The sequence below is a fragment of the Brachionichthys hirsutus genome, chromosome 7 (genome assembly GCF_040956055.1).
Source record: "Brachionichthys hirsutus isolate HB-005 chromosome 7, CSIRO-AGI_Bhir_v1, whole genome shotgun sequence".
NCBI classification, from domain to species: domain Eukaryota; kingdom Metazoa; phylum Chordata; class Actinopteri; order Lophiiformes; family Brachionichthyidae; genus Brachionichthys; species Brachionichthys hirsutus.
In genome coordinates, this window is record NC_090903.1 from 9,116,071 (window position 1) to 9,340,049 (window position 223,979).

Consider the following 223,979-nt stretch of genomic DNA (forward strand, 5'->3'; position numbering starts at 1 on the left):
CAGCGGCAAGATTTGGCCAACGCCCGATGCCATTCCTGACGCAGCCCTCAGCATTTATCCGGGCTTGAGACTGGCACAAGGGAGAAACTGCCAATGCTTAGCTCCTGCTAACCGCACTACCACGAGGCAGCATTTGGGAGGAGCTAATATATCAATCAATTTCTCTTTCAGTTTTCTTTTGTTTATATCCGTGCTTCCATTGAACACTTCAGTCTCATTGATTTGACAAAAGAGGCAGATGGAGCCCCTCGGCGGTCAACAAACTCGTCTCTCTCTGAGAGAACGTGGCGCTCCTGACAAACTTTACATGGGCGAACAAGCCAAACCGATTCTAAATGGATGTGCCCTCTCCTCTTTCACAGTGTAAAGAACTCTTAATGGCGCTCCGTTAGAGGCATCAAGATGAACACGTTACCATCGATGGACCGGCACATCCAGCAGACCAATGACAGGCTGCTGTGCATCAAACAGGTACGTAGAAAGAACCCAAGCGGCCATTTATGCTCCTTCTGTGTCAGGAACACATCTCTATCCGTCTCCAACACGGAGCACGGATGGAGCCAACACACCTTCCTTCAGTGCCCTATCTCCATTCTCCTCCTTATATGGGCGTCAGTTGTTGTGGCCATTAGCTCGAGTCACACTGGGTTAGTGCTGCACTGAGAGTGAGAGGGAGGCACGTCTGCCAGCGAATACGAGAAGGGACTTCAAAGAGGCTAGCGACGCACGCTTGTTGCGGCTTTGCTGAAATGCTTCCTCGACTGCGTTCGGCTTTCAGGAGACTGATGCAGATGGAAAGACGGAGACAGGCATAACCCAGGGCGACCGCCTCTGCTGTGATTAATAGTCTGCAAGAAGGAACTGGCTGGCTGGCTGGCTGGCTGGCTGGCTGGCAGGCTGTGCGCTTATTTGTTTGTGCCATGTGGGTGTGATCCTTTGTAGCACCCGACATCCATCCGACCGTGCGTTGCAGTGAATCTGCATACGATGCAATACCACAGCTCTCTGGACCCCTGAGAAACGGCTCTTTTTGCACGCCGTGATGCGCCTGTCAGAAACATCGAGATTTTTTTTTTCCTACTCCTTACTGTCAGTTTGTGGAATTTGAATTACCGGTAGCAAAATACGGCACAATTGGCGCTCGCATAACCTCCTCAATGACGTGGTCAGGCGTCACCGATAAGCCCTTATATTGCCTGATTTAAAAATCCAAATTTAACAAATCCACTTATTGTTGCTGGGTTTGTGTACTCCTCGGCTGTAATAGAAGACACATTACGCCACACTTCAAAGGCAGGGAGTTAGGCCACAGGCTCCCGGCTCATGGCGGCACGGTGTTGTTTGGGTTTGAGGCTCCGCTGGCAGGAAGCCAGCCGAGCTGCAGTTTTTCATGCAGCCAGGTAGGCGCTGAACAGCCCGATCCTCGACTGACCCAAAAAATCGGGTCCGTCTGTCAGACGAACCGGCTCCTCCTCCCAAAACTCAGCAGAGCAACTCCTCTCGGCTGCCCCCCCCCCCTTCACACGCCAGAGTCAGGGTTGTCAGGCAGAAATTGGCAGCAAGGGCTGAATCAAAAAAAAAAAAAAAAGCTGTGAGTTCAGATTTGGGCAGACAGCCCCTGCTGGGTTAGCTCTGATTCCTCTCATGCTGGAGGCTGATATGCCTCCCATCAAGCAGCAATAATGCCAGATTATATCACTCATCTAGAGCAGGCTCCTCTCCCCCCTTCTCACTCAACAAGAGTATCTCTCACTTTCTCTCTCTCGCCTTGCTTTCTTTATATTATCAATCAACCCCCCCGTGAGACTCCACAACCAGGTCTATAATCTCTACATCAAAAAAGACGAGTCACTCAACGGCCCCCTCTTCCAGCTCATGATATCATTGGATGCTCCCGGAGATTTTCTCTGCAGGCGGGTTACCAGGCTTGACATAGACCTCGCTCCTACCGAAGAGCCCCCTTCGTTTGCTCAATGGCAAAAAGCTGCCCTTTCAAAAATGCTCACCTCCACTGGCCCCTAAAGACAATAGTTCTAGAGCACACAAAACAAAGCCTTCAGCTCCAGATGAGAATGAGAAACACTCTCAAGGGGGGGCTCAATCGCACCGACCGAACGAGCTGCAGCTCGGTGCCATTTCAGAGCCATTAACCTCCTGAGCCATGAAGAAAAGGAGCCCAATTTTAAAACCGCTCATTGTGTCCCGCCAGCCCGAGTAGCCTTCAGACACTGGGAAGAAAAGAGCCGATTGTTTCAGGCCTCAGTGGACACGCGGGAGAGACAGACAAGAGACGGAGAGAGATTAGACAACGCACCAATGGCGCATGTTGAATCTGCACACACGGCTGCCAGGAGCAAAGTTGCTTCTGGTGCAGAGGCTCCGCTACGATTCGAAACCCGGCGGTGAAAGAGGGAAAACAGAGAGCGGAGGAGGATTGCAGAGACAGATTTGGTTGCTGTGTGGGTCACAGGGACGAGGGGCCGGGCGTTGTCAAGAGAGATTAACTGGAAACGCTGGCATCATTGCTGCTATGGGTGTGATCTCCCCACAAAGCGGCGGAGCCTTGAGTGGGTGAATATTGGAAGGAGGCAAGGTCCTCACCGGGTTCTGCTGCAACACGAGACACTCGTTCAAGGGCGGAATGGGGGGAGAGCGGAAGGCTGCTAAACTGCATCTGAAAAAATACAAACGCTCATTAATTCCCATCGTTACTAACGGCCATCTTCTTCCTCCGTGTTTGCACAGCACTTACAAAACCCGGCCAACTTCCACTCGGCGGCCACGGAGCTGCTGGACTGGTGCGGGGATCCCCGAGCCTTCCAGCGACCTTTCGAGCAAAGCCTGATGGGATGTCTGACGGTACGCCACACTTAATTATGGTTTGTCGTCTGGGTGTTCTGGCACTTTATAGCAAACACGAGAATTCATTTTTAGATGAGTTTCTATTTTTTATTTGCAAACATATTCTCTAATCTTAACCACCGAATTATATCTGGATCGGATCCAGAATGGAGTCAGTACATTTTAACATTGAAACCTCCCATTTACGGATTCAAACATCAGTTAAAAATACACATCAAGTCTGATTAACTTTTACTTTTCATGGTTGTATAAAGATGCCAAGAACAATTTAGAACCTTTTGATGACCCAGATCGCCATGTGGACGGCATCAGGTTTGTAGCTTGCATTTACACAGAGCAGCTTCTCTAGCAGAGGTTCAAATCCTCATCACACACTTCTCTCCCAACTCAACAAAAAACAAACCTTGAGGAGAACTGCAGGAAACCCCTCACCTCTGGTTTAACTTCACCAGCTCCCCTTCCTTGATCTGGTCACAGGGCCCCAGGTGTGTGTGTGTGTGTGTGTATGTGTGTGAAAGAGATCGCCGCATGTGCAGACACTTGAAATCCTTTATTGCTCAGATCAGTTTCTGAAACACTGAAGGAGCAGTGTTCCCAGCTGGAACGACGATTGCGTGAGCAAACAGATAAATGCTCATTAATGTGTAAATCACAATAAAGCCTCTTACAAGCTGATAAAGAGCCACACAATGGAGCCCACCAGTGGGATCCCTCTCAGCGGGGCGGGGGGGGGGGGGGTTCCATCAGCTAAATTGTTTCATCAGGCTAAAAAAAGAAAGAAACGTCTTCTTATCTGGGGAATTATAGCATGCAACAAGTCGGAGCATTCTGTCAGGGGGTTTTCCTTCATGGCGTTACCGTTTTATTTTCCACGTTTTGAGTGATTAATTGAACTTTAAATATAGCTATTGATCATTTCTGTTCATATCCGCTGATGTTTGACATTGATGAGTGAAACGGAATGTTATCCTTGAGCGTCGAACAGCCTCTTATACATATCGAAGTCATCCTCAGATCTGTGGTGAAATTTTCTCTCCAGAGCCAACAAAACAAAAAAACTAACTGATGTGATCTATGAGCGCTGACGTTATCTGCATGTTTTCTTCTTACTTGGTTTAAACTGCATCTTCGGTGCATCTCTAGACCCTTGTAGTCGATCTAGTTCCACAGGTTGTTTTTTGTTTGTTTGTTTGACATGTTGGATTACCAGGAACATTCTTTCACATACAACATTAAAAATGTTGTATGTGAAAGAATGTTGTATGTGAATGCTATGCTATGCATCCTTCTGAGTGGCGGTGTCTCGTTCAAAGAATCCATCCGACCTGTTGAGCAGAAACTGCAGACGCTGATTTCCACAACGGAAACAGAAACTCAAACTGAACACGAGAATCATTTGGATGGAATTGGACTTCTCGAACTGGTTCCTACTGACCATGTTCAGACTGTATGAAGCAAGCGTTCTCAGATAAAGTTACTCACCTCTGTCAACTCAAGCAGGTTATGATTTCCCTCTCATCTGCTTGCTGTCTGTTGGTTTGTCACAAAAACTTTGAACAGGTTTCCATGAAACCTGGAGGGAGGATGAGTCGTGGAAGATTTGTACAACATTGCCTTTAATTTCTCTGGGAATAATGATGGATCTAGTCTGGAATAGATTATGCCGTGTTTAACTCTGGAAAGGCGTATCCATGTTCCAAAAAAACAAAACACGGTTTAGTGGAACTCTGTGTGTGTATATCACATCCCTTATTCGAAACAATCCAACAGACCTTATTTATCGACCTGATTCCTGTCGTTTTTTTTTATTATATTTGGCGCTCCAGCAACTATTTTCCAGTGACTACAGCACTTTATGCTTTCATGTTGCTCCTCTAAGAGCTGACCTGAGCTGCCCTTGTTAACAGTGATGTGTGTTTAAGGTCAGAGGTAGCAGATGGATAGTCATCTGTTAGCAGATAAAAGCAAAGAGCCCCCCCCCCTCTCATAATGATCTCAGTCCTGTTTAACATCACCCAGCTTCCCTCTTTAAAAGGATGTTAGAGTCCAAGAGGCTCCTGCTTCGTGTCCCATAAATGTTCTGCCTCTTTTGAAGCCGTTCACGTAAAGGATTATTTGAATGCCGGTGGGAGAAGAGAGGATTTCCAATTATTTTTCTCCACGGGGCTGTTTACATGTTTAGTTCAAATATGTCTGACGGATTGCAGAAGAACCGCCAGCCTGAATGTTATGAAGTATTGTCAAAGGTTACAGCAAGAGCTGAGCTGGAGCACAAAAAAGTTGCACTGCACTGGAATCGTGTCGAAGAAAATTGCATGTTTATCGATCCAAAAACGGATGAGGGTGATTATAACAGAGGCTCAGAAGATGACATAAAGAATAAAGGGGTTAAATGCCTTCGCTCAGTATCTCACGATATCTCACAAGAACAGAAATTCACCCAGTTTGTGTGTCATTGATGAAGTAGTGCAACTGTAGTAATAATAAAACTCAGGCAGGCCGAAGGACAGCAGCTTCAGTCCCGCTCTGTTGCTCCTCCTCCAGGTGGTGAGCCGTGTCGCAGCCCAGCAGGGGTTTGACTTGGACCTGGGCTACAGGTTGCTTGCTGTGTGTGCTGCCAACAGAGACAAATTCACTCCCAAATCTGCAGGTAAGACCTAAAAAAAAAAACCCTGCATGTGCTGCACGCATGCATCGAACTTACTGCTGCTGACGTACAGTTATTCAACTTGTTGATTGCTTGTGGTGTGATTTCTTTATATTGTATGTGCGTTATATATGAACTAAATGTGTCTATATTTATAGGTTTTGTATTGTTTCTTTTTTCTTTTCTTCTTGCTTTTATGGCCACAATTTTAGACCCACAAAGTCTTAAATTGTGTTGAATTATTGTGTTCTAAGCACCGAGAGATCTACCTATAAAGCATCCTTGTTGGGAGGACACAGACAATCTCGCAAATCATGCTAGCAGGCCTTACTTCCTGCGGTTGTTAAAAGTGACACCGGACCCAAATTAGGAAATATTTGATTCCTACAGATCGACATCAATCACAGGCCTGGCTCAAAACAAAGGCATTTTAATGTCAGATATTTTCAAACCGCATCAAACATTAATGCGTTATCGAGATCGGGTGTAATCTACGGCCGACTCATTAGTCTCTCTGCCTGCACGCAGCATGTTACATGCAAAACGAGAGCTAGTGCTAATGCTATCAGGCATTTAATGCCGCGGATCCATACCTGCCCTCCCAGCCCCCCGCAGGTCAATAGGAATGACCTTTTATTGCATTATATTTTTTAAAGTGGAATGTGCAGAGATGTATGGATTAGTCCAGTTTGTCAGAAAACATTGTTCTGCAGTTAAACGAGTGGGAGTAGTGAGAATGTTATACTCTATTTGGAGTTGATTGATTTTCCTTGGGGGGAGTTAAATAGTGTCACAATTTTTTCAATAACACTGAAACTATTGACAAGATTCAGAAATCATATCCAAAGAATTCCTTGTGCTCGATTATACGGTCAGGAATAGTTTCTAACTGCATGATCCAATAGTGCGTACATTTCCTGCAGCTCAGTGTCCTCTTTCAGTTGTGGTTTTGTGAGGTGGAGTCTAAGTGGCCAGGCAGACGTCCGTGTACAATATTGATCGCTGTGTTTCCTCTCACTGTGTTCCTGTGCTGGGGTAATAGGGTTGTTGTCCAGGCATGGCTCGGACTGACTGGCTGTCAGGGGCCCGACTGACAGTCAGAATCTTCCTCAGGCTTGCTGATGGTTCTGGGATCTAATAGAAGACGGCACTGGTTTTCAGTAAGATCTGTTTATGCTTAGCGGACAAATGGGAAGTGTAGATGTAATTGTGGCAAAGTCGGGAGATATGATGTGAGCAGGGAGGCAGGCTGTCGGAGTGGAAGGAAGACGTGGCTCATGGCAGACTTTACTTACGGAGCGTCCGTCTCACTTCCCTCGCAAGGATATCTGTGAGGAAGCAGGCGGGAGAGAAGCAAAGGAGATCTGATGAAAATGCATAAACAAAGATGCTTTTGCAGCCATGTCATCATCTATATGGTCTTGTTTGTGTGTGTGTGGGCGCGTGTGTGTCTGTGCATGCATATGAGTTTCTGTTTAATTGTGCAGGCCCAGCACAATCTCAGACAGCCTGCATGGCGACAGAGGGCCACAGATCTGACACCTGAGAGCCTATACTGAGGGCTAAGGAGTCTGCGATCACTTTGATGCCGTCTTTCAGAGCTTCACTTAAAAAGGACATTGATAAAGCAATTATTACTCCTTGCTTTTTCAGCGCTTTTATAACTTGAGTCGTTGGATGAAGCATTATCTCTTAAAAGGCATTTATTGTTCATGCAGAGGTTGTACGTTTGTGGAATTAAAAGATAGCCGACGTGGAAGATCAGGAAGACACTTTACTGAGTTGCAGTTGAGCATTACCTTCCAGGCATTACTGTTGGGAGTGATTTTCCAAAAATACCCACATTTGGACCCTTCTTGATTTAAAAAAAATAAATAATACAAATGGCTGGGCTGTGACGCCTGTCGGGTGAAGCAGAGGGATTTCCAGCAGCAGTCGGCTGCTGCTTAAGAGCTGTCCGGACGTTTTGACAGTGCAATGTGGATTAGTGTGCTGCCATAATCTGGAATGAGCCATTGAAGAGATTTACTGCTGCTGTTTGGTGGGCTAACATGAGCACAGAGCCAGAACAGATATGCTCATTTGACCTAATTACTGTACGACTTTCACAGCTATTATTTGCTGCATCTGGTTTATAGAGAAGCAATTTTCAGGTTTAGACTTTTTTTTTTTGTCTCCGATGGACCCTGCTGCTTTTTTTAAAATCCTTTAACAGCTGTAGTCCAATTTTCAATCTTCTTACAGTTGTATTTTTTTGATATTTTCCTCTGCTGCATGCAGATGTCCAAATCGGAGGTTCATCGCATTTACATAATAGGCTTGCTGCTGCCTGAAACACACAACCTCAATATACTCTGGGACGTCAAACATCAAATCAGATTAACCACATAATCTATGAAGGATTGTGTCACTTCTCTCCTCAGTGAATCGGTTTATTCTCTGACTTTATGGAGTGTAAGATCTATAATAATCACAGAAAAATAATCACGATGATGGTTTATCCCATGTATACGTCAACCTTCATGCATCTTCATTTTGACAATGCCGCTCCTCTTAAGTGTTGAGTGAATCGCGAGGTGTGCGTTGTGTTCTCAGCGTGACTTGACATGCAGTGGTTTAAAGGTAATTCTTGGAATGATCGCTATGTTCTTTGGAGGAAAAAAAAAAAAAGAAAATCTTGAAATGTATAAGTCAGATGCAGGTTGTTGCTTGTTTTACCTCCGTCTAACAAAAAAAAAAAAAGCGATTCAATAATCTCTGATGTATCAGATGTCAGCAGAATTCCGACGGTGGCGGTAGAGGATGGATACGACTGTGTCAGGTGATTGTCTTTAGTGGAAGTGTGCAAAATTCTCTTCCCTTCCTTTCCCTGCTGAATGAATGCTTGAAAAACGACGAGGAGAACTTCTCGTTCTTCTGGAGGCTTGGCCATTTCCCCTCCGTCCGCTCACATCTGGCATTAAAAGTGCAAACAGTTCCATCAGAGCTGGAGAACTGTTGGAAAACAGATGCACTGCTGTGTCAACAGTGACACAAAGGTTCCAGGGTGTGGCTGCATCTCACTCCGTGCCCTGTGAAACACACACACACACATTTTAAATATTAAAACTTGGAAATTTGGTTTTGGTTCGCACATAAAGCAGAGCTTTCACATAATTGAGCAGTTTTACTTCCAGTGTGACGCTGAAAGCAGAAGAACTGTGAGTGTTGAAAACAGCAAACACATGATTAATGCAGGAGACATTATTTTTCCATTATTCTAACACCATATAGCTCTTGAAAAATTTAAAAAACAGTTTTATCAATAATTTTTCCCTTCATTTTTCCCTTTCGAGGTATTTAAGAGATTTTGAAAGTCAACATGGGCCCTAAAAGCATGCACAGATACCCTGACGTGCACGCACAGCCCGACACGTCTTCCTGTTTGCTGTCACTTGATCGATTTTTCTCACCCTCTTCTTTCAATCTTTCAGCTGGGAGCCGGACTAGATGGAGGTACGGGCATCCGTTGTTACTGACCCAATCAACCTTACAAACTTTTACGTTTAATTACCGCTGAGTAAAAGCAGAGCGCTGAATTATTAACAGGAAACGGAGTTTATTTTTAGCAGGCAGGCCTTCTCTGGCACGCTCCTGTGGTTTGCCTGAGATGATGAAACACCTTTGCAAGCCCAAACTACCTTCTATACGTCACCATTAGGTTTGATCAGGAACTATTTATGAGAGTAGCGACATGTGCTGCCTCTGGCGCATTGGATCGTCTTGCACTTAATTGCTTTGGTTTACACAGTGGTGAATAAATTCATTCTGGTAATGTCCCAACTGAGCTGTCAGTGCAGTGTTGAGCAAATTATTTAAATCCTCCCATTGTTCAGAGCTGACTGATTGTCACCCACACCTCAGGACTCATCCCCCCCCCCCCCCCATCATCCTTCAAGGGCTGTTGACACACCCTTTTTAAGTCATGTTATTCTCCAACAATGGCTTCATTGTTTGCGTTTGAATTCGGCCTGTGATATTTGTGAAAGTGTTGATGGTCGAGTGTGAACGCTGCCCAAAAGCCGCAGGAAAGACAACCCATCAGGAGGCCAGTGGGCTGTCCCGCTTGTTCGACGACTCCGCACGTCTCGACATTTTGATAAGGAGAGAGAGAGAAATCACAGATTGAGTCTTTCCTCCGCATTGCTTTTTTTTATTTTTTGGAGAGGGAAGACGAACGGACATCCGCTGCCAGACAGACGCAAACCCGTCGGCATCCCTTTCAATTTTCAATTATCACAAGATTCTCGTAAACTTCGAACCTGGCGACACCCTGAGACCGAAGCCTTCACTTTATGGATGTTAACGACTCCTGAGGAGTCTTATTGCCCTGGTGGTTTCGGTCCTTTCTTTGTTTTCTCCTCCGACAGGAGTAGAAGTTTCTGGACGCTCTACCAGTCATTTAGAACTGAAGAAGCTTCTTGGATGAGACGTGAAACGTCTTCAACTAAACGTAACACTAGTGTTCACACTAGAAGCAAGTCCAGTTGATTCTTTTTGTGCGCTTACTGACCAGGCCAGCTACGAGAAGGTGAACTCAGATTCATCCTCAACCTGCTGCTCAGTTCAGCAGCACTTTATTCTCTGTTTCTTGTCTGTTGGATTTGCAGCCAGACTGAGAACCACAGGCAGGATGTCCAGAGCTTCTCCCCTCTCCGCTAAGGCAACGTACGGCTTTGTCTGCGTTTTCAATAGCTTGATCACATCTCGTTCTTTCTTTCGTCCTCCCTTACTTCCTCTGTCATGCCTTGGCTTTCATCCAGGCTGGAAAGTGTATCAAGCTTGTCACATCTATGGAGATTCTCAGTCTGAGCTTTCGGGGACTTTCTTTTTTTTTCTCTTTAGTACCCCTCTCCCTGACAAACACCAGTTGCAGTACCAGAGTATGAATTTGTGCATGTGTGTTTCGCTCACTTTCCGAGTGTGTGAGCAGCTGAGAGAAACAGGGTAATGGCATGCAAGGCAGAGTGGGCTGAGCACATCCAGTAAGAGCTCCTCATGACAGAGGTGAGAAACACGAGAATATCTTGTCCCCTCTGTCTCTGCTCCTGTTTGTCTGCATCGGATCTGGCTGTCTTTATCTCTTCCATACATCCTCCCTCCTCCTCAGCTGTCTCCCATGCCCCCCCCCCCATCTCGAGACTGCGTTGGAGCCGGTAGCAGGTACAGCAGGAGCCCATTAGTGCAAGGCCTCGCTCTGATTGGATAAGAAGAGAAGCCGGGAGACTGCCTTTGAATAATTGATGTGCATTGTGCAGATGCTGGACAGCGGAAAAAAGACAGATCAGAGAGCAAGAGAGGAAAAAGGAGTGTGGGCAAAAGAAAAAAAGAGAACGACAGGAGAGGGGAGAGGAAGCAGGAAAGAACGATTGAGCCGAGTAAGACACAGGCAGGAGGCTGGAACGAAGCACGAGCTTTGAGAGTTGCCGCTGGCCTCTGCAGGAAAAGGAACATTTGTGGCACTTGAGTCTTTTCTCTGCATTATGAGGGGAATGAAATGAGATGTGGAGGGACTTTGCTTGGTTTTGGGTAAGTGTGTGTGTGTGTGTGTGTGTGTGTGTGATATCTGCCATCCACGTGTGCATCTTGGCATAAAACGTCTCTATTATTTAGGAGCGTGTGCATTCATGAGGCGCAATGAGCAGCTGATTTCAATCTTAAAAATCATGCTGTTCATTGATTAACAATTAATTTGCATACCGGTAAATTAAAGCAGAATTAGTTTGCTTTTTCTTCCAAGCACTCGCCGGTGGACAGCCTAAATGCAGACTTGCTCTTCTCAGATCCGCCTCAGTCGGTCGGGCCTGCTGGTTTGGAATGTTTCGGCCAGGAGTGATCGGGGCTTCTCTCTCATCTGAAGCGCTGGCTGCTCACGCCAGACGGGATCAGCACCAATCAGCTGACATGGGGTTACTCTGGGTGTGTGTTCGCCGAGCACAAACTTGCATTTATTGGTCTTCTGGGCCCCCCCGGGACAGGATTTAAAGGACTCGCAGTAGTGGCTGTAAGACATACTCATGCTGCTGTGAGGAGTGTGTGTGTGTCAGTGTCGGAAGATGACCCACTTTTCCACTATGGATTTTTTTTATTTTAGTTTTTAACCTGTGCTGGGAGCCAGAGCCTGTCTGCCCGTCCTCTCAATAGGGAGGAGGAGGAAGAGGAGGAGGAGGGGGAGGACAATATATTTCACAAGCCTCCACCGCAGCGTTGCTTCACATGCATTTACTCTAACAGGCGACCCTCCCCTGAACTCTGGAGAGAAAAATCACAAGACAACTTCCTGAGATGCTGCGGAGCTGCAGCACTTCCTGTTAGCTTTAGCACATTGCTGCTGTCTGCATCCTCGCAGACACATGGAGACCACCCACCCCTCATTGCCCCCCACCTTCCTTCTCTCTGGCTTTGAACCTTTGCTAGTATCGCTTACTCCTCGCAGCAACTTCAGGACTTCCCATCGGGCTGTTTAGTGACTCATTCCTGACATTTGACTTTGAGCTGGCGCAGCCTCTGTTTGGTTTCCCTGCAGCCTGTTTTTCCTTTTCCTGTGAATCATTGCTGAACAGTCCCTCCGCTTCCCGCTGAATGAGGGAATGCATAGCGTTAGAATTGTCTTCTTCTCAGTCAAATAGATCGGGTCAATCATGCGTTCATCCGTCCAGCAGCGCTCTTCTTCTAGCTACCTGCGCCGATTTACCTGTGCAGGCGCCACAGCTGGAACCGCTTCTCCTTTTAATCACTGTGTTGTGAAACAGTCGTCACAGGAACCCTCAGAACTCCTGATTGAGTTTTTCTTTCTAATGATTTCATTGGAGGGGCAACAGCGTGCGATGAAAGACGCGTGGTGGAAGTGTGTGTTTGTAATTCGGTGTGTGACACTTGCCAGATCTCCTCCAGCGTCGTTGCGGCGCGCCGATAACAGCCGTTCGTTGACTTCTCGCTGTCCGCTGGCTTTCCCTGCTATCCGCGTGAGCCGTGTTCTCAAAGCCCAGACGGCGTGTTTGTTTACGCCCCAGCACACGGCTTCCTTGTTTACCTTTAAGCTTCCTGTTTTATATGTGCCCAACGTACCTGTGTACCGGTCTGCACTCTCCTGTTTACATGCAACCGTGCGTGTCGTTGTGACTTAGAAGCGCGCATTTGTAGGATCGTTGGGAGTGTCGTGACAGTGTTCTCACACAAAGGTCGTGACCTCCAGACTTAGTCTTTAAAGCAGGGCGAGCTGGCCCAAGCAGATGCACCAGCCACCCGATGTTATGAACCCAGTGAGGATGTGGGTCGAACCCGGAGGTCGGCGTCGTAACCCCTTAAGAAAGTGACAACTTGTGTTCAGCAGTAAATATTTGCGTATTGATAGATTCTTGAATACTTAATGAATAAGCAGGTCCCATTTTAAGGGTTTTCAATTTGTTTCAGTTTGTCATGATGCACATTAGACCGGTTTTGTACTGTATATATAAACGTATAGAGGAGAACTTTAAGTCATTTTATTGACACTGCTTGTTATTGATCAGTATTAATATTTCACAGATTCACTTACAATTTTAGAAAGGTTACCCCAAAGCGAGGGTTATTTTTTTATTGCTTATGCAACAGAGGGATTATTTTAGGCATGCTTCGGAATAGAGTGCTCCTTTCTCTATAAACATTTAGTCAAATGTGAGCTCTACGTCTGCATCACCCGTGGGCTGATATTTTGTGCCTCAGTCAGATCTCTCCGTCTTATACTGCATTATGTTTGGTATTCTTGCTGATTCTTATAACTCTGCCCCGTTTAAAAATGTGTAATTTGAACCCCACAGAAACCAACACCTGCAGGAGATGTCAGAGTGACTCAGGTAGACCTACCCTCCCTTCTGGGCTGCAGCATCTCTTTGGCTTGTGACCCACACACATCCCGGGGAGATGGGGATCCGCCCACTCCCTCCATCTCCACCTGTCCTCTGTCTAGCATCCTTCCATCCATCCCCCCCTTCCCCTCCGTCCTCATGCCTGGTTTACTGCCAGAGGTCGCGGATGAAATTGTTTCAAACCAGCCAGATAAGACAACCAAGCAACAGTTAATGGAAACTCAATAGAACGTGATAAACAATCACACCTTTTAAGTTAGAGGCTGTTTCCGAATTGTAATATTGTAATACGTGTGAAGAGTTACCCTGAAGGCCTGCTTCGGGTGGTGTTTGTGACACAGAGCTGTCTCTGCCGGGCAGGTTTGAGTCCTTCTGCCTCTAAACGGCTGAGACGTTTCTCTCTGAAGAAGTTGGCTGAACAGACAGGGAGCAGGACGGGAGGGGGGGGGCATCATCGACTGCTTAAATGGCTTTCATTACACGTTTTTGCAAGAAGCATGACTCTTTTTTTCCTTTGTTTTATTTGGCAGGATTACATTACCTCTCCATAAGTGTCTTTTGCACACAATACTTGTTACCACACAGCATAGGCCTACTCCCCAGTGTTTTACAGATATCTATTGTAAATTGCTCCTTTTTCTTGTTTTTTGTTTTTGCCATCCCACACATCGTCTCAGAAGGCTTCTATGTCTCGTGCTGCAGTGTTCATGCTCAGAAAGTGTCATTTTCCATGCAGTAATTCCTCCTTTGTCTGTGTTGTTATCAAAACCACAGCAGGGCTGCATGCACGTTGTATGTCTCTTATCAGAGCCTGTTCTGACCTGTGTTGTTGATCAGAGCTTTGGTCGTGTCGGGACCAGAGGTAAAGATGTGCAGTCTTAGCGGGGACTTGCAGTATATACAGTAGGCTGAATAAGCCTTGCACAGCTGGCGCAATGCTCTCCATTCCCGTCCTATCTTCTCTACTCTACATGCAAAATGAAAACCCATTTTGTTCTGTGATTCACACCTGGTAACTGTCAAGCACACTGGCACTCCCCTGCTGCTGGCTCCAGCATCCCCATTGAGGATTAACTGCAAAGAGCAGCAGCTAATAGAGAGGCGAGTCTCAGCCACCTACCCGGCGATGCGCCGGCTGCGTGCATCTGTCAGATCCGAGGCTTCGGGCGTTCAACAATGTGACGTCGCCATCATGCAGTAGACTTAATTATTCCGGCGTCCGTGAATAAGTATCCAAGATTCTGATAGTTAGAAATTAGTTGCCATTTCAATGTCGGCATGATATGCTGACAGGCTTTTACTACACAGTCGCACAGACACACAATTAAGAGTTTATAGTAATTAACATTGAGGTTTCCTAATAGAATAGGACTCTTACACACACGCTGTCATTAGTTAATGGGCCTGGGCAGCCAGCGGGGCTGGGGGTAAGGGTAGAATGAGCTAGGCTTCTGCTGTCTTTCACACATCCAGCATTCCCTACATGCTCAGAGAGGAAGGCCTGAACACAACACGGGGCTCCGCGTCAGACACGTCAGTCGCTAAGGACGACTGTGCCGTTTTTTAAACGGGTGTTTGTCTTCTGAAGGCATTCTTAAGCCGTCTGGAATTAATTTTGACACGTCTGCATACAGTTTTAAAGCATGGATTTTGAGATTAGCCTGGATAAACTCAATTACCAGGATATACAGCGGCTGAAGGGGTTACCTAAGTAAACCATTCAATATTTAAACAGATGTAGACACAATTGCTGTAATTATATTTATTACATGTAACCAACCAACTCCTCCCTGCCTGCACCAACAAGCAGGCTTTTTTTTTGTTTTTTTTTTACACCGTTTGAAAACATGGTTAATATTAGACCAACAATGAATTCAAGCCCTCAGTGCATGAGGAAGGTGCATTCGAGCGCTAAACCAATGCTGCGTGCTGTGGCTACAAGCTTTCTGCTTCCCGAACCAACCGTAAACTGTCATGTCAACACGTTATCAAATGGCACTGACGCGCTGCAAAGCTGCCACTTGATCCGCTATGCATCAGTGTTCAGGGAAAGCTTGGCTGAGCTCACCGTTTAACATTCAAACTGCATGCAGAGGCATTAAAAAAAACATCCCTCATTTAACTCCCATCTGTGCGAGGACAGAACGATCCGCATGCCCCGCCCCTAAACTGAGCAATCCTTTTGATCTAAGCTGTTTCTGTATCTGCTCATCGTGATTCATTATTTCACGATGCTGGAGAAGAAGAGTTTTTGTTCCCGCTGATTCAACTTAACCGCCTGTCTGTATCAGCTGATTCTATGTTACCTGCGTACCTTTAATAACCACTCGGGTCATTCTCCACGACGGTGGAAGCTATTGATGTGGAGCTCGTGTTTAGCGAATGAGATCCGAACGAAAAGCTCTTTTTAAATCAGCGGCCTTGGTGCGTCGCCACCAGGCAGATGTTAGAGGCCTTTGTAGAAAGGGTGTGATTTAATTACACGGCTTCAGTTTGAATGAAATGTGCATAGAGGGAGAGATGAAAGGAGACTTTGCCTTTCCGTTTTCACGCTGCTTGTTGACTCTGATCTCGTTCGCCATTAGAGAAATTAACAAAGTAGCGCAAATCCATTGATCTCATTAGAACTTAAAGTTATCTCGAGAAAGATGTTAAAGAGCCGACTGGGAGGAAAAGTGTGCACGTTTGCGAGAGCGTGAACTGGGACTAGGGTAGTTGTGGGTCTGTGCTGCGTTTGGCAGGCGCCTTAAAGGCCGTGAGGTGAAAACAAGGTCATGTACACGACACGGCGCTCCCTAAAATAGGCATGTTGGCCCCTCTCTCCGGTATGAAGGGCCCCTGGCCTTGGCCGTGTGCGAGATGTGCTCGCTGTCGTAGCTAATACTGATATGATGAGCCACCGCTTCCCTGTTTCTTCCTCTCACTCTCTCTTTCACTCCTCCTGTTGTCTTTGAAGCTGAGCTTAAGGCCTAAATGGTGGGTTTCCAGTTGAAGAGACGGTCGCTCAGTGCGGAGGTGGTGATTTAGTGGGGGGGGGGGGGGGGGGTAAACTCTCTCTAATGGCAGGGTGGAATAATTCCTCTTTAACTAGGAGGCTTGGCTTTCTCCACCCTCCAGAAGAAATTGTTACCACTCCTCTGCTTTGTCTTCATTACTTTCTTCTCTCTCTCTCTCTCGCTCTCCTATCCTTTATCTGCTTGTCTTCATGAATAGTCTTTTGTCAGATCAGACACGGCAACGCCGCTATTAGCTCGAGTCATTTAAGTTTGCTGTCTTAATGAACATCTTAAAGGCTCGGGCATCGTAGATTGCAATTGAACAAGATTTCAGTTTCAAAATCGCACAAATGTCTTCACTTTTCTGTTATTGTTTTCATGTTTTTGTGTTGGCCTTTTGGATCTCGTCACGTCGCAAGACTGCGTAAACCTCAGGGCAGCGTATTCAAAAATCCCAAGCCTGAAAGCCGGTGTATCTAGGTCGACGAAAGCTAAAAATAACACGTTCAACTTTTTAAGTTGGTGCCCGACACAGCCGTCTGTCTTTTGTTTGTTCGTCAAGACAACTTTTCACAATCGAGAGCCAGTGTGTCAAATTGTACCACACGGCACCGGTTGAGTCAAGAAAGTCTGATTTGATTGACAATGGGAGAAGTAAAAATAAAATCAATTCACCGAAAACAAAGCAAAACAAAACCTCTTGTCTTCCTGAAGGCGAAAGGGTGTCTGTGTGTTGTGATTAGTCCTTAGATATTTGAGAAGATGTGGAAGAATTAAGTGGTAGTGATGGCTGAAGGAATGGAGATGAAGCAGCTTCCTGCTTCCCACATAGATCACACACGTAATCTCGCTCACTCTGTCTCTGTCTGCCTCACGCTCCATTTCAGCCCCTCCATCTCTGCCAGTGTGCTGTACAACAATTGTTAGGTGATATTTTACTCTGTAAGTAGAGATGGTGGTTATAAAAATAATCAATGTGCGTTACTGACTTATGCTGCCCCCTGCAGGCTCTAAGAATAGCCTCATGCTATATGGAAAATGCATTAAGATCAATGACAGATCATCCAGGAATAATCATAGTCATTTGAGGATGAAATAAAATAGTAAAGTTGAAAACAAGTTCCAATTGTGTATAACGCACAAAAAAATAAACATGAGTGTTCATGCAGGCAAACTTATGCATGCTTGTTGAGGCCTAACTAACATCCATGTGTGTGTGTGTGTGTGTGTGTGTGTGTGCGCGCGCGTTTCCCTTGCAGCCCTACTGTCGTCGTGGTGCGAGGAGCTGGGGCGTCTCCTCCTGCTGCGTCACCAGAAGAACAGGCAGAACGAACCACAGGGGAAAGTCCCCATGCAGCCCAGCATGAACAGCATGAAGCCTGGCCTCACGCACAGGTCAGTGGGGGGGGGGGGGGGGTCTGCAACGCATCTCCTGTTGGATGGAGAAATGTGCTCCTTATCTGAGATGCACCGTAGATGTTCAATCAGGTGTGGTTTTTGTACTTGGCAGTAAAATGAAACAACGGCACAGCGTGGTATAAAACAATGGCAGGTTAATTACAAATACTAGGTTTAACTACTAACAAATTGCTTATAGGATCTGACTTTTTTTCATGTATATATTTATAACATTTTAGCTTAGCAGTTTTTTCTTTTATTTTAAGGACTTGGTCTTGTTCGTGCTAGTATTTTTTAGCTATCATTGGCTGGAATCCTGGAGTTACAGGAAAACAAAAGTGTCAATCTTGCCGCTTCCTTTGCTTCAGGTAAAGATGAGCTTATTGCGCTTCCTAGATTTATCGTGAGAGTTAACACACTAACGATATATAACAAATGCCATTAGTTTTCATAGACAGATGTTTTGGAAGTTAACTCTTTTATCTATTTATTTTTTGCCCATAACTGTTAATCTTTTAATGGCTACATATTTAAAAAAAAAGCATCAGGAGCCATGACCGGAGGCACAATGTATTTAAGTTGTCTGTTTATCCATCCGTCCTGTTGTTATCATCATGAACTCAGTCCATCAGGGAATTTCTGCCTGAACTCTGCCATGAACTGATTAAGAATATAGTCACTGGACTCATGCGTGTCATCATAGCATTTCAGTGCCACTAAGGATGGCGCTGCATTTGATTAAAGTCACTAAATAGTTTTCAGTGAGTGTCAGAGGTAGCACGCTCAACCAGCCCAGACAACTCGACCACCACAAAGCAGCTTCTTAACTCAAAAACAAAAACTTTCCCAATCGCGATTCGTTTGATCGGATCCAGATTGTTGCACTCTCGCTAAACTAAATTATGCTTAATGGCTTGATTATTTCTAAGAAACTGCGTGCAGCATCGGAGCTGATCTTCATTAAGGTATTATCCCGAATTTAGCGGTTATGACACGCATGCCAACACAATCTGGAGTGGAGCTGAGGCGATGCCACAGGGAAGGTACGGCCTTTGGAGAACGCTGTGTTCTCATGCTTCTCTCTCTCTCTCTAAGAAAGCCTGTAGTTTTCTTCGTCCTCTGCGGAGGATCTTGGGGATAATGCTGTGCCTTTATGAGGAAATATTCAAGACGCCGTCCATTCCAAGTGCTAACCTCTGAGTGAAAGCAGTCTGCGCTCCAAAAGCAGCAGTGCCTTCCCACTCCGCTGGCCCGTTGCCTCTCCCCATAAGTCAGCGTGTTTCATTTGTGTAACCCACTCGTATTTTATAGCTGATATTTATTTTACCTCTGAATACTTAACATTCCAGCTGCTCTCTACTGATCCCGGCTTTCCAACAAACTCCAGTCGTGGTTGGCTCGGGTCTCGTCTGTGGTGCCGTGTGTCTGCGCAGCGTATCGGCTCGTTCGGAGCTGTTTTGCTCGTCTTGCTGTGGAGCCATCAGTCCTTATCCTGGCTGAAAATGTGTTTTGAAATTGGACGCCAAGTTTCAGATTGACTCACATTCTGGCGAGAAGAATCCCCTGATTATTCATGCGTTTGGACAGATTTTGCAACCCTGTTTGCGTTCCTTTGGCTCTTTTCTTGGCCACTTGAAACTTCCACTGACATTAGGCCCGTGTTTTTGTTTTGATCTCCTTTCCAGTGATGGATCCTTTCCATATGACTCTGTCCCCTGGCAACAAAACACCAACCAGCCCCCTGGGTCATTGTCTGTGGTTACAACGGTGTGGGGCGTAACCAACACATCACAGAGTCAGGTATGTCAGTGCATGATCAGTGCCTGTCACTATACAAGTTCTGACACATCGTCAGTGCTCGGACGTACAATGATTTTATTTTCATTGCGGTGAATCCAGGTGCTAGGAAACCCAATGGCAAACAGCAATATGAATCCTGGAGGTAACCCGATGGGATCGGGTATGTCTGCCAGCCAGGCGGGGATCAACTCGCCCCAGTTCAACGCTCAGCAGCAGCAGTTTCCGAGCAAAGGAGGCTCCAACCAACAGTACATACAGCAGGGCATGTACGGCAGGCCTGGTTACCCTGGAGGTCCGGGGGGATACAGCGGGAGGTAGGAGGACATGACCGACTCGCTTTTTCTGAAAATAAGCTATTAATAATTACCATAATAATTGAAACACGTACTTTGTGTTCGGACAGCTATTCTGGAGGCCCAAATGCTCCTCCAGGTGGCATGGGAATGAATTCCCACACACGTCCTCCCGGGGACTTCACTCAGCCAGCCGCCGCCGCGGCAGCAGCAGCTGTTGCTGCAGCAGCTGCGACGGCCACGGCCACGGCGACGGCCACGGTGGCGGCGCTGCAGGAAACCCAGAATAAAGATATGAACCAATATGGGCAGGTAAAGTGCCCACCTGCAGTGGTGCAAATCACAAATATCCACTAAGACCTTTTTATCCAACCACTGGAGATCCAAAACTACCATCATAAAAAGCAAATGGTTCCATGTTTGCCTCCAGATGTGTTCATCATTCCAAATGGGCGCCGCTCAGGCATACAACAGTCAGTTCATGAACCAGCCAGGCCCCCGAGGCCCGCCTGGAAGCATGAATCCAGCCAACATGGGATCAGCCATGAACAGCCCGAATATAAGTGGTCCTCCTCTGGGCATGAACCCGGCTCGAAACCCTGGAATGGGGCCTTTCGGAGCGCACGGCCAACGGATGCCCCAGCAAGGGTATCCTGGAGGACCTCGACAAGGCATGCCCATTCAAGGCATGAAGAGGCCATATCCAGGAGAGGTGAGAGGAAAGGTGATGAAACGAGGTAAACGGACACGGGTTCCGTCTTCCTGCATGTTTAAATCAGCACCACAGCAAAGAGAAACCAAAGAGCTGCGATTCTGATGCTGCGTTCGTTTGGGATGAGAGGAGCTCGTTCTTTCCCATTGTTTATAGCATCCAGTCCCTGTGCAGGACACACAGCTCACTGTCTTTTGTCAAAATGTTTTTCTCCCAGGCGAGTTATGCGGGTCAGCAGTTTGGGCCGAACAGTCAATTCCCACCGCAGCATGGCCAGTACTCTGCTTCAAACACCCCAAGACCGCTGCCGTCTCCTAACTACCCCGGCCAGAGGATGCCGGCACAGCAGGGCCAAGGGCCGTACCCACACGGCATGCCCATGAGCCAATACTACAAGGTCTGCTGCTACTTTATCGCAATGCAACGGAGACAGACGAGCAGTAATAATCACAAACACATTTGGGAGCAGTCGTCATGGAGATGTGCCTGTTGCTATCAGGAACCACTTCACGCTATAGTTCCTCTTTATTTGTCTTACAGCAAGAGCCCTTTAACGGTCAGAGCACCAACTTCTCTGGAGGTGGCTACGCTTACGGCCAAGGCAACGGGGTACGCTCTCAGCGAGACCTTCGTCACGATGTGACCTGTGTCCTCCAGGTGTATTCATCGTTGTTCTTTCCTTCCTTTTAAAGCCCCCGAGACCAGGCAACTACCCCCACTCCCCCGTGCCTGGAAACCCCACGCCTCCTATGACCCCGGGAAGTGGCATTCCTCCCTACCTGTCGCCAAGCCAGGATGGGAAGCCCCCATTTCCATCTGACATGAAACCAAATATGACAGCGCTGCCAGCACCTCCTTGTGAGTATCCCAGAAACAAAGTGCTCCATGTGAAGCTTGGCGTTCACCTGACTCACCGCGGGACATTCAGTGTTGGACATTCATTCCCTTCCAGCTAACTCCAGTGAGGAGCTGCGGCTCACATTCCCAGTCAGGGATGGAGTGGTGCTGGAGCCGTTCCGCCTGGAGCACAACCTGGCCGTCAGTAACCACGTCTTCCACTTACGACCCTCCGTCCACCAGACCCTCATGTGGAGGTAGGACCGCTCCAGACGAATCTGTTTTAATTGTATTTATATACGTGCACATTGTTCCCATTATTGCGCAGGCTGCTTTGCAGTCACAATGTGTTTTTCCCTGCTATGGCGAGCTTTCTGTAAGTGATTTAAGTATTTTTTCTAAGGCTGCTTTGTCGAGATGCAGCAGTAATTATCATTCTTTTAATTTTATACACTTTTTTTTCATGTTCCTGTGATCCTATGGACATGCATTGTTCTGACGGGGCGGTTAAAGTTTCCGAGTGTTGCTTTTAAAGTTGTTGGCTCTCACTTGACATTGTGTTGGAGGAATGTAACATGATACGCAGACGCTCTCCTTCGTCCTCTTCCTGGATCAGGTCAGACCTTGAGCTGCAGTTTAAGTGCTACCACCATGAAGACAGGCAGATGAACACCAACTGGCCCGCCTCCGTCCAGGTCAGCGTCAATGCCACCCCCCTCACCATCGAAAGAGGGGACAACAAAACGTCCCACAAGCCCCTGCACCTGAAGCATGTATGCCAGCCTGGAAGAAACACCATCCAGATCACAGTCACCGCCTGCTGCTGTGTGAGTAGAGGAGAAAGAGACGCTTGGCTGATTTGTTCCGTGCACGTACGTGTGTTTGTTGGACTTTCTGTTTTGAGCTTCTGTTAATTTGATGTCTTTGCATTTGTCCTGCAGTCCCACCTGTTTGTGCTGCAGCTGGTCCACAGGCCGTCTGTGCGATCTGTCCTCCAGGGGCTCCTGAAGAAAAGACTCCTTCCTGCAGAACACTGCATCACCAAGAGTAGGCCTCATTTTGTGTAGCCGTGACGCTAATATGCACAAGTGCATAATTACACAAGCCTACACCTGTTTCTCCTCGGGCCACCGCAAGAGTTCATGAGTAAATCCTTCCCTTTATTTCAGTCAAGAGGAACTTCAGCAGCGTGGCCGCCTCTGCAGGCAACACCATTAACGGCGAGGACGGCGTGGAGCAGACGGCCATTAAAGTGTCTCTGAAATGTCCCATTACCTTCCGGCGCATCCAGCTACCTGCGCGGGGGCACGACTGCAAGCACGTCCAGGTTTGTTTGGACATGACGTGTTGGTTAATCCGGAATGCTGATGAAAGATTGCGTCTAGTGGGAGGAGATTATTCTAACCGGGGTGTTGATGTCCACAGTGTTTTGATCTGGAGTCCTACTTGCAGCTAAACTGCGAGAGGGGGACATGGAGGTGTCCAGTGTGCAAGTAAGTGAGAGGGTTTTCTTTTTAAAGGAATACCTCTAATGTGTTACATTATATAGTAATGTTCCTTTCTCTTTTCAGTAAAACAGCTTTATTAGAAGGTCTGGAGGTGGATCAGTACATGTGGGGAATCCTTAATGCCATCCAAAAGTAAGTTTTATATATATATATATATGATAATTTGACACTTAACCTTCAGTTAATTTAAAGAAATGTAATGACACGCGTTCTGTTCTCTCCGTAAACAGTTCTGATTTTGAGGAGGTCACTATAGACCCGACGTGCGGCTGGAGACCTGTCCCCATTAAGTCTGAGCTACATATTAAAGAGGACCCTGACGGACCCCTTGCCAAGAGATTTAAGACCATGAGCCCCAGTCAAATGACCATGCCCAATGTGATGGAGATGATCGCCCAACTAGGGCCTGGAGCCGGACCTGGACTCGGGCCTGGCCACGGCCACGCACCAGGACCCGGCCCATATCGGCCACACCCTGCTCAACATGCGAGTGGCAACGGGGGCGATTACCCGGCTCTAGGTAATAAATAATAGGATAGTCATATCCTCTATTGTGTCTCCATTTTGAAGAAGTAGGTGTTTGTTAAACGAGTGAGTGAGACCGAACTGCAGGCGACCGCTTAACAAAACGTGTGCTCTTTCTCCTCAAGGCAACAGTTACCACAGCCACGGGAACTTTGACTTCCCCCACGGGAACCCATCCGGCGGTGGAGTGGGGGGAGGCGGGGGTCCCCCTATGAATGAATTCATCCACGCTCCCCAGCTCTCACACCCTCCAGATGGACCTGGTGGTCTCCTTCCCCAGGACAAGCCTCTTAACCATGGCATGAATGATGCAGTAAGTACAGCAGGGTCAACTTCTGGAGCCACTTGATTTCCATACCAATAAATAACAGTAAATAGGGAACAGAAAGTAGTTCAACTTTATATTTAGTTATATCTCTTATTCGCTGATGCTTACTTATTTTTTTGTCCCGTAGGATTAGTTTGTAGTTTTAAAAGGAAACCCCCCAGACAGTGCCCGGCTGAAATCAGACACTTGCTATCCGAGCAGGCTGCAGCCTTTGCCTCTAGCTAGCATGTGTGCTAGCTAGCATGTTGCAGCTGTACGTGTCTGCTGATCACAGCTTCCATTTAGAAGGCCTGTTCCATACGATTCATGCTGGAACTCATTCCGCTTTCCGTCTCTGTTTTTCCCCACGCACCTTTCCTCAACAATCTCCCTCCATCGCTCTCCCTCTTTGTCATCTTCCTCCTTTTCTGGGTTTCTGTCTTTCTCTGGCATCTGCAGATTTCTTATCCCGATCAGTCCCATAACTCCATGCAGCAGATCTTGCATGCGTCTCCCCACCCCGGCAGCCAAACAGGGCCGCCCTTGCACCACAGCGGCCAATCATCGCAGCCGCCTCGCCAGTCACAGCCACCGCCGCCGCCGCAGCTTCAGCAGCCCGCGCAGAACAGTCACCCCCACAGCGATCTGACCTTTAACCCCTCCTCAGACGGTCCGATGGGTCAGGGAGCCCCGGATATGCCTGAACCCTCCCTTGATGTAAGTGCGCCAGCTTTTGGGCGACCTGTTACCGGCTAACATTCTCTGCTGCAGCTGCTCCAGCTCTTTGCTGTGTTTGCTTTCGAGCAGCACCTGCATCCTGTGTGGGGGGCCGACTCTCGGGCAGTATTTAGTTGTCCACCATCAGAAAAATATTCTTCTGTGTTATTTAGCCTCACCGCTCATCCCCATCCTCTTCCTCTTCCTGCCTTTCATCCACAGCTACTTCCAGAGTTGGCCAACCCAGACGAGTTACTGTCATACCTTGATCCTCCCGACCTTCCCGCCAACAGCAACGACGACCTTCTCTCCCTCTTTGAGAACAACTAGCCCTCACAAACGCCTCCTTCGTCCAAAGGAGACCTGATGTGCTCGATCGTCCGTCCACAGTCACCTCACCGAATTTCTAGCGACACTTCAAGCAGTTTCCTCTGCTCATGCACGCACACATAGGAGAGCGTTTGAGGAGAGGCACCTGTTGGAGGACTCCCAAGGGGGGGGGAGGCAGGAATGCTGCTCGGCCCCGGAGTCCCGTTATCTTCCCAGTGAAAAGATTCCATACGCCAGTTCCTCCGCCTGACTCGAAACACACTATTTACAGCCATGTTGGCAGGCACTAAAGTGATATACATATATGATGTGACTATTCAACTGAAAACTGTGCAGCTATAACCATCATGTGTCGACAACACAGACAGAAAAAGCATTGGAGCTTTGTTTTTTCTGATTATCATTTTTCTTATGTGAAAGAAAGGGCCTAGTTTTCCTGTTTAAAATGTGTTCTTCCCAAACGTTTGGCACATGCCCTGCTCTTCACCCTCCACTCCAGAATTCTGTGTGCATGTGCCTGTGTGCGTGTGTGTGTGTGTGTGTGCGTGTGCAAGGTGAATAACTGGAACTCATCAGCTACGCTGTCCTCCGGTGTGAGCAGAGGATGTGAGCGCACACTTTGTGCTCTGGTGAGTGTTGGTGCGTTTGTTTACACGTCTTCCTCTGTGAGTGCATGTGAGAAACGGTGCGGAGGAAACGTTGGAATGGAAGGAAGAAACAAACTCGATGGAAAAGAGTGAGAAAATCCTCTTCTGGCGCTGACCCTGCACTTCTTTCCCAGCCAGTCTGCAGTCGATCTCTTGTATTTATTTGAATGTTTCGCTCTTCCACGTTGATTCAGCGCCGCTGTGTTCAGAAGTGCACGTGTGCCAATGGCTTCTGTCGTCTTTGTCCAGCCTAAACGTGCTTGAGCAAAACTTTTTCTCTCATTTTCTATTTATTATTTCATTTCAAATTCTGCATTTTTGTTGTCATTTGTTTTTTTGGGGTTGTTTCCTTTTTTCTTTTTTTTTATACGTTTTTTTTTTTTGTCCCATGTTGAAATGATTCAGACACACATCACCAAAGCTGTCCTGGGCTTTTTCTTAAAGGGGTGTGGATTTCGTGTTGTCGTTAGAGGAGGGTTTCAACATCCTGCAAAATGTCCGCAGAAGTTTTTCAATCCCCTTGTTTTGTAGCAACGTCTGTGTGGTCGTACCGATCGTTCCTTTTGTCGTTTTGTTACTGTTGAGCTGCAACATTTTGGGGGAAACGTCCTGCATGATCCAACAGTGTTTCTGGAGCTGTTGTATATACCCTTTGTGAATATTTTGTGACTGTACAGTGCTGTATGCATCCATTACTGTCAGCTACATGGTACTGTCATGACTGAACACAGGCACACGCAGAATCCCTTCAACCTGTCCAATACTGTAATGAATTGATCCAAATGCACGCTCGCTGACCTTCTATTGAGTACCTGTGTATTGTGTGCAGTTTTTCCATTACTCAGTGACAATGCATCAGTGGAGGGGGATATTAATGTTTCCAAAAACTAGGTTTAATGTCTGTGACCTCATCACAAAGCTCTAAAGTGAGAATGTGCAAAGTCCTGTTGATTGTTTTGAGGCCTAATTATGAGCTTTTTACTAACAATAGTTTGCAAAAACGTGTGAACGTAATTTGTGCATCACCATCGCATTTTATATTGTTTCGACTCCTAAGTTATGATTCTTGTCCCGTGTCTTTATAACAGATATAATTTGGTTTCGACAGTTTTGTGCAGTACAGTAAATCGCAGATAATTCATTTAAAATGTACCGTGTGGCTGGAAAAAACAGTCGCCGCGTCGACATTTGCAATCATCGGAAAAATTGGAAAAAGGCTTTCCTGATCCTCGAAACCGATGACATCACCTGCACATAACACAGTTGATGGATCAGATGTTGTTCGTGACCGTCTGTATGTTAGTTAAGGACAAGGCACTGCCACACGGGGGGTGTTTTTATTCCCTGCACAGTGTAACCAAGTGTATCACAAAAATGTGTTTAGTAATTTGAGCGACACAAATTTTACTGTTTTATTGCAAAAGTTGGGGAATGAGTTTAGGATTTAAAAAAATAATAATTGAATGCAATTAATATTGTGAAGTTAAATTTGGAGGAGATCCGCTCTGGTTTGAATCATAAAGAGAGGCTGTGGCAGAGGAATGAGGGCGGGGTCGGGAATGTAAGGAAAATATGTATATAATGTAAATGACAAATAGAGACACGTTAACAGAAATGTATTCATTTTCCTCAGGAGGAGTGTTCATAGTGTATGTAGAATTTGTAAAGCTTCCATCCTCCTGTCAGACATTGAATTGGCAAAATGAGTCTGTGTTTGCTTGTGTCTGTGCAGACCTCTCTAACCACGTCTGTTCATTTGTGTAAGATACTTTATGTGGCCCTTCGCCGGGGTTTTCAAGAAAAAACAATACATTTTTCCTTTGTGTAATATTAAACTTCTGCGTATTTCTCTATTACCTGTGTACTTTATAAAGGTGCTAAAAAAATTATTCAAAAGCATTTTGAGGTATAATTGGGACTTAAGGGTTGTTTCCAAAATTACAGTTTGTAAAAGATTTTGTCAAATTTATCATTTTTATGCAATTTGGCAAATGATGCTATAAAAGGTACAATCTGAAGTGATTGGCACAATAAGTGGCAGTTGTCTCTTTGGTTTTGTACATTCTATGTACAATCATTTCATATTCTAAACTGGTCAGAAAACACATTGTGATTTTTAGTCTTGCAAAATCTGTATGTAGTTAGATGGCGTGACATCCCAATATTTATCTAATAAATATGTATTCAGATGAAACACAAGTCATGGCCTCTGCATCTTTTGGCATTCAAAGTTCAACCAGCCTTTAATCAATTATTAAAAGTCTGCAGCAAAAAGAGTTCCTTATACCATCAACCGTAATGAAATATGCATCGAATTTGAAATGACAGTTAAAAAGTGATTACACTTGTTCGTAATTTATTTTTAATAAACTGCAGGACCACAGACCAGCCGGTGGCCATCATGACCCGTGCTAACTCTCATGTTGAGTATTGATCATAAATGATAAACGGTCTGAACACATGACTGGACTTGACTGAGGTCCAGGTTTGATACGTTGCCATGCAAAGATGGGACTTGTACCGTACCAGATCCATATTACGGTGTCTAAAGGGTTAGGGTTGCACAGCTTTTAAGATCCAACCAGGAAGCAACACTTAATGATATTTCTTTCTTCATTGCTGACACCCTGGAAATGTTTAGTCACAACTGTATGTGAAAGCATTTATATTTTTCAAGACCTTTGAATAAATTAAAAGTAGAGAGGATCGGTAAAAGTGATTCCATTTCAAGGTCTGAGTCACAAACCCCTCGAATCGTTCATGAATCTTGTGTGTGCCAGTCGTGCATGTATGATGAACATGTTTTTTAATGTTTAAAGCTTCCATTATAGCGCTTTAAAAAACTAAAACTAAAAACAAAACATTTTTCTCAGCTTGCGTGAGCACAAAGTCCATTCATTCATTTTCTTCTGCTGATCAAGGTCCAGGTCACTCTCTCCCCGGCCACACAAAAATCCAATGTTTTCAAATCAGATTTGAGTCACTTTCATTTGTGAACCAGCGTCGGATAAATAATTTATTAGTGGCCATACGACATGAATGAGAGCAGTCAGTTTTCATCTAGCTGTTTTTGCACTTGTACAGAATTCTGTTGTCTCCGGCAAATGCAAAAACACGTCAACACATGCATGCCTGCATGTTCTGCAGGATATATTATTTTATTATTTCTGTTTTGTTTTGATTGAGGACCCTCTTGAAAACGAGATGGTTTCATCTCAAGGGGTTTTATCCTTTCAAGTAAATAAATAAATATGCATCATGCACTTCTGACTGTAAACTGTCGAAACACCCGAATTTAATCTGAGCAAAGCTTGAATATTGCGTAAATCACCAAGCACCTCAGAAACGCACATTTGAAGTGAACCTAAATAAAGATGTTGTAGTTCCTAACTCTCCCATGGGGTGTCGCTGTCTGACCCTGGGGTTGTGTGTGACGTCATTCGTAAACACCAGCTGACAGCAGCAGAGGAGCTATGCTGCAAATACAAAAACGTGTACGGTACAGCCGGCCCGTCGTGGCCGCTGCGAGGCTCTTCTCCTCCGCTGCTCCCGGGAACCCGGTCGTGTTTCTGGACGTGGAGGCCGACGGAGAGCCTCTCGGGAGAGTCGTCATCCAGGTAGCTAGCTAGCTAGCTAGCTTACCTAGCCTCCCCAGTGCAGCACGCAGAGACGCTCGTTCAGGGATCTCAATGTGATTTGTTATTCTCTTTTCTGCCTCGTGTTGCAGTTAAACGCGGATGTTGTACCAAAGACTGCAGGTATGTTAAATGACCTTATGAAGAGCAGAGTAATATCCGTTTTATGAAGTATTAAAGTAGTTGTTGTTGTTTTCTCCAGAGAACTTCCGCGCCCTTTGCACCGGGGAGCTCGGCTTCGGCTACAAGGGATCTGTGTTCCACCGGGTCGTTCCCGAGTTCATGTGTCAGGTAAAGAGTCACAACTCAAGAAAGCGCTTCCCCTTTCAGAAAACAAGCCGACATGAAGGGCAGAGCCTTTTCAACGCGATCAACTTTTAATGCCTTTAAAAGTTAACGGGCAGAGAGGGTCGTGCCAGTCCATGAGGAGGAGGATTACTGCTGTAATGTGTGATTTATTCCCGTGTTTTCTGTTACAGGGAGGAGATTTCACCAACCACAACGGCACCGGAGGGAAATCTATATATGGGGCGAAATTCGGAGATGAAAATTTCCGGTTAAAACACACTGGTCCAGGTACGTCTACTCAGTTTTCTCCTTCATTTGTCTGAGACTGCTTCATCTCGTACAACACAAAAGGTCTTTTATCCATCCGTGATGCTTGACATCACTTCTTACGGGATTTCTGCTCCGATCTCGGGGCTGCTGCGATGTTTTAAATCCAAAAGCAGTTGATTAATGAGGACTTATTGAAGGCTACACTTATTTGATTGCGTTTGACTCTTCTACAAGAAAATGGACGGATGACTGGATATTTTGTTTCCCTACATTATGACATTAATCCTCTCTGATCATGCGACTGTGCTGTATTTGGACGTGCTGCCTGTCCACTAGATGGCAGTGTCTAATTTCACTCGGCACGTCCAATCTGAATTTCGCAGTCCTTAAGGTGATGACCTACTTTTTAGTGAGACAACATGCACGAATCAAAATAGCTGCTTCCCTGAATAAACCTCGTCCACGCACTGATTGTTTAGCTTGTGTTGCAATCGTACTTCAGAAAAGATAAAGAGCTTTTTGTTTGCTCGGTGGTGAACGATCTCTGAATCTTTTGCCTTTTGCCACTATGATCGCTGCAGGAACACTTTCAATGGCGAATTCAGGATCGAACACCAACGGCTCACAGTTCTTCATCTGCCTGACTAAAACCGAATGGTAAATACTTCTATGGAACCTTTGAAACCGATACCGCAGCTGTGTTACGGGAGCAACTTCTCCTCTCTTTCGACAGGCTGGATGGGAAGCACGTGGTGTTTGGGCAGGTGATGGAAGGGATGGGCGTGGTCACCAAGATGGAGTCCTTCGGACTACATGACGGCGGCGTCATCAGGAAACTAGTTATCACGGACTGTGGAGAGGCCAAATGAAGCCGAAAACCACACGGAGGCTTACAATGATGAACATCCTCTATTCATTGTCATTCGCTTCTTTAAACTCATGGAATCTTCACTGTAATTATGTTCAGAGACGCACACATTTCTCATTTAATTCTCAAAATCAAGTATCAGATGTTCATATTGTGTGTTTTCTGATATTTAAATATTTTTAAACGGCAAGAGCGGGAGTCGACTAAAACAGTTTTGTCTTGTTCGCTACAGATGGCGTAACGTCTTCCGTCTACTTTCTGTCCACATCCTAAATTATCCTCGATGTAAACTGTTGTTGTTGTGCAATTAGTCTCTATTTACTAGTAAATAAATGCCCATTTCAGCGCTTACTAGCTCGGGTCTTTGGTGCAGGACGTTTGCTCTCATGTGCCGCCGGCCTCGCTGGTCTTGAAGCTTCCTGGAGAGGATCCAGCAGCTTTTTTTAGACTTCAGCTCTGCAGCACAACTGATTTCCTGTCCATCAGAGCAGGATGTGACTTCCGCCTCCAGTTGAGCTGCAAAGAGGCGAATGCAGTTGACAGAGAGGACTGCAGGCTCTCTGCCCTCATTTGGACACAGTGAAAGCAGATTACTTGATCTGCTGGAGCCATTATGAACCTCAGAATGTCTTCATCTCGCATGTGGGCTGCTCTTCCTTTCTCAGCCTCTTTATTTGAAATGCAAGCGTGTCTGGAGGAGAGGGAGACAGAAAGGGAGGCCAGGACATGTCTGAAAGCCAGAGACTGGGTGGTGCTGCTTATTGCGCTAATACTTCATGAAAGTAAATAATGAAGCGATGTGAAAAAGCAGCTTTCTGCCCCTAAATGAAACCACATGTGAGCTGACCTTCCACCATTTGTTTGAATTCTCAAATTACATTGTTGCTATAGAGACTTTTCTGCTCTCGCTCTGTTTGAGCTGGAGATGTTGTAACAAACTTGATATAATTTGGGTCCCCACCCTCTGGTGTAGATTTAGTTATTTGGAATGCGCACTCGGTGCATGGAAACTTGGCTTGAGAGATGGCTGTGCTGCAGCCAAGGCTTGATAGAGATGAAAAACAATGTCGTCTTTACAGCGGGTCCAAGTTCTACATGTGCCATACGTGCATCCATGTTAACGGAGGAGTGTGTGTGTGTGAAGACGGCGCTCATAAAATAATGTGAGCTTTTGGTTGAGCATTAACACACACAGAACACAAACATGACTAATTTAATATAACTTTTATTCAGCAAACTCTCGACAGCACTAAAGCACAACAAAGTTTTCCCAGCTAACAAATAAGGCACATTTTGGAATGCCGTTTCACGGATGTGAAAAACAGACCTGTGGTCTCCTCTCAGAACCATGACTGTCCTTGTTTCCTCCTCTAACCCATGTCTGTGTTCTGTCCTATTCAAATAGTACATTATTGCAATACTGCATTACAAATACCTCAAGTGATACAGACAGTAAAGAATACAAACATCTTTCCAAATCGACCGCGCAAGTGTTAACACATCAGTCGGTAAATACGCTATTATTCGTAGGCTACACTATCTGTAAATAAAATACTTTGTGGCTAATAAAAATCACTTTCTTATGATGGTAAAAACACTAAATATTGTAGCAAACTACCTTATATTTAAATAAGTAATACATTGCACAATAATAATAATTTTCTCAAAATAAAACGCATGCACATGCAAACTCTAAAACAGTTCTTTGTCGCACACGCTTCCAAAGTATTCACTCTTTAAGCGACTAATAACACCGCAGCAATTTAAAATAGTTTCTTGTCATTGCTGCTTTAAGCAAACTACATCTCACAGCTTTAACGTGCTTGTACAGTGGTGAGTATCCGTCACTAGGAAGAGAACAAAAGATTTCTGCATATTAACACATTATACCTTTAGAATAGCGTTTACAAAATGAACGCATGCGATTGTATGGATTTAAACGGCAGCTCTTAATTAGTTAAAAGTAGCGCATGAATAACTTCACGGGTTATTCTAAACACTGATAACGTCATTAAACAAAACACATACAATGGCTTATACTTGAGAAATGGTATTAATTATGTACCAGCTTCTTTTCTTTCTTAATAATATTCTATGTAGACATCAATATTTCCTTCTTAGTGTAACTGTTGCATATTCTATACAAAAAAAGTGTTGTAAAAAAAATCTTTCCATAAATATTTCTGCAGGATAACCCCCTCAGATTATTGTGAAACAAACAAAACAAAAACTCCCAGCGTTGTTTATATTTCAGCAATAGGCCCTTCTTCACACACACAAAGCTTCAACATTGCATAACACTTAAAAAGAGCTACGATCCTCGAAAATGATGGCCATCAAATATATACAGAAAACCGTCTATCTCTGACAGGGACATAACTCGTGAGTTTTTGCAGATTGCTTTAAAAAAAAAAAAAATTCAACATCCATTAAGTGTTGCAAAATACAAATACATACATTTATAGAAAAGAACAAATTTGAACTGAAAAGATACTAGAAAAGTCAAGTATATGCAATTCAAGACGGCGCGTCTCAAGTGAATCAATTGCTTCCATTGGCTCTTGATTTACAACGGCCTCCTCTTCATATGTCACCGGGTGGAATCAAACTCTCGAGCGTCATTTCTCATTTCCAGAACTCGGCGAATCACAGCAAGGTTGTTACCTGTTCATGGGGTTAGTGAATAAGGCATCATTGGTATCGCTTCCTCTCACCACAGCTGTGTGGCGTGGGCCGCTCGTAAGCACACTACTGACCACACTGAGGGTTGGTGTCGTCACACGGAGAAAGGCGGGCGAGAGAAACGGCTCAAACAGACGCTTTCATTCAGATGAGGAGTTTAACTTCAGCTTCAGTCCTGAGCCCAAATCATTCTGTTAACACAGTTGTGTGTGTCGTCAGTAACCGCCATGATGTCACGACTGCGTCATCACGGTTATCTCATTTTATTTATTATTAAAAAATAAAATACAAATAGGACGTGGATAGAAGTCTGATTCAATATGTTGCATTGTGGGAAATGAAGGCTCCAGAGTGTTTGATCTTCTACTACTTTAGTGTCTTTTACAAGCCTCCCAACTTAATTATAACAAGAAACCGCCGTCGCGTCTCCTTTAACGTGTCGGATGGAATTTAGCTGAATTTCCCCAAAACTGGTCGGTACCACCATCATCATCATCATCGTCGTCCACTACCAACTCCCCCACTGAGGCGAGGCCATGTCTATTTCCTTGACTATACCCACTGTTCCTTGGATAAACATAACTACAATAGATAAAAAAAAAAACAAAGAGTGAGGTCCACAGTTTGGTGCTCGACTGTTCTGTTGTGAGGACCGACTGAGAAATAACATCTTCTGTTGATATTCCATGACAACAGACCACAGTAAGATTGTTATTGCCTGCTGGAAATGCTGTTTCAGCCTGTGCCTCCAACACAGCAAAGCCATTGAAGCAGACACCCACCATGCCATTTCAGGCTGCTAATGGGGGGGACTAGATCATTTTCTTGCCCTTCGTCACATCTCGCACCCGGCTTAACTCGTACAATGCATCGTTTTCCATAAGCCTCCAAGTCCTGATAAATCAGAATGCCTTAAATCTTTTTAAGGCACATTCAGTATGTTGTGGTGTAAAATATAGTCAACCATTTAAAAAAGAAAATCAGGCTAGAAATAATGTAAAATACGTCACAATTCCTATAACAAGGAGCCTTGTACTGTAGGAATCTACAAATCAGATTACATTAGTTTCCTGGGTCGTGTCTTGGGTCTACACAGCGACACATGTAAACCGGATTGTATTAGTAGGCACTTGTAATGTTCATAAACATTAAGAGAGGTGGAAACTTCATCTTCACTTTCAATATGTCCTTGAATCGTCAGCACGACCGCATCACCGATCAATCCTTCCGTAGTAGATCTTACTGTTTTCTCAACCAACTTGAAAATCATTTCCCAAAACTTCGTCTCCCTCCAGACACTCTTCACACAACAATCAGCGATTGAACATCGCACTAAATTCTGCAAGCCCTTGGAAAGGTTTCCCTTTAGCTCTGCTAAGGCTGTCAGGCATCCCTTGGCACTGAATGTGACTCTCTGATAAAACAATAATCAGCATTTGTGTTTTACTAATTTGGTGTTAATCAGGCATTGCAAGTGAACGGGCACAATCGTGTTACGCGGCTAATCGATTTCAAGCAATATGCTTCAAATTGCTTTTGAATCGTCAACGTTAAAAATGTGCATTTACCTGGAAACAACTCGAGATGGCGAATGAAAATCTGATGTTAACGATGTGCTGGATCTAAACGAGGAAGTGACACAACTGAACCGACAGTAGTTTCTAAAGACACGATAATGTGATGTTCAATCACACAAAAAATGTCTTCAATTATGTCCTATATATAAAACTCAAATTGCACAAGAGAAGAAAAGAAAATAAATAGGTCAATGTAAGCTAGGGATGTATGGCACATTGTCCCTCAGTTCATTCACAGTAAAATAAAAACAAAAGGATGTGCTGCTGAGCCCTCGTGTACTTTATACCATCAGGAGAGGTCCAGGCTAAATGCCCATCACATTACCGCACCCCTCACCGGAAGGAAGGCTGATCTCTGGAAACACAAAGCCAGCAAACCCCGAGGCGAGGTCATCGATTGAGACCCATACCGTCAGTGACACCAGCGAAACAAGCATCTGCTGCTCACGCGGCAATGATCACCTATTTTCTAACATCGTTTTGGATCACGTGATTATCTTAAATTTGTTCCACTCACTCCTGGATGCAATCGGGACTTTCTCACAAGTATAATGGCGTGATTCTGTGTTGCGTGGGTGGCCGACAGCAGCGACGGGAAGAAGAGAGAGTGGGGTCGAGTTTTTGGACACTAGAAGGCTTCTGAGAGAAGGCGGGGCAGAATGCTGTGTCGTCTGCAGGACGGGGAACAGAACATTTACAGCCTTTGTTGAGGATGAGAAGTAGAACTTGGGACATGAGACACTCGATCCTTATTGCACTCGGCGACAGTAGTAGCCCAGGACTTTACACTTTTCGCAGAGGTGCTGCGGGTGCTCCTTGCTCTGGTCGGACACGTCCAGGCCGTCCGGCTTCTCCAAGGGCCGCTGAGGACACAGACGGAGGAACAACAATCAGATTAAACACTGAAGGAGACAAAATAAGCAGCAGACACAAAGCCTTTTTGGCACCGGGGGCGGGGGGGTATGCCAAGTGAGCCACATTGGAAATGTAGGGAATTTGCTTGCTTCTGCATAGCTTTGCCACAGGACACCAAGAAGGGTGAGTTTTCTCACCCATGAACATTGAACAAAATTAATTTTTCTGAAAAGTACTAGGGGGGGGGGGGGGGGGCACAGCATACCACCTGAGGGCAGTTCACCTGAAAGTCAAAAACAGTCTTTCTGTAATGCTATTTTTATCCATGTGGATTGTTTCGGAGTGAGGTGCCAAGTTTTAAGCTGTCTTCCTTAAAAAAATGGCGCCTTTGTGCAGACATTCAGGATAATAAATATGCATTGCTGGAAACAGGAACTGGTGTATTCCCCTTCTCCTTTATTCGACTCCCTCACCGCATGGATGGAAATGTCCCGATGAGTCTGGTCACAACACGGCCCGTCTGCTAGCTTTGGTAACAGCGGTGTCATTTCTTAATTCATTAAATGTATTTCTACTATTTTAAATGTATGCATAGTAAATGTAGGATGAGATGTTTCAGTTTTGCCTCTCTGGCTTCAGAGTGTTGACAGAGTGCAGCACGATCAGTCGAGGAACCGGCACGGCCTTGAGCAACAATCGCAATTTCATTTCAGGAAGTGGAATTGGAAGAATGTGAAGCAGCATAAATATTAATTAAAAGATGAAGTGTTGGGCATAAATATATCACTAGTTGGAGAAAACAGAGCTTCGTAGGCAATCCAATAAACAGGCTGTGAGGAAAACGTTCAATATCAGCTCATCAGCACATTACCTCCACTGTTTTTGGTCAATATGGCTTCATTATTTTGGGGGGCATTATTCCACGCGAAAGGAATTTCTGTAACCGTTAGCCCGAATGACCTTAGAGAATGAAGAATGTAGAAATATTTGCTGTAAGGTTTGATGAACTACAGTAAACAATCCAGAACTTTTAACACTGGACATTTAATACCAAATATACAAATACAAATGCTGGAGGTTTAACTTTTATTTTACTTTAATGAGTGTGTCTGGAATATCCTAAGACAATATGCAAACCAGAGTCTGGACTTTATCAACTTCACTTCCCCCATTTTGCTGTCAGAATGCGACTGACACATTGGAGTTAAGTACCTGTTTGTGCGGATAGACGTTGATGTGGCATTTAATACATTCTTGCCCCATGTTGGCCCAGGAGTTACCACTCATCCACTTCCTCTTACATTTGGGGCACTTGTACTCTCCAAAGCATCTCTTCTTGCCCTGGTAGGGGGTCAACCCTTCACCTTTGGGTCTGGCCTGTAAAGAGCAAAGCGAGGCGAATGAAATATCTGCGCATACATGTGAGAAAACCATTACATTTACATTCTTTAGCAGAACAATAAACCTTTAAAGAGTGCAGAAAGTTTGGTTTCACACAACGCGAGGCCGTGCAGACTTCAGAATGACATTTTTAAGAGAGCCTTGTGCATTTAGCTCACCCGTAATGAATGACGAGCTTTGGCAGCAGGGTGTGTCCGTGCTAGTCATTCTGATAGATCCAACTGCATCATACAGGACACTCCCAGACACAGTTCTGGCACAATATGTGATTGAGTAATTGACATTTAATTCCATTACAGCTGTGTTGAATTACACCTTGGGTTTCTCGTGAGGCGGATGGTTACGAACGCTCGGTCATCCATAAAAAAAGCAAGAACCTGAAGGCAATATTTCTAGGAGGGGCTGGTCCTATGACTTTATATTGGCAACATCACTCAGGCCCCTATAATGGCATTGGAAGAGGGGGACTCCCTTTTTCCTGAAACACATGTCACACACAAATGTAGTGCTGATGTCATTGCGTCTTCAACTGTCCATCATCTCGACAAAAAGGAGTCTAAATGCGCACCGTTACGGAGGTTTGTCGGGGCCTGTCATTCCCAATTTGAAAGTCCTTTGTGTAAATGGAAAAAATTCAAACTTGCACATACTCAATGGCGGTTATTATCAGCCTGGGAGAGAGTATCTTGGTGAATACAATCTTTCCTTTTGGAATAAAATCTCATTTTAAAAGGGGTAGCAGGGAATTGTGGTATTTTATCTCATAGTTTTGAAATGCTTTCGAGCACATCTGCAAAATCTGATAACACAAAAAGATGTGATTTTAATGCACCGTATGCCCCTGAAGGCTCCTTCCCTGGAGTGCATTCAGAATTAACATGTCTGGTTGGCCTGCAAGGCACCCAAGAGTCTGGACAATCGTTTCGATGTTGGCTGTATTTGTGTCGAGTGTAGGGCAGTCAGGTGGAGTGGAGGGGTGCGATCTGTACCCCTGATTCCATGTGTGACTAATGGGAACTTAAATGTGCAGCATATGGAGCTGCGCTAATGGACAACAGCACTTTGCATCAGCACCAGGAAGGAAGCCCTCAGTCAACGTGGACCCTCAAAACAAGCCTGAGCTCAACCCCAGTCAGCATCTCCCGCTGACAGCACACATGCTGGAAACATGTCTGACTTCTGCTGGCCTGCAAGTACACCGATTTACACACACCTTTTTCTAAGACAATCACTATTTTATCAAATAAAGTGAATCGATTTTGTTTACAAACAAAAACTAATGATAGTGCCAGGTTTTAAACCATTTGGAAATTTGACTATTGTCAAAGTTCCCATTATAGCTGTTTGTTTTGAATGTAAGAAGAAAATGTAAAAAAAGAAGAAGAAGAATTGTTATCCTTGGTATTGCAGCCCAGGCTCAGCGGGATAGAAACAGCACTCATCCTCCTCATGACCATTCCTCTCCAGCTCCATGTCGTTTCCAGAGTCTGGCCTCGACCTTTGGCTGCACATCGTGCTCCGCCTGCAGCTGAGAGCTTTAAGATGGAACACAAACACCCTTTAAAGTCCGGTAGAAGAAGATCTCCCATGCACGGATGATCATCGCTCTAATCCAGATGTTACATATACTGTATATATACTGTATATATAATGACAGAGAGACAGACTGGCAGACAGAAGCCTCAGGTTTCGTCACATGGCCCGTCTTTTCATTTACGTTGATGCAGTGGATCACAAATCACGACTCTAAGCTGTAAACAACAGAGCAACTCGGTGAATGTTCTAGTTGGACTTGATTTCCAGGAATGACCACGCTTCACAGCCTTTAGAGCAACATTAACAAATCATTCACCGCACACACAGTACAATGGCCCGTTTCACAGAACGATGTCATCGTGTGAGCCTGCACTGGAAGATGGGTTCTGTTTTCCTTTGCGCTCTACAAATAAAAGGCCGGTGCTAAATGGACATAGCTAAGCCACTTGGAGTGTTTCAGGTGTCAGCAAACAGGAAACAAAGCTCTGAAACGGTGAACGAGTCGATGGCGTCTGTGCCTGGAGATCGTACATCTTTGACAGTAAATGTTTGTTTACGTCCCCAGGGCTAGAGCCCTTTGTGTTGAGATAAGGGTCAGTGAGTGAGTGTGTGTGTGTGTGTGTGTGTGTGTGTGTGCGACACGGCTCAAAAACCACAACTGCCTGACCACATCCTCTTTCGGTTTAGATCACAGCAGGGGCTCTTCATATCACACACACTTCGGGTCAGTAAACTGTGAAAGGAAGCACATACACACATGTGACGCAGACATTTACTGATGCAATCGCTCCCAAAACAACAACAACACGGCCACACACAAAGCCCTCGCTCGTCTTGTCCCCTTTAACACAAACGCACACATTCGCACGCTTTCATACACTCTTGAGACGCAACTGGAAAGTGTCCGTGCTTGATTCTTTGCCCGACTCCCACTCAAGACTTTAGTGCTGCTGCAGGGTTTGTGCTGCGAGATTAATGAGCTCACAAACTGCATTAAACGAAATAAACAGAGGCTGTAAACCGGTCAAATTAGACACGAGAGAACACGAGGAGAAAGTTCATTGAGCGTGAGAAGGAATTAAAGTTAGGCGCCTCCCATTTCTTGAGAATTCCAGAACGATGGGGGGGGGGTTAAACCTGTTGCTCTAGAATAACGCAGACACATTCTCTCCAGCCCTGCAGTTGCCTAAGCCAACCGTGGTGAGACTCTCCAATCAGACCTTCACGGGGGGGGGGCATTTAAATCCAAAGCAGATGGCCTCCATAGGGGCCATAAATTTTGAGTCATCATAAGAACATTGCTCTGCTTTAAATTAAGCCATACATTTCAGAGACGGAGCGGGCTCGCCACGGCCTTACCCAAACGCTGAAGCTCCGCCCACAACAGTAGATCGGACTCATTAACATACGGAGGAACGCCACATTAATTTCTGTGTGTGATTGTGTGTGTGTGTGTGTATTACTGCATGTATATTACTGCAGGTACTATGCTGAATTCCAAGTCTAGACAACACCTTGTCTTTAAACTTCAGGCTGAATTACTTAATACCATGAAATTGATCAAACTATGCAGCCGAGAGACATCTGTGTCTGAAATTGCTAGTTTGATTATATTGCACTGACCACTGGGATCATTGGGGGGAATTTGTCCAGACCACTGTCTGCCTGCGGGCTAAGGTGATCCTCCATTTGTGTTGATCTTGCATTCCAGTCTGAGAGTAATGAGCAATGAGACAGATACCAGACTGCGCTGGCAGACGCTCGCCTCTAAACCTGAACCCGTAATCCTCCGTCTCCAGCAACAGGAGAGGTTAACCTTGGTTTCCATAGAAGAAAGTGTCCAAAAAGACAGTTGGGTTTTGGGATTGTGGGTGTGGGATTTCATAATGTCTCAACATATTAGAGTACATCAGTGTTACATTACAGCTGGACTTAGTCAGTCCACAGACAACAAATAGGATGAGACAGTACTGACAGAGATGCTCCGTCTGAATTATAGAGAAATAAAGCATTCTTTGGATGTTTCAGATGCCTTCAGAAGAACATGACATGATTTTATGTTCACATCCCCACAAAGTGAAGCTGCATAATCACAGTTATGCTTTATGCCAAAGCATAAGCCTCCAAAACGACAACGAGGGAGCAATTTAAAAGGAATATAACCTGAGGTTGTTTGTCGGGGCAAACCAGAAGGAGAAAAGCTTGTTGGGTAATTTGAGGCTAAATATATTTACGCAACAATTTCCAGTGCACGGTTTGGTTTGTGTTGACCACATCAAGACAGTAGTGATGGAAGGCATGAAAAACCATGCTAAGAAATTACATGCTTTTCCACATCCACGCTGTCCCAGTGTCCCTCTGCCTTTTATTGTCCATTCACGCTATTTAAAAGCATGCAGTTACTTTAGTCTAAAATATATTTTAAAATGTGCCGTCGGCATCCCTCTGACAAGCGCGCGCATACGATATATTCAGAGGTTACTGCGAGAGAATGCAGGGTGCATGTGACTTGCTATCAGTGGGAAACCTCAGTCTAAGGGCGCACGAGGGTGAATAAAAAGCAGAAACGCATTTCATGGTCCGCAGGCGGTCAGTTCCTGCATGTATAATTTAATATCATATTTAATGTGGAATTTATGCTTTTATTTTTATTTTATTTCATATAATTATTATTATAAGTAATGACATTAATTCTATGACGTCAACAACATCACAATTATTCTTGCTGCACTTCTGACCGAGCTGTGGGCACCCTGTTTGGAATCAGCATCCAAAGTTACATCATCATTTCCTTGACCATCACTATCAGAGCAAAGATCTGCGCTTGCCAGTCCTCAGCCTGTCAGCCAGAACTGAGGGCCTAGTGAGTGCATGCAGATGGCCTCTGCTTCAAGTCCCTCACAGGAATGAGACTGTCTCTACCTCAGCTGTGTCTCCCTACACACAGAACAAGCTTTTTTTTTATTGACTCTTTCCGCTGCTGGACTAAACAGCCCCAAACCTGTGCCAAACCCTCAGCCAGGTGCATTATGGGGGCTATTTATCAACCCCGCCACGCACTACAAGCTCTAAATACGACCACTGTTTTCTGTGTGTCTCCCTCTTTCGCTGCAGTCTTTCTCACCTCTCTCTCTCTCTCTCTCTGTATGGCTCCTTTTGCTGCTGCAGCTGTCTCTTTCTATTGCCTGTAAGGAAAAGTGGCTGAGGCTGAAAGTGACGGGGAGAACAGGTGTGCTGTTTAAGTGATAAAGTGTTCTCGCGCACAAAGCACCTCAGTTTCTTCACAGAGGAGAAGCACAATGCACTGATGCCGCTGCAGCCTGGAGATTATTTAAAGAAAAATACACAATCACAATTTGTGAGTGCATTCAATCCAAGTCTACATTTTGTCACAAATAATTTATAATACACTTAATAGCCATTGGGATGTGTACTTTTGTAATTAAAACAAAACCTCTACAAAGTGATCCTGATGATATTTTCTCACGTCTTTGAAAACAATTGAAAAATAAAGTTGTTCCAAGGCAAAGCAAATGTTTTTAGAGTATCCCAGATAGAGCTGCCTTAGTCCCGGACTTCTGGCTCAAGTCTTGAACTGTTGGGCTGCTTCCCCAGTGTTCCTTAGCAATCCGATCAATGACGAGCATCTGGAAACCATCAGGGTAAACAAAGGAGGAGTGGAGGCGCTCGGGCCCCCGCTCTGCCTCTCCGCATCCCCAAGGACATCATTCAGAGAGCAACACAAGCCCAGGCCTGGAAAAAACCTGTGTGTATTGCATTTCAGCGTGCGTGAGAGCGCGCACGAGCGTGTCCGTGCGTAGAGCTGGGTCTGCTCTCGTGTCCTCATCTTGAGATCTGTATTTGGTTTGGCTGCATTTCAGAAAGCGATAGATGTACAGATTCAACGGGGGGGGGGGGGGCGTTCAGGCCACAGTGTCAGGTTTGAGTCTTCAGGAGTTTGTGTTTGTTTTGCCCATTAGCCGTAGCATTTCTGATGAGGCTTTCAATTTCCCTAATGTGGTTTCAGTTAGCCTAGCCTTATCAGACTCCTGAGTGCTAAAAGGAGGGGGGAACCTGGAGGGGGTTGCGGTCCGACGACCACCTCCCAAGTCTGGGAAACATCAGAAAGGATCAAAGGGAGAATTCTGACTGATCCTTCTTTGGGACACGACTATGAAATATTTCATGAAATTGTCACAGTTATGTTAAAGTAACCCTATATATTAATCTTTTGGCTTGGAATTTTTCAGGAACGTTGATAGATCCAAGATGTGGATCAAAGAGCTGTTTAACAATGAATTTGCATTTCAGCAAACTACAAGTGTCTCCCATCCAGTGACCCGCATGAACACAGTTTGTGGTTTCACTTTGATAATACATTTTATTGTCATATATTTCCCCGAGTCTTTTACTAGGCTTAGAATATTCTCCGCTTTACTCAACACACGGTTCACGTAGCTGCCGGGCTAAACGTGTCAGACCAAAGTAAATTAATGTGTGGATCAGCCACAACGACAGGGATCAAGGTGGCTCTCCTTCTGTTGCTTCACCGCTTCACATCTGCAACGGCTGAGATAAATGCTTTTATCTTGTACAGTTGTCTCTAAAAATAAACTGCAGCGTTACAAAAACATGTACTCCACATAATAATCGCATTCGCTTTGACTCACACATGCTAATGGTCGGCATCAAGAGTTATTCTACAGAAGATCTAACGTTGAAAGGAACCACACACACACCATCCAGGCAGCGGCAGGAAATGTGTTCATATTAAATGCTTCAAGCTGAACTGAAATGTTTGCTGTATTTACTTTATAACTCTCGCCTTTACCTAAATCAAACCTTATGCAGAAAGCTAACTCATAGCCATGCAACCCTTCAAGATGACTGGATTTGTAGCAACCGGAAGTTTTAAATCCAGTGTATTCAGATTTTTTTTTTTTTAGAGAGGATGCTTACCAAATTTCTCACGCTCATGGATATCAACCTCTAAGACGTGTGGTCATTTAGACATTTGCGCATTAGAGATATTAAAAATGGGGTCAAAAAATAATAATTTCATGGGATCTATTCTGTCAGATCCACCCTCCAGGTTTTGTGCAGGTTTCTTGTGTAATCCTGCTGACAAAGCAACAAATTGACACGTTGTCATCTTTCAGTCCATAAATGATACGTGCGCTCACTACGTATGGCTTCTCCTTTACGTTTTCCCATCACTCACCAGTTACTTGTCTGAACTTGCTCTGAACCCATGACGTGCTATTCTTAAAAAAAAAGGTTTCATATTCTAGAAGCTCTTTATTTAAGCTTTATTCATATGAGGTTGACATTTCATTTGCCTATAAAAAGCGGTTTACTCACAATAGCCCGTCCCAGTTGTTAAATATGCTCATGAGGCATCTGTGCTGTCGTTAAGTATTCATCCTCTCTGGTAGAAGACAGTTGAGCGTAGAGGAACAGTCTTGATATAATCAAATAGGCAGCTATTTAAAAGTGTCGCTTTTAATAGGCAACTTTTCTTAAAACGATCACAGAGCCACGCGGGCATCAAACAGTGTACCGTATCAGGCGGTGCCTTCGGTTTATGGCAATGTAGCAATGGCAATGTTTAAAATGACCCGAGCCTAAATATTTAGCTGTGTGCACGCAGGGTTCAAGGCTTTTCCCCTTGTGTGGGTTTAACCGCTGCGATCACAAGTCTTCATAAATGGATTTATTATCGCACAGCGGTGCAGAGGATGGAAGGGGAGGATTTCAAGAGGACAAGCACTCTGACTGTTTTTAAAGAATAACCACAGCTCCATTTCAAAACTCTGTGGAGATGCCAAAAAAAAAAAAGTTTGTTCTGGGAAATAGTCTATGCTTAGCAGAGTAAGAGCACTGTGCATGTGTGTGTGTGTGTGTCTATAATGCTGTCTATATCTATCTTAAAAAAGCTTGAATGCCTATGTTTGACTTTTCCCCAGATTCCAGTGGAGTCCGGTAACGGTGCGGTCGTGCCGCTTGTGTTCAGGCTGTATCTTTATATGCGGTGATATTACACAGGGAAAAGGTAAATCAGGGCAGCTGTTCCAAAGATAAAACATCCCACAGCCGTCAGTCACGTGGAGAGGCTGCGCCAGACGCTCAATAAATACCATAAAATCATTAATTAATAAATAGATCCCATGAAATTACCACCATTTAAATACCATCAGTGGCCGACTGAGCGATCGCTGAAGTGCATTTACGAGGACAGGACCCTGTTGTAGTTTCCCTCTCAGGTAACGCATCAAGTAGAGAAATGCAGGCAGATAAAACAAACACTACACAAAATGCATCCGTCTTTTTCATCTGGTTCAGCGCAGTGTATTTTATAAATAGCCAGTATGCCTGTGTGTCTTTTGACTTTGGACAACATATTTAATATGTCTGGCAGAAGGATCCCAAAAGATTCCGAAGCTGCAGGAAAACAATGCAGCAGCCGGTCATTGTGAGCACAGAGCTGTTGGCTTAGATTAAAACAAAGCTCATCTAAGTCATCTTTAATGATGTTTCTGCTTGCAAATGAAATTCAGTGACTTGCAATTTCTGCTTGTTTTCATAAACTGGAGGTGGAGGTCTCAGTTGATTGCAATGTTAAGACTTGATCGATCCCCCCCGTGACATCTCATAAGGCCTTCTGGCGGATCATTTCCCCCATTTTTTTTCTTCATGCATGTGGGGATTAATGCCCTACATGTGCATATATGAATGTGTGCATGTCAAAGTAAATCTCCGCAGTAACAGACTGACGTCATTTGAATCCAAGACAGCTGCAGAGACGTATCAGCACGCCAGCAAGCTCTTTGCCAAAACCCAATTCCCAGATTCCTAAATTTCCACAAATCACTTTCCATAATCGGCCAAGGATCTCTGAGACATGTTCCTGGTTGACTGATAGATACCCACTAAGTTTTGATTCATACCAGGAACACTATTGCTTCTGACAGACTCTTTCTCTCTTTCGGCTCCATTCCTAGAAAACACAAATATGTGCCAAGTGGTTCTTGTGGAATCCGTCCTGGACGAACCCAGATGCTCAGCTCAGACAGGGCGGCAGCATGACATGGAATCGGACTCATTTCACAGATGTAATGTAAAATGAACTCACTCTTAACCTTGCCTTATTTGCAGTGCATTACTGGCTAATGGTAAGTGGGGCCGTGAGTGTGAGTTTCCCCTCTACTGCTAGCCTTGGCCTTAACCCCGGCCTCGCTAAGCCCAGTGAGCCGTGCAGCTGCACGGCAGCGTTGGGTTACCAGGCCGGTGAATGACAAGAGCAGGTTGGGCGTCAGACTGGAGCAACCAGAGGTGCACAAAACATCTTCTCATCTGCCACCGGACCATCATGCTAATGCTGCCTATGTTTGCATGTGAGGCGCCCGTCTGTGTGTGCTCTTCTTTCCATGTGTGTGTGTGTGTGAGCGTCTTATGTATATTTCTGTGAGTCGTTCTGACAGATATACTGTACACGTGCGTTGCTAATCTCAGTGTCACTTGGCCTCAATGCTATATTGGACCTATGACCATGTAGGGATTCTCACAGCTCTCGCCATTAATGCTCTTTCTCTGTATAACCCCTCAAAAATAAAATACGTCGTCAGGTGGCGTCATCCGTTTTCTCTGTGAGGGATGGACGTCTGTCACAGACGGCGTGTCTCCAGCATCCCTGATAAGTCTTATCTCCCAGCAGGACGGCCACTCTGCCTCTCCCTTTGGTAGCCTGACTGCCCTGACTGTTAGGGCAGAGACAGCCACAAGGCCGTCAGTGCCTTTGCTGTGACTGGAAGGAAGATCAGGGGTCACCCAGTGAAAACATTCCCATGGTGCACCTCCCCCCCGCCCCCAGCCCCCATCCCCGCCAGAAGTTTCCCGACATACTACAGGCCAGTGAACACATCAAGAGAGGAGGGGCAGAAAAAAAGCTGCTGAGTGAAATGCAGCGGGGGGGGGGTGTAGTCCTTTATTGAATTTAAATGTATATATTTTTCACAACTAATGGAGCAATCATCAAAACGCGCGCAAATTTGAGGCAGAAAAAAAATAAGTAAATATATTTTCTATGAACAAATAGTGTTTAAAACCTGATGCTGGTGTAGTATCAGATATATCATTATCCTTAAACTGTCACCCTTGTTTCTCTTTAAACAGAGTACAAATATTTAATATTCATGTGTAGCTTTCCTTGTGTGGTATCGGTATAACAAAGGTCCTCCATTTTCTTTCTTTCTTACTTCCTGTCTAAATGTCTGTGTCTGTTTTCAAACAGTCTACATGTGATATTGTTAATAGCGTTTCCTGTCATTTGTCAGTGTTAATGAATGAGCACGTTTTGGTCTGTCCATTTCTTCTCACTGTTACATCACCCACCGCTGCTACAAAAACACTGATGGGCTAACACACCCCTGTCAATTCACGTACCGAAAATCAATTCGGTATGTGAATTAAACAAATCTGTTGACGTAATCCTGATTCCTGGGAAACCTACCAGAGGAAGACTTAAAAACACAAAGAGAGAGAAAAACAAAGCCAGGGAAGAAGTCTCTGCAGCTGTCCTGCTTTCACGCAGACAGTCGTACTCTGGAGGAAGGCCGATGTGTTTCATTTCTGCAACTCTATTTATCCGAGGCTCTATCCAAACATCCTTACGTCTGGCACACCCCTGTGATTCACTAAGAACCCTGCTGGGGGAACAATACAGGCCTGCCTTCCTGACCTCTCTGTCAAACAGATCCTACAGATGCACAATGACTGCCTTAATTACCAGCCTCCATTCCCACCACTTGGGCTTTCCCCAATGGTACCCATTCAGAAACGCAGTCTCTCCCTAAAGTGCCCATTCAAGTTCAACACAAAGCCAGCAGTGTCGGCCCCTGATCTCTTGACATCAAATCTAGTCCTCCGTGCCAGCACGACTGCCTGCTGCTTCTGATTGACTGTCCTCGCCATCAGTCCGTCTCGTATCGCTTAAGCATCTCTGCCGGTCGCGTCTGACGAGAATCGGTGCTGCTACGAGGAGTGATTAGTTCGACTGCATACCGATCGACCGATGGAGATAAGCTCAAAACTTTCCAGTCCGATATGGATGGATGAGTCTGGTGGGGCTTTGGTGTGTGGAGGCCTGAAGCTCCCTCAGCTTGATAATGTTAGAGAGAGAGAGAGAGAGAGAGAGAGAGAGAGAGAGAGAGAGGGTTATGGAAACTGTCACAATGAAGAACAGCTTCAAGGTTCAACACCAACAGAAACGGTTTAAACTGGAATTACTTGATCAATTCTAATTTACAAATGAATGACTGTGAGCATCAGAATTTCACATCTCAACACCTCATTTCGTCTTTGTCTGACTGTTCCAAATCTAAAAAATATACAATTCAATATATTGTAAGAAAAATAAGCAAATAACGCATATTCACATATGCGAGAAGATAAGTTAAGAAATGCATAAATCAAATATGAGAATTATTATTGAATAATTCCCTAATTTTCAAACATACCAATCTATTTATTGCACCCTGTATGTGATGGATGTGATATTAGTGATGCATTATCCATCCGTCCATCCATTTTTGTCTCGTCTACATCGTGGATAGTGATCGTTATGGGTAGTGATGTAATATTCATGACAGTGTTACTGTACAGGTGCTATTCATTCTTTATTGTCATCTATTTCTAGAGTGTAGCTGTTTCATCTGTTGATGCTGAATTATAACTTTATGGCAACATTGAATCTGACAACGTCTGACAATCTACATGATTAAGGTACTTGTAACAGAGAGATGGGGTTAGAAGTGTCATGGTTACCCAAACAGGAAGTGATGTGATTGTTGTCTCAGCAAAACCAGAGAGGAAGAATGGGATTTCTGTCCAAAACACAAACCAGCTGGCAGGAAACTGCAGTTTTATCATTCTTTTACTTTGATTTCCTCGCAGAGGAAGTGCTCTCACTCTCCTTTCCCCATCTCTCAGCTCTTATGCCCTTCTTAGGTTTTTCAAACCATATAGCTTCTCTCTGTCTGACGCAGATAACAGACTCACTAATGCTCCATGCTATGACAGCGAGACGTCTAAACTGTCCGCCCGCTTGCCACAGCAAATCACTGCAGCCGTGTCCAAACTGGCCCTGAGGGTACAGAGATCATGGGGGGTAGAATGGCAAGCATTTTGTCGTGACAAATGTTCAAGTGTGAAACGGAAAATTAGATTAAAATGAGGAGCTGGTATCTATAAAAGATCATTTAAATGGCAACGAAAGTGTCTCTGCCAGGCTGGAGCTGTTCCCTAAATGGACAACACTCGGCAGAGCCATAATGCTGGCAAACTGCTAACTCAAAAGGAGCATTTGACACATTAAATGCAGATTAACTATTTCTAACTAACTGAAACATGAAAACAAGGCGGTTGCGCAGCGATTCCAGTGGGACGGCCAACCGACTCAGGAAAGAATAAGTGTTCTGTTCGAGGCGAATGCTGGGAGATTTAATGCTAAATAACAACCGCAGATGTTTGTTGTGGCAGACAAAGTGGGCCGCCGTCACGAAAAGTCATTAAGATTATCACCGTGACCAAAGGGGAAAGTACACATTTTGGTGAATCACACATTGCCACGGGTGTGAATTTTCCGCTGGTGTGAGGCGGCCGTCGCGTCACAGCTCGCCTCAGGCCTCCTCCGTGTTGACACTGTTAAGGGAGATAATGGCAACCATTTGTCCCAAAGGACAAGTTGCAGCTGCACAGAGGTGTGAGCTCCATCATGGCGATTGGCAAATGGTCAGAGACACATGCTGGAGGAGATGCAGACAAATCACAGGTTGGACGGACAGACGAGGGATGTGATCAGAGGAAATGTGACGGGCTGGAACCCCAACTGAAGCTCATTCTTATTTACCGGTATTCAGACGAGTCGTCAACATGTGTCCCACTGGGGACACACTGGGGTCCATGTCACTCCACCATGTCAGATATCTCTACAACGATATAAACACATTGAGCATACTCTGTGTTTGAACAAAAGGCACTCAATAAAGAAGTCTGTACTTGTGGATCAATATGCTGCATGTGATTCCGATTAACTGTGTGGGTTTTGTTTTTAAATCTTCTGTTCTTTTTATTTATAGATGGACATATAGAGAACATTACTGTTTAGTCAACGTATAATTAACTTAAGTTATGTCAAAGTTGGCCACAAATATAAACATGTCTACCATCGCTAGCTTTTGGACATTTATACTGCTCTTATGTGTGTATTTTTATTTGTTTATGCTGGTGTCAAATGGGCAATACTCCCTAGGAAAATGTCATAATTAACAGATTAAATAACTTTTGCAAAAGGGTTAGAAGGTTAAACACAAGTAGTTAAGAGTGTCAACTGTCAAGCTATTTTTGTCGTTTAGGCTTTTGTAATAAGCATCCAACAGTTGTACCAGTTTCAGAATAGCATTCCCTGGAAGCTATAATTCTAAAGGATTGAACCATGGAAACGCAACCAGGAATGGGGCACAGTATTGCTGAAGTGCACTGTAGCACACACACACACACACACACACACGGAAGCATAAACACCAGAGCTGCGCCGCAGTTACAAACCCACAAAGCCGCATTCCGGCAAAGACATTTTCCATTAGTTAATCTTTCAGCGGGGACAAGTAGAAGAACCTGTCATTGAACGTGTCATCTTGATCAATCAAATCACAGACGAGGGCCAACTGTTGAGAGGATTAGTCCAGTGAAAGGGACTAAATTATGAGGGCAAGTGGAAGACATCTTGGAAGAGGGCCAAAGTGTTGCAGTGAGGGGCATTCTGCTCATAACTGGGGGAGCGACCTCATTTACCAAATAAAAGCCGGTTTACATAACCCCTCGGTACCCATGGCAGGGAACACTGGGCAGCTGCAGCCAGACCTGTGACTTTCACTCAACTATCAAGACTAAAAAGCAAGATTCTAATGTCAACATGTGCTGTGTAACTGTGTAATCGCTTAATCAGAGCCAATCAGTGGAAGCGACAGGAAAACACTGAACACCAAAAACATGCAACTTAGGTCCAGGTCGTTATTGAAGAGAGAATTAATTCTCAATTGACTTACCTGGTTAGATAAAGGCTAAATAAAAATTAAAAAAAAAAACTCACCAACTCCAAGGACTAAGGTGATAGAGCTACCGCTGCCTAAAACCTTCAATCATATCACCTGAAAGAAAGCACATTCTGACTGTGCTAAAATAATTTAAAGAACTTGACACCTGTTTTGATCATAAAATATCAATTGAACTTGAAGATATATGAATTTGTCATGTTCTGTTCGCCATTTCACTCCCAGAAGGAGTCCCACAAGGGTCAGTCTTGGGGCATTTACTATTTTCCATGATCATGCTGCCCTGCCCCTTGCTAAATATAATGTAAAGTACCACAGTATGTACAGTATGCTGTTGACATGTCCTGTCACAATCCATGAACCACAGCAGGCTGTGAAGCCGATTATTCACATGGCGCGATTACACACGAAGCCAGTGCAAAGCCACGAATAGACACAAACTCATGCTGTATTTAAAGTCGTTCCTCCTTGTTGCACATTCAAATAATTAGTTGTTGCTTATCAATTCAAACATTTCTGTATTGCTCATATGTTTGAATTCATATGTTTGAATACACATAATGTTCCAGTATTACTGGAGTTATGGCAACCCTCAGGATGTCATAGGTGTTGTGTACCCAGCGTATTGCATTTGAATAGTCCAAACTTTTTTCCCACTCCAATTATGTCCCAAACTTAAATATTATTATTAAGTTTGGGACTCCAGCTAGATAAATGTGCAGAGATCTGACAAAACTCAACCCATTGAATTCCTGCAAGTTTAACTTTTGTAAGTTTACATGGTTGAGTTTGAAACAGAAATGTTGTCAACACTATAAAGGCCACATTTACAGCACGTCACAATGGAGGATTTTCGATTTGCTTTTTTGAGAATGTTCTGCGGTGTAAATAAACTTAAAAGCACAAAGAGTTTTGCTCGCATTAAAAGAAACTTCAGCACATACAAGACTAGACAGTTTGTCACAGTTCCTGTGTTGTTCATGAATAAGGCTGTTTCCACAAAAAAAGGAAAAAGAAAATCGTGGTCGAATTTTCAAAAGACAACACTTGTTGGGTGAAGTGGCTGGCATGTAAACGGCCCCAAATAAACCGAGTAAATGAACAAACTCAAACAGACTGTTTATACCGTGTCGCGGTATGTAGACACGCCGAACGGAGTCTCCTCAACTAGGCAAGAAATTTACGATGCTTACTTTGCCCGTTGCACCGAGGGGCGGGCCCCGTGAGAGTTTCCTGAGTGGAATGGCCTCATTAGCCACAATGACGTGTGGCTACGCAGCAGACGGTCAGCAGGCAGTTGGAAAAATAATTTCATAATAATAATTAATTAATATTAATTAATAATTAAGATATAGTTATTTTCCTATAGCTTGGGATCATTAAAGTATGCCGAGGTCAAGGGCTCAAGATTGAAGCTGATTTCATTCTATAGTTGCCTCTGCCGAGGTGGCGGAGGTTATGTAATCACCAGCATTGGTTTGTTTGTCTGTCTGTCTGTCTGTTAGCAAGGTAACTCAAAAAGCTACAGACAGATCTTGATGAAACTTTCAGGAAATGTTACCAGGAACAGATTATTTAATTTTGGTGATGATCCAGGAGAGATCCTGGATTATGGATCACTTTGAACTATTCGTTAACATTGCAGTCAATGGGGCTTCAAAATGTGTTCCTCATATCTCGGTTGATTATTGACCGATACACATCAACTCTGATTCACTTTTACTTTTCATGGTTGGTGTATAAAAGATACCAAGAACAATTTAGAACCTTATGGTGATAATCCAGATCACCATGTGGACGGTGTAAATCCAGTTAGGAGGGGAATGAGCTGCTCGGTGGAGGTCTGCGCTCTCTCAGTGCTTTTCTAGTTCTTTCATGAAAACAAAATACTATGAAAATGCCAAAACTGAAAATTAGTTGTCTGGTTATATTCTCGGACATTCCCTGAATTCCCTGAAACAACTGAGCATAAAGGCTACTAACACAGCTGTAAACAACCCATTTATTGAGGACTATTTGTAGTGGTGGAGTAACATATTTAGAATTTTTATCAAATGAGTATTTGCAGCAAAAAGGCAAGGGATTGAGTCGACAAAGTAAAAAGTAAATAATAAAAGTACCCTGCTTTAATTCACTGATAAAATAACAAGATAATAAAACAAGTAGACGTGAAGTCAGGGAGGATGACTGTACATGTCATCAGATTCTGATTCTCCCTGGACCAGGATGACCTACTGGATGAAGCAAGAGCCTCTGTTTTCATTGGCAAAGCACCTCCGCACAGGACAAACTATTAGCAGGGGTGCATTCATCCTAGAACACATTCCACTGTGAGTGGATACCAGCAACTTGGTGGGCATTCAATTCATCACTGAACATTGTGAAACATCAGGACAAGAGGAGTTGTTCTGGAAAATGACACACATCTTGGCTAATAAGGGGGTTTGAAACGCATTGAAAACTGCAAATTCTACCGCAGAATATGCGTCACATCTGTTATGATGGTCTTCAGCAGGCCACGTAAATCTCAGCTGTCCTTTTTGAGACGTGCAGTGAGGAGTTAAAGGGGAATAGTGTAAGCGATGTAGCACAAATGGAAGGTAAATTTACGAGGATAAAAAGTCCAGATGAGTCCTAAATAATGGAGATTCTGTTGGAATGTAAACGTGCAGAGGACCGTTTGGAGGCTTGCTGCTTTATAACTGAAATATAAGCCAGAAGACGGATGAGTGTGGTTTTTAGTCCCTCGTCTGAACGCTCGGAGCGATTTCACACCTTCGACCTGACAGAAAGGATTTCGCTTTATCGTGTAATGGTTCAAGCTTTTCAACTTAAGTGGCATGTTGAAGATAAGGATTTTAAATGTATACGGCATGTGATTTTAGGAACAAGCACTTTAAATGCTTCAGTATCCACCTGCTCAGATGTTTAGTATCTTTATTTAATCACTGCTCACGTCAGCAACCACAGGATTACTTAAAGGATATGAGAAAGAAAAATATTTTACAATGTGTGCAATCCAAAATTCCCTCTGGAGCTGTCAATATATGATCTAATTCCCACACACACACACACACACACACACTATAGCGTAGAGCAGTCCAGGAGATATTTCATCAGCACGCAGGCTCTTTTATAGACGCCCCGAGACCAGTAATCTTATGTCATAAAGAAAGTCAAAGCATTTTAATCTCACATCTGCTCCTCATTATCATTTCATACAAAAGGAAATCAAGGCAAGGATTAGGGAAAAGGCAGAGAAGAAATAGGGGAGACTAAAAAGGTGTAGTCATAGAGAGAAGCGATCACCAGGCAACTTATGGATAACAACAACAACAACAACAACGGACGGATTGCTGTGTAAAGGTTCTTCATTTACGAGGGAAAGAGCCATTGTGTTCCAACTGATATCCAGATTACTTCTCCCAGGAAATAGTCCCAGCCATGCAGTTTACAAGGTTCTGTGTGACAACAGCACGACTGACACACCACAGAAATGTCATAGCCCATTTGATCCTCCACAGTGCTATATTTGACACAAATAAAGCGCATAGCTGTACAAGCCCATTGCAAACGCAACGCACGCGGTCATTTAATAAAGTTGCACGAAATCTAAATTTCTCCTGAAAATGAGATTAGATTTCAGGAGACGACAGCAGCTGATGCCCAATTCGATACGCATTAGCATGCGCTCCGATTTCATGCTAGTCTTCAAGCTGTACAGCTAACGAAGCAAAGACAGCGTCTCCCAGCTGACTGGCCTCAAAAAGTTCATTCAATATGGATAAGTTAAGATGCACCCAAGTGCACGTATACACACTCAAGCACATGACTAGAGCAGACAGAGGCCATCCTGTTCAACAAGTAGGTCAGACCAGAGCAAAAAGAAGAGCGGGAGGAAGACAGAGCAACGGCCGGGCACTGGCTGCATCGTTTGCTCCGAGTAAAAAGATACTGAAGTATAAAATCACAGTAAAAGACAGTCGCTTTTAGAATAACTGAAAAAGTATCAACAGCAGACACACCTACGTAAACTAAGTGTCACCTGAAGGCTAGATTCTGACGTAGAGTACGTTACGCATCTCACCTGAGGGCAGTCTTTGATGTAATGGCCCTTGTTGAAGCACAGGTGGCACAGGTAGTTAGGTGGGGGTCTTTTGTTGGGTTTTCTTGGCTCTGAGGAAAGGGACAGGTCTGAGAAATGGTCCGTCAGGGAGTTGAGCCCATCCACTATGTTGTTCAGTGAGCCATATGGTGACACATTCTTATACACGTTGTTGTTTAAGGCCTGCAAAATAAGAAGAACACCACACAAGGTTATATTTCAACAGCGCTGTCTTGCTTTTGCCTAACGAGCGTCAACACTGTGCACAAGATGAGCAACAATCGAGAACGCCGAGACGACATCAACACATGCAAGATGATGACATGAAATCCTGTATTTCTGGCTTGGAGTGTTGAAATTGTTGAAATTGTTGAAATTAATCACCAATTTCCTCTGAGAGTTCCTCTGTCCTACAAAAAAAAAAAATCCCACTAAGATCATTCCTCATTAAATTCAGAACATCTGGAGAGAGGCCCAGCTGTGCTTGCGAGCTGGAAAAGTACTGAGCACGTCCACAGAGAAAGACAGGACAGAGGATGACTCATTGCAAACATGCACCCTCACCAGCCTGTGGAACATCAGCAATGTCACCGTGCACTGTTGGCTGTAAACCAGCAACGATCAGTGTTTGCATTCTGCTCCGAGCCATGGAGCCCAGCGCTGCGTGCCACAAGGCCCAGTGAACTCAGGGAGGATGCTGTGCGAATATTAACGATGCTGAAAGCATCGCCTGCACTCCCTCATTTCCATTCTCATGCTTTTCAAATACGATCCAGAAAGGCCAGACGGGAATCACTGGGAGAAATCATGCGCAGATGTTCAGGTAATTAACCCATGTGGACAAACTGCCCAACATGCAGTCCAGCTAGTAATTTACGCCGACATTTATTCGTTTAATTGCGGAAATAACAAATGTTTGAAAGCTCCACTCTCAAGTTAAAAAGTTATGACAAAACCTCCTGATAAACTCTTCAGAACTGACATCTCTAACCAGGAAGTTATTGTTGTAATTTATTGATGTTTAATGATCTGTGCACCAGAATAATCTGAGACTTCACAGACTTGCTGGGGTTGAAAGGCAACTTTTTTTTAATTCTTTTTTTTTTTTTTTTTACATCTCCAGTCGTTAAGACCGTCTTTGCTAACCAACTCCAGCTTCAAAGCTTTATTGTGTGTTGTCATTGTAAATCAAGCATTTAGGCTCTGTAGTTTCTCAAGTTTGCCATGTGCCATGTGTTTCAGCTGTGTTTCATATCGCCACCCCTTGTGGAAACATTTGTGGACTATAAGTCTTCATGCAGATCCTGGAGTTAGTTTAACAATTACGAGAGGAAACGTTGCTCAGTGGAACACTCCTCGCATCTCTGAGAGCTCCTGCTGTCGTCCCAAAGGAAGTTGGTATAACACGCATCTGCAAATGGTGAGGTGAGACTTGTTTGTTTATGTTGTGTGTCTGCGAGAGCGAGCGAGCGAGAGAGAGAGAGAGATATGCATTGGCCAACACATTGAGGACTAACCTGCTGCCTTGACCAGTCCCAGTGTGCCCAGTGACTTAATCGAGTAGTAATAGCAATAAGAATAAAGATGAGGGTTGGCCATGCAGGGCCTGATTATGCACCGATGTATTTCACCCATGATGTCTGGTGGTCGATTCTCATCTGAGGTTTAGTCCAGTGCTTTTAAGATCATTAAAAAATGGCATTCATTCCACACTTGTGCCACAATATGAACATATTTATCTCAAGTTCCTTTAGGTTAACTCTTCTGTGCAAAGAAAACAACCCCATTTTGCATTCCTCATCTCATCACCAACCCTTTGCAGTGGTTTATTTTACTTGGCTTATCCAGCAGAGTGTGTTGCAAAATGCCCCCCCCTCCTACCTCTGAAACCACTTCCATACTGCATGTGCTCCGTTTGGAACGCTTTGGTCTCATATGGACTGAAACGGCATGGCACAATTGCGTGTAATGTAAAGTATGTACACCCAATTATTCAGAGAGCTGTTTCAAGTTAAAAGGCTTCAAACAGCCTCCATGGTTACCACCAGAATAATGGATACTGGATGTAGACGCTCAAGACGCCTCCTCTGAACTGGTTTCCAGCATTACTTGCCATGGTAACATAGATATAAGAAACACAACTGCAGTGTAATTACTGTGTTCTTTAACTGCCATTTTGCTCACAGCCCACAGTTGGGGTTTTAAGGGGTGTGGTGGTTTGCACCTTGCATATACAGTATTATTATTAGTGTGTACACCCCACGAAAATATCACCATGCAACAAAAATAGACAATATGTGAATGAGGATGGATTTTGTTTTGCACGTTCAGGTCTATTTGCAGCGGTCAGAGGCAGCAGACCTCAGCAGGAGGCTGCAGCGGCTGGCGCTCTCCAGACAGAGGCACGCAGGGGGGTTTAGTTCCACATTTGTCTCATGAAAACATATTTCTGGTCAACATTTTTGCCTTTTTTGCTGGAAAAAAAAGGTAAATTTATCACTAACTATGGAATGACATCATGGCAAAAGTGCATTTCACTGTCTACACATAAATCTTGATGTAATATTTAACTTTAATAATAATAATGAACATTTCTGAATTAAACATGTTATATATATATATATGCAATAAGAGTTTAACTGAAGTTTTCATAGATTTCACCGTTTGAAGTGACTTTTTGAGCTATAGATAAAGAAAGCCTCGGATTATAATATTTATATTTTCTATTAGCCAAAAAGCCTCCGTTCGATCTGGTCCACTATGTTTGTGTCACTGAACGCATCCGGGCTGTACAGACTAATAAAACATTTGCTGCTCCGGACTTCAACAGTAAAAGTGGGTCAGCCGGGCCAAGCTCCGTTTTATTTATTGCCGCAAATTCAATCACAGTCTAAAAGAGACGCTCCGAGATGCGTCTGCCATCTTTCACCTCATTCCGCTGCAGCTGGAAGAAGTTGTTCAGATAGTTGGAGTTGAGCGGAGAGCTCAGTTCCGCCGCCGCCGCGGGACTCTTCCCGAAATTAAGATCCGGGTGGGAAGCGTTGGCTTCGGGTCTGAACGCGTCGAACGCGCTGGTCTGGTGCGGGTCCTGCAAGGAGAGGTAGACCCAGTTGAGGAGCTGCGCGGGCTGGTACACGGACGCGCTCGGGTCGATGGCAGACAGCAAGCTCATCTTTCTCGGGCTGGTCTCAACTCGCTCAGCGCGTCTTTCGTTTCGCGTCCTTCCAGCTCCCCGTAAAGGACACCGTCCTCCTCACGCCGGGAGCCTGGTCCCAGTCGGATGTTACTCACAAGTCATTGCGCTCACATGTCAGTATTAAAGGTCCCCCCCCCCCCTGCCCCCCCATGGTCCGCTATCTGCCGTTATTACAGCGGGGCAGAGAGAGAGACTCTTTGGATATGCAATGAGCGCGTCCCTGCGTCACTGGAGACGCGGGCCAATCAGCGCAATCAGCGCAAAAACAGCCTTCCAGGTTCCCACAATGACAATAAATGGTCTGTGATGCCAGTCACCAAAGCAATTCACTCTGGTTATTGCTTGTGTTGTTTATCATGTCATGGTGGTTGGTTACTTTTGCCTCCACGTGTGCGTGCGTGCGTGCGTGCGTGCGTTGTATTTACTTAACGTGGGATGTCACTGTAGTTTATGCATCAAAGGCTTATCTGGTCGCTAAATTGGCAGCGACTCATTTACAGCTGCTCAAATCCCAAACGCTGATCATTAATTTAATTCGGTTGCCTCCATGTTTCAAGGCGAGTCAAACAACAACGTGCACGTGGGATTGTTGATGGATGAGCGCAATTAGGGATCAATCAAATCAAAATGAGTCTGAAAATCAATCAAATCAGGACTGCAGCTCATCCATTCCTCTGTGGATCAGTCCAACCTGAGGAAGACGTGGCCATGACGGAAAGTAAGAAAAACAGCTCCCTCTTTCGGCGAGCAAGCACACACGCACACAAACTATCTATCTATCTATCTATCTATCTATCTATCTATCTATCTATCTATCTATCTATCTATCTATCTATCTATCTATCTATCTATCTATCTATCTATCTATCTATCTATCTATCTACCGGTATGTGTTTTATTACTTATACTTGATACTTTTATTTTACTCTTATTTCTTCTATTATTACTGGACTTCATATTTTTAAATCTCTTGTTTTGGTTTCAGTGACTTTTATTAAATGTGTTTGAAATGTTGCGGGTATTTTTTTTTTACTATTTACTTGACGATTAACATCACAAAATAAAGACACATTTTTCTCTCCGCTCTGACATATCGATCAGATATTTGTGACACACTTTTGATGACGTCGGTTTGCCACTCCCTGACGTCACGCCATTATGTTTAGCCAATAGCCAGGATTGCTGAGTCACGGTCAGAGGACGGCTGCAGTGCCGCTCCGTAAGTAGGAAGGGTGGGTTGAACTGGGTTCCCGAAATGGACCGATGAGTCCCACCCACGTCACTTAAATACTCCCTGTTGCCAACCCAAGAAGTGTTTTCAGGAAGAGATCGAAGGCAGGCAAAAGTAAGTGCTGCAATCCAACGTCTGCTAAAAACAAAAAGAGAAGAATGCGCGCTTTGAACGATGCGTTGTTAGTAACGCGCTCTAAGACAGGTTTTTAGAAATGGCGGCTATTTTTAGACCCAGGTTTAAAGTAATGTTCACTTCGCTGTTCTCGACGCTGTCGTTAGCCTACCAGACATTACTGCAGAAGCACCAAGTGCGTTTCGCTCAAATATTTAAGGCAACAAAATGTCGCTTATCGTAGCTTCATTATCAAGACTGCGTTTGCTTCTTTAGCTAGTAAGCTAGCTAGCTAGCTAGCGCAAGGCTGGTGACGTGTGTGTTATGTAAATAGTTGGAGACGAGCGACGTGAGTCCGTTTACGGGCCTGAAGCAGCTAGCCTGCTGTTTAAAGCTATTGGTTCCTGATTTAATGGAACTAAAATGTGAAACGTTTCATTGCTCCGACCAAGTTTTGTCAATCATTAAGTTAACCTGTTGTTTTTTACGAAGGCGCAAATTTCCCAAGTTAAAGTGAGTGGGCGGACACACCTCGAGCGACAGGAAAAGAACTGTAGTAATACCCATATAACAAGAGTATTACTAGGTTCTATTATTGTTTTATTATAATTTTTTGTAGTTTTAGTCAATAGTAGCCAGTAGGGATTATTTATTTATTTATCTATCTAGCTATCTACAACATTATGTGCCCTGGAAAATAATGATTATGGAAGGACACATGAGATAATATGTTATGCTTGAGACATTCGCATGTATTTTAAAACGTACCACATTATTCAGGTATCTGGAGGTTAACTCTGAACAATACTTTGAATTATATAAGCTATTGTAAAAGGTTTCAGAACGTTCACATTCCGGTCAATATTCTAGTGGCTGAATGAAAAAGAATTTACACCAAAGCTTAATTATGCTCTGTTAAATTTGCAGTATTGATGAGGATATTAACTATCAGTGTCTTGGAATTACTTTTCAATAATTTGCTCTGTCTGACTGGTTGAAAGTGCAGTTGTGTCTTGATACGGAACTGGAAATTCATCTGTTGAAAGTGATTAAAAGAACATTTCTAATTTCCCTATTTCCAGTATATAACCTATTATTTCTTAAACACTTAATTCTACACAGCATTTGAGTGTTCGTGACGAAAGCGACGACATCTGCCTCAAAAAATGGTTTGAGAAAAGGCTTCAGAAGGAATATTCCGTGCGCTGTGTGCTTACTTCAACATAGCAACCACCACAAAACGCACAGCAGAGAACACAGATTCATTCAAAGTCGGTTTTGCAATGGAACAAAAAGGCCGGTTGGAACATCGGCTTTCCAGTTTGAATATGAAGCGTAACTGAAATGAAAGTTTCCTCACCGCCCCACCGTGAGCAAAATAACGTGTGATTCAGTGACCTGGGAGTCGTCCCCTCATTAGATTTTAATGACAATGATATTTGATAATGACGCTCAAAGGAGAGACTAATGAATATGCATTTTTAACACTGCATTGAGTCAAGGAACTTGATTTAAGAAGATTAGCATTAAATATTCCATATTTGAAATGATTACATGATTATTGTTGGTGAGGTTTCCATTTCTCGATACTGTACGGACATTCTGCATAAATGTTGAGGTTTTCAATTGTTTGTCATAATTTATGAAGAATTTAACCAGGTCAGAACGATGAGGGGAAGTTTTTTTTGTTTTTTCAATGTGGATGCATTGAGTATGTTCTGCTGTCAATAAAGCGTAATGTTCTTTTTTCTTTAAGGAATTTTTATAGTTTTCTTTAGGTGGCAATTAAGATTGGTCTTGCATTTTTGGTACGTCTTTGATTTACATTTCTGTTTCTGTTTAATGTTTTAAGCAATGAGCTACCCGGGATACCCCAATCCAGCAGGTGCATATCCACCCCAGGCTGGCGGCTACCCACCTCAGGCTGGCGGCTACCCACCCCAGGCTGGCGGCTACCCACCTCAGGCTGGCGGCTACCCACCTCAGGCTGGCGGCTACCCTCCGCAGTCGGGCGGCTACCCACCCCAGGCTGGCGGCTACCCACCCCAGGCTGGCGGCTACCCTCCGCAGTCGGGCGGCTACCCACCCCAGGCTGGCGGCTACCCTCCGCAGTCGGGCGGCTACCCACCCCAGGCTGGCGGCTACCCACCCCAGGCTGGCGGCTACCCTCCTCAGTCAGGTGGCTACCCACAGGCACCACCACCAGGTAAGCACTGCTTTTTTTTTCCAGTGGTCGTCTGTCTCTGTGTGGCCCCATGATGCGCTAGCAGTGTGCCCCTCTCACCCATAGCAAGCTGGGATAGGCTCGAGCAACTCTCATGGCCCACAAAGCGGAAAAGCAGCTATAGATGAGATGGTTGTCTCTTCTACAAGAAAATAATAGATGTATGGATAGAGTTCGACGCAAAGTTTGATCCCGTTCTCATTCTCATGTCTTTACAGTAAAAACTAGAAAACACTCAGAGAGCGCAGACCTCCGCCAAGCAGCTCATTCCCCTCATAATTACATGTACCGTCCACATGCCGATTTGGATAATCACAAAAAGGTTCTAAATTGTTATTCGTATCTTTATACACCAAACATGAAAAGTAAAAGTGAATCAGAGTTGATGTGTATTTTTAGCAGATTTTTGAATCCGTAAATGGGATTTTCAATGTTAAAATGTAAGATCCAGATAAAATTCAGTGGTGAGATGGAGATCCCCACCCTACATGACTGTGTCAAATTCCATAAACATTGGTCAATAATCAACCGAGTTCTGGATCTGGTCATGTTAACGTTCCCAACATTTCCTGAAAATGCCATCAAGATCCGTCTAGACCTTTTTGAGTTGTCTTGCTAACAGACTGACTGACGGACGGACGGACAAACAAATACAGGCGATCACATAACCCCCGCCTCAGCGGAGGTAATAAAAACAGCTGCAGCAGCCAATTAGCTTATAGCACCTTAGCATAAAGGAAGCCATCAGAAACAAGTAGCAGATTCATCACTGTCACACTTTAGGATGTTTGTCCAGGCTAAAAAACACAAGAGAAAACCTGTCAATAGTTACCTTTGGGATTGCTAGTGGTTATATTTTGTTACCTTTGTACAGACTTGGCAAGTTGTTTCCCCTGTTTCTAATCTGAACGGTAGATAACAAACAGCTGACTTCAGATTTCATATTTATTTTGCAGGAATGTTGAGAGTCTCCCAGTTTACCTGGCAATGGTTTTGCTAAAAACCAGCAAGTTTTCTTTTGCGTTTAAAATGTTCTGCATTCTTATGACACATAATATGGAAATGATCCTCATACACAGGGATTCACTAAACGCTTTAGAACGCATTATTGTGCATGCCAGGAATGTAGTCAGTGCAATAGCTTCTCAAAATCAGCACTACATCATGACACTACATGTTTTCTTTGTGCACGGCGTGTTCGCTGAACACGTAATCGCCATGCAGGAAGTAGGAATAGAAACAAAAGTCAACGCATTTTAAAATATTAGCTTTTTTAGGCTTTCAAAATATAGTTTTATTAAAGTCAAGCTACACTTTTAAAGCTGCCTTAAGTAATAAAGTGGCAAGGAAAGTACCTTTTTATTAAGCATATTCAGAGAAATAAACCAATGTTACACCTCATGGAAATGTTATTAAATGGCAAACTCTTGTTACTGTCAAATCGAGGACAATGGGATGATTATTTAAATGTATTTTTCAGTTAACCCTAGAAGTCAGTGTTTCCTCTTTTAGTACAGGGGTAGCTAATTGTGTTGTATTTGTGGTGAACAAGCAGCATGAGACGGATACTTAACAGCAGATTTATTCATTGCGTGAAAGGAACAAACCTCTGCTGTAACTAAGAGAAAGAAGTCCCTCCGGCCATCTTTCACACCATGCTCTCGTTATTTGTGCGGTGCTCTTTCGCCTACCTGTTAGAAAATGAGGAGAAAGACGTTGCAGTAAGAAGGGTCACTCTTACCATTGGGTTAGGCATTTAATAGGACAATGCATCGTACTTGAACAGCTGTGTGTTTGTCTGCTGCAGGCAGCTGGGGAGGCGGCCCTTCAGGTGGATATCCCTCCATTGGTCTTGGCAACGTATCCAACCCTGGATATAATGCTGGCATGGTAAGTTTAGCCAAAACAAATCCCCTTCCCCTGCGCTCAGAAAATGTTAATTCACTTGTAATGCAACATCATCAAACTGTTGCATTAAATATTTCAGTAAAAAACATTATATAGCGTTTCGTGGACGATCACGTCCGTTCACTTTACGGTAAGACTTGTTCAAAGTCAGTATTTTAAATCCTCATGTTACCATTTTGTTTGTCAACTTTTCTTTCTTGGTTTCTTGCATGAATAGAAAACCAATTGCATACGTCATTCTTATCCGTGCTTATTAAACATATCAATCTCATGGCACTCTTTTTTACCCCTTCTACTTCTCTGAGTCATTGTCTTGTCTGTGATGTATTCTCATTTGTCATGAGCTACTGCATATGCATGCATTTCTATCTCTTATATTTATCAGGGCCACACTTTATTTGGATGAAATATGTTCGGTGAAATTCTGATGAAATCAGAGCTTCCATTCTGGTTGTTAGACTAAACAGTGGTAAATTCCATTGATAAATTCAATTCTAATCCAGAAAAGGTGTGACCCACTATCTGTACTTTGCATAACATTTGTCAAGGAGCTGTGCAAATATTCCGGAATGCTAATCTTTCCAAACCACAGGCCAGTCAGATTCCTGCAGGCATGGCTGGTTTTACTCTGAATCCATCCCTGTACGCCCAAGCTCCCGGGGTGTACCCACCTGCACCTCAGCCTGGTGGCTATGGTGCCCCCTTCCCTAACCAAGAGTCATATGGCCTGTACCCACAGCCAGGAGGGACCATGCCCCAAACACAAGGATACCCTGGTCAGCCAATGCCTGGCTATCCCCGTGCACCATCACCCAACCCACCGATGCCCGGCTTTGGAGGAGCACCAGCACCCATGCCAGGGTACCCGAAGGTTCCTTCGCCAAATCCATCCATGCCAGCCTATGGAGGAGGAGCTATGCCGGTGGTCCCACCTGCCAAAGTAATATAGAACATGATACAATGCAGTATAACATAATATAACTCTTATTCTGACTCTTTTAAAAAAATATTTTTTTATTGGGGTTATAATGGTTTCTACCAAGTTTGGAAGCAATGTAAATCAGGAAAAGCTTGTACAAACAAATTGTATTTGCCGATATCAGTTTTATAATATGTTCGTGAACGTGTGCAGTAATAGCCTCACACAGTCATACTTCTTTTGCAATCAGGAGAAAGTGATCAGTCTCCTAATCTTTGGTTGTGGATACATTCCACAAATTTCTTCATTTTTGTTGCTCCCGTCCCAAATGGTTTGAAGGTCATTGTTGTTATAAAATTCAGAATACGTATATACTGTACTTACAAAACTAATGAGGCAAAAGAAAAAAAGAAAAACTGTCATGTTTTTGTCATGTATTCAGATTGATGTGATTCGGAAAGACTCGGGAAATCGTCACCTGCTTTTTTATTGATATTTTACACACCATCCAAATGTTTGGTAATCAGGATATAGTTTATGATCTACTTTGGATAATCTGAACTAAGTTACGAACATGCTCTGTTTGTAATGTCAGAAAGGATTCAGGGGAACAATCAAGGACTTTCCTGGAGCGGATACTCTCAGAGATGTCGAGGTCCTGAGGAAGGCAATGAAGGGCTTTGGTGAGTCCTATGGAAAGGTTTATATTCAAATGTTACATACATGTGTCTTTATTTTTATTCAGGCGATAGACTAATCAGTAATTTTTAATATTTGTACGTTTCGCGTCATTTGTAAAAATGCATGAGATGGTTCGAACTGTAAATCGAGTCGTATTTCTTTATCAGTGATCGGTAACTGATTTGACGTGAGCTTGTTTGTGCAGGAACTGATGAACAAGCCATCATCGACCTGCTCGGGAGTCGCTCCAACAAGCAGCGAGTTCCTTTGCTCCGAGCCTACAAAACCTCCTACGGGAAGGTAAGAGTCCTGCTCATGCGGAATCCTAAGATTACGTCGTTATGGCGCCTCAGGAGGGGAAAGCGATGTATCGATGTCGTAGTAGCGGTCTGTCGTGTTGAAGAAGGAGCTGAGCCGAAAAGCAAAGCTCTCGATTTACCGGTCAAGCTACGTTCCTGCTCTCTACGGTCATGAGCTCTGGGTCCTGACCTAAAAAACTAGATCCCCCAGGGTGTCTCTCCAGTTTTAGCTATAACAAGCATTCTTCCATTTCAGGATTTGGTTAAGGACCTGCATTCAGAGCTGTCTGGGGATTTCAGGCAGCTGGTCATGTCCACACTGAAGGCCCCGTCTGAGTTTGATGCCTCTGAGCTCCACAGTGCCATAAAGGTAAATGCTGTGGTGTTTGTTAGGTTAACATTTATATTGACACGATTATTTTTAATAATCAAGTCTTGCCGTAGATTAGATTAGAATTGAATGACCTAGAAAAATAAACGGAGATCATTTTGGATGGAGGATGGGATTGTTAGACTGTCATGATTCTGTTTCCCTAACAGGGAGCTGGAACCGATGAAGCTTGTCTGATAGAGATCCTGTCTTCTCGCTCCAACGCTGAAATAAAGGAAATAAACCGTCTTTTCAAACAAGGTGAGCTGCCTCGGCATGGCTGACGCTTTGCTTTCCCCTAATTGTGTGCTACTGTATTACACGACGCAACCTGAAACTAAGTTTGGATTTGGAGACGGGCTTAGTGTCTGTAGATTTTGGAGCCACCTAAAACCTTCATGTGATTTTAGGCTTTAATCTGATGTGCTCATTCATCTGAACCGTGGAATAGCAGCCTTTCCTTTCCCTGCACATTCAAGTCTTGTGTGTTTCAACTTGCTTTTTGCACTTCCAGAGTACAAGAAGTCCCTGGAGAATTCCATTAGCGGAGATACCTCTGGCCACTTCCGTCGACTCCTGATCTCTCTCGCCCAGGTACTGATGCGACACCAATCACCTGTACCTGTGTGACTTTACATTCACGTCGGATTAGGAATACGCTTTTCCTTTTTTTTGTGTGTTTCTAGGGCAATCGTGATGAAAGAGTAGCTGTCGACATTTCTCTGGCAAAACAAGATGCTCAGGTAAAGCCTGCTTTATTCTCACCAATAAAGTTAATGAATGTTTGATGAATTAATAGATGCCTTTTTTTTTTTTTTTAAAGCTGATCAGCTGACCGATTACTTGCATAGACATTTGAATTACTACACACTTGTGTTCTGCTCTCAGGCCCTGTATGCAGCTGGAGAAAATAAGCTGGGAACAGATGAGTCCAAGTTCAATGCTATTTTGTGTGCGAGGAGCAAACCCCATCTCAGAGCAGGTATTCTTTATGACGACATATTCTAATACGTTTATTTACATTTTAAAATGAATGAATACACATTTAGCCGTTATTATGAGCTGTCTTATTGATGGTGGGTGTTTACTTTGGTGAAGTGTTTCTTGAGTACCAGCGCATGTGTGGCAGAGATATCGAGAAGAGCATCAGCAGGGAAATGTCTGGAGACCTGGAGAGCGGCATGCTGGCTGTGGGTAAGAATCTAAACGCACCTGTTCAAAGACCGGCCATGAAACGGTCACACCTGTGGTTCATAGTGGTCAGACTATTTAGCACATAATGATTTCAGTACAAGTGTGGAGGCTTTCGCGTCATTGCTGCAGAAACACACCTCTGAAAGTGAACGTAGTACTGTAAGAAATATAATCTATATTTTCCCCTCCTCCCCCCCCCCCCTCCCAACATTTCTCAGGGTCATGGTACAGTAACCTGATTTTAGATGTGTATTTATTTCAACCCTTCTATTGGTTTTGCCATGGAGTCATTTTCATCGTGGGGTGGTGTGCGTTGCAGTGATGTTTGCCTTTTTTTTTATGCTGTGTTTTTGTTTCACATTTGCATTATTTTTTATTTTTTAAACTGCGTTTTCCAATATTTGGCAACAAAGGGGGTACAAAATTGAAAACTAGATCAGCCAAATTTGCGTAAGTGGTCTGCTCATGTGGATGAGCCACATTTATCTGCACAGAGCAACAGATTTGTGATCAAGTTCCTTTCCACATGAAGAATGTAACCGACTCTTCCTTTTGCGCTGCTTTGGTCTCCACTCCAAAATATGGCTGATTATAGCTTCATTATGGTTGCTAATTTACCAAACAGTTCGTGCTCAGTGGATTTATCAGAGCCTGCTTGCTTAAAGCAGCTGCTGCCTCCTGCGAGCAGTGTGGTTGCTGTATTGATTAAAGTGATTTGATACGATTAGTATAATTTCTCTGTGGGTAGGTCAATCGTTATGAGTGCCATTTTTGCTAAATATTGATTAATGCAGCCTTATTTACCTGTTCTCGTGGTGTTTGCATGATTAGTTATTACATGTCTCTTTTCAGATGGCACATGGTGTCTTCATCATCCTCACTTTGAGATGATGAATATTAGCATTAAAGCAGAATCACTCCGTAGTGCTCACGTTGGATATACGAATTTCCTCTGTTTCAGTGAAGTGCATTAAAAACACTCCTGCCTACTTTGCTGAGAGACTTTACAAGGCCATGAAGGTGAGACGGCCTGTCATTTTCTATACATTACATTATATATATATATATATATTACATTTAAATATCTCATTGTTCTTGTGTTCAGGGAGCTGGAACCAAAGACAGAACCCTAATCCGCATCATGGTCTCCCGCTCTGAGGTTGACATGCTCGATATCCGCCAGGAGTATGTCAAAAACTACGGCAAGTCGCTGTACACGCACATCTCTGTAAGTATCGCCATCTCTGGCCACATCATTTATCGAGCGCACGTCATTTTGTAACACAAAGATCTTAATAAATTGTTGGTGCAATTTTGCTTTGTAGGGAGACACTTCAGGAGACTACAAGAAGCTCCTGCTGAAGTTCTGTGGGGGCAGCGACTAAAACGGAGTCTACTGCATTATTCTCAGAAAGCATTTACCGTATTTAAAAGCACTATACACAAAATACAAATGCCATGCCAGTGAATTTAGCCATGTTTACCTAGTTTTTTAGAACATCAATATTACTACATATGATTGTTTTCTACATTACTTACAGAATGCACAAAGTTTGATATGTTTTCATTTGTGAGATATTTGCTGGTAATTTTAGTTGCGTGTGCATGACCTTAATGAGGTTACTTGTGTATTGTAAGACCTACATATATATATATCTATATTTTTATGATATTTCATTTGTGCATGTATGACTAGATATTCAACAATACCTGGCTTTTTTTATTAGTTAACATAATCCTAATGTTCAGCAATGCTGAATGAAATAAGAGATGTCATGTACAAAACAGCAAGTACCAAAGTTCTCTGATTACACAATCACGCCTATATTTTGTCTACTTTAGTTTATCTTTGCTATACTCATTGTTTGCCTCAGATCACATAAATTACATACAATATATTCGTAGATGTATTACATTTCATATATTGTTATTGTCATCTTTGACTCAGAAAATAAATGTTGGGAATGTACTTTGGAGGTGTTTGAGGCTCATCACTCGCACAGGACATTAAAATGATTTAGAAAGGACAACAACACATACCGGTAGGTCTCATTTACCTCCTATGTCATCAATACATTGTGATTAATGCAAGAAATGCCTTCGCTTGGTCACGGGCTAATGCAACTGTAATATTATGTACATTATTATGTACATGTCTTTCTTTCATAAGCTGATACTGTGAGTAGCTGCCAGTGCACTCAGTTTGCCAGCAGAGGGCAGTGAAGTATACCCAACTACCAGCTCCATCACAACATTTCATAAGCAGATTTTTTCTTATCTGAAGAAAACGGATTAGTGTAAGATATCATTGAGTCAGCCATGAGCAACACCCACAGTGTAATGCCATGCAGCATTAAACAAAATCTATAAAAAATAGAATAACCTACAATAGAGTTCTGCAAATTGTATGCTACATTATCATTGATGGTATTTACTCAGATCTGTGACTCTAAGTAGCAATACTGCAGTGTAGATACACGAATGGCATGCACAGAAAATATCAATTGTTAAAGCTTAAATAATATCATTGTTACATTTATATTTAATGGACATTACAGACAAGATTGCCATTGTTTTCTCATGTACTGCTAGTCTGTCTAAGCCATACGTATTTTATAAATGTATATATTATGTATGTAAAACCTTAAATAAGAGAATCACAATCAGGCTCGTTGTACATGTACAAAAATAAAATATCTACGGTTAACTGAGCCACTGCAAACAAGCACTGCGCTTTGTTAATAATAATAATAATAATAATAATAGTCATTTGCTTTATTTATATAGTTTAGTTAAAGCAGCTTTGCGCAAACGACGTGGTCCCCATTTCTAATATATCTCCATTCTGTTTTTTTTTTAACCTTTTTACGCTTGGGCATTACGGACGTACAACCGCCGCACGCCCATTGAAGAAATGGGTGTGTTTACGACAAAACCCCGCCCTGGCTGACCTTATATGGGCATTACGCGGAACGCTGATTGACAACAGGCAGCAGCTGCTGAGTCGCTCAGACATGGCGGAGGAGGATACGGCGTAACGGAGGCGCAGCAGCCGAGAAGCGGCCGAGAGCTCGTTAAATGATAAAATCGGTAACGGAGCGGTGCGTCCGGCCGAAGCGTTTCTCTGAGCGGAACCGAGCAGCGACCGGAACCGCCCCGCGTCAGTAAGATGGGAACATGCATCGCTGGTTAGTGCAGCCAGCCGCCTCGGGCAACAAATATGGCTCCTGGTGCCTCTTCCGACGTGCTACACGCATCGATCTCTCGTGCACGCGCGTGTCGTGGCGGCTCCGGATAACTTCTGCAAGCCGCGACAAGTTACGTTCAATAGTCGCTCGGTACTTGTGATCCGGGGGGGGGGGGGGGGGTATTGCATCCACTTGGCCGACTTGCTAGCTGGGAAGCTACGGAACTAGATAGCAATGGAGCCGAAGCACAAAGAGTTGCTCGACCGGTGCCACCAGAACTTACTGGAGTCCATAACGGACGCGGACCGGGTGATCGAGCTGCTGCTCGTTTCCGGCACCCTGAGTCAACTCGACCGGTTCGAGCTGGAGCAGAACTGCTCGTCCAGCGCGGAGAAAGTGGACCACCTTCTGAAGATGCTGAGGAGCAAGGAGAGCGACCATTTCCCGGAGCTGTGCGTGGCGCTGGAGAAGCTGCACCCCGACCTGCACGTAGCCCTGGTCGGTAGCGGCACCGGAGGAGGACCGGCGGGGCGCTCCACCGGTAAGAGCCGCTCCTCCAGCAGCCTTTCGCTGCGGTCTGAACGACGAGTTTGTGCTCCGTTGTGCACAGTGTGGGTGGTCGTGCACGAGAGGGTCCGTGCGTGGGAGACTGCACGGCGACTCTCCTGATTGATTTATTGTTATTATAATAAAACCATCATGCTGCAAAAATACAATAAACGTGCACGATAGCTAATGCATTAGCATCTTTAAGCTAAATGTTCCCTCTTGCCACTGAATGTTGTTTCTACTGCTGGTGCGTTGTAAGAGGAGAAAAACCTGCAGTTTAGTTTTAAATCCGAAATCAACCCCAATCTGTTACCGGTGGCTCTGGGGTGCATTGGGTTAGGGGGCCTGGCTCTGGGGTGCTTTGGGTTAGGGGGCCTGGCTCTGGGGTGCTTTGGGTTAGGGGGCCTGGCTCTGGGGTGCTTTTGGGTTAGGGGGCCTGGCTCTGGGGTGCTTTGGGTTAGGGGGCCTGGCTCTGGGGTGCTTTGGGTTAGGGGGCCTGGCTCTGGGGTGCTTTTGGGTTAGGGGGCCTGGCTCTGGGGTGCATTGGGTTAGGGGGCCTGGCTCTGGGGTGCTTTGGGTTAGGGGGCCTGGCTCTGGGGTGCATTGGGTTAGGGGGCCTGGCTCTGGGGTGCATTGGGTTAGGGGGCCTGGCTCTGGGGTGCATTGGGTTAGGGGGCCTGGCTCTGGGGTGCTTTGGGTTAGGGGGCCTGGCTCTGGGGTGCATTGGGTTAGGGGGCCTGGCTCTGGGGTGCATTGGGTTAGGGGGCCTGGCTCTGGGGTGCTTTGGGTTAGGGGGCCTGGCTCTGGGGTGCTTTGGGTTAGGGGGCCTGGCTCTGGGGTGCATTGGGTTAGGGGGCCTGGCTCTGGGGTGCTTTTGGGTTAGGGGGCCTGGCTCTGGGGTGCTTTGGGTTAGGGGGCCTGGCTCTGGGGTGCTTTTGGGTTAGGGGGCCTGGCTCTGGGGTGCTTTGGGTTAGGGGGCCTGGCTCTGGGGTGCTTTTGGGTTAGGGGGCCTGGCTCTGGGGTGCTTTTGGGTTAGGGGGCCTGGCTCTGGGGTGCTTTTGGGTTTGGGGGCCTGGCTCTGGGGTGCTTTTGGGTTAGGGGGCCTGGCTCTGGGGTGCTTTTGGGTTTGGGGGCCTGGCTCTGGGGTGCAGCTGACATGCTGGTCCTCGGTGACCTGACTGGGTCCTTGTGAAGAACAGCCAGGTCGATATGAGTCCACCTTCCCGTGAGAGGGCCGCATCTGGCAGCAATCGAACTTTTTTGAGTCTCAGCTCAGCCCAGTTTTAGGAGTCGAGTTCGGCCTGTTCTGCTTCGTCTGAATGACGGAACCAGGGGAACTTACTCGCATCCCGCTTCACGCCCTCGGGGCCTGAATACAGGATGAGCCTTGGGATCCTAAAAGTCAGAAGGTGCTGCAGAGCTTTCTGGAATGCCCCCCCCCCATGCAAAACAAGCATGCAGGCGACTTTGCAGAGCTTTTCCATTTTGCTGCAGCTTTAACACCGACTGCTGGATCCTTTATCGACACGGCGCACGCCTTTGCCCAATTTGCAGCACGTCTTCATCCATTACTGCTCAGCAGACTGAGCATGTAGTGCTGCGTTAGGGTCTTACCGCTCCACTGACTGGATGGCTGACGCTTCCTTAAGCTTTATGGCTTAAGGAACGCCGTGACACGTTCGCAGTTGTTTAGCTGTGAGCAGCTGCGGCGCTGTCCCTCTGTTTCCAGATTGTAGCCCCGGGGCCTCAGAGCGGCCCTTTACTGGGAGAAAGTGCCGGTTGAGAGTCAGACTATTCAGCCTGGGGGGGGGGGGTGTTCCCCTCTCTGGGGTGGAAGCTCTGCAGAGCAGGCCTCTCGTGGCTCCACAGTCCTCTGCATTAGCTCCAGGCTGCTTCTGTTTTCACTCCAGTGTTGTGTGTCTTTTAATGTGCTTCATATGATCTGTAGTGATTCTGCTCGATGCGATTACAGCATCACTGAGGGACCGGAGACAAGCCACTCGCCCCCCCCCCCCCCCCCCCCCCCCCAGGCAAACTATAGGCTGGTAGAAATGGCCCGTAGTTCTGAAATCTGCAGAGGACTGTCTGTGAGCGGCGCAGCGTGTGTGGAGGTTTCCTGATGGCGACCTGCTCATCCTCCTTCCGGGGTGCAGTCCTCTGTCTGTCGTTCACTTCTGAGCCCCCACACGCACACATTTCTGAAATAATCTCACTCCGAAGAAAGATCCCCGCCCAAAGGAGAAGCCTTCATATCCACAGGAAGAAAACTGCTCAGTCGTTTAGAACTCACTCTCTAAAGTATTTGGCTTTTGAGCATGTAAATAAACCGTTATTTATCCAGCATGTTTCCGGTTTCTGACTCGATCACACGTCCGATCCTCAAACCTCCTGTCGTGTTGTCGATTTGATTGTCTCAGCCTCGTGTCCTTTTGTCTTGCTGTTCATGCTCTCCCGACTATCCTCCCATGATCCCTTTTTAACGTTCTTTCGTTGTCTTTTCTCTGACTCGTTATATTTCTAAATGTCTCCACTGAAGTGTTTTAGTTCCTCTGCGTATTTAAATGTTTAAATGGCAGAGACACAGGAGTGTGATGGGAAGAGGGGAACAAGAGAGGGAGCGACAACAAGCCTTTTGTTGAGAAGTTGAGCAAGCCCAAAGTGCCCAGTCAGCAGCTTGTACTGTGTATGTCAGCCTTGTGTGTGTGTGTGTGTGTGTGTGTGTGTGTGTGTGCGTGCGTGCGTGCATTGTTGGACGGAGGGGAGGGTTTGCTCCCATCTCTGTCAACCACTCCCATAAACCGCGGTGGACAGACGGCGTGGATTGTGTGGCCCTGACGCTCCCGCTACAACCGCCGGGTTGGCTCTCTCTCTCTCTCTCTTCACTTTGTCCCTCCCTCTTCCTCTCTCTGTCACTCACTGACTCAAGCCGCCACTCGCCTCATCGCTTCATCCTCTCTTCCCCCCCCCCTCGCCATCTTCCGTGACTCCGTCAGACTTAATTTCCGTCTCTCCGTACGGAGGAAGCCGTCGATCTGCTGTTAGCCGAGGTTTCTGCTGCTGCAGGTGCGACTGGGTTACGTTTGAGTCGCCGGTGTCTGAACGTTATACGTATACCGTAGCTTTATTACACTTCGGCGTCTGCACTGGCAACGGGTCAAGTTGCCTTCCTGGGATTAAAGGAAGTCACATAGGTTGCCGTTAAAATCGTTTCGGTTGATTACGCGGTGATCAGAAGTCAAATGTATCAGCAGCAGTAGTTCGTTAGTTGATCGGATTCTCGTGTGCATCATGCCGATAGATAAATGGCTGGGTAAAATAAGTCATTGGGAGCGACATCGCTGGCTGTAATTAGCATTGTTCATCGTATGTTCTCGGGGAAATGCTGCTCAGTCGAGAGGGTGACTGTAGAGCAGCGACATCTTGGTGTAAGACTGTTTGATGGCAGGTTGATCCACTGCAAACCACAATCAGGGGGGGCATTACTATTTAACATTTGTTCCCCCATCATCTCATTACCTCACAAGGTAATGTCATCATCTAAATGTTTACCAGGCTTATGATGTCATGGAATTCAACGGCGTTGCTCTTCGTCTAATACCCTCCTCATCGTCTAATAAAAGTCTTGCGCTTTGTTCTGCAGCCGTTCCTCTTCTCCTCTTCTCTCTCGTCCATTGTTTTTGACATTCACGGTTCCAGGACTGGCCTTTATTTCACAAACATTAATTCACTGCACTTGAATAGTATTACTAAAGATTGAATGTTACGTTTCCTCTGGGTGACATTTTATTATTTATTAACGCACTATGAAAATGCTCCCTGGTTCAACATGACTTGGCGTCAGTTTTCCGCTATTGTTAATTCGCTAGATGCAGCAGCGCATCTTTCAGACCTCTTTCACCTTGTTTTGTTTTTGGCCTAACCCTTGGCCGAAGAAAGCTGCGTGCCCTTTTCTGTTGGGCTCTGCTGAGGGAAAGCCCGTTGGCGCCTGCTGATGATCAGCTCAAGGGCATTTTTGGACCGCGATGGCGTTCGGCGGTTCTGACATGAAGGACCGTTTTAGGTTTTCTCCTCCATGTCTCTGCGTGTTTCCACAGATCAAAAAAAAAAAAAAGGACACAAGTCTGCATCTTAAGAAGGTGGCCATTTGTTAGTCAGCTGCATAACGAATCTCATTGTGAGACATGCCGACGGGTGAGTCACCTTGAGTGAACGGCGTGGGCTGTTCTGACCCATAGGCTGAGCTCGTGAGTCAGTGGATGTGCGTGCGGCCGAGTAATCGGGCCTCATGGAGTCATTTTGTTGGATGTCTTCGTGTTTATTCTTAATGTAGACTCCTTGAATCGGATGATCAAGCCTTTCCTTGGCAGTGAGACGTTCGCTGGCCCGTCGCCCGGAGTCTTGGCCAGTGGTGTCATCGCCTCCCCAGAAGTCGGGCCGACTCCATGGCTTACTGGAAATCTGAGAAATGGACAAGGGAATTATGCAGTTCCCATGTAGATCTGCAGGTACACTGGCTGCATAGTCTGGTTGATTTCTATGTTATTTTATTTCAGGTTTGAGACAGGATTCAGGGGTGAGAATTTTTTTTTTATCATGATTAATATTTTATAATGCCGATAGCAGCCTATATCATGAGCCCTGCAAGTACGTTTTGATACAAACTGTTTTTTTTTTTTAAATCCATTTTATTTTGAGTTTTTCTGTTGTAGGTTAATTTAATCTTCTGTACTGTGAGCAGATCCAGTCCAGATGTTAACGCCAACACATCTGTCTGCCTCATTCAAGCACAACGAGACGAGCGGGCATGCAGTTCTCAGCCATATTATTTGCGCTTCTTTATTTTGATTGGCTGTGGGGCTGAGGACGCAGAGGAACACCACCAACGCTACTCGCGCTCAGCTCCCCGCTCATTGCGTGGCTTGTTTGGCACACGGCGTTATTTATTGCAAAAGCTTAATGCTACCTTTTGCGAAGTTCGGGAGGGGAACGGATTCCTCGGTGGAATATGCAGTTTCAAGTTCAGATGAAGGGAATGTGAAGTCACTACCATCATCTGTTTCGTGAGATGTTCTCTTTGTCAGATGAGACTTTCTGGACCTGCTGAATAATTCAGCGTCTTGGTGGAAGACGGACTTTGCATCTCGTTCATTGACGAGGTTTTTTCTCTACCGGCCTCCCGACACTGCGCAGTAAAATGTGCCGTTCCCCTATTCCCGTCTCACCATGGCAGTGTATGTCGTCGTTCGTAGCAACGGTTGGTCACAGAGCTCGTCGTTTGAAGGGGTGGGGGGGGAGGTGGGGCGAGCTCTGACCTATATAGATCACGTTGACGGACCGTTGTTACCTTGGCCTCAGGTCCTCGTCTGAATACATTAATAGATGGAAGCCTGCAGCAGGTGTTGGCGCTGTGTTATCTCACGACTCCTGATCAATAACGGTGATTCTGTGGATCTATGCTATCCTGATTTATCGATGCAATGGTCCCTCTTCACTCAGCTGCGGCTGGTGTTAATCGCCACAGAGGATTGAAAACCCGTCGACTGTCTCGTATGTTGTGTTTTTAATGACGCGTGATCCACGCCTGCGTTTGTGCTTAAGGGATGACCAATCACCCAGTTGCTCATCTCAACGTGAGATCTTTGCTGTGTATCTCTGCACTTTCTTTCAATTGAGCCTCTGAGATATGGACGATTGCCTTGACAGCTTGGTTTACGGAAGTTGTAGCCATTTTGATTTATTTGAACGTTTTGGTTTCAAAAATTAAAAAAATTAAGGGGTGCAAAATGTAAGGCGCTGCGTGTCGGAGCTTATTTTGCCAGAGAGCTTTTCTGGCTCTGCTGTATTTTGAAAAAGGCTTAATCCCTCAGCCATGATGGCGTAATGGCTCTCGGTGGCTCATCAGTCTCAGTCGCTGGTTGCGTTTCGGTTCAAGCCGTGTAAACCAGTCTTGCCTGTGTTGTGTGTGAGCAGCCACGGATTGGCTCATCATGTCTGCTGGAACAATCTGAAATTAAAGATGTGAGCTCAGAGCATTTCACCAAATAAACACGTTGAGCATCAGGGAATGTCAGAACAGATTAAAAGCCCCTCTGCCCTGCTGCATGTATCCCCCCCCCCACACACACACACACACTCTTTATCTTTATCTCTCCTACTCAGCTGAGCTACCTCCTTTCATCTGTGCTCCTCTGTTCCATGCTTTCCCCTCTTTGCCGTCCTCTCCTCCCTTATGTCTGTCGGCTCGGTGGCGCAGAGCTCACAGGTAATTAGGGTCGGCCTTGTCACGCACCAAGGGCGGCAATCGGAGCTGCAGCTCAGCTGGTGGGGAGTTTCAGGGCAGAGACGGATCTGGAGCGGTTGCTGTCGATCTGCTGCCTGCTGCTAAGCATCGTCTGTTTCCAAACCCAGCATCCAGAGAAGACCTTCCTCGTGTTTGGCTCACATCATCATATCAATGCTCTATGCTGTGCTCTTTTATGTCGGTTCAAATTGATCTGGATTTCTTGTAATTCTTGTGATCGGCCATGTGAAATATCCCCTCCCCCAGCTTTGTATGTATAGATCTGATCAGTGGAGAATAGTTTCATCTGCCTCTCCATCTCCACGCGCTCGACATAAGAGAACATCCCATTTCTGCCATGACGTTCTGCTTTTGTAGCAGGGAATATACATCCAAGGCAATGCAGATGCACCATGAGGAAGAGGAGGTGATGATGATGTGGTGTGTTAATGCAGACCTAGGAAGACGGTGTCACAATGGTTATCTGTATTTGTTTTAAATGATTTGTGGTTTGATGTATCACTGCTTTATATCTCTGCTCTTCACTTTAATCTCTTGTCAGGTTCCACGTACAGCGTTCTCTCCACCATGCCGTCAGACTCTGAAAGCAGCAGCTCCCTCAGTAGTGTCGGTACGTATAATGGCCCAGAACGACTGCTGTATCTGCCATGTCGGGTTAGACAATCTGGGCATCCATCTGCCTTTCATTTGCATGCAGGAGATTACCAATGGTTTCGTCTTTTAAACACAAGATCTGTTCTGCAGTTTTACAGCAAATTGTCTAAACAAATCTAGTAACCGACTAGAAAAGTACTCAGAGCACATACCTCCCCCAAGCAGCTCATTCCCCTCGTAATTGGATTTACACCGTCCACCTGGTGATCTGGATCATCATTAAAAGGTTATATGTAAAGGTTTGTGTGTTTTTAACAGATGTTTTATTCCATAAATGGGTTTTAATGTTAAAATGTAATATTCTTTTCCTGGCCTCATTCTGGATCAGATCCAGAAGACATTTTGCATGAGAGTGCATATCAGACCCCTTTGACAGATTTCTTTTTTCTGTAATCCTCCTGTTAAGACCCGGCCTAGGGGAACCGAGGCGTAGCATAAAGGAGAGTAGGCTGGTTGATATACAAGCGATTTTATTTTAAAGCAACAATATAAACCGCTGGAAAAAAGAACACAAACACACACACACTCCGAAAGGGAGGCGGAAAACGCAAAACAAATGGGAAGCGTGGCTTCAGGGCGGGCCCAGGCCAAAACGACGAACAAAAACCAGTCACTCTACCAGCTTCACTAAGCCCTGGGAGGAAACAAAAATACAATACTTAATCCTAACTAACGCTAACATAAACAGGGGAAAATGGTTCAAATGAAATGGCGGCCACACCCTTACTGCTTCTACCATGCACCTCGACACACACAGTCCCACAGGCAAACCTCAGGGATCACACATTCACTAAATTACACACAGACCCACTCACGCTCAGTCACAGATCGGTTTTCTCTCAGCACAACGACACTCTCAGCACGTTCAGCAGCTCATCAGCTGATTCAGTGCAGCCAGCTGAGCATCGGGAGGGGAGACTGTCACCTGGTCGAAGATGGGATGGGCGACAGAGCTCTCACACCTGAGAAAAGGCAGCACAGCACACCACCACCCCCCACACAGGACCGGCGGGGGCCGTAACACCTCCTAACAAACACACAGACATTAACTCCCGAGTCCCTTTTTAGGGACTAAATATTTATAGAGTTGACTTTAAGTGTTAACTCTATAAATATTTGTAAAAATGTAAGTTAATGTTAATTTAATGTAGTGCATATTTTGCAGCTTCTTTTGAATTTGAAATCCAGCTAAACCTTTTCCTCAGCGGTGGTGTTCTTATTCTCTGCTGATGTGCTGCAGGCTCGCCCGTCAACGGCGACGCCTCCTCCTCGCCTCCTGCCATCAACGACAACCGGCCGTCCGGCGACCACCTGGACACCATCCTGTTCCAGCTCCGCCAGGTGACCAGGGAGCGGGACGAACTCCGTAAGCGTCTGGCGTTGGCCTCGCCCGGGACCACCTTCGACGACTGCAGGTACAGACCCTGTCCTGCCAGGAGGTTGTTGTGTTCCTCCTCTGGTTGCACCTTTATTATGGCTGTTCTGTGCTTCTTGTGACTAATAAAATGCATCAGGCACGTTTGTGGACTCTGCCCCTCTGAGAGCAATAACGCACAGGTTAGACTTTATCATATGTACTGTTTGCACTCGACAGGAGGCGGGGTCATAGCATCGTCCTGTTCATCCAACTTCCTCCTGCCTCGCTTATGTCTAAATTTGGTTAATGAGCTCCACTAACCAGATGTTTCTTGCGCAGCGGATGACTCGAAGGGCGCTCTGCTTAAAGCATTGCATGCTTTTCAAAGTGTTTTACATTCTGTCCAACCTTTTTAAGTCTTATCTCATGAACTATCAAAACAACAATGAGGAGGTCGGCTCTCGCCATCCTCCTATCTGAGCTGTCGTAAGAGGCTGATGAGTAGAGCGTTGCTGCTTTTCTCCCCAAGACCAAATTCCAAAGCCAGTCACGACTATGAGCGCCTGAAAAGCCAGTGCATGAGGGCCATGGCGGACCTGCAGTCGCTCCAGAACCAGCACACCAAAACGCTGAAGAGGTGCGAGGAGGCTGTGAAAGAGGCTGACTTTTATCAGTAAGTGCTTCTCCCGTCTCACCATTCCTGTTTGACCATCTCTTGTGGCTTTTGAAAAACTTCATTTGCAAATATTTACCTTTATGTTTTTCTTTTTTAAATACAATGCACGTTGCAACAGCTGCTCGTTTCCACACAAAACATGCAAATTGTGTGTCAGGTGCAAAAGTATAAGCAGAGTACAAACAGTCTGTCGCTTGCCATTTGCCTCGGTGTCGTGTACGAAACATTGTTTTATTGCATTGTCATGCAACAAACGGCAGCGTGATATTTCTATTGGAGTAATTGGGAGAACATCCCTCGGAGCTACGGCTGGCTTTCACATTGAGACTTGGCAGAACATGCATGAATTCACGAGCCTGGTTAATAGTCATTAATGTGTTTGAACGATTCAACCGCACGCATCATCAGCAGAGACCAAACGCTTGCAGCGCGTAGAAAGAAACCTCCTGTTGGAGTTAAATATTCTCCAACATGAGAAGCCAAAGGCCTTCAAATTAAGATGATGACCAAGTAGGTAATTAGAACATTGTATTTGGTTGATTGTGTATGTTTGTGCCGTTACTACTTCACCGAGGAGTTTAAGGTTCCGATCCGGTCACTAAAGGCCAGACTGACTCAACACCTGCTAGTACATTGGTACACTGACAAAGGAAGGACTCGGTAAATTCTGCAGAGGACATGAATCTCGGGGTGAATGCACAAATTGTTCATTTTCAGTGAGTAGGTTTTACTTGAGTTGCTGCGGTTGGCAAGAGCGAGCGAGCGAGTGAGGGAAGGGAAGGGAAGGAGGGAGAGCGGGAGTAATCTCAGACACCCAGAGCTCTTCATACGTTCATCCACCTGCAGAAGAGGAGGGAGATGATGTTAGCAAATCTGATATGCTCTAATATCGCCAACATGGCAAAGTATTAATAACGATACAAATAATCACCTACGGTTTCTGCTGTTTGGCTTTCCAGGCAGGCTCAGTTGATTTAATGGGATCATATTTACCCCCCAGTCTGATTCTCACGTATGTTTCCTTTCTCCAGCATGCTGCACAGCCGTGTCTTGGGGGAACACACCCTGCTGAAGGAGGAGATGGAGACGCTCAGGAGGGACGATGCCCAAATTGTCAGAGAGCACAACCACTTGAAACAGAACTGTGAGGAGTTGAAGCGACTGCACAGCCAAGACCAGAAAGAGCTGGCAGACCTCCGACTGCAGCAACAGCAGGTACGGTCCATTCACATGTCCAGATGTTATTGGGGCAAGAACCGCCTGCAGAGATTTAGGATTATGGAACGGGAGCTGAAGGCAATATGCAAATGTTCAGGAGCGTTCCTTCGCTGCTGCATCGCACCGGTTTTAAAAGTGAGAGGTTTTCACCCCTCTATATTTAGAAATCACAGATTTTTGAACATCAAACACTACTGCTTGTTGTCCCCTATGCACTGAGCGCTTTGTTCTGGATGACGCCAGCTGTTTTGAACTACTGTGAAGTGCTGTTGCACGCATCGCACACGGGAATATTGCAGTAGAGCGCAAGACTGCCAAGGAGAGGGAAATGCACACGCATTTCTGAAAAGGGCAAATGCAGAAGAAAAGGGCTTTGCCTTTTGGCAAAGGCCACACTGACCCAACCCATGTAGCTGCATCGGTGTCTGCTGTGGAGAATGGGTCAAAACGGGAGTCAGCAGGGTCTGTATCAGCTTAACCTGCCATGCCCAGGCCCAGACTCGCATGGGAAGAAATATGCACATTTTTATTTACACTATTTATTTTTACATGTTTTATTCAAATGCAGGGAAAAGGAAGGTAATGCAGTAAAAAAACTATTTCACTCCTAGAATGACGACTCCAACTATAATGACCAGGTCACAAGTCCTTCTTTTTAAATCCAAAGGGACCCCTCTAACATCTGTTCCCTTCTGCCAATGCTCCTGTATTTAAAAAGAAGGAAAAATAAGCCATTGTTTTAAGCTATCAAGGATTTGCTTGTGCTATAAAAATAGAATCCTGCACACACATTGATGCCGTCTGTGCTTGAGGTGGGGCTCACCAAATGAGGCCAACTTCAGGTTCACCGGATTGCATCAACATTTTGAGCACCAGTGTGGTATAATGCTTCGGGTGACTTTGTTTCCTCTGCAGGTAATGAGAGAGAAGGGCTCATCGGAGGTGTTAAACAAACTGTACGACACGGCTATGGACAAGTTGGAGGGTGTGAAGAAGGAGTATGATGCCCTGAGCAAGCGCCACAGTGAGAAGGTGGCCAATCACAACACAGACCTGAGCCGCCTGGAGCAGGCCGACGAGGAGAACAGGAGGCTGCAGAAGCAGATGGACGCGCTGCTCAAACAGCGAGACTCGGCCATGCACTACCAGCAGCAGTATTCCACCTCCATGAGGAGGTGAGAGCGTCGCATGCATGCATAAACAAAAGACATTAGGTGGATCTGAGCAGAGTTTCATTCTGGGGACTATAACTCATTGGTTTCTAGCTAATATTGTTCAAGCCTGTGCTGGTTCCTTGAGCTGCAGGCGACATATCATTTTATATGGCCATCCCATAAAACTGCTCAATAAAATGATCCCCATCTTCCTCTGCCATCCCAGGTTCGATTCAGTGCAGCAGGAGCTGAACAAGTCCTCTGCCCAGAACAAGGAGCTGCAGAGGGAGATGGAGCGCCTGCAGGCAGAAGTGACCCGCTACAAGAACCTCCAGCTGAAGGCGGCCAAGGACTGCGAGAAGTATAAGGAAGAGAGGGACTCTGTGTTCAACGAGTATCGTCTCATAATGAGCGAGCGCGACCAGGTGATCAAGGAGCTCGACAAGCTGCAGACGGCGCTCGAGGCGGCGGAGGCCCGGGTGAAGAACACCTCCTCCGAGAGGGTGGTGGCCAGCGAAGAGCTGGAGGCGCTGAAGCAGGTACTGGGGTCAGGCATGCATCGGTGGGGATCTCTGGCCAATCACGGCTGCCTAAGGAGACTTTCTGTGTAAACTATCTTCTGTCAGAGTTTAATATCAGTGTGTGTGTGTGGTAATGACTTGGGCTACTTATCACTCGGAGGATCAGAGACTAATTTTTTTATCAAAGATGCTACACAAAATATATTTCAGCTCCGCAGCCTCTTTTTTTTAAATTTTTTGCAGGAATGGAACACAAAAGAATATTGTGAACTAGAACTCTACCGCTCTGCATTAGGCCACAGATTTGTTTTCACATTGCACCTCTGTTGTTCTCCGACAGGAGCTGAACTCGTCACTGGTGGACCGCGACAGGGCGATCTGTGAGAGGAACGAGCTGCTGGAGAAATACTGCCACGAGGTGAAGGACAAGGCCGAGGCCCAGAAGGAGCTGAGTCAGGCTTGCAAGGACATTGAAACGGTCCGGGAGGAGAGGGACGTGGCCCGCAAGGAGAGGACGGAGGCCATCGTTCAAAGGGATCAGTTGCTCCGAGAGTATTATCAGGCTCGACAGGTAAGTAACTGGTGGTCAAAAGTTAGAGCCATGATGAAGCGCTTGGCGCATCCAGTAAACTGTCGGTCACTGGATTACAGAATGTCAGTCGAATGACCCTTGACCCTTGACCAAACGATGCTATCAGATAGCACTCTGAACATCCTTATGGGGGTCGCATACAGGGCACGGGAACCTCCACATTTCCTTTCAGTCAAACACCTAGTCAGTATTTTCACACCAGATAAAGTCAACTTTATGATCATAAAATATTGGAGCAAGTGCTGTTGGTAAAAATAAATAAATAAATAATAATCATATTAATGTATATTCACTGTTCTTAGAAACAAGACAGCGCCACCCTGGACATGGAGCGAGCCAGTAAGGAGATTGAGATGCTGAGGAAACAGTACGAGGCCATGTCCCAGGAACTGAAGGAGGCCACACAGGAGGCCGAAGTGGCCAAATGTCGACGGGACTGGGCCTTTCAAGAGAGGGACAAAATAGTGGCAGAGAGGGAGAGCATAAGGTCAGTCTGTGCAGGGATGTGCTGCGGATCACGGAGGACGATCTACTTCCTCGCCTCGACTCCTGTCTCCTCCCCTTCACAGGACTCTGTGCGACAACCTGCGGCGGGAACGGGATCGGGCGGTCAGCGATCTGGCAGATGCCCTGCGTAATCTGGACGATATGAGGAAGCAGAAGAACGACGCGCTGCGAGAGCTCAAGGAAATAAAGTGAGCGTCCGCCTCTCGGCTGACGTCACGCGTTGTGCTGCCCGTGCCTCGACAAGCTGTCGTTCTCGGTGTGGGGCGGCGCATGAGCTGTGATATTCTGCCTTCGGAGACATCTTGGAGCTCGACTATTTGCCAGGCGCTGTTTCCTTCTGCCCAGATTAAAAGTACTTCTTAAAACGAAATAAACGCAGTGTTTTCTCGATTGTTTTCTATCTAAACCACCTGCCTGCACGTTAGTTTATATTGAGTAGAACAGCTCCCCCTGCCGTCTAAAGTATATATGGCAGACATTTTTATGTCAAAGTACTGGAGTTGATTTCGTTCTGTGAACAAGGTAGGATTAGGATTTTAATTTCACAACCACCTTGGAGACAGACCCAGGAGACGTGCATCTTGGTCAGTGTTGCAATGTGTGCCTTTCTTTTTTAAATGTCTTATATTTTATTCCTTAAAGAGCAATGGAAGAAAGGAAGTAAGAAATATTTTTAAAACGTGCACACATTTTGAGTGTGACAAATGTCTTTTTCTCTTTGCCGTGAAGATCTCCCCTTAATTGCCCATCCTCCCTGAAGTCACTGACCCTTGACTGTGTTCTATGTCATCTTTTAAGGGAGAAGATGGAGAGCCAGCTGGAGAAGGAGGCCCGGTTCTGTCAACTAATGGCCCACAGTTCTCACGACTCGGCCATCGACACGGACTCCCTGGAGTGGGAGACGGAGGTGGTGGAGTTTGAGAAAGACCGGGTAAGAGCAGCGCTCGCTCGTTACTGCCACGCCGTTCTCCTTGGAGACCTGTAAAGACCAGCAAACTCGGTGATGGATTTTATAGATATTTGTGAGAATGAATGAATTTTCCATGCAATCTTTTTATTTGCTGCATTTGACAGGATGGCATGGATTTGATGGCACTTGGTTTTGATATCGCTGAGGGGGTAAATGATCCGTATTTACCAGGAGATTGTGGAATATTTGTGACGAGGGTGGACAAAGGAAGTATCGCAGATGGAAGGTTAAGGTATGAGCTGCCATGAAATGTTGCCCCATGGAAACATTTAATACAATAACAGTTTATTAAATTCCTGCTCATTCATCGGCTTTTGTTTCCAGAGTGAATGATTGGCTGCTGAAGATTAATGACATTGACCTGACCAATAAGGACAGGAAGCAGGTGGTGAAGGCGGTCCTTAACGGGGGCGGCTTGATAAACATGGTGATACGAAGAAGGAAATCTCTTGGAGGAAGGTTCGTCACTCCTGTTCACATCAGCGTCGCGGGACACAAAGGTACGTGAACGTGACAATCATTACTTCCTCACGAATTCATTTGTATGTGCTCGAGTATTCTGTCTTTATAAAACGTGTTCTTTGTTCAGACAGTGGGATTGGACTGGAGAGTGGCGTGTTTGTCGCTGCCGTTGTGCAAGGCAGTCCAGCAGCCAGGGAAGGTGTTCTCACCGTGGGGGATCGACTGATCGCTGTGAGTCTGCTTCATTTAATGAAGTCCTCTTATTTATTTTTTTTACCTCCAACAATCGTTTTTCTAGCAGCATTTGTTAGTTGGTTGGTTTGTCTGTTGGCAGAATTGCACAAAAACGAAATGGGGTTTCTATGAAACTTGTGGAAAATTCTGGAGTAGATCTCCTTAGAGGGGGTGTGTACTAAACAGTCACTGAACGTTGGACGAGATCTGGAGGAAGGGGTTGGTGTATTTATTTTAACGAGAATAAAGGCAACCATTGCGACCGTGCACATGCCTTTTTTGGATTTGGTTTGAATGCCCTCCTTTTCTTTTTTTTTTTACTCAATCTTTTGGTTTCTCCCACACTACAGCTCACAAAAGTTCTTTAAACTTTCTAATCCAGGCCTTGCTCTTTTCCGGAGCTCCTGATAAGGCAGGATTTGGTTCGGCTCTCCTGCTTTGATCAAACCATCTAAAAACGTGCAGCCTTTGAGGGCTAGGTGGAGCTGCTTTCTCACACACGCTTGTGCTAAATCCACACCTGAGAGAGAGAGTGAATGTCAGAATGATTGCTGCGTATCTCCATGTTATCTTCTTTTGAAAAGTATCCTTGAAAAGTCGCAGCACATGATTCCTTTTTTAAAAGTTATTTAAACTAAGCCTGTGTTGGCTTTAAGTCCAGAAGCACTCTGATATCTGTGCAGCAGCAACATACCTATATAGCTCGGCAACCACAGTTAGACAGATCTTAATCATTGGAGCCTATAGTATCTATCCTGCCCTAGTGGACCTTAATCACATTAGCATATCAGTTTCTAGAGCTACTTATTATATATAATATTAAATGGTTGATTTGTTGGCAATACAAAAGCTCCCGAGTGTTGAATCAGCTATGAAATATGCATGGGCTCCTTGTCGGTAGCTGAACTCCTGTGAGCATCTTTGAACTCCCCTCTGAGCCACAAAGTATCAGATTGTTTCCATCCATCCATTTCTCGTTCCGTCCTCAAGTTATTTCACGATATAGCTCATCCATAATATATGACTCACTTTATTTGGTATCCTGACTGTTTCAAATGAGCGTCCTCCCCAGTGGGCCCGCTGTGCTTTGCAATGTGCATATTTGCAGCGTGAGGGTTCTTCAGACTGAAACGTTTAGGCCTAGATTTGTTTATGTTTACGACGCCGCAGCAGAGTGAGACGTGTCTTGGGTCCCACACTCTTATGTTCAAGGAGGTGCTACCTGTGTGTGTGCACCTAATTTAATATCTATGCACGCACACAAGCCCTCGGGCGAATCAAAAACAGACTTGCATTGGTTTAGCGTGAAGAACCCGTCTTTGTGTCGGTTGTAATTCTTTTCTCTGCTCCCCAGATAAATGGCATTGCTCTGGATAACAAATCTGTGACGGAGTGTGAGGCTCTGTTACGGAGTTGCAGGGACTCTCTCAGCTTGTCTCTTATGAAGGTGGGCCACAGTCGTCGTCCTGATCACCTGCTCTATGGTGTTACTGAAGACATTTGCACATGACTTCGTACTTGTCTATTTTGGTTGATGCATGAAGGGAATTGATTAGCTACACCCCTTTCTATTTTACAATTCAATGCACCATGTTCATGTCTTTTGTGTGACTAATTCTTTCATCTGACCTCCACAGTTCTTCCCTCACAGCACATCAGGCCAGAACATCTTTGAGAGTTTGCGCGAGTCATCGGAAAAGTCCAATGGGCGCGTGCAGCTGTCCGAGATTCACTCGCGGAATAGCCGCAACCTCAAACACAACAGTTCGACACAGACGGACATCTTCTGCCCGGACATCGGAAGCATCAGCACAAGTAGCATCTCTGGGGACAGGAGGAAGGCCAGGGTTGAACCTGATGAGGTGTACGGTGACGTCAGCAAACCGTTCTCCACAGGTTCCCTCCACGCCGTAGGCCTTCGGCCAGCCTCTGACTTGGGCGCGGGCCGGTATGGCCCCAGTGCTTTTCAAGTGTGCTGTCCCTACACAAAGGCACCGTCCTCCTTGCCCTTTGACCCCATCTCTGCCTCGGACTGCATCACAATGGAGACAAACACGGAGAAGAAGCACAGCGGTGGGACGTGGCCCAAAATGATGGTGGGAGGTATGTCGGTCGCGCCAGATAATGCCGGTCCAATCTCAGCAGCGGCTCAACTCTCCATCTACAAATCGCCCAAGCAGAGGAAGTCGATCTTTGATCCAGACACTTTCAAAACGCCTACTAAGATGGAGTACATGGCAGCCAATCAGATTGCAGCAGTGGCTGCCACTGCAATATCCCACTCGCCGCAGCCTCTGAAGGCGGAGTCCCACGCCTCCTCATCCACCCCTACTCCAACCCCCCCAACTCCACCCACTCGCAGTGACTCCTTTAAGTTCAAACATAAGCATCAAAGCAGCTCTGCATCCGACTGCACGATCACCTCGGATGGCAAGGGAGAGGCTGCCATCTCCATGGCAGCAGGAGAAAGTAGAGAGAGGAGCGAGCGAGAGAGGGACAGGAATGGAAACCATTATTTTCTGGAAGGGAAGGTGTTGACCTCAAGGAAGTCATGTGACGAGGACATTGGACGGACGAGAGGGGAGGAGCCAGAGGTGAAGAGGCCACGTCCTAAATCTGCCCCAGCCCTTCGCCGTAGGATGACCCCCCAGACCGTCACTCTTCCCACCTTCCAAGTGAGTCTATTTAAGGGTTCAAAACTGGATTCAGAGTCAAATTGATTAGAAGCTTCCCTCATGAAGAGAGAGCATGATGCATTTGAGTTTGAATCGAAGTGGGGATCAACATATCAAACAGTGCCAGTGGCCCAAAGCACCCGCTTTGTGATCGAATGTGCAGCTCTGTCAGAGTTACGCCCCTGGGACTCCCCCTCGGTCAGTGTGTGTCGGGGTGATGGATGGCGCTGCACACAACGGCTCGGATAACCGTGCCTGTTTGCTCTCGAGGGCCCCCAACAAAGAAAGCAGGGGGTTAATTATATTGTTGTGGGTTGTTCATTCTGTCGTTTTACTCCACTCGTATGGTACACGTCTGTGTGGCGTTTTCTAAGGCAATGGGGATATGACACCGTTTGTTTCTGCCGTTCCCCGCAGAGCTACTCTAATGACGAACACTCCCCAGAGCCCAGGGACATGCTGCGTTCCTCCCCGAGTCGCTCTCACAGGCACAGCGTCGGCTTCGTCCCCACAGTCTACAGCGGCAGCCTCCCTCCGAGTGAGTTTCCACGTTATTCCCATACGTTACATGCCCTCACCATATTCATAGGCCCCTCCCCCTTACCTTGGTGGGATCATCCGTGCTCTTTCCAGATTCAGCCCACAGAGGCCTGTCTCCTTGCCCCGCCGTGACGGCGGTGATGAGGAACCCGGTGTACACCGTGCGCAGTCACCGCGTTCATGCCAGCAACTGTCCATCCGTTGCGTCCCAGATATGTCATCAGCACACCCACACCAGGTTTCCTTCTTCTCTCACTCAGCGTTTCCTTTAACTTTTCTTTTTTTTTTTAAACCCTGTGGTCTCCATTAAGAGCTCCTTAATTGTCAGTTCAGCTCTCTAACTGGGCCTGTTATGATGACTAATATTTTTAATCATCCTATTTCCCTGAGGGGCAATACCACATAATTAAATTTTGGGGGTTGGATGAAAATAGTTTCCTGCTGTTGCTTTGTTTTAGTATTGTGCAGTTGGGATTTAGTTCAGCCCGTCATTTTCATTAACTGTGAAATTTGAAGCATCTTGCACGTTCAACAGCTCTGCAAGGATTGTTTGCATAATTATGAGTGATGTCTAAGGATTTTTCTTTCCTGCTTTGTCTTCGTAGCCCGCAACACCAGGGTCGTCTGAGCCTGGACCTGAGCCAGCAGAAGCGTACCAACGACTACTCTGAATCCATATCGTCACGTAGCAGCAGAGCGTCACACGGTACAAACTCACTGCCCTCCAGTGCACGGCTCGGTCAGTCTGACACGCACGCACGCATACACACACACACACAAAGGTCACTGGTATTCAATGCTCCTTTCCATTTGCGGATATTGTGTCACAACGTGCATGCCTGTATCCTCTCATCCCTCCGTCAGGGTCTTCCAATAATGTCCAATACCGCACGGAGAGGATCAAGCTGCCCTCCACTCCCCGTTACCCTCGTTCCATGCTGGGGTCAGACAGAGGTATGACTCGTTGAAATAATCAAAGAAGCTTCAGTTCCAGATGCAGTACAGAGGATAGTTGTTACGCCATGAGTTATCCTGAGCAGAAGCAGGGGTGGGAATCTTATACTTCAATATTGTTTTCCTATTTGGAAATCTCACTTAGACGCCTGAATTGTTAACATCCTTAAGACGCTTAATCATTCGTTTTACCACCAAAATAACACAGACCTGGCTCCTGCACACGGTGTTTATGTGCATCGAGCAAGGTTGGATATTGAACAGACACAAATTAATATAATCGCCTCTGAGAAATTCAGTGTCTGTCAGGATATCACTGAAATGTCAGGATGTCTGTGGCTGTGAAGGTCATTAGAGCTCTATTATGACAGAATGGTGAACAGACGAGTGAAAACAGACTTCAGTATATTCTGAGTTGATGAGATATGAGTTATTTTGCCTCATTTTCTGTCTGTCTTCCTCTAAATCCAGGTTCCCTCTCTCACTCAGAGTGTAGCAGTCCCAGTCTCATCACACCTCCACAGTCGCCACTCAATCTGGAGACATCCTCATTTGCCAGCAGCCAATCACAAGGCTCCATTTCCACTTTACCTCGTATCTCAGTCAGCCCTATGCCAATTGGGGAGCGCAGGAAAGACAGGTACGACCAAAACGACTGTACGTGTTGCTGACGCTCTCCACATCCAGTATTTAAAAGATTACTTCAGCGAACTGGAAGTCATAGTAATGTGTCTCATTGATCGGATTGATGGGATGCTGAGAAAATTACTCTCCAAAAGTTGTGGTTATCCTTGAGTAGGTGGTCTGTCTACTCTGAGATCCTCCTTGGCTGTTTCAAATGTGCTTCCAGGCACCATGGTCTTTTGCAGTCAGTTGTGCAATAGCTGATTGGAATTCACCCTGAAATTCTATCAAAGCTCTTCAATAGTTTTTCGGAGGACTCTTGCTGTTTTTAAAACCAGCATTGGTTTGCAAGTATGCTGGAATTTAGTTCTCTCCGGCGCTCCGGTCTGTCTCCTATTCCTCAGTCTTTTACAGTGTCGCTGCCTTTGTATGACATTTGTGCTACGTTCTCCTCTTGATCTACCTCCCGCCTCTCTGCAACCTTCCACTTCCAGATCACTTTACCATAATCGATCTTTTCTAAGGATTCCTCTGGCTGCAAGGCCGAGGTTCTCCTCTCTCAGGAGCCTCAGGTTCGTTCTCCCTCGGTGATGAAATCAAGGGAATGACCCCACCCTTTCCCCAAAGTTGACTTCTTTCACATGCTTAAGAGCAGTTGGAGGAACAGAATGGCTCTCTGCTGTTTTGTTCACTACATGGAGTATGGTTTAATTTCAGATTGCTATTTATTTGCATGCCAGAGTATTCGTGCCTTGGGAACGAAAAAAGACCGGATGCTTTGCATTTGGTGGAGTTCAAAGTCCACCAGATCTTGGATGTTGCATGCTGTGTCCATGCGCCGTCATGACGACACGGTCAATATGCATGTATGCGTTAGCTTTAAGCCCCAGTCCCCATAGTGTGCAGTGTGTATGGCGTGGTATTATTATGCAGCCTTCTGAGTCATGTTCTTGTTTTTTCACCACCACTCTGTGCTCCTTTTGTCTCTGGCTGCTAATCCATTCCTCTACCTGCCTTCTTAGGACTGTATGCCGTGTACAAAGCAAATCTGTTTTGAAGACACTCCAAGCTCATCGTTTATCACATGATGGGGTTTCGCTTGCCTTGTGCTTTTACGATGTTGCACACAGTGTCCTCTGCTCTTTTAAATCCGATGTAAAGTGGCACTCCAGAGAGATGCTCACCTATTTCATCGCTACATTTCTGTGATGCTACCCATTTGTTCATGTTCCTCTTTCCTATCAGGCCATACTTGGAGGAACCCCGCAACGTCATCGTGCACAAAGGAGCCGAGCCTCTCGGCATCTCCATCGTCAGCGGGGAGAACGGTGGGATCTTTGTCTCTAAAGTTACTGGAGGTAGCATCGCTCATCAGGCGGGTTTGGAGTATGGAGACCAGTTACTGGAGGTATGGATGAGCTGCTTTATTTGTACCTCAAACAGGAATGCATTAGCGGGTAATATATGTGTGCAACTAGAAATATTGCTGCACTGTTACAAGTTTGCCACCGCAAGTGTATTCTCATTCCAAGAATTTCTTACTGAAAATTAAATCCAACCAGCAGCTATTACTCAAGGCTGTAGATGGTGCTAAAGCCTGTCATTACCCACCAAATAATCGTGTGTTGAGAATGAGGTGTAGTGTGATAATGGAACAATGGGGAAAAAATCCTGAATATAAATTAGTGAGTTGCATAACTACAAATAAACAATAATTGCAATAATGGCTTAAACCCCCACCGATGCAACTCTGCAAGATGAAACTAATCATAGAAAATAACCATGGCAACCTACCCTCAGAATCTGGAATCAGAATATCATTACAAGTTTCATAGTTACTAAAGAAAATAAAAAAAGCATTTCTCTAATGGTAGTATTCTGCAGGATCTAGCTCGGCAACCTTTGATAACTCCGCATATTCAGCACAGTTTTCAACTATGGTTTGATCCTAATTGCTTGTCTTTATTTGTTGGCATCAAATATTTTGTGAGCCTTACAAATTTAAATGCGTCAGACATCCTGGCGTGTCTTTGTCCTGTTCCATACGTTTTACCAACATGCAATGCATTTCTCTTCTTAGTATAATGGCATCAACTTGCGAAACGCTACGGAGCAGCAAGCCCGCCTCATCATCGGCCAGCAGTGTGACACCATCACCATTATGGCCCAGTACAACCCACACATGTACCAGCTGGGCAACCACTCGCGCTCCAGGTAACACGGTTTAGATGTCAAATATTGCACGTCCCCAGGTGTGCTGCTCGACTGAGTCCTGGATCACTTGACAGTAAAAGTTTTAGTTTAAGAAAATGACTTGTTTTTTTAAATGTAAATGCATATACAACCAGTTCTCTAAATGATCCCTGGATGATCAGAAAGTCATTTGAGTGTATTGTACTATTGTACACATTGGATCTGAGGCCTTATGTAATGTCATTTTTCTTGATGGGGCCAAATCTTTGTTTTTGACTTAAAAAAAATCAAATAAAAACCTCTCTAGCTCCCGCCTGGAGCCAGTCAGCGCTCAGTCGACTCCCCAGGGAAGTGGAGCTGCCAGCCCGGAAAATCACTCTGCCATCGATACGCTCAGCGAACAGGACGAGGGCACCCTCACGCCTTCCTCCAAGCAGACCACACCCACCACAAGCCCCCATAATTTCATCAGGTAATCCTCCACTAAATCCTTCAAGATGAAGGAGGAGGGAGGGAGGGGGGGGGGCGCAGCACTGCCTCCTCTGTTGGATATGGGATAAATTCCTGCCCGATTATATCTCAGTAAGTCTCTGACTGTCATCCAGAATGCCACCTGAGGGGAGCAGGAAGGTGGGGGAGCCTCGGCTTGTGATGGTACGCAGACCAGGGGTGGAGGTGGGAGTCGCACTGTGTGGAGGCAACCTTCGAGGGGTCTACATAGAGAGCCTGGATGAGGACAGTCCTGCAAGAGGCCCGGATGGGTTGCAGCCTGGGGACCTCATCCTGGAGGTGTGTACTCAAACACACAACTCACAAATTTTTGCCAAGAAATCGGATAAAATATCCAAGGAGGGCTGTACAGAATGGGCGGACGTTAATTCACAAGTCTTTGAACACAGATTCTTAAATCATTACTGCAGAGACCGAGCTTTTGAATCTTTTTCAGTGGGTGTTTCTAGAGGTTCAATTAGGTACAACATTTTTTGCAACAAGTATAGGAATAACATTTATTTTTCTAGGTAATCTCAAAGCTAAATTATTTCTGAAATGTTGGAAAGCCTCATAGGATTTCTTACAGTCGATGAACACTGCCAGAAGGCATTCTCCTTTATCGGCCACTCCACATTGCTGATATCCAGAGTCCTGCAAACTCGTCAGCTCATCAGACCATTCCTGGCACACGTCACACCACATCAGGCTGTCCTTCACCCTTCTTTTCCTGTTGGTTTTCTGCCCCTCCCCCCCCCCCCCCCCCACACACACACACTTAAATGGCACAAATCAATACTGTGACACTTTGATACAGCTGGAAGATTGGAGGAGGTGGAGCCCTTCGCTGGCATGGGAAATGAGTCGCAGATGAATATAAATAGTGGCTTACAAATTTCTCTGAAATCATTTTATTATGTGGAATATAAGTTCAGTTTCTGTTTACCCCCCCCCCCCCCCCCCCCCCACCACCACCACCCTGCTTGTTTTTCAGTACAACTCGGTGAATATGAAGAATAAGACGGCAGAAGAGGTGTACGTGGAGATGCTGAAGCCTGCAGAGACAGTCACATTAAAGGTGCAGCATCGACCAGATGACTTCAGCATACACAAAGACGTCCCAGGAGACGGCTTTTATATTCGGTACATGCATTTATATTTATATAGACATGCACAAAGACTGTATTGTTGGGTGTCAATGTGTCACGGATCTGTGTGTGGGGGGACCCCCGTTAAGCTCCACGCTGCTGTGTATGAAACTACCTCTGGACTAGACGGGGGGGGGGAATCGCTCATCTAACCAATTATGTCCCAGATCCAACGTGTGACTGCAGTGCTGCTAATCACACCACAAATATAGATCATCTAGTCTCCTTGCAAGCTTCATTTTAGCAGTCGCTATTTTCCAAGCCAATGGAAATGCATTGTGTACAGATGGAAAATTGGGCTCCAAAATAGTCGCGTTTCATTGTTGGAAGCCCAGCCGTGTTGCCGCAGCTGCCTCAGTCACTTGTCATATAGGCAAGCGGGCTTGTGATGTCATCAGCGGTAAATACACTCCGCCTGCCTGGCTGTCACAGATAGCCTGCTCTGCAGTGACTTATGAGGCGAGCAAGGCCTGTACTGTCAATAGATTTCCCCGTTTCCTTTCTTACCCTCCTCGTATCGCCCCGATCCTTTATCTTGTTCTCTTGACACCTTTCTCATCTGATAACGCCCCCTCCTCTCCATATCAACGTTATGCTTCCTGCCCGACTCTTCAAAACTCCTCATCTATCTTTGTCTCACCTTCCCATCAGAGCACTTTACGAGCGTGTGGGGGAGGCCGAGGGAGACCTCACATTTAAGAAGGATGACATCCTGTACGTGGATGAGTCTTTACCCAAGGGCATCTTTGGGACCTGGATGGCCTGGCAGCTAGACGAGAACGCACAGCAGATCCAGAGGGGGCAGATCCCCAGCAAGTACATGTGGGTGGAGAATGAACTGCACGCTTACGCACATACTTCACATGTTTGAGCCAGTGGATGTTCTGTAACAGCTGACTGCAAGCTCCACCAACGTAGGGATCATATATGATGTCCCTCTTGTTTAATATGCTGAGGGACACCTATTTAATGCAGGGCCGTGCTCCTGTCATTTCCTTTTTTTTTTCTGTTCCAGTGATTTTTAATTTCTCAATCTTGAAATAGTTTGATTTCCATTTTGATGAATTTAATTTATGGTCATTATTTGAGTGGGATTTGTCATGGGTGTAACCGGAACGAGCACTTCTGATATTTTAGGAATTTTGAACTAATGATTTTTAATGCTAAAAACACACTTTTCTTGTATGCTTTGTTCAAATAAATGCTTTTGTGGTGAGGGCTTTCTTTTAAATTAATTCCTCGTGTGTGGGGAGCAGGATGGACCAAGAGTTTTACCGCCGACACAGCGTGACAGAAATGAAGGAAGACTCCGGTAAGACGCTCTCCGCCGCCGCCCGCAGATCCTTCTTCAGGAGGAAACAGAAACACAAGCGCAGCAGTTCCAAAGACAGCAAAGAGATGGTGGCTCTGGACACCATCAGCACAGACTCCATCCCCTTCCTTGACGGTGAGAAAATTGTAGAGAGGTTTAAAAAGAAAATATATATACAGTACACCAGAAATCACCTTGGAAAATATTTCACCGTTTGGGCTGCCTTTGTGTCAGAATGTGTGAGCCTGGCTTACCAGCGGGTGCAGAAGGTGGAGTGCACCTCTCCCCGACCGGTGCTCGTCCTCGGGCCACTGACTGACCCTGTCAAGGAGATGCTGGTCAAAGAGTCTCCTGGGAAGTTCTGCAGATGCGTGCTTGGTGAGTTCAGGGAATTAATGGTGCAGAGATATTCTGGTATACTGCAGGTTGTTTTTTTAATTTCTATCCAACTGTTGAGTGAAATGCATTCGTTGGCCTGAAAGCTTAATTTTGTTTCGTCATGTATGCAGAAGTGATGAAGGCATCCCAGCAAGCTATTGAGCGAGGCGTCAAAGACTGTCTTTTTGTCGATTATAAGCGCAGAAGTGGACATTTTGACGTGACCACTGTCGCGTCTATAAAGGAAATAACAGAAAAGGTATAACAGATTTAATATGGTATCGCTCTCGCAGTGCTTTACTCTTAAATATCAATAAATGAAATCAGTGTTCATTTATTTAGTCCAACGCACATTAACCAACATGCTGGTGTTCGGCAGCTGGCGAATGTTCAGCGATGTATGTATTTTTTTTTTTGTTCGTAGGGATGTCACTGTTTGCTGGACATCGCCCCGCACGCCATCGAAAGACTCCACAGCGGTCACATTTATCCAATTGTTGTCTTTGTCCGCTACAAAAACGCCAAGCAGATCAAGTAAGTGTTTGTTTGCGTGTCCATCCCATCGTGAACCCTTTTGGCGCGTCTGATGGAACGCCCCATTTCATCACAAACCCTTCCATAAACCGAAAACGGTGGTGGGAAAAAGGGCCGTTTAAAAAAAAAAAAAAAAAAAAAACTTTCTGCGCTCCGATAATCTTTATTTGTTGTAGGTTCATGAATGTAATATATTTACAATACATTAGGTGATGAAAATGAACATAGTTTATCTGACCGATTTTCAGCAGAGCCTCATAACCTGAACCTCTGCCTCCATTTCTTTCACAGAGAGCAGAAGGATCCAATTTATCTGCGGGACAAAGTATCTCAAAAACATTCCAAGGAACAATTTGAAAGTGCACAAAAGATAGAGCAAGATTACAGCAAGTTCTTCACAGGTTTGTATTAAGTCTAGATATAAAAATAATTGTACACCTGTCCATACGTAATGATGCAAGCAAACGATATCCACCGTTCTTTTCGGCAGGTATTGTCCAAGGCGGCACCCTCCCCTACATTTGCACTCAGATCATGACGATAGTTGATCAAGAACAAAGTAAAGTCCTGTGGACACCACTCGGCTGCCCCTAGAGGAGATCAACTGCCACTACAGCAAGCTGCAGCTCTCATCTCCATTCCCCAAACGCTAATAAACCCTTTCACACTATATCAATAGGTACACTACAGCAATTATATATTTTTTAATTTTCATTTTTGTTCCGACTTATCGGTCTCATTGTATTTCTCATGCACTCCAGAGAAGCGCTCGTAGCACCGGATCTCAATGATTAAGTTCATTCAGTCTTCCCTGAAGTTAGCAGGTGGTTTATTTACAATGCTGCGTAGTCGGCATCCTGTTGCAGCCAAAAGAAGAGTAACTATTGGTGTTCAATCCTGGATCGGATGCGATCCCCTCCTCGTGTACACAGACCTCACCACTAATGATGGTCAGCGCCTCCTTGTGATCCACGCATGCACCAAATGACATCTGTGCTTGCCCTACAGTCATGCTCCCATTTGACAGCGACTGACGACATATTGTGTTCTTGTTGATGCGTGCGTTTTTGTGTGTGTGTGTGTGTGTGTGAATGAGATGACGAAGGTTGAGACTGCTGTTTGCAAGGATCAGACGTCACATTCCTCTCGGTGTTTGATCACAAAAAGCATCAAACCTCTTGGAGTATGTTGCTGTGGGCTTCACCCGACTACCGGTGTGTTTGCCATGAAAACTCAAAACGCGTTGTTTGCTCTATGCATTGTGTTTCTAAAGTAGCTTGGCTCGTGGACAGTCGAATGGCTTTTTGGAAGTGCCTTCGGAAACGAAGCCTGATCTGGAACCAGCCCCTGGTCATTTAGCGAGAACATTAAACTGTGTGTGTGTTTTTGTGTTGTTTTTTTGATGACAGAATCTGATGCATCATGTCCCACATCATTGGCTAGATGACACGAGGGCTGATTTGAGAGCAGTGTTGTGCAGAGCATGTGACAATGGTTAGGTTCTGAGGGTAGGTCGAAGAGGCGGCCAACGGGTTAACAGAATGCACTCCAGGGCTAGACAGACCACTGTGTAATTATCATTCTCTCTATCAAATATTTAACAATATAGAGTCTAACATATACAGTATGCAAATGCACCCCAGAAAAACATATATATATAAATATACAGTATATTACATGTCTTTACACTAGGTCCTACGCCTAGGAACGTCTAGTGGTCATGTCTTAGCAGGTATTAGCATGTTTGTTGCAGTTTTAATTTTCTTTTTCCTTTCAGGAGTTTACTTTTGTTTCCTCATGGTTGGTTGTCAGTGACTTACCCATGTACTTAAGAGACACTATGAAGCAAATGTTGCAGGGCAATATAAGGATTTTCTTCCCCTCAGTTTATGTTACGGACTTCGTTTCTATTTAATTCTATTTTTTATTCAAGAGGCAAACAGCGATGGAATACTCTGCTTTTCCTCCAACCGTATTCTTTATCTTAATGTGCCAAAATTCCGCTATCATTTTGTAGTTGTTTTGCACTCGTTTACCTTTTTAATCTTAAATGCGTAACTGTTCCTCGTTTTCCAGTTAAATATGAAATGGTACTATACGTTTTCTGTAACTAACATGTTTGTCGTGTGATAAGTTCCTTACATTTCATTGATGGCCTTTTTAATTCTAAATTAGAAGAAGGATCACTTACTATTTGAATTATTGAAAAGGGATCTATTCTTGCACAGATTTTCAAAGGAAAATTGGTCCACAGGTTTGACTTTTGTGCTAAAAGCAGAAACAAACTCACTTGACTATTTCTAGATGGAGTATGTTTGATCTGGATCCAATGTGACATGGTTGTGTTTTTAGAAAGTCTAGACGCCGGGTACTGATTCAATGTTTCTTTTATTGAGAAGATTGTGATTTTTATGTTGAGACATTAACATGGGAATAAAACTTTCTGTATCACAAAATGGACCGGCTCTGAATTTTTCTTAGTACAGGATTTGTAAAATATTCTATGGAATGCTTGAATCCATATTTTTGGTGTTCACTTTGTCCAAAACCGTCAAGTTAAGGCGAAAGTGAGAGGCAATGCTCTGTTAAAGGAAGAAGAGCCAAGTGCAAATTCCTTTTGCTCATCTTACTGATTTGAAAGTGTCCTCCAATTTATTTTCAAACTATTATTGAGAACACAAGAACTTTTAAATCTTATTATTTGTACCTCAGCTGGCACTTGTAATTCTGAAAGGTTGATGAATATGGGACTTAGGTTAGCGACATATCTATAGTGTATATAACTCATATTAATATTTATCTAATGGCACATGACAATTTTGCTTCATGCGATTGGACAGTCCTTAGATGCACCAGCTCTTGTTGGTAGATCAGGAGCTCTATCATGAGGTTGTTGTACCGGGACTCGACACTCCCGGTCATGTCCTACTCTACCAAACGATGGCCCTCCAGCTGCCTGTCAGCTTCAAATGGAGCAAGAAATCACCCAGTGTCTCCAAAACCTCCGTCAACTGCAGCCACGATCTGCTGCCTTCCAGTTGCGTTTGAGGTTTTATACACTAGTTGCTCTACATCCAGTAAATGTGCAGGTTCAGGTCAGCTATGCCCTGCCACAATTATGTCCTCCAAGTACCCTCTTGCCTCTTTTAGAAAGGGGTAGGTTCTCCAGCCGTCCCGGGGTGTCTGTTTCAAGACAGCTGCTGACGGCTCAAGTGAACTTGAGAAGTCTTAAGTGTTGACAGCAGAATGTCTTTGTGGTCAACTCTGGCAAGCCGTGCTCTTTCCCCGTCTCTGTGCATGATGGGCTGAGGGTCCACCCCGTTCAGCCGTTCGTTGGTTTTCGACTACGTTAACTCTAGTATATTCTAAATCTCTCAGCCTCCTGCGGGATTACCGCCCGATTGCTCTCGTGTTAATCCCCTCGTCTGTCAGCATTGAGACCCTATGGATAAAATTCTGATGGCTCACAGGAACAGCTGGCCTGTCATGGGGAACGATCAGTCCGAAGTTTCTTCTGATGTCACCAGCACTAGCAAAATCTACTTTAACACATAAAATATATAGCAGGCCCACCTAAAGCTCTCATTTTCTATCCTGGGGGGTAGGAACCTATTTTGTGATGCATGCCTCTTTACAATATACTCAAGCCGTGTGTCAAATTCCATAATTGAACAATAATCAACCGAGATATTGAGGAACACATTTTGTAAATAAACTGCTGATGGCCTTAGATAAATTCAAAGACACCTGGAGTCCCGTGGCACAGGTGGCTTACCTGGTCTGGTGTTCATGTCCCCCGGCCAATTGTCTCTTCATGTCCATGGGCCTGGCTGAGAGCTGAGGGAAGTCCATAAACTAAGTTCGCCAACTCACACTGACCTCTGACCTACTGCGTGAGCTGAAAGAGGTCATCAATTTCCAGCAACTGACCAGGAAGGTCATTTATAACACAAAATCGATAAACACAAATGAGTGTTGACCGTAAATGAGTGACCTCACGTGACCAGTCCTTTCTATGATCCTAATGTAATCAATATCAAATATTGTTTTTCGTGCGTCACTGGCGCTCATCAGAAAGGAAAGTCGCCGCGCCGCCCCTTGTCGCTCACCGCAGATGGAGTAAACGTCGCCGCGGCATCGCTGCCCTCTTGTCCATCTTCGATTAGCGCTTGGCTCCGCCCCCCCCCCCCCCCCCCCCACCTGTAAATCTCCGCGCGCGGATCTGACAAGCGCGCGCGCACTCAGCTGGCGCTGCGGGGGACCGAGCGGAGACAGAGACGTCCTGTCCTTGTGCGGAGACTGGACAACGAGGACACCCGCTAGTCTCCGGCTGCAGAATTGAACCGGATCGCGTGTTCTTTTCGTTGCGCCCGTTCACCGTCGATTGACGCGCGCTGAGAGTGACATCGATCCGCTGATCGACGGGGGAACCCCGAACGGAGGACGCGCAGAGAGAAAGGTCACCACGCTGGCGGCGCGGCGGCGGCGGACGACGCGAAAGAGCCCGGAGAAGCCGTCACGTTGAGACGCGCCTCGCAGACTGGTCGTCGTTGCGCATTTAATTAATTGCCTCATTTAAATGCCTCTCTCCAAGGGCCACCGACCCGCTGTTTACGGTCAGGTCCGCGTGCGCGTCGTCTCACGCCGTCACACATAAACAATCCACAAGTTACTAAGAAATCCAGACCGAGACTCCGTCGGGTGGAGAGGACACGATCTACAGCAACATGGCTGGTGAGCCGGGCTGGGGACGCTGGCACAGGCTCTCCAAGGCTCCTCAATGTTAGCCGAGGCAGACGGCCCCGTCCCCCATGGAAGCGACAGCTCTATGAGGACAAGCAGTACAAATAACAATAATCATATCAATTCGGACTCTTCGATCTTTATATCCAAGATGGAAAACGTGATCATCCCGTTCTCGTACGAGGTGCCCTGCGACAATAACGGACAGCGCATGTGGTGGGCATTCCTCGCCTCCTCCATGGTGACGTTCTTCGGGGGTCTCTTCATCATCCTGCTGTGGAGGACCCTCAAGTATCTGTGGACGGTTTGCTGCCATTGCAACGTAAAACACAAGGTATGCTGTTAATGTGTCCACAGCCAGCACTTGGTTCAAGAATATATGTCTATATATATATATAATGTGTGTGTACACGTACGTGTATAAATTGTGACTCATCCTACATTTGTCGTGACCTGGCCTTGTGCAAGTGAAATGCCACTAAGATCAATGTGAGGATTTGTCTTGATCACCTCCACCCACCAATCAGTTATCGAGCGTCTTGATAATTGAAAGCGTCCTGTGGACGGTTGTCCTCCATTGGCTGCGTTGAACGGCGCCCACTCGTGAATGAATTGGTAGTTGTTGCGTGGCAGATACCGGCTGCGTGGTAGAAAGTAAACATTCCGGGGGACTGTGTGCTGATTTCATGTAGGCAAACATTCGATCCTGCACATTCTGCCGGGGAGATCGAATGAAGTCCTCTAGGTCTCGGACTTCTCGTGCAGGCCCAGCGACCTCATTTTTACAGCTTTCCGGTCTTGAATGTTTATCTTGGTGTTTGCTGAGGATGCACATTAATAAGGTCTTGTTGGGTTGATGAGGCTAACCCAGAGGTGGGCAAACTTTTTGACTCGCGGGCCACAATGGGTTCTAAAATTTGACAGAGGGTCCGGGCCAGGAACAGCTGGATGAAGTGTTTGTGTGAGCTAATATAAATGGCATGTAAAAGCCATTACATGAAAGGATTTGGCTGTTTACAGGCAGCATTACAGTGAAAAAGGTCAAATGAATGAGGTTTATAATACAATTTTATTTAATGATATTATTTGGACAAGTTCGGCAGGCCGTATTATAAAGCCTAGCGGGCCGTATATGGCCCCCGGGCCTTAGTTTGCCCATGTCTGGGCTAACCTGACTGCAGGGCTAATCTAGAAATGGCATAAAGGTTGATTTTCCATTATTTTGCTTGGGGAGTCGTCCATCAAGAGTGACTCATGGCAGGTTCATGTGTGTTAAAGCCTGCTTCATACATGACTCACACACTTGTGCATAGTGCGAGGGGTTCTCTGGCTGTTGCTCAGAATGTGCGTAACAAGACGGCATGTTTTTATTCAGGTCTCTTTTGAATGAGAACGTATTTCAAGCAAAAACAAAAAGATGTGTTTTTAGTGATGGGGCGAGGGAGCGGTGTAATGTGTTTGCTCGCCCTGCTGCTCCTCTCTCAGGTCCTTTTGGTGCGTTGGCTGGCAATGATGGAAAATAGCTTTCATTGCTGAATAATGTGAGATGCAGAAATGTTATGACGTTTTGCTGAATTTATAAGAATATTGTGATATCGTCATATAATTCTTTCCATTTGAAAACATCTGTGATACAAACAAGATGATTCAATCTTACAAAAGTAGCTTGTTTAGGTTTTGTTTTACATTTATTTCTGAACCATATCTACCGGTATATGGGAAAAATACATTTAAGTGCCAGTTTTAAAAGTATTTTTTCTTTCCGACATGTAAGCCACTCAGAACAGTAACAGAAATACTTTACGGGAGCAGAGTCTGGTCTTCAAAGAGGAATGTTCTAAATACTGTTGACACAACTTCACACACGCACTTCCAAATTACACTATCATCCGAATTAAAGACTTCCTTCACTGCCTCTGAATTCTCCTGCCAGGCTATTGGACATATTTGCAGCTATTTATATGATATCAGACAAAGTCCAAACAGGTCTCTGAAATTCAAATGACTTTTAAGTCTGATGCGAAACTGTGCGATAATTGTGCTGTACAGCTGCTCGCTTTGCCGCCAGCCTCCTGCCATCTTGTTCTACCCATGGATCCCAGTCCTCCGTCATACTTCTCGTCATCTTGGTGGGAAAGCAGCGAGAATAAACCGTGCAAATATAATGAGCTAACCATCTTGTGGCTCCTGGTGAGAGTATCTGGTTGTGTCTAGTCTCCTGTAAATGAGGAGAACGTGTAAAATTGAAAGGATATATCTCTTGTTGTGGAAGGCAGAGACACCCATTAGGTGATGTTGGTAGGCCTGACACTTGGCTGGGGAGGGAAAAGGCTTGTTAGGAGTATTAAGAGAGGGAAACTGGATCTGTGATCAGCTGACTTGTGTGGCTGACTAGGGTGGCATGTGTTAGACACAGGATGCATAGTTGGGGAGGTGGGGTTGGGAGGTGGTGGTGTGTGTGTGTGTGTGTGTGTGGGGGGGGGGGGGGGGGGGGTAGGCTTGCCCTAGCAGCATTAAGAACCTGGAATCAGATGCAAGGAAATGGAGGTGGAAACTCTGAGAGGAGGAAGTGGAAACGGGGGGTGCGAGGCTGATGAGGGGTTTCGGAGCGGGTGTTGCATTGCATAGTGTCTTCCTGTGACCAGCCATTGACACACTGCTGCAGCCTAATTCGTTTAGATGCTTCACTAGCCTGTATAGGAATATAATGCAGAGGCCAAGGGTCATGGAGATCATGCAGGGAGAATGAGAAACGTGCAGAGCAGAATGAGCACTTTGTGGTCGTTGGTCTTTGGAATCGGGGCTTGATTGGTGACTGCTGCTGTACTTCTGTCTTTTTCCTGACAGGTTCAGAAATCCTGTTGCTTCTATCTCTGAAAAACAAGTCGGGCCAGCTGCATGGCAGGCAATGAAACAAGGTTTTATAGCTCCGGTGCCGACTCCTTGGGTGGACGAAAAAGCTAGCATAAATAAAAGTCTATTGATTTTTCTAACACCTAGTAACGTCAACATTTATGGCCTCATTCATCCGCTGGCTCTTTGAGACATTCTTAAGCCACATTTGTGATTCGATTTTCCCTCACCCCCCTCGCTGGCACCAGTGCTCAGGCTGCTGAGGTGAGTTTCTGCTTAAGGGACAGACTTGTGCAACACAATGCTAACGAATTTCACCTGACAGAAATACAAGCACTCAGTGACACTGATGGGGGAGGAAAGCACCGCCACCTTTCGAGGCTTCTTCCCTGTCTTGAGTTTCTCTGGTCACGTGGACTTTGTAGAGGCTTTGCTCTTCCTGCTCTGCAGTTTCACTGCTCTGTGGTTGTCTGTCTGACTACCTCATCAACCTAGGTGTGTCCTGCCACCTCCAAATATTCTTATGTGATATCACTGTAATTTGGGATGCATGGGGAAGTGTAGCAGCTTTGCATTTGTGTCACGGTTTCTGTTGAGACACAAATGTCACCATCATCCTGTCGAAGATTTTCACTTGTCTTGCAAAAAATATTTTTTTTTCCCCAGGAAATAAATTAGTTATATATTCTGATTGAGTCATTCAAGATACGTAGTCATCCCCAAAATTATTTGTACCCCGTGGAAATTAACATTCTTTGTTAGATTATTCATTCGTAAAAGTGATTGTCGGTATTTCCTGTGTATCGTTTGTCTGCTTGTTGCTATTCACAAAGCCACATGATTTTTTGGTTAAAATTCATTTGCAAAAAAAAAAATAGATATGGTCAAAAGCTATGACCAAAAGCACATGTTCAGAACTATTCAAACTCCTGATAATGCCTCTAAAAATGTCATTTTTTGATAGTTCCCATTGTTTTCACTTTGTGTAAATGTTCTAGTCTTTATCCTTTAGTTATTTCAAGATGTTCCAATGGAATAAATGCCTTTTCTTGTTTCCAAACTATTAAACAATGATAAAAAAACCAATAGCATCTTTCCAGAAAAGTATAAATTGGGGAAATGTGTTCTGGTCATTCTCACTTTGTGATCATTATAGCCAAGAAGGAGGAGCTGAGTGAGGGACCTATGTCAACATCTTGTGCATATCCACAGTTAAGGCAAGGGTTACAGGGCCCTTTCAAAGCAATATGATGTCCCCGAGGCAAGAGAGAGCAGAGCATTAAACCTGTCAGGTGTAGCAGGAAGGGCGTCCCCCAGACGTGCAGGGAAAATTGACATTATTGAAACACTTGATCAAGCAGGCATGAAGATGTCAGTCGACCATCAAGAGGCGGTCTCAGTGGGGAAGCATGTGAGCTGAAGAATTATATTGCTGTGGGGATGCTTCTCTTCCAGTGACTCAGGGAACCCCGTCAAGGTCCAAGGAATCACAAGAAAGGAGGATTACATCAGCGTCCGTGATGAAAATGTGAAGGAATCCACTGAGAAACTCCAGCTCGGTCGCATATGGAATGTGAAACACGCCACCAGTGGAGTGAAGAAATGGTTCAACAACAATGAGTAGCCAAGTCGGAGTCCTGACCTGAATCCGTTCGAGAACTTTTGGTGAGAGATGAAGGCCGGAGAGGTTGCTGGGAAACCGACAGACGTCCTGCTTGTAGATTTCGAGTGGGCAAACACCCCCCTAGATTAGATGCTTGTGGACATAACAAAACAAAGGCTATGCTATTGACTATTAAAGAGAATTTTGAACACGTTATTTTTGGAATAAAACTCATTCATTCATTTTCCTCACAGCTTTATCCGAGATCCATTGAGTGCATATTTTACAGGATATGATTTTGTTGAAAAAGCCTCCATTATAAGTCCGGATATTATTTTTTTTTGTATCCAGACGGTTATCTGGATTGCTCTCAAAATGTAATAGTATCTAAGATAGACCAAGACCCACCTTCAGATTTATTTTCATCAAGGTCCATCAAGCAGTTTTTTTCTGTAATTCTGCTAATAGACAGTCAGACACATGCCATCAAATTCAACAAACAGCAAATCTTTTGAAAAAAGAAAAATCAAGAAAAGAAAATCAAGTTTTTATAATTCACAGGCATAAAAGATTGAGAAATTGGCTAACAAATGAAACAATATTGTACATAATCACTACCAGCTCTAATTCATACCTTTGTGAGCTGGTTAATCAAGAAGCAGATGCTTGTTTAATATTAGGAGTATAATGAGCTGCCTTCATGTCCTTGCTGAATAACTGATACGCCTGATATTATTTACGAAAGAGAAAATAATTTCTGATGTAAATCACCTCTTAATCTCCACTCTTATCCAATAGCTAATGCCTCAGACTGTATTACCTTGCACAGGAGAGAATCAACAGCTGTTTTGAGGACAGCTTCATTCTCATAAGCGAGTCTATAAAATAATCTGCAGCACTGCGCCAGTGACAGGAGGAGCAATAAGATGCTGACACCTACAATAAACAAGAGTGATGATGATGATGAATAGGTTTATTAGATAGCATGTTTGTGCAGTACAAGTACAGTCAAACAGTAGCATGTATTACAGCACAAGTACAAGTACAGTCAAACACGCGGCGCCCCTAAGCTGCAGCATTGAGTGTTTAATGTGCATTTTAGAGGCTTTCAGGATCATGCAGTTGTTTCTGTTTAGACAGCCAAGCATGAGTGCTGATGGAGCAGCTTCCTGTGTTTAAATCTAATCTAGTTAGACCCGACATTCTGCTGCATTAGTCCTTTATTGTGTTTACACCTGTAAGTTTCCTGCATGTGAAGCATCTTATCTGTTTACACACTGAGTCACTTTCAGCGACAAAGTGAAACAACATTGTTTTGCTAAGTGTGTAATATCCATCCATCCATCTTCAACCGCTTATCCGGGCTCGGGTCACGGGGGCAGCAGCCTAAGCAGGGAAGCCCAGACTTCCCTCTCCCCGGCCACTTCTTCCAGCTCTTCCGGGGGGATCCAGGCCAGCCGAGATACATAGTCTCTCCTTATTATAAATGTTGTGTATTTGTGAGATTTTGAGCAGCTTCTTCAAACAGTGATGCCCGTTCTTCTAAATGCGATTATTGCACATCACATCTGACTGTGAATTTTGCCCTTGATTCACTCTTCGAGCATATCTTTATATCTTTTCTTCATGTATTTTCTCATCCAGCTTCATCTGATGCTTCCTCTTCTCCATGTCCTTGCACCAGTATCATATTAAAACTGCTTAGGTTGTTTGTCTTTGCTGCTCAGTGTCTCCATGGCATTCATGGGGTCATTAAAGTTTCATATTATCTAAAGATAGTTTGATGTGCTGCACGAAGGTTATACTCTGCTCCTTTCATTTCATTAATTAAGTGTTGGGTTACCAAATATTTGCTCCCGTTTTGTTTTTGACCTTTGACAGTCTGATTATCTATTGTCCCTTAACACTTGATATGTTTAAACTGAACGCTGCAACGGTAAATCTGTCTCCTTTATACTGTAAATCAGTTTGTTTAAACTGGATCATCATGATTGCCTATCAAAATGGGGCGAGACTTCCAGGGTGAATTTTAATCACAATGCCTTTTGTAAATTTGAAGACGGTTGTTCAGTTTCATGCTCTAAATTTTGACTTTCTTTGCAGATCAAAGATTATTTTTTTCATTTTCTTTCTGCTTTGTATCAAGGGAATTCAGAATCTTTGTAGGGGTAAATGAGGTTTTGTAGGACCCTCATTTGCGCGGTTACCTTGTAAGTGGAATGGCTTGTGCAGATGCCTGCAGGGAGAAACTGTTGTGAGGCTGTGTATTGCTTTGTGCTAGGCAATGGACCAGCTGCATTTTGCCTGAGCTGCATGGAACACACACCCTGTCATCAGCTGTTGCGCTCACTATAACCTTGGCCTAACTTGGCCAAGCTTAATGAAATCCAGAGCTAATTGAAGAGACATAATGTGAAAACCAAACCCTGGTGACACAAATGCAAAAGTAAAAGGAAAGGAAAAGTTTAACCCCGTTTTCATGTAGCCCACATGCCTCTTTGATACTATCAAAATATTACACAACTATTTTCAGTTCTCGTGTAGCTACACATCATATATAGTTTCTCAATCGAGGATTGCAATGAACTTTCTTTTCTCATGCTCTACAGTGGAGAGCCTTCTTTTCTAGGCCCAAATCCCATATTCTCTGGGCCTGATTTGATGGCCCTCTATGGGCAACTGTGGTGTTCCACGCTGATGTATGGTAGTCCATAGAAGAGGCCATGTATCAGGCCACACTTGTATATCGCGAAGCATACGTGGACGTCAACCCACTTGCTCGCCTGCCTTCATGATCTCATGTCTTCTTTGGCCACTCAGTGGACTATTAAAAGGATATTCATATTTAAGCTGGCAAGAGACTCCTGCAGAGGGGAGATGTTAGCTGGCTAGCCAGCAGGGGGGATTCTATCCTTGGAGTCAAGCTATATGAATCAAGTCTAATATTATTTTAGCAGAAGAGTGGATTTTTTTATAGTCTCTTGTGCGTGTGTCTTGGTTTTGTATATTTTAAGCCTTTGCTTCAGACGGGCATAAATATGATTAACTGTTTGCTGCCTGCTGCTCGGCCGTCTCTCACGGTTTTCAATACTCAAGCTCGTTTTTTCTTGCAAAAGTGTTAAAATACATGGAATTACAGCAATCAGACAGGCAGCTCGCACACAGCCTGGACTCGCCATTTCTGGTGTTGATTATGAGAGAGAGGCAGCCGTCCCCATTTCTCCTCTCATCTTCATTCCAGTCCCTTTGGCCCACGACCCATCCACAGAAATCAGGGAAGCCATTGGAGGACTGGTATGTGGACATCAAAACACGGTTAACCTCCTAATTGGTGCTTTGAGCTGTGTGGGTTGATGCCTAGAGAGTTAGCGGGGGAGGGAAGGGGAGAGAGAGAGAGAGACAAAGACAGATGCAGGGAGAGGGATGCGACGTACCGGTGACCTTCAAAACCCTCGGCATGCTGTGCCTCTGCTTCCCGTGTACAGATCAGCTCTCTCTTGGCAACACACATGACTCTGTGAGGCGCGGAATCAACACACATGTACGCATGAAATGCAATAAAAAGGTTGCACATCACCACCACAACTGTCACTGCCCCCAGCGACCGTCCCAATTAACCTCTGAGGGGGCCAGGCTAATATGTTAATTGGCATCCTCCTAACAGGCTAACAGCAGGCTCAGGTTTCTCTCTGTGTGCCACCAATGTGCCTTCATAGCCGCAATACTCAGATTACAACCCGTTTGGCGCTATCCCAGCAAGCATCTATTAGTTAATGGAGGACGAGGCTAATAACATGTAATGTTGCTTTAAGGGGAAACGCAAGTAGGGCCGACACGTGAAGGGCAACTCCACAAGCCGAACCACGTTGAGCCAAAACCAGCAGGACGGCTCCACAATGATTTTACCTCTTGACTTCTTTTGACATTTTCCAGAGGGGCTGCACAGAATGAATAGCCAAGCTGTCAATTACAGCTCGGTTTGATGTGAAATCCTAGAAGGTGCCGTCTCGCTCAGGTTCCATCTGCTGCCTGGCATCGCTGCAAGCTGTGAAAGGTATCTCGACATGAACCGATCAAGCCGAGCGTGACCAGCTTTTATAAGACGATGCAGCGTATGCCGAGCCTCAGATGACAGCAAGCATCGCGTGCAGAGGATGCACAGAGCGCATGGGTTCATCGGCGGATGCGTCATTAAAGATGGATGATGATGCGTGCTGCTCTCTGACAGCCTATGACACTGAGATTACGCAAGGCTTAAAATGGGCAGTAATTTGTTGCCTAGCTCACCCTCCAGAGGACCACCTGGACAGTAGATATTTTTAATCTCTATTAACCCAATCCTGGATCAACTTCAAATATAAATGAACAACAAACATACAAACATAAAATGCACTTTTGTTGACTAAATCCAGCCATTATGAGTCACATGGGCTGAACCCACACGTCATCTATCTGTAATAATCTTGTTTTATGTTGTTTCTGACCAGATTTAATGTATCACTCTGGTCTGGTCTTCTCAGAAAGACTCTTAGAGGTTTACATGTGGCGAATCAACACATTCCTTCCTTGTCGTCTCATGGCTATATGATAGTGGATCAGTCTATATGACCTTATATGACCGTTTACCTGTGTAACAATGGAGAGTGTGCTCGAATAAATTCACCAGGAGTTAGGCGCCATAGCATTTTTTTGAGATACTGGAGTTCTAAATAGATTGCAGCACCTTCGAAACTCAGCTTGTGCCCGTTGTGAGATTTCTATTGATTGTGAATGGTAGATGCTCGGACAAGAGATCATTTGTAATATTGCTCCACCGCTTATTGACATAACTGCTCATTCTGCTGTTGTTTTTATTGGTTGTCAATCAGGATTCACACTCAGGATGCATGTGGGCAGCTTGTGGTCTGTGTTGAAATGTGTGGTTCCATTATGATGCGGACCGGGGCAGCAGCAGGGATTAGTTCTGATATTCAGACAGTAAACTGCTGCCTGTGTTGCTCATCTGAGACATGGAATCCACTGGCCACAGTGGCGCACAGCAGTTGTGCAACATCCCTGTGTTTTGGCAGGATATATCGAACATAATTATTAAACTCCTCAGCTATTCTGCTCAATGGAGGGTTTTCAGCACCATGGAGAGCTCAGGGAGGGAGACCAAGGCCACTCACTCACACACACACACACACACACGTGTGTTTTACTCCATACCGAAAATGTGATCGTTTCCCTTTTCATTTCTCTGTTTCGACCACATAGAACAGTATTATTCCATATCAAATGAATGGAGAGTTTAAAAATGTAAGTATGTAAAAGAATTTTTTTTTTTTTTTAGATATTAGTCATTCTGTGAATATTTGACAACGCTCAGCTCATATGAGAACACTCACGTCACATCAGCTCAGCTCCAGCCCTTAAACTAATTAGCAGGCAGTGAGCAATGAGCTCAATGAGTCGTCACATCTCAAAAGAACAGTGTAATTTGGTTGCATTGGAACAAAGCAGTGACACGACCAGGTCGTAAATCCAGCATCAGTGCAGAATTGGTGGTGCATTGCATGCATGCTTCTTTGGCAAATGTCCCATAGATAGTGCTAATGAAAATAGCATCTGCTGGGAAAGTGGATATCAAAGTAGGAAATAGGAATCTTAAAATAAAAAACACAATGTCTTCCTTCGTCAGAAGTAAAATAGAATTATACTGAGCCACATTGAATCTGTATTTAAATCTTCTTTTAGTATAAATTTGCAGCCAAATAATCCAGAGTCTAACAGTAAGAAAAGGCGACAATAGTGCTGTTCTGAGATCTAAGCCTGCACTGAAGTGAAGGGTTTACGCTCCAGGGAGAATTTCCTCAGCATGTTTCATATTTGACTGCTTATTAGATCATGTATAAAATTAGATTATGTCTGAAATTGACATTTTAGCCTAAGGAGGAAGCTTGTAAGTGTTTAGAATTGACGTAGTTCAGTCTTTGGGTGACATAAATGCCCTCAGTAAATGTCATGGATGTATATTTTCTGCTTGAAAAATGAAGCTGTATGGGTTCACTGATCTGCAGCCTTGATCCCAGTTATGTTTAGACGCTGTGTGGGTGATTAAAACACAGATTATTTACTGTTTTCCTTTATCAGCATCATCTGCTTTGATAAAGATATGCTTAAAGGACTGGGAAATGAGCGGAATGCTCAACAATCACCCGTCTGGATCATTAAATATTGAATTCTATTTATAGAATATTCAATATTGTGCTAGTTTTTATTTTATAGTAGTTTCAGTGTTCTCTGCAGGAACTATTAAATCAAGTTTAGGTGTAAACACAGATTGCAGTTATTTCTGTGCCGACCTATTCATGTCAGCCAGCATGTGTACCAAGACATTTACATGTGTCATATCAGTAATTGATAGCATTAGTAGTGGCTGAATTCAATTTAATTTACCAGTGTCACATCTCTGGTACTGTTCGAGCTGGCACACTTTGGGCTCACCTGGTAGTTCCACGTCTGCTTTTCGAACCATGACAAGTCAAATTGTCTGCTATAGACCATCCTCACCGAAACAGCTGAGCCCACTGGCTAGACGATAATAAAAAGGAAAATAGATATGACAATTGTTGTTGAAAACTGTTTTTTAGTACTTTTCTCATACATATAAAATAAATAAATGATTAACTTGATTGCACAAAAATCACCGAATCAGATCCGGAACATATTTGAATGGGACCGGACTTGGAGATTAAAACATTTTCTACAAGGTCAGAATCCCAGGAGCCAGATTAGGTCTGCAGGAATGGACATTAATGGTAACAGGCCTTTTAACAGGGGCATGAAGACTCAGAAACACTCATGCTGTTGTGTCTCAACAGCAGAGAGAAGAACCAGATGTTAATGAATCCTTTGAAAGTCATTAATTATTAGACATTGTGACTCTCACTATCTGATTAGGTGTCATGTCTAATTTCAGAATAATCCTAGACAGAGAATTGAATATGTAAATTCCGCTTTGAATCATTACTAAATATCTACAGGTTGACTGTTGATGGCCTCCTTTCAACTCAGAGAAGCTTGCGCACCAAATGCATAAAGGTCTAACTTCCAGGTTGACCTCAGATGTAATGAATATGAATATATTCTGTACTGTTTCTCCAGCAGGTGAATTTATGCTTGTTCCATGGGCCTGTATTTTGATGACATCTGAGATGTTGAAATCTGAATTGCTGTGATTTTGCAGGGTCGGAGAGCTTAGTTTACATTAAGTGGTGTGGATTTATTGAACTATATTTTGTGCCCACAAGTCTGTTTCTGTTGGCAGAATGAGGTATTTCTATTCTCTCCGGGTTCCTCCCAGAACTGCCTATCTATGCGTGGCCCTGCGATGAACTGGCGGCTTGTCCAGGGTGTACCCGGTAGATCCCGCGACCTGAATTTCAGATTAATCGGTTAAGAAAATGAATGACTGTTCTCACATGACAGCGACGTGAACAAAGCAAAGGCTGGGTGTCGTTTGAGGTGAAACCCTACCTATGCTGTGCTGTTGTTTCCTCTTCTTGTGGGACTAGCCCTGGCCTCCTAACTGTAATTACTCTGACACGCAGCCTCTGACCATCGCTGCCATGCTCTCTGTCGATCAAAGCGACCCATTCTTGGCGAGGCGCGTGTGTGGGGGTGTGAGAAATACAGGGTTTATTCGATTTAAAAATGCATGCCATGCGATAAGGCCAAAGACACAAGTAAGGAAATACATCTCCTTGTTATAAATAGATAAAGAGTCTCTTTCTTAGACTTGTTCAGCCTTCCAGAGTCTACTCATTACATCCGTTTCTGCACTCTGGCCCAACAAGAAAAAGAAAGACGGCTTCTCTGTTACTCTGCAGCGACTTGTGATAAGGATGTTTCTCATGCAGAAACATTGAATTAACAGAACATTATTAATTGACCCATGTTATCCTGTGATGTACTCCTTTTAGAAGAGTGAAATATGGAGGGGAGAAAGCAGTGAAAAGCCAGTGGACAGAAAGGATCGGTAATGTGTGGGGATTGCAGTGCACAATGTGATTTACTGCTGTCTCAGGGCTTCGACATCGACATGCATTCCCAGTAATCAGATACCCATCTGGAATCAGGAGGTGGATTCAGGACAAGATAGACATGAAACCCCCCCCGCAAAGTTCTCGGGTTCCACCCAGAGACTCCACAAGAAAATGAAATGAAAAGATGGAGGGCAAGTGACAAATTGGTGACTGTCACATCTATGATTCAACAAGAAACTAGGAGCTTTCACACAGATTCTCCACCCACCCTAGGATGACCTGCAAAGAGAGTTATTTAGGCAGAAGGCCGCGGATTGGTGAGGTAGAAGGGGAGGTATGCTAGAAGAACGAGTGTCTCCATGAGACATCGTCAGATAGAGAAAATGGTTGACATCAATAAAACATATCCGTGGCTAGAGTTGGGATGAGTTAAAATGACCAAAGTACTATTGCAAAAGAGAAAAGAAGACTAATGCAACATTTCTATGCATCATGGACATTTACAGCCCTTGCAATATGTTAGCCCTCTGGGGATTTGAAAACAAGGCAATGAAATGTGTCCAACCAAACTCTATGGAGCTCAAGTGTTCCTGTCGGCGCTCTGAACACTGTTCAGAGCGTAATTGCATTCTTGTTTGTTTGTTATACAATTGCCATAATTACTACAGCTGTCGTTTTCCTTTGTCTGGGAAAACAGAACAACACATAACAACTCGGAGCTCCCTTTGGATCAGAGGGTTAACAAGAAAATAGCTGAAAATTACATTCTTCATCAACTCTTTCTTTGAGCTAATTATCTCATGATATATTTGGGCATCATTATTCTCCAGGAATATTACACAGATATTTATGATTAGTCTTGCACTGTGATTATTTGACCCCCCATTCATAATGAAGAATGTGTTATCTGAAAGAAAAAAAAAGAAATCCACACATCATTGCAGCGCTGCTACAAATACCACCTGTAATGACTTGCACACAGCTGCTCTAGTGGGACATATGTGATACAGCTGAGGTGCTACAGGTGGACTCTCTCATGAATAATGGAGACAAAGTGCGTTGTTAATTTTCTGTGTGGACAAAGGTACTGTAGCTGCATTATTGATGGGCCGGGCCGGCCCTATCCGGGAGGTGGCATTCTTTAACCTTGTATTCATAAATCGATAAAAAAAAAATCCCTCAAGCTGTTTCTCACAATACTCTGTGTATTATACATTAACAACACTCCTGATCCTATAGATACAATATGGTTGTTTCAGAAGATATATTTTTATGTTACAAGAGTGAAATATGATTGGCTACAGGAAGTAGTCGGACCTGTAACCTGTCTTTCTTTGTCATGTGACTCGCGGTCCTTTTGGTGATGAGAAAGCAATGGAGGGGACGGCCTCTGTCCCTACAAGTTGCCGCTTTGCAGGAAATGAGCTCAAAGACCTGGGTATTCTGGGAACGACCATGTGATTCGTGCTGTCTCCTGGAACTACCCGGCAAAACTTGGCCTTAATCCTGCTTTAATGGTAAACAACAGCTGTAGGCCACATACAGGAATAACCCCACTGTTATGTCTTACCAGGGTGCTGCACACCCATTCTAATATGCCTCTAGTCTGGATGGATAAAAATAGCAAGATTAGCTTCTTATGCTTGACATGATTGCATTGCGTAAAAAAATACAAGAAAAATACATAAATTCTGCTGTAGTTTCCTCATAGCTTTATCTACACTGTAAACTGGATAATGATCTATGTGTATGCATGACAGAAACTGTCATTGTATAGCAGCACATTCCGGCGAGTCTATTACTCTTGCTGGGGTTTATTCTGAGCACGGCCATGTGTAATAGGGCAGGCACCAAAACGGCTTCATTATAGCACAAAGAGGAATGTACACATACTGTATACGCGTTTACACGTGCTAAGCAGAGACAGCCGGGGGCGTTTCTTTCCTTGTACGTAATGTTTTTTCAAGCATACTAGCATCTTCTGTCACCCTGGAGTCTTCTGACATTGTTGAGCTGGGTTTAAAATAGGCAGGGGCATTTGGAGGCAGCTTAAACTGCAACATGTGACTGAATTAAGATCGCTGTCATTATAGAGATCCCTTAGATATTTTCCATCAGCAAGTTGGTTGAGCGAGAGTCTCCTGTTACACTTCATCTTTCTTGGAGTGTTTAGCACACTAAACTCTGCGGATTGATTGTCACATATAACCTCCCAAATTACTGAGGCACGCTCAAACTAAGGTATCTAGTAGCAAGGGATTTGATGAAATGTAATCAGAATACATTACACTTCTTATATATCTTGTAGGTAGCGTGCGCAATGTTGTTTGCTTGTGCAGCTCAGGCGAATTTCCATTCAGGCCATGCTTTGGAAAAGCCCAGGTCTAAATTTTGACTGACGGCAAGGTTAAGAGCTCAACAACTGAGAGGCTCTCGGCATGAATGACGCAGCATGTGAAGCATGTGATGGGTACAGGCTCAGGAGGTGTAACACACTCAGATTGGTATGCTCAAGTAAGGTCAGATTAACGCTCGATACGAGACGTTGCATCCTGGTGTCGCCCTTGAGCAGCCATGCATGTCATTGTGGGTTCCTTGAGATCTGGCTGCTGTCGGTGACATTACACCAATGCCCGGGAATATATGTCTTGTAAAGCCCATGCCAGCAGGATTGAGTGTGCACCAAGGTCGCACATGGGCTATTTTTCACCCTCGACAGAGTTAAAAACATTGTGATGATATTTTGGTATTTTGCCACCTGTATTATTAGAAGGCCCTTCCTTTGCCTACTGCTGCACCTTTTATTACGGAAGGAAAGTTCAGGAATCTTGTGTGTGTGTGTGTAGCTGTGTGTGAAATTATGTAATTAGCTGACTTAATTGTATCCTCTATTTGTTCCTGTGTTCAGTTTTCCCTTCCTCAAATCACTGTCCAGCCACTGGTTTTACTTTTGTCACAGTTTTTGCACTTGAAGTAGTAAAAGAAGGTAAATTGCAGCAGTTGTATTTCTGCCGAAAAATGACTGTATACAAAGTCAGGAAGTATCAAAAAGGAAGTGGTAGCTGTGCATGAGCTCATGCAGAGGTTGAAATCTTTAAATTCCAAATCTTCACACATTGTCAAGTGACCTTTTACACATTTAAAGTATTCATCATTTTTTGTTACACCAGTGTCATAGAGATGAAGCTTGGATTATTTTTTGGGAGGTCATGAAAGCCTGAACAAGCTTGACCGTACGACAGAATGAATTATTCTGTGGCTATCGCAGTTGTCATGTCAACTTCTGAGTGGTTTAATGCTGAAAATGGACCAAAGATGGTCTGACCAAAAGACTCCATCTTTTAAATTACAATTGACACATTTTATGTCTCGCTTTCTATCACTGATCTGTTCTGTTTCGCCAGAAAGTCATCAACTGGACAGATGTGGCAAAAAATCTATATTTTGAGGAAACAACAAAACGAGTTTTATGGTACGAATAACATCGGAAGTAACACAACTTGTGTAACAAAGTCTGTAAACGTATGATCAGAAATCAAATCTCCTGTGGTGCTAAAATACGTTTTGGCATTCTATTAGCCTCTATTCATAAACAGAACAATGTCCCTTTTCTCAGACGCACATATTCAATTTCAAATTAAAGCAGAAAAATGTAAATGATCTCAAATAAGCTTCCAATGGCAGGATTTCAACACTTTAAGTTAAGATCTGCTGACTAATCAGTCGTCTGATTACTCTACTCGATCACATAAATAGATCACATCTCTCCCACATGCATTTGGCATCTTTGCTCCCGCTTTCTTTCTCTCTCCTCTTGCCTCTGTGTCTTTTCCTCCCTGTTGGTTTTCTTCTGTCCTCTCTATCCCCATCCTCCAAACGTCCCCTCCCACACACTCTGTCTCACACACCTACTGTCTGGCCCCCAGGTCTCTGTTGCTAAGAGACAAGAGATGAGCAATGAAATGCTCTTATGAGAGCTACGTTTGGCCGTCATGATCTCATACTTGCATGTGCCGTGGGTACCGGTACATACTACTCATTTTTGATTCAGGGGGTTGTAACTGATTTCTTTTAACAGAGGATAAAGGCATGTCTCCATTTGAATTGCATCGGTTTCTTTTTTTGAAATTTCAGATGCCTTACTTCTACTCAGTTTTGCAAGCCTTCATTTTGAAATGGGTAGAGCTTTTGCTTTAAATAATTATTGAATAAAGACATTTCACTGATGTTAGGAATAGTGTGGGAAGTGTGACATTTTGCCTTTTAGTTTGATTTAAACATTCAAGACAGATTTTTTTTTCTTGAAAAATTGAAGTGTGTGTGCTAAACATGCCTCAATATGCAACAGTCAATCTGCATTCAGCTTGACTGTAATAGTTATTTATGGTATTTTATTTTTATATGACCTTGTACACTCAAATTTCAAAATGTCATTCTTTAATCCTGTTCATGTCCTTGAGTTGTGTGTACACTTTTGCAAGTGTGAATTACTATTGAAGTTTAGCATTATATTTTGCGCTTGTCAGAACATTGTGCACATACATAAATAATAAATAAATAGTAAAATTTTCACAATATTCAAACAGCTTCTTAACCCCTGCCCTCCTATTTGACTCCTTCTCATGTTAAGAAGCTGCACATTTCCCTGTTGCTTCATCCCTTTTGATCAATCCCTTGGGCCCTGAGGCCTTTTATTTTGACAAATGAGTCCGGTGCTGAGTGCTAGAAAGCACTTACAACCCTATTGATTAACAGTGGCTATTAGCTTGTGAAGGAAAGAGAATGACGCTCTTACAGTAAACTTTGACTGGCCATCCAGAACCTGTTAAATCAATGCACTAAGGCTGGTGATTACTGACGTGGATTTCCTTACGGCTGCATTTGAAGCGAAGCTCGTGAACGGGAGGTTGCTTTATTGCAACAGGCGTAATGCATTCAGATAAGTGGATTATTGGAGCTCACTCTTAACTGTCTCAAAGCCCAGATCAAGTGGTAATGTAAACTGTCATTATGACATAACAGACGTTGTACCATTCACTTTAAACCTTTGCACATATATTCACTTTACAGAATAATAATATATGTATGTATATAAATGGAACCACTGTGCACATGCTGTCAGTGTTGCATAAGGATGCCACGCTTTGTGAAGACTGTCCATCCAGGAACATCAAAGCAGAGGCTAAGGATCATCATTGTAGCTGTCATCTGCAAGCACAGCGAGTAGTCGTCATTAACTGAAGAGCTATGAAGACTTCTAGCAGCTCGTGATTCATCCCTCGCGCTCCCTTTCACTACTCACTTGTTGCCTGCATTCTTGCTTCAGTGTCATTTCCTAAAGTATATCCTCCTCCCATGCAAATGCAGCCGTAACACATTCTGTGTGGGCACCCCGAGTGAGTTGCCCTCGACTTTGTACTTTGGTGTGCCGCTCAACTGCACACGGCCTGGACGGAAGAGAGCTCATTCAGTCCTCACATCATCCCGTGTGAATGCTCTTGCCAGCTCTCTCTCTCCAACACACCCTGACGACAACGTTTTTATTTTTTGTGCTGGATTTTCATTGTCGGTTATTTGCGCAGCCCCGTCGGGTCGGATTGCTGAATGTGGGGAGGTGCTTTTCTCCGTCTTCACCCACACAAACCAGCCTTTCTTCGCAGCACCATCACATGGATTGCCTTCTCCCACCTGAGGCGGAAGGCAATCCCACAGTAATTCCTGCCAGCTCTTCAAATGCCAGGCCTGCTCCAAACACTGCGGCAGCACCGCGAACAGGAGCAGATAGATCACAGTGGCGACCAGAACTGACGTGCATCTTAATAAGGCCACAGATAAACGTGGCTCAACCTGGATTCCGGTATCTTCCGTGTGTCCTGTTTGTGGTTGTTTGATGTCACCAGTAAAAATCCTTTTATTTAGTTAATTTGTGCACCACGTAGACAAAGACAGAGGATGCCTCTGGCAGCCCATTAAAGACTTGGCATCACAGGGCGGCTTAATGCCGTGTAGTATGACCCAATGTTCCTCTGAAGGCAATGACCTTTCTTATTGGTTTGCTGCACTGCCATCCTACATCATTATTACGCACACTTTCTGCAGTGTTTCATCCAGACTCCTCTGAATATATCTTGTTAGCAGAGGTCAAAATCCTGTCTGTCTGGGTTCAGAACAAAGAAACACAACCTTCCCTATGGCACACATTGAGGGCCTTAGTGTCAGATGATGGAGAACACAAGCCATAAAGATCCACTGTTCCATGTTCTCCAGGGTTAATACATGCAAATTCAGTGAGAAGGAATCTGATTTATCATTCCCATTGGGGGGAGGGAGGGCATGAGATCTAAATTTAAACTGATTAAATGAGCCTAGAGTTAGAAAATCATTTGCACTTTCATTTATTTGCCTCTGAGCTGTTCTGACATCAAGGGCAAGTCTCTGAATCATAACCCTCAGATGACTGCCTATTTTACAGCCATTAACAAGAACATTTCCCAAATCTACGTAACACCATTTGTTAACATCCATAATCGCTCAGAAATGTGAGGAGTTTAGGTCTAGCTGTGTTTAATGTGCCCCATTCGCCAGATTGATGTTTATTTGCATTCAAAGTGTTTTTACTAACCATCAAATAATTGTTTCAAACTCAAACATTGTGCTATTCCGGATCACATGTGTGTCTTGAGGAGGTTGCCTCGGTTGTTCTGCATAGACACGAGCATCGGTTGGCAACTGGAGCAGATCAGATCTGTCTCTGCAGCAGAGAGCGAGCGTTAATCCCTTCGGTATCTTCAGGCTTCGCTTAACAAGATTTGAAGTGGAGAGTAGCGAAGAACGAGTGGAAATAAACAGACGACCTGAAGAGAAAGGGAAGGAGAAAATATTTATGTCGTTTCACATATCATTATTACCTCAGGGTTGGATCATGTTCAGCCAGCTGTGGCTGTCTGTAATAGCAGTTTGATTGGATGATGGTTAGGAGAGTCGAGCATACATTAAGAGATCAGAAAGAGCGCTTTGATGGAAGCACTGGAAGATGAAGGCACATTCAAGGCCACATTCAAATTATAACTGCACTGATACCATTACATGTCAAATTTGAGAAATTCTCAAAAGCAACTGAGAAAGAAAATCACAATTAATGTGATTCCAAACTCGGTGTCTAGGGTTTTTGTCAACGAGGGTCACAATGATCATGCACCTATTGATTTTAGTTGCAATGACTTAATGGATCGACTGAGCTGGTTTGATTGCGTTGGCTTTGTGCTCTCTGAGTTTTTTTGGAATGCGTCGCAGAGGATGATATGATATTCACACTTTTGTCTCATTTTGTGTCTTTGTGAAACAAAGCTCGTCAGAGACATGATTTGGACAAAGGACATGCACATCTGCTTGTCTGGTGTCCTGAACGGCTGTGCTCATACTTTGTCATTCATCTCTTATGCATGGCTCAAATCTGTGTGCCATCATTCCGCATCTCCCACTCATCTGTTGTTCTGTGGTTTCACATTTTCTCCAGTGACTCATTCAATAAATAACAGTTGTTGCCTTGTTGGTGGAATGCAATCTTAGACAGATAGATTCACAATTTGATCATGGATTTTGAGTGTTGATTACAAGGTTGCGATTTAATTATTCTGTTCAAACAGATTTATGCTCCCACGAAATGTACATATGGGGTCAGGGTGGTCTGTCTGCTGATTGATACTTGACAGGGGAATAATCTACCCACGCCTCAAAATGACAAGACAGAAGACTTGACATTTCACACATGCTTTCTAAGGGTGTGCATCCCATAAGTGACTTCTTCACCTGCTCATTTTCAGGCGCTCATTTCAGGTGAAGGAGGAAGATGATTTTGCCTGGTTGTGTGTACATATGTTGGCGTGCATTATATGTTGTGGTGTTTGTATCTAGCTGTCTATATGTATTCGCCATCACGTGGAATATGTACTGTATATTGACAGCAAAATGTGTGTGTGTGTGTATCTATCTAATTTACGATTGTAAAAATGTTCAAAGATTTGACCTTTAATCTGCTGCTAGAACTGATCTACCTGCCATGTCTGGATTTGGCTCCTCATAGTGTGGGTCTCATTGACCAGCGCAGGTTGGACAGCAAGGAGCCAATTAGACTAATCACTAGCCTCCTGGTTGTTTTCTCCTTCTGGAAGTCCCGGTTCTGCAGAAGGCAATAGGCTGAAGAGTTCATCTCTCCGTGCACTGAGCTGTTTACTGACAGGCAAGTCTCCGTGTGCATTCAGGACAGAGCTTGTTAAGGTCTTCTGTTGGCGAAAGGGGTTTAGGGCTAAGACAGGTGACTGTTTAATAAGATTGTTGTTGGAGTAGTTGCTGCTCATTAAATTCATTCAGGATGTGGAAGAATCAGTGAAGACGGCTTCATTATTTCAATGCATTCAACAGTACATAGATGGAATGTATAAAGCAGCCTCAGAAGTAGCACGGGTAGTGTCTCCCTTGAGCCGGTCCCAAGCCCGGGTGAATGCAGAGAGTTGAGCAGGAATGGCATCCGGCATAAAACTTTGCGAGAATTACCGGTAAGCATGCAAGCGACGAGAAGGTTGATTTGCTATGGGGACCCCTGAAAGAGGAAGATTAAGAAGAAGAAGACATAGATAAAATATTTTGAATGTTTCTTTTTACATATTTTTGTACATCAGAGCTTGTGAGAGATAACAGGAAGTAAATAACATGGTTATAATGGGTCATAGCCTTCAGGAATACTTTGTGGATTCTGTTCAAGAAGGTTCAACAATCAAGCCGTCTGGCACCGAATTCAAAGAGTCATTCTTAAAGACACTCTATTGATTGTATTAGAATTTCTATGTAGCAGAATAACTTTTATATATCCTGGGACCCAGCCTGCCAGTTAGCATGTCATCTGTAATGGACAAATGTCCACTACAGAGGACATGCTAACTGCCTGGGTCTCAGGAGGATAGTGTTTATTTAAATGTACTTACGGGTACATTTAAGTTATTAGCACCAAGATGAACAACAGTAGGAAGTCGCATCATGAATCCATGGCAGGGAGTTCCAAACATGCTGCTGGAATTACTTTGTTATTAGATGTGGCAAGCAAGACTGACAGAAACAGAGCAGCAAATCAATCACTGCCCTTAATGCATTCTCTGCGCACACACGCACCCAGCATCCTCGAACGAATGAAAGTCTTCTTTATTCGAACAATAACAGAAAATAGAGTTGAGCTTCAGTGCAGTTTTTTGGTTCTAAGTAGAAGGAACACAATAGTCACTGTGAAGAATGTCACAGTGACACTAAATGTAAGCGTGATAAAAGAAGAGCAAGGCAGAAGCTGTTGTTCTGGGAATATTATTTTGTGATGCATACAGACTTTACATCCATCTTTGCTATTTTTAAAGTTATAAATCTCTTGAATATTCTGTATGTATTAGTCCAGCAGTTACTCTCATTCAAATGCACAGTGCAAGGATGCACAAGGCCGCTCTGGTCTTCATGCTGCTCGTAGCTAGAGATAAAACCTGATCTCGTTTAGCCTTCTCTGTGATGGCATATGATTGCTCTTCGTGATTTAGTGTCCAATTCGCATTTCAAAGAAAAAATCAGCAGCGATAATTTTCTGCAAATAATTCAAATTGACATTTGTTATTTTTGGGCTAATGAAGGGATTTTGTCTGGTTTGTTTAATGGACACATTTGAAGTGTTCCCTCTAAGTCACAGAAAACGACTGTGAGTCCGTTTGTATCGGCATCGTAATACAGTAATCCATCTCTGGATTGGTAAAAACAAAAATATAAATCACACCTGTCAGGAAGTGAATCAACATTAAGATCCCCCCCCCCCCCCCCCTGCAGTCATTTGTTAGATTTGGACTCCTCTGTATCCATTGAAATAATTATTTTGGCTCTGATTTGTTTGTGTAAATCTTTCTAGTGTCCAGTTTCCTTAGTCGTGTGCAATCAGTCCGATGAAATAGAAACAAATAGCAGCAGAAGAGGCAACAAGCGTTTCGTCAGGCTTCATTCACGGTTGCTCACCTCAAGCAGGCTGAATAATTAGGTTCATGAACAGGTGAGGTGATTGCTGTAAATTTCATTCAATATTTCGTTCAGTTTCTCTGGGGAAAAGGAACGGCGCATGCTAAGAAAATTATATTGATTTTTGAGAAACTGCTGTGCTACAATTTATTGCTCCGCCATGTAGTAAATGAGTCAAACCTGCAGTTGTGTTCTGTGGTTTGTTATCTTGCTCCTGAAGCTCTCAGCTGCCACACAGCTGCTCCTCCAGAGAGCAGAGACACAGCCAGCCGTACATCAGTTCATTTACTCCGCCTTTTTATACCGGTTGTTTGGATTGTCAACGTTTAATTTGCATTATTTTATTACCCACATCATAAGCATGTCTTCATTTAAGCCACCGGCCATTTAATGCCGATATAAAGATGATATAAGTCAAAGATGCTACAAATGACATACAAGTGCTGACTTTTCAATCTCCCACAATCCACTGCGTTGTCTATTTTTATCCTGGGCCACTGGGACGTGAAATGTTGCATCAATGGAGGAAGTGCAGTACAGCATGAATCAACAAGACATTACATTCAAGTTTTTCCACTGTCGTTCCCCCTCCAGTCGTAGGGAAGTAGCATTAAGGCGGATGTCTTCATTCAGCCCTTTTTTGTTTGAGCAATAAGGGTCATCATGCACTCCGTTACGTTTTTATTATTTTTTTACTCTCTGAAGTCTGTTTTTACTAGCAGTGGGGATAAAGAGCTTAGTTGGAGTGCAGCCGTTGTGAGTAACATTGTGAGGTTGTGTGTGTTGTCTGGGGAAGATGCACAGATATATAGACCGCCTGGCTTGACAAGCCTGTTTGCAGTCATTTTGGATGTCATTTGTTTAGTCCAGTGCCCACATGCCACCTAATCCCACTGGGGGCTGTAGTTCAGTCCGGCAGAGACGGGCTACGATTGGTATCTTTGGTGATGTCAGATTGTTCTTTTGTTGGATCATTTTGCATTAACTGAATGCCGTGATATTGTTTCTTGGTGTGCAGCGCTGTTTTTTGCCATTAAGTCATTTCTTTAAAATGTTTTTGCATCTCCGAACATAAGTCTCAAACTTCTTTCAAAAAGATTTGCTCCCATTTGCAAATCCTCAGAGTATTTACTAAGCCACCTTTGCAGATTTGCTCTGCAGCTTCCTAACGCAAGTCTGAGCCGTCGAACATTTGGTTGATCGTGGTGAAATACGTATACGGCTGCCATCCTGAGCAGATTGCATTCCAGCCTGTACCTGTGTCATCCTTAAATCAGACACATGGTAGCCTCCAAACCCTCATCCTTCAGCTCAGCAGGCTTTGTCACACAAAGCTCCACCATACCAAATCCCGATGCCAATCGTTATTTTTGCAATGTAATCTTTATGTTGGAAATAACTAGGAGTGAAAATAGCTCATTGTGGCACCAAGTGTGGGGTTTGCTTTGTTCAGGGCATCCCTCAAGTCAAACGTCACTTCACTTATGGCCTTTGCTGTCTGGCCCCTTGGCTCTCATTATCAGTGCTCAGTTGGCCTCACAGACAGACGGCTTTCCTCCACATGGTGCTGCCGGCCTCAGCTCTGCACCTGTGTGTCGGTGCATGTGCTCCAGTATGTGCAGGGGCTCCTATTCACCCCCCCCTCCCTGTAACCCAGGGACACAGGGTAACTGTACCAACGTTAGCAAACACAGTGAACGGAACATGCTATGAGATTCACTACTTTCACGTCTCCCTTGGTTAGGCTATAAATAGACTCTCACACAGGAATAGAGTTTTCCCCGGCGATGCAGACGAAAGCCAGAGGAACAGCTGCGCTTAAGCCAAGTCCTGTTAGATCAGTGGTCACATGGGCATGTTCCTGTCTCGCTCCTGTCTTTTCTTTCCGTCCCCATCACTGATTCTGGTCCCACTCTCTCACTGCCCCTGCATTTTATTGTTTATCCCACCCACTACCTTCGCCTAATTGTTTATTCTGCTGTCTTGCAGTGTTTTTATATCTCTGTCCTGTATACAGTAATTGAATTATTAAATCTACCCCTTGGTTTACCTTTTTGTTGGTAATCTGGATATCTCTTCATCTCTCATCTCTCTCTTCTCTCTCTCTCTCTCCCCATCATGCTTTATCTGTCTTTCTCGTTCATCATTTCCCCTGTGTATTTCGTTAATTGGTACAATCCTATTAATAACAGCTCATCTCTCATTATAAAAATATTACTTTAAATAGCAAGATGAACTACATATACTGTATTATTTAAATACTCTATACTTGAATAGAGAGGCAATAATATTTCTGCATACATTCCAGCATTTACTTATTTGCCTGCAACAGTTCTGCCGTATCATATAAAACTGATCCAAAATTAGCCAAATCACCAGGATCAGACATTTATGCTATTATCTACTGATAAAATAAACGTAAAACGAGTGAAGCAATGCATCTCAGGATCAACAGAAAACTGCAGACAGTGTTGAACAGATAAAAGGAGACAGAGGTAGACAAAATAGGAATACTTGCCAAACAGATAATCCACACCTCAAAGTAATACATACTGAACATTTCAGTTTGTGTATTGTGATTTTAGTCTACAGCAAGCACTCCAGGTGATGCTTGATCCATTGACAATAAGTGTAGCAGAGTAAGAGAGCAGCCCCTTCTATGTTTTAAATTCTTGTATATTGTTTTTTGATATATAGATGCAGTTCTTTTGTATACATTTTCCTTTGAAGTTTTCTGTTTACTTTGTAAAACACCTTTGGGTGCCATGAAAAGCTCCCTTAAATCACTTAATTGATTTTGCTATCATTATTATTATTAATAATACTCATATTAATCATCTACCTCGTATGGCTTATCGAAGAATCCACATATAATATATACATATGATATATTGATGATGCCTCATTTTCCTCATCACGTTTGGCTCTAAACACATTTTCATGCTCCTGTTGTCTGTCTCTCTGTCCGTCTCCCACTCTGGTTGACATCACAGGTGTGTATATATAGCTGGCAGATGGATTCTCCCATTACAGGCTGCATCAGTGGCTTTCTCTTGCTTGGCTTAGGGCCCACCGCCGGCCACTCAAATGAACTCGAAACAATTCCCTGTTTAAATTGTCTTTTCTGATCTACCTAGCCATCAGTTTATGACTGCATCCATTATTCATGTGTCCCCTTCCACTACACACTCACATGCACACACAATAAAGCGTCTCTGTTGCTGCTGTTGCTGTATTTGTTCTTGCTGCCGCCATGTTTAGCTGTATGCCAACGAGTTGCTATTTCCAGACACACCTGACATCCATGCAAGCCTGCAAGCGTTATCGATTCAGTACCTTTTTCACATTTTGAAATGCCCATGCAATCATTTGGCAACTGTTCTGTAGTTTTTATTTTATGAAATACCAGTTTTGAATGCATTGTTTGGGGTTTCCGTGATAAGATTCAGCATGATCAAACCTGTCAGTTGGCAGCATTTACAATAAAACTGCTGTGACTAAGGCATTTATGGCCGACTGTGAGGTGTGACTTGCGCAGCACACGGTAGTTTGAATGTAATGATCTGCATTTAAACAGGGATACGTGTGTGAAATGAGAGGTTGCTGGGCCCCCTGTAGCTAAGAAGCAACCTCCATGCACACACATGGCATGCCACCATAACATGCCAGAAAAGCGATGGAGCCAGCGCACAGTGAAATCCTGTGCACGGTAACTGGCACACATACACACACTTTAACGAATATTTGCAGCAAGTGTCAAATGGGATGCATCCTGCCTGCAGACACACGTGAGTTTCAGTGTTTAGAAAAAACTGAATTCCGATATGTTAGCCTTGTAGCTGCTTATTTATACCCATTTAAATATTGACGGCTTATCATAGCCCCGGTTTTATAATATTAGAAGTTTCAGTTTGAGGTGTCTCAAAATTTCTTTGCAATCGGGCACTGATTAAGGACGTTTAAAAGACAAACCTATGCCTCCAATCACATTATTATGGGTACAGCAAAATTCTGAGTCTCCCAACGCTAAACTAAGTACCCGTATTATCCACTTCAGGACTGAGAGGCCCAATGGCAGGAGCAGATAATGATCTTATGACTAAGTCAGGCTTTTTTAGGGCCAGTGTGTTGCCATTGTTATAGGGATGAAATCAAATTAGGAAAATGGCAGCTGTGCCATATCATTATGAAATGTAATCCAATTTGACTAGACAATCCTCCTGAAATGGACAGAGCGCTCTTGGCTTATCTGTAATAGCACTGCTCTTGAGCTCTGTACCAGTACTCAAGTTGCAAGTCTGGTTTGTTTTTGTACTGCATGGGGATACACACACATAATACTGGTCACATCTGTGGCTGCTTTTGGTTGCATCTCTTTATTGTACTGGCATCAAATTTAAATTAAATAAAGTGACTGGATGGAAAATAAATTAAATCCACATGAATTTATTTTATTTAACTTGAGTAATTGCATTGAAAAACAATTGTAATGGCATTGAAACGATTGTAGTAGTTTGGAGCTGAATGTCCAAAAAACAATTTTACCAACTATAAGCATGAAGCAAGAAATCACTGTTTGTGTCTTCCACTAGTATTTTGTGTATTGTTGGGTTTCTGACTTTGCATCATTCCACATTTGGTCCAATTTGGTTCTGCGACACATTCAGATTACTTAAGTTTAATGCTAAAGTAGCATATTGCCTCAAAGTTGTTTTTTTACTGATGTAAAAAATCAACCGGGATACTGAGGAACACATTTTGGAGCTCCATTAACCGCAATGTTAACAAACATTTCAAACGGATCCAGAATCCAGGATCTGTTATGGATCATCACCAAAACTTTATCACCTGTTCCTGGTAATATTCCCAACAATTTCATCCAGATCCGTCCAGAATCTTTTGACTTATCTTGCTAAAGGACGGACGGACGGACAGACAGACAGACAGACAATCACCAGCGATTATATAGCCTCCGCCTCGCCTCGGCGGAGGTAACAAATGTTATGTGGTTATCCAGACAGACTCTTAACATGCATATGCATGGTGCAAGGAAAGATGTTTCACTTTATTGACACGACATATAATTTATTTATTTACCGTGTACTCTGCAGTAATATGAACCTTGGAATGGAGCAGCCAGCTGTTGTCAAAAGAGCTGAAAGTTATTGTGTAACCGTAAACCCTACTGCCCCAGCGGGGTCTCTCCGTGTTTGTCACAGTCTTTATTAACATAAATATTCAATGCAGACCTAAGTTCAAGCTTTTCAGCTTCCAGGTCTTTTAGTCTCCAGTCACGCTACTGCAGATAAGATCTACGACTGTACTTCCGGCTTGTGCCATCAGGGGTCACCACAGCAAATCAACATTCTCCACTTCACCCTGTCCTTTGCATCGTCCTCCCCAACACCAGCCACTCTCATGTCCTACCTCACTACGTCCATGTATCTTCTCCTGGGTCGACCTCTAGCCCTCTTCCCTGCAGACAAGAGAGAGAGAGATAAATCAGTACAACACAAAACAGCTGTTCTAATTACCTCCCTCTGTCCCTAACCCTTCTTCCCTGAACCACACCTGCACTCTCTCTCACCTGATGCTGAGTGCAAACCAAACTCCGCCATCACATATTGGAGGTCCAGTGACTCTCCATGAAGCTGTATGCTGGTCCCAACTCCGTGGATTTATTAGACTGGAGGATTTTCTTGCCTCAGTGGCTGTAGAAGACAGGCAAATCTACTCACTCCTTTATTCTGCCAGAAGGATGGTAAAGCTGAGTGCCTGCTTGTTTCAAATCGGGAGCGCATGAAAGGCTGGAGAGGAACATGTCAATGCACTTCCATGCAGCCATGCTCACTCAGTTGGAGAAAAGCAAGAACATTTAAAGGCCTGCATGAGAACCGCAGTCTGACTCTTTCTACCCGGCGGAGCCATTAAATGTACGAATCAAAAAGGCAAGAACGACCGCATGTCGGTTCTGTCTCCATTTACACCCACACACAAATATTAAAACACACATTTTTAAAATATTGCAAATAGTTGCCATCATTTCATGGCTGCAGTTCTGCTCCATCTGTCTCAAAGGTTGCAGTTTGTACATGAATGTGTATTTGCAGCCATTTAAGAGGCTATTGCTGTACAATCGAACCGATAGAAGTCATTTTCTTTGACGATTTAAAAAAATACATTCAACAGCCACTACTACCAGCTACTTTTGTTTTCCCAGTGTGGGTTCTCTGACCATGTTTTTCTTGCTGTTGGATTGTCCATCTGTCCATCTGTCTGTCTATTTGCCCATTTGTTCATCACTTTCTTTCAAATGTGCCTCAAATATTCACTTCAAGGATGAACTGATGGGATTTTGACAATCAAATAAAAAAAGCAAATGTTCACCTCGGAAAGCATTTTTATCCCTAATTCAGGAATTCATATGCACATTAGGACAATTCTTCCACAAAAATGCACAATAGGCTTACGGTAAATTATACAGTGCCATATTAAAATTAAATTGTGCCTATTTACATATGTATTTATTTGCATTTAATGTGCTTAATTTCCTCACACAGATTGTTGTCTTGTTTTTTTAGGAGGCTCAGAAAGTGATCAACCAGGCAGCAGACAGGCCAAAGGGTGCTGACGAGAAGGAGGGGGCCCCAGTCAGTGAGGTGGGATGGATGACTTCAGTCAAGGACTGGGCGGGAGTTATGATCTCCGCTCAGACACTCACTGGCAGAGTCCTGGTAGGTGTTCCGCCATCTCTAGCCTTCAGCCCCAATGTTGGATCAGCGCTGTGGTTTAGTCATCCCTCATCTGGTAGCCACGCCCAGATTGACTTCCACAATAATCCACTGAATGATCTATGGCCATGTACACATTTACTACCCTGTTTTATATAGAACACATAGTATGGTCCATTTCATTTGGCTTGGACGGTATCAGACATTTAGGACTTATAAAATTTCAATGTCGCTGTCTAGCCTCGCTCCGTGGTTCTTTTGCCAGCTGAGTTTGTGTGTGTGTGTGTGTGCGCGCTGCGCATGTGGCGGGGAGATTTATGTGCCTAGTAGCTTATGTTTATGTGCAGAATTTTTTGTGCAGAGCTATCACTCGCTCTTTTCTGATAAGATAGGAATTAAAGTTTCTCCTTTCATTAGATTCGTCCCTCACTTTGCAGGTTCTGAAATATCGGTATTGGCATCTTCTTTTTCCTGCAAAACCTCATTATTAGAATGAATCCCAGCCTTTTCTTCAGCAGCATGTCGCATGCCTCCTCCTCTGAGCTCAGCTCTGCCACTTAGCTTCAGCGAGTGGCAGAGCGTTAGCTATGAGCAGCATGCTGCCTGTAATGACTGGCTTCATTTGATTAACTAGCCCGTTTATGAAAAGACTTCACGGTGTCTGATAAGAACTTGGTCTTATTCCAGCAAACCTGAGCCTTTCCAAAATGGACAGAAGGCAGGCGAGTGAAATGATGCTGACAACAGCTTTTCTTTATGCATTGATCAGTCTTATGCATTATACAGATACAGATATTGAGGGCATTGGCCTCATTTTCTCCTCAGCAGAAGCTTTTACTTTGAAAAGCTGAGATGTGTAAGGTGCGGTTTGCCCCAGAATCTACAGCTTGTGGTTTTTGTTTCTTTTCACATTGCTTAAGCACATCCGTCAACCTCACTGATTGGAAATTGAATTTGGAAGCTATTTTTCTTTAGGCCTCGCTCTGTGTGGCGTTTCTTTTAGTATTACCACTAGCGTGCCTTACACAGACATCCCCTGTGCATTTTTGTTGGCTGAGAGAAGTCCAGAGTAAAACGTGACAGTTTTTTCCATGCCTGGGGGGGATGGTTGAGAAGGACCCAGGCCTTTCATGGTGAAGAAGATGAAGAATCCAAAAGGGAGCAGTCAATTTGCAAACTGAGCCTCGCTTTCATCACTTCTCCACTCATGCAGCTCCACTGGCATGGATACAACTTCTTCTCACTCTCCTCTGCGCTGACTGACCGCGTCCAATCTGTCCTGTGTTTTGTGTGCGCGTGTGTGTGTGCGCGTGGGTGTGTGTGTGTGCGTGTGTGTGTGTCTGAGTGACAGCAAAAAGACAGAGCGAGGAAGATGGAGAGGGAAACGGTAAAGTGGTTTCTAGGCAATGCGATGCCCTGATGTGTCACCGACTGAGATTTGTGCTACTTCTTGTGGGGCTGATAATTCTGCCCACCAGCCTGTATTTAGTTTAGTGATATGCAATACTACATGTTCTGCATATCACTAAACTGAGTTGGAATGTGTGGATACACGCACGGTACTGTCTCTGCCACAGCAGATGCATCGAACTTAAATGATGGGTCGACTAATGACACATACTTGTGTGTATTCGTGTGTGTGTGTGTGTGTGTGTGGTGCTCTTGCCTTCTCATCACTGCTTCAGTTCTTATCAAATATACATGTTAACAGAAACTAACTGGTAACCACAGCAACTGCTGTGTATTTGTGCTCATTTATCTAACAGCAGGGGGGGTGGGGGGGCTGCCTGGGAAAAGCAGAGCTGGAATAAAGCACATTTACTTACAGAGGTGGGATTAAAGCTTAATGCAGGCTTCATCGTTCCAGGTGGGAGAGCCAGTGCAGATTGTGATAGATAGCCTCTGGCAGGCAGCTTCATTTGTTCGCATTGATGACTTTCCTGCTAGGGAAAGATCAAGTATTCCCCCAGGCATATTGAATTACCAGACAAATCTTAATCCACCCGTGGCAGAAGCTTGGCCCATGAGCGCTTGATTTGTTTCCCTGTGCATTGCTGATTTACTAGCATGCAGAGAACAAGGCTTGGAGTGCCCAATGCGGCGCTGCCAAATGACTTTGCGCTGATGGGAAAGGAATTAAATAAACGCATATCCATCAACACTGCAAACCCATTCAGACCAGAGAAGTGCTGTATGAGAATGCTGGCCATTAGCTACCAAGTCTAAGGTCGTCGTTGAATTAAACACAAAAGGCTATTTAGTTCCATTGCCTTGGTCAGACCTTGGAATAACAGTAAATAAATAACAGCAGGTGTGAATGACAATTTACATTATGTGCACTTCTTTGCACGTTGTAAGACGAAGACGCTGATAATATGTGGTATCCTCAGACTGGTCGTATGTTAAAGTCTCCCGTCTTTGTGTTATCGCAATCTACACGCTGCTCCCAATTGCCACCACACTCACAGAGCCATATATCCAATTTAATTTAGGCTCTTGTAAGGGTTCTCCAAACCCTCTCCCGGTTCTTTGTTCTCCTTGGTGAGTGCGTAGTCAATGAGGAGAATGTGGGTTAAGATTAAGACATTTATATAAAGATCGGTACAGTTAGTTCAGATATCAGCGCTGGATTCCACCACATTTCTCGTGGCTGCCTTATGGTGGAATGAAGACATTTCCTGCTTTGTCAACCAGTCATTCCGTCCCCTGAAGGCTGGACTTCGCCCCCAGCCAATCTAAGCCCATGTTTATCTGTGTTGTGTGTGATGTCACTGTTGTGAGACGTTCAATGGAAATTAGTCATAGCAACACCAAATTAAATGTTGTGCGTTCCTAGTGGTGTCGGCATGTAATTACGTTGTGGAATCCCATTTAATACGGAAATTCCCTACACTCTGTAACACCTTATGTGCCTTGATTGATGCGAGCATGAGCCGGTGTTGCTCCTCTGTGTGAGTCCTTAGCTTTTTGTTTCAAGCATTGCCTTCACAATATTGGCTTTTCAAATATTTATCTTCTCATTCACATGTGATCTGCCACCAAGTTTAGGGTCAGGAACAAAAAAATCAAGGGGTAATAAACTTGATGGAGCACGTTTCTCTTCTTGTAATTCATCCGCCGCGTAAGTAAAGAAGATATAAACCTTAATATTTTCACTATAATCAGTTACTGATATGTCAAATGGTTTTGAAAGAACAGTTTGAAAATTGTTTGATCGGATAAAAGGCCGATCTTTAAGATTGACGTAAATGATACGAGAGGAAGGGCCTCATCGAGCCCCTGGATACACCGGTCCAGAGAAAGGCACCTCAGACTGTGCACAGAATGCAACGCACCTCTAGTTTGACAGAGGACGGCTCATTGGTCTCATGACAGCTGCATCACCCCGATTGCTTTGTAGAAAGACCTCATTAAGCACTCAAGGGCACAATGACCAGGAAACAGCTTTTTGAGCGGCTGGAGATATGAGGCCAAATTCTTACGCTGCATTACCACAGCATGCATTTTATTTGATTCCTCTTACTGGTAAATTAACAACGCATCTAATCCTATAATGTCCAACAAAAACAGTGAGGATTCTAACCTAGGAACCAAGAGATTTGCCCTGCCTCCCCATGCTGGAGCTTTGCACGGCACGGTGGGTCCCAAAATAGATCAAGCCTGCCATCTTTCTTAATGGGATCTTGGGTGGCGCCCAGGGACCATCTGTTCACATGGCCCGTGCCCTAAACCCTACGGTCATCCCTCTGCCTACCCATCCGCCCACACACTGTGCAGCACTCTCCATATTGACCCCTGCCGTCTGCAAACGCGGCACATCTGTCTCTCGCTGCAGCGGAGTGACAGCACATGCATGGGAACTGGAGTTGTAACAATTCTAGCACACTTCCCTTTGCAATAACAGGCTTTGCAGTAATGTGTCTGAATGGATGGACACTCTTCTCTCCCACAATTTCTCCCTTTGTGTTTGCACACCTGCGATAAACCCTTTCTCTTCACACATTCCCTGTTTTGGAGCTGAGAACATTTGATAGCATTGTGTGCGTGTGTGTGTGTGTGTGTGTGTGTGTGTGTCTCTTGGCATGAAATGAAGTGAGATCCGAAGTGTCAAAGGACACTGTGCGTAGGATCCGTTGTGCTTCCGTGTGTCCTCAAACACCCTGTTGTGGAGAAAATGAGTGTGAACGTGTTTGCGGGCATCCCCCGGTGATCGCCTTGCTGCCTGCTCAGAGAACAGCTGTCATTCACAGATTTGTACTTTTCCATACTTTCAGCATTAGCACAGTGTGTAAGTACATTTTGACAGCAGCCGCTGTTTACCGGCGTCATATCCCCGACTTTACCCATGAATGTGTGTGACTGTCTGCCTGAGTAGATCTGTTGTTTCTCCTGCATGTCTGCATGGGCCTGTTTTGGTTGACTAATTATGCTTTCCTGTTCAGAGTGTGGAACTAATTAATTGCCATCAGTAAATTCCACGTCATGGATGCAGCTGTCATCATTGCATCGTCTATTACATCACGCTCCTCAGTGATGAGCTTTAGCAGACAGCAGCACATGTCTCTTCATATGCGTGACGAGTCATCAAGTTCAACAACATAGATTTGCAATCGATAGCGGCAGAGGTTGTCTCTTAATACCAGTTTATCTCAAAACTAACAGCAGTGGACATGGACAGATCAATTATTCACCATTCTGTGCTGCATCCAGTGAGATGTCATACTCAGCCATGTGCGACTCTGTAATGAAACTCAATATCTGAGAGAATTTGCTCCGATTTTCTTGAATCAAACTCTCCGACCCCTGAAGCCTCCTCATTGCTTACCTCACATTTCCCCCAGTTGTTTAGTTAAGCTAGTTGCACAGCTTCGACATTTTGTTTTTCATTTGCCATAAATTATCAGTGCAGTCAGTGGCAATCCAATTGGCATTGACTTAATCCTCTGAGCAGTGACAAATGGCTGTTTATGCTGCAGGGACCACGGGAGACGAGCAATGCAGCAGAGAGAATTAAATGGAGGGAGCCAAAGGAGACAGAAATAGGTGTGGTGGCAGCCACAGGCTAATGCACTAGGGTGTACAAAGAAAAATACAATGGGAGGGATTGGTGTGGCCCTCCCTATTGATGAATTATGATAAAATGTTGCTTTTCTTTAGTTATGCCTTGATTATAACGGGTGGCTCCAAGTAGAAAAAAAAATACATTTACAAGTTTGCGAACACATTTTAAATGCAGAGTATTAGCAAAGTTATTTTTGTACATTAGAATAACCTTCTATCCTGTTTTCATTTGTTAAAACTGTTTCATGAATGCCTGTCGTAACAAGACATAACAGTTTGTCTGGGCTGCCACCGCATACAGCTCTGAGCGGTGGGGGGGCCCCACTGCTCGTAGGAGGTTGGGAAAGTGTCCTGCTATCACGCTGCATCATTTCAGTGGAGCAACTCTACACGCTTTCTTTACTTTGCACACCTTACTGCACATCTTTCCATTCATGCAGGCACAGGTGTACTGGATCATATTATGCAGACAGCATCCCATTTCAGATTCTTTCAAGTAAGAACACAAGGAGAATGGCGATAAAGAGGAACAATTACAATCGAAGCTCGGGTTCCTTAACAGGAAGATACATCACAGATGAAACATTTGTTACATTTAATTTACAATATGCACTATGGCTTCAAATAGGATTTTGTATAGGCTGTACATAGGCTAACATTATTCACACCATATTCTAGCCTTCTTTTTTCCATTCAATGTATCAGCATTACATTCTGTTTTATTTGCAGCACACTAGGGAGAGTTTTACAACTCTGAAATGGTCGGTCTTACTTTGTCCCCAGGAATTATCTTTCCTGCAGCTTCCCTTCAGGCCCTGCCATAACTCTGAGCTGTTCTGTGGGATGACTCACCACCACTCCGTTCTTTCCCTCCTCTATTGACCCATCCATTTGCCACCTGGGCCTCTGTTGCGGAGAGCCAGTGGCATACGCCCATCTTGTTTTACTGCAACATCGGTGCCCTTTGTCTGTCTCACCCTCCATCCAACTCTATCCCAAAAAAAGGTCAAGAGAGCAGACACAGGAGTAATGTTTCACTTTTGTGGCTGCCCGGCCCTCAAAGTCACCTGTGACTCTGGAGGCAATGTGTCAGAGACACTGTGGCAACCATGCATGCTCATTATCTAGAAACAGAACCTAGCACAGTCGTGCCAAGAAAAAATGCGAACTATCAAATCTCTACTCTGGAACTGAAACCTTTAAAGCATTTCATGGTTTGTGTCACATGGATAAGATTTCATTGAACTCTTTTTTTTGGCATTTTTCGTGGTTGTTGAACATTTCTTATTAGGGTGCAGAATTCTAAGTCCTCTTTGAGCACCATATTTATGAGCTTTGTGAAAGTCCTTGACTTCCTTCTGCTTTGTGCTGTGACTGAAACTTTGATGGAAGTCAGCTGATCCTGAGTAAAAGCTTTCACAAATCCAGTGAGAACATGTGACAAATAAACCAGATAATCAACAACAAGATATTTGATGGTGAAAAAGATGTAATTTTTAACTGAATACTGCATTGTAATAAAACATAATGCATGTCATTTAAGGTTAACTCTGCATTTTGGTTAACTCCCAATATATCACCCTTGTACCCCATAAAAAAACCACGCTGAAACATCAGGTTCAGGAATGACAGTGTAGTCAGAAATGAGATTGCATTTAGAGTCACAAGTGGATTAATGTTTGATTTAGAGACAGACAGACAAGTTGACACAGAGTTAGAGGTAAACAGAGCAGGCGACAGAAAAATAGCCAGAAACTAGTTTGCAGGCGCAGAGACCTTGTCATTCTCTGAAGCCACCTCTCCCCTGCTCTCATCGCGGCCACGCCTCCTTCTTATGGCCCTGGATGCTGAGTGACTCAGCGGCTCTGGGACGACGCGCACCTAATGGATCAGAACTTGCAGCATCACGTTGATCGAACCACATCTAGCGCCGCTTTCATTGCCAGCACATTTCCTTGAAGAGTTCCAAAAACAGGTTTAAGGACAAGACTGGAAAAGCTTGAAAATTCCTTCGAATGCAATACTGCTGACGAGACAAGTGCTTCATTTTTCGTCTGAAACAGAAGCGCATTATTGTGCAGTGAAGAGAAATATAACCTGTTTTTAGTTAAATTCAGGTACACAAAAACTAGCTGCCAACAAAATCCTCAGGTACACAGTAGTTTGCTTCGTGTCTAATGACTCTTTCCTGCTTGTCTGTCAGTCGAATTAAGTTATTAGTTCCTCTACGAGTCATACTTGTGGGCCAAAGGAGGATATGCCCAAAGACGCTTTCTATTGTGATTACAGTCGGACCTACCTTAGTACAAGCAAAAGATAAATCTGCATCTTTATGATAGTGAACTGACCTGGAAGCTCCTGGAGGAGCTTCCAGCTCTTCCTTTGTGCTCCAACTTCCCTTTTAGTGGGCTGAGCATTTAGAGTATTTCCCAGAGGGTACTGATGAATTATCACAGCAATAACATTCAACATTTCCTTGGAGCAGTCTATATGTGACGCATGCTGACTGCTCTTTGAAGCAAGCACTGCCTCCTCTTTTCTTCACCATCTATACATCAGTAGGTCTGAGTCACGCACAGAGAGAGATGGCGTGGGAGTGAAAGGATCAGTGGAGATAAGACTGACTCCAGCCCCATCTCTGTTTTATAGGTTGGACAGGTTATCATTGCAGCAACATCAGGAGGGCAAGATGGATAGTTCTACTCCTCTCAGAATTGCCCTAAAAGGCAACAAAAAAAAAAAGTTACTGTTCTTGTAATGGGAAAAACAGGTTTCAGGTTCATTATAAATATGTCACTTGTGCAATGTCTGAGCTTATAATTGTGCGTATGAGATGAGGCAGCGCTGTAGGGAACATCTGCTAAGGCAGGGTTCAGATCCGTTTTTCCCAGTTGGGATTCTGTTTCCAGGGATGGGATGGCTACACAGCCTCCCTAAACACATCACCTACATCAGCTTTGTGTTCACTCCTCACAGTTTCCGTGATATCATTTAGGGACGATAGCAGGTGATGTAAGAGGCACAGGAAGGGAGCAATGTTATTGTATGAGTGGGCAGATGGAAGACAGAGAGTCAATGAAAAGAAAAAACAAATAACATTTCATTTTGGGATTTTTCAGTACATTTGGGCCCGAAATTAATATTTTCCTTTTTCAATATTTTTGAAGTGGATGCATATTTGTTTCATTACTAAGGTTGCCTCATGTTATGCATTGGGGCAAAGTGCTAATATATATATTTTTTTGTGGGTCTTTCTTTGCCTTTGGCCTCATTGCATCAGCGTTGGCTTCAAAGCCTGAGTACATCAAAGAAGGACCAGAAGCGATACGACTTCTGCTCACTTCCCTCTCGCTGTCTTCTCACACAATGTATTAGTGAAGCTTTCTCATCAGTACCAAACGTGTACAAGGACTCAACTATATTCGACTACTGTACTTTTGGCATTTCCAATCAGGGGTCTCGCCACAGCAAATCAGCTTTCTCCACTCCACCCTGTCCTTCGCACCGCCCTTCCTCACTACCTCCATGTATCTTCTCCTGGGTCGACCTCTAGTCCTGTTCCCTGGCAGTTCCATCCTCAGCATCCTTCTACCGATATAGTCACCATCTCTCCTCTGGACATGTCCAAACCATCAAAGTCTGGCCTCTCTGACCTTGTCTCTAAAACGTCTAACCTTCCTTCACTGTCCCTCTTATTGTCTCATTTCTAATCCTATCCAACCTGGTCACTCCCAAGGAGAACCTCAGCATCTTCATCTCCGCCACGTCTAGCTCCGCCTCCTGCCTTTTCCTCAAAGCCACTGTCTCCAAGCCATATATCATGGCTGGCCTTGACCGATCCAGTCTGTCTTTGTTATTTACATTGATGTGCATGTTAGATTTGGCAAATGTTTACGTCAGATGCCACTCCTGACACAACCCTCTGCATGTGTCTGGGCTTGGGAGCGGCACAAGTGAGAAACTGACAATGCTACGTTAGCTCGTGCTACCCATAAGGCTGCATTACTCCACTATAGTCGACTGTCTGTGTAAAACATGTCCTTGCATAAGAACTGGCTTGTGCACTGCAGTAAATATGAGTGCATGTGTATTCATTGTGATTATTATGAAATGTACCCGCATTTACATTTTATAGCAGGCACAGTCACAGTGAAGGCAGGGACAAGATATCCTTCAGGTGAAATCAATACTTATGAATAAAAAATACATTGACTTGCAGACAGCTGCAACCAACTGTGTGAATGCATGTCTAGCTCTTTCATGCATTAGCATAAGTAGCTCTTTACGCGATTCACAGGCAGAGTGAAATTTCAAGTCTGCACAATATCAATTTGTTGAAAATGACATTATCTATTTCTTTCATTTACTTTAGTGTCTTTAGAAATAAGCCCATTGATAGATAGACTATAAAGCAGAATGTGGGCAGAGTTCCATCATGGTTCTACTTAGATGAAATAAGAAAAGCATAAAACTCCCCTTCACTGACGGGCTAAAAGGCCAGACCATCATTGAGTTCAAAGACTGAACGATGTCTTGTTTTTGTATCTCTGGTTATTTTTGCTGCAGATGTGTGCATCTCTGGCACATTACACTTAGTTATTCCAACTGGCACATCACCGAAGCTTTTGTTCACAGGAATGAAGATTGTGCTATCCATCAATGCCTCGCTCACTAGCTCTACTACTCCTGTGTACTTCCACTTTCCCCCCAGAGTCTGAATGTCCATTTTCCCAAATTATAAATGGGATTTGGTATTGTTTTTTAGGTGCTGGCAGATCATGTGGACAGATGGATGTATCAGCAGACCTAACCACCATGTTTTCCTAACTTAATCAAATAGTGATTATCATTCTAGTGTATTTTTGCGTTGAAGCCATAATGACTCATACTGCACTGCTAGATCCTGGAAAAATGTCTGCATGTAGATAAGTGGAATGCATGTACTAATATGTATTGTAGTATGAGGTGGTCTGAACCTCAAGGATTAGCACTAACCCCTCAAACACCCCATACTCTTCTATTTACCACAAACACAGAATTAGTCTAAATGGGACCAATTCACAGGGACTAAAAATGTAAGATATTTTCCAATCATACTGTTTTTCTCTTTCCTTTTTTCTGTGTCCTCTTGCTGGAGCCTCAGTGATTTTGGAATCTAAAAAGGATTCACACAGAAATATTCATGAGGCTTAAGGTCTTAAATAATGTAGAGTTTTTCCCAGATATCTGAGGATTCAGCGAGATGCTTCAAATGCGGGTACAAAGCCCCTCCTTGCCTGTTCAGGCTGCTTCTTTTTCAAGTTATGCAGAAAGAGCTAATCTGGAGACTGGGTGTTGCAGTTATAGTTGCAATCTGAACTGATTGACACTTGCAAAATGTCCACTACAGAGGACATGTCAACGGGCTGGGTCTCAGGAAGATATTAGTGTATTCAACAGCTTGTGTGTGTGTGTGGTGGTGCATCATGCATTAGAATGGAAACATGTTCAGGGTCCTGGTTCATAAAAAAAAAGATTGCTCTTTAGATGAACAGGCTGCATTCCAGGAGCTGGCAGCTGCATGCTTGCCTGACACATCCGTTGGATTAATATTGACGGGGATTAACAGGGATTACTTCTAGTCAAGAATCAGTCAATCCAGGAGACGATCATCAGAGGAAAGGTGGAATTGGTGTAGAGTTTTGGTGAATGCCTTTTAAATGCTGGTCAGGGCCCCCCACAATTCTCCAATGATGGATAAAAACATTCCGAAAAATCGAATACATTTACCTTTGTGTTTATTAGTGATTATGCAAACAATATGAAGCTCTTCAGTACAGAAATGTTCAACATGTCTTTCTGTAACCGAGAGAGAAATACCCCCTGTCTCTGCTGGAGTTGGATTAGCGCTCATTTTGTGAGGGAGGCTATTAATTATGTACCAAATGAATAACTTTATGACTAAAGTGTAATTAAAAATAATATACGCCAGAAGGCAAAATAATGGAAACATTAGCAAATTATCCTTTTGTTCCACTCCTCTGCCATATCTCAAAAAGTACAATAGCTTTCTGAGGCAGGTTAGAAGGAAATGGAATATTAAATATATTGGTTTTGTTTTCAGCATTATGAAATACTTAAATTCTCACAGCCAAATATTGGTTCATTGTGTGAAAGCAACTCATTTTGCTGTTTCAGTGTGACATCTTCATCCTACTACTGATGTGTGAGGGAATTAAAGACATGTTAAGGTCGTTCCCGGTGTGTTTCAGATATCTTCCCACCTTATTGACTGAGGCAGAAAGGCCATATTGGACATAAGTCCAAGAAGGGCGTATTGGATCTGATGTGGCAGAGAGCAAACTGAGTAGATAACACCCATAATGGTTCTGCTGTCCACTTTACACATCGACTGCCAACAGATGCAGAATACTAATCTAATAAGACTTTGTCTTCTTTGTAGATCCTATTCGCATCATTCATCCGCAACAGAGCTTTCTATCTCATCAGGTCCCACTAGATTGTCAGCAAACTAAAGTTGGCTCTGACGCTGATGATAAACTTCTCATTAACCTTCAGGAAATTAAAATAAAACTTGATTTAATTAGATAAGGATCATGTCGCTTCTGTGTCTCCTCCAAGACGAAACCTGTGTGCCTGTGGGAGGATATCTTTGTGACACAGAGGGGTGGGTGGAAATAGAAAATTAGATGTGATGCAGCTGTATTTTTCTTTTTATTATGATTCAGGTGGGACTCAAATTGCCTTATTTGGAGGGAAGTTTTTAATTTTAGATTTGACAGGCTCTGACCATTCTGCCAAAGCCAAATGCAGCACGACAGTTTTTTTTGGTAGAATGATGATAAGGTCTGCTGAATTCTGCAGTACTGTATTCATCAGACGAATTGATTGCTCTGCATGCATTGTAATATAAGTTATATTGGTGTGAGTTTTGACATAATTGACTAAGGCAGGGATGAGTTATGCTATGATTATAGTCACATAATGGAATTGCAAGGCAGTAACTGCAGGAACAACCGTCTAGTGACCTGAATACATGATGACCTGCAGACCAGATGGAAAACATCTGGTCTGATATTAATTTAGGTTTCACGCAACAACATTTCCTATGTTCTCATTTTACTGTAGACAGAACAGCTTCTAATGGGATGAAGGAACAATTCTGAAAACATCGTGCTTGCTATTAGTTGATACATGGAACATGCATTAAGATTAAAAATAATACTAATAATAATAACAGCTCATTAAACTGAATTATTAAGATTAAGCAGAAAGATAGTATCTGTGTAAATCATTGTATTTATCTGATACCCAATTTATTTTTAATTACCGTTTGGATGTCTATGAAAGTTGGTAAAGGGCAGGATGGGCCAAGAAAGAATCTTTTTTGATTGGGTGTGGTTAAAGGAATCGTTGTAGGATTGCTTTAACATTAGGTTTTTTTCATTTGTGTTTTTTTTTTAAATTTTTCCTAATTGTTTTTTTTTTTACTGAACTGATTATCACAAGTCTTTGGTGAGGACGTGCGGCATTGATCATAGGCGACGTGTTCAGAGGTCCAGTTTTGCAGCTACATTTCTGCTGCCAAGTTTAATGGCAATGATCCAATGAGTTAGAGCATCATTAACACTGTAAAAAAAAGAAGGTGTTTTTGCACTGGTGCCAGTTCTGAAATCTACACAATTTCAGTGCTTTTTAGTGAAATGAAAGAGACAGATATGGACCTTTTTTTATTTTTTGTGATGCCAGGCACTGACCCTCTTGCCATGCTTTTCTTAGTGGGCATCTGCCAGCTGAGGCCTGTAGTTAAATCCAGGGTTCCCTCATGGGACTTGGCTTTGGTGTTTGAGCCCCCATTTAATCCCACTGAATCTGTTGATATTTCTTTTGTGCAAGACTGCACCCAGTTCTCTTTGGATTGTTCCATGGTTACTTATCACCCTTATGCGGTACATTTGCCTGAAATTATTCCTTCAGCCTGCAGCTCTATGGTCATTAAGCTCTTGAGCTTTTGCCCTGTCTCCTGTGGGCATACTATTCACAGAGACTATGCTTATGGTTGGCCTTTATTTTATCCCTGGGTGGTCTGTACTGTCTGGCTAGGGCAAGGCTCTGTCTGAACTACAGCGTTCCCACTGGACTACGGAGGGGATCTGCCTGGCTTCCAGTGTCATCGGTTTTACGTTGCCCCCCCTAGGGTATGAGGGCTCTTTTGACTGGATGCAAAGCAACATCCTACACCCTTACTCGTGATATCTGAGGTGCAGCCAATTGGTCTTCACAGAACAATCGGAGCCCGATCGGAGATTAACAACCAACACATTGGTGTTGGTTGTTAATCTGATCATTGATTTGCAGATCCATTATGGTAACAAATCATCTGCATGGATAGTAGTGATCATATCCCCGTCAACTTCCGAATAAATCAGCCTATTCCAACTGATGGAAAAACAAACTACACTCCGTGTGATGCCAAGTCAGACACCGGTATCCACCGGTATCCTTGCCACTCGTTTTCTTTGGACCCATCAATTATAAAGAATATTCACAAATACAAAGCGCTCAACCAACTAGCGTCAGCATCTGGAAGCGTGCTCGCTTCAGATTTATTTAAAGTGAAATATTGCTCGCAGGCTGGCGCGTGTCTTGGAACGCTTGCATGTCAAAGCGTTCGTATGTCGAGGTATTACTGTATATAGTGTAGTTTTATATCAGTCATGTTTGACACAAAAAATTAACAATTTATATCTGTATGTCTTGATTAGTGAGCTCTTAAGGTAAAATATAATGGCGCTTCTTGTCCGTCGCTGACCGGTCTTTTACAACCTAACACAGCACATGCATTAATCATTGCTAACAGCTATCAATAATCGATGTAGGGTTACTGTCTGTCGTATTCTTTTATCAACACCGGGATTTAAAATCGCTCATGCGTCCCTTTTTCACCTTTAATATGGGCATACGTCCTTTATTTGTAATGTCATTCTAAAGGTGTCTATAGATATGCAGAAGGACTCCACATGAGTGTTGTGGTGTCACTTGAAGCTCTGCAACGACACTGGTGGGCTGAGATGCAGAACAGCTGCATGGTGGTAATGTTGATTTAGGAAGCCAAAGATTGGTTCTGGGTGCCGGATGCTGTCCATGTCATGGCCGTGACTCAAACAAAGGGACACTCTAGATACCCTGAGACATGGAAATAAGTCAGTGGATCTGTGATATCCTGTGGCAAAGGCACACTTTACCCAGAGATCATCAGTCTGTGGTGTCATATCACAGAGCGCCACATTAAATCCTAAATTAAATAATACATGTTAACTTACCACTGAGTTGCATCACTGTAACAACAGTCCTATATTATGACAAATTATTTTATCCCATAGTGACTGCACATTTGCACATGTGCAATATGGGAATCATTTAAAATCTCATGTGGTGAATATTGGGTGGGTGATGGCTGTATTTAATCATTTTCCTCTCCCACTCTGGCATAATTCCGCCAGCGGTCCCCCTTCTCTGTCACAAACGAACACACACACAACACACACACGTAGAGGTTGAGGACATACAAATGGTACACACACACACACACACACACACACACACACACACACGCACACGCTGTGGCATTTAAGTGCTTGCTGTGTCCTGAGGACATATTCTCTATTTCTCCACTCTCCTTTTCTTCTTCAGCTGCTCTCTCCTCCTCACTCTTTCTGTCTCTGCCACAAGCCATTTTCTGCCACCTCTTAATGGGGGCGAGGGAGGGGTAGCTCCTCCATTCTCTCATCCCTCCATCACTCATCATCACTTCAATCTTTTAACCTCGCTCTTTGTCTCCCTCTGTCCTTGTTTCTGCTTGCTTACTTATTTGCTGCTCTGCGATCTTTCAAGGTCGTGGCCGGGCTGCTGGCCCGTTGGAGAGGCTGCCATCTGATGCAGGATGGCGTGGAGGAAGGTTGTCATTTCTTTCTAGCATCTCCTAGATCATACTGTTTATCTCAGTGGTCCGCTTCCATTTGGATGGTTTTTATTCTCCACTGACACATTTTTCACTTCGCACAAGAAACTAAAAATGATCTTGAATTAATGATCTAATAGAGAAACTTTTAGGGGAGATTTTTCAGACAAGTTGTTGGAGCCGTTTGTAACAGATCCCCACACGCCTCCTCTTCATTTCCCACTGACAGATGCTCATTTTAGGAACTGTCATACTGTCAGACCTGAGAGGCTTTCCTTCGTACGGCCCCTCCTCACCAGTCTCTCCCCATCAATCACTATTTCCATTGCCGAGGTTCAACGATGTGTGTTCATGTCTCGCAAAGAGGCTATGAGATTTAAATGAAGTCTGTTTAGGTATGAGTGGATTCAGGGCTGCACGATATGGCCTAAACCCAATATCGCGATATTTTTGGAGATATTTTTAGCTACTCTGATATCTTTGGATTGAATTGTTTTGAGATGGGGTTGTTTCAGGACAAAAACTCCAAAGTGTCTCAAATATTTGTGTCCCAAATACTTTTTCTTTGTTAATTTGAGATGGAACAAAAATACATCTACTTGATTTTCTCTGAGCTATATTCATAAAACATGCATTTGTGTGCCTTTCATGACTAAATACCTGTCTGTCAAGCTACTCTTGACCGATGGGCAATTCTACCCTGGTGTGAATCTGTAGTCTGAGTTGGATTATGCAGTGTGGGACTGGAATACAAAATATGTTTGTTTTTCCTGGCAGAATACAGATGCCATCGCCCACTCAGCCTGCTCTAGACTCCTGTTGTTTGAGGTGGAAAGAAATCACAATGTGTGCTGATGCATGGATGTATACCATTAAAGTTTAATGGTGCTTTCATTTATTGACACTCCCCTAGACGGTTTCACACACTCGCCTTGTGAAGTCACACGCGAATCAGGTTGCTTTGTGTCTAAATGCTCATTAATGCTGCACACATGCAGCAACTGATTCAAAGGTTGAGTGAATCCGAGACAATTGAATGCGGTTTCACTGAAGTAAATAATTCTGTGAAAGAACACATATCTTCAGAAACTTCAGAAACATTCGCCTCTTCAATTTTAGAATTGACATTCTAAAATGATTTTTTTCATCTTTTAAGCATCACCACCAAAAACAGGCAACTTAGGTCCAGCTCGTTATTGTTAATTGAGAATTTGTTCTCAATTAAATTACTTGAATGAATGGATGAATAAATAATAGTTAAATAAAATACTTTGAACTGAAATGTGTAGATCAGAGCACATTGAATCATGTTTTATTGCACCTGTGTAGTTGCCCTTGATGTGGAGGCATTTCATATGTTGTCAGCCCACGACTCTCCCTGTCAGTGAGTGCACCGAAGTGAAAGAGGAAGTAATTAGACCGTATCTCTGTCAGAACAGGAAGTCTTTTGACTCTTAAAAGTCTTCATATTAGTCTGCAAAACAAACTGCGTCTCAGACTCGCGTGTGTTTATACATTTACATGATCATTATTATGTGTTAATAGCTCCGATGGTGTCATGTGAAAGCTGCCACCTCGAGCCCACTCGCAGTGCTGAAACCTTAACACACTGAAGCTCTCTCTCTCTCTCTCTCACACACACACACGCGCAGTTTCTCACTGCCCTCTTCTACACTTCCAACTTCCACGCATGTCTGCGGAAAACATCGGACAGATTTGGCTTTGCACTAGGAGCAGGAATGAAAACTTTCATGGCTATGAAATAGAAAACACAGACGCCACGTGTGCTCCTCTGATACGATGCAGACATATCCCAGTTCATTGAAAACAAAAGTCACGCATGCGTTTTTCCTACTTGAATTGTAAGATATGAAAATGAACAGGCTCATCCAAAAATGAAACTGTTACAGCTGTAGTGGCAACGAGATGCGCTTTTTTTTTGAAGGAAATGCTCCTCTTCCCTTGCCATTTTTGTGGGTTTCCCCCCCTGTTTTATCACATTGATCCTGATTTGCAGTCGTATTTTCTCGGTAGATTGTCGTTGGGATATTGTGGGATTGAGGTTGACTTTTAGCCCACACAGACATTGTGTGGAGGACTGTAAGACAGGAAGACAGGCTGTGGGATGGGGGGGTTGCAGGGGTGGCCTGGCATTCACGGTTGAATAACTGGGTCAGCTTAAGATGACAGCGCTTCTTATCTACTCAGCTCATCTCTGGGTCTTCACTGTTCACTGCCTAGCTTTTCAACCATACTTCTTTGCACTTCTTTCTCCAGGCTACCCCCCCTCTTTTCCTTTTCCTTTTTCCCAACCTCTTTGACCCTGCTATACAGACAAGCGAGCTCCAGGGATGCCATTGTAGATGCATGCTTAAAATTCTTCTTCTCCATGGCCACACTTAATTTTTTTCATGCTCATTGTATTTTCAGAATGTATAATGGCGCACGTGCTTCGGCTTCCTCACATATTTTCTTCTAGGATTTTCTGAGACGTGATGGGATCCATTTCACCCTCTCCCCGCTGCAGGTTTCCAGTGTGAGAAGAACCAAATCAGCCGTAGAGTATCACTGATCCATCAGCATGTTTCACTGTTGGTAGGGTGTTGCTTTCAGCATATGCTTCAATTTTCCTGCTCCAGATGTATTATTGATCCATAGCTCAGAAAAGATGCAGTTTCAGAGGTTTCATGTGTAAAATATTATTTCCTAAGAAAACCCCTTACTTTTGCCTTTGCCGTTTGGATAAGTCATCTGCTTCGCCTCCTGATCAGACCTGTGCAGGGCCTCTCATTAAAAAGGTCTGATGCTATCAGTGAGATTAATCTCGAACCGTCTCCTCATCTCCTTTGTGTGGAGCATCCTATGTGTCTTCAGCTTGTAAAGTCATTCCAGCCCCGGTCAACAAGTGTTGCCTTTGTTCTCCATTCAGGCAGCAAAACTATTAAAAATGCAAGGGTATGGTGTGTTTACTCAGTGCCTCAGTCACAATGCGTGGATCAATCCAAAGGACCATCGCATGACAGTAATCGAGCCCCCATCATCAATAATGAAGGCACAATCAACAAGGATAGTGGGCTTCCTTTGTCAGATGCCTGAATGTGGGGAAAGATAGCAGGCGGGGAAGCACTGAGCATTTACACATTAGTCAGCTGTTGTGAAGTTGATTATGAGGACAGTGGTGACAGTGAGGTGAAAGCAGACATTTTCTTCTCTCCATATTTTTGGGATGTGGAACAAGAGGAAGCTTGTGGGCCCAGACGAGCAACAAAGAAATGTAAAAATTGTTCTCCGTATGTTGTTTTCTGTAATTATTCAAGTTAAAATAATATAACCAACCAGATGCACTTAGAAGCTTACAATAATGGCACAAGTAGCATTTGAGGGCACATGAAAAACAGATTTCATGGGAAAACCCAATCTCAACGCTCCCTACATTTGTCATACAGTTGAGCTTACACATGCCTGTCCTTTCTGTGAATGTGCTTGCTTAGAATCGTATTTAATATGCTTTATTTCATTTTGGCACACATCGAAGAAGAGGGGCTGCACTCCAGCTCGTACATTTATAGGAGGGAGTGACGTAATGCTGCAGAATCTCTCGCCCTCTTCTCGTCTCTCCCTGCAGAGTCTGTCGACCGGCAAAGAGTGATGAGAGCTTGTCGACTAGCTAATATATTAACTGTTTTCTGAGACAAATAAGGAACACGAAAAAATACTAACAAATACAAATTGCTGGCTGTCTTGCAACCTGCCCATGAATTTGTATTTAAGACATATTTCATGTTTGTGAGAAAGTAAAAACAAGCGGAAAGCTCAAAACGTAGATGTTTCATATGTGGTGTGGGAAGCTGATGCTGTGGCGGCTTGCCACAATGACATGAATGCATTGGGAGAGTCTGTCTAAATGCTCCCTGCATTCATTGTTGCTGCTCCAGTGTGCAGTCAAGCATACAAATGCGTGTCCTTTCTTTGCTTCCTATGATGGCGCTTCCTCTGCTTCCCTCTGCCTGCATTCAGTAGCATTCTATTGGCTGACATGAAGGCGAGCATTCATTATTCACTGTATGCTTTTTGAAAATGCCATTCTGCAACCTACAGGAGGCGAGTTGCTGTTTTAATTACAGGCGCTGTAATTACTTTTGCCTATTGTGTCTCCCCTAACTGAACACAAGACTTTATTTACTACAGAGCGCATTAATTATCAGAGATGCAAAGCTGTTGCCACTCTGAATCTAATTTTCGTCTTTCTTTCTCTCCTCAGGTGGTTCTCGTGTTTGCTCTCAGCATTGGGGCCCTTGGGATATACTTTATCGACTCCTCAGAGTAAGTATCGATTTGGTGACTTGATTGGTGTACTGATGATGAAATCTAGATGAAGTGACCTTTGCATTTTGGCTGGTCTGCATACTACATGTGAATGACACAACGGTACTGAATGGTACACATGAATCCTTACTCACCTCCAAATGCTGCAATCTCTGAAATGCAAATGCACATATTCAGAACCCCACACAAGTACTCACAAGCAGCGATGTGAACACATAGTGTACACACACCCACACCCACACACACACATCTGCATCTGAGGATTTTTCAATGAGAGGCCTGTCAGTTTCCATGGCAACAGGGACAGGCAGATATCGTACATTATGTGTTGTGGAGCTCTTTCTATGTGTGTGTGTGTGTGTGTGTCCTTGGCTGGCAGTCACCCATAAACAGATTGCAGGCCTAGCATCTGTCTCATAACCTCTGCCGTTACTTTCATGCAATTCAGATCCAAACTGTACATTTAAGGGGAACATTTTATTTGTTTTCCTGGTATTGTATTAGACCATAGTGGTATAAATAAACAGCAGCTGGCAGAGGCAGCAAAATTCTGTGTTCCTGACCACTTGGATTGGCAGTGTGATAATGAAATAGGTATGTACTACTTTTAGATGGGCACTGCAGCGCAACATTTGTGGTCTTTTATTTAAACTAATCTAATAGACCAGATGAGTTGCACGGGACCATCCTAGAGGAATTTGAAAGGACGGGCACTTGAGAAATAAGAAAATTGGACCACCTATGTGAACACTGCAATGTAAAACAACTTTCTCAATGTCATCCTGGCAGCTAAAAGTGATTTAAGGCTGCAATTCATCAATGAATAAAAATGCTTATATTCTCTTTATCCAAATTGTTGTTCCCTTCTGGTTTTTACATCAAACACATTTTTATTGGAAAAATTGAAGAGATAAATGTATTGTAATAAATAAATCAATAAGCTATGCTTATCGCATGAAGAGGGTGGTAGAGATGTACCATACAATAAGCTCAAGCCTGTGCTACAACAAAGGTAGAATAGTTGAAGCTTTGTTTTAGTGTCTCTGCAGAGGTGTCATTTCTCTCTTGGTAATAGTTCCCCATCATAGTTCATAGTTAGCCTCATTCAATGTGCTTCTATGAGAGTTGGCCTCCCTGAGGTATTGCCCCGATCTCTCTCTGCTCCCATTAAGATGAGGCCTGCTCTGTCCTCATCATGGTGATTAGCTCAAGCCTGTCACTTGCGTGTGCACATCCTCTCCGGAGGAGTATAAAACTAAACTAAACATGGACAAATGAGTCCTAATAATAAAAGTAAAAAAATTCCAACAAGTAAATGGCACTATAGCCTCAAGCTGAAATGTAGTGCAGGGCCCAGATCTCAAAAGTTTTCCTTTTAATTTGCATTTGTGTTGATTCATTTTCTTTCTCCTCAAGGACACAAACGGTGACGAATAAGCCGCCTCTGATTATTGTGTGTGTGGGATTCAATTTGTATTCGCTGCATGCGTAAGTGCTCTGACTCATATTCATACCCGCATACTGAAATGCTAAAAATGCTCTAAAGATGACCTTCTCTCCAACTAGCTTCATCACAACTAAATGTTAATAACCATGGAAATCTATGAGCCTAAATTCCCAGGCCATCCTGTTAACAGCAGTAATTAATTACCCTAGCAAACATTACGGGAACAGACATCCGAGCCATTCTGGCTGAATCGTTTGCGTCCGAAGTGTCATTCCGGCCGTTGGATGTAACGGTGAAGGGCTGGAGAATAAGGAATAAGTCCATGTAGGTTTGACCTTGGGAGTCTGGAGCTACATGATGTGCATTTATTTCTACCTCAGTGAAGCAGGGTAGCCCCTTAGGGCAAGGACAATAACCCCCCCCCCTCCTCACACACACACACGCACAGTGTAAAATGCTGAAGAAACGGCACCTATTTTGTGAATAGGCTCCGGTCTCCCTGGAGCTGTTGACAGGTGGGGCTTTCCAGGCTGGAACTCTGCCAGCCAAATCCATAAAAAAGCAGCAAAACACAGAAGAACATAGAAAAAAATAAAAATAAAAGGCGTTTTAGTTGAGCACAGAGCTTACCAGTCGTTGTCTTGGCAACGATGCTGTTGTTGAGAAGCCCGTTTTCTTTATGAATGGGCATGATTATGTAACACCACTGTCAGAATAAACAGATGATCCTCTTAAAAATGCTTATCTACAGCTCTGTCCCACATCTAGTTATGAATAAGACTTTCCTCCTGCAGTTCCTTCGCAGCCGACTCTCCTTCCCAAACTGATGCTGTTTTGGTAACGTTCTGTGACACATCTGACTCTGCTCTAATACCTTGGCTCATCCCACCTCCATTATCTCTTCTCCTTTCTCTGTGCTCCCTTGAAATAAATGGAAGGAAATATAGGACAAAGTCTCTTAAAGGGGATGCCCTTGTTCCTGCCCCACTTCTGTTTCTATTTCTCTCCTCCTTCGATCTGTCTCTGCCTCCGGTGCAGACTATGGCATGCACACACTTGCACAGTCACGTTAACTTGCAGAAACCCCACGCGTGTAGACACACAAATACGACTCTGTCTGTAGTTAGTAGGCCTATTTAGTAGGTAATGGTCCATGTCCGTAATTCTATTATTAGTGCGTGTGATCAGTGTCAGTGCTGAAAACAGAAACAGTGCCTTATAACTAATTAATGGGGTAAAGTGAGAGATGGCTGAACACTGAGACAAGCCTGATGGAAATTGTGACTGGTGGGTGCCTCTTCTTATTGGGATGCATGGATCCTCTGGATTTCTGTAAAGATTAGAGAGTCCGTGTAAACTTCATTCGAGTTTGACACCATCCTCAAATGGCTTCCGATTTAAAACCAGAAGGTGTTTCACAAAGAGCTGAAGATTTTCAAAGGCAAATTTTTATTTTATGATTTTATATTTTTGCCCTCATCTTTAGAGAAGACTTCATTCTTAACATAATAGCATTTGCTATTGAAGAAGACAAAACGTGGAACGTCATTGCCGCACTTTTTTTCTACAACATTTGAGAAAATTGTAAGAAATGATTAATTTGAGATTTAATGGACATTTTTGAGTCCTTATTCGTTAATGGGGAAATTTAAAGGAGGTGTGGAGGTGGTATGATGTCTTGACCTTGTCTTCTGGATAAGATAATAAACTGTGATGCTCCTTTCACACAGAAACGCAGCTCACTTTTTCCACATGGCTGTCCTTACAATTTAGCCATTTACTTCATTCATTTCTTCTTAGCATTGCATGTTCCCATATATGAAGTTGTGTCTTTGTTTGAGTTTGTACTATTTTCAGTTGCAGACTTCTAACACACTAAAATAAATCATGTCTGTGTGGAGGGAATGCTTGAAGTGAGAAACAATGCATTTGCACTGGGATGACACATTTGTTTTATCTATTTTAAGCCTCCTTGGGGAGGTTTAATTTGCCCATTACCCTTGGAAGTACCCAAGTGCTTCTTATTTTAGTAGCTGCCCTAAATCCATCATCTAAACACTAACCTGGCCTTCTTTCAGCTTCATCAATCCCTATTATCTGTCCCTCACATGTAACCTATCCTGGGGAGAAATACATCAACAGCCATTCAAGCCCCATTCACATGACTCTTCAGGTTGTATGTTGATCAATAGGACGATTTGAATTCTGACAAATGGAGATGCTTATGAGCTCACGAGAGCAATAAGGCATTTGTTACATACTAAAAGTGACTCAGATGAGCTGTCAGTATTGGTATTAGTCAAACAGTCAGCAATGTGTGGTCATTGCAGTTGCACTTGCAGCGAGCCAAGGTCATGTTTAAACCAACCAACAGCAGGCTCTTGCTGACTGACTGAAGGTGTTTATGGCTATTTTTAGAACAAAACCATCAACATACTTCTTCGCCCTTATAAAAAAATTATTTTCACCTCTGTGATTTTGTTTTCTAGTAAGAGGACGGAAACGTTTCCTGAAATAGACATACGGTACATGCCCTGCAACCTTCTTTCAGGGTATAACTGTTCTAGGGAATGTGATGAGAGGCGTGTATGTTAGTGCCAGTGAAACCAAGACAATGAACTGAAAGAAGCTAAAATGTAATCTTGTGTGTTAAATGACAGATTTGTAAGGTTTGTTGTCGAGTAAACCTCGCATAATTTGTTCCAACTGTTCTTATAAAATTATTGAAAAGTGCTGCTTTAAATTAATACGAAAGAAAGGCATTGTTTGGAGATGCTGCTGAAATGTTAGCAGTGAAAGATGGCTCACTATTGAGCTGTCTCTGTGCAGGTGATGAGTCACAGCTCTACTCAACGTAGATCTATTCCCGTCTCATTGCCTCTGCCAGGGAGGTTATGTTTTCCCGTGTCTGTTTGCTTGTTCGTTGATGTTTGGCTTTTCAGCAGGATTACGTATCAAACTACTGAATGGATTTCCATTCAGTCTTGGGGCAGAATGGACCATGTTAGATGTTGGCACAGATTTGAACTATGGGATGGAACAGGGATTTTTCTTCTCTTTCTTTAACATTGTTTAGCATTCTTTTTCAAGTTCTATGGAACAAATAAGTGGATCTTGATCAAACAGTCAAATAATGGGGCTGCACCAGGCATAAATGTGTTCCATTGCAATTCCTGTAACGTCAAATTATGGTAACGGAGCTATGATTTTGATTTTGGCTCCATTTGATTTCTGTCTTTGTCGATGGGTTGCTGTGCAGTTTTTGGCTGCACAGGTCCTACCAGTTTCATGGAGATGCACATCAAAGTTTAATCTTTATTTATTTTATTAATTGGTCGTTCTATTATTATTACTTCATTAGATCAGTTAAAAGCTGCTCTGCTGGATGCGCATCTCTTTTTTTTTTGTCAGAGCAATGGTTGATTTAAACTATAAACCAGATCGTAACAAAGTAATCTGGTAAAAGAAGCAAATTTCTTCAAAATTCTTATTGGAACGTTTGCAACTGTTTTGAAGCTTTGGTGAGTTAGAAAAACTACTTTGAGGTTGTAGCGACAGGAGTACCACAATAAATACTTCACATAACTGTAATGCGTGTACAAGGTGCGCCAAATTATGCATTTTTAATCAGAATAATAAAACAATAATAAAGTCTCTACATATATTAGATTTCCTTCTTCAGCTGCCGTTATTATGAGCTTCACACTAATTGAATGCGTGAAACTCTTCCACCCTGCTGATCATGGGCTTTCCCGATGAATTTCCCCATCAATTAAATTAGCGCTACCCTTTCACATCAAGTAATGAATGAGTTAAAGTGAAGCAATTGTGGTATCTTACAATGATAAATTCCATTCAAATTGAATGCACGAGTGAGCCCCTTGTGCTGCGCTGCCACGCGTTGTCTGTGATGCTGAGAATGTTTGGGCCACGTGACCGCAGATGAGCGTTTACTCAGAATTAGGCCATAGTTGGGCCCAAGGGGGAATGATACAGTGGCCACTCCAAATTATGTCTCTTGTGTGCACCATCTGTTTGTGTATGTGATGTGAGTTTGTATATTCATGCGTTTTTGTGTGCATTCTCTTGCACAAAGGTTCTTTTTTTGGGGGCACTCGGTTTAATTAGTGTCAGCGATTGGACATTGTGCACGCGTCGCCCATGCTGTAAGTGTGATTCATGACATCCTCATTAGGGTTGTGGTTAGGAATTGCATAGAGGCTTAGATCAATGTTTGCTCCTTCAGGGAATTGGAACCTGTTAAAAGCAGTATGGCACGTATGAGAAAACGTCTTTAAACCAAACCTCTAATTTATTATTTTCTTCTCTTTTCTTTAACTTTTTCTGTAAACCTGACATATCTTGGCCGTGGACCAGGGTTGGGTTTCAGATCATATTTAAAATCCCATCAATCTTGAGGATATTTCTTAAAAAACAAAACAAAACACGCACAAGTCATGAGTTATGAATTGGATCATCGTCTTTCTAACAATTCATCTTCTATGACATCTCAGCACACAGTCGTTCATTCTGGCTCAACATGCGATATAATGTTTGATGTTAACTGGAAGATAATTAAGCCTCACTTCTCAACCTCTAAACTCTACATTCCGTATCTCACGCTGTTCCCTTAATCATTAAGGGAAGTCGAACCTGTGCCGTGGAGGGCCGAGGTTTTCCTTCCAGCCAGTCACTCAAGCAAGTGATTTTAATTATCAACACATCCTTCAATTTGAGAGAAGGAACTCATTAGTGAGATCAGCTGCTGGAGAGATGGTTGGAAAGAAAACCTGGAGTGTCTCCGCCCTCCATGGCACAGGTTCTACACCCTGCCTTAATGGGTTCCATGCATACAAGTACTGTATGTAGTACTTAGATGTTTATTTTTATCTTTCGATTTCTTTGCATGTACAAGACTTGGATCTACATACTCTAATAAGGCCCTTGTGTGTGTTCCCCCTGGAGTCACACAATCTTTAAGCTCCCATATTGTGGGCCCGACTAATAATGGATATTCATGTGTTTCCCACAATGTGATTTTGTCATTATTTTGGAACAAATAGGGCCATAGGGCCATGACTCTGTGAATAATGTGGTGTGCACACTGCTTACTGATGCTTTTGTTGAGAGCGTCCATGAGGTAATGGTTTATCATCACAAAGTAAACATGAAGACAGATCATGTGACAGATTAAACAGCACCAACTCGTTTGTCATCATTCACCTTTTTTGAATCAGCACTCGGCTGATGCACTCTGGTAAGCAGAGACAACCGTCACATCTCCTTTGAGGAAAGATCTGCAGGAAAGTTTTTCTTTGACGGATGTTGAATTATTTCTTTGTGCTTGATGGGCTTATCACAATAACTTCCAGGTTCTGTTCAATTTCAGCTGTTACATCTAAATGTGGTTTATGATCACCTCGGGAAAAGAGAGGATGTTGCAGACATTTGCTGAACGTCAATGACAAATCACAATTGTTAATAAAAATTCTGTTTGCAATAGTCATATAAATTTACATCCACAGAAAGCAGTTTTCTGAGGAATGATAGAGAATCTTTGCTGGCTAGGATTCCTTTTAGATGCCGAGCATTGGTGGGGATCATCTGACCTGGACAGTCGCCGTTACCATGGAAGGGGTTTTTGAGAAAAGATCTGGATGTCGGTTATCGGTGCATGACTGGGGAAAGATTTTACAAAATGAAAATATGATTACCCTGTTATGAAGGGGTGAAGGAAAAGTTATTACTAGTTCTAATAATAAGCCCATCTTCATCGAAAATGGGATTATTATCTCATTTTGATATGGTGAGCTATGCTGAGATTCCTGTGTTAAAATAAAAAGACTAGTTCGCTTCTGTTTGACCCTGTGCTAATGCTTTTTTTTTCCCTTTCTTTCTCTCCATGTGTTTCACAGTCCTATAGAATCCTGCCAGAACTTCTACAAAGACTTTACATTACAGATTGATATGGCCTTCAACGTCTTCTTCCTTCTCTACTTTGGCCTGCGAGTAAGTTGGTACACTTTTGTGCTGTCTTTTTTTAAGAAGTAACATTTAGGAACATGCTGCATGCTGTGCTGTTTAATGATGAAATGAGATTCTCATTTTGATAGCATCCCTGTTTCTTCTGACAGTTTATAGCAGCCAATGATAAGCTGTGGTTCTGGCTGGAGGTCAACTCGGTGGTCGACTTCTTCACTGTTCCTCCCGTGTTTGTCTCTGTCTACTTGAACAGAAGCTGGCTTGGTAAGTGGGCTGGCTTTCTGGGGTTTCATTCCAGGCAGCTTCATGCTCAGACACACATTTTCTAGCTTTCAATAGTTCTTGCTCAGTCTGTTCCATAAATCCATTCTCTTGTCTTTTCGTGTGCTTTAAAGCCACTTTCTCTTAAATCTTCCATTCTGCAGCTCTTTTTTTTTTTCTACGATCGTTTTATGCCCGCTGTCCTCACATGCCATCCCTCTGCTTATCACTCCGATTGCTCTCACGTCCTCCAAATCCCTCTTCCATCTCCCTATTACTGCCAGTGTGTCTCTGAGGGTTTCTTGCTCTGGGCCTCTGTCAACTTTCTCTCTTCATTGGAGGTGACAGAGCAGAGTTCCTCTGAACTTTCAGGGAGCTCAGACACAGAAGAGTGGACGTGCAATTGGAAGGGAAAGTGACTCGGAATTGGGCTGCAGTTTGTGTGAATCGGTGTGTGTGCTGAAGCTTTAGGCTTACTGGTAATTGCCCCGTTGAGGCGTTGCACCTGGAATACCTCTCAGCAGTTTATAAGTGCCATCTAATGGGATCCTTCACTCTCACACCAAAAAAACGCACACACAAAAGCATTGTCTTATCCCCATACGCACATAGGAAAGCATATGCACACCAATACACACAAACTCATGCATGAGCGGAGAGGAAAACACCCCAAATGATGTAATGACCTACTTTTCTCAGTGCATTCAGAGCATTGCTTTGTGTTGGTCTATTCCTTTTTTGTGCACTGCTGCCCAGGCATTCAGACCACATACAATAACGTGCTCATCTCAGACACTCAGCTGGATGTTTAATCTCATTATGAGCATAATGTTGGCTCGTCATTGTGGTTAAATCAGAATCCAAAGCTATTTCTTTAAATACGAAAGAAGAAACGGAAAACAAACAGGAATATGTCAGAATATGAAGCTAAAACAATGCTTTTCTTTCTTCAATGCTTTTGTCTTCTTTAGTCTTTTTTGTCTGTGCTCTAGATTTTTTTTGTATCACTGCAGATGCTTTTATTGACATTTTTACATCCTGAGGATTAACACAGCTGTAACAAATACAATTAATAATTGATTTAGCATCAAGGTCCTACTGTTGTATATGCTGATTCACTGCCAATCCCAAAATTAGCCTACGGTAATTTAGTAAGGTCGACTGCTGCTTCAGTTTTCTTGCAATCTGGGATTAATTTGAACATTTCATCCATGCCACCTTCAAGTAAGAGACTGGATTAAAAACCCAAATTTAGAATAGAGTAGTGAGGATTAGTCAGTTTATTGATTAAAACTTCATTGCATCAGTGTGCACAGTTCCCAGATCAGTTATTTTAGCTACGGCAGTGTTATTGTAACTGAAAGAAATGATGGCCAAGCTCGTTAAAATAAAACCATATTGTTTTTTTAATTACCAGTACATGACAATAAACAGGCACACACTCTATATACTATCAGACATTTTGGGATGCCAAAGGCTCTGTCCTCTGCCACACACGCATGTCCTTGTTTCTAGGTGGGTGATGAAGTTTTCTGAAGCTCTGTAATGAAGTCAAGTAACATGATTCCTGACATTCATGATGCACGGTGTCCTCGTCTCACCTCGAGAAATCTGTTGTGTCAGAGCCTTGGTGAGGATGATGAAAGACTGTGAAATAGCGGTCTGACTGCTCCCTGACATTCTGCATGGAATAATTACCTGTGATCATTAAATATCCTGCAACTGTGGTTGATGATCAAAGATGTTTTACAGAAAATACAACTGAGTGTACATTTATGACTTTTGAAAGATGCCTTAGATTAGACCTCAGATGTATTTCTTTTATTACTATTTAGAGAATCTTAAGGTGTATTTTTGCATGGTTGATTGATACATGGTTTTAGGTGACCTAATTCACGCACCAAAGAAAGTTTAGATTTTCATAGATAAGTAAACGGTATGTAGCCACAGCACGGTATACTTACAGAAGTACGGCAGTGCATATGTGTATATTTACTCGTGATGATAATGTCGATCTGTTCCAGGCTACATAAGGTTTTGTAAAACCTCGGTTCTAAAATTAAGTGTCGCTCTGCAGTAGCACATATTGTACCCTAAAAGGCAGGTGATCTGCCTGATCACTAATGGGACACTCAAAGAGTATGCTAACAGTCAAGCTCTGAGTAGGACAGACGGGAATCAGGGTTCGCTTTCTATATTCTGCATGAACAGAAAATGGTCCCAATTAATCGGAAAACCCCAACATATAACCGTCACGCCTCGTGTCTTCATTCACCTCTGTGGTTGACAACGTGATGGTTTCCATAGTGATCGATAGACCAGTCCATAATTGGTACTGCTTTCAGTTTAAGTGTTTATACTCATTCTTAACAGCCTTTGTAAGAGGATCCCGTGGTGGTTGTAAAGAATGTATCGTGACCCCTTATTCCCTGGGTGAGCCCATCTTTTTATTTCCATTCACTGCTATGGAATACTCACCATGGCCAATGTAATACATCATAATTCCAGTACCTCTGGGCTGACCCGTTCAGCTCTGCTCATGAGAAGACTGTTGTAGCTGTGGTGGAGGTGCACTAATGGGGGTCCTGCCCTGCTTTGTATGGTGGTGCCCTTACCCACTTGAGGAAGCATATGCTGTGTGCATTTCAAGTTATATCCGCTCTTCCTCTGCAAATTTGACATTGATTAAGAGGAGACTGGTGTGCAACTAAAGTACTCGATTTTGCGTACCAGAGCAGTCCATTGATATGTTCAATCTAGTATAGTTCATTCACTATATGAATTCATTCAGATATTAAGATACAGTGGACGTGGTTGTATTTGATGCTTCAGATTTTGTGGCAATAACTGAAACGTTAACATTCTGACATTGAGAATGTGTAACACTGGCGTCGCCCCCCCAGGGGTGACTTCCACGCTAATCTGCTGCTGCCTCCTAGTGGTGTGTTGCTGTACTCTTGATGATCCCTGGTGTTTTGCTGCTGAGAGGCTTTAAGTACCTGACATGATCACAAGCACATTCGTGTACATTGAGGGGGCGCCATCCTCTTCTTGTATTTGCTTTGCATGTGTGTGAATTGAGTTCTACCTAGTTACAGTCACACAATACATCTATCATTGATGATAAATATAAACATTATGTCTATCCAACATGGATGTCCATAAAGGACTGGTGTTGTGTCCGGCAGCTGTGCGTGTCGGTCCGTGTGTGTGTGCAAAGCGTCTCTTGGTGTTCCATAATCTAATCTGTCTGACTGACAGTATTATCCCAGATAAACCATCTCTGCTCGCTGATTGATAAAAGGTTCCTGTCCTCTGCCAGGACACGTGACAGCGAGGCCGCGCTCTGCCTCGCAAATCCTCAATGAAGTAAGAGCGGGCGCAGACCAGAAAAGCCCTTTTTGAATGGGCATCTGGTCGACTGACGCTTGCGTGTGCAAGAGGCTTTAGCATGTGTGGGAAAGAGATTTTCACAAACACGAACACGTGACACAAGTGAACAGAATTTCATTGAGCTTTTCAGCACATGCGTGCACAAACACACGTTTGCTTTACTGTATGCCTGGTGAGACGTACTGACTTGGAGCACTTTAATCTTCTTTGATTTGCGTCCCCACTTGTTACAATGCTTTAACTACGATACTATTATGGGTTCACGCCACACATTTATACTACAGAACTCAATGGACGTTGCCACTTTACAGACCATATTTTCTTCAGGGACACACATCCAGAAGTGTTGTCCGACCATGTCTTAAATTATTTACCCTTGCTCCCAGGGTAAGACTTGAAGTCATAGCGAAGGATAGGAAATGTGGAATTATGCAAATGAAAACAAGGCTACACACGTTCCTGTCGTCACTCCTTGCTGGCATTAATTTTTAAGTTCACAGAAAGATTTAATATGAGAGAGGGTGAAATCTCTGAGACCCTACTAGTCAATTCACTTTTAGGTGTAAAAGGAAAATCATACAAATATGATTGACAGCAAGGTGTTGCCTAAAACCTCCCGCTGGAAACAAGACAATCATGTTTTTGTTCTGTATTATTTAATTTCATCTTCATGTTAATCCCCAACAGCGTTCAGATTTTGAGGCCAAAGCAGTTTTGCCACAGCTGTGACGTGTTGATAGAGACAAACCTTCACAAGGGTTAAGAGCAAAGCACTAAAAGGGACATGAGGAAGATAAATCTCTTTGGGTTATAAGGATTATAGGCGCCGTACCAAAAAAATAATATCCCAACTGTTTTAGAGCTGACATTTACTCCGCCTCCGAGGCAATCCGTCAATCAGTTGAGATCTAGCCTAGCAGCAGCAGCCGTTGACTTGAATTTGATTTGAATTTTGAGTTTGATTTTTATTTAAATATTCACTAGGAATTATGTCTTCTCCATGATACGCTTTTGAAATTTTGGCTCCCTGATTTTTCATTTTATACTGTGGAAGAAGAAAAAGGAATTCCTTGGACGGCATTTAGCCTAAAACAATGATTCCTCCCAAACTGCTTGTGTACCGGCGTACACACTGTGACGCTAATTTGGTGACAATCCAAGAGACGTGGAGGCGGAAGAAGTCTTGCGGTGATCTTTTTCAGAATGGGTACAGGGTGAGACGAGGCCATTGTCGACAAGGAGAGAAGGAAAGGCAAACGGGACTATATACCTCTGTGTTGTCCTGCTTACACCACATTCTCTCCTGGGGTAAGGGTATTGATTCTTGATTAGACTTGACTGCTCAGTGAAACGTGTTGGGTTAGCCCCTGTGTTAAATGTTTGATGGTACTGTATACAATTCGCTTTTTGCCAGACAAACTGGCACACACAGGCGCAGAGCCGATCACGCGTACATTTCATGGGAACATGCATGTTATGTAAAAAGACAATGAGGCAGGTGTTGCATTGTTCTGCAGTGTAATCCGCTCTTTAATACATGCTGAGGCTCGTGTAAAGTAGGCCACACGACGCTCCTCGTCACTTGTGTAAAACCATAAATAATTCCAACACATTCTCGAATAAAGTGTTTCTTTCACGTCTTTGTGTGACTCCATAGCATTTTCATCTGTCTGAATGTTGTCCACTCTGTCTTCACAGCTGCTGAGCTAAATATTTCCCTGCTGCCCATCCAGATTTGTTTCAGAAACCACCTCCCTGAAAACAAACATGTGAATGTAGACGTGATGTGAAATCAATGTTAGTTTATGTCCCTTTAATGCTTTTGTCTTTTTTTTCTGTCAGGTTTAAGATTCCTGAGAGCACTACGCTTGATACAGTTCTCAGAAATCTTACAGTTTTTGAATATCTTAAAAACAAGGTAAGAATAATGCCTGGCTCATTCATTCATTCATTCATTCATCCATCCATCCATTCATCTCTCATGTGCATGCCTTGAGTTTTGTTTACGAGGAATCTAAATTTTACGATACATTTAAAAATAAAGTGCTTTATATGTTTAAGTCTCATCCGGTCATTGGTATTTTACGTTTCCTTCCACAATGATTTTATTTATTTATTTATTATTCAGTTTAAATCCCACCTCGTGTCTTCTGGCTCTAACGGTTATTCTGAATCTCGTCGGGCTCATGAATCTCATTTTGTTTCTGATTGTGTTTTAACGACTTTGAGCTTATTTGTCGTTTTTCTTCTATCTAGCAATTCCATCAAGCTGGTGAACCTGTGTTCCATCTTCATAAGCACATGGCTCACAGCTGCTGGATTCATACATTTGGTAAGTTAGGAGCTGGGGAAGTTGGGGGGAGCCCAGTGATTATTGAGCAAGTAAGTAAGGAAGGGAACTGACACTGTAACTCAAAAATCACACTAGACACAAAGTCTATAACCATATTAATTATTGTCTAAGAATTAGTTAACTAAAGGATTAAAGGATGCATTATTATAATGAAAGGTCTCTCCTAAAGTGCACCAATACAATGATCCTGATTCCTGTCCGAGCACCAATTCCAGTAACCTGAGTCAATCAGTTCACTGTAAAAAAAAACACCTCATCAATGTACAACTGACTGGCTGTGTCTTCATTTACACCCTCATTCTCTCATCTATTCCCTGTACAAATAAACATATTTACTTCATTCAGTGAGTGAGCAGGAAATGAACATTCAGACTGGGTGTCCCAGCATGTGAAGAAACATACCAGTCAAGTGACAATCTACCCAGTTCTGAGTTATTAAAGTGACACAATTTGACTTAATATTGTGTACTTTGTACATTTGAACATGTGTACAGCAACTGAATGGTGCAACAAACGGTCTTACCGCTAGATGGTGCCCTAAGCTCAATGTAGAAAGAATATAATCTTCATGAATATGCAGTATTGTGTGACTCAACAAGGACAAATACATGAGCACTTGTGGCTGCATTTAACAAACCTTTATGAAACAGTTTTCTTTTTTCATTCCCTCTCATCCCAACTCCCTTTTAGGTGGAAAACTCAGGGGATCCTTGGGAAAACTTCCAGAATTCCCAGTCACTTTCCTATTGGGAATGTGTCTATTTGCTGATGGTGACAATGTCCACAGTGGGCTATGGGGATGTCTATGCAAAAACCACCTTGGGACGGCTGTTTATGGTCTTCTTCATCCTTGGCGGTTTGGTAAAATCAGACTTTTGTTTCCCCTTTTGTTCTCCTTATTTAATCCTACATCCTGCCTGACCCCCTCAGTAGACTTTTGAAAATGGTAAATGAAATGATACCGCAGTAAAAAAAAAAAAAGATAATGATGTATATTTAAAGATACTTTAGCTCAGTGATGTCACTACAATGTCAGAAATATACTACTTAAACATGCCAGCAAATGTTTGATCATTGTCATAGTGTAGTTTGGTCTGTATTTTTAGCCTACTGTGTCTTGCCCATCGTAGCTACAGTACCATGTGCTCCTCTGTGCCCCCCCCCCCCCCCCCCCCGTGTGCCATCCCTCTTTTTGATTAGATTAAAATATCTTGTCTGATAATGTTGTTACTGTTCTCTTACAAGCAGTTGCGGTTTCAGGAAACCCCACCTCCCGTGTTCCTTCCCACAATTCCAACAAACACAGGGGCAGGGAGATGAGGCTTAGACCGGCCTGACTGTTACCATAGCAACAGCAACCTGCACTCCCTCCTCACCTTCCTCTGATCTTGCGTCCTGTTGGGATGCCACTAGTGCAGAAACTTGCTCAGAAGCACGCATGGGTGCGCACACACCTGTGAGCACTCGCATGCAGAGGACTTTGCCGCCTCCATTTTCTCTCAGACAAAAGAAAGTATCCAACCCAATCACAGAGTTACCCCTATTCACTGATGGCCTGCAGCTGTGCGGATGTGTACTATATTGTGGCCATGGTGATAGATTGTGTTTTTGTCAGTGCTGAGAGCTCTGGAAGTCTTTAGGTCAGTCTTTCAACCGGCTTCCTATCACCACCCGCGGCTGAATAATGACTTCAGGCTGCAGATGTTTGATTTGTTTTTTAAAAGCAAGCTATATATTAAACTCACGTCATTTCACATCATTCTTGGTCCTGTATAGGCACACTTTCCAATAATGATTTAAGATTCTACGTACAGGGTGACGCTTTATTGATTGGCAGATTCTTTTCATACATCTTAGCCTAGTTGTGTAGCCGGTGAACAACCTGCAGCACAACCCCGTGCTAGCATAGCAGGCTGTGAGACTTTGCAAAATGCACCCAGCTCATTTTCCTGCCAAACAAATGGGTCTTAATGCGTTTTGCGGCTGTGGACCATCAGGTGGGCCTATTCAAATCAACCTGCCAGATCATCTGTGTTTGTTGGACAAAACATGGCACATAGGTTTTTAGGCTCCTTCACCTTTTAGAATTCTGCTATCCAGAGAGATTTTGGATGATATACCAATTTATTGATTGGCTGTGACCAAATTCTTGCCCACTAACTGAGCATCTTTAAAAGCCAGGACTGCTTTCCTGAATATATATATATTTCTATCTACACACATAAAGCTCTCTCTCATTTTTGTGACAAGAAAAGAGAGCATTCTACTTGTAATAGTTTTCTCTCTTCAGAAATCTGGAGTTCCCTCACCACTCCACTTTGAGCCCTAGTAGTCTCTTTTTTAGTTTCTCTCTGTCTTCTATCTTCTCCTTAGGCCATGTTTGCCAGCTACGTCCCTGAAATCATAGAGTTAATAGGAAACCGCAAGAAATATGGTGGTTCCTATAGTGCGGTTAATGGAAGAAAGTAAGTATTCCAGATGGTTCTGCTGTTTTCCTGTGTGCAGTAGAACCCTCTCTGCATGCCTTTTCTTTTTTCTGTTCCATGCATGTAGGCCATGTTTGCTCGCTACGTGCCAGAAATTGCTGCTCTCATCCTTAATCGGAAGAAATTCGGCGGGAGTTATAACTCGACACGAGGCAGAAAGTAAGTTGAAATCCAGACGAGGTGTGGTTGTGTGACTCAAGTGCCCCCCCTTCAGTTTATAGTTACTGGGGGTCACAATACTTGATCTTTTTTATAACAATAAAGTTATTTCATAAGACCAAGTCGCACTGCGTGACTGGAGACCTTGGCCATTACGACACATGCCCATGCCCATTTCTTCTTTACTCTGTCTCTATCTGTCCCCTTCTTCTTCTGCCCTGCTCTCCACTTCTCTTGTTCTTCTTTCAGTGCTGCCCTGAAGCCATTTGTGTGCCGCTCATTTCCTCTTTGTCCTCTGTGAAACATCCTTTTGCGCTTTACTTTAATTTGGAAAATAGAGCTTTCATGACTGCTCCACCTTGAACTGGCAGTGTACTAACCTGTGGTGCTTCTATGCTGTATGCTTGTGTTTGTGCACAATGTGTGGCCCCATTTCTTATTCTACTTTCACTCAGTCCCTCATAAATCCTGTCTTGCCTATAAGGATGAATTTGTACATAATTCATAAAAAAAGAAATGGTCATGAAACCCCTATCCTATCCACTTCCAAAAAAAATCCAACGAGAACATAAAAGATTTAAACATCTGCAAATGCATTATTATTGGTGGTCTTCTATAAGAATCATCAATCTCAATGAATCTTGCAGGGTATGTTTCCCTTTCTTGTTTCATTTGGCTTTAGTTTGTTTTGCCTGTTTTATGGAACTGCCTTTTTTACTGCATCATTTCTGGCATGTTCTCTATGACCTGCAGTCTCGTGGCTTTTTGATTGATCGCAAACTCCATGAAAAAGCCGTGTCCTCGTTGTCTGTCACTGCTTGCCCATCGCATCATCAATGCTTTCCATAAGTCTGGCCCTGATCTTCAGTCAGCTCCCACACCCTGAATGCTGGATGCCTCTGCTCCCATTGGAGCCTCTTAGCTGCTTTTGGCTTGCTTTGCCTGCTTGGTTCTCGTGTTTGTGTGATGGTGGTGGAGTTTGTCTCCAGATGGTCTTATTTTTTATGTGTAACTGGCCTCTTGCAATAGTGCACTGTAAAGTATCTGTGACGCTGTGGTCTCCCCCCCCCCCCTCCCCCCCATGGCTCAAATCCTACTGATATTCAGCACACAGATGGATTTTAATCCCACTTTGGTATTTCCAGAATAAGGAGGGTTCTTCTTTTTCCTTCTCTTTCTTCCGTGCAGCTCAGTATCTATTCCGATGCAGTTTTCTCTTTTTCACCTGGGTTTTCTTTGCCAAATTTCACTTGGTCTCTTCCAGCCTGTCCAGAATAGCAGATTCGAGGGAGTCAGCAAAACGAGATTAAAGAAGAATCATCTTTTGTTCAGTAATGTTTGCCTGTCCTTGAAATAAGACTGATGAAATGTTACGTTTGACCCGCAAGCTCAGTGCAGATGAGTGTTGCGAGAAGCCCTTGTCAAAATCGAGTGCAGCTTCTCCCACACCCTTGAGTTTCTCTTTTCTCACCCCCATTCTTTTCCTCTCTCCGGTTCGATATGCAAGCGCCAACATCTGGTGACAATCAGAAGATACCCGCCGAGCACGCTGGGTATCATGCATGCTTTTCGGGCAATCATTTAGTTGTGTTTGTGTTTACGTCGAACAGGACCTGACAGGGACTGAACTGGTTTGTCATGTGGGTTCAGGATTGCCATCGGTGGCTCAATCATTTAGCAGCTGTCCGCACAAAAACGTCTATCATGGAAATGAGATTAGGAGATTTCAAGTGTTTGATTGATTACAGGGTTCACAAACAATGAGGTCATGACGCATTACAGACTGTTTTAAATGCAGCCCATATTTGATGTTGCCTGGAAGCTGTCATTTGAAACAGGCCTTGAGGGTTATTTAGAACTGCGAGAGACACACATTGGATCCATACTGTATTCGTGTGTCATGCTAACTTTAATGGTACTCTGTGCAGTGTAGCACACACTCATGAGTGCAGTGACAGCCCTCACCCTGAGCATGCTGATGTAATAATTTCAAGTGTTGAATTCTGCTGGCGCCCGCTGCACGCTGGGCTCTGTGGTTTCCATTATGACTCCATGGTTTCCATTAGGCCCAACCTCGACAGCGGTGTTGGCACAGAAACTGGCTTAAACCCTGGCTGAACTCTGACATACACCTTTGAAAGTCCTCCGTAAGGTCTAGCAGCATCAGGCCTGTTGGCAGAGACACTCACAAACAGTCAGGAACGGAAACCATACCTGTTTTATATTGTCCAGTTAAGACTACACACACCATATAGCACCTGCACTCTGAAAAGTTCCGTAATGACTGTATACAGCTTTATGATTCTTGTATTGATCATAAGAGATCATTTGTCTATATATGTTCATCTATACATTCAATAAAAAGATCAACAGTGATTCTTACAGTTAGTTGCATTCCTTACCGAAGGATTAGAGCAGTATCAAGCGAATGACCTCTGTTGCTGATGTTTGAGCGCCATTGGTTCATTTCCTGTTCATGCATCCTTGATGCTCCCATACCGCCTGCTTTGTGTGCATGCTTTTTTTCCTTTTTCAGTTTCTGGGTTAATTTGGTTTATTTTTGTGACAAATGGTCCATTTCCTTTCTGTTGATTTGTTTCTTTCTTCTGTTGAGTCTATTGATAGTTTTAGCTGTGCTATGCATTTAGGAAAGGAATTCTCTGTATGGAGAATTTTAAATGGTTGAATTATTATACCTCATGATCTCAGTTTCAATTTGTTTAAAATTTGAGGAAGATGCTTTTGAATCATCTCCTGAGAGTGAATGACAGGCACCAAATGCTCTTCTGTCTCTATGTAGAGACACACAGCTCACATTAGCTGTGTGTCTCTACAATTCATTAGATGTCCCGATCCAATCTCGTGATTGGAAATCGGGCCTGATCACAAGCTTGCGGACTCGATCAGAATGGGACACTACTTTCCATCAGATCTGGAGTTACGCTGTGGCATAGAGTGAGCCTTCTACTGCAGACAGAGATGGTAACGCGTGCGGCATGACATCACTTGCTTTCTCTGCCACTATTGGCTAAATACAGAAGCAGCTTGAAGCTTGGCGCGCGAGTGTGTTTGCGGTGTGGAAATATATTTCATTTATTACATGAATGTTTAAGCTACGCCACAGAGGAGCTCTATTTAAGAGTTAAATGTTGAAATAAGATGCTAAAATAAAAAATAAGGGGTACCCTGGATCCGTTTCTTCACTCGCCTTCACTTTTTTATGTATTATAGAAGTATCGGATCGGGACTTGGTATCGGTTCAAAATCAAATGACTCGGACTCGGGGGCAAAACAATCTGATTGGGACATCCCTAATTTAAACCACACAAATTAAATAACACACTGTATGAATAAATTCTGGGAGAAGGAAATCTGGATGCTGGGAATAGGAAAGCATTACCATTGTTTTTCATCTCTTGAAATGAGAGACATCTTGTTCGAAACGCTACAGTGCCCACAGACATTTTAGCTCATCAGCCTTCAAGACCACACAGCCCTTTGCTCAAGCCTGGCCGACCATGCAGTCACGGCTGCTCATTCTCCTAAAGGACAAAGGCGGCATCTGCGTAAACCATTATGCCCTGCAAAGTTCACAAACTGCCATTAGCTCAATATGTCTGTTGCGTCACTTTGCCATGTGTGCTTCAGTTGAGGCATACCCCGTCCATCTGGCGCTGCATAGGAGAGCACTCGATGATTTGGACTATGGTTCTAATCTAATTTCAATAAGGATCTTTCCTTTAATCCTGCCAAACGGAGTCAGATTTCAGTTGTTGTCTGTACAGTTGGAGATGTCAGAGTCGGGGTGATAGCCAGAGCCTTCTTCTGATGTATAAGAAGGATTGAGTGAAATAAATCTAGTCTGATTATAAGAACCTAAACAGTGAACAGATGTGACCGCGAGAGTTTTCTGTTTTATTTTAGGGAAGAGTAACCTCATCCTCAAGGTATTAAACCCAAAGCTGCTACTCCCAGATAAAGCGCTTAATTTCTCTCATGGTACATCCTTCCAAATTTTGGATAATGCCATTGTCTTTAAACAGATTGCCTTCCAGGCCTCTAAAGGGTAATTATGATGTCTGCCAAGTGTCCACACTAGTCCATGTCAATATACAGACTGGATTCTTGTTTGGTTTCCTCATTTTTGGGTTCAGACATGTTGCTTTTTAATTTTAGTGTAACTCATCTTACCACAGTTAAATCGAGGTCTATTATGCGTTTTAAATCTGCTAGATTATTGTTAAACCATGACTATATCACGATCTTTAGGGTTGTTAGCGCTACTTTCCAAGTGTTATAAATATCTTTTCTCCTATTTGAGCAGAAGGCTGGGGTTCTACAATAAAATTAATGAGTAAGATCACCTGAAACGTGCAAGAATCTCAAAGACAATACTTTTTTTTCATTAGTCATAGTGATTATAAATAATCTCAGAATTGAAAGATTTCTCTTAGTAGAGGGAAACGGAAGTTTAATATTTACAGAAGCACCAAAAGGCTTGTTGAGACAGTTTTATTTTCATCTCATGACGGCGCCCTTTAATCACTTCGATCCACGGCGCAGTCAGCGACTCAAACGGACACAACCTCAGCTAAACAACCGTTCCGAATCTAATGTTGTACTTCCTCACTACTGTAATCAGCCCCGCGCAGTGTCTGACAGATCCCGCTGCTGCAATGCACCTCATGTCTCGCCAGGAGACCCGGCAAATACTCTGAGGGCCTGTTTAGAGTTTGAGGAAACCGCAGGCCTCAAAATCACTTTGAACATTTTTAGTAATGTTCTGTATAAAGCGCAAGCATATTGATATACATGTTTTTGTCAACATCCATTCAGCTCACAAGGGACGGTTTGGCTGAAAGGACAGTCTCTAGATTGAGAACGGATGATAATCCATCCGCTGTGGGCTGTGTGATCATATCTTAGGTTTTCTAATGTGGTTTTCTAATGTGGAGCTAAGTGTTTGATTGCACTTGTCATACAGAATTTGACGTGTTTCATTGCATGGGGGTGGGGGGGGGGGGGATTTCACTTTTATGGCAAGACATAATTTACTTAGTAGTTTGCTTTGAAAGGAAATTTCCCGACATGTATTAAGATTTTTTTTTTCAGTTCAAATTTGAGTTAGATGTTAGAGTGGTTTGGTTTGACTTATTATCTCTGGGAGACATGCCAGTGTCTAAAGTCATTTATGTTGCCCACTCAAGATGATTTTTTCCTCCCTTCCAGGCATATTGTGGTCTGTGGTCATATTACCCTCGAAAGTGTCTCCAACTTCCTTAAAGACTTCCTACACAAGGACAGGGATGATGTCAATGTAGAAATTGTTTTTCTTCATAAGTAAGTACATTTTTTTCCTCCTCAACATGTGTAGGTCAGCAGAGTACATGGTTTAATGCCTGGACATGCTGTATATGAGGTAGTGACACATGCACTGACCACTCTCATCTTTTCTCTGCATGCTAGTATTTCCCCTAATCTTGAGCTGGAAGCCTTGTTCAAACGTCACTTTACCCAAGTAGAGTTCTACCAGGGATCTGTTCTCAACCCTCACGATCTTGCCAGAGTGAAGGTACAGTTGGTGACGGGACTCGTGGAGAAACCGATTAAAGCATGTGTAGAGCGCAAAAGGGGGGGGGGGGGGGGGGCTGTCTGGAGTGCACCCCAATGATTTATCTGATCATGTCATTCTATCTGTTTCTTGGTCTGTCATGTATAGATTGAGTCAGCAGATGCTTGCTTAATCCTAGCCAACAAATATTGTGCGGATCCTGATGCTGAAGACGCCTCCAACATCATGAGGTAGTGCAGATTCTGGAAAATCTTTGGAAAGGGGGCTAAATGAAATGCTTCATTTTACTTCATCCAATTGCGTGCCCATTTTTAATCTCCTAGGGTTATTTCGATCAAGAACTACCATCCCAAGATAAGAATAATCACACAAATGCTGCAATATCACAATAAGGTGAGATGTTTTGTTGCCTTGTGATACTTGACACTAGGCTTTCACAGTCTGGAAATAATACACTGCAGTGTGGAGTTTCTAAGGATACCTTAAAGTTCAATATTGTCAGTGATTACTGGAAAACCTGCTTATTTATGTGATTATTTTGACTGCCGACTGCGTTGATTTCTGTGATTAGAGGCATATAAGGAGCAGTGTAGTTCAGCATTTAAGTAAATGTTTTCCCATGTACCGGTAAGATTGTTTTATTTTTAAATAGACACTGACACAGTATTTTTTATGAAGGACTGTTTGGAAACTGATTTTGATGGAAATGTTTGAAGATGCGAATATAAATAGTTGAATGGTCTTCTGGATAGAGACATTGCACTGCCATGTTTGTAGCTGAGATAATACAGTCATTGAATGGATTCATGTACCTTTGAAAGGACATAAGTTACTGTATATTGAAATGAAAATTGGATCCAGATACATAATCTTATTTTTGTGGAAAAGTATTAAATGATTGATGATAAACACATGGTTCCAATTGCTTGGAGTGGGCTTCCAGCATGGAGGAATGAACTGGCGTTGCATCATTTAGCATGTGGCAAATCTGAATAAAGCAAGTCCTCCAGGTCTATCAACCCTCACTGGGATAATGTAACAATTATCTCCTCACAGTAATGAAAATCCAATTGAATATGTTTTGTATACTCACTAGCTTCTCAGTTCCTCTTCCAGAGGTCATCTTATCACATTTTTACAGAATTTAGTTCTGACATGTGTGTAGCCTTGGAAAGCGGTTTCCTATTGTTCATGCTTTAGTGATAACGAAAACAATTTGACTTTGTATGAGGTTTCATAATATGCAGATGATCATGTGGTATTTCCAGCAGTTGTGTGCAGCTAAGCTAACTGAATGTTGGCAGTATTTACCATCCAGACATGAGATTGCTATCAGTCCTCTCATCTAACGCCATATTCCTACCAGAAAGCAATAATAATAATAATAATAATAATAATAACCCAAATGTTCTTTAAGGAAATAAGAACCATGTGTCTAATGTTCTGTGTCTTGTGACCTCTTCTGTCATTTGATGAAGGCCCATCTGTTGAACATTCCAAGCTGGAACTGGAAGGAGGGTGACGATGCTATCTGTCTGGCGGAGCTGAAGGCAGGCTTCATAGCCCAGAGCTGTCTGGCTCAGGGCCTGTCCACAATGCTAGCCAACCTTTTCTCCATGAGGTCCTTCATTGAGGTAACACAGAGGACAAAATTACCCTTGTCTCCCTCTAAACAAACTAAAGTAATAAGAACATAGCATTTCAATGGCTCATTGCTTGTTAAATAATTTATTCAAGGATTGGAGGTGAGGCTGAAGTAAGTGAATGCAGTAGGTTTTCTGCTGACAGATGTACTAGATCTATCAAACACAGCACACGGGACGTTTGGACAACTCTGTTGTCCAGAGAGAGACTGCCATTAGAGTGTTTCAGCCATCCTGGCACATCATATTTTACTGTGACATTTCGTATGGAATCACTTCAGTGTTTCTGTGGCTAGAAATTGAAGAGGTGCTTGTCTCTTTCAAAGAGCTGCTCGCATGTCATAAAGATGATGGATCAGCTTATAATGGCCAGGCTGACGTTGTGGCTGAACATCTGCAGACCACATTAGGATGCTTTAGCAAAAAAACAAAACAAATGTTTCTTATTCTTTTATTATCTTCACGTGTGACATTTCCATGCCTATGTTTCTGTCAGATTGAGGAGGACACATGGCAGAAGTATTACCTAGAAGGAGTGGCTAATGAGATGTACACAGAGTATTTGTCCAGTGCCTTTGTGGGCCTCTCCTTCCCCACTGTCTGTGAGTAAGTATCACACTTTCCCCAATAAGCAAGCCCACTGTCAGTGGTGCATAGCTAACAATTCTGAAGTGAAGGAATAAAGACGGCAGAGGGACTGTGAGGATGTGAAAGTCAAAGGTTCCTGAACACATCAGTCCTTTGCTTATGTTGTTCTCCTCTAATGATTGTACGTGTTTTGCAGGCTGTGTTATGTGAAGCTGAAGCTGTTGCTCATTGCCATCGAATACAAATCTGAGCAGAGAGAGAGCAGGTTTGTGAATTAGAGCATTCTTTGTGTTCATTGTGGAAAGAAATAACTACTATTTGACTTATATTTCAACTAAAAAATTCCTTTACAGCTTTAATACTCTTGATTTTTAATATTGCAATCGATGACATTGGTGCATCATAGCTGAATGATGTGCTGATTAAAAGCTGTTTTTAAAATAGTCAGCGTGCCTTGCGTTTCTTATTGACACAAGGCACCGTTACACACAACAACCTGTGTAAAGAACTGGGAGAGCATACATCCGTGAAGCCTGCAATGGAAATGTTTTCAATGTTTACTCCTCTTTTTCTTGTGTTCATTAAAAAGCAGGAGTGCAAAAACAACTCCCACATTGCCATTTTAAGAGACCTGACATATGACATCTTTTTGATTATTCGATAAACCTGAGTATATGCCTGATAATTTTACCAAACAGTGCTTGTAGGAGAAAGAAACAGAAAGAACCTGCTGCAGTTTCAATTAGGTTTCAGGCTAGTATCGTTTAACCGCGTTAGAACAATATCACTGACCTTTTGCTTACATTGCGCAACATTTACACGTAGGTGACCAAGTTTAACAAGATCTATTTCCTGTCATGTTTTTCCTTAACTCGATTCTATTGTGTGCCTGTTCAGTTTGTATGACAGCGACAGCATGAAGTGCTATTAGTCAGTAATCTCAAATTGCCAAATCCCACCATCTCTTCCCCATTTCCCATCTCAAATGTTTTTATGTACTTGCAAGGTTGCATGGAAAGTTATTTTGACCTTACAAGCTAAATTGAAGTATTTAGAAACAGTGTCATTTCTAGTTGTGAATGCGTATCTAGTGGTGTAATGTGAATATATCACAGTTTCTATGTGTGGTCTTGATCTATCAGAGTTAAATTATTGAAAATGTTTTTTTTCAGCTCATTTGAAATTAAAATTTGAATGATGTTGGTGTTGCCACCCATCTTTTCTTCTTGCCATCTATTTATAGCCACAGATTTATATTTTATTTAATCACACTTGTTGATAGATTAACCCAATAAACTCCATATTTTGCAGGTATCTCACCATTCTGCAAGGATGAAGTAGCTTAATTGTGTCAGTACAGTGTTGCATCACATGCTGCTGTATAAGGCACACTGTACCTGTTTAATAGGCAGAGAAACTCTAGCAACGGTCTTATTCTCCTCTTCTTTTATGTCCATGATAACTGTTTGATTTGAGATTTTTTCTTGTTGTTGCAGAAGCCGAAAGCGGTATGCCCTCTACCTTATCTTACTTCCAAAGTTCCACCCAATCTTCACCACTTTAAAGCTTCTGACTTTGAGAGTTTCCCCAAGGACATTTTTCCAAACCCTATTTCACAGGCCTCTTTTTCTAACTCTTTTTAATGGTGTCCATTGTGCTTAATGCACTAACTTCTTTGCAGGCAGAGAGAGGACAGATAAATTGGATGTGTCTGTAGAAGTGCTGTTCCTTTGTCTTTGCTGTTGTCAGTGTACCAAGGCCAAACGTTCACCCTCTCCATATCTACCTCTTATTTGATCTTCAGTTTTGTTTTTTTTACCAGCTTTTTGCTTAGTTTATTTCGCTCACTTTCAGTTCCTTTTCAGTGTCGCTCAGTTGTTATCCTACTTTGCCAAGCTGATTATTCTGCTCATGTTTTTTTAAATCATTGCACACATAGAACAGTATTTAATGCTTCTTTGTTTCTGAATCAATTAGGATATTGTATATGTCAGACCTCAAATAAGGTGTCAGCAAGCACTGAAATTCTGTTTTGAATTCAACCTTTAAATAAATAACGTTTCTACCATTGCTATTGACAATTACTGGTATAAAAGCATGCATTTTTCCTTCATGGTGTTATTACACCAGCAGCACTTCACCAATCTTGTCCTAATCATTTCACACACACACTAGGAAATGGCATGGAGTTGTTGCATTTGGATAGCATACAGTTTATCCAAACTAAAGCTGAAAAACTATAGCCCCACATTTCACTTTTGCATTCCATCACTCTCTCATGTTCTCAGTGACCTGTGCATGTTTGTGCGTGTGCTCACGTGTACGATTGTTGAGAGGGAGAGTTGTGCGTGCCTGTTTGTGTGTCGCAGTCACTGTGTAGAGTCATTCTCATGTGTCTCGAGTAGATGTTTCTAAGTGAGGTCACTTCCTGTCAGTTTGGTGTTTGAGAAACAATCCAACTGCACAGAAGTTACTGCAACCGTCTGCATCTACGTATCTGTCTCTATACCTGTACTGCAGTGACAATATCTTTCTGTTTGATTATTGTCCTTCATGCTGTTCAGTTAATGCATGCTATGGCACTTTTAACATAAAGTGTTCGATGCCTGCCTTGTTGCTCACAATATGAGGTTTTGATGCTTCTGTTCACCAGTTTTACCTCTAAAAAAATTGTCTCGGATAAATAACACCTGTAAAATCTCAGATTTGGGCAGCAATGTTTGTTTAACTGTCTTGATTTGACCTGTTTATTTCATTTATTTTCACTGAAAAGCATGCCAGGCACAATGCCTCTGGGGGGCCATTCAATCTGGTTGAATGTTTAAATAATATTTTGTTCCTTACAAGAATGTGGAAAAGAAAAATCTTATCTGCATGACCGGTGCAGCCCTGATAAGTATATGGATTCAATTGCTCTATTTTTTATTGTCTTCAATCCAATCTTTTGAAGAGCCCAGAGGAAAGATGAAACAAGATAAAGGATTTTGTTGGCTATACAAAAATAACACGCACCTTAAAATGACTTCTTTCAAAGCCGAAAGATTACGAAAAAGTCCTTACCTTAAGGATTATTAGCAAAAATAATTTAGATGAAAGTTTATCATCTTTCACCGGGGCTCATATTCTGAAGGAGTGTGATCCTCAAAGGTTTGTCAGTTCAGTGTTCTAATTTCCTGATTCACACTCACATCATTGATGATTGTTGCCCACAGGTGACCATTAATGACCAGTGTGTGTGTGTGTGAATGTACAGTATGTGGTTGCAGTGTGTACTTTTTTTTTTTTTGTCTCAGTCTAATTAATGGGGAATGATACAGCTGGTCACTTCAAGTGCTTTCAGTTCATTTTACTGCCTTTCTTAATGAAGAGGATTTGACCAGTATATCCCATGAGATTAGTGTGGCTTTAATCAACATTCTGTACTGCATTTTAGAATATATCAAATATAATATAATATAATATAAGATTGACCTTCCAGAACAAGCTCATCTCTATTTTTTAGGAGAACAAATCGAACAAGACAGAAAGTGAGCTGCTTATTCCCACTGTCAAATACTAATGAAGACAACAATAGCAGCTCCGGAGCCCTGTCTTAGTGGCTGTCACGGCATTTGTTTTGACTGGAGAACTAATTGAACGAGACTAAAACCACCCCATAGCCATGATTGTATTTCCTCATTGACCTCCCTGTCCCACCTTCTCACCCTGGGGCAAACCAGTGTCATTCTGTGGAGAAGATAATTGAAATTCAGTGTGCAGACATGCGCGTACTATACTTGGTGTCCTTCCATGTCAGTAACAACATTATCATCAGCAAATTGATTCAAAATTAAGGAAGCAGGTGTGTTTGTGGAATTCCACAAATACAAGCAGATCAATCCTTGGTCTCAAAACTGGGTTGCTGCAAAGGTCCAGCCAATATAATAGAAGCACAGGCCCAATGAATGACTTAAAGTGTGTGTACCATTCCTCTTGATTAGCATGATTTGTAAATGAGCGGAGTGTTGCCCAGACTTTGATCAGCATGATGTGTCTTTTTCTCTGACTCCCCAGTATCCTCATCAACCCAGGCAACCATGTCAAGATGCAGGAGGGAACACTGGGATTCTTTATTGCCAGTGATGCCAAAGAAGTAAAGAGGTAATCTGACCACCCCAATGACAGCTCGCTGGTTAAAGTCAGCCCTGTTATCTAATTAAACACAAGATGCTACTTTTACTTATCACTGCAGTCTCAATGTTCAACTCCCTTCATGACAACGATAAAGAGAGACTACTCTTCAAGTAAATGAAGGCTGGCACAGTGTTTTAATAACAACCTCATAATTCTGTGACTGCAGCCATTATTAAGAGTACTATTTAACCATGTTATTGTAAGCTGCTGAGCTATTGGACTGTTTGTGTCGGATGTGTTTGTTCCAAACAGCTGATATTTACCGGTAGTGCTTTTTATTTTACTTTTTTTACCAGTAAACCAAAAATACAAAGGGGGCAGAATCATTTCACATCACACTATATGTATTAAACATTTTCACTGTGTCACCTTTAGAGCATTTTTCTACTGCAAAGCTTGTCACGATGACATCACAGACCCTAAGCGAATTAAGAAGTGTGGCTGTAAACGACGTGAGTAGCTGCACCTTTATTGTTGCCGTATTAAAGCCCCTTCTTCTCCTCCTCTCTCTCAAAACCTTCCATCTGTCTCATTATATTGACTGTACGATTCTTACTCTAATAATATACCTCCCATTATCATTGTTATGTCGGTGTGGCACAGTGCTTTTAAGGTAACATGTGACACCATCATAGCTTTGAGAAAGTGTTTGTGTATCATCTGAACATTCATAATATGGATGATGGAATGCTCATTAATCAATATGTTCTCTGTTTTTCTAGTCGAAATGTAGGCGTTGTCATATTTGAATGTTGGTTCCATTTGGATAAATAATTAAATTAATGTTTCTTCTCTGCAAACTGGGAATGAATTGTAGGGACCTACATTTACAGACTTCAAACTAATTGAGAAATTATTTCTGTAATATTAAAAAATATTCTATAACTAAATAAAAAATAATCAATCAACACCTTTCTAGCTCTTTAATAAATTCAGATAAGTTTGCCAGGGCTTTTGACGTCACACATGTACTATCTGAACTATTCAGAGGCATAAGGTGTCTTTGAATTAAATAAAATAGTAGCTTTTCACAATAAGCAAATAGCTTTGTTGGATGGATGACATAACTTTACCACTGAGGCAGGAATGGCACATCAATATTTCCTGACCTGTTTTTTTTATGAATACAGGTATCCCATATTTCAGCTAACGCTAACAGTTAGCAGGCTGACAGACTTAGCCTGGTTTTGAAACAAAGTCCCTCCATTTCCTTCCTTTGCCTGTGTCACTTATTATTCAGACGTTTCTCCTCTTACAGATTGTCACAGTTTTATTTCGAGAACTGGTTTACGTCTTCAGTACCTTGATGTCTCGCATTGAATTTGTAGAGATTATGTTTTTTCTTATTAAAACAACAGAATTTAGAAAGGCGACAGTTCCATGACTGCGAAGGGATTCTGTGTGTGTTTACAGGAGTATGTTTTGCTCTATCATATTTTGTTCTCTTCTTTTGTTTTCCCCATGTTTCTTTATGACCAGTGACAAACTTTTGATGTATTTCCTTTCCTGCTGCCATTGGAAAACACCACTTTATTTTAACTACTCACTGGTAGTGATTTATTGTGAGTAAAAAGAACATGGGTGTATTATTACCCAGAGTGCAGTGCAAATGTTTTTTTTCCTCCTCAGCAAATAGTATACTGTATATATGTTGCATGTACCAGCGTAGCTTCTGCATCCCTTTCCTCGCCTCTCATTCCTACACTGTGCGCAGACCAGACCAGACCAAAGGGAAAACAGCACAAACCTAACTCCTCGTCACCGACCCGAGTCAGCTGACGCTTTTAGTGGTTGGAAAGGACAAATATACGGAGTGTGACTTAATCAGATGTGGCCGATGAGCTCTGCGGTTTTCCACCAATCCAAATTCATATTTGACATTTGGAGGCCTATCTGCTCGTATTTTATCATTACCCATGATTGACCTCCTTATAGTGTTCTGTTCCAAGAAAGTTCCGTAGGAAAGTAATAAGGTCTGACTTGTCAGAGATTTAGAGGAGCTAACACAAGGGAAAGAACATAAACAAGGACCACTGTGATTTAAATTTATCTGCTTTCTGTCAATGTAAGTATTGTCTGTAGCTTCACTTTGAGAGAGCACAAAATGGCCATGTGGGAAGTTCTGTAAATCCTAAAAAGCCTGGTTGCCAAAACACAATCAAAACAATCTGGTCCCTCCTATGCCGTGCTTCTCTGTGATCTCAGCCCCCTTACTAAACTCGGGGTCCTGACGCTGCTCCTGCGGGGGTTTCAGAGACCAGTTCCTCTTAGAATTGAAATGTCACCACGCCAGACTCAAGCCTTTGGAATCTGGACAGTCAGCAGGGCCCTTTTTCTTTTACTTGCTGCACTGCAATATACTGCATCACGTGTCATGGCAGTAGTTGGTCGCTAGGTGGCGGTGCTGTACCAGCAACATGTTAAACACACAAGATTTGAACAGAGGAAACTCAAATCCCCTGACCTGTCCAGCAAAAATGTAAAGACCAAAGTGCTGGCTTTCTGTGCTCTGGCTTAACGCCGATAACAAATGGAATCTAAAATTTGTCAGATAATGTTTCATAATTTTAAAGTCTGTTTTAAAGTATTATTTTAGTGTAGTATGCAACGTGTTTTCTGCTCATTTAGCATGCTTCTTATTATTATTGAATCATTTATCCTTGCACTCTTACTGAATAAGGGGGGGATATATCAGAATTGTGCATTTGTTGGGACATCCTCCCCATTCAACATAGCGCCCTGATAGCTTCATGCCATTGAGAAGTGATTAGACATGGGTTAAAGGAGTTGATGGCTGATCACACCCATGCAGACAGTTTATCAGGGTTTATCAATGTTGAATCATCAGTTATAGGAATGCCCTGGAATCAATGAATTTATCATTCTAGTCAGGAATCAGGGTTTAGTAAAGTCAGATGTCAAAGACATTTTGTCTGTATGTGTGTGTGCGTATGTATGTGTCTTGTCTTTTCCATTAGTCCCCTTCCCTGTGTCAATAGTCAACATTATAACATAAACTGTGGTCTAAATACTCAAGAAAAAACTCTGAAGTGAAGCAATATCAGCATGAATTGATGGCCTTGCTGCACTTGTCTGCCATAATATGAACAGTTAACAGCTGGACCAAAACTACATTCTCTGCATGCTCATGAGGCACACATGCATGCTGCAGGATACAACAGTCCCTGATGCCTTTGCCCCATGGATTATGACCTGCTTTTCTTTTCTGTCTTTTTTTTTTTTTTTGGCCGGAACTGAAACATATTTATTATAGTTAAGATCTTATTTTGTTGAATGTGACTCAACAGTCAAAGATGTTTAGCGTTTCCTGTAAAGGTGCCAGACAGTATTAGCCTGCTGTCTCTTTGCACCTCAGCAATGAGGAAATGGGTACCAGGGACTGTTTCTGCCCAGAGTCACAGCAATCTGAATGTGTTACTCTGAGGATTTTCACTCCTACTTCTCTTTGGGTTCAGAGCTTCACACACACACACACACACACAGAGTCATAAACACACACAAAGCTCACCACATAGACATGATATGGCTACTTACACTATCTCAAGTAGCAGTTGAGGGTTTTTTTTTTGTTATGTAACCATAATTTAAAATTCAGTCTTACCTTAAGCAAGAGCACCTTTTCTCCAAAATGTTTTATTGTACAAGGATATTAATTTAAAATAGACATACGTGGAATAATTGCACGTCATGCATCATTTATTTTCTCTAAATGTACAATCCCAATGAGGATGCAGGCCCACCTCAAGCACTTTCATACCAAAGTTAGCTTATTTGCAAATTCTCAATTTGTTCAATGAGAATGCAGTGAGGAATGCTAAAAGAGACTGTCAACTATTTTAGCTTCTGTCAAGTATGCCCCGATTTTAGTGTGCGGAGAGTCGGAGACCATTTAAAAAGATATAAGCACAACTACATGAACGTTTTACTCAAGCATCAATCCGATATGAGCTTACATTGGCGAACATTAGCCACCATAGTATGTCATAGTATATATTTGTTATTGTGGATGTAGATAAGTGGTATATTTTATATTCTACGAATTCACATTTAAATGAAAAAAGGGCCACCTTATACATATTTTTTCATTTTGCCCAACAACACTGAAACACGCATTAGGGTGAAGCTTCCCTCAGGGAGTGGAACAGTGAAACTGCAGCTTTGACTATATAGTAGCATGAATTGGCTGATGTAGATTAGTGGAATAGTGCGATGCCACGGACAGAGCCACTACTGCTGCATGATGGGATACAGGTACGTGATCCGCTCCTTTAGCCAAATGGGTAGAGGATGTACAAATTTATGAAGCACTGTATGAGTTTTGCTGCTGAAGACATTGCACATGCCTCTCTATCCCTGAATGCCTCCCCCTCGTCTCCCCTTTCTCCTCACTCCTTTTTCCACTGTTATTTTTTTTGCCCTTTAACCTGTTACAGCCTTTGGCACACAGCTTGACCTCTGTCTGCCATATGATTGTTACTTTATTAAATACTATTATTAGTGTTTTTATATTGTATCCAAATTTTAAATACTCGCTGCAAAAGGAAACGAATTAGATGACCTGCTGGCATTTAAATTGAAATGACATTTTTACAAATGTGTGTTAATGTAATCTTGCGGCTCAAGTCTGTTGGAGCAGGTGTCTAAGGCTTGCATTTTCTGATGACGTTACCTTCCAACTTCCCCCCCCCTCAATGAATATTTCTCCTTTTACCATTAACCTGCTGCTTTTCCTCTCCTCTCATCCCAAAACATGACTGTAGCCAAGATGTCCGTCTACAAACGAATGAAACTGGCATGTTGTTTTGATTGCGGCCGTTCAGAGCAAGACTGCTCTTGCATGTCAGGCAGTGTACATAGTAACATGGACACCCTTCAGAGGGCCTACCCACTTTCCTCTGTCTCTGTTCATGATTGCGCAACCACTTTACGTGCCTGTAAGTTACACCGCCCAACACATGCTGTTACATGTCTGTGGTGTGTACTCCATGTATTGTACCATGCAGAGGTACCATACGTGTACGTGTGTCTGAAATGTTGTCCACGTGGTGCGGATCTGTATACTCCATAGTTGTGTAGATGTCACTAATGTATATTCATTTATTTACAGTGTTTCCCTATCTATCTATCTATCTATCTGTCTGTCTGTCTGTCTTTGCTCTCCCTCTGTGTCTGTTTATACATTTTCATCTACGACCTCTGCCCATCCCTTTCTTTATTACTCCATCTACAGTATCTCTGTCTATCCCTTTATCCATATTATCTATCGCTCTAGATTATTATTTTTATTTCTTTCTATCTGTAGTATGTCATCTGTCTCTTTCATTATTTGTCTGTCTGTTTATGGGTCTTTAATTCTAACTATTAATCTCCTAATTCGCTTTTATTTCTCATTGAATTTTTATCATTCTAATTTGACACGATTTACTTTTCTTTCATGAGTGCCATATATGTGTGGTGGGTAAGTGGTGGCGTGGGTCTGTGGTGCTGTTGTCCTGTGCAGTACTGTAGTTGTTAGATATGTCGCTACCGCATGCTGCGTCAGTCGTGCAGTTGTGTAATATACCACTATTGGATTTGATGTATTTTGAACTGTTCAAGGTAAGATGTGTTACACACACACAAAACAATTTAATAATGTTAAATTATGTCTTGTATCTTTACTTTGAAGGCTCTTACAAACCTCTGAGTTAACACTGTTTTCAGTTTGCAATTTTTTTATTTCAGGCAGATTTGCCTTTTTCCCCACTTTTTTAAACTTTTGGCTTAATCTCAATTTAACCAGAAACTGTGCAGAGATTTTTGTTCTAATTTAATGCCAGAGAAAATCACATCTGAAATTGTGTTTTGACGATTTCAATGATAAATGAGGAGTGCACAGATATTAATTATTGCTTGTATTGGGGACATTAGTTCATGAAAATAACATCTCACGTAACCAAAATGGCCTTTAAGTATTTATGCAACTGATGGACATTACAAGCATTTTTGCCCGCAATGGACTCTTCTTTTCTGGGTAGACTTTCTAAAATTGTACATTTGATCTTATAAATTCAACACCAGTCTTTTGCAGTGCATCCTGCAGTCTTTAATGATTTACAATACACACACTGGAAACAAAGGGAAACAACTAAACAGATAAGGAAAAAGGAGAGAAAAGCAGAAGAGAACGAAAAAACACAAAATGAGAATGACAAAATACTGATGTTAGAATAATAAAGAAAAGAATGGAGAACTAAAGCTCCTGGAAGATTCCCTTCCTTTCAACTTTCCTTTTGAGTGGATGGGAAATACTAAATTGTCCGTCAATTAGACATGGCAACAGTAGGACCAGATATCAAAGCACTGGGTTAAGACATCCAGATCTGATTTCCTTCTCGACATTCTCCCACCGTCTGCCGGCTCAGCCTAGATTAGTGTCAAATCTGGCGTGATGAGTTTGGCTTGGCTTCCATTTCGGCCTGCGCTGAAATCCCTCGGTACCAATTACTGGCCATTACATGGTTACTGATCTCACTTCTCTCTCAACCCCCTGTAGAATTTCAGGAAAGCCTCCTCTGTCTTAGATTTCTACCCCTTTTTAACTCTGACTTTGTCTGAACGGAGGGAGTTTAGTGAAGTAGTGCATTGGGCTTGTTCAGGGCTTGTTGGATTTCCTCTCCCCATTGCCCATTTTTTCCACCAGACTGAGAGGATAAAGCCGTCTTTACCCATGATGACTTCATGCTTTTGTGCATCTGAGCCTGATTTTTCTTGGCTGAGTACTTGGATAATTGATTTTTTGGACAGCCCTGCTTCAAGACAACCGGTGTTTTGACACATGTCACATTCAGACCCCACAAACAGACACGTCTTAAATGGTGACGAAGCAACGATGAGTGGGTTTTACTACTTGTGAGGAGTTAGCAATAGGATTGAAAGCACAAATTAATGATCTAAATAGCCTAGATTTCTAATAAAGTTGTTGACATTCTTATTGCGTACATTTAACTTTTAACATACTATTTTTTGCTAATTTAATAATACGTTTATTCTTGCGTGTATTAATGTCATATGATCTCAGTTTTTGACGTGACCTTTGTCACATTCAGCCAGCAGGAGACATTACAGCTTTTATGTAATAGTGAGGCTGATGCTACTTTAAAGCTGCGTTATGAACACAGCCTTCTTTGTGTACATGCATATGCACATCTGTGGGTGACAACGTGCACTTGTATCGCAGTGTTTGTACACGTGTATGCATCTGTATCTCATTGCTGGGGACCTTATCTATCCTGACACGGAAATTATGTTTGCATTTTCATTTTTCCAACCCTGCTGGTCCATCACCAAACTTGCCCTGACAGCCCCTGTCCACCAGCCAGACTCGCCATACCCCCCACCCTCCGTCCAATGCCGCCTCGCTATGCCCCAGATGCTGGCCAGTTAGTTTGCTGCCTCTGTGGTGTGGGCAGATTGCTAGAGACAGATGCCAGAGCCACTGTGGGTCGCTGTTTGAGGATCTGTGTCACCGGCCGGCCCTGGGCCCTCGCTGTGACCTTTAGTGCTGGAAGAGACTCTAGGAAAGTGTGTGTGTGTGTGTGTGTGTGTGGGGGGGGGGGGGGGGGGGGGGGGTTCAGCAACACAGAGCTCAGTTCAAGTACCCACCGTGCCATTTCTTCTATCAGTACCAGTCTGTAGTTCTTCCACTGTCAAGGTCATATATTGTAATTCCCAGATAATTAATGTAACTGACAGAGGTAGAGACTTTAGTCCGTTTTAAAGAGCAGCCCAAGAGATTTGTAAGCGTAGCCTTGAACTCTTGCGTAAATTGAAATGTCTTTTTATGTTTGAGATCTGAATGTCAGTAGTTACTGCTTTTTAGAGCGGCTGTTGTTGTGTAGTGAGTGTCTCTGTTAGATATTTACTCAAGTATGTCGATTTTTGCTTTTAATATGGCGACTTTCTTTGTTTTGTTTCTGCTTACATCACTGTCTTCATCACATGAAATCAACGCGTAAAATGTATGAGATTATACCACTGAAACTGTAACCTCAAATTTATCTCTTTTTATTTTATTTTATTTTTTGTTGTAAAAGAACTCTTTGGAGCACACATCTTCAGAGTGCATTACACTTTACTGAAAGCATAGCCTCACTCTGAAAATGTTAGTTTCACCATCCGTCTTTTTATGTTTTATGCACTTGTACTTTAATCATCACCAATATTAGATTTTTCCACGATTTAAATAAGTTGTAGCTATTTATATAAATTGTGGCATATGCCTCCATGGCCAGCACTAATGCGTCTTCATAATTACATTTGGTTAAATTTCCATCCACTGCTCTTGTTGTCTTTATCTTCTGATGTGTGTTTTTCATTGCTTCCTTTCTCCCTCCGTGTGACCTGCGACTTGTCTTTGCATTCTCCTCAGCCAAATTTAAGTATAATGGATATGTCAGATCACGTAAGTGTGTTTCTCTGCCCTTCTCCATTGTGCTGCAGCTCAGTGTCTAGTGTAAATACCGCATTATCTATCTGTAGCATAACTAATACTGATGCTTTGCCTTTGTGTTTTCCGTTTTTGTTCCGTATTCCTTTAAAATACCCCGATGTTGTCTTGTGCTCTGTACAGAGAAAGATTAAGTCTACAGTGTAACTGTTAAATATCATGTTTAAATCAGACAGACTGTTTATTCTGCTTCCTCGTCAAAAACTTTGAACCTATGTGGATGGGGAAACCACAGTAATTAGTCCCTGATAAGTAAAAGCAACTGATAAATAAGTATTTTGTTTCATAACACTATGTAGTGCCGTAAAATACTCTTTTTGTATTGTGCTGCATGTAGCAGCAGATGGCGCTACAACACCAGGGAACAGTGGAAGTCAAAAAGAGGCTGGCGTTCGATTCAAAGCCGATTGCAATTTAGGTAAATCTTTGGTAAATAATTGTTAAATGTGTTACAATTGACTGTATTTATTAAGGATAAGTACTAGTTTTGAAATGCTTACGTTTATTTTTTTCATGCTAATTTTTTTGTTCAACTTATTTAGTTGTGCTAAGAATATTGATATTGAGGGCATTTTATTGTTTCCTTTTTTGAAAATAGTTGCTGCTTCTTCGCACTACAAAGAATTGCAGCAGTGAGAACGTCAGTTTAATGTTTGTATTCAACGGCAACAAAACAGCGATGCATGACATCCATGTGGTTCCATGCAGTTGCAATGCAAATGAAGAACAAAGCTTGCTCATGCAGCAAACACTGGAAAGACAAAGCCAGCTTAGCTCTCATACTAAAGTTCACATTTTTAGTTTGCATTCCTCTGGCCCATCGTCCAGTTTACAATGGGTCACGGCGATCCGATAAGTCTTGCATGCAGAACAGTACCATCATGTGATTAGCATTTCAGGAAGGGACAGTTGCCGTCTGGGTTGTTCAGGATGCACAGTGGACCTGCCAGGGTGGGTGAGCGCTATCTAAAGCTGCATGTGTTTGACAAGGGCCAGATGAATCCAGGAGCTATCGCTGGCGCCCCGTGAATCAAAGAGGCAGCTGACGGCCGGCATAAACGTCTGTTTATTGCCCGGGGACACCCAAACACGCTCTGTCCTCCAACCAGCCAACCACCCTCCTGCCAAGGAGAGGAAAAGGGCTCCTCTTCTCAACTTTACATAGCTTGAAATGCATACAAAATACACAGATTGATTCTGCAGCCTTAGTGCTCCATTCATTTGTTTGTGTGTTTGGTGCGTGAAACTCAGATGTTTGTGTGTTTCTGCAAGCGCAGGGGATTTATTCACATATTAGACACCGTCGATTTGGAGTCAAAGGTGTAGTGAAAATCAGCATAAAGAGAACAGAATGTGAACATTTTGTGCGAACCCCCCCTGCCTCCATACACACAAAATTACAAATAAATCCTTTGAATATTTAATAGTTTGGAATTTCTATTATTATACATTATTACTCATCTTTATATTTGATTAAAATAGAGCATTCTGCTACACATTATGCTTGAAGTGACACAATGTCAGATTTCTCTTCAGCTGTCTTATTTGTTCTAGCAGAAAGTGTAGCGTATGTGAGAAAGAGAGCGGAGAGACTTCTGATTAATTCATGTTCTTTATAAATGAAAAGCGAATGGTGACGTGAATGACGGAGAGCAGGTTTGGTGTTTGGTTAATATACTCAGAAATATAATCACTGCTTTTATGGCAGGATTTATTTTTCACTTCTAGAAATTGCTTTAAAACAATTCTGACCTGCTACACAGAAACAAGTGTTTGATCTTTATATTTTATTATATATGTATAGATATGAACTTGTTAACATCCTCCATTGAAATAACACCTTTATTTTAAAAGTTATCTCCTGAAATCTCTTATAAAAATAGAGCAAAAATTACCTTATTTTTACTTTATTTTTAATTACTAATAAATAACTAACAGATTAGCATCAATGCCAACTTTTCTCTCTCTTTTTATTCTCCATTGTTTGACAGTAATGGATGAAGTTAGACCGTCTTTTCAAAACCAATCGCTTAAAACCACCGGCTGCACCTCCACCACCACCATCTCAAATACGTGCCTTCCCAACACCCTGCACCCTAACCAGGACCCCCTGGTCATCCCGGGTTCATTCAACATCCCCCTTGTTAATAATCGTAAAGGAAGCTTGCCCCCCACGCGGCCATGGCCTGGGGCTGACTCCTCTAAACAGCGCTTCAGTATCTCAGGTCCAGGAGACGTGGTGGCCAGATCCCTGGCTGAGAGTCGGCTGAGCCGGGCCCGCAGTCTGCCAGTGAAATACCGCTACCACCCCAGTAATGCCATGCTGCTCGGTCACAGTAGGCACCGTAGGTTGCCCCCTTAGCGGGATGTATCAGCCAGTAACACTGTCTGTCCTGTCCCTTCACTTTGTCTTTGTTTGCTGCATGATGCTTCACTCTGCTGGGGCTGCGACTGTTGCAGCTCCTGCTGATTTGCTTGCTGGTGCAGTGGCTGCTACTGTCGACGTTAGGAACTTCCCAAATTCAGGAGCGGTTATATATTTTATAGCTAGGATGGACAAATTAGAATTGTTATTGGATTTTTACCCCCTACAATGATTGCACATCCTAAGGAAATTTACCTCTGGAAGCTGAAAATTATTGAAAACATGCATTCCCCAGTGGCTGGAAAGCAGTACAAGATTTTTGTTGGTGTGTGAAAGCATATATTTTTATTTTATTAAGTCTAAATCAGCCAAATGAACTTGAGGGAATCATCCCATAAAATAGCCAATAATAGTTTATTTATATACATTTTAGGATGTGCATTTTTAAAATACATTAGAGAGATTATTTGTGAGGTGGAAAGTGCTTGTGATATTAGGTATTTTCCAGTTGCATAAAGGAAATGTCAGAGAATGGAATATTACTAGGAAACAAAGCACATTTCTTACCTTTTTATTAGCAGAATTAGTGACAGCATAGGATGGGTTCTCAGACACAAATGAATTTCCACATGCTTGGAATTGTCAGGGCTTGTGGCGTGCACATTGATTTTCACTAATATCATGCTGTGTTATTGATTTCTAACCAAAGGACTAACATGGGTTTGAATATATGGTGCATTTGACATTTTTACTGGGTGGATAAGAGCATCTGGGTCAATGTCGGAAAGCTCTGAACATTCAGCATTCAGTTAAAACAGACTCCAGACAACTTGAGTGAGTGAGTGGGCCCTGCCTTACTCTAGAGTCGAGAGTCTCGATGCTCCTCGTCGTCCCTCTGTTTCTCAACTCAGAAACACAAGGTTGACAGGAAACGGAAGTTAAAAAATTATCTTAGCTTGATGTAATGTTTTATTTACAAATTTGAACGATGCATCCTCACTTCTTTCTATCAGAGGGTGATATGTATTTACCAGTTGCTTTCTCTATTCCTAGTCCACTAAATCATTTAGACTGTTAGCATATCCTTTCCTTTAATGATGCCTGTTCAGGGCGAAGTGTATTTCTGGCATGTGGATAGACCACTAGAAGAGCAACTTTGTGCTCTGGAAATGAAAAGATGGGGTGGGAGTCAGAGTTTTCATCAAAATATGAACTACCCACTCCAAGATCCATCTCCATAACCTGCATTTATCTCATGATCATTGCTTTTACCCATGCCCAACTGACAATGACCGTACCATTACATGGCAATTAACGGTGTAAGTCAGCACTGTCACCCCGATGCAGCCTGCTAGAGGTTCGACCACCTGCACAGTTTAGAGGGCGTGTTGAAGAGTTGATGCAGCGTACGGGTCTGTCCACTCCTTTACCATCTGCCCGCCTGCAACACAACACATAGGCAATAAAAATGCACAACATTATTTACAAGACCATTAGTTTATCAGTCAATTAAATAAACTAATTATGACTTGACCAGGACCTTCACTCCTATGGCGGTTTCCCCCACAGCCGTATAAAAGTGCACCTTAAATCGCTAAAATGCAGGGTTTGGGGATGTAAGCCTTCTGTAGATTTTAAAGGGCTGAATATTATTTCATGGTTTTCTCCTGGCTTTCTCTTATTTACCATTTGTTACTAATGCTTTTTCTTTTTTTTCACAATTTGACACTGAATTTGTTCTCTTTTCCTTTTTTCATTTTGAAGATTGTGACAATTGTTGCTTAATTATTCTTATGTCAGGTCCAGCACACTTTTCCAGCCCATCTGTTTCTATTCTGACATCCTGTGAATGTGTTTACAGTGGAAGATGAGCACCCTTCAACTCTTTCGCCCAAAAAAAAACAACGCAATGGAGGGATGCGAAACTCGCCCAACTCCTCACCCAAAATGACGAGGTAAGAGATGCTGATTTTATCCCCCCCTTCCAGTCTTCAAATATGGAGTGAGGGGAAGTCAGGTGCAGGGAAGGCGGGAAGGGAGAGATGGATGTGTGTGAAAGATACTTCACAGGCCTACGCTGCTGATGGTGAGAGATTGGATGGATGGGAGGGGGGCGAATTAGGGGTGGCAGAAGATGCACGTACGAAGCTCTGTGAGAGAACGAGTGAGGAGAAGTGCCCTGTTAGGATCTGGCTGTTTAGGATGCCATGCTGTCAGCTGTTAATGACAGAGCTGAAATAATATATCTGTCATGAAACGCTGCTGTGAGGAACTGTTTGAAACTCCTGTGGCTTTAAAGTCCCAGCTGTCACCTCCTCCGGGCCGGTCCACATGTGCTCCTTAAACAATGCTGGCACTAATGACGCCAGCAACCAATCAGAGCGCCCTGCACGGTTACTTTGCCCTGAGGCCACTTCTGTATTGTGGGAACCCCTGTGAGCCGGGTTTTTAGTACTTAAGGCCATATGTGAGATGTATCATCGCAATCAAATATGAATTCAAATATTACCTTCCTTTTATCCTGTCCTGTGGCATTAAACTGTCGTTAATTGATTTTGAAAGATAAAGAGAGTTTGTTGTTTCATGCTCCTCTGCCTGTGAGGCGAGGTCGGCAACACGGCACTGAGGAAAGTACCGGGGAGGCCGAGCAGTGCGGTTTGGGACGACAGCACAAAGTCATGGTGGGGAGAATCTGACTGAACAGGAATACAAAGAACGAAGCTGCCCTGCTCTTATTGTGTGTTGCGACCATCTTTATTGTGTTTAGTTGTTATCGCACTGTCCTCGGATTGTGGTAGAGCTCTTTGTACGTTGCTCCAACTAGTTTCCCTAAGGCTGCATTCCTCCTACTGCCCTGGCATTAGGAGATGAGATTCTGTCCAGAAAACTTGTCGGCCTCCCCCTCAGTTCTCCAGAAAACTAGAACTTAATAAGCCTTCTCACATGCCAAGCCATTAGCACAACACAGAGTCATACCCTTCAGTCTCGTTTGCAACAGAGCATCATTTTAGATGCCCTCGCTCAGAGGGAGAAAACAGCTACCGAAAAAAGCAACTAGACATTGGCACATATCCAGCAAACTGCTTGTTTAAAAGGCTGTTTAGTTTGCCTAACTTAAAGCACAGAACCCTTTCTTCTTGTCCTTTTGTTGCTCAGGAGACGGTCCCTGTTTGCCATGTAATATATGCATCTTTGCTTTTATCTCACAGTGATAATAATTCTTGGGAGTTATTTACTCAGTTTTGAAAACGCTTCAAAGTGATGTCAAAGTTTTCTCTGCTGTGGGGGCGCTTCTGTATTCTGCTGGCTCTTGGGTACTGGGATGACAGGTCCTCTGATATAGGTGCACATTCTCTTCTGTTTTTTTCAAGTCTTAGCCCTCAGCAAAACATCAAATTACTCATCACCGTCCACAGCCCCACTTTCAGAGCTGCCCCTCTCAACATATAACACCATATATATTAAACAGCTTTACAAGCTGGATTTTATGCACAATGAAAAGTGATTGTTTGAGATCGCCTTAGGGATACTTTATTGTACAAGCAGGGAGGGGGAAAACGCAGTAGTGAGAAAGCAAGAGCGCGAGCTTATGCATCAAGTAGGGTTTTTACAGGACTTGCAGCCTGAAGGCCTTTGTAAATAAATAATGATCAACAGATTGGCTGTGGGCTTTTGAAAAGCATGCCTTTGTCAGTTTGCATGATCGGGAAAATGTTCAAAGCGAGAGGCTGCCTGCGTAGCCTGGCAGAGGGGCACTGGTGGAGCACGCCCATCCCCAGTTTGTGATGCACTGGAATAGCTCAGCTCTGTTTGAAACAGCGAGGATGGGATGAGACACCAGAGTAAGAACATAGAGTAAGAGAAATATCCTGCAGGAAAGAATCTGGTATATTAAATTATATGAAGGAAAAAATATTTGCAGTGTAAGTTCCTCCTTTATTAATTGGCTTCTAATCAAGTGCTTACTTTTTATTTATTAAATGCAAAGAAAATCAGGAAAATACATTCAGGAGTTTGTTAAGGCATTAAAATCTGTGTGTTTTTGTGCACATAAAACTTGACATTTAGACACAGCATTGCATCCTAGCTGACCTATCCCTAGCATGGCGGCATCGTTGGCATTACACCGTGGCATTTACACCGTTCCCACAAACCTTTTTTGACGGGTCAAGACTGACAACATGCATCCAATCACAGGAGATGTCACAGTATCATCCGCAGCTGATATCCCTTGGGCGTGGCACCGTGGCTCAGACGTCATGTCTGCTCTCCCCGAGTCTTGTGGAGGGAGAAGGAGGTGTGTGGAACCTCTGACAGGCTGCCAGTCACACGGCTGACAGCTCTGTGAAAGATAGCTGTCCTGGCAGGGAGAGCTGGAGCGGCAGCCCGCCTGCATGCGCCAGTCAGCCCCTGTGTGGAGGCGAGCGGAGCTGAGCAGACTGAAGTGACGGGGGCTCTGTGGAGTTGATTGGCGCAACACGCACCTCCGGATGAAAGATTCAGGCTGAGTGTAAAAACACTAAATGCTGTCAGTGTTATTATCACCTGCACTAACTGACAGAGGGAAGAAAGGTGGAGGGAGAGGGTGGCTAATTGACAGCTTTAAAAAAAAAAAAACTTTCACTTTTCCTGCAATGGTAGGCAACCCAAATGCAGGCTGAAGGAAGAAGCAGCATCAAAGCCTTGTCAGTGAATGACAGTGTTGACAGAGGAGAGAGAGAGTGATGCTGAGAGAGATGTATGTCAAATTCTTGAAATGTTTTCTCCCATATTACTCTAATGTCTATCTCTCTGTGCTTCCCTGGTTTTCTTTTTTTTAAATGACCCCCCCACACACACACACTCACACATTTTGAACAGAAGATTTTATTATTTGGTTGAGTGAAATAAATTAAATTTCCTTTGTTGTTTTTTGAGCAATGGCACAATTGTTCTTTTTTTTTTTTATCTCCGTCCTAACGCAGAGTTTTAGAAGGATTTTTCTGAGTTCCTTCTGGAGGAACTGTGAGAGGACATCTTGTGGGATAAGTGTAAGAATAAGAGAAGTGTCGGCAGGCCTTTCAGAGTCAATGTTGCACCGTATGAAACTCACAGCTCGCTGCCGTGGATTAGCTCGTCTGGTTGTGACGTGCTTTTGAAATATTAATGGTCATCATCTGGGAAAGCAAAATGTGATTGGGCAAATTCCTGAAATATTTAAAGTGTGTGTCTGTCAGAGCTTTTACTATGTGCAGCGCCCGCCGTCAGGAAGTGAGAGGGAGGGTAAAAGCTGGTAATTGGTCGTGTGTTGTCATGCCATTCAGTCAGTAGCACTCAAGTCTTGCTGTTCTCTGCATAGCAGCGAGCGCCTAGCTTTTTGAACTTCCTGATGACTGGGAGAGAGGGAATGGAGTGTTCTAGTTATAGTATCTACAATATGTAGAGTGGTAGAAAGTTTGTCCATGAATGGATGGACTGTTAATTTGCTGCATGTATAGTTCATCTATAACAGCACTGTCATTAAAAAAAATAAAAATGGTGTAATGAGTGCATTGTTGTGTTTCCTCAGTCGACATGACCCCCTTCTAATTCCTGGCAATGAGCAAATGGAGAACATGGACATGAACGTGAAGAGGTATGACTCAACTGGGATGTTCCACTGGTGCCCATCAAAGGAAATGGAGAAAGTTATCCTGGTGAGTGGAGTGCAACCATGCAACTAATACGAAACACGCAACAAACAAAAAGTTCACATGGGTCTGCTCAGGAGCAAAATCTGCTCCTCCGCACTTTAATAACAACCAAACACTGATATGTAAAGAGATTTCTTCTGCTGCCTTGCTGTGATTTGTTTGTTTGCTTGCTTTTTTTTTCTTTTCTTTTTTAAATCTACCAAGCAGAATCTGTAAAAGACATTTCAGTACTCCACACATGGGTTTGGTTTGCTCAGGGGTTTTAATTAACAAGGCAGTTTGTAAGGATTTCAGTTAGAATGATTTGTTAGGTCAGGGCTATCTTGTAAAACAGATGATGAAGGTTAAAGTTGTTGTTGACCCGTGAAGATCTCGCTCAACATGAACTTCGTACAGAAAAGGAACTTGTACTTATTTTTATCTCTCTCATTTATGACAAACTCACATTCATGCCTAGAATCTTTGACATCTGTATTTTTCTGCCCTTTTTTGAGTCAGGCTGGAAATAAACACTTCACCAATAATTATTCAGTAATCTGCTTATCAGTGGAGTTTAAGAATGTCTGACCCTCTTCCTCTTCTTATGATCTTCCTCACCCCTTCCTCTCTGCTCCCCTGCATCCCCGTTGTTCCCCGCAGACCCGGAGCGAAGCCTCGATGACCGTGCTGAGCGGCCACGTGGTGGTCTGTATATTTGGGGATCTCGCATCCGCTTTAGTGGGGCTGAGAAACTTGGTGATGCCTTTAAGAGCCAGCAACTTCCATTACCACGAGCTAAAGCCTATAGTGTTTGTGGGCTCGCTGGATTATCTTCGGCGAGAGTGGGAAACGTTGCACAACTTCCCCAAGGTCTCCATATTACCTGTGAGTGGACCGGTTCATCGCCATGGGAAACACATTCAAACCCGTCTCAAGTCTCTGTTCAACTAACAAAGCACTGACATTTAGAGTTAGCATGCACGCTGCAATCCTGAGAGTGACTGTCACGTTCATTTGGTCACACATTACTCAATTGACTGATCATTCCACCCCCACCTCACCCAGAGCAGTGACACATCCCTCATACGCAAAGTGGACTTCATGCGTGCTGCAGCTGCAGTGCCCATCGCACATGGCGAGGCTGTGCCGCCTTAGAACTTGTTAGTCCTGGCTTGACTGATGATCAGAAGCAAATCTCGAGCACAGCCTTCAGCGCAGGCTAGCCTTTAGATTAGTCCATGTCTCTGACTCTCCGATGCCCAGCGAGATCAGTAGAATGTCATCGCCTCAAAACAAGAGTACTTGTTAACTAATTTTTGCAAAGCTCCACACACACACTTCTTAAATTTGTTTTTTCTCTCCCATGTCTGCTATCTGTGTCTCTCTCTCTCTCTCTCTCTGTTCTCCTCACCCTGAAGGGTACGCCATTAAGTCGGGCAGATTTAAGGGCTGTCAACATCAACCTCTGTGACATGTGCGTAATACTGTCAGCCAATCAGAACAATATTGAAGACGCCTCACTGCAGGATAAGGAATGCATCTTGGCATCACTCAACATCAAATCTATGCAGTTTGATGACAGCATCGGGGTCTTACAGGCTAATTCCCAAGGTAAGGAGCGTCCTATTAGACTCCGTGTGCCCAAAGGGGACAGGTTGTGTCGGGGAGAAAAGACAGCAGTCAGAGATGAAGAGAAAAAGGCAGGAAAGGGTTTTTTGGAGGGTGAGAAGGCCACACATGATGGATGCAGTTTGTCATGAAGGGAGTGTGCAAAGTCATCTTAAGTGAAATGCTATACGTGTAAGCGTGCTGAGAGCCGCACCTGCAGTGTAAATGGACTTTTACGTAACTCCAGAGGAAGTGCACACCCAGAAATATTGTGCCGATTGCTCAATCAAGCCTTTGAAAAGTGTTTACGCCATATAATTTCATGATCATTTCAATCTTGCTCCTGGTAATTACATGCTGCTCAAACCTTCTTGATAGTATTTTTTAATGATATAATCAACATGACTGTGTCATTTGATGTTGTTCTTCCTGATCTGGTGTCTGGCACGTCTTCTGGAACAGATTGTTGATGTTTGCAAACACACGAACCTGGCATCCCATCAGGGCTCATCATCATTAAGCAGCGAGTACAAATCACCAGGCAGGCCGGTTCAGCTGCTCCTCATTAGTCACGACAAAACAGTGACACGAGCGCACGCACACGCCTTCGTGTTTGAATCTACTGTGTTTATACACGTGATGCACACTCTGCCAACTCAATCTGTCCACGGCCATCCTCGCGCAGGTCGTCCTCATTTTATGCTTAGCCTGAATGACGTGGCGTAGGACTTGAGCGCAACTCTATCTGGTGCCGCCGCCGCCGCCGTGATTGCTGTAAATAAAAAGTTGGAGATCCAAGAGGTCGTTATTTTTTAGTGCAGAACACTTCCACGTGTTTTAGGAGAATGCCGATGCTGTTATTTATGGAGCCTGGAGTGAGTGATGTGCTGTCGATAGGAGTGCCGTCCAGGAACAATAAGCAGAGGTAAATCTTTGAGGATGCCGCTCTGGGGGGCAATATTCACAGAAAGCCACCTGAATATGGAAGCCCAGAAGCCCACATTCTCGCCCAGGGTCGATGGATGGAGCCTATTGTCATTAATAATTGGGTCTTACATCAACTGGCTATTTCAGCGATAAATACTTCACTTTAAAACACACACACGCACACGCGCACGCGCATGCGCGTGCTGCACCGACATGCAGTTGTGCATCCACAAGAAAGCCTACTATTGTATCATAGGTAATACTTTGGGGATCCCTTCCTTCTAGCGATGCTCTCATTCAGACAGTCTGAGGAATTTAAAACAAGGAGGTGCAAATGAATAAATAAACACGCTCTTTCCTGGGGGAGCGCTTCTCAAGGCTGCCGTAGCATGTAGTCAACCACAGAGCACAGCTGTGCCCGGGGGGCTACAAGGATAAGGGGCTATGTAGCCCAGATCTGCGTGCCTATTGTGTGTTATAGCTGAACACTGTGTCAGCTTTCAAACTCTCTGTTTTTTAGCAACAAGGGAATTTTGGGCTAATTGTTGAAATGTAAGACAAGCGGGTCTTCATTGGCTAAGAAACCCAATCGAAAGGTTTTGTGTCACAGATGTCCTTTTCCCAGTGTGGACTTCACATAAGGAAGATTACTATGACCAGGACAATAACAAAAATCAGCTCAAGACATGCAGCTCTCTGTTTTGGAGACCCACCCTCACAACTTTTGAGTAATATGTAACTCAACAAGTTTTAAAAGTAGCTTAGCAGCAAGTCTCTCGTATCCCAGTTCTACCATACACAGTGTGCAAAAAAACCCAAAACTCCAAACCAAACTGTTTTCCTACAGCTCTGTTCTGTCTTCTTGTTCACTATCATACAATAAGAGCAGTGTTTTAGAAGAGGCACCTAAAAACCTCCCATCACTCAATAGCAGAGTAAACATCATCCTTTACGGACATCGACAAAGTGATGTTCGTTCTGTCTGGGCTTAGGCTTCCTCGTTGACGCACAGTGTCAACCCTCTGCTATTTCTATGTCCAATAATGGGTATAACAAGAATTGTGATTATCCATGCCTCAGTTCAGTCTGTGCTGCTTGCTGTGTACTCAACTATTCGGTGTCTGTTCTGTTGCAAAGGGCTGGGAGATCTCTTTTGTAATGTAAGCAGCTCATCGAGTTTGCTGACAGCAGAGACGCATCCTCACACACACACATACATGGAGAATGCGATCCTTTTAAAAACTTTGTGACCTGAATATATTCCCTGCATTACGTTTCCTTGGTTGGTGGCAATACAAGCCGGCATTTTGCTGTAGTCAGCACTAAATGATGGATGTCAAAACACAGTTGCTGCATTATGCATATAGCATTTCAGATTTAAGGTGTTTACTTGTCACTTTGAGGAAATGCAAAAATGTGAAGTCATGTGAATTCACGCTCGTGTCACTAGCGCTTGTATTCCATCGTTCTCAGCCACGCCATTTCCAATAAAAGGTTTTCCATATCCACTTCACAAGTTGTATTGTAACAAAATGAACAACATTTAAAATGTATGTGCCCATTGATGGAGGGGCGCGAATGCTAAAGACATCACAGCTGACCCCTAAAAGCACAGTATCTGTATTGCAGGTTTTAGGCAGATGCCTTCTTCACTCAGCTGTTTTTCTGTAAATCCACACATTTAAGAAGCGGAAAGCAAACATCAACGTCTTTATGCTGAGTGAGCTGACATGCACTTTGTGTAATGGTATTGATACAGCATTCCAGGTCACAGCTGCATGTTTATGATACATCTGTAAAACACACTCATGAGACATCTAACTTTTTTTTTTTGGTTTGAATTTATATGTCTTTACATAGAAATAAAAAAAAGTCAATCACAGTATTTCCCCACAAGGCTAAAAACGGCAGATTTGAATCTGATTCTTTTCACGTTTACCAGACACTCTGCCTTTAGAAATTAGTAGGTCAGTGTCTCAGAAATGTCAGCGTTAGAGTTGGGGTTGTGCAATCTGTGACCTTTGCATTTACAGAGAAACATATCAGGTTAAATCTAGCTTCAGACATAGCCATCACTTTGTCAATTATGTCACATTGACATCAGTGATATAAAGTCATAGATAAATTAATTCATGATTTAGATAAAACTCCACCAAAACTAGCAGCTGCCTTTGTAGTTCATTAGCTCTGCCGAGGCGGAGGTTATGTTGTCGCCGGATAACATAACATAATCCAGAAGAGATCCTGGATTATAGATCAGTTTGAAATTTTCGGTAACATTGCAGTCAATGGTGCTTCAAAATGTGTTGCTCAATATATCGGTTGAGATTTGACACAGTCATGTAGGGTGGGGGGGGTCTCTATCTCAGCACCGAATTTCATCTGGATCGGAGTCAGAATGACGCTTGGGGAAAAATATTAAATTTTAACATTGAAAACTCCATTTGTGGATTCAAAAATCTGCAAAAAAACCCCAAAAATCAACTCTGATTCACTTTTACTTTTCATGGTTGGTGTATAAAGATAAAGATGCTTTTAAAGTGCTTTTCTAGTTATTCTAAGCATGTTGTCTCCTTTGGGAGTAACATGATCGCTTTCGTTGGGTTTGAATATTGTGTTTGGTTCAATGATGATGACATTGGGTGTAAAATTATCTCATCTAGAAGTGAAAAGGAGGGCACATTTTGTTCTGCAGTGTGTGTGCACACCCCACAAATGTTAATAACTTTACTGCGTATGTGTTCAGGTTTCACTCCTCCTGGAATGGACAGGTCATCTCCAGACAGCAGTCCAGTGCATGGCTTTGTGCGTCAGGCTTCCGTCACCACTGGATCAAACATCCCTATCATCACAGAACTAGGTAAAACTATTTTCACCTTCATTAAATGTTGTATGATATAACCAGTAACATCAGAACAATTCAGCCTTCATTTGCAGCCATAGCTAGAACTGGTAATCTAAGATTTACGTCATTCAAGATCAAACGGATCGAGGGATGACTGAGGTGGCATTTCTGTTTATGTTCATAGTAAAGAAGCTTTGACTCACTCATACTTGTGTATGCATTATTGGATTTGGGTCGTTTTTGTTTAGTGGTGATAATGTTAACCGTGACGACTGTAAAATATATTAGAGGAGAATGCAGACAACCGCAACTTGAGGATGTCAGAGGACTTTCTTTAGGACCACAGCTGCATCTACTGCAATTTGTCCACTGATGCACAAGAGAAACACAGCCTGATGGAGTGGGTGATAGAGGTGGGGGGAAAAAAGAAAAGGAATGAAAAGGTATGAAGCAAAAAACTGCCTTGGTTGCAAAATATGTCCATTTATTAATAACAATGGCAGTGGCTGTATTCCCACTGGGTGATGGGGACTCATGAAACTTTCAGCTCTCTAAGGGGCCTTCTAAAGCAGCAGAGACCGGCCACTCTGTCTCCCCTGACCCAATTAGGGAGCAATGGAGCATGAGGCCAGCTAAGAAAAGGCCAGAAAGAGAAAGGAGCCACCTAATGTGACTTGTAACGGGGGCAGCCATAGAGGCTCTTCCATTAGACTGCATACCAAATCACCTCAACTAGATGCTATCTGTGTTCGAGTCACCAGTTGCTGTCCTGGATTCAAATCCTGGAAGCTCCAGTGTTGAATCTTCGCTCGCCTCTATGTAATGGTTTTCAAAGTTACAGCAGCAGCTCTACGTGTGATGACATCGTCCTTCAGGAGAGGAAGATGTTCAAGCGTAAGGAGGCGAAGAGAGTCGCTCCATGTTTCACAGCAAAATCATGTGTCCAGTTTACTGTGCCAGGAGAAGATTACAATCATATTGAATAGTGAAAACAATTCTAATTTAGTTTTCTGGCATGTAGGCATTTGTATGAATGGACCTTATCCCTCTCACTGTCTCACCATGAAATGATTTCTTGCTACTGATGGGGTTTAGTGACCTGACAGCTCAGGCTTTGTGTCCGCTGCACACTCCAACCCAAGGTGCTTCGCTTCTGGATGTCCAACAGCCACGAATGCCTCAGAGTAATCTCAGCTTGACGTGACAACGCTGAGGCATTGAAATACCACGATTGCCTCTTTGAAACTGTCTCAATAACGACACCATTTCTCCCCTTCCCTGCACTCTCTCATAACCATTAGCTAAACCTGGCAAACTACTGCCATTGGTTTCACTCAGTCAGGAAAATAAAAGTGGAACCAGCATACAAATGATAACAGAGCTGGGTAAGCCGAGCCTTTGTCCTCTGCTGCCGTCCGTCCCCCCGCTCTGCCGCGGCGCTCCTCATCAGCTTGTCTTGCTTTGGCCGGCGACAGTCGAGGCCCTCTCTGCTGCCATGGCTTCACTTTGAACATGTTTTTATTCTTTATTCTGGTTGAAATTGACTGTCTTGTTTTTGGCCCCCTTAATGATTTTTTCTCTTCTTTTTGGGGTATAGTTTTAGTTGCATTTGCTGAGCATCACTATGCTTTTGATCATCCGCAGTCTGTCCTTGTGGCTGTTTTCATAGCAACTCCCCCGCCTGCCCCAAACTCCCTTCAAACCTCACACACACATCCACCCCCCAAAATCACTACTAGGGCACAGACCCGCTTGCATCAGCCCCGTGTCTCTTTGACTGACATTTGTGTTCCACAGCTCACAGGAAGCCTAGGAAGAAATCAGATATCAAAAACAAAAATATCAAGATCAAACTATCTTTTAAGCTGTTTGTTTGTTTTGAAATTCATTTTCCAGTTTCTTTTTTCTTCTCCAGACTGGATTTCTGAGGCTTAGATATTGGTGGAGTCAAACAAAAACTGTGCTGCTCATTTTTCCAGTAACAATCCTTCATATATCCGTCATCATCTGCTGCAGCTCAGACTAAGGAACGAGACATGCACTACAGGGGGAACTTTTAAATCTGCTTCCAATTAAGCTGTGCGCTAGAGAAAAATGCTTATTATTATTATATTATTATTATGTTTTTTTAATATTTTTATTTTCCGCTTTTCCCTTTTGGGTTTCATCTATTCTTAAAGATGAAATGAAAAACAAGTCTGTTGTTACCTGGCTTCAATATGACTTTCACAGCCCAGGAAGATTTATTTCTGGAAAGACGGTGATGTGAACCTTGATTGAAGAACGTTCTGAAAAAGCATGTATCTCTACGTGCATGATTTTTATTTTCATGTGATGTAGTAGCCATTGTTGAAGTCTTACTCTGCTATAGTTTGCTGAGTACATTGAGAAATACGTACCGGTACGGAATGTTTTTTGTGTATGTTTTACTGTTTCATGGCAATATATATGAAGTTTTGTTTTGTATTGATTCATGGAATATCAGGATACACAGGCTACTGTGTTACTAAAGCAGGATAGATACATGACTGATTCTTAATGGGAGACTTCTACAATGGTTGTCACTATGTGTGTTCAATATTATGTTTATTTTTTATGTATGAAATGTACCCTGCATGTGATATACAGGAAATATAATATTCAAAAATACTATGTAAACACTTTTTTCACCTTCCAATACATTTTTCAGTTGAAGTATCAACAGAAGAGAGATTTGGAGAAGAGATAAATTTCCCATTTAATATATCGCTGGTTATGCACCTGAAGTTCAATCAATGCTATTTACTTCAGTTGTTTGTTACATTACTATCCAATCCTTTCCAAAGTAGTCTGTCTATCTGGCCTCCCTGTTGTGTGTGTGTGTTTCACAGCGCCCGTCTCTAACTCCTTCTTTCTCCTCTCTCAGTGAACGACTCAAACGTTCAGTTCCTGGACCAAGATGATGATGACGACCCAGACACTGAGCTGTACCTCACTCAGCCCTTTGCCTGCGGCACTGCCTTCGCTATCAGCGTGCTCGACTCCTTGATGAGTGCCGTGAGTTCTTCAACACACTGTGGACTCGCTGTTTCCGGAGTGCTTTTCAAGACCTCGAAATCTGTTTCCAAAAACCATAAATTTACACACACATATTTTACAATTGTGCTCTCCTGATAAAGGCAAGTATTATAAATTTCAAAAAGATTTTAAAAAAAAGAGAGAAAAGTTACACACATTGCAAAAGCTGTGTCCACTGGGTAACATTTTTTGTGCTGCTGCAGGTGCAGAATTTTAAGGATGGGAAAAATAAGTAAATAAAACTTTTGAAGCAAGTCAGGATCAATATATTGACCTGAGGAGAATTAAGATCTCAGAAACCCCCGAATGCAGCAATATGTTCTGTTTTCTTGGGCTATTTTTTATGTTTTTATCATATAAGATACAGGATATGTCATGTAAAAGTCTGAGATACTCCCCCCCCATAGGGAAAGTGGGGCTTAGCAATGATTTAGGATATTTTAGTTTTTCGAGGAGTCAGAATTTACGAAATAGAAAGTACAGTAAAATAATCACAGCCAGCTTCACTGACATCAAAAGGAAAATTGTAGGCGTCACTCTTCATCCAAAGTATTTAACTTTCTTCAGACTTATTAGACGTTTTCAGAAGCTAAGTGCTGAAGGTTCGCTTCACGGCGATGACACAGCAAAGAAAGACATGTTCTTTCATGTTTTCAGCATCATCGCTGTAGTGGTGATTAGATAAACGAGAGGCTGCAAAGAAATCCTCTCCTAAAGCTCCCTTTTCCTCGTCCTCTTCTCATGACCAGTGTGTGGTTTCCCTTTGGTGCTGTGATGGCTTCATTCCAGCAGCCCTGTCGGTGAGTGAGGGGTTAGAGGGGCGCGCAGTGCTGAGCTGAGCAGGGAGTCGAGCAGGCGTCAGCTGTAGTCTGGCACTGGTCAGAGGTGAAGCAAGCTAATGGACAGTGCTCATCCATCATGAGGCTCTGCATGCCTGTCAAGGGCCCGGGGAGAGGAGCTGCCACTCTGGCGCCTCTTTGGAGTGACATTAGCTGTCTTCACACACAGAAAAAACAGGTCCTGATTGCATTGAAGGACAAGACAACCCCACAGACGTTATACAGTGTGGATGTGTGCAAGAGCTCCCACAGGAAATAATAGCGGTATCTTGTATTTAACATAAACAATTTATTATCAAAATGTCACTTACTACAATTCTTACAGGAAAAGCATTATAATGGTTGTTCATTTGTCCACCCAACCATTATGTACTGCTTATCTTTGAGGGGTTTCAGGGGGGCTATATCCTTTCCAAGTAGTTACTTGAAAATTCCAACTTTCACACTTGCATACTGTACCTGTAGGCAATTCAGTCATTAACGCCCCTTGTTTTAGTAGTGAATCATATAGTTTTATCCACTATGGCACGCTCCATCTCCATTCCAAAACAGTGGAGAAATAAATGGAAAAACAAATACAAATTTCTCCAATTAAAAAGTGTTTTTGCCAGACTACATACTTGGCATCGTGGAAGAGGTCTGTGCTGTCAGCGGTAGCCACCGGCCTGTAGACAGACTTCAGTTTCGTATACAGTTTCGAGACGGTGCATGACAAAAGAGGGATTGTTTGGAGTACTCGCTGCAGTCTCAGCTACTGAGGATAGCACAGAAAGGCTCAAAGGTTGATCACTCATGTTCAAAGTGCTTTTCCACTGTGTATCCATGTTTACCTCAGTTCAATCAGGAGAGACGAGGGATTGAAGTAAATAAGATGTTTATTTATTTCACTCATTGCATCAAATTATTAATATGTTAAACTATTTGATGCTTAGTCTTCAGGAAGATGGAGATTGAAGGGTGTCAGCCCCTTAACAGCAGCAAGATATAGCTCCCTTTGGAGTCCAGCCACTGGTGGTGGTGGCTGATGACCCTGCAGAGCCTAAATAATTTTTGTTTTATTATATATATGTAACCAGATAAGTGTTGATCACTCATTTGATATGCAATGTGTGGAAAGTCTTGCAAACAACAACAAAATAAAGTTAAAGCTACTGAAAATATGACATACCATCATAGGAATGGTGACCAGAGGATTGAGGACTGAGGGTCCGCATATTAGAGACCTCCTACTTGTATCTCTAACAGCATCAGCTCACAGATATCCCCTCCCTGTTCTCCCCAGACCTACTTCAATGATAATATCCTCACGCTGATTCGGACGCTGGTCACAGGGGGAGCCACACCAGAGCTGGAGGCCCTGCTGGCTGAGGAGAACGCTCTCAGAGGAGGCTACAGCACACCGCAGACGCTGGCCAACCGAGACAGGTGTCGTGTCGCCCAGCTAGCCCTCTACGATGGACCATTTGCCGACTTGGGGGTAAGTGGATGTTTAAGCAGAGATGACACGTTTTGGCACGACCCAGCAGCACACATCTGGCTGCCTCCGCTCTTTGCTGTCCTTAATCCGATGTGAAGAGAAGTGATCACGCAAAGCATTCCTCAGTGGGTGGAGAGGGGAGATGCCTTAAAGAGAACAATGAACATCCACCAAAGAGATTCCATGTTTAAACGGTTCCAACCTTGCTTTTGATTTGTAATTTGCAATACTGAAGTAATTTTGTTTTTTGCCGGGCGAATTATGGCATAATTTTAACATCGCTGATTGTTACAGTCTGCTCTGCCAACACTTGGAATTTGTTTACAAGAAAAACATATTCAACGGTAAACAACAGTCGGCCTCCGGTCCGACTTTGCCGATAATTTATTTCCATTGAGTTCATCTGATCCTTATCAAAAGGTTGTTGTGCCACTCACCGGTGTTTCTTTGTTCTGTTGTCAGGATGGCGGCTGCTATGGAGATTTATTCTGTAAGGCGTTGAAGACATACAACATGCTGTGTTTTGGAATCTACAGATTAAGAGACGCTCACATCAGCACACCCACCCAGTGTACAAAACGGTAAATTGATAGACTATGTTGATATAATAAAATGGGCGTTGAGAGTTTATACACAGAATACGTTACTGATCCCAACGGGATCTGCTACTTCACATGAATCTAAAAATCAAACAAGGTAGGTAGGACATTCAATTTACAGGCTAAATTATACGAAATTAAAAGGAATAAAAAAAACATTCTGACACTCAATACTAAATCTGAGACTATAATATAAACAAATATTTTCCAAATTCTGTAAAGTAATATATTTTGTCAATTAATATTAATGATATTCTGTGTATGAATCTAGTTTTGATGAGTTCTAATTATTTGTTCTCATGCTTGTCATTCTTAATGCTCTTTTAAATATTCTAGAGATTAAGTACATTGTGTGTGTAGACTGTTCTATTTTTTCTTTATCCTGAGCATTTCACATTTCCTCCTCCATTTTTTGTGCAGATATGTGATCACGAATCCACCGTATGAGTTTGAGCTCGTGCCCACAGACTTGATCTTCTGCCTCATGCAGTTCGACCACAACGCAGGCCAGTCCCGGACAAGCTTGTCCCACTCCTCCCACTCTTCTCATTCCTCCAGCAAAAAAAGCTCCTCCGTCCACTCCATCCCGCCCTCCAATAGGCCGAACCGCAGCAGTAAGCCCCGGGAGGCTCGTGACAAACAGAAGTATGTGAATTGCCTTTGACTTTTATACCCGACTTGTGTTTTGTGTGTGTGTAGGTGTGTGTGTGTGTGTGTTTGCTTAGTAGTCTGTGGTGTATTATCTACCCTGACAATCACTGTGTAGTTGCATGTTTGTGTGATGTGCTCTGTGCCCGTGCCTGTTTTTTTGTGCGTTTGCTTCATAATCATTTGCACGTGTTCCTCACGCTCACATCTCTGCAATCACAACACAACGTTGAATTGATAAACTCTGTTTATTAGACTCAAAGCCTGTCAAGACTCTTTTCTTATAAATTGTGTCTGCAGCAGAATAAACAGTAAAACCACTTGTTAGGATGGAGCAGCCATTGTGGTTGGGAAAAGGTTTACAGTAAAAGTCTCGACCACAGCCAGAAAAATGACAATGCAAGAAAACACATATTCAGTATGTCGTGCAGTCTGTGTTGTATCTGTCTTCATATAGTAGTTTGTATAGTTTCCTGTCTTAACTCATTTTTATTTCATGTTCTGCTCATTAATTAATTACAATTTAATGAAATAGTCAGACACATGAGTTAAATACTCCTAATTCTCCATAAAAATATTTTCTATGGATACATTTCTTCTGGGAGGAAAAAAGTAAATAAACATAAAAATCATTCATCACATCTACAAATCAAGTTGTATAATGCAAGTTAATAATGCAGCATTAAATGGAGTCATTGTCAGTTGTGTATTGACTGTAAATACCACTCACTAGATTACTTACCTCTCTTTCTGAAGTGCAACAAGGATGAATAGAATGGGCCAAGGTATGCAAGTTAACGATTCTGCATGATTTAGCAACCTGTATCTGGAGTTCTTATCATAACCATGTCCTCTTTGGATATTGTTATGAAGAGGGGATTCTGTTTGACTTACTTTGCTCTTCAGATGCTAAGTTAATAACCATGCCCCGGCTTAAGTTTTGCTTTCATCCAGAAAGCAAACTGTCTACTGCTGATATTGTCTCCTCCCTGCCATGATCAGGAACATCTCCCCATTGCATGACGTTGAGATGACCCCCCCCCCCCATTCCCCCTTTTTGTGCTTTTACTTTAGTTTTTCCGTTGCTGATCTGATTATTCTTTTCCTCCAGGCAAATCCTTCTGTCATTTTTCATACCCTTTAATGATTTATTTCCACTTGGGATGGTTTGCAATGTGTGAGCGGTCTGTGTTTTTGTGCATCTGCCCTCCTGTTGAACGGCGTCAGACTCATGTAGCAGACATTAAAATGTCATATTTAACATATTATAATTATTAGTATTATTTTTTACTAAAGAAAAGAGATACAACATGTTACCCAACCGAGCTCACATGTAGGTCAGGCTGATTCACATCCCTCTGATGCAGCCAATTGCTTACTTCTTCACAAAACTTTAGGAAAGTGTGTCCAGGCCTGTGCCATTGGTCACGCAGAGAAAGTGGGAGGTATGACAAATTTAAAGTCTAAATTGAAGGGGGGATAGGAGTATGTAAGTCCCCTCCTTGTAACCCTCTGCACCTGATACGTGGTTTGAGGCGACAACACTCAGTTCACCGTATCAGCGGCAGACTCTGGAGAGAGATGGCAGACATCTTTCTCTACCGCAGGCACAATTCTACACATCAAATGCCTGTGCCGTAACACACGGCCTTAAGCATGCACAGACACACGCACACCTACACACACACACAGACACACGCAAGTGACACACATGAATCCCCTATGCATGCATGGATGCACCTGAATACCTACACCCCCCCCCCCCCACCCACACACACACACACATAAGGTTTGCTCCACATAGCAAAGTTAATATTTGATATTACAGCTTCCCCTAAAATGAAGTGACACCTTGATTTGGTTTGCGATGCCCACAAAGTGCTGGGAGAGAGTTTACAAACTTCTGACACCTTGCATACGCTCACCTTTCCATGTGCTGTGGTCTGAATCTGTGACCATCTTTCGTAGCCTACTTTAACACCAGAGTGTAACTCATTTTCAAATATACGCCCGCCCAAAGCCCAGCGGTCCCCTTTAATTTAATTAACCCAAAATCAAACTCATAGCTCTGTGGAAAATTGTGAAGAAAGTGAAGAGAAAGTCTGTGATCCCTGCTATCGATTTCCAATCAGTGCATAATCCTTCTAGCGATCCACCCACAGACGGATACTGCTAAACACATAACCTTCTTGAAAAAAGTCCAAATTTTCCAAATAGAAAATAACAGCAGCATGAGAGTAAAGCTAACTCCAAAATGTGACTGTTTCATGAGTAATGCATAGATTAAAGTGAACAGGTCATCCAAATTACATGGGAAAAAAACGATATTTTTACCTTCAAATTCACAATTCATGTCATTTTATTACCCCTGTTCTATCTGCCATCCCCTCGTGAGGAAGTGAAAAGTACTTTATTTATTTTCTCGGCACTGTGCAAACACTAGCTGTAGTTTTCTAGCAACATATACACCAACTTGAATGTGTGTCATCAAGTTATCAGGAACTTGAGCTCATTGGATTATCTTCCTGCAGTTTTTCTCCTTTGTCTCCATTCATATACAAAATAGAATCTAAAGCCTCAGGATTTAGCTCAAACCTTTTTTATACACAGTGCACAAATCTCAGGAACTAGTGCAACGCCTAGTCAAACTCACAACTCTTCACATCCTCCATTTGCATCTACGCGTTGATGTTATGAACAGCAATGCCACTTTTAAGATTTCCTTCACAATTAACCTAGGTGGGATAATGCACAGAACTCGCTCAAGATCTTTTGTGATTATTTCTACGAAGTAATTCCATTCGTCTTTGCTATATTCAGGTGGCAAAATAACAAAAACAGGGGAAAACTCTCTGCATGACTCCATAGCAAGAGAAAGACCCAACACAACCCTGCAAAACACGACTACAAAATGGAACAATGCCCTTACAATTATTTTTGTGCATTTGTTCAAAATGAAATCATTACACAGCAAATTTGAATTTTGCTGAATTATATTCATCAGCTTACACAGATGAACTTGATTATCACAGTGTTCGTGTAGTTTCATTGCAATATTCAAATTGTGCACCAGAACAAAACATGATCTGAACCACGCAGATCATTGCAAGTCAGAAGAATGTATTGCAAACCTGTCACTTAAACTGAGGCAGCATGGTTGTAAGTAAACTACTGACGCATACTTTTCCAAACTAACTCTGCCTTCTCTTCTTCCTCTCTTGCCTTGTCCTCTTCAGAAAAGAAATGGTTTACAGATGAACCAGAAAATAATGCCTACCCACGAAACATTCAGATCAAGCCCATGAGCACTCACATGACCAACCAAGTCAACCAATACAAGTCCACTAGTAGTCTGATTCCACCAATCAGAGAAGCCGAAGATGAATGCTGAACACTGGGATTTTTTGTGCACTCACCAGATAACTGTATGTTATGTAAAAAAAAACAAAGACTGGAAGAGATCACCCAGGGTGATGATGACGACAGGGACGTTGAGGACCGGGCCGCATCTCTTCGTCCTTCCAATTACACAACGGACTGGAACCTAAACCGGAAAGGACCCCTATGTGTATACCTTTAATGTTACTTCCATGCTCTTGGACATTGTTTTATTTATTAATATAACCATAGTGATGTACATAATGACAATCAAATAAGGATTGTACAGCCCCTTCGCTCTAGCACTTTTTGTAATTATTGTAAGAGTTTAAAAAAGAGAAAGTACTTACTGTAATTCTTTGCAATAGTTCACCTCTTTATGTGACCAGACTTCATGGCTGGTATTCGGAGGATGGGGGGTGGGGGGTGGGGGGGTCAGCAATGAAGTCATATCATCTCCCAAAGATTCACCCAGGTGTGTTACATCGAACCAGCTGAGTTCGTGAACTTCACATCTCCTGTTTGCTTCTGTTCTATTTGCACTAAAATTCAACAAGTTTCTTTTGACAGAACAAGTGGAACCATCAGACGGTCCCTGAATGAGACATCACTGAGGAGATGAGGAAGATAGGAAGGAAGGAAATGGGGGGGGGGCTGCTTGGCTCTCTTGTTTTTAGGTTGTTGTACATCATGTCGCCGCTTCAGGTTTGATACTTCAGTTAACTCCTTGTGTTGCGCGAGAGCATTCCAGTCTTGCCGAACAAAATCATCTTGCAAAACAGTAGGGTAAAAAAAACGGTGCAGTGTTTGTGTTTTCTGGCTGAAAGGGGATCCTGTACCTAAATGTCTGTCTAATCATAAAGCCTGTGACTCTGGTTCAACCTCCTATTGCATGATATGTGCCTGAGCCACCTCTAAAACAGATACACTGTGGTTGATCAACCGGTATAGATGGGAAGGATCCTGTGCTTTATTTTCAGGTGTGTGTGTGTGCCCTGCTTGTCCCTTTGGTATTGCATCGGCTGACGGAACAGCATTTGAAATCTTGGCTAGGAAAAAATAAAGTCACGTTAGAACAAAATAGTATAATTGCGTAGCGGGCTTGGATCTACTAAGGAGAACATGTTGCATCAATAACCAAGCCAAAATGCCCAACTATGATTGAGCTGACAGAAGCAGCAGCTGCATTGGGATCACAGAAGAGTTGTGCATTTTATGAATGTTATTTTCTGTTATTTAAACAGTTCATGCCACATATCGCATAAAAGTGGGCATAAAAGGGTCCTCCTTTGATACGAGTCATTGCCTGGCACAGGGTTGGCACGGAGGCAGTAAAGAGCTTGGATGTTGTCCATTGCCAATCCAGATGTGACGCACCTCAAAACTCTCAGGAGTTAAGCTGCTGTGTCCAGTCCTCTATCACGGGGAAGTGCTCAAACATAGTTGGGTGGAAATGCAACAGTGCTACAGACTGGACACTAAAAATGCTAGCTAATTTATGATAGCCTGTGAGAACCACAAAAGAGTACTTTGCGCATGTTTAGGCACCAACAAGATCTAAAGCCATCAAAGATGGAGGATTAAGGTTGTAACCTTGGACTCTGGACTCTATGTAGTAAACAAATATTTTTTGTATCCACTAACATAATCAATCTGTACTTATTTTTTCTACACAAGAACAAATGAACATTACTAGAGGAGATAAAAATATCAATATATTTAATGACAGCTATATATCATGACCGTATGACATCACCATTTATCTCAGCTTCTAATAGAAAATATTATTTTTTTAATCCTGCTATTTAACAAATTGATCAGCTCTGGACCCAATAAAACTTGGCGCTGCATAAAGCTTGCATTGTGACATTACCATCTTCAGCCCGGCAGCTCAGCTCGGTTGAGTGCTAATAGAAAAATAAACATTTGATTCATCTGAAACATTTTTTGAGGTACACATATGATATGAGCCGTGTCTACTGAAATATGTGTCTATTACTAAGCATGCCTAACTGCAAACCTGCAGTTGGAAAAATCTGTTAAAGGAATTATATACTGGGGGAGAAAAGGTGCAGATAGGGTTAGAAAAAATGGCTAGAAGATCACAGTTGCTCCTTCTGTGTGCAGGCCGGAACTGAATGACCTTCATTGGGTGCGTTTGACCTAAATTAGGTCCCTACGTGTGAAGGAAGAGTGTGTGCACTACAGCATAGTGTGGTTGTTTTCCACAGAACCTTTCAAATATGACAGGGATAAACTGTCGTATTGCAGTAATACTTGACAGGCTGTAATGAAAAAGTAATCTTAAAAAAAAAGAACATTTTACAGCATAAAAAATAATATAATATTCTACTAAATATGCTTGTGTAAATTCAACCCATTACGTAGACCATTTTTCTTTTTTCAAACAAAATGATGTGAGCTTCAATGTCCGTCTATTGGGTGTGGTGCAACTAGCCTGAAGCCTCATGCGCATTGTCCTGAAGTGAACTTTTGATCTGTGATTACATGGTTGTCACACTTTGTAGCAAATATATTTCTTTTCAGAAACTGTGTGAGTAAAATGTATGTATAATTGGGTTGTCAACGGCGACCTGCTCGTCTCAACATTGCGGAGATATGAATATTTAATAAGGATGATGACTCATCATACATAGAATCGATTAACTGAAAAAAAGAGGCAAATATCAATCTTTAAATTAAATATCCTGAATTCTTATAATAATGTGGACACTATTGAATTTAAAGTGGAATCTGATCTGTGCTGATACCTTCCATCACAGAGATGGAAGGTAGCTCGGATTCAGTGGAAGTTATCCAACAGAGAGAACCTCCTTAATGTACTTTGTGTTATTACAGGGTTTACATTCCATTTCGCAAGCTTGTCATTTGTTTATTTTTGAGGTACTTAAAAATAGCATTGTTCACCAATGAAATGGTACGTGCTGCAAACTGGCATAAACAGAAACTCACAAAGCGATGCACCATGGATTTTCATTACACTTGATTAAATATGCTTTTTTTCTACCTGGATCGTTCATTGTTCAACTCATTCTGGCTCTCCTTCCTACACCTTATCACGTGTCTCTATTTGATGTTTTAGGTCTTTGAATTGTATACCTCTAATGTTTTTAGCGTGTCTTTGAAGTGCCATGAAGAGTTGAGTTTAGCAAGCATCCTTCAGTCATTCAGGGGCACAAGCTGAGTCCACATTTTTTTTTTTAGTTTTTTATCCACTGTGAGAACAGTCTCTTGTGCTGACATGGAGAACATCCAAGCCACCAATGCCTCCATGCCAGTATAGTGCTAGGCAGGTCAAGAGGAGGGCCCATTTAAGTACCACTATAGCGACAAGTGGCATTCAAGAGGCGTGCAGGAAGTGCAGCCTTCAACCCGCACACATCACCTCTGCTGGGTGCTGGTTGTAGTTTACCTGGCTGAGTCATGTGGTGTAGTTCATTATGGATGACTGAAAGATGCACGTAGAAACCCATGCCTGTGACATCAGATGTGTTGTAACCCAATGAATGAATCTAAGACTATGATGTGTCATAAGTTACTGTTCAAGTATTTAGCATTCATTTTGTTCTTTTTTTTTAAGGATGGGTGTAATAACTTATTTGCTGGGAACTGTACCCGATAATAGAGTATATGATACTTATGGGGATGGCAGGCGGGTCTCAAGTCTTAACAATACAATAAAATTGCATTCAGCAATTTTTATGCTTTTTTTTGTTTGTTAACTTTGCCTGCCTATTAGTTCAGGAGGAATTCAGGACATGGCTCTTCGCATCACAGATGAATGAAGCAATGAAGCAAACGGGAGTTTGACATAGCTGTCTGATTAGTTCTGATGGTTTCCAGATATAATTGATAAATGGATTATTTGATGGTGCTGAGTTGATTTACCTAACTCTGTCAAATATAATCTGCTGATAAATATATTGTCTTGTACAAAACATTTGTACATAGATTGTACATGGTTTCTTTTTGTATTTTCTCAAATTAAAATGGATGTATTTGTGTTCTAAACCATGAAATTCTCCTCTTTATTCCAATCATAAAGAATAGCGCTCCTGTTATTTATCCCTACATGCTTTGGTTGACCAGTGAACTGCCTAGCACATTTTCTCTAGTACTGTACAGCACTATAACACAAAATTACAGTATGGTACTTGTACATTAATACTATGCCTTTTCAGAGGGAAATGTACTTTTTCCATCTTCTGAATTTGTTACTGCTAAAGTTTCTTTACAGGTACTTCCAGATTAATGGAAGTGGAAGAATTACACTTTATAATAAACATAAATATAAGCAAAAACATTTTCTAAAGCACTTCTGGATTGCATTATTTCCGACAACTGCAAGCTCCACCTGTATGTCATTCAGTCAGTAAAGGGGTCTTGAAAACATATTTGTGGCCTGACACTCATCATAAAACAATAACATACTCACACTGTGAAGAATTATGCTGTATTATTTGGATGACCACAGGAGGTTTTGAAAAAAAATGTGCTCAGCATTAGATTGTTGAGCCTTGCGACAGTCTGGGTACATCCATTGATTCGATTAACATTGATAACGTCTTACTTCTGGTATTCACCCACAAATATTGAAATGCAATTAGCATATAATTCATCCCTACTTTCAGTGCAATCAGGTCACAAATAGTACACAGTACAAATAGACAGGTGCTGTAAAAATGTCAAAATTCAATTGACCCAGTACCTAACCTTGACTGTTAGCAGGGGAAGCTGAAGCTAATCCCCACCCTGAAGAAGGGGTGAGTGACCCCATGGTCCGAGCCGCACCGCCAATCCACTCATTCACTGAACTGGTATTAGTCTTGATTTACGTTTACTGACATGCTATTAGCTGCTCCATCACTTTCACCTGTCAGACTGTCCGTCACCGGGTATCCACGGTGACGGGTGGGAATAGCATTCGAATCCGTCAGCAATTGGCTTGTATATATACATGGAGACTGACAGTGGACGAGCTGAGGACATCATGTGGTATCTCAATGTGCAGATGTGTCAGCGCTGTGGATGTTTGTGCATCACATTGGGATGCACAAACATCTTCATTTTAAGGTGGACTGGCTTTACCGATATGGCCACACTCAGAAAGTAATCCTCTTTTCCCCGTTAGAGCTTTAACGCATCTGAGCAAAGACGAGACGGTGATAAGCATATCATCAAACCACGGCAAAGTTAAAGGATGTTTAACCCTTATGTAATATGGCAATATTCCAACTGAAGTAATCTGCTTTTTGATACACCGTACTCAACGCTCACCTGTGTCAAAGGTACTGAGAATCCAGCACCAATTCCTAGGTGTTATGATGAGGCAGGATGAAATCTCAGACATTGACCCACTCCACTCTCACAGCTTTAAATCAGTGGACATCTCATAAGTCTCTGGACCCTGCCTGCTCCTCCTCCACACTCCTCGGCTGAAGTGTGCAATTTCACACTCCAACGTCAAACAAGACGGTCGGAAGGAGAATGTATGACCCACCCTGGCATTTGTCCTCATTTCTCTCACAAATGTGCAAACACTATTACCCTTGGGTTATCCTAAGCAGCTTGGTGAAGACTCCCAGCCTCTCTTCGCTTCTCCACGCAAGACACACAATCAAAGCACGACAGGCAACGGGGACGGAGGGGGTATAGGATGGAGCAAGACGGGGGTGAAAGTGATGGAAATGGAGCAGATGCTTGTGTAGCCGTTGATTTGTGGAGTGATAAGGGGGCTACACAGGCAGCTGGAATTGATGGCTTGTTAGTGAGGACAGGCCCCTCTGTGAGTTGTTTTCAAAATGATTGATTTACAATAAAGTGGCTCCGGGTGTGCGCATGCAGGCAGAACTGATGCAGATCGATCCCACTGAAATTGATTGATCAGCCATTTAGCCTGGCAGTGTGTTTACCGAACAAAACCGAACAGGACACTCCTCAAGGCATCCCTGCATATAACCCATAAAGCAAAGGAGAAAGGTTGCCTCTGGGCCTGCCTCATTACCTCGGCACTGGCAGCAAAAAACAAGCCGTATCAGGATATGGACCATAAAAACGTAATCATACAGGGGGAAGCACTGGCATAAATGTTTATGATACTGTACTTTATTCTATCAACATGTCCTTCTGTGACTTGGAGATACTATGCCTTTGAAAATAATGACTCAGGTGCAGAAATCCTTATCGCAGTGTCACATTGAGACCTTCATGGGAGGGTCGTAGACATAACTAACAACAGCAGGCTTCCGTAAACAAGCACCTTCTTCTCAGTAACACTTAAAGTTGACACAACAACCTTTTCCTGCTTTACTCTTATTGAAATGACTCTCATCCATATTGTAAAATAGCCCTCAAGTGTTAGAGTGCCGCATCTATGGACGGCGTCTTTAGCAATTTCTCCAAACGGTGCACGCAAGGGTCCCCATGTGCCTTCGATAAGGAGCTGTATTGATGATATACCACGTGATCTATGTGACTTTTCCTAACTTCCTCCCTGCCAAAACAAACCTCTCCAGCCCTATGCTAAGGACTCGAATCACCTGTCCTCAGACGCATCATCCTGCTATTTGGATAATTGCCAACAAGAGCAGGCTTTTCCATTTTCACAGCCGCATGCAAGTGGCAGCATCACGTTACTTATTAACAATTTTACACACTTGGTCGCAGTGAGAGGGTGTTAGTATGCCAATATTATTCACAGTCTACCGTGCGGGCTATTCAGGGAAGGCTGAGTGTTGCCGATTGCTCCGACAGAAAGTGACAGCACCAAGAACCTGAGATGCCTGCAAATCGACTCAGCATTGTCTCCTTGTGGAACAGAAGTGTCTCCTTCTCAGGGCAATGGGGTGTGTGCAGTTGTGAACTGAGCGATGGAGCATAATGCCATTTGTGTGCGCCTGATCACAAACAAAGGCAATGCTTCGCTTCTATTTTCAACACACGGGCCAATAGAAGATTTATAATGTCTGTAATTTGGCTTTATTTTCCCACTGAGGGTGAGCGCTCCATTGATGTCATGATGGGTAATTTACTAAATCAAAGCGCTGGGATGAGGCAGGTAAATGAAATGGCTGTCCTGGGGAGTATTGAGCTTCTCAGTCAATCCATCTAATCTGTAATGATTTTCATGACACTGCAGCAAAAGATGTTAATTATTGCATTCCCCCCCTTGATCCCTGATGAGATCAACTGGAGGCATCTTGACAATCGCACTTGAACACGCACACACACACACACACACGATTGCATCACCTCAAGCTTATTAATATCATTATGTGTGGCTGTTTGTATGTGGAACAGAAGACTTGTTTGTGCATGTGACTGAAATACAGTGCAACTTAGAGAGAAAAATAGAGATCCAAAGTATGAGCCTCATCCCAATTTAGCTGTGATAATAGTTTCCATGACAATGAGGCATGCTCAGCGCATCAGTTGTGGCTCGGATAAACAGTGATCCTTTAAGAAAACAAGAAGGTCATTACAGCAGCTTGTCAAATCAATGCCCTGCGTGTCCAAGTTGATTAAGACATCTCCCCTCAGCTCTGACACGCCGTCAATACTGCCATACACACAATGCACCGGTGGGCGGGTGGGGGGTGGTGTTTGCGATGGTGGATTTATGTGTGTGTAGGAGTGTGGCGCACGGTGCACACCTGCTCTAGCACACGCACGCACACCCCTATGCAAGCACACTCACAGCGCTTAGATGATTGGAGTGAAATACCCATCAGTCAGGGAGCCGAGCTGGACTAATGATTCCCCGTGATGCCTATTAGAACTACATGGCAACTCAATCCTGCTCTCGGAAAGAGAAATGGAGGAGAGGCAGTGATGGGAGGGGAGGGTGGGGGTGGCGGGGGGAGATGAATAATGAGACAGAGGAAGAAAAGAAAAAGTGACCTTGTCGAAGCATCATTTGAGTCTGTATCAAATAGGCAAGAGCAGCTAATCTTTAGCTGTTGCCGATTAACGGGATTAAAAGAGAACAACAAAAGCAAAGGGATTGGCTTTCCTCTTGTTTTTCTGCCTGCCTCTGCCACTTGAAATTTGTGTCTTGTGTCCTTATCTGGAAAAGTTGCTGAATCATCTTCCAGTTCGGTGCCAATAATTGGACTTTGTGTCTGACACAAACAATAGTTTCCTCCGACAGATACATACATACTGTACATCGAAATAGCAAACATGAAAGACAGTGTAAAACGTTATCTCATTTGTAGGTACACATCAAGTTTAGCCTCTGCCCTCGCTTCCATAGCCTCTCTCTTTTCACAGGCTAATCAATATGTTTGGGAAGGCAAACAAGGTTAGGCCGATCAGCCTGTCCGAGTGAGAGAATAACATTCCTAATACCCGAATGTGAAGGTTCACAGCTGAAGTTCACCCACACAGAGGAGAAGAAGCACCACAACCAATAAACCGTTATCTCAGGGACGTTCAAACCGACTCCAGTGAGTAGCTCAATATTTTGTGCTGCCGGCATTAAATCACCATATGCATATTTGAAATGGTGAATGATTCGTGTAGGCTAGTTTGTTATAAGAACAACGCTGCTTTGACTGAAATAGTATGTCAGCTCAATCCCAGAAAGTGTGTGCATACAAAGACGCATTAGACTTTTCTCACTCGCTGCTGTATTTATCCACAACAATGGCCCGTCTGTCTGCCGCTGTCAGCCAAAAGAAAATCTCTCAACAACTGCAGACATTCCAGACAAAGGACTGCAATAAACGTTTGCCCAATACGTGACCAAATACCTGCAAAACAGATTGGCAAATAAAATAAACGATTGTCTTGCTGCACTATTTTAAGTAATTAACTTACTCAATACAATATGAAGAAATACATCAGCAGATTTTCAACCAGTATTGAGTTTGAGACACTTTATTCAGATGATTACATGCTGACATATCCACTATTAGATACTGATGGTAGAGCATAGATTAATGAATAATTATTTCATGACCAGAGACTGCTTCTGCATGTTTCTAAACTTTCAACACCATTTTTTTAATTTGAAACATGCATTCATTCATTTATTTTCGGTAACTGCTCATCATTTGTTCATCCTATCCTGGACTCCGGACAGCTAAAATAAAAACAGCCGAGTCCAACTTCCTTTAATAAATAATGCTAATTTGTTTGTTTCTCCTCTCGGTCAACATATTGCAACATTTTATGCTCCTCAATTTGACTGAAGGGGTTTTTGCCATCCCTGCACCTCACTGCACTCGAGGAGACAACCTGCAAGTCAACCAGCCATCCCTTAAATGCTGCCCACAGAGAGAAGAAGGCTATATTTAAAACATGAGCTCCCAACACTGACCACCAATATTACTTCCATAAAGACTAGATTGGCTGCAGTAAATAGCTGCTCACCTTCAGAGCATTCATGATTCAAGGATTTCATTTGTGCTAAGCCGAGCCCGGGGGAGGCTGGCTGGATCTCCATGTCCTTAGGAACGACCCCAGAACAAAACTCCCTCACCTTTTCCTCACAATTAGTCACAGCCCTGTGTCAAAAATGGACAGCTTCTGTACGTCACTGTCACTGGCCAAGGCCAAGCCGAGCTATTTGGGAGGCTGCCCTCCAGAACACCCCAGAGATAGGATGGGAGCGCCCCAGGAAATACCACAAAGTCTGACATGCAACAGAACACACTCCAGCCTCAGGTCATGCTACTGTGGCACCTATAATGTGTGTATTCATATGTAATATATGAACATTGCTTACAGTTCAAAGGCATTCATGGAAAGTATTCCCCAGCGATTTGAAGTGGGGAGCATAATGTCTGCATCCACAGGGCTTCCCGTGGGGATACAATGTGAGAGTCGCACATAGTGCAGCAGCCAGTACAGCGACAGAGTATGATATCATTCGGAGGTACACATCGCTTGGCTCAATGTGCAGTACATTGTTTGTTCAAGTATTTCCTCGTGCCTCAATAGTCATACAGAATTGCCCATGTGTGAAAATCCTCCATCTCTCCTGAGGGGTTTTGCTTGATCTTGTTCATGCCCAGTTGCGGGATAAATTGAGAATGTACAAACACACAAAGTCATACACAAGCAGCATTCCTGCCCGTCACCATGTGGACGGCGTAACTCCAACTATGAGGGGAATGAGCTGCTTGGCGGAGGTCTGCGCTCTCTGAGTGCATTTCTAGTTGCTGTATGTTCTCTGACAAAGGGTTATGCTTGTTTTAAAGATGTAGCTACAGAAATAAAAGAGGAAAGTGTCTCTTTTAATATTTATCTGATGTTGTACAACCATTGGGAGTCATATTTTATACATATCTTCTGTTAAAATACCCCCTTAAAGGGAGATAGTTGAATTGTGAGGAACAAAGGGTCAGATTTTGCCTCATAACTTGTATCAAACAACATTTCACTCCAAATGCAAAAAAACCAAACACAAACATGTTGTATTGTTGTACAATATTTAGCATTGACAGTGACAGTAATTAATATGCATGAGAGTGACTTTGTAGCCCCTCAGGATGGTTAAATTAATCATGCTAACAGGGTCATTTAACAGCTTTATTCAAATCAAGCAATAAATGACACCTAATTACACACACGATCTAAAAAAGGTTGACAGTGACGAGGGGAGGAGAGATGCGCTCATCTCCATAAAAGTACAAAAACACATACCTAATAATCAAACAGAAAAAATAAATAAAATGGAGCTTACATTTAAATCTGTGTAAATAGAATAACACAAAGAACAGCTCTCCTTTAACTGCATAGCAAATGTGATTACCAGGTGTTATTATTTAGCCTTATTTATCTTCTCTGTCAACGGACATGGAGGCGTTATAGAAATGTCGGCATGGTGGCTGATTTAGTTAGTAAAATTTTCATATCAAGCCTTGTGACGCACGATTGGCGTCTGCAAGAGTAATGGCAAACCATACATTATGTAGGCGAATATGACACGACCTTGAGACTTCTCAGCACTAGCCATATATTAGCGTCAGAGCAACCTTCCTCTCCCGAAGATACATCTGATGTCTTTAAGGCTGTTTTACAGTGCATTAGAGGCGCTTTACATGTGCTGAGCACAGTTTATATGCTCATACATTTCATAGGAAGGATTTAGTGTCGGGCTGATGGCGACCATTCACAGTGACTGGGTCACCTGTCAAGACAAACGAGCCTGCGGAAACAGGCTGAGGCGGCAGATGATGAGCATCTCAAAGAAAATTCGCACTTTTACTCTTTTCATTTTCTTCCGATATGAAGCACGTTTACTATTCAGCGAACACTTGCTTCAAGCTTCAAGCCAATCGAGTATTCTCACCTGCTGCAATTGATTGACCTGCATCTCAAAGACAAGAGAATGGATATCATTTTTCCCACCAAGTGATGGGGTGTCACGATCAATATTCTCACTGTTGGTTAAGCTTTTGCAACCTTTACAACAACGGCTCCAATCGATCTCTCTCACATAATTGTCTTCATTTTCAAATCAAGTTTTTCTTTTTTTCCTTCATACAGCCCAATGACATTCAGAGTGCCTTCCAGGCTTGCTATATGACCCATTAAAAAAGTGTGAGGTAAAAGGCACAAAACATGGAGTCATTAGCATGTTTCATTTATTGTCCACATCTCCCTGCTATAAACATGTGGAGAGCGAAGGGCCATGTTGTATTTCCATATAAAAAGCCCCATAATTATAGGGGGGGGGGGGGGGCAGTTGTTCCCCTTATCAGAGGAAATGATAACGGAGTACTAGGCCCAGTGAAAGAAGTCCATTTTGATATAATTGGCAGTGGAATTATTTATGACATTAATTGCCACATTATCGACTGGCTGTCAGCTCCTGTGTCAGTCTGTCGATCTTTCTTAGCAGAAAGCACAATCTCAGCCTGGTGCCCACTGACAAGCTAATTACTACAGCACAGCCCTGTATGACAAATGCTGCTCCTCCATGACCGGGCCCGGAAATAAGGACCACTCTCGCCCCTTTGGCTTATTTGGATCGAGTGAGACAGCAATGTGCTGCCAAATGTCTTCAGGTGCATGAGGGTAATAGTTTGTATATGTCAGGGTGGGGTGGGGTGGGGTTTCTATAACCAGGGGCAGAGTTGAATCTAAATCTCCAGCCATCCTTGCCGCTCTGCTATCAGTGGCCAGTTGTCACTCATAAAGAGAAGCCTTTGTTGTCATTCTGTCACCTTGTAAATCTGCATTAGCTCATGTGGATCAGTCATCAGTCATCGGGCTGCGGGCTGACGTATAATGACAGGGTGATCGGTCCTTAATTTTCCCAACAGTGAGTCAGAGTGTCTTCCAGAGAGGCAAATTGTACTGATGCCATCAATGAATTATGAAGCCAAAACATTCTAATATGCTCAACATCAGATAATTACATTTAAAACATAAAAGAATGTACATAGTATGTTAATTAATAGTACGCTTTTGTATAATGCCTCTTACCATGACAATTAAATAAGTTATGAATAGTAGACTTAATATTTTTGCAATATGTTCTACATTTTAATTGTTTTATTTGGTTGCATTGATACATTTCCATTGATAGTGTAATTTGCAAATAATACAAAACCCCTCAAAAATATCCAAGTCTATGCAAGTTTAGGATTTGGGTTCCTCGATTAACACACTTGCTTAACGACAACTCGGAGGCTTTCAGAACTTTTAAACTACTCTTTGTGTTCAACGACAAGGAACCGTTGTTACGAGTGGAATTGTGTGAGTTGTGAGTGAGTACGTACATATGTATAGTATAAATGGCCAATATGTTTGCAAATAGGGAGTGTGGAAAAACAAAAACTGGGCAAAATTAACCCCGGTTACAACAGACGTTCACAGTCATGGCTCATTTCTAAAATATGACACTCAAACAAAAAACAAAGGCAAACATTTTGAGGCTCCAGCTGGGCGGTGCATAGAAGAGGACTAACACACACACACACACACACACACACACACACACTGGCTGGTGGAGGAGCCTGCAGGGTAACTTTGGCAGAATGTCACTGATCTGTTCTTCTGAAGTGGTGTTCCATTTATCTATCTGCTGAGTTCCCAAGGAACAGCAGCAGTGATGGAGCTGAGGTCACCCTGCCTACAGGTAGAACTCTGGGCTCACACCCTAATTAATCCACCATTTATGATGCTAAGCATTCCTTTCGTCCTTAACATGCACAAGGTGCATGTTGAGCATATGCCAACTGGCTGTAGACCTCTCCGCCCATCCCATAATACAGTTTGTGTTGCTGTGGCAGTTTGGGATGCGTCTCTGACAAGTATAGGAAGTGACACGCACCAAACTCGGTGTGTCCCCCAGCCAGCTCCGGTGACTCGAGCCCTGTCAACTTCGGCTCCATCAGTAGTACTGGCTCAATGGCAGTGCCTTTGACACATGTCACAAAGTTTTAAATGTCTGCTCTTTTCAGCAGGATGGCTGGGCGCGCATCGCAGCCAGGGGAAGGATGACATTTTGTGTTGTGCAGGGGGGGAACTTGTTGTGGCTCCCCTCTTCCTGCCTCCTCCAGCTGTCAGCCCAAGTTTCCTCTGAGCATATCAAATCACAGACAAATAAACCTTGTCAGTTTGAAACACCAGCACTAGTGACCAGGCTTCTGAACATCATGTCAGCTGGAATATGGTCACAGAGTTCTGTGGGAATTGGAATCTACTAAACCGCCCCAAATGTTTAAGCTGAGAGAGAGAAAGACATAAACAGATACATAGTGGATTGCACAAGGGTACCTCTGACCTTTCCGACATTTGATTGTAGATGACTAACATATTGTAATTTTTATTTTATTTTAAAACAATTACCAACATACCACAGGCCTTTTATCTCAATCTCATAATAATGGTTTATTGGTTTACTTCACATCCGAAGAAGCAGGTAATATAATGTAATTACCACCAAGTGTAATGACGAGTAACGCATGGCTATTAAACTGACTGGAATGAAATACTAATGTAATGGAGGTTTGATCATTAAGACAGTTTATTGTGGTGACAGAAAGAAGTACCTTAAGATCTATATTAAAACACACAAGTATTAGTTCAACCAATTCATTGAGCTGACACAAGTTTACAACAGATAAATTAGACTGCATCATTCATTGATGTTAAAATTGAGATTGGAAGGTTCACTATAAATAGATTTTGATCTAAAACAATATTAGCATTATTGCCTTGTAGTTGCTATAAAAGGTATTTAACATCCCAATAAAGCATTATAAAATGTAAACATTTAAAAAGAAAACTGAACTGTTGTGACATAATGTCATATATATATTACATTTCTATTCTGTTTTAAAGGTGATATTGGACTGCATTTATCTTTAACACAAAATGTTAATACGAACATAAATTAACAAATCAAGAAGCTGACAGTAACAGACTGATCAAGTTATTTCTCAGATAAAATTGATTCAACATAATTTATAAAAAAGCGTCCTGCATCAAAGTAAAGAAGACAGAATGATTATGCTGAAAGTCGAGGCTGAAACTTGTT

General features: G+C 43.3%; 6 protein-coding genes across 7 annotated transcripts; 5 read left to right on the forward strand and 1 right to left on the reverse strand.

Annotated features, from left to right (window-relative positions):
* Window positions 1–402: 402 nt before the first annotated feature.
* On the forward strand, window positions 403–24,867 carry zmiz1a (zinc finger, MIZ-type containing 1a). Its single transcript, XM_068741061.1, has 22 exons — window positions 403–471; window positions 2,746–2,859; window positions 5,407–5,512; window positions 13,348–13,383; window positions 17,651–17,786; window positions 19,475–19,589; window positions 19,689–19,903; window positions 19,993–20,194; window positions 20,313–20,594; window positions 20,812–20,991; window positions 21,135–21,203; window positions 21,287–21,452; window positions 21,547–21,688; window positions 22,048–22,258; window positions 22,373–22,478; window positions 22,601–22,758; window positions 22,857–22,924; window positions 23,003–23,071; window positions 23,170–23,459; window positions 23,590–23,777; window positions 24,231–24,488; window positions 24,711–24,867. Exons 1-22 carry the CDS (start codon window positions 403–405, stop codon window positions 24,816–24,818), a joined length of 3,288 nt encoding a protein of 1,095 aa, XP_068597162.1. The 3' UTR covers window positions 24,819–24,867.
* Window positions 24,868–28,905: 4,038 nt separating this feature from the next.
* On the forward strand, window positions 28,906–30,893 carry ppifa (peptidylprolyl isomerase Fa). Its single transcript, XM_068741746.1, has 6 exons — window positions 28,906–29,082; window positions 29,193–29,223; window positions 29,303–29,391; window positions 29,580–29,676; window positions 30,240–30,315; window positions 30,392–30,893. Exons 1-6 carry the CDS (start codon window positions 28,939–28,941, stop codon window positions 30,525–30,527), a joined length of 573 nt encoding a protein of 190 aa, XP_068597847.1. The 5' UTR covers window positions 28,906–28,938; the 3' UTR covers window positions 30,528–30,893.
* Window positions 30,894–35,534: 4,641 nt separating this feature from the next.
* zcchc24 (zinc finger, CCHC domain containing 24) lies at window positions 35,535–57,987 on the reverse strand. Its single transcript, XM_068741695.1, has 4 exons — window positions 57,722–57,987; window positions 54,775–54,975; window positions 36,853–37,017; window positions 35,535–35,648 (listed from the first exon to the last, which is right to left on the reverse strand). Exons 1-4 carry the CDS (start codon window positions 57,962–57,964, stop codon window positions 35,535–35,537), a joined length of 723 nt encoding a protein of 240 aa, XP_068597796.1. The 5' UTR covers window positions 57,965–57,987.
* A 1,237-nt stretch (window positions 57,988–59,224) lies between these two features.
* Window positions 59,225–68,897, forward strand: anxa11a (annexin A11a). Of its 2 annotated transcripts, none has more exons than XM_068741777.1 (15): window positions 59,225–59,333; window positions 61,186–61,539; window positions 63,365–63,447; window positions 64,058–64,405; window positions 64,980–65,067; window positions 65,271–65,365; window positions 65,621–65,734; window positions 65,905–65,995; window positions 66,249–66,328; window positions 66,421–66,477; window positions 66,623–66,716; window positions 66,833–66,928; window positions 67,890–67,948; window positions 68,034–68,156; window positions 68,254–68,897. In XM_068741777.1, exons 2-15 carry the CDS (start codon window positions 61,188–61,190, stop codon window positions 68,311–68,313), a joined length of 1,740 nt encoding a protein of 579 aa, XP_068597878.1. In that variant the 5' UTR covers window positions 59,225–59,333; window positions 61,186–61,187; the 3' UTR covers window positions 68,314–68,897. The 2 variants fall into 2 exon arrangements, with proteins under 2 accessions (XP_068597878.1, XP_068597879.1); XM_068741778.1 differs by having other exon boundaries at window positions 64,205–64,405.
* Window positions 68,898–70,350: 1,453 nt separating this feature from the next.
* Window positions 70,351–96,752, forward strand: dlg5a (discs, large homolog 5a (Drosophila)). Its single transcript, XM_068740903.1, has 34 exons — window positions 70,351–70,657; window positions 77,508–77,576; window positions 78,861–79,035; window positions 79,507–79,650; window positions 80,685–80,868; window positions 81,787–82,046; window positions 82,252–82,564; window positions 82,887–83,117; window positions 83,441–83,625; window positions 83,708–83,833; window positions 84,444–84,576; window positions 84,720–84,847; window positions 84,940–85,115; window positions 85,205–85,308; window positions 86,666–86,758; window positions 86,949–87,986; window positions 88,404–88,524; window positions 88,620–88,764; window positions 89,132–89,265; window positions 89,391–89,480; window positions 89,952–90,120; window positions 90,599–90,676; window positions 91,350–91,512; window positions 92,185–92,318; window positions 92,605–92,769; window positions 92,903–93,086; window positions 93,781–93,929; window positions 94,586–94,756; window positions 95,191–95,381; window positions 95,481–95,624; window positions 95,756–95,883; window positions 96,049–96,158; window positions 96,450–96,559; window positions 96,649–96,752. Exons 1-34 carry the CDS (start codon window positions 70,351–70,353, stop codon window positions 96,750–96,752), a joined length of 6,156 nt encoding a protein of 2,051 aa, XP_068597004.1.
* Window positions 96,753–100,938: 4,186 nt separating this feature from the next.
* On the forward strand, window positions 100,939–209,474 carry LOC137895773 (calcium-activated potassium channel subunit alpha-1a). Its single transcript, XM_068741283.1, has 33 exons — window positions 100,939–101,235; window positions 130,004–130,156; window positions 149,437–149,498; window positions 156,864–156,957; window positions 157,083–157,194; window positions 162,427–162,502; window positions 162,841–162,916; window positions 163,628–163,798; window positions 165,311–165,402; window positions 170,812–170,922; window positions 171,049–171,154; window positions 171,302–171,384; window positions 171,478–171,547; window positions 172,633–172,788; window positions 173,294–173,403; window positions 173,582–173,650; window positions 174,882–174,893; window positions 177,439–177,525; window positions 177,934–178,010; window positions 179,112–179,120; window positions 188,059–188,412; window positions 190,294–190,387; window positions 193,981–194,107; window positions 194,744–194,980; window positions 195,502–195,694; window positions 199,365–199,478; window positions 200,765–200,848; window positions 202,369–202,499; window positions 204,642–204,836; window positions 205,299–205,417; window positions 205,856–206,080; window positions 206,840–206,868; window positions 209,320–209,474. The coding sequence occupies exons 1-33, from the start codon at window positions 100,939–100,941 to the stop codon at window positions 209,472–209,474; spliced, it is 4,080 nt and encodes a 1,359-aa protein (XP_068597384.1).
* Window positions 209,475–223,979: the final 14,505 nt, after the last annotated feature.

Excerpts from the sequence above, each read along its gene's own strand:
- ppifa (XM_068741746.1), top strand. The coding sequence starts at position 28,939 with ATGCTGCAAATACAAAAACGTGTACGGTACAGCCGGCCCGTCGTGGCC. Across the intron at positions 29,083-29,192 it reads TCGGGAGAGTCGTCATCCAG|TTAAACGCGGATGTTGTACC; the intron begins GTAGCTAGCTAG and ends CTCGTGTTGCAG. Across the intron at positions 29,392-29,579 it reads TTCCCGAGTTCATGTGTCAG|GGAGGAGATTTCACCAACCA; the intron begins GTAAAGAGTCAC and ends TTTCTGTTACAG.
- LOC137895773 (XM_068741283.1), top strand. The coding sequence starts at position 100,939 with ATGTTAGCCGAGGCAGACGGCCCCGTCCCCCATGGAAGCGACAGCTCT. Across the intron at positions 157,195-162,426 it reads CTTGAACAGAAGCTGGCTTG|GTTTAAGATTCCTGAGAGCA; the intron begins GTAAGTGGGCTG and ends TTTTTCTGTCAG. Across the intron at positions 206,869-209,319 it reads GATGAATAGAATGGGCCAAG|AAAAGAAATGGTTTACAGAT; the intron begins GTATGCAAGTTA and ends TGTCCTCTTCAG.
- zcchc24 (XM_068741695.1), bottom strand. The coding sequence starts at position 57,964 with ATGAGCTTGCTGTCTGCCATCGACCCGAGCGCGTCCGTGTACCAGCCC. Across the intron at positions 37,018-54,774 it reads ACATCAAAGACTGCCCTCAG|GCCAGACCCAAAGGTGAAGG; the intron begins GTGAGATGCGTA and ends TGCTCTTTACAG. Across the intron at positions 35,649-36,852 it reads ACGTCTATCCGCACAAACAG|CGGCCCTTGGAGAAGCCGGA; the intron begins GTACTTAACTCC and ends CTGTGTCCTCAG.
- anxa11a (XM_068741777.1), top strand. The coding sequence starts at position 61,188 with ATGAGCTACCCGGGATACCCCAATCCAGCAGGTGCATATCCACCCCAG. Across the intron at positions 65,996-66,248 it reads AAACCGTCTTTTCAAACAAG|AGTACAAGAAGTCCCTGGAG; the intron begins GTGAGCTGCCTC and ends TTGCACTTCCAG. Across the intron at positions 68,157-68,253 it reads CGCTGTACACGCACATCTCT|GGAGACACTTCAGGAGACTA; the intron begins GTAAGTATCGCC and ends TTTGCTTTGTAG.
- zmiz1a (XM_068741061.1), top strand. The coding sequence starts at position 403 with ATGAACACGTTACCATCGATGGACCGGCACATCCAGCAGACCAATGAC. Across the intron at positions 17,787-19,474 it reads AAGCCTGGCCTCACGCACAG|TGATGGATCCTTTCCATATG; the intron begins GTCAGTGGGGGG and ends TCTCCTTTCCAG. Across the intron at positions 19,590-19,688 it reads CCAACACATCACAGAGTCAG|GTGCTAGGAAACCCAATGGC; the intron begins GTATGTCAGTGC and ends CGGTGAATCCAG.
- dlg5a (XM_068740903.1), top strand. The coding sequence starts at position 70,351 with ATGGAGCCGAAGCACAAAGAGTTGCTCGACCGGTGCCACCAGAACTTA. Across the intron at positions 88,765-89,131 it reads CATCAGCACACCCACACCAG|CCCGCAACACCAGGGTCGTC; the intron begins GTTTCCTTCTTC and ends TTGTCTTCGTAG. Across the intron at positions 92,319-92,604 it reads GGCAACCACTCGCGCTCCAG|CTCCCGCCTGGAGCCAGTCA; the intron begins GTAACACGGTTT and ends AAACCTCTCTAG.